At 43.5% G+C, this 230,956-nt stretch overlaps 1 protein-coding gene across 14 annotated transcripts; it reads right to left on the bottom strand.

The window, feature by feature from the left end:
- Positions 1–41,087: 41,087 nt before the first annotated feature.
- Positions 41,088–230,050, bottom strand: LOC139278563 (mucin-2-like). Of its 14 annotated transcripts, none has more exons than XM_070897470.1 (67): positions 229,935–230,050; positions 223,332–223,400; positions 213,969–214,197; positions 211,741–211,858; positions 210,177–210,255; positions 209,910–210,001; positions 202,358–202,550; positions 201,342–201,467; positions 199,984–200,104; positions 199,739–199,877; positions 199,505–199,597; positions 199,343–199,415; positions 199,119–199,256; positions 197,078–197,233; positions 195,353–195,447; positions 194,422–194,548; positions 192,005–192,251; positions 191,867–191,922; positions 191,667–191,761; positions 188,121–188,272; positions 184,437–184,575; positions 178,640–178,744; positions 176,889–177,077; positions 175,770–176,009; positions 175,529–175,685; positions 174,186–174,311; positions 173,680–173,821; positions 171,820–171,851; positions 170,654–170,731; positions 159,351–159,689; positions 152,536–152,595; positions 151,031–151,090; positions 145,231–145,290; positions 143,764–143,823; positions 141,237–141,296; positions 139,758–139,817; positions 137,246–137,305; positions 135,779–135,838; positions 126,758–126,817; positions 124,486–124,536; positions 122,230–122,589; positions 121,020–121,079; positions 118,508–118,567; positions 116,231–116,281; positions 113,977–114,336; positions 112,767–112,826; positions 110,254–110,313; positions 107,983–108,033; positions 103,319–103,369; positions 99,783–99,842; positions 99,264–99,293; positions 97,973–98,020; positions 95,351–95,410; positions 86,539–86,592; positions 82,322–82,749; positions 67,621–67,792; positions 67,105–67,337; positions 64,607–64,790; positions 64,281–64,491; positions 61,734–61,909; positions 60,089–60,158; positions 58,189–58,295; positions 56,840–56,871; positions 53,590–53,700; positions 52,907–52,958; positions 44,580–44,682; positions 41,088–41,530 (listed from the first exon to the last, which is right to left on the bottom strand). In XM_070897470.1, exons 1-67 carry the CDS (start codon positions 229,981–229,983, stop codon positions 41,359–41,361), a joined length of 8,001 nt encoding a protein of 2,666 aa, XP_070753571.1. In that variant the 5' UTR covers positions 229,984–230,050; the 3' UTR covers positions 41,088–41,358. The 14 variants fall into 14 exon arrangements, with proteins under 14 accessions (XP_070753571.1, XP_070753580.1, XP_070753574.1 ...); XM_070897479.1 differs by having other exon boundaries at positions 82,322–82,368; XM_070897473.1 differs by lacking the exon at positions 135,779–135,838.
- Between the last annotated feature and the right edge of the window lie 906 nt (positions 230,051–230,956).

Raw genomic sequence — 230,956 nt, 5'->3', positions numbered from 1 at the left:
TTCTGTGTCGTAAATGTCTGTGATTCTAACTCCAATAATTTGGTCAGGTTTAACAGCAGTCAAAAATCCATCACAAGGTGAAACTGCAAGGTGAAGCTATGGTGGGGTTTGGGCAGCCGATTGAAAATCGATTGGCCGCCACAGTCGGGTACTTTACCCTCCCCGAGCCATATTCCGCTCGGGGGGCGGGGGGGGGGAAGGGAATTTGAGCCATGCTCATTACCACCGGAAATGGCAGGATGAAGCCGCTGTAAAAGAGATTTCCCGGGGTAAGGTAAGCAGCAGGCGGGCCACTGAAAAACAGCCACCACAGCAATTTTCAGCACCAAAAAGGTAGGACTTCTTCAGGCAGTGCCCCCACGAAATATTTGAGTCAGTGCTCGAATACAACACGGCTGGAGTTTTGCCACGATTGGGGTCCTTTGGTAGGTAAATAGTTTTATTAATTTTAGTGTTTTTATTTCAGATTCCATCATGTGCAGTATTTAGCTTTTCATATAGTTTTATTACTTGTTTTTGTATCAGTCTTCACGGTAGAGGACACTAACAATATTCTGACAGTGGATAGTCTAGGGGCTATGGGGGGGAGGAACTTAACACAATCACAATCACAAAGGAGATGGTACTCAGTAAGATAATGGGACTAAAGGCAGATAAATCCCCTTTAGCGGCAGGGATTGTGGATGCATTCGTTGTAATTTACCAAAATTCCCTGGATTCTGGGGAGGTCCCAGCAGATTGGAAAACTGCAAATGTAATGCCCCTATTTAAAAAAGGAGGTAGACAAAAAGCAGGAAACTATAGTTAGCCTAACATCTGTAGTTGGGAAAATGTTGGAGTCCATTATTAAAGAAGCAGTAGCAGGACATTTGAAAAAGCAAAATTCGGTCAGGCAGAGTCAGCATGGATTAATGAAGGGGAAGTCATGTTTGACAAATTTGCTGGAGTTCTTTGAGCATGTAACGAACTGGGTGGATAAAGGGGAACCAATGGATGTGGTGTATTTGGATTTCCAGAAGGCATTTGGCAAGATGTCACATAAAAGATTACTGCACAAGATAAAAGTTCACGGGGGTTGCGGGTAATATATTAGCATGGATAGAGGATTGACTAACTAACAGAGAACAGAGAGTCGGGATAAATGGTTCATTCTCTGGTTGGCAACCAGTAACTAGTGGGGTGCCACAGGGATCAGTGCTGGGACTCCAACTATTTACAATCTATATTAATGATTTGAATGAAGGGACTGAGTGTAACGTAGCCAAGTTTGCTGATGATACAAAGATGGGAGGAAAAGCAATGTGTGAGGAGGACACAAAAAAATCTGCAAAAGGACATAGACAGGCTAAGTGAGTGGGCAAAAATTTGGCAGATGGAGTATAATGTTGGAAAGTGTGAGGTCATGCACTTTAAAGAAAAAATCAAAGAGCAAATTATTATTTAAATGGAGAAAGATTGCAAAGTGCCACAGTACAGTGGGACCTGGGGGTACTTGTGCATGAAACACGAAAGGATAGTATGCAGGTACAGTAGTGATCAGGAAGGCCAATGGTATCTTGGCCTTTATTGCAAAGGGAATGGAGTATAAAAGCAGGGAAGTCTTACTGCAGCTATATAAGGTATTGGTGAGGCCACACCTGGAATACTGCGCGCAGTTTTGGTTTCCATATTTACAAAAGGATATACTTGCTTTGGAGGCAGTTCAGAGAAGGTTCACTAGGTTGATTCCGGGGATGAGGAGGGTTGACTTATGAGGAAAGGTTGAGTAGGTTGGGCCTCTACTCATTGGAATTCAGAAGAATGAGAGGTGATATAAGATTATGAGGGGGCTTGACAAGGTGGATGCAGAGTTTCCACTGATGGGGGAGACTCGAACTAGAGGCACGATATTCGAATAAGGGGCCGCCCATTTAAAACAGAGATAAGGAGAAATTTCTTCTCACAGAGGATTGTGAATCTGTGGAATTCACTGCCTCAGAGAGCTGTGGAAGCTGGGACATTGACTACATTTAAGACAGAAATAGACAGTTTCTTAATCGATAAGGGGATAACGGGTTATGGGAAGTGGGCAGGGAAGTGGAGCTGAGTCCATGATTAGATCAGCCATGATCTTATTGAATGGCGAAGCAGGCTCGAGGAGCTGAATGGTCTACTCCTGTTCCTATTTCTTATGTTCTGGCTCCATTAAACCTGCTGAATGCCGCTCAGAGTTTTGCACATACTTTTGCACAACTTTCAGTCTGACACTTTAGTGGAGGCCTGTGGGCTGCAGAGACCTGCATGGCAGGGTTCACCCTGAGGAGGGGAATAGTGTTGGGAGAGCGACACCTGGTACACCTGGTCAGAAGTAGGATGGCACGCAGGAGAAGGCGTCACCATCAGCACTGTGCAGACAGGCAGCAGGCAAGGGAGGAAGCAGCCATAATTCCTTCATTCTGTGCCAGACCAGTGTGCCCGTCGTCTTCACTGGCCCGAATCAGGATTGTGGTTGGCTGCTTGGGGACAAGGAATATCCCTGCCCACTTGGCTGCTCACTCCACTGCGGAACCCCAGGACAGCGCCAGATGTTCATTGCACCACCAGGTGTATCATTGAGCAGTGCATAGGCATCCTTAAGCAGAGGTTCCGGTGCCTGGACCACTCTGGTGGCACCTTGCAGTACTCTCCTCAACGGGTCTCCATAATCGTCGTGGTCTGCTGCATGCTGGCCATCATGAGGGGACAGCTGCTGGAGGTCGAGCCAGCAGTACCACCTGAGGAGGAGGAGGAGGCACAGGAGGAGGAGGAGAAGGATCCCCATTATCCCAAAAAAGTGGGGGGAGCACCAGCTTTCCAATTTTGGGCCTTGGGTGTTCTGCGGCGAGTGTCTCACCTTGTGACTCCCCAAAGCCTTTACAACTTTTACAAGGCACAAGTCAGGAGTGTGATGGACTATTTTCCACTTGCAAAAAGGGGATCCACTCCTTGAGTGCAGCTCCAACAATACTAAGGAAACACCATTCAGGACAAAACAGCCCATTTGATTGGCACCCTATCCACCACCTTAAATATTCACTCTCTCCACCACCGGTGCACCGTGGCTGCAGTGTGTACCATCTGGAAGATGCAGTGCACCAATTCGCCAAGGCTTCTTCGGCAGCACCTCCCAAACCCACGACCTCTACTACCGAGAAGGATAAGGGCAGCAGGCACATGGGAACACTACCATCTCCACATTTCCTTCCAAGTCACACACGACCCTGACTTGGAAGTTTATCGCCATTCCTTCATCATCGGGTCAAAATCCTGGAACTCTCTCCCTAACAGCCCGGTGGGAGTACCTTCACCACACAGACTGCAGTGGTTCAAGAAGATAGCTCACCGTCACCTTCTCAAGGGCAATTAGGGATAGGCAGCGACATCCATATCCCATGACGGGAGGGAGTGAATTTGACAAGGTGCCATGTACAAGGTTACTGCACAAGATAAAAGTTCACGGAGTTAGGGGTAATATATTAGCATGGATAGAGGATTGGCTAACTAACAGAAAACAGAGAGTTGGGATAAATGGTTCATTCTTGAGTTGGCAACCAGTAACTAGTGGGGTGCCACAGTGATCAGTGCTGGGACCCCAACTATTTACAATCTATATTAACGACTTGGAAGAAGGGACCGAGTGTAACATAGCCAAGTTTGCTGACGATACAAAAATGGGAAGGAAAGCAATGTGTGAGGACACAAAAATTCTGCAAAAGGACATAGACAGGCTAAGTGAGTGGGCAAAAATTTGGCAGATGGAGTATAATGTTGGCAAGTGTGAGGTCATATACTTTGGCAGAAAAAAAATCAAAGAGCAAGTTGTTATTTAAATGGCGAAAGATTGCAAAGTGCTGCAGCACAGCGGGACCTGGGGGTACTTGTGCATGAAACACAAAAGGTTAGTATGCAGGTACAGCAAGTGATTAGGAAGGCCAATGGAATCTTGGCCTTTATTGCAAAGGGGATGGAGTATAAAAGCAGGGAAGTCTTGCTACAGTTATACAGGGTATTGGTGAGGCTACACCTGGAATACTGCGTGCAGTTTTGGTTCCCATATTTACGAAAGGATATACTTGCTTTGGAGGCAGTTCAGAGAAGGTTTACTCGAGTTATGGAGTTGTTTCCAAATCAGAAATGTCTTGCGATTGCGGTTTACTAGCTCCTGTTTAGATACAGATTAGAACTATGTTCACACTGTCCTATCAAACACGCCCAGGGCAGGTACAGCACAGGTTATATACAGGGTTGACTTATGAGGAAAGGTTGAGTCGGTTGGGCCTCTACTCATTGGAATTCAGAAGATTGAGAGGTGATCTTATCGAAACGTATAAGATTATGAGGGGGCTTGACAAGGTGGATGCAGAGAGGATCTTTCCACTGATGGGGGAGACTAGAACTAGAGGCCATGATCTTAGAATAAGGGGCCGCCCATTTAAAACAGAGATGAGGAGGAATTTCTTCTCTCAGAGGGCTGTGAATCTGTGGAATTTGCTGCCTCAGAGAACTGTCGAAGCCGGGACATTGAATAAATTTAAGACAAAGATAGACAGTTTCTTAACTGCTAAGGGAATAAGGGGTTATGGGGAACGGGCAGAAAAGTGGACCTGAGTCCATGATCGGATCAGCCAAGATCATATTAAATAGCGGAGCAGGCTCGAGGGGCCGTATGGCTACTCCTGCTCCTATTTCTTATGTTCTTATGTTCTAATGAACGAATAGAAAAAATCCTGGCTTGTACATCCATACCCTGAGCTCCTCAATTGCTGCAATCCTTTGGCATCAGGTTTATTTGGCAGATTTCTATGATCTCTAAGTGAATTAAAGCAAGCAAAAGAGAACAGCAATTGGTAGAAGTGGGCTGTGCTCTTTGCAGCACGGAGAATCAAAATGTGATTTTTTAAAGATGCCTGTATGTTTTCCAATTGTTAAATGCATATCTTTTCCTTTTATTTGATCATGTAACAATGAAGATACAAATCAGTGGCCACGGTATTTTATAAATTCTGCCTCTTTATATATAGTACAAAATTGTAGCTGATGTTTAAACAGAGTGCAAAGTGATTTTTTCCCCCCAATTTTTTGGGCACTGAGTGTTTGAATAAAGTTCACATTTTTTTGGCACAACGGTCATACCATATTAGTTGGTATTTGCATATACAGAGATAGAGAACTGTACACAGTTCTGTACACTCAGTCAGGTCTGTGCATGAGCGTTGACAGGGTCATTTACTCCTACTTTTTGCTTCCTGTCTGACAACCAGTTCTCAATCCATGTCAGCACACTACCCCCAATCCCAAGTGCTTTAACTTTGCACATTAATCTCTTGTGTGGGACCTTGTCGAAAGCCTTCTGAAAGTCCAAATATACCACATCAACTGGTTCTCCCTTGTCCACTCTACTGGAAACATCCTCAAAAAATTCCAGAAGATTTGTCAAGCATGATTTCCCTTTCACAAATCCATGCTGACTTGGGCCTATCATGTCACCTCTTTCCAAATGCGTTGCTATGACATCCTTAATAATTGATTCCACGATTTTACCCACTACTGAGGTCAGGCTGACCGGTCTATAATTCCCTGTTTTCTCTCTCCCTCCTTTTTTAAAAAGTGGAGTTACATTGGCTACCCTCCACTCGATAGGAGTCTCGAGACGCTTCACAGTTGTGTTACAAGACAAAACAGATAAATTTGACACCGAGCCACAAAAGAATAAATTAAAGCAGATGACCAAAAGCTTGATTGAAGAGGTAGGTTTTAAGGAGCATCTTAAAGGAGGAAAAAGAGGTAGAGAGGCGGAGAGGTTTAGGGAGTGAGTTCCAGGGCCCAAACAGCTAAAGGCACGGCCACCGATGGTTGAGCAGTTATAATGAGGGGTGTTGAAGAGGACATAATTTGAGGAGCGCAGACATCTTGTGGGGTTGTGAGGCTGAAAAAGATTAGAGATAGGAAGGGGCAAGGCCATGGAGTGATTTGTAAACAAGGATTAGAATTTTGAAATTGAGGCATTAATAGGGAGCCAATGTAGGTCAGAAAGCACAGGGATGATGGGTTATCCCTAGGTGCGAGTTAGGACACAGGCTGCTGAGTTTTGGATGACCTCAAGTTTATGTAATGTAGAATGTGGGAGGCCAGCCAGGAGTGTGTTGGAGTAGTCAAGTATAGAGGTAACAAAGGCACGGATGAGGGTTTCAGCAGCAGAAGAACTGAGGCAGAGGCAGAGGCGGGCAATGTTACAGGGAGATGAACATTTTTAATGGAGCACATTTTAGTGATGGCCGTCCCCATGTCTTCAAACTGCTTACAGCAAGTGTCTTAGGGAGCCATGGGGACGGCCATATTGGGGAGAAAGCTGACAGACCAAGGAACGCATTCCAGGCCATAAGTGTGAGGTTGTTTCCTCGTTCCTCTAGCAGTCTGTGAAGGGGAGGCTATGTTAGCAGAGTTACAGGGCAATGCAAGTTCCCATGTGCAGCCTAGGTTCCAGACAACAATTCCCTGGATCTACGCTGCCCAGTACTTAAGGTTGAAGTTAAGGAGATGTAACCCACTTGTCAGCTGGGAGTTGCAGCCACTACCAACATGTTCACGGAATCTGCAGATATGCTTGTACAGGTCCTAGAACTTTGGTATTGGCATACACATGAGCAACACGTAGAAAAGATAGGTCAGGAAGAGAAGTGTGTTCATCTTTAGAGTGCTGGCTTTCTCCAGCAGCAGAATTCAGAGCCGTTACCCTTCACCAATGCTGGACAGAGGCGGAGGTTTTCTTATAAAAGGCTGGTAGTTTCGATAACATGCAATTTATTAGCACAGAAGAAGTCAAAAAATAAAACATAAAAAAAACATTTTTAAGTGACTATTTTAATCAGTATTTTTCAGTGAGTGTTTCAACTCCTGAATAACATTGAAGTTGAAATGTTTCCCACATGAAGAGATGTTCTGGGAAGACTCTACAATCAACTATTCTTACTGCTGAAATTGGCTGAAGTTTGCATCTGCAGAATCTTCCATCAGACACTTTAAAAGAAAAAAAATCAGTTCTTTTTCCAAGATATTCCACCAAACAATAGTTTGAATGTAGCTGCAAGTTGGGGAAAGGTTCATAATGGGTGAGGAAAATAATTTAACCCATACATCTAGAAAAACCCACAATACCCTCACTGGTGACCAATTGTCTCGAAGGTTTTTGCCTTCATTCCTCAATGCAATTCATTCCAAGTGTTGAGCACACTTTGCTTGAAGAACTTCCCAACATTGGTGATTAATTTTCCTTTCCCCAATTTCAACCTGTGTCCCGTTTACTTTCATGACACGCCTGGATGTAGTTCCCCAGCCTCAGTTTTCCCATACTGTTTATATCGAAAGATGTATTCATACTGCAGCTGTAGTGTCAGCACAAGTACCAGTGCTATAGTTATAATGTAAATGCTGCCTGAATCCAAAGTCAGGACCTGATCAAACACCAGAATGAATTGCAGGTAAAGGGTACACAGCCAGATAGTAAATGGGTGACCAGCAGGAAGAGCAGTGCAAGGAAGGTAGTGCAGGGGTCCCCTGCGGTCATCCCCCTGCAAAATAGATACACCGCTTTGGGTACTGTTGAGGGTGATGACTCATCAGGAGAGAGCAGCAGCAGCCAAGTTCATGGCACCATGGGTGGCTCTGCTACACATGAGGGCAGGAAAAAGAGTGGGAGAGCTATAGTGATAGGGGATTTGATTGTAAGGGGAATAGATAGGCGTTTCTGCGGCCACAACCGAGACTCCAGGATGGTATGTTGCCTCCCTGGTGCAAGGGCCAAGGATGTCTCGGAGCAGGTGCAGGACATTCTGAAAAGGGAGCGTGAACAGCCAGTTGTCGTGGTGCATATAGGTACCAACGATATAGGTAAAAAACGGGATGAGGTCCTATGAGACGAATTTAGGGAGCTAGGAGCTAAATTAAAAAGTAGGACCTCAAAGGTAGTAATCTCAGGATTGCTACTAGTGCCACGTGCTAGTCAGAGTAGGAATCGCAGAATCGCTTAGATGAATACATGGCTTGAGGAGTGGTGCAGAAGGGAGGGATTCAAATTCCTGGGACACTGGAACCGGTTCTGGGGGAGGTGGGACCGGTACAAACCGGATAGTCTGCACCTGGGCAGGACCGGAACCAATGTCCTGGGGGGATTGTTTGCGAGTGCTGTTGGGGAAGAGTTAAACTAACATGGCAGGGGGTTGGGAATCTATGCAGGGAGACAGAGGGAAATAAAATGAAGGCAGAAGCAAAAGATAGAAAGGAGAAAAGTAAAAGTGGAGGGCAGAGAAACCCAAGGCAAAAAACAAAAAGGGCCACATTACAACAAAATTCTAAAGGGGCAAAGTGTGTTAAAAAGACAAGCCTGAAGGCTCTGTGCCTCAATGTGAGGAGTATTCGGAATAAGGTGGACAAATTAACTGCGCAGACAGCAGTTAACGGATATGATGTAATTGGCATCACGGAGACATGGCTCCAGGGTGACCAAGGCTGGGAATTCAACATCCAGGGGTATTCAACATTTAGGAAGGATAGACAGAGAGGAAAAGGAGGCGGGGTGGCATTGCTGGTTAAAGAGGAAATTAATGCAATAGTAAGGAGAGACATTAGCCTGGATGATGTGGAATCGGTATGGGTGGAGCTACGGAATACCAAGGGGCAGAAAACGCTAGTGGAAGTTGTGTACAGGCCACCAAACAGTAGTAGTAAGGTTGAGGACAGCATCAAACAAGAAATAAGGGATGTGTGCAATAAAGGTACAGCAGTTATCATGGGTGACTTTAATCTACATATTGATTGGGCTAACCAAACTGGTAGCAATGCAGTGGAGGAGGATTTCCTGGAGTGTATTAGGGATGGTTTTCTAGACCAATATGTCGAGGAACCAACTAGAGAGCTGGCCATCCTACTGGGTGATGTGTAATGAGAAGGGACTAATTAGCAATCTTGTTGTGCGAGGCCCCTTGGGGAAGAGTGACCATAATGTGGTAGATTTCTTTATTAAAATGGAGAATGACACAGTTAATTCAGAAATTAGGGTCTTGAACTTAAGGAAAGGAAACTTCGATGGTATGAGGCGTGAATTGGCTAGAATAGACTGGCAAAGGATACTTAAAGGGTTGACGGTGGATAAGCAATGGCAAACAGTTAAAGATCACATGGATGAACTTCAGCAATTGTACAGGCCTGTCTGGAGTAAAAATAAAACTGGGAAGATGGCTCAACCATGGCTAACAACGGAAATTAAGGAGTGTTAAAGCCAAGGATCAGGCATATAAATTGGCCAGAAAAAGCAACAAACCTGAGGACTGGGAGAAATTTAGAATTCAACAGAGAAGGACTAAGAATTTAATTAAGAGGGGGAAAATAGAATATGAGAGGAAGCTTGCAGGGAACATAAAAACTGACTGCAAAAGCTTCTATGAATATGTAAAGAGAAAAAGATTAGTGAAGACAAACATAGGTCCCTTGCAGTCAGATTCAGGTGAATTTATAATGGGGAACAAAGAAATGGCAGACCAATTGAACAAATACTTCAGTTCTGTCTTCACGAAGAAAGACACAAATAACCTTCCGAATGTACTAGGGGACAGTGGGTCTAGTGAGAAGGAGGAACTGAAGGATATCCTTATTAGGCGGGAAATTGTGTTAGGAAATTGATGGGATTGAAGGCCGATAAATCCCCAGGGCCTGATAGTCTGCATCCCAGAGTACTTAAGGAAGTGGCCCTCGAAATAGTGGATGCATTAGTGATCATTTTCCAACAGTCTATTGACTCTGGATCAGTTCCTATGGACTGGAGGATAGCTAATGTAACCACTTTTTTAAGAAGGAGGGAGAGAGAAAATAGGTAAGTATCGACCGGTTAGCCTGACATCAGTAGTGGGGAAAATGTTGGAATCAATCATTAAGGATGAAATAGCAGCGCATTTGGATAGCAGTGACAGGATCGGACCAAATCAGCATGGATTTATGAAAGGGAAATCATGCTTGACGAATCTTCTGGAATTTTTTGAGGATGTAACTAGCAGAGTGGGCAAGGGAGAACCAGTGGATGTGGTGTATTTGGACTTTCAAAAGGCTTTTGACAAGGTCCCGCACAAGAGATTGGTGTGAAAAATCAAAGCGCATGGTATTGGGGGTAATGTACTGACGTGGATAGAGAACTGGTTGGCAGACAGGAAGCAGAGAGTCGGGATAAACGGGTCCTTTTCAGAATGACAGGCAGTGACCAGCGGAGTGCCGCAGGGCTCAGTGCTGGGACCTCAACTCTTTACAATATACATTAACGATTTAGATGAAGGAATTGAATGTAATATCTCCAAGTTTGCAGATGACACTAAACTGGGTGGCGGTGTGAGCTGTGAGGACGACGCTAAGAGGCTGCAGGGTGACTTGGACAGGTTAGGCGAGTGGGTAAATGCATGGCAGATGCAGTATAATGTGGATAAATGTGAGGTTATACATTTTGGAGGCTAAAACACGAAAGCATAATATTATCTGAATGGTGGCAGATTAGGAAAAGGGGAGGTGCAACGAGACCTGGTTCATCAGTCACTGAAAGTGGGCATGCAGGTACAGCAGGTGGTGAAGAAGGCAAATGGTATGTGGCCTTCATAGCTAGGGGATTTGAGTATAGAAGCAGGGAGGTCTTACTGCAGTTGTACAGGGCCTTAGTGAGGTCTCACCTGGAATATTGTGTTCAGTTTTTGCCTCCTAATCTGAGGAAGGACGTTCTTGCTATTGAGGGAGTGCAGCGAAGTTTCACCAGACTGACTCCAGGGATGGCTGGACTGTCATATGAGGAGAGTCCAACAGCAATGACTGAGCTCAGCATTAACCTGACCCTGCAACTCCACTGCAAACAGCTCATCTCGAGCAATGCCGTTGTTAATTTCTGGATTCTTTTCCCTCAATCTGGTTCAGTGAAATCACTGAGTCGAAGACCGATTGTGCTTTAAACAAAGCAAGCTTTTATTTAAAAAGCAAATCCCAATCGGGGACCTTATCAGACAGAAGGAATGCAACTCTGATAGATCGCACTCACTTCCTACGGAAAAAGTGACGTTACATTGTAAAGGCACGACGGTTATACATTTTCGGAAAAAGATAACAAGATACAATATGAGTGACATCCTAGTTCAGCCTATCCCGTTTGATCCCTCTTTCCCTTTGTCCACTCATAAGCCGACCTAAGTATGGTCTGATTTTAAACAAAGACCTTCTGTTAATGTTTCAGGTTAATAACATGATTTAATAAGACCTTGAGGTTTTTCTGCAAGCTGTGGGTTTTGTTTCAATATGTGTTAGTGTTGTAACATTTTGCAGTCTCGAGTCTGAGACGTCATGGCTATTCCTCCATGAATTTTTTGTTAGCTTATACTGTCCATATATAATTCCCACGTTCTCAACTTCTCGACTTTATACATTTTTAAACATTCACATTCCCCCCTTTTATCATTCCATGATAACACTTAGGATCATTCTAGGAGTATCGCATTCATCCGTTCACACTCTATTTCCTGAATCATATTGTTGTTAGTGTCGAGTAGTTCTTTAGTTCGTTGGATCATAACTCGGGAGCCCTTGACCACAAGAGGGTTTGCTAACCTTGCCATCATTACTTTACAACAAAGGTTAAGGCAACCAACAATCAAACAACAGGTAATTATTACTAAGATGAGAATAATTGCCCCATGCATTGGATAGGATCTCCAAGATCCATCTGATAGCGCATCAACCCAGCTAGATCCTTCTGCTGGTGTGGATAACTTCTTCACCTCCCTTCTTATGTGATCAACGAGATTGGTTGTTTTCTGAATTATCGGGGATGTAAGTGCAACATTCAGATCCTATCAGGGCACACGTTCCCCCTTTCTCAGCTAACAGGTAATCGAGGGCCATTCGGTTTTGTAATGCTACGGTCCTTATTGCTACCATTTCAGCTGTGATGCCCTCCAGAGCTTCAGCAGTATTGTTAGCTATCTGTTCCAATATCGTCTCTAGGTTCTGTACTTCATCCATGAGATGTCCTATCCCGATTGGGAACATCATGACTCCAAAGAACTTGTCGGCTGGGGTGATGGCTCGCTTGTATCAGCTGGAGGCATGTGCTTCCGCCAGGGTACGTACTTGCTGCACAAATGGCACCACATATCCCAGATAACAGGACCCTGTCCATCTTCCGGGTCCCAGGCCTGGGCCCACAAACCTCCACCTGTTTTATTCGGAAGGTGAGAGAGGATGGTGACTCGTGCACCTGTGGTGATGTTGAGACTGTTTGGGCATTTGCTGTACCCTATGATATGTCCCTTGTTACTGGTGTCATTTCGGGTTAGACATATGTCCCCAGTTGGCCTCCCAATCCACGAGGTATTGGTCAGGGCTAAGAATGGGGATTCCTTTCCACGGTCGTAGGTTGGTTGGTACCATCCCTGGAACGTCTGACTAATAGGGTCTCCAGCACTCTCCCACCATGTGGTAATGGTATGATACTCCTCCTGATCTCCGTGATACCTCTTTTGACCTGCCTTTCCTCTCTCGTATTTGTATTGGCCCTCCTCCTCTTGTGATAGTTTGGCTCTGAATCCATCTGACAGTCTCAGTTAGGGTTAGTGGAACGGGGCGCAAAGGAATTCCCCCTTTGGAATGTATAGGGATATGTGAACACACCCAACATCTAGAAAAGTTCCCATTTTGCGCATAAACATAAGACATGTACAAAAAGGTGTTTACATGGAGCTCTCGTCTCTGTCTCCCCTCCCATGCGCTGAAACTGTCATATTATACAGACTGTGGCATACAGACACAGTTTCATCTTATGGCTCAGGATTCAGATAAATAGTCGAATTATTTTGCTGATTAAAAGAGTTCAGTTTTCCTGTCTCTCTTCTCAGGTCACCGTCGGTGTAGCTGGCTGTCTATCACTACGGGTAAAAGTTCAAACTGGTCCACGTTCCAATTAGAATGCCAACGGCCTTGTTCAGCTATGGAGAAGAGGAAGTCTGGAACAGAAACAGGAATTAGAATAACCAGTAAAATAGGTTCGTTAGAGGGTGGTGAGCTTGCAGTGGTGCAGGTGAACCCAGGCACTTTTCCCCTCAACCTTGGCTGCAGTGGGGGTAGTGAGTAACACCTGAAAAGGCCCCTCCCATCGTGGCTCTAATCCCTTCTGAATCCATACTTCCCTGGTGCCACGAGGGACAATTCAGGTAAAACTGGGAGGTCGAGGTGAGCATCTTGAACCTGGTTGTGAACTAGTCGCAGAGCCTGAGTCAGAGAAAGAACATAGGTGGTCATCAGTCGAGCTGAGATACCATATCTAGGAACAATTTCCCTCATTAACACCTTAACAACAGTTTGAGCCTTATTGTCCAGGGTAGGGTAGGCTTCAATCCATCTGCTAAACACATCTACTATTACTAACACATATTTGTAACATTGAACTTTTTGCAACTCAATGTAGTCCAACTGAAATGTCTCAAAGGGACCTTCGGGTAGGGGCGTTTTACCCCAATCACAGGGGACTCCCTTCCCTGAATTATGTTACTGGTAAACCAGGCAACGACTACTGATGTTCTGGGCGAGCGCCTGGAGTCTAGGGTGCCACCAAGTAGCCAAAAGTGTATCACTCGTGGTCCTTGCTCCACAATGAGTAGCAAAATGCATACATTCAATAACCCATAGAGCCAACTCGTCAGACATGCAAGTCTGTTCCGCGGGAGTGGTCCAGAGTTTAGAAACATTGTCATAAGTACATCCATAATTTTTCCACAACAGTTTTTCTTTTTCAGGAGCATCCTCCTGTGCTTTAATAACATCTTGGATGGTTGGCATTGGTTTTTCCGAGGCTAACTTATCCTTTGCAGGAATTTTAGTCTGACTCTTCATCAACCAGGGATTTTCCGGTGGTGTGGGCGGTACATTTAACAACGACAATGTGCTTGGGGAGCATGAGGGCTTGCAACAAATCAGATACTCGTTGCTTATGGGATATCTCATTCCCCTGTGAGGTTAGGAATCCCCTATTTTTCCATAATTGTCCGAAATCATGGGCCACCCCAAAGGCATACCTAGAATCGGTATAGATATTGACTTTGAGGTTCAAAGTCTCGGGTGAGGGCGAATAGTTCAGCTTGTTGGGCAGAATAGGCAATTTCAAAAGTGGCAGATTCCAAGACCTGATTCTCCTGGTTTACTATGGCGTATCCTGAGATTCGTGTACCTTCTGGATTAATAGAAGAACTTCCGTCAACATACATAATACAGTCTGGATCTTCAATTGGTACATCAACTAAATCTTCCCTGACTGATGTGGCCTCCTGAATTAAAGATAAACAATCATGACTGGGTTCTTCCTCATCTTGGGGTGGCTCAGTAAGAAAACAGGCCGGATTAATTGCAGTACAGTGCCGAAAGGTCAGCTTAGGATTGTTTAGTAGGTAGATCTCATATCTGCTTTGCCTGGCCATGGTAAGGTGTTGAGTCTGCAGTTGGCCCAGGAGGGCAGCTACGGAGTGAGAGGTGTACACAACAATATCCTGCTGGAGGGTGATGTTGGCAGCGGATTGAAGGCTATTGTAGATGGCAGTTAATATTTGAGTACATACAGGGTGCCCCAAGGCAACGGGGTTTATTTTGGAAGAGTAGTAGGCAACAGGCCTATGCTTATCCCCGTGTTTCTGAGTAAAGACAGCGGTAGCACAGTCTTTCAGGATTGTACAATACAGTTGAAAGGGCCGGTCGTAGAGGGGCCGGCCCAAAGCCAGAGCTTGCAGCAGGGCTGTCTTTAGTTGCTTAAAGGCTTGGACATCTGCGGTTTCTATTTCAAAGCTGCCTTCCTTATTTGTATACGGGGTGAGGTGCTTAGTCATCAGGGCAACATTAGGGATCCAGGATTTGCAGTAATTGATCATCCCCAACCACTGTCGCATTTGTTTAGCCGTGTTAGGGACTGGAAACTGGCAAATTGGTTCGACTTGGCTAGCCTCCAAAGCTCGGTGGATACTCGGTATTGCCTGTGATTTCAGCGGGTACTGTCGGATAGAGGGCCAGTCCACATTGCCCTGCACTGGGATCTCAATCGGATCAATGGGAGTATAACCCACTTGGGAGGGGTCCTCTGCCCACACATGAGGATCCACATAGTCAGGTATGTCAGAGCCAGTATGATGCTGCAGAGTCGTTAAGACTTTCTCGGGGTCCCCGTGGAATTGGACTGTTCGGCCATGTTTTACAATTTGCACATCCCGGCTGGTAGGGTCAGCCTCGTCTATAGCCTAGCGCACCATAACTCCCAAATCTTTAGCGTGGTGGGGAGGTAATACTTCACGAGTAATATGTGGTGCCACCGTTGGGGGCTGTCCATCCGCCTTCCCTTCCGGTCCAGTCACTCTAGCCCTTAATAGAATTTCCTTCACTTCCCCTTCGTGATCCTGATAAAAGTTCTGCAGGTCCTGATTCTTTCCACTGGGATCGTATGCTAGGGTCACGTGATAGGGTGCCTGCGGCAGGTCCAGAGACTACCACTGAGGGGTTCTAGTGGTATAATACTGCCGCTTAAGGGTTCCCTGTTTTACAATAATCCCATCATCTCCACACTCCAAATGCAACTGGAATTTGCAGAGGAGGTCTCTAGCCATCAAGTTACAGTCCAGATTGGTTGTGATAACAAATCGATGTTCCACCGATTCTTCCTGGTAACCCATTTTAACCGGTTCTGACACTGGGAATGTAAAGACTTGTCCCAGGAATCCTGACAGGCCCTGTGTTTCAGTGAAGGCGGGGAGTTTAAGCTTTGATTGTACAGAAGACATGAAGGCTCCCGTATCTATCAAGAAGGGTTGCCACTCATTCCGAATTTTTAACAATATCATCGGTTCGTCGTCCGGGGAGGGTCCCTGCACAATCAAGCTACATAGTCAATATGAATAATCGGGGGACGGTTGGCCAAAGGGGTTGTTCTGGGAGAAGTTAGTGTAAGATCCCCGTCCTCTCCCCCCTTGCCCCCCTCCTCTTCCTCCTCTTCCTCCTTTGTGCCGACGGGAGGGACACTCTCTACTCCAATGTCCTTCTTGCCCACAATTAAAGATTCCATCTCATCTTTCCCAGCCCCGACCTCTTCCCATACCAGGCCGGGGACAGTAGGGCGGTCCGTAATTAGCAGGGCCCGGGCCGCTTGGGTGTTTGGTATAACCGTATCCCTGTTTATCCACTCAACCCTGCACGCAACACTGCGGTTCCATCTGGTATCCCCTTGGGTCGGATTTTGGTCCTTCCACCTGAGGCCCTTTCACTCTTCCTTTCTAGTCACGTATTCAGTCTTGACCCGGGTTGGGGATGCACCTCCCCCCTCTCCTTTCTTTTCCTGCCAATAATATTTAACCGCCCTTTCCATCTGGGCTTTACTGTTATCTGCCCAATTCATATTATTTGTCCAGATAGCGTGAGCAATCGAAAAGGGCAGGCACTGAAGTAGGATAGTGCAGAATTGAGGAGAATCCTCTCCTGCCCTGAAGGCATTATCTCCTGATTGACTTCCGTATATTTCAATAAATCATTCCATGAATTCATCAGCAGTTTCTTCTCATTTGGGTTTAGTTTCTAATACTGCGGCCATACTGATGGGCTTCTGAAGGGTCGTGGTGAGAGCATTAAAGATAGCGTTTAGGTGATCCTGGACATCGTTAGGGTGAGCAACCACCAATGCATCATGAGTAGCATGTCTTAGGTGAGTTAGAAATCGGGCATGCTCAGTTGGGCTCAGGGTTTGCTTTACCAGGGCCCACAGGTCCCTTGATTCTGCATTATATCCATGCATGTCGAGGTCACTCCGTGAAATCGGAGGTCAGGGTTAAGTTGGGTTTGTGGATCTCTTTCAGCTTATTTATCTTAGCCTTTTAACTCTTCAATTTGTTTTGTTTGAGTATCTATTTCTTGTTATATCAGGCAAGTATTATTACATAAGCTAGTTCTGTTTTTATTTTTATTCTGACTATCACATCATTCCTCTGTTAGGTGAGTCTTTTTTCTATTAAGAAATCCAAATGTATAATGTTCAGTATGAAACGGCTGTCAATGGAAAGGGTTAACTCCTTTACAGGTTTGTAAGACGACCTGATGTCATTACGTGACTTCACGTAACCATCTGAAAAAAAAAATCTTCATCAGGAAAGGCAGCATTTGATTAAGCTCCAATATTTTTTTAACTTATTATTCAAGTACTTGCCAAAGATATTTGTTAAATTGATTTAAAACGAGATCACACATTTTTAATAGCTATTTGTTTACTGAAATTCAATTTTCGTCATCAGCCTCGGTCAATGCAAAGCCAACCATTTTAACTCCGTAGTCTATCGATACCTTTCTCAGAGGTCCCAGCGGATCTCTTAGTACGTTTTTCATGCGCGCATCTTTTTCTTTAAGACGTCTACGGTTTTTAATATGTCCTCCTTCTGTCAATGAAAGCCCTAATTTAATGGAGTTTTTCTGCCAAATCGACAGAAGTGATGCATTTTTTCTTCCAGACTGCAATAGAACTTTTCTCATAATTTAAAATCTGAGAACATTTTTTTTTTCTTTCAGCACCTATTTAGTACGTTACGTCTTTTTTTTTTGTCTTTTCCATAACTAGAGGGAAGTCTGGCACGTAGGCTGTTGACTGCTTTTCGTTATCTCAATTGTTCCAGCCTCAAGGTCATGTTATACTATCTCTTCTAAACTGCAGATTTAATATAATAAGAATTTTTTTTTGAATCCTTTTGAATCCATCTCAGTATTTTCTGTGCCTTCTCTGAATATCTCAAAATCCCGATTCAAACTTTGTAATTCAATAAGGTTCACACTCTTAAACTTCTCACATACAGGACAACACTACGAAGGATTAAAAAAAACTTTCATTCTGTTTGAAAAAGTGGGTGGAGCTAAAACAAACCACAACTCCCCTGCTTTTTTTTTCCACAGTAAAAATCACACAAGCATTTCTCATTTAAAACAGACGTTCACAAGAGTCTCTCTTCTTTCTTATTAATTTTTGGATCCATGATTGATCATCTATCCCTATCTAGCTCTAACTATCCCTACCTTCCATGTCGCCGCACAGATCGCGTCCCACGCGATTTGATCTATCCCTATCTAGCTCTAACTATCCCTACCTTCCGTGTCGCCGCATGGATCGCGTCCCACGCGATTTGATCTATCCCTATCTAGCTCTAACTATCTTTCCGAGTCGCCGCTTGGTTTGCGTCACCGCGCAATTTCCCTATCTCTATCCCTATTCTAAGTTTGAAAGGTATTCACCAGATTGTCCTGGATCTCGTTCAGACACTACCTGAGAACCAGCGAGTGGCTAAACTTTCCTCAGACTTTTGAAACCGGGGGAAACTGGAGCAGTATTGAAATCATACTCACTCCAGTGGCCACTTTCCCCTCGTCTCGTCCAAGGCTAGTCTGGCTCTTAATTCGCAAGTTTTCGGCAGTCGTCCGTTGAGATCCCACTTCTGACACCAAATGTTAATTTCTGGATTATTTTCCCTCAATCTGGTTCAGTGAAATCACTGAGTCGAATACCGATTGTGCTTTAAACAAAGCAAGCTTTTATTTAAAAAGCAAATCCCGATCGGGGACCTTATCAGACTGAAGGAATGCAACTCTGATAGATCGCACTCACTTCCTACGGACAAAGTGACGTTACATTGTAAAGGCAAGACGGTTATACATTTTCGGAAAAAGATAACAAGATACAATATGAGTGACATCCTAGTTCAGCCTATCCCTTTTGATCCCTCTTTCCCTATGTCCACTCATAAGCCGACCTAAATATGGTCTGATTTTAAACAAAGACCTTCTGTTAATGTTTCAGGTTAATAACATGATTTAATAAGACCTTGAGGTTTTTCTGCAAGCTGTGGGTTTTGTTTCAATATGTGTTAGTGTTGTAACATTTTGTAGTCTCGAGTCTGAGATGTCATGGCTATTCCTCCATGAATTCTTTGTTAGCTTATACTGTCCATATATAATTCCCACGTTCTCAACTTCTCGACTTTATACATTTTTAAACATTCACACCGTTAGTGCAGCATTTTTATCTGATGGCTTATAAACTGTATAAAATGAAATCTTTCCAATGATGTTGCCTTCATGTTATTTACAAGTTTTCTGCTCAATTGTCTGGTGTAGAGGAAATAGATGTACATCTCTCTAACTAACGCTTGCATGCAGCACACACTTCCTGTAAGTGCAACATTCACTGTAATACTTGCTTGCCACACGATTTCTACCACCATTGTGCACAGCTTCCACCTACCTTGGAGGTTCTAGAATTGGGCCTGCGGCCTAATGCTGTCTGTCTCTCCTTGCTGCCACCCATTGGAGCCATAATTTCCCCCACTCCCCACCGTTGCTGCCTCACTCCCCACCTTAACCAGGTACCATCTGCTCCCTCGCTTCTGCTGTCTCCTACCCTCGCTGCTGCAACCACACCCTAAGCCCAATTTTGGTCCCCAGATTGCTCCAAATGTCACTTTACCCATCCACTCTCAAAATTTACCTGTGAATAAAGCAAACTTGTGACTGGTTCCCTTGGAACCATACACCCAAACAAGGAGTAGAAATGGAGAAATTCTTTAAGGAGGTACTTATTTGGTAGACATGGGCAATTCACTGAATTAAATCTATTTCATTTTTCTGAAACCCGAGATACATTTCAAAGGTGCTTGACTAGGTCTTCCAATTTTCAATAAATCACTGGCGAGGCCCCATCTATTCACCAGTAAATACAAAGCTCTTGAGGCCATTACACTTGAGGCATCACAGTTTGAAGTTATCACATGTTGATACAAATGCTAAACAATTTTTTTTTTAAAGCAGCAAGTTAGTCATTTCCGGTTATGTCTTTGACCTTGAAGACGACCCAGGGATTTACAGCCAGCTATCAGGATGCATCCAAAAGGAATTTGTAGGGGAGGACGAAAACCCCCTCATTTTACCCAGAAGGAAAAGGGCTGTGGGATCAGTCTGTGCTGTGAATTGAAACCGATGGAAGGAAAACTTTGGGACACAAATGGAGACCCCCCCCCCCCCCAGTGTTTGGACTCATAGGAAAGGGAATTTAATTTGGAACTATCTACCAGAAAGTTTGAAATCCTAAAGTGCACATGGAAGAAACTACGAACTTTAATCGAATTTGGGATTTTTTTTAAAGGTCTACAAGAAAAGGGGTGGAGTCAATATCAAAAGGGCCAGTTTGGACATTGGAACTAATCAAATTGTCTGGGAACTGTATACCCTCGAAACTTGCCCCTTGAAAACATTAAGCATTTAAACAATGCCACATACATATTCCAACACCTTTTTCATCAGGCATAGAAATATCTGGCTCAGGCCAGACTAGCACAATGGCTACAGGAGGCCAATGCAACCAACACCCACTCAAACCTTGAGTAGGTTAAGATCAGTGGGGAAAAAAACCTAAAAACCTCAACTGTTGCATTTTTCAAAATCAAAAGTCCACCAATGAGAAGAATCGACTTCAGCAGGAGAGGCGGACTGGATAATCTGGCTATAAAAAAGGGGTTTCTGACGTAGTGAGAGAAGGAGTGATGATTTTCCCTGCCCTGGTGATTCAACAACCACTACCACAGGCCTCTCGACACTGAAGGAAAACCAGCATCCGAAGACACCAAGATAGAAGAAACAAACCACCAGACTGCAGAAGGCACAGTAGTGAGTATAACCTCTGGTCCCCAGAACTCCCAACTCAGTTAGGCCAGGAAAGGTGGGAGGTTGGGCATTGTACTGCTAAACTGGTGTAAAGATTTTCGTTGTGTCCGTTTAGTGGGATTTAGGGGGATTGTTTTGTTGGTGTATTGCTGTTTGTTGAGTTACACCTTGCCAAATAAATTGGAAGCCTAAAGTTCCTCTTGGAATCACCTTGTCTCAGTTCTATTGTATTACATCTCCTGATCGTGAGTCTTATGTCAGAACCGTGTAAGGGAAGCTAGGAGCGCCTCGAAAACGCTCAACTGTGTGTCACAGGCTAGGGAAGAAGGGGTTAGGAGTGTTTGACACTCACAGGTGCCTCACAGGCTAGGCATAAGCTGTGTGGACGCACGAGTCTCAAAACCCCCTTCATAAGCTGTGGACAGTCTCTCCAGGGGTGCTCTTGCAGCACTCAGGGTACCTCACAGGCCAGGCATAAGCTGTGAGGGCAGAAGCCCAGAGAGAGACACCCAAGGCACAACAACAACCCTGTGAAAACCCCTTACAAATTATCCTCTGGATGTAGCTGTGTACAGCATTTAGACACGAACTTTACAGAGGTAGATCTACCACACAGTAAAATACACTCTGTGGGGCCGAAATCCAGGCCCGCCAGAAAGCTGGAGCACCTACCTTTTATTTGAAGTTTTTACCGTCGGGTGCGATGAGGCGGGCTCTCGATTGATTTTCTGCACTTTGATGTTTTGTTCGCATCGGACCAGAAGCCGGTCATAATGGGGGTGGAAGTGCGGTGGTAAGTGCTGGTGAGAGGCGGAACCGAGTCTCCGCCGCTGTGACATCAGTGCGTCACCACATCTCTCCCCTCATTTAAGAGGGGGTGCCAGGCTGCCTGTTGGCGGCCTGGCCGAACCCGGGGCAGTAATTGTCCAGCCGATTGGGAAATCAGCTGGCAAAAAAAAAAGCATGGCAGTGCGCCCTCCCCTTGAAGGGCCGCTGCACTGCCGTGCCACACAAACACAAAACAAGGTGCCGACAGAAAAAGCTGTCGGGGGCACCACACAGCGGATGAAAGATTTTGGCAGGTAAATTTCGGGTGGATTGGGATGTAGGTGCGGGAGATGGGTGGTGCGCGCTTTGATGATGCGTTTGCAGCGGTCGGCGGCAGCGGGGCGGAAGTGGGGACCACCCAAAAAATCACCAAGATAAATTTGGGTCGTGGCAACCAATCGACTGCAACGCGGCAGCCACTCGATTCCGGCGCATGACGCAAAACGCCGTTAACGGACCTTATCCAGGCCCTGAATTTCGGCTCGTGTGTGTACTACATTGTGTAATGCTCCTGTCCTAGTAAAACAGCACATTCCCCCACATGGACTGGAAGCAACATCAAGGGAGCTCCCCTAGTTTGTATCAGTTTGTGGTTATGGGTGCCCTACCTTCAATATCAGGTACAATAGCTTTATGGTTATGGTGCTGGACTAGCAACCCAGAGGTTGCAAGTTGAAATCCCACCATGGCAAGTTGTGAAATTGATCTGTAAATTGTGGACTGGCATCAGAAATAGTGACTATTGAAGCTGCAAGGTTGTTGAAAAATTCCAATTGGCTCACATGTATTTCAGGGAAGGGAACCCGCCCAGTCTGGTCTACATGTGACTTCAGTCCCATGCTTTGTGGTGGATTCTTAATGCCCTCAGGGCAACTAGAGATGGGCAACAAATACTTTATTGCCAGTGTTGTCCACGTTTCAGGATAAATATAAAAGCAAAGGAGATGTACTTCCACCTTATTTACAATTAATAGATAATTAAGCATGAAACAAGTGCAAATTACATCACTATCAAGATTATCTATTTAATGGCATTATCCCATTTTCTCACTGTAGTCATGTTCACCATATAAGTTTATTCAACAGCATATTAAACAGCATAACAATAAACTGAGGGGCAGCATCTGATTAGCAGATTTAAATTTAATCATATTGTTCTGATGTTCACAAAATATTTACCTTTTATTTTGTGTTAATGGTGACTTCAAGTCTGCTCATTTGAATTATTACCTTCTAACTTAATGCCAGCCAATTAGTTGCTTGTGTTACAGCAGTGTTTTACTTAATAATGGATGCGACTATTTGCACTGTAAAAATGGCCGCCTTATCTCTGATTGGCTCTCCAATATCATGACCTATTGCTGATTGGTCCCCTTGGAGGATAAGCCACACCCTGAAGTTCCTCTGGAATGTGTAACTGGAACCACCCAGCCCAAGTTCTGACTGACTTTCCAATTTGTAATTCTATCCATTTTGACTTCATAAGTCACAGAGGATAGATCTCCCCAAAAGCCAAGTTCCAGCCGAAGCCCCTTACCCCAGCACAAGTGCTGCCTCCCCCAGCCGAAGTCCCTTATCCAAGCGCAAGTGCACAACCGTACCCCCCCTCACCATTGATGGGGCATTGTGTGTAGATTGGGTATGAAGTGAGCAGTGTCAGTGCCGTAAATTTTGGATTTCATCCACTCCAATGACATATTGAATTTACAATATACATTAATGATTTAGACAAAGGAATTGAATGCAATATCTTCAAGTTTGCAGATGACACTAAACTGGGTGGCAGTGTGAGCTGTGAGGAGGATGCTAAGAGGCTGCAGGGTGACTTGGACAGGTTAGGTGCATGGGCAAATGCATGGCAGATGCAGTGAAATGTAGATAAATGTGAGGTTTGGTGGCAAAAACAGGAAGGCGGAATATTATCTGAATGGTGACAGATTAGGAAAAGGGGAGATGCAACGAGACCTGGGTGTCATGGTACATCAGTCATTGAAAGTTGGCATGCAGGTACAGCAGGCGGTGAAGAAGGCAAATGGCATGTTGGCCTTCATAGTGAGGGGATTTGAGTATAGGAGCAGGGAGGTCATACTGCAGTTGTACAGGGCCTTGGTGAGGCCACACCTTGAATATTGTGTACTGTTTTGGCCTCCTAAGCTGAGGAAGGACATTCTTGCTATTGAGCGAGTGCAGTGAAGGTTCACCAGACTGATTCCGGGATGGCAGGAATGACATATGAAGACTGGATCGACTCGACTTATATTCACTGGAATTTAGAAGAATGAAAGGGGATCTCATAGAAACATAAAATTCTGACGGGATTGAACAGGTTAGATGCAGGAAGAATGTTCCCGATGGGGAAGTCCAGAACCAGAGGTCACAGTCTAAGGATAAGGGGTAAGCCATTTAGGACCGAGATGAGGAGAAACTTCTTCACTCAGAAAATTGCGAACCTGTGGAATTCTCTACCACAGAAAGTTGTTGAGGCCAGTTCATTAGATATATTCAAAAGGGAGTTAGATGTGGCCCTTACACCTAAAGGGATCAAGGAGTATGGAGAGAAAGCAGGAAAGACGTACTAAAGTTGCATGATCAACCATGATCATATTGAATGGTGGTGCAGGCTTGAAGGGCCGAATAGCCTACTCCTGCATCTATTTTCTATGTCCCTTGTAACACACGCACCGAACTTTCTGAGAAATCAGGTGTGTGAAAGGGGGTTGGAAGAACATGATCTGACTTCCCCGAGTTCCCTCTCCCCTCCCCCACCCCCCCAGCGCCCTCTCTCCCTGCACCCCCCCCCAGCACTCTCTCTCCCCTCATCACCCAAGCGCTCTCTGCTCCCACCCCCTCAGCTCTCTCTCGCTCCTGCCCTATGCTCTCTCTCCCTCTTCCCCGGCTGCCCGCTGCCAGCACAGCTCAGTGGGATGTTTGGGGCCCGGTCGGAGGCTCGGAGCTTGGCGGCTTGCAGCTCGGCGGGAGGTTTCAAAATGAATGCATCGGGGGCGAAGTCTCGAGAGTATGCAGGTGCAGAAGGACAGAAAAAGGGCAGTACAAATAGTTAGTCCCTAAATAACCAAGAAATACATTAAGCCAAGTACAAAAATCACAGCCCATTGAGGAAAAATGGCTTAAATTACAATCTGTTAATTGTGCCTTGGATAGTTGCAAAGACTGTCCAAAAGCCTAGCAAAACAGTAGATTACTAAGAAAGAACTTGCATTTATATAGCACCTTTCATGACTTCAGCATGTCCTAAAAATGCACGGTCAATTAAGTATTTTTGAAGCGTAGTCTCTTGTAGTCTCTTGTAATGTTGGAAACACAGAAGCCAGTTGTGCGCACCAATGACCCACAAACAACAATGAAATGAATGACCAGATAATTTGTTTGTGATGTTGGTTGAGGGATAGATATTGTACCATACAATAGTAACTATAAATTCCATAGCCTCCTAGGCGAGTTACATAGACTTCTTTCAAAAAGTGCGATGGTTTTTTTATGGGTTGTTTCTAGTCCAGGTGCACACATATATTTAGTAAATCACCTGTGGCACTGCTCACATTATGTCAGAGAATGCACTGTTTTATAAGGACAGGAACATTACACAATGCGTCATATGAGGTGTACACGTACCCGTAGGGGCCACGCAAGTTCCTGGTTTAGGCATGCGCTCCGTATGCACGGAAAGCCGGAACTTGCAATCGGTCAAGAATCTTGCTTTTATTTAAACATTACACATGTACAATAAGCTACTTTTTAGCCCCTTTAAAACATTTACATTTATTTTTCAAAAAGTTAAATTTTTGTTTTAAATGTTTATATTGTATTTTAATTAATTTTAAATATGTAATAAATTTTTTTTATTTATGTTAAGTGTATTTTTTGTGATCCCCATTCATGCTTATGGGGATTCCGTACATACTTCTTTGATTGGTTGGGCTGACCCACGTGTTCCCTGGGGTGCTTGCGCACCGCATGTGCCCCTGGGATATGTGGGTCTCTACGCAGGCCTACGCATAGAAGCCCAGAAGCGCGAGTCTCCGTGGATCCCAAGACAGAAGGTAAATTTGGGATTTTTTGCTGATCGGAAGCTGCCGCCTGTGGGAAGCAGCCGACCGCAAATTCCGCCCCAATATATTATTCTGCTACTAAAGTGGAGTTGTGAGCCTCTTTAAAGATAAAAGACCAGTTGCATTAAGTAAATACTGAGCGAGTCCATACACAAGTTAATTAAAAAGCTGCAGACACGGTAACCTCAGTATTTTCTTTGCCGGACAGTTTATCAGTACATTCCAAATTGCTACTTTGTTGTCTCTATACTTTGTGAAATTTGTGTTGGGCAATGTGCGATACCTGAACTGCAACGGGCAACTGAAGTGTGTGATAAATGAATATGACAAGTAACATTCATGCCACAAGTGCCGGGCAATGACAATCTCCAGTAAAAAAGGTTGAATTACCTCTCCCAACCTTCAATGGCACCATCATCGCTGACTCCTTCATCATCAATACCTTGAGGGTTATGGCTAGAGGCTTAACTGAAGCAAGTCAGATGATGCAATGTTTTAAAAGCACAGGAACATTGCATCATGTAAAAAATCAAAGAATTTTTCTAATGCTAATTGTAAACGCTTCTCCCCCTTGAAGGATATGAAATCTAAATGATGTTGAGTAAATATTGAGCAGCGTTCAATCAGAGCTTATTTAAGAGGCTGCAGACATTCTGTTCCAGTATGTTGGTTCTTCATAGTTTATTTTGTGAAGAGTAACAAAAATTTGGAATGCAGCATTCGAAGCAGTGAAATGTGAGACTTGCAAAGTGTGCTAGACATGTTTTTTGCATTATTATAAACACGTAATACTTCAAATATATTGTTTTTACAAAAGACAGAAGATCTCAATAGCACTTTGACAGTGGAACTAAACCACTTTTTTTTAAACTAGAGAACAGATTAGCTCGATAAATTCCGTGTGATCCAATCAACACGTCTTTCTCTTCATCCTCCTCATCCTTATTTCTCTCCCCCCACCCCAACAGAGTGCTTCTCTCTCTGCGTCCTTCGCAACTGGGTCACCAAGAAAGGCTTTCCTCCAGACGGTCATTCATTCGCTCCCTTCCTCAAAATAGTGTCTGTCTCCATTTGCCTTCTCTACTGCACAGCTGAAATAGTCCGGAGTTCATTCAATGAATATGGACTCCTGTGTATCATTTTCCTTGTCTTTTGAAATTCCTTTATTTCTCAGCTCCCAACATGTCTTTTCACTTTCCCCTTTCTCCTGGTGCTTCTTGCGAAAGACAGCCACGACCTGCAAAGAAATTATTGGAGCCAAGTTGCTTGGTAAGCTGTTTTTTATTAAACAAATCAGTTTGTTACTTGATCAGGTTTACCTTTGTGTGTTTATAGTGGGGAGGTGCGAGAGAACACCTCCGCAGGTCGAGCCATAGAAGAGCTGGAGCATACCACAACTTCTAGCGTGAGCTGACACAAATGGGTGACGTCATCAGGACCCAGGTCACTGTTTGGAGCGTGGGCAGGAGCATCGGCTGCGCCCTGGTAAAGCAGAGGAGCGGGAAGGTCGTGGCGGAGGCGCAGCGAGTGATTGAGGAGCGTTGAGGGATCGTGGCTGAGATTCGGCGAATGTTTGGTGCAGACGTATGGTGGGAGATTGTGGTGGAGGTGCGGCGAGTGTTTTGTGTCGAAAGTACGGCGAGTGTTTTGTGGCGGAGGAGCGGCGAGAGATCGTGGCGGAAGTGTGGCAAATGAAGGTACGGGGCCCAGAAGAACCAAGGGCCCAGGGACAGCACGAGCCAGCCCACAGTGCGATGTAGAAACATAGAAAATAGGTGCAGGAGTAGGCCATTCGGCCCTTCGAGTCTACACCGCCATTCAATGAGTTCATTGCTGAACATGCAACTTCAGTACCCCATTCCTGCTTTCTCGCCATACACATTGATCCCCCTAGTAGTAAGGACTATATCTAACTCTTTTTTGAATATATTTAGTGAATTGGCCTCAACAACTTTCTGTGGTAGAGAATTCCACAGGTGCACCACTCTCTGGGTGAAGAAGTTTCTCCTCATCTCGGTCCTAAAAGGCTTACCTCTTATCCTTAGACTGTGACCCCTGGTTCTGGACTTCCCCAACATTGGGAACATTCTTCCTGCATCGAACCTGTCTAAACCCGTCAGAATTTTTAAAGTTTCTATGAGATCCCCTCTCATTCTTCTGAACTCCAGTGAATACAAGCCCAGTTGATCCAGTCTTTCTTGATAGGTCAGTCCCACCATCCCGGGAATCAGTCTGGTGAACCTTCGCTGCACTCCCTCAATAGCAAGAATGTCCTTCCTCAAGTTAGGAGACCAAAACTGTACACAATACTCCAGGTGTGGCCTCACCAAGGTCCTGTACAACTGTAGCAATACCTCCCTGCCCCTGTACTCAAATCCCCTCGCTATGAAGGCCAACATGCCATTTGCTTTCTTAACCGCCTGCTGTACCTGCATGCCAACCTTCAATGACTGATGTACCATGACACCCAGGTCTCGTTGCACCTCCCCTTTTCCTAATCTGTCACCATTCACATAATAGTCTGTCTCTCTGTTTTACCACCAAAGTAGGTAACCTCACATTTATCCACATTATACTTCATCTGCCATGCATTTGCCCACTCACCTAACCTATCCAAGTCACTTTGCAGCCTCTTAGCATTCTCCTCGCAGCTCACACTGCCACCCAACTTAGTGTCATCCGCAAATTTGGAGATACTACATTTAATCCCCTCGTCTAAATCATTAATGTACAATGTAAACAGTTGGGGCCCCAGCACAGAATCGTGCGGTACCCCACTAGTCACTGCCTGCCATTCTGAAAAGTACCCATTTACTCCTACTTTTTGCTTCCTGTCTGACAACCAGTTCTCAATCCATGTCAGCACACTACCCCCAATCCCATGTGCTTTAACTTTGCACATTAATCTCTTGTGTGGGACCTTGTCGAAAGCCTTCTGAAAGTCCAAATATACCACATCAACTGGTTCTCCCTTGTCCATTCTACTGGAAACATCCTCAAAAAATTCCATAAGATTTGTCAAGCATGATTTCCCTTTCACAAATCCATGCTGACTTGGACCTATCATGTCACCTCTTTCCAAATGCACTGCTATGACATCCTTAATAATTGATTCCATCATTTTACCCACTACTGATATCAGGCTGACCGGTCTATAATTCCCTGTTTTCTCTCTCCCTCCTTTTTTAAAAAGTGGAGTTACATTGGCTACCCTCCACTCGATAGGAACTGATCCAGAGTCTATGGAATGTTGGAAAATGACTGTCAATGCATCCGTATTTCCAAGGCCATCTCCTTAAGTACTCTGGGGTGCAGTCCATCAGGCCCTGGGGATTTATCGGTCTTCAATCCCATCAATTTCCCCAACACAATTTCCCGACTAATAAGGATTTCCCTCAGTTCCTCCTCCTTACTAGACCCTCTGACCCCTTTTATATCCGGAAGGTTGTTTGTGTGTGTCCTCCTTAGTGAATACCGAACCAAAGTACTTGTTCAATTGGTCTGCCATTTTTTTGTTCCTCGTTATGACTTCCCCTGATTCTGACTGCAGGGGACCTACATTTGTCTTTACTAACCTTTTTTTCTTTACATATCTATAGAAACTTTTGCAGTCCGTCTTAATGTTCCCTGCAAGCTTCCTCTCGTACTCTATTTTCCCTGCCCTAATCAAACCCTTTGTCCTCCTCTGCTGAGTTCTAAATTTCTCCCAGTCCCCAGCTTCACTGCTATTTCTGGCCAATTTGTATGCCACTTCCTTGGCTTTAATACTATCCCTGATTTCCCTTGATAGCCACGGTTGAGCCATCTTCCCTTTTTTATTTTTACGCCAGACAGGGATGTACAATTGTTGTAGTTCATCCATGCGGTCTCTAAATGTCTGCCATTGCCCATCCACTGTCAACCCCTTAAGTATCATTCGCCAATCTATCCTAGCCAATTCACGCCTCATACCTGCACGGACCTAGTGTGTGCACACTAGGTCCGTGCAGCAGAGGAGGTCTCCAGTCGTCCTGGTTAACCCCTGCCACTGGATAAAGGCCTAGCTCTGTAAAGCCTGTGTGGTGGCTGATGTGCAACGGTCACCGCACGTTAAAAAAATCCACACAAACATATCTTCCTCCCTTTTAACTGGAGTTAAGGGCTGGAATATTGAGTCCTTCATTGAAACATCTGTGAACTCATGTGGAAGCAAGTCATGCTCGTTCGAGGGACCACCAATGATGATGATGATGATGATTGAGGAACCACATGGAAGTTTTATCATGGGAATTTTTTTGCTGCAATTTGACTGGGGAGATATTACAGAAAAGCTAAATACAATTTTAAAAGAAAAGAAAATAACCAATTAAAATTGAGAAACATACAGACTTAAAATACAACCAAAAGTGACCAGGACAACTGTTACAATAGATAAAAGATGTTCTACATAGAGCTTGGTACAAATATTTCAGGGAACAATGACAGACCATTTACACAGATTTGTGGTTTTAGGTTCTATCAGTAGTAGGTCTGATCGCAAAAGATCGCTTTTGATACTTGTCAAAAGCATGTTTGAGTCAATCCTTTTGCTTTTTTCACAAAATGGAAAAGGCAGATACTGGCAGTGCAAGGTTTGGTAATGTGCCATACCTCATGCTGGTCAAAAGTAGCACTGTTCATGATATATCACTGATAGCATGCTACTCCCTCCAGCCATTCTATAAATAGACAATCTTCTGATAGCTGCAATTCTGAGCAACAAAAAGAAAACATTCAGAGTTCCGCATGCATCATTTATTGAATCCAGGAACTGTGATCCAAAATCAGCATTTTCATCTACAGCACTGAACTTGACCCTATCCAACAATAGGAGAAAGGGAAATTGAAAAATGAACTTGATTCTTCAACAAGCTTATGAATACTAATAAATCCAAGCATGCAGCAAAGTGCATCAATCGTTTGTGTGAATATGTTAAAAAATATTGAAATACGTAGCCAACTCCAGAAATAAAACCACTATTAAAAAAGTTCATTATTCAGATGTGTTTATTCTTGGACATATACGCTGCACCAATGACCGTTGGTGCTTGTGTGTTTTTAGATCTGTGGCAAGACACCAATGGTCAGCATCAACACTCAAAACTGTTTATATATACACTTTATATAAAGTGCAGTAGCAAATCACATCTAACAAATTTTTCTTTTTAAGAATAGTTCTTTGTAAATTAGTACAAAGCACCAGTTTTATTTCAGTGCTTTGAATAACCAGTGAGTGGCTCATAAAGTAAATCTGATATATAACAATATTTAACAAGTATTGTCTAACTGGTTACCAGTACATCATTGGTTTCTCTGGACTAGATCATCACTACAAATTTGTGGCTTTCTTAAAATTCCAATTACCAAACGGTGCTATCCTTTCTCTAGCTCAGAAATGCAAATAGACCATGCAACCAAAAACCATTCACACTCTGAATGGTTAGAGAACTTCAGCTCTCTAACTGAAATTCAGTATCTTGAGGCATGTAATCTGCTCCTGTTATTCCTTTTAGTTAAAAGATAGCTTCTTGGGGATCTTGACGGTTTGACATTCTGTTCATTGTCCTCATCTGCAGGTTGCATTGTCGAATGCACCATCTCTACTAGCGCCAGGAAGACTGTAAGAAGTGTCAAAAATGCTCCAAACAAGTATAATTTGAGTATTTTGGAATTTGGTCTCTGTCCTGCAATAATCGCTTTAATCAAAGTCACCCAGACACTACTGGCACTCTCCACCATGTTTGTTTGTAATTCAAGGTTGATTTGATGATTCAGTTCTTCAGATGACTCTACAAATGTCTATAAATATGAATTGGTTCATCAATTTATCAACAAATAATGCTGAAATTGCAGTACAAAACAATGTTTTGTGTAAGTGTTGCACACACTTTTCAGTTAAATGCAATCCTTGAAACATGGTACGGAGGGGTATAGATCCCAGGCCTTAACCCTACGCATTTAGCTATCATTTTCAACAATGCTTTAATCCTGCATCCTTTGAGCAAATGCTACGCCTTGCTCAAGGATACCAACTCCACTAGATTAGATAGTTAATATAACTTCAGGTACAAGTTTATCTTGATAGTCCAAATATAGTTGGATAAATCTGAGTAATTTTCCAGAGAGTGGAGCAACTCATTGCCAAGGTACACCAGAAAATTAAAACCAAAAATAAACCCTCCATATGTATAAGGAATAAAATAAGACTTCCATGGTATAAGGAATATACCAACCTGCCCCTCACATCTCTGACTTTGTGAAGTCAGAAAAGAGAAGGCTGAGGGGGGTGACCGAATAGAGGTCTTTAAAATTATGAAAGGTTTTAATAGCGCGGATACAGAGAGACTGTTTCCACTTGTGGGGAATAGCATAACTAGAGGCCATCAATAAAAGATAAATCACAAAGAAATCCAAGAAGGAATTCAAAAGGAATTTCTTTATAAGAACATAAGAAATAGGAACAGGAGAAGGCCATACGGCCCCTCGAGCCTGCTCCGCCATTCAATAAGATCATGGCTGATCTGATCATGGACTCAGCTCCACTTCCCCACCTGCTCCCCAGAACCCCTTATCGCTCAAGATACCTTTCTTTACCCAGAGTGTGGTGAGAATGTGGAACTCGCTACCACAGGGAGTGGTTGAAGCGAATAGTATAGATGCGTTTAAGGGGAGGCTGGACTTATGAGGGAGAAGGGAATAGAGGGTTATGCTGACAGATTTAGATGAGGAAAGACTGGAGGAGGCTACGGACTGGTTGGGCCGAATGGCCTGTTTCTGTGCAGTATATCCTATGTAATCCTATGTAAGTGAGATGTGGGCCTATGGAACACGTGCAATTGGCATCAGGGCAATGTAATCGGTGTATGGATTTCCCAGTAGTCTAGTTGCTGATTGATGACTTGCTGCAACACTTGGGTTGACTAAAAAGGCACATTGTCCAGTGTTCTTGTTTTAAATCACGACTGTGCACACTCAACTCTCTCAATTGTGGGAAATACTCACCAAAAGCAGAAGACATGTAACACACCCCGACTAAGTCATAAACCCCTCAGGGACATCAGTTTGGTGAACCGAGGCTGTTTAGATGCAGAAGCTGTTCGTCGCGGGGGTTCTACCGACACCGGAGAAGCTCTCTGGCTCGTACTGCAACCGAGAGATGCCCGCCTTGCCGACCGCTACCGTCGCACACGGAGTGCACAATCGGTCGGCGGACACATCCCGCGCGCTGCTCCAGCTCCGCTCCCGCACACAGCGGCTCGCGCTCCCACTCTGTCACAAAGGACGGCCACCGACCAATCCCCTCACTCGCTGCATTGTGACGTCATGCTCGCCGCGCCCCCAGATCCACACTGACTTTCGGCAGGTCTCGGTTACCTTTGATGGGATTGGCACACCGTGGTCAAGAACCGCGCACAGCTTTGTGGCACCAGAAGGTTCATAAGGCGCTGTCAGCCGTGTCTCAGAGATGATAATGAGTGGGTAGCGTTCTCGCCTCTGATTCAGAAGGTTGTTGTGGTTCAAGTCTAGGCTGACACTCAGGTGCAGTACTAAGGGAGTGCTGCACTGTCGGAGGTGCCATCGTTCAGATGAAATGTTAAAACTGAGGCCTCGTCTGCCCCTTCAGGTGGACGTAAAAGATCCCATGACACTGTACCAAAGGAGCTATCCCCGATGTCCTGGCCAATATTCCTCAATCAACACACTAAAACAAATGATCTGGTCATTATCACATTGCTGTTTGTGGGAGCTTGCTGCTCGAAAATTGGCTGCCGCATTTCCTACATTACAGCAGTGACTACACTTCAAAATTACTTCATTGCTTGTAAAGTGCTTTAGAGCATCCTGAAAGGCACTGTATAAATGCAAGTCTTTCTTTTACTTGTGGATGAGGAGGGCCAAAGAGCCACCCTAATACATTGGGAAGGGGCTGGGAGACTCCGGTGGAGTGCAAACACCAGCACAGACCTGATGGTTCGAATGCCCTGTTTCTGTGCTGTAAATGCTATGTATTTCACCCAGATCAAACCTACACTCCTCCCATTGCAGCATGCATTTGTTTCTTAAATAGTTACAGGGGTTTTGCCTCCATCACTCTGCTCTGAAGTCTATTCCAAATCTTGGTCAATCTGCATGAAGAGGAACTTCCTGATATCAGTTATCTTTTACCAGTTTGAAGCTGTTCCCCCTTGCCCTACTCCTACTGTTCAAAGTATTCTAGATTAATGTTTTCCATACAATTTACAATCTTATATACTCCTAGAAGATCACGTCTTGGACTTTTTCCAAAAACAACTTATAGTGGCCTGGAAATCCCAGCCTCCCCGGGTCCATATGAAGTTTCTACAGACCTGGCAAGGCATTGGAAAAGCCGTTTTTTTAGTGCACAATGCACTGTAAACCGGCTTTTTTGATGATCCACATCTCGGGAGCGAGTATACTTGCATGGGCAAAATGTCTTCAAAATTCTTGTGCCTGATAAAAGCAGGCGCATAGTCTACTTTTACAGGTGTAAGAGTTTAAAAACATACAAAAATATAATTGAATTAAAAACCCTGCCCACCACATTACATTTATTTTTATCCATAATTAAAAAACTTTTTTAAAAACTCGGGAAAAAAAATTTCTCTCAGATATTTATTAACTTTAATCTCAATTATTTTTAATTATGTGAGGTGTGTTTTTTATTTTTTAATTACATGTGTTTAGTGTCTTTGTTTTTTCCCTCTAATAATAATGAGAACTCGAAGATACGGAGTTCTCATTGCTATTAATGAGAAAGCTGTGGAATACTGTACCTGATTGGCTGAGCAGTCATACGTGACTGCACCTTCTGCGTTGGAACCTGGAGGACGGGAGCGCGCTTTGCAGCGCGGGAAGAGAAGGCCTCCCCAACGGAATCTCAGGCTCCTCCCAGACCACCAGGTACTTTCGTAGAAATGTTTCAGGTCGGAGGCAATTACCCGCGGGAAGCCTCTGACTGCAATTTCAGCCCCATTGTGTTTCATGTAGAAAAACTTCCTATGTAGGTTAGCCAACCCTCCAGGATTACCCTAGTCTCCCAGAATGAAACCATCAACTCCTGGACACGGCTGCGAGTAATTCAGCAGGTTAATCATAGGAGCATTGTGGCTTTTTCCATTTTCTTTGGACACTTTCATTCTTTGTTATAACAATATTGGAGATGGGAAAAAGGGCTATTGGACTGACAGTCAAAGACCATCCAATTGGATAATAAGAAATCCGTTCATTTTCCAATTGGCTTGGGAAGGTGGTGTGCCGCAAGGATGAAAATGTGAGTCGACCAATGGAGGGAGTGTGGGGGCGGGTGGTTGGAGTTGGGAGGCCATGTGGTGAAACATCCAAGAATACCTGCAACCAGAATTGGCAATTCTAGTCCTGTGGTTTACAGAGATGTAATTAGAAAAAAAGGATGGCATGCTCAAGAAGCAGATCATAAATTGAGGTGTCTAAAACCTTATTCAGAGCTGGGGTTAAAGGAGAGTCTTAAAAAAATGAGAGAGAAGTGTAAGTGTAGATGGGCTCAGGGAGGGAATTGAAGAGTGTGGGGCCTAGGCGGCTGAAAGCACAGCTGCCAATAATGGGGCAAAGGGAGGGCGATGCACAAAAGACCAGTGTCAGAGGAATGGAGAGTTCTGGGATGGAGTTGTAGTATTGGAGAAGGTTACAGAGATAGGGAGGGTGAGACCATGACACAAGGATGAGCATCTTAAATTTGAGGCAGTGGAGGACCAGGACTCAATATAGGTGAGCAACGATAGTGGGTGATGGATGAGCAGGAATTGGTGCAGGATAGGATATGCACAGCAGAGGTTTGGATGACCTAAAGCTACAAAGGGAAGAGGATGAGAGGTTGGTCAGCAGAAGATTGGAAGAATCGAGTCTGAAAGTGACAAAGGCATGGATGAGGGTTTCAACAGCAGATGGGCTGAGGTAGAGGCAGACATGGGCAATGATATCCAGGTGGTCTTTTTGATGGCGAATATATAGGATCGAAAGTTCAAGTCAGTGTCAAATAGCATGCCAAGGCTGACAACCGTCTGTCTCAGAGTGATAGTGTCTGGAACATAGGAACATAGGAACAGGAGTAGGCCATTTAGCCCCTCGAGCCTGCTCCCCATTCAGTAAGATCATGGCTGGTCTGTGACCTTACTCTATATACCCGCCTTTGCCCTATATCCCTTAATACCTTCAATGTCAGACAAACAATCTGACAGCACAGAGAAAATGGGGGGGTCGAAAAAGAGGTACAGAGGTAAAGCTGGGTGTCATCAGTGTATGCCTGGAAACTGATCCCATGTCTGTGGATGATATCACAAAAGGGAAGCATGCAGATGAGGAAGTGGATGGAACCAAGGATAGATCTTTAAGCGATTCCAGAAATAATGATGCTAGCACAGAAGAGAAACTATTGCTGGAGATGTCCATGCTATGATTAGATAGGTGAGAGTGTAATAAGTCAAAGGAAGTTCCACTGAGCTGGACAACGGAGAGTTGTTGGAGAAGGATGTTGTGGTCAACTATGTGAAAGACTGCAGGCAGGATAAGGAGGGATAACGCTCCATGGTTACAGCCATGGAGGATGTTATTTTTGACTTTGCTTAGGGCCACTTTAGTGCGGCGGCGGGGTGGAAACCTGATTGGAGAGATTCAAACAGGAGTTGCAGGAAAGAAGGATATGGATTTGGACGGTGACAACATGTATAAGGACCACAATAAAAGGCAAGCGGCGAGCGGCCTTGGAACCAGCGTGGCGGCATATCACTTCAGGGAGCAGTGTGAGTTGATGCAAGGGGGTGACGGCAGTGAAAAGGGCAACTGGATTGGATGTCATCAAGGTCCAGGTCGCTGATTGGACCATGGGCAGATACAGCAGGAGCGGCGAGGTCGGGGCGAAGGAGCGGCAAGTGATCGTGGAGCAACGTGATCAAGGCCCAGGAGAGGCGTGAGTTCTCGGGGCCCAGCAGATGCAAGGGCCCTGGAGCAGCACGGGCCAGCCCACACTATGATATGTGTGTGCACTAGATCCGTGCAGCAGAGCTGGTCTCCAGTCATCTTGGTTAATCCTTGCCACTGGACCAAGACCTAGCTCTGTCAAGCCCGTGTGGTGGCTGGTGTGCAACGGCCACCACACGTTAAAAAAATCCACGCACAGGCATCTTCCACCCTTTAACATGTAGTTCGGGACCAGGAATACCAGGTCCTTCATCGAAACACCTGTGAACTCATCCCTTTTTGGTGTGGAAGCAAGTCATCCTCGTTACAATGGACCGCATAAGAAGAAGAAGGACCACGATGCACAGCCCTGTGACAGTTTGGCCGCACCATGTTATTGCAACAATAAAAGGGAGGTCAGAGAACATTTTATTTCCTAAAAGTCTAGTTAGTTAATTTTATAATTTTCAATGCCTAGAAACAAAATCGCTTCATCCATCCAATCTAGCTGATCAGTGAATAAAGTGGACAAGAACTCTTCAGTCAGGCAGATAGAGGTCATATGTGCCCGGCTGGCAGGATGGTAGATGGGGGGAACACTGATCACAGAAGGATGAGAGCCTAGGGTGGTAGCCATCAAATTATCCTTGTATGGTCCAGGGGAGTACTCCTGCTCCTTCCATCCCCACACAAATGATTTCTCACTTACCATTTTGGGCCACTTCTTCTTCACCACCTGGTATGACCAGGTGGAATGTGCACAGCACAGCCTTCACCCATTTGTACCTGAATTTTACAATCGGGGTCCTACAATTGGCATAGAACCCCAATGTTCATGTCTTACCAGCATTACATCTGCTTTGAGTGGATGGATTGCTCTCCCATTAACAGGCCTGCCTGAATCTTACATCAGACAGGCCTCGGGGGTCAAAGGAGTAGCCAGTTTTCAAAATGCTTGGCTGTCCAGTTTTCAGGCATGAAACTGGTGGCCATAAGTAGAATTTCTCCCCCAGTATCAGTCATCTGCCTTTCATTTTTTACGCTTTCTTTATCTCCAATGAAACCACTTGTCATTAATATGTGGATTTGATTATTGATTAATGTTTACTCCAGGACCATGCTGGGTAGATTTCAGAGGGCTGAATCTTATCTCCCAAAAACAGGTGTGTTGGGGACATGGAAGAGATTAAAAATGCAAAAAATCTGAAACAGGAACTTGCCCACTTCCAGTTTTAATGGAGGCGAGACGAGGGGCTGGCGACCAACCGGGTTGGTCATTTAAATATTATAATGAGCTGCCTGCCTTCATTTTAACAGTCATTCTATTTTTAACTCGTTTCGAACAGGTTTCCCAGGTGAGAAGGGATGAATCCAAAAGGTAAGTGCCTTTACAGCACTACTTTGGGGTAAGGAGGAGCAGGAGTGCAGGAGGGCCCAACAAGCTACCTAGTAAACACCCCCTCCCCACAATCTCTTTGCTCCCCCGCCCAACCACCATCGCCCACCCCTGCGATCCGGAACCCCCCCTGCGATCGGGCCATACCCCACAATCGGAACACCATCACCCACAATCAGGACCCCCCACCCCGTCACGATCAGGACCCTCTCCCCACACACCTACCTGCTCTTGTAGGTCTTGTGAAGCAGGCTTCCCCCCTGAAAGTTCTTCAACTGGCAATCAGGCTGCATGTGGGTGGGACATTTGGGAAACCCATTCTTCCGGGTTTCCCGACCTCACAACAGCTCCCCCGGCACAGAACTCGCCCCGGGCTAAAATCTAGGCCAAAATGGCAAAATATCTAACTCAAGTTCCAGGTTTCATGGGCTCACATTGAGGATGCGTTCAGTATTTGGTCCCTTTTAGAATTGGTTGCAAGTTTGAAAACCAAAACAAATTAGGTTGACATTTTTTTGAAAGGACAAAAAAGATTTTTTCTGTATTGTAGATCTGATACTCTTTTATTCTTCCTCTTGGTTACACAATTTTCATCCCTCCCCCTCCTCAAAGCATTGCCTCCCTGCTGGGATACACTTGAGCTGGCATCAGCCCCTCTCAGGTACCTCACCAAAGTGGCCATTGTTAATATATAGAGCTTGACATCGAGTGTTGACATGCTATTCATTCACAGCAGTTGTCACAGCTGAGCGAGTGATAGCACAAATGTCAAAATAAAGTTGGCCATGGACAGCACAAATGTCAAAATAAAGTTGGCCATGGTCCCTTTAAGAAAAACTGGCTGATGACGCCTCATGAAATGACGTCACCAGACCCACTTCTATTAATTGGCCCAGGAAATGGGTGGGCTTAACAAGCCTATCAATGGAAAGCAATTTCACTGAGCGGGATGCAACCAGCAGCAGGGCCGTGACCCACCACCGACATTGCCCACCTTGGACCCGCTGAGGTAGGGAACATCGTAGCCAGATTTTCCACTGTGTTATCAATTGCAAATTTGGCTTCAGCATCTCTGAGTTAGGAAGGGAAAAATCGTCCAAGATTCCTGCTCCCGATCATTGTTCCCCAAGTTCTGCGACATGATGCATATGTGAAAGTTGGTAAAGAAAAGATGTAGATTCAGTTGAGCACTGAAGTGCTGCAAACACTAGTAATGCCTGCACAGAGGCGCAGGGCTGCACCCAGGTTCTCCCATGACACCCTCCAGAAGCTTATGAAGGGAGTCAGGGCATGCAGAGTGGTCCTCTTCCCTTTCGATGGGCGGAAGAGTCTTCCCCAGGGGACCAACACAGTCTGGTTGCACATTGCAGAGGAGGACACAAGCAGGAATGTGTTCAGGAGGACCTGTGTGCAATCGCGCAAACCTTTCACTGATCTCAGTAGCTCACAAAACATTAGTACAAAGCCACACTCACCTTCAACCTGCTGTGTCTCTCATCACATCCCCATCACTCTGCCTTCCCTACCCTACTCCTAACATCATTACTCACACCAACTTACCTTGCACCTCTACTCATCCCTCTCTCTCTATCACTTATCACTTCTCCATCTCACTAGCCACACCTCACACTCACCCTCATCCTAGTGCAATCCTACCAACTAACAACACACAAGAGTAGGCACTTGGGTGTTTAATGCAATGTTCATAGAAACATAGAAACATAGAAAATAGGTGCAGGAGTAGGCCATTCGGCCCTTCGAGCCTGCACAGCATTCAATATGATCATGGCTGATCATGCACTTCAGTACCCCATTCCTGCTTTCTCTCCACACCCCTTGATCCCTTTAGCCGTAAGGGCTACACCTAACTCCCTTTTGAATATATCTAACGAACTGGCCTCAACAACTTTCTGCAGTAGAGAATTCCACATGCTCGCAACTCTCTGAGTAAAGTTTCTGTTAATGTGCGGTCAAACACTGAAACTTTTATTTTCAACACTTTGAATTTTTGGACAGATTTGTGAGCACCTTTGGAAGTGGCTTAGTGAGTTGCAGTGAATGGTGAGACATAGCGGTACCCCCTGCAATGGTGTTAAGTGTGAAAGGAATGGCTTGGACATTGTAGGGATGCTTTATGGTGTTGGTGTGGGAGCGGCGCATTATGTGGCAGCCAGGATGTACAGCATCAAGTGAAGTAAATGTGGCCATGGTGAGACCTTCCTTGGCTCCCTGGGCAGCAATGTGGCTGGGTGCTGATGCTCTGTGTCCTGTGCAGCATCAGGTGATTGTGGAGAAGGTTGGTGATGTTGTTGGTGTGCTAGGTGTTGAGGATGATCATGATGGGATTCTGAGGACCAAGTTGAGACGTATAAAGGGCCCCCATATTGATGGAATAGATGGCAGAAGCATTCTGTCAATGGTGAGAGAGTTCTATGGCAGGTGAAGCAGAGATAACAGAAGCATTCTGTCAATGGAGAGAGAGTTCTTCTAATGAGGTGGATACTCGATGGAGAGTGGAAAGCCTGCAGAATCTGTGCTGGAAATGGACTGAGGTACAGCATGTGGCTAAGGAAAGTGGCAATCTGTCAGGTGGGAGCTTTTACTGTACATTTGAAGCTGTCAAGTAATCAGCTGGAGCAATGGCCACTGAACTCCCGCCTCAGGTTGACAAACGTGGTCCCCAAACAGCATGTTTCTGTAGCCATGAAATTAAAGTGAAAAGATAAGCTAAAAAAGCCTGTTAATCATCTGTTGAGACATTAATGAGATTAATTGGGTCTCCCGCCGCTGCTAGTCGGGTTTGTTCAGCGCCGACAGACCCGACATTACGAAAGGGACATTGCGGCAGGTTGACAGTGGGGTCCCGACCCGCGATCAAAAAAAACACTTTACCACCCAACTAGCCAACAATTCCGCCCGCTGACCCCCTAAAAATTCCATCCTGTATGTTTCTTTGTAAATTGCGAAACAAATTAAGAATTGTTATCCATGCAATTGTTTGAGCTTGGTACCTGATGTCTACTAGAAATCTGAAATATTCAATTTGTAAGTATTTGAACAGGAGAATTCAATAGATATGCTTATTGATTCATGTTTATTGATCATATAAAAAGTGTTTAACAGATACAGTACAAGAGCTGTAAATATTCCATCACCTCCCACCACAAAACAGTAGCCTTTGTCAGAAATATGATTTTCAGCTTTTAAAAAAAAGTAATTTTTGTGACAATTGATTGAAAGTAATCAATTGGTAAAGACATCATGAGAATAATTTCCCAAATTTCATTTACATTTTATATTTGAAAGCTTTTCAGATAAGTTGTTGAAATTGTGATCTTTCGCTTAGTTGGACTTGCCTTTTTCACAATTTTTGCACATGCAAGTCTTGATGGCGATATACTTGGCTTTCTTGGTACTTCCATTTTTACAATGTAGTTTCACTGACATCTTTTCAGTCTCGTGTTCATGGCAGCAATGGCAATCATGGTCCATGTGATTTCTTTGGAAGTCATATCTAGAACAATAATCATTGCATAAGATGCAGGACAAATTTAATTGGCCTGGAAATCCCGGCCTCCCCGAGTCCATACTGAGTGTCTATGGACCTGGGAAGGCAGCGCAAAAGCCGGTTTTTAGCGCACAATGCTAGCTGGAGCTCGACAGATCCACTGGCCGAAGACCGCCCTAGGTGGAGAAAGTGCATCCGGGAGGGCATTGAGCTCTTCGAATCGCAATGCCACAAGCGTGAAGAGGTCAGGCGCAGGCAGTGGAAGGAGCATGCGGCAAATCAGTCCCAGCCCCCCCTTTCCTCCGACGAATGTCTGTCCCACCTGTGACAGGGTCTGTGACTCTTGTATTGGACTGTTCAGCCACCAAAGGACTCACTTTAGGAGTGGAAGCAAGTCTTTCTCGATTCCGAGGAACTGCCGACGATGATGATGATGATGGGCTCAGCAAATGTCCTCAAAAGTCTTGCGCCTGACAAAAGCAGGCGCATAGCCTACTTTTACAGGTGTAAGTGTTTTAAAATATGCAAAAATATAAAATTAAATGAAAAAAACACATTTAATTGTTAAAAACCCTGCCCACTAAGGTAAGTTTATTTTTAACCCTAATTACAAAACTTAAAACAAAATCAGAAAAATATGTATTTTTTCTAAAGCATTTATTAACTTTAATTTCAATTAATTTTAATTATGTGAGGTGTGCTTTTTATTTTTTGTTATGGTGTTTAGTGTGTTTTTAAACTGTGGAATACTGTACCTGATTGGTTGTGGGTGGGAACCTGGAGGACGGGAACGCGCTTCGTAGCATGGGAAGAGAAGGCCTCCCCAACGGAATCCCACATTCCTCCGGGACCACCAGGTACTTTCATAAAATATTTTACGGTCAGAGGCACCCGCCTGTGGGAAGCCTCTAACCTCAATTTATGGGCCAATAACTTATCACTACAATGTTTAGTCATCCTGAGGGCAAAATTTCCCTATTTTATAGCTCCATTAGTGCTTTCAGGGACACTAACAGGGTGCAAGATAGTTTTCACCCAGGGGAGGGTGGGGGGGGTGCGGGTGTTACCAACTCCCGGGAAGTTGCCCAGGAGTTTGTGGAGGTGCTGCTGTGGCAGTGCGCGCCTCATGGTTAGCACCTCACACCGCCGCGCAATCGGCGATGATGTGAAGTTGGCCATCATCTGCTCTTGGGGCGGTGATTAAAGGGGAGGGCGCCAGCGCCCCGAGCCGCCATCTTTTTTTGTCGTCTGACTCTCGTGTTGGCTCAAAGATGGCGGCCCTAGCATGGCCGCCCTGCAGAAAGCCCTAGAGAAAATGGCAGTGGAGCACGAACAGTACAGTAAGTCCACCACCTCCATTTTAATTCTGTTAACTCCCAATTTCCACAGAGTGGAGGGAGTCATCTCTGACCAAGATAAGAAGTAGCTAAGATAACCTAAAGGAGAGCAAACCATTTCCTGTGCCGTCTTGTTCCCATTATTTAAGGCTGAAGAAAATAAAAGTTTACCAACTAACAAGAAGTAATTACATTTTTCTCATTATAAAAGCTATATGTCTTTCTAAGGGAATTAACAGCAAAAATGAATCCTTGGAATATAATGAGTCACTTCAATTGGTCAGGCATTGGAATAGGCAGCAAAAGGAGCCTTTGTAAAATTGTAAATTTTGGAAGAATTGTGCTTTAGACACCCAGTCAAATGGCTTTTTGGGAAAAAGAAATTTACTGGAGCTCACAAAGGCTCAGAAAAATCTGGATAAGGTTTCAGAAGGTTAAATAGAGGAACAGGTCTTCTAAGCACTAAAATGGTGTTAGAGTAAAAGTTGGAAGTTTTAAAAGTTTATTGATGGAGGCAGAAGTTAAAGGTGGAATTTTAACTTCCAGGCGGGAAAGTGGCCAAGTGAGCACCAGGCGTGTCTGAGTGCGATAACGTCAGGCCCGGACAATTTTAACAGCCGGGCTTCATTGACGCGTCGCCGGCTGATTTTATGCCCAAAGCAGGAGAGAATTCGGCGGGAAGCAGTGGAAAGTTGGGTGAACTATAGGCCCACTGCCAAGCCCAAGCTAAGTGTAGAGATTGTTGCATGGTGGGGTTCCAAGGTGGTCTGCAGATCACAAAGAGGTGGGGGAGGTGTTGGCTGAGACAGAGGAGCCCTACTCCAGATCACAAAGGGGGTGGGGGGTGAGATAGAGGAGCCCGACTACACTTTCATTGTGAGGCCCAGACAAGCACTCCTGATCATCTTGGCCTCACAAAGGTAAGTTTTAAACTTACCTGGAGATCCCGCTTTGGTTTTTAGACCTAGTTATTGTAGTGTATGAAATGATACAATGAACTCCGTACTGTGAGCCAGTGACTAGGTGTAACCTGGTCAGGCTTTAATGGCTTCCAGAAGTGAAGAGACAAAGGTGAAGTTCCAGTTATATACTGGGCCCAACACAAATGTACCTATGACCCTAGGACCTCCGACGGTAGTGCCCCCTGTTGGTGGGCAGACCTTATGTACATACATTACAGTTATAACTGCCAGAGCAGCCGCTGAGGTGGCGCCCTATTCTCATCCGGGTGAAGATAGTGTCGGGGTCTTTTTGACGTAATAGCACCCGATTTGCATACATGTATGGGGCTCCCACTTGACTCAGGCAGGCGCCTCATACACCTGAAAAATCAGACACATTAAAATCGGAAATGGAGTGGCTATATCGCCCATTCCATTTTAACAGCCCTCCTGCCGTGTTTCCGCTGAGTGGAGGGAGATCAAATTCCCCTCAAAGTGTTCACCTGTCATGTAGCAATTTAAATGACTACGAGAACAAGGAAACAGAAAGTCAGATGTAACAACAGATATGCAAGTTTGGCTTTACCAGGAAGAAAAGCAGATGAACATAGAGGGAATAGACACCATGGGGTACATTTTAACTCTTACTGATGGAAAAAAGTTTAATTCCATCAGTCCAAGTTGGATTTGAATTCAGAATGCAGATGTAAAATACAGCTTTATAAAGCGTTATGCTACTTATAGTCCATGTGCTTAAGATGCAAGAACCCGACTTACCGAGTTGCCGATGAACATAATCCTGAACATTGTCTCATTTCAAAAGTTGCTTCACAATTTCCCTTCCTGACTGTTTCATTGAATGTACTAATCTTGCAGTTGCCTAAGGTAGGGAAAAATAAATTACAAACAAGTTAGAAGTAAAGAAGATTATTTAGCCTACCATGCCAAATTTGCATTCTTTTATTTCCTATTGAATTAGTAACCTATTTCTTTTTCACATGCCTCAACTGAGTCTACCTGCATAATACTAGGAAGCAGTTTATTCTGAAAGTTAAGACTATATACAGGTGCATGATATCTAATGCCATGACATGCAGTAAGACAGTAAATTTGTCGCAGGAGTCATGGATCATTTAATTTTTTTGTACTTAAAAGGCCCAAAGAGTGGCAGAGTTGCAGGGGTCCTTTTATTTGGCTGAATGCTTGTCAATCATAAAAACCCTTTCAAGATAATCATTCATGTGTTTGGTTAGCTTCAGAAGATTTTTTTTTGCCATAACTTGTATCTATGACACTTAGAGTAGAAATTTCCCTTCGCCAGAAACGGGGTGCACCTACCCTTTTTGACGTTTTCTGGCCGCTGCAATGGCTGTGGCGGCCTAATGGGCAAAATTCAGCTCCTCGGGGTTTTTTTCCCAGCGGGGCGGAAGTGGATCATTATGGGGGCGGAGTGGGAGTGGAGCACAGTGGCCGTCAATAACGGGGTGGAACTGAGTGTCCGCAGCTGTCAATCATCAGCGCCGCGCTGATGATGTCATTGCGCTTGCACATCACAGCGTCTCTCTCCTTCAGTTAAAGGGGAGGACCGCTGTGAACTCTGCTGACATTTTAGTTAGGTCCATTGAGCCACCAGGGACGGTTTCAGCTGGGCCAGCGGCCTGGCACCCAAGAGGGGGTGCCAGTCTGCCTGGCCGAACCCAGGGGCATAATTGTCGGGCCGACCTGGCAGTCGACTGACAAAAAAAATAACATGGCGGCCACCGCATTGCACCTTCCCCTTTAAGGGCCGCCGTGCCGCCATTTCACACAGAGTGCACCGACAGCTAAAACTGTCGGGGGCACCGGCCAGCAGTGGGGCCTCTCCCGCGGGGCAATTTCGGTAAGGAGCAATTTCGCAAGGGCAATTTCGCCAGGGGGTCTCCGCCAGACAGTAAGGGGCCGGTGCGTGCACGCCGTGGTGGGAAAACGGGCGGAGTGGTCCCGGACACCGCTCCGCCCTGAGGTAGGGCAATTTCTAAAATGGCGACCCCTCCATGGAGAGTCCACACCAGAGGCCTCATCAGGAGGGGCAATTTTGGCCCCAAGATGTTTTTTCTCCAGAACGGAGAACTTATTTAATGCTTGTTTTTGGAGATTATCCTGAGATAGCGGAGCAAGACTTCCGCCTACTTGTGATTCCACGTTTGGACCATGTTTTCCTTGTGGAGGGCTAATAATTTATGCAGGGCAAGATTGGAGCGGTAATCCCCACTGGGTGTCTGTCACTGGGATGGATGGAAATTGGGGATAGCAGTTAACTTGTTTATACAGCTGAAACAGCCAGGTAAGTGAAAGCATAAGTATCCATCCAGGTACTGTGATACTGCTGGAAGCTTGACTCAACTCCATACCACCCAGAACCATATAGTGTGAGAGAAGAAATGAATGACACCCTTAATAGGCACAAGAAACCCACACCACCCTCCTCGTAGGTGCATTTCCTCTCCTACCATTCCACTGTCTTATATCACATCTCATGCAATGTATGGGTGCGAAGTAAAGAGATTGCTGCATGGCTTGCACCTGATAGCATGTTCACAAGGGAATGTTTGCAGACACCTTGGTGAATGATATTGCAAATTAGCTTGTAGCATGTCTAAATCTTTGTGCGCATGTTTCCCCTTTGCAAAGTAAACACTCAGAGGTAAAGGACTACTATGGGTGGAGGAATGGCAAGCGCCATGCCTTGGAGTGGACATGAACAGGAAGCTCTGCAATACCAGGGAGTCTGTAGGAGATGGGGAGGAGCTGTCAGGTTCAGGTTGATAATGGAATGAAGTGCTTACCCAGCTATGATACTTTGATGTCTGCAGACAAACATGCAAGTGCAGTAAGCAGTTAGGAAGGCAAATGGTATGTTGGCTTTCATTGCAAGAGGATTTGAGTACAGGAGCAAGGATGTCTTACTACAGTTATACAGGACCTTGGTGAGACCACATCTGGAATAGTGTGTGCAGTTTTGGTCTCCTTACCTAAGAAAGAATATACTTGCCATAGAGGGAGTGCAGCGAAGGTTCGCCAGACTGATTCCTGGGATGGCAGGACTGTCATATGAGGAGAGATTGGGTCGACTAGCTCTCTATTCACTTGAGTTTAGAAGAATGAGAGGGGATCTCATTGAAACATATAAAATTCTGACTGGGTTGGATAGATTGGATGCGGAGAAGATGTTTCCCCTGGCTGGCAAGTCTAGAACAATGGCCTCACCAATACCCTGCACAACTGTAGCAAAATTTCCCTGCTTTTATACTCCATCCACTTTGCAATAAAGGCCAAGATTCCACTGGCCTTCCTGATCACTTGCTATACCTGCACACTAATCTTTTATGTTTCATGCACAAGTACCCCCAGGTCCCGCTGTACTGCAGCACTTTGCAATCCATTGGAGTCCATTATTAAAGAAGCAGCAGCAGGACATTTGGAAAAGCAAAATTCGGTCAGGCAGAGTCAGCATGGATTTATGAAGGGGAAGTCATGTTTGACAAATTTGCTAGAATTCTTTGAGGATGTAATGAACAGGGTGGATAAAGGGGAACCAGTGGATGTGGTGTATTTGGCCTTGCAGAAGGCATTTGACAAGGTGCCACAGAAAAGGTTACTGCAGAAGATAAAGGTACGCGGAGTCAGAGGAAATATATTAGCATGGATAGAGAATTGGCTGGCGAACAGAAAGCAGAGAGTCGGAATAAATGGTTCATTCTCGGGTTGGCAATCAGTAACGAGTGGGGTGCCACAGGGATCAGTGCTGGGACCACAACTGTTTACAATATACATAGATGACCTGGAAGAGGGGACAGAGTGTAGTGCAACAAAATTTGCAGATGACACTAAGATTAGTGGGAAAGCGGGTTGTGTAGAGGACTCAGAGAGGCTGCAAGGAGATTTGGATAGGTTAAGCGAATGGGCTAATGTTTGGCAGATGGAATACAATGTCGGAAAGTGTGAGGTTATCCACCTTGAGAAAAAAAACAGTAAAAGGGAATATTATTTGAATGGGGAGAAATTACAACATGCTGTGGTGCAGAGGGACCTGGGGGTCCTTGTGCATGAATCCCAAAAGGTTAGTTTGCAGGTGCAGCAGGTAATCAGGAAGGCAAATGGAATGTTGGCCTTCATTGCGAGAGGGATGGAGTACAAAAGCAGGGAGGTCTTGCTGCAACTGTATAAGGTATTGGTAAGGCCGCACCTGGAGTACTGTGTGCAGTTTTAGTCACCTTACTTAAGGAAGGATATACCTGCTTTGGAAGGGGTACAGAGACGTTTCACTAGGCTGATTCCAGAAATGAGGGGGTTACCTTATGATGATAGATTGAGTAGACTGGGTTTTTACTCCTTGGAGTTCAGAAGGATGAGGGGTGATCTTATAGAAACATTTAAAATCATGAAAGGGATAGACAAGATAGAGGCAGAGAGGTTGTTTCCATTGGTAGGGGAGACTAGAACTAGGGGGCACAGCCTCAAAATACGGAGGAGCCAATTTAAAACCGAGTTGAGAAAGAATTTCTTCTCCCAGAGGGTTGTGAATCTGTGGAATTCTCTGCCCAAGGAAGCAGTTGAGGCTAGCTCATTGAATGTTTTCAAGTCAAAGATAGATAGATTTTTAACCAATAAGGGAATTAAGGGTTACGGGGAGAGGGCGGGTAAGTGGAGCTGAGTCCACGACCAGATCAGCCATGATCTTATTGAATGGCGGAGCAGGCTCGAGGGGCTAGAAGGCCTACTCCTGTTCCTAATTCTTATGTTCTTATGTTCTTATGACCCCAACTATTTACAATCTATATTAACGACTTGGAGGAAGGGACTGAGTGTAACGTAGCCAAGTTTGCTGACAATACAAAGATGGGAGGAAAAGCAATGTGTGAGGAGGAACACACAAAATTTGCAAAAGGACATAGACAGGCTAAGTGAGTGGGCAAAAATTTGGCAGATAGAGTATAATGTTGGAAGCACTTTGGCAGAAAAAAATCAAAGAGCAAGTTATTATTGAAATGGAGAAAGATTTCTAAGTGCTGCAGTACAGTGGGACCTGGGGGTACTTGTGCATGAAACACAAAAGATTAGTATGCAGGCACAGCAAATGATCAGGAAGGCGAATGGAATCTTGGCCTTTATTGCAAAGGGGATGGAGTATAAAAGCAGGGAAGTCTTGCTACAGTTGTACAGGGTATTGGTGAGGCCACACCTGGGAATACTGCGTGCAGTTTTGGTTTCCATATTTACGAAAGGATATACTTGTTTTGGAGGAAGTTCAGAGAAGGTTCACTAGGTTGATTCCGGAGATAAGGGGGTTGACTTATGAGGAAAGGTTGAGTAGGTTGGGCCTCTACTCATTGGAATTCAGAAGAATGAGAGGTGATCTTATCGAAATGTATGAGATTATGAGGGGGCTTGACAGGGTGGATGCAAAGAGGATGCTTCCACTGATAGGGGAGATTAGAACTAGAGGGCATAATCTTAGAATAAGGTGCTGCCCATTTAAAACTGAAATGAGGAGAAATTTCTTCTCTCAGAGGGTTATGGATCTGTGGAATTCGCTCCCTCAGAGAACTGTGGAAGCTGGGACATTGAATAAATTTAAGACAGAAATAGACAGTTTCTTAAACGATAAGGGAATAAGAAGTTATGGAGAGCTGGCAGGGAAGTGGACCTGAGTCCATGATCGGATCAGCCATAATCATATTAAATGGCGGAGCAGGCTCGAGGGACCGTATGGCCTACTCCTGCTCCTATTTCTTACGTTAACAAGGGGTCACAGTCTCAGGTTACGGGGTAGGAAATCTACGACCGAGGTGAGGAGAAATGTTTTCACTCAGAGGGTGGTGAACCTGTGGAATTTTCTACCACAGAAGGCTGGGGAGGCCAAGTCATTGAATATATTTAAGAGGGAGATAGATAGATTTCTAGAAACAAAAGGCATCAAGGGGTATGGGGAAAAAGCGAGAATATGGTGTTGAGATAGAGGATCAGCCATGATCATATTGAATGGCGGTGCAGACTCAAAGGGCCGAATGGCCTACTACTGCTCCTATTTTCTATGTTTCTATTCTGAGGACTTGAAGGATTATAGGAGTACATAGGTTTACTGTCACCACTTGCACTTGAGTAGCGAGCAATATAGATGCACATACTAAAGAAAAAGATCGTAGTGATCATGAGGAGGAAACACTAAGCACTGGAGAAGAAGGAATAGCAGTTATGTCAATTGATGAAAGCCCAGATGGTACAGGATGTAGGGTCAATGTTTGGAGTGCCCATCCTGAGGCGTATGGGGTTATAGACCATAGTAGGCCTGCTTTATGAAAGGTGTTATAGCTTTCCGGAAACCCACTGTTTTAATCTAACAGACCACTGAGCATCAAGATGCCATGTCTTCTGGAATTTGACTGCATGGAAAAGAACAAGAGTAAGCTGATGGCAATCATGTCAGCAACCGTCTGTTCCATCACATAACCTAGGCACTGCCTCTGAAAGTACTAATTTCACAGTGACTGCAGCAAAGCAGATCCCTCGTCCAAGTACATCATGGTTAATTAAAAGTATCGGTAGCAAGCTTCCTATACCCTCAATTAGGGGAGGACTAAGTAGTCTGGCGCATCCACAACCATCAGGGACAATTTTATGATACTCAAATTCCGAACAGGGCAGCAAAAAATACATTGAACAGTTACACCATTAGCACCATTAATATATCCTACAGTCTGTCATTCTTTCATTGTTCTAAACAGAAAGTGGCAGATGTCCAAAGGACCCAACAAAGTAGCTGACTCCTGTTATGCCCCCTGTGGGTGTCTGGAAGCAGATGCTGTCCAATAAAAAAGCTAACTACACAAGATAAGAGCTCTTGGTGTTGGGTAATATATTAGCATGGATCGAGGATTGGCTAACTAACAGAAAGCAGAGGACTGGATTTTTTCGGTCATGTCTGCCCTGTCTGCCTTTTCATCCCGGAGGGGCAGCAATGGCGATGGTGAGCTCTCCTGGGCAGACAGCCAGCTTCCAGTGCCCCGCTGTGGTTTTCGGGCCGGTCTCAGCGGGACACAGAACATTATCACCCGGAAGAGGCGAGCCGGTGTGCAAAACCCCTGGTTGCGACACCAGCTAGATTTTTGAGTCCCGCCCGACCCGTAGCGCCGAGGAACGCGCCCTGCTGGGATCACCTGTGAAAACGGGTGGTCCTACCTATACCAGCTGCTGTGAGGTAAGTAATGGCCACCTCAGGTAAGTGTGCTTGTTTTTTTTTGTTGCGATTGATGTTGTGGTGGCGTGGGCTATGTATTGGGAATATTTTGGTGTTTTCTTTTCACCCCAGGCCTCTCTCAGAGTGCTCCCAGGCTGGCTGTTTAGCTCGGGATATTCGCATGCTCAGCCAGCCTAGCGCCCTAAGAGAGGTGTGCAACACTCAGGTCCCAGCTGCCCAATTTTGCTGACTGAGGTGCAAACTATTACCGGTGCAAACTTTACTGCCCCACTGCCATTACTGCCCCAAAATGAGCAAAGCTGAAAATCCAGCCCAGAAAGTCGGAATAAATAGGTCATTTTCCGGTTGGCAAACTGTAACTAGTGGGCTGCCACAGGGATCAGTGCTGGGGCCTCAACTATTTACAATATATATTAATGACTTGGATGAAGGGACCAAGTGTACTGTAGCCAAATTTGCTAACGATACAAAGATAGGTGAGAAAGCAAGTTGTGAGGAGGACACAAAGAATCTGCAAAGAGATATAGATAGGTTTAATGAGTACTGGGCAAAAATTTGGCAGATGGAGTATAATGTGGGAAAATGTGAGGTTATCCACTTTGGTAGGAAGAATAGAAAAGCAAAATATTATTTTAATGGAGAGAGTCTACAGAATGCTGCGGTATAGAGGGATCTGGGTGTCCTCGTACATGAAACACAAAAAGTTAGCATGTGGGTACAGCAAGTAATCAGGAAGGCAAATGGAATGTTGGCCATTATTGCAAGAGGGATGGAACATAAAACTGTTGGTGAGACCACACCTAGACTACTGCGTACAGTTTTGGTCTCCTTATTTAAGAATGGATATACTTACATTGGAGGCACTTCAGAGAAGGTTCACTTGGTTAATTCCTGGGATGAAGGGGTTGTCTTATGAGGAAAGGTTGAGCAGGTTGGGCCTATACTCATTGGAGTTTAGAAGAATGAGAGGTGATCTTATTGAAACATATAAGATTGTGAGGGGGCTTGACAGGCTAGATACAGAGAGGCTGTTTCCCCTCGTGGGGGAATCTAGAACTAGTGGGCATAGTTTCAGAATAATGGGTTGCCCATTTAAGACAGAGATGAGGAGGAATTGCTTTTCTCAGATGGTCGTGAATCTTTAGAATTCTCTATCCCAGAGAGCTGTGGAAGCCAAGTCATTGAATATATTCAAGGCTAAGGCAGATAGATTCTTGAACTATAGGGGAGTCAAGGGTTATGGGGAACAGGCAAGAAAATGGAGTTGGGGCCAAGATCAGATCAACCATGATCTTACTGAATGGCGAAGCAGGCTGGAGAGGCCAAATGGCCTACTCCTGCTCCTATTTCTTATGTTCTTACAGCCTATTAAACTGCACTGCGTAGATTCATCATATGAATTACTGCCACTTTGGTAAGATACCAGAAGAGCAGTGTCCATGGGCCCATACCCCAGAAAGGAGATAACCTCTCAGAGGTGATGGGGTGCGGAAAAAAATTGAGTGCCCTGTTTTAACAAATTTTGGGAATGGGGATTCATTTGCATCAGGAAGAAAGAAACGGAAGCTTCCTTTTAAAAATAATTATTAGAAACAGGCGGCAGGAATTTATCATGGCTTCTCCCAATTGGATGCCATAACTTTGGTGGAAAATTGGTGGAAACTTTTTGCCAAAGTTACGGTGGCTGATTGGGTGAAATTCTTGGCAATAATCTCTCTAAACAGACGTTTGTCCCTTGCTTAGGCTTTTATCAATTGTGCAGAGGCATTTAGCTGTTCCAATTTGACTTGTCTGTATTAAAACTAAATTTCAATAAATACTGTAGCAAAGAACAATTAATGTTTATGTAAACACATTAAATGGGTACCTATTGGTATCTTGCATATAAAACAGCAACGATCGATATAGATTCTGTGCGACTAAAAATAATAAAATAGTTAATAGTTAGTACAGGATATGTTGTTCCTTAAATATAAACACATATGATGAAAATAGCTTTTTTTGAAGAATTGCCATACAATTGTGTAATTTACAATGTTAACGCATTCTTCTTTATAAGAAGATAAATTAAGTATAAAATATATCTAATGCTTCAACATACAGATAGGCATAAATTGCATTTTACTGCAGATTTGATATCAGCTCTAGAATTAATATTCCATTAACTGCATTGAAGGAATAAAAGAACAGCAATAGTCTCTAATCAAAATGTGAAATTTAATTAGAATCTACTGTATGATCACAAGTTAATTAGTATAATGACCTTTAAAAAAAAAAGTAGCTCGAAATAAATTATTTTTCATGTCTGTGGCCACTAATGGGATTCTGAGAATGTTACAAGGCAGCTGCTGCCACCAATTGCTAAATTTGCTGAATAAAATAATTAGGTTTAAAACATAAAATGCTCAGGCGGTTTATAAACACCGGGGCCATGGCTGTATTACAGAAGGGTTCCCTCAACTATCTGAACATGGTAACACAGAGGTGTGGAAAAGTATATAAATGTGATGATGCATAATATGCTAGTAATAAACAGTGATCATCACATACCTCAGGGCAGGATTCATCCTGACTGCAGGATCTATTGCTGGTTACAACTCCATACGGAGTACATAAATATGAGACACATGGGTCTTCGGCGTCCTCCCATGTCTCACCCTCCTATAAATAAAAGCATGCAAACAAAATAATGATATATTGGGTATTTTATTACCATTAGGAATAAAACAGGCCTAATTTATATTTTTTCCATCGACTTGATCCTGTTTTGTGCTATTAATGGTGCAGAAAGTTTCTTTGTTACCATGGTCCTGCTACAATATAAATGCAACAACACTTTGTCCATTTTGTTTAGAACAGCAAATTTACTGCATACATTTATTACGTGCCTGACACAAAGTAAAAATATTATGGCCCCGATATTATTCCCGCATTCTTGCCCAGGCGCAGGACAGGCTGAACATTTTGGAAGGGTGCTTCATTTCTCCTGTGCTCGGATTTGGAAGGCTGGGCCATTAGCATGACTTGTTCGCATACCTAGTGCAGGTCTGTCCACTGTCAGGGCTTTGTTCTAGGAATTGGGGGCAGAATGAGGCTTGCAGCTGGAGGCCTGAGGGGCCTGGCTGTCCACCTCAGGGCCTTATGGCTGTTGGCTGACAAGCCCCAAGAGCCAAATATTCATTGGGGTTCCTGAAAAGGAAGGTTCAAACTTAACTGGAGGGTCTGGCTCACCCTGCCACTAGCTCCCATCGGAACCTCTGATTTGAGGAAGGGCCTGAGCAGAAAGCCCAGGACCAGCTTCCGAGGGTCATTATAGAAAGAAAATTAGGTGGGAGGGTTTGGAACAATCCCAGACTCGAGTGAACTGGGTAAAGCATAATCTATTTTACTCCAATCATTTAAGGGATTACAGTGTGTTCTTTATGGCTCATAAAGCAACCAATAGGTTGAAGTACACAAAGTGTATTTTTTGTTTCCTATCACTTTTCTCATTGTTATGGCCTCACATTAAATTAAACAGAAAAAATATCCGGGGGAGCACTTTTGTTCAAGGTACTCCCTCTTTTTATAGAAGAAAACAATAGACTGACCACCATTTTGCTCAATCTTTTGTAAAAATCACTTATTGAACATAAGAACATAAGAACATAAGAATTAGGAACAGGAGTAGGCCATCTAGCCCCTCGAGCCTGCTCCGCCATTCAATAAGATCATGGCTGATCTGGCCGTGGACTCAGCTCCACTTACCCGCCCACTCTCCATAACTCTTAATTCCCTTATTGGTTAAAAATCTATCTATCTGTGACTTGAATACATTCAATGAGCTAGCCTCAACTGCTTCCTTGGGCAGAGAATTCCACAAATTCACAACCCTCTGGGAGAAGAAATTCCTTCTCAACTCGGTTTTAAATTGGCTCCCCCGTATTTTGAGGCTGTGCCCCCTAGTTCTAGTCTCCCCGACCAGTGGAAACAACCTCTCTGCCTCTATCTTGTCTATCCCTTTCATTATTTTAAATGTTTCTATAAGATCACCCCTCATCCTTCTGAACTCCGAATAAAGACCCAGTCTACTCAATCTATCATCATAAGGTAACCCCCTCATCTCCAGAATCAGTCTAGTGAATCGTCTCTGTAGCCCCTCCAAAGCAAGTATATCCTTCCTTAAGTAAGGTGACCAAAACTGCACGCAGTACTCCAGGTGCGGCCTCACCAATACCCTTTTCAGTTGCAATAGGACCTCCCTGCTTTTGTGCTCCATCCCTCTCGCAATGAAGGCCAACATTCCATTCGCCTTCCTGATTACCTGCTGCACCTGCAAACTAACTTTTTGGGATTCATGCACAAGGACCCCCAGGTCCCTCTGCACCGCAGCATGTTGTAATTTCTCCCCATTCAAATAATATTCCCTTTTACTGTTTTTTTTCCCCAAGGTGGATGACCTCACATTTTCCAACATTGTATTCCATCTGCCAAACCTTAGTCCATTCGCTTAACCGATCTAAATCTCTTTGCAGCCTCTCTGTGTCCTCTATAAAACCCGCTTTCCCACTAATCTTTGTGTCATCTGCAAATTTTGTTACACTACACTCTGTCCCCTTTTCCAGGTCATCTATGTATATTGTAAACAGTTGTGGTCCCAGCACCGATCCCTGTGGCACACCACTAACCACCGATTTCCAATCCGAAAAGGACCCATTTATCCCGACTCTGCTTTCTGTTAGCCAGCCAATTCTCGATCCATGTTAATACATTTCCTCTGACTCCGCGTACCTCTATCTTCTGCAGTAACCTTTTGTGTGGCACCTTATCGAATGCCTTTTGGAAATCTAAATACACTACATCCATCGGTACACCTCTATCCACCATGCTCGTTATATCCTCAAAGAATTCCAGTAAATTAGTTAAACATGATTTCCCCTTCATGAATCCATGTTGCGTCTGCTTGATTGCACTATTCCTATCTAGATGTCCTGCTATTTCTTCCTTAATGATAGCTTCAAGCATTTAACCCACTACAGATGTTAAACTAACTGGCCTGTAGTTACCTGCCTTTTGTCTGCCCCCAGAATAAAGCAGAACCGGCCTACTGTTACCTGCTTTTTGTCTGCCCCCAGAATAAAGCAGAACCGAAACCTACAGTCGAAAAGACCAGGAACGGTTTAAACAGCTCCACAAACACCACTGATGGAGCGGGTGAAATTATCAGCAAACCTGGAGCCTCGCTCCTGGGATATTGTCAGCTCTCAGTGCTGGCTGGACATGTTCCATTTATCCCTCCATTCTGCAACACGAGGGAAATATGCTAAACATTTCTAGCGTGCAAAAGATACAAATGGTGTGAACATTATTCCCATGAGGGGCGGATCTCACTAGTGAACTAAAGTCTATTGTACATAAGATGTGCTGCTACTTCTGGATCGTTTCATGAGATTTTCTCTTATTCCATTCTCTTCTATTTAAGCAAATAAAAATAAAATAAATATTAAGATGTGATTTCTAGGTAGAAATGAATCACTGAAAAGAGCACAGGAAAGCATAGCTATCCATTGTGCTGTCAATGCTACCTTCTTATTCTTAGGTTAAGCAGGAAAGTAAAAGCAGATTCATAGTTGGTCTCATATTAATGTGCTTGGAATAATGGAATCCATAACATTTACGAATTGTTTATTCCATATTTAATTAGGGCATTTAGATCACTAAGATATCTTGGCTTATTACCCTCAAAAGACAGTTAATAAATATCTGAATTTAATTTACAGATCTCTTATTAAAACTAGTGTTAATGTTTTTGAACACTCACCTTTCTTGGGTGTCCTAAATTGTCACGGCACCCTGCAGAAAAAACAAAAGATTTGTTTATTAATACACATTTGTTTTCTTTACAATGTGCACATAACAAATTTGATTTATTCTTAACCTAGTGAACCTCCTACTTGAGCCTTGCTCAATTAATCAGAAAGAAATGATGTGTCTGTTAATTGTGTTTGTTGTAACAGGCTGAGAGAGCTTATTGTGCCACCTCTGGAGCAAGTAAGAACAGCAGAATTACCGTTACAACATGACTCATTGACTTGTGTACTGGACGTTACAGCGTTGTCAACTCAAAGATTTTCCTGGGCCGCTGGTTGACTAGGCACAATGAATATTGGGTGGGTTACTTTATTGGCGTGCGTTCTGACCTGCCGAGTTTCTGATAGCCGCTGTGCCCAGGTGCGCAGGCCCAGGAAAATCTCCCCTGTCATGTTATAAAATATATTCACGTTTAAATTCTAATTTATACATTATTATAAAAAGGATGAGGTCAATTCTCCTCTTCCTGCCAACCATATACACTTGCTGAATGTGCCCAACTCAAACAGACCTGAACCCAGCCATAGTTCCAAGTTCAAGCCACTTGCATTTTGCAGATGTATGGTGTTTGTGGCGCCTGGGATTGAGGGTATGTCCAATGGGAGGTCAGAATTTGTGTGCTGCTACAGGCCTTAAAGGCACATTGCTTGTTTGGGAAATTGGCTGATGACCTTTTGTTGGATGGCGCAGGTATAATAGTAAGTCCTGCAGGAAATCGAATACGGCCAGGATGATCTCCTGGACTAGTTTCGATCGCCTGGATGGGTCGGAGAGGAATTTTCCCAGATTTTTTTTTCTTCCTAAATTGGCCCGGGTTTTTATCTGGTTTTTGACTCTCCCAGGAGATCACATGGCTTCGGTTGGGATGGACTGCAGAATGTTTCAGTATAAGGAGTGTTGCAGTTGTGTGAGGCGGACTGGTTGGGCTGGGTGCTCTTTGCCTTTATATGTAACCTTCAGGGCTGCTGACCAAGGGCCGTGCGGCTCTTTGTCGGCCGGCACGGACACGATGGGCTGAAATGGCCTCCTTCTGCTGCGCTGTAAATTTCTATGTTTCTATATCTGGCAACAGTGCAAGGAGAAGCAGGACTCCCTGTTTTGATTATGAGACCATTGAAATATTTCTGCAAGAAGTCTTCACAAGACAGCTGCTATATAATCTATTGAGTTATATAATCTATTGGAGTCACATGCAAATGGTACTGCTAGTACATCTATGATGTACAATGTGGAGTGGCCTTTCCATTAATTAAAATAGATGTATCATGTCCATATGAAAATAAAAAGAATATATTCTACCTGCACAAGAAGCAACACATTTGGATTTGTCTTCAGATAAGATCAATCCATCTGGACAAAAGCAGCCTTCCAGCATGGGGATGAATGTGTCCCCAGCTATCACCACACTGAGGAAGGAAACAACGGCTTTGATTTACTTTTTCAAATCAGAATCGTGGATTTTATTAAACATTATTTTGTTCAGAGTTATATTTTAACCGTCTTGGGTCTTTTAATCACATTATAAATAATTGGCACATAAACAACAGAGTTGAATTTTACATAAAAACAGAGAATGCTGGAAATCTCAGCGGGTCAGGCAGCATCTGGAGAGAAAAACAGAGTTAACATTTCGGGTTGATGACTCTTTGTCAGAACTGCCGAATGTTCGAAAAGAGCACATTCTTAAGCACTGAAAGGGGGAGGGGAAGAAAGATCAAAATGGAAGGTCTGTCAACGGGTGGAAGGCAGGAGAGATTAGAGAGATAAAAGGGATGATGGGCCGCATTGAAATGGTAATGACAGAAGTTAGAAAATGGTTAAATTGGATAGGCTGTGAATGGCAGAGTAATGACCAGCCGCCATTAGAGTAAAAGAGGAAAAAAAGAGAAGAAAGAAGGAAAAAAAAGATGGGGGGTGGGCAGAGGAGTCAAAATTGGCCAGAGGTTATGCTCTAAAATTGTTAAACTCGATGTTGAGTCCAGAGGCTGTAAAGTGCCTAAACAAAAGATGAGGTGCTGTACCTATAGCTTGCATTGAGCTTCATTGGAAAAGTGGAAGAGTCCGAGGACGGAGATATCAGAGTGGGAGTGGAGCGGGGAATTAAAGTGACAGGCAACCGGAAGCTCAGGGTCACACTTACGGACGGAACGGAGATGTTCAGCAAAGCGATCACCAAATCTACGCTTGGTCTCCCCAATGTAGAGGAGACCACATCATGAGCAGTGAATACAGTATACTAAGTTGAAAGAAGTATAAGTAAATCGCTGTTTCATCTGGAAGGAGTATTTGGGGCCCTGGATAGTGGGAAGGGAGGAGATAAAAGTGCAGGTGTTGCATCTCCTGCACTTGCACGGGAAAGTGCCGTGGGAAGGGGAGGGGTTGCTGGGGGTGACTGCGGAATGGACCAGGGTGCCGCAGAGGGAGCAGTCACTTTGGAATGGCGAGAGGGGAGGGGAGAGGAAGATAAGATTGGTGGTGGGATCACGCTGGAGGTGGTGGAAATGGCGGAGGATGATCTGTTGAAAGTGGAGGCTGGTGGGGTGAAAGGTGAGGACAAGGAGAACCCTGTCATGGTTCTGAGAGGGAGGGGAAGGGGTGAGAGCAGAGGTGTGGGAAATAGAACGGACACGGTCGAGGGCCATGTTAACCACGGCGGAGGAGAATCCTCTGTAAAGGAAAAAGGAAGACATGTCCGAGGCACTAGTGTGAAAGGTGGTGTCATCAGAGCAGATGCAACGGAGATGGAGAAACTGGGAGAATGGAATGGAGTCCTTACAGGATGCGGGGTGGGAGGAAGTGTAGTCCAGGTAGCTGTGGGAGTCAGTGGGTTTATAGTGGATACTGGTCGAAAATCTATCCCCAGAAATGGCAAGAAGTCGAGGAAGGGAAGGGAAGAGTCGGAGATGGACCATGTGAAGGTGAGGGAAGGGTGGAAATTGGATGCAAAGTGAATGAAATTTTCAAGTTTTGGGCACGAGCAGAAAACAGCACTGATACAGTCATCAATGTACCGGAAAAAAGAAGTAGGGGAGGGGACCCACGTAGGGGTCCCACAAAAAGGCAGGCATAGCTAGGACCCATGTGGGTTCCCATAGCAACACCTTTAATTTGGAGAAAGTGAGTGGAGTTAAAGGAGAAGTTGTTCAATGTGAGAACAAGCTCAGTCAACCAGAGTTGAATTTTATGTTAACATACTTACTGACTTTCACATTGATCATCACCCTTGTTCTGACACGGCTTGTACACTAAACCTTGATCGCAGGGATATCCTTTAGTATTAACAAAAATGTATTAGATACAAATAATGACACAATATCGCTTTAAACATGGTATTATCGAATGAAGCACTGTAATATTGGCAATAGCCTAACTTGTCCAGCAAGATGCAAGTTCCACCATAAATGGGTTTGATACTAGGACAGAGCACCAAGCTCAGAAATAAATTTCAGGTCTCTGATAAATGGTGTATACACATCCTAAGCATCATTACTGAACAGGTCTCCTGACAATGTAGACTCCAAACTATATAATAGAAAAGCAGGCACAAGGTATCAAGCATCTATGAGGAAAAAAACATGCCAGCGGCATTAGTCCAGCATCTGGCAGAAGTCTTCATTTTTCGCTAGTATCTATTTTTTTTTAATTTTCATCTCTCATAAGACTAATCACGTACATAGACTTTGGATAGACACAGACCAGGGACGTTAAACTTTGGCATCTGATTTGTGAGATAAGTATGTTTTCTACTATTGTTAGACAGCATTGTCAGAAAAAAAGTGCAACTATACATATCATAGCACACTGTATTATTTTTAAACTCATTCACTGTTAAAGATGTAATTTGAAATGATGCCAATTAGGTTTACTGGTCCTGAGGAGTTGGCTGGGATCATTATGGACTGTAGGAATGTTGCCATAATAGCAGTGTGCAGTAATTAACTTAAGTTACTGCAGAATTGTAAACATATAGTGAAAGTTGTGTCAAATTTCAATGTAACACTTGGTGTCCAATAATGGGAGAGTTAGTTCACATTCTCAGTTGTTTATCTATGCATCATACAATTGAGTGATTGTATAACGGGGGTACCACAAACCTCAAGCTTGATTTCACAGGACCCTTGTGTTTGGACTAAGCACTTGATACAGTTGTCTATCACAAAAATGGTTTATTTAGGCACAAAAATCAGGTGCAATGCAACTCTGGTCATAGGGCAGTCCAGTAACAATGCAGACATTCAACCTGTTTCAGCTTCATTCTACATACAAATAATCAAGAAAATTTGGATCAAATGATTAATCGACAGTACTGCCAAATATATTACCCTGTTACCTAAAGTGCATTGCTGAGCATGACAGAAATTCACAGGTTGTTATTATTGTCACTTCCCCATGACCAGTCCAGAGCTATGTGTTTCCACATTTCTCTGCACCTAAATATGGGGCCATAAGAATGCCTTCAGAAAAGCGGTTAGAACTCTGGCAGTAAATTTGAATACCAAAGACAGCAATCCATAATTTTAGAATGCCCCATTTCTAAAAACATGTAAATGTTTTATCTGGAGTTATTCAAGGAGAGAGCATATAGTTACAGGAGACATTCTATTTATCACAGAGTTGTTCCCATTAAGGCCTTTCATTGTGTATGGAAATCTAATACAAGACAAATCCTCACCATATATTTGCACAAAGTCACAACAACAGAAGTGTCACCATTTCAGTTATAAAACAGTTTGGTTAGAAGCAATTGTTTGTGTTTTGAATCTTGTTGAGTATTTCCTATACCTGGAAGTCATTCTTTTTCCTTTCTAAAGTACTCGATCATTATCCAGATTTATAATACTTACTGCACAGTCCATTTGTGAAAGACCTCCAGTCAACACATACGCCTTTACTTGCACAAGCCGAAGCAGCAGCTTCCAGGCTACTACAGTCAATAGTGCCGTTCAGTGCACAATGGTCAAATGTACAAATCTTGATATATTTGTCAAGGTTAATCTTCCTTCTGCATTGTTCAAATGGCCTGAATAATGTGGAACACAAGAACATAAGAACATAAGAAATAGGAACAGGAGTAGGCCATACGGCCCCTCGAGCCTGCTCCGCCATTCAATAAGATCATGGCTGATCTGATCATGGACTCAGTTCCACTTTCCCACCCACTCTCCATAACCCCTTATCCCCTTATCATTTAAGAAACTGTCTATTTCTGTCTTAAATTTATTCAATGTCCCAGCTTCCACAGCTCTCTGAGGCAGCGAATTCCCCAAATTTACAGCTCTGTGAGAGAAGAAATTTCTCCTCATCTCTGTTTTAAATGGGCGGCCCCTTATTCTAAGATCATGCCCTCTAGTTCTAGTCTCTCCCATCAGTGGAAACATCCTCTCTGCATCCATCTTGTCAAGCCCCCTCATAATCTTATACGTTTCGATAAGATCACCTCTCATTCTTCTGAATTCCAATGAATAGAGGCCCAACCTACTCAACCTTTCCTCACAAGTCAACCACCTCATCCCTGGAATCAACCTAGTGAACCTTCTCTGAACTGCCTCCAAAGCAAGTATATCCTTTCGTAAATATGGAAACCAAAACTGCAAGCAGTATTCCAGGTGTGGCCTCACCAATACCTTGTATAGCTGTAGTAAGACTTCCCTGCTTTTATACTCCATCCCCTTTGCAATAAAGGCCAAGATATCATTGGCCTTCCTGATCACTTGCTGTACCTGCATACTAACCTTTTGTGTTTCATGCACAAGTACTCCCAGGTCTCGCTGTACTGCGGGACTTTGCAATCTTTCTCCATTTAAATAATAACTTGTTCTTTGATTTTTTTCTGCCAAAGTGCATGACCTCAGACTTTCCAACATTATACTCCATCTGCCAAATTTTTGCCCATTCTCTGAGAATGTCTAAATCCTTTTGCTGATTGTTTGTGTCCTCCTCACACATTGCTTTTCCTCCCATCTTTGTATCGTCAGCAAACTTGGTTATGTTACACAAAGTGTTTAAAATTCAGTTGAAGTGATTTATCATATTATCATTTGATATTTCAATCAATAAAATATAGAGACTTAAGAATTCACAACATTTTCTATTAAGTTCTATAAAGTGTTTAATACTTGTGAAAATAAGTTGCCTATTAGACGTTTTTAGGTTACTGTTCCAGAGCTTGCCCCAACCTAGATGTATTTCATTTAAATATCTTTTCAGATTTAGCCCAGATTTAAATTGCTATTTATAAGCCAAACAAAAACATTTTTTTTACTGTCCCCTGACCATTCACGCATTATTTAACGTCACACCTATTTTACAGCTGTCTTTCTGGCTTATTTTTGAAACCTTAGCCCCAAAAATTGGATCGAGCTCGACACCAGACGGGTTTCGGGTGCAGCGACCGTTACACCGCCTGAAGAGGACAGAGGGAAATTGGTCCAACTGTCCCATTTGTATATTACCGACGAGCTGCGGACACCAATCATGACCCTAGTGGCAGCTTGCTGATTGTGGGGTGGAGGGAGGTGCGAGATTGATGGTTGGGATGCCAGCCAAGAGCAGTAGGTAAGTTTGGGAGAGGGGGTGAGAGATAACCAGGAGAGGATCGAACATATGCCAGCGATGGCCCGCAGTTTAAATGCGAAGCAGCACACCTGCTCCTCCTGGCACCAGCTAAGTATAAGCCTTTGTGCTTACCCTTTTGGTGACAGCCTCCAATTTTCCCTTCTAAGGACCGTTGTTTTGGCTGCCATGCTTCTGTGAAAACTGATTGCAGCATTCACGGCGCATGCTGCGGTCAGTCGCGACCCAATTTGGATAAGGGGCCTGAAACAGGTGTTAGGCCCCCAAATCGCATAGGCAATGTGCCCAATGACTGTGTCAAGCCGAGTAAAACAACAACAACCTGCATTTATATAGCGTCTTTAACATATTAAAACATCCCAAGATGCTTCACAAGAACCTTATCAAACAAAGTTTGACACCGAGCCACATGAGAAGAAACTAGGGCAGATGACCAAAAGTCTGGTCAAAGAGGTTGGTTTTACGGAGCATCTTAAAGGAAGAGGGAGAGGTAGAAAGGTGGAGAGGTTTCGGGAGGGAATTCTAGAGCTTAGGGCCTAGGCAGATGACAGCACGGCCGCCAATGTTGGAGCGTTGAAAATCAGCGATACGTCTTATCTGAAAGACGGCAGCGCTCGCTCAGTACTGCACTGGAATGTCAGCCTAGATCTTGTGCTCAAATCTCTGACTCAGAGGTGAGAGTGCTACCCACTGAGCCTTGGCTGACACCACAGATAGAAAGAGATAAGTATAGATAGAGTAAATACAGATGGATGTGTACATCGTCTTTCAATTATTTACTTTGAAGGAAATTAAATATGCAGAATGAATTCACTTACTTTTCTTGAATGATATCACAGATTGTTTTCTCCGTTTTGCATGTTGGCGGAGGAGGAACTGGAGCACAAGGCACATTATTAGGAGCTGATTGACAATAAGGTTTAGTGGGATCATCAACTCTCCAATCATATGCAGTTTTGTGACAACAGTCAGAAGGCTCGACTTTCCCATTCTTCCTTGTGCATTGGGCTGGGGTGTGGGAGCAGGATCCTAAAATAAGAAAAAATGATGCAGTGTGTTATGTACCAAACAAAATTTGTTTCATCAGCAAAATTACCATTACAATATATAATTTTACATAACTATACAGTGGCAGAGCACATACCACATTGGCCTTTGGTGTTGTTAAAGAAGTATTTTTCTGGAACTCTGATCGTAAAGGCATTACGAAAAGCAGTAATGCTTGTTCGAATATCAGGAATAGAAATATAAGTGCTGCCGCCCGGTTTAATAATCTTAAATCCCTTTGAACTGTAGGGAAGACTCACATCATTTCCATTGACAGTTAACTGTAAAAGAAAAAAAACAGAACTTTATGAAAACTGTCCCAAGCTACAAGGAACTCAATACACATGTTGTAGGGTTATGGTCATCGCTCACAGGTGATATGTATTATATAATTAGCATCAAACTTGAAGTAGTTGCTTGCATTAAAAAAATTTAATTACTTACTTTAAAAAACTTAAGTAAAACAGCAAAGGACGTATTTCGTGCTAGGGGTGCAGACTGGAGTTTTGCAAGGTTATGCGTATTATATTGTTATTAATACAGGTTGAAACTCCATTATCCAGAACTCCCTTATCCGGAACCACCCCTCATCCAGAACCATTCCTGGCCACCGGGTGGCGCATGCGCAGAACTTCGACATGAACAAATTGAAGTCCTTCTTTGCTGCCGACTTCAGCAATCGCTGGCCTGACCCTGCGATCCACCGCCTCCCCCCACCCCCCGCCAGGATCTCTCTGCCGCACTCCCAGCCCCAAGCCAGGCAGCCCCAATATCCCCTTCCTCAGTATCTGTACCATCCAATTTTCCTCATCCGGAAAAATCCCTTTACCAGAACAGGCCAGATCCAGAGGGTTCCGGATAAGGGAGTTTCAACCTGTATATATATATAATTTTGAAAGATTATTTGATTATTGCCATAGCCTGTGCATGTTACAGGCAAAGAGAAGAAAATGAGACCTTCTAAATAGGTAATGGCCCTAAGAGCAGAATAACCGAATGTTATTGCTTTTAATGTTTCCGTCTAAGTTTTTCTACTATTTTGGTGCTTTATTATTTTTTCACAAAGGTTTGTTTCAAATTGTTCAGGTAACAGGAGTACTAGATGGTGCCATGGGGCAACGCACTGTTTGCTCCTCTCAGAATTAGAGTTGAATTTGGCCTATACTGCTGCAAGTATCTTTTCTACTACCTGAAGGATACTGCACTAAATGAGCTTGGATAATCTTGTGTTACATACTTTAATTCCAATATTTCCTCCAGATGGACAAGTATCCCCAGTACAAAACTTCTCATAATACAATTTTAGCATTAAATTGTCAATTAGGAGTATTTCATCACTGCTCACACCAGGACTTCAGCACATAATCTCGTCTCATACTTCAGTGCAGTGCTGCATTGTCAGAAGCGGCATCTTTCAGATGAAATGTTAAACCGAGGCTTTGTCTGCCTGTTTAGGTTGGCGTGAAAGATCCCATGGTATTAAGTAGTGCTTACACATGGTACAAAGAGGCCAACAATAACTCCTCAATTACCTCCAGCCGAAAACCCCCCAGGTCAACTGGTTATTTAGCTCATTGCTGTTTGTGGAATCTTGCTGTGCACAATTTGAATGCAGCGTTTGTCTACATAACAGCGACTACCTTTCAAAAGTATTGCTTTAGCTGCAAAGCACCTTGGGATATCCTGAGGATGTGAAAGGTGCTACATAAATGCAAGATTCTACCTTCTTTATCAAATGCAGCAGGTGGAAGAGCATACAGTGGTAATTTGTTTGTGAGTGCAATCTGTTAAATTGCCAAAAATGTCCAACATAATGACAAATGAATCACCAATATTTTGAAGGGCAAAGTTTCAGAGGTGTATTTTGTAGGCAAGAAGATCACCACCAGGGGGACAGGCATGCTAAAAAGTGCAATGGTGATCATGGATTAGGACAATCCTTTCGAGAGGATGGATAATTTATATACAGTTGTACCTCTCCAGTCCGGAACCATCCGGACCTGACCGGTGCTGGAAGAGAGAATTTCCCGAACCACGGGAGGTCTCGCTTACCGGTACCGGTGGACAGCGCCTGGGCTCCTGTCTGTGTGAGTGTGTGTCACCGCAGCCTGTGCACGGTTCCTTCAGCACCCACGCACACACTCACTGACTGACAGACGCTCTCAGCCGATCACCGAACACACTGACTGATCAGCCATTGCAGCCGATCAAAACTTTAAAAAAAATAAACCCTCCTCCCAACTAATGCCGAACCACGGATGTTTCTGGATGAAAGAGTCCGGGACTAGAGAGGTACAACCTCTATTAACAGCAGCCTCCATAAGAGGAAACGGGTAGTAGCTGAAGAATGAAAAAGGGTCATAAGAATATGGATAATCAAACGGTGGACTGTGTATAGGAGATGGAACAGGGCATGGCTACATTCAGAAGCTGATCTGTCTCCACATGATTTGTCACTGGAAGTTACCAAGATGTTTGGCTGATGGGCAATGAGTACATTAATGATCAACTGTGGTAGTGTCATTCCTACTTAAACCATAAACTGAACTGTTAATCAAATTTTACACTATAAGCAACACATATAAAAGTACTTACCACATATACTCCCCCAGTTGAAATATATACAACATTTCCATTGTAAGAAATAACTAGGCCCTTTGGACAAGACTTCTTTACGAGGGAGAGGCAAAAATAATTATCTACCAAAACTGAGAAATTGTATTTTGGAACTCGTTCTTCCACAAGAGTGTACGTGCAGTTCTCGAAGAAGTCATACCATTGACCATCAAATGTGCGATAATGTGGATCTCCCCATATTTCACATTCACCTAAAATTAAATCAAAATAGGCTCTCAGAAAACCATCAGTGCTATGGGATGGAACTTTCAATTTTGGCGGGGGCGTAAAACAGGCAAGTCTTGAATCTGCCACCCATTATTTACCGTGCCCATTTATCATTTCTATTGATTTTAATTAAAATAAAATCAGAGGGGATGTATAACAAGGGGATCCACTGCTGCCTGTTTTATGGCCCAGACAAAGTTGAACATTTTCCCATCATTTCAAACAACTTTAATGTAGCAGCAATTTGAACAGATCAGTGATACTAACAATCACATTCCCATTTCTCACAACATCCGTTTTCTGTCCGAATTTTCACAGGCTCGATCTCATTATTACATGTCGGTTTAATCAATGCTGGACAGACAATGGGATCCATTTTAAATAAGTCATTTTTGATACAAGTAATCATTGTGCAGTTTTCCTTCCATGTCTCCATGCACTAGAAAGAAAATTAAACATAAATTAGTCACGAACATTTTGATCCCGTTTAATTAGGCAAACTTATGAACATAAAAGTAATTAGCATTTAATGCTGGCAATTATTTTTTCAAAATCAATCATTTCTCCATGAGAATTGAGAAAGTAGCTTCTCTGAAACTGTAAGCTGAAGAATTTTAGGTTTCCAGAACTTTGCTGATACCAATATTTAAATTATAGATCATTTTCCTATATCAATCAACGTGTGCAGTTTTACTGGAGCAATGTGTTGCTGAACCCAAGAACACAGCCAGATTAACAACCCAAAAATGTTACCATGTAGAATTAATACAGAATCATAGAATGATACAGCACGGAAGGAGACCATTCAGCTCATCGGAGTTGTGCGGCTCTTTGAAAGAGCTCTGCGATTAGTCCAACTCCTCTGTTTCTTTCCCATTGCCCTGCAAATTTCTCCTTTTCATGTATATGTCCAATTCCCTTTTGAAAGGTGTCATGTATGTAACCACAATGTAACACCACTGTATTACTGTATACACTCAACTTAGATGCACACCTTGACCACAAGGGGTGAACTTGTGGGAGACACTCCTTACCTAATCACACAGGTATAAAAAGGGAGGTCCCATGCAGGGTCATCACTTGGAGTCCTGTGAATAAAGAGTTAAGGTCACAGAGTGACCTTGTTCCCAGAATGTGCCTTGTGTGGTTTCATACTGTAGAGTAAGGACTTTACATTGGCGATGAGAAACGGGAATTCACGACCCACGAGAATGGCCACCGGTAGCACAGAGGAACGGTACTGTATTGGGGAAGACTGGGACGATTTTGTCGAGAGGCTTCAACAAAGCTTCGTTACGAAAGAATGGCTGGGGGATGCAGCGACCGACAAGCGAAGGGCTCATCTTTTGACCAGCTGCGGACCAAAGACTTACGCGCTCATGAAGGACTTACTAGCACCCGAAAAGCCAGCGGACAAAACCTTTGAAGAACTCCGCAAATTGGTCGGGGAGCACCTCAAACCGGCGAGTAGCATACATATGGCCTGACACAGATTCTACACCCACCGACGTCAGGAAGGACAGAGCATACTGGACTTCATAGCGGATCTCCGCTGTTTGGCCAGCCTCTGTAAGTTCACAGATGTCTGCAGGGGGAAGATGCTAAGGGACTTCTTTATCGAGGGCATCAGTCATGCGGGGATTGTTCACAAATTAATTGAGACCAAGGATTTGACCTTGGAAGCGGCGGTGTTGCTAGCTCAAACTTTCATGGCGGGGGAGGAAGAGACGAAAATAATATATGCGTGCAATTCTGCCTCTAACGCGGCGAGGGATCAGGGAATCAACATCATCAATGCGACTCAGAGCCCTGCAGGCAGGCAGGGGCAGTTAAACACCCCCCAGGCAGCAATAGACCCCAGAGTAGGACTTCAACAGAGACAATGGCAGGCTGAACGGACATTCACGCCATCACAGCGGACAATGCGGCCCATGATGGGGCCATTGACACCCACTAATAGGGTACTTAAGAGCAGTCCAAGGGACAGTCAGCGCGGAATGCCTGGCCATAGTCCCTTTGTTCCCAACAATGGAAACTTTAACTCATGCTGGAGGTGTGGGGGAAAACACTCCGCCAGATCTTGCAGATTTCAACAGTTTGTCTGCAGAAACTGCAATCTCGGTGGCCACTTAGCTTGAATGTGCAGGAAGTCTGCAACCAGACTAATATATGAGGTGGATGGACCAGAAGAGGGTCCTTTGAGGCAGGATGACTTTTGGGGCAAATCGATGGACGCCGAGGTTCAGCGGGTCCATGTGGTGAATATTCACAGTTCATACACCAAAACGCCACCCATGATGATGAGGGTTTTGTTAAATGGTATCCCTGTACGCATGGAGCTGGACACTGGGGCCAGCCAGTCACTCATGGGTGTTCAGCAATTTGAGAAGCTATGGCCATTTAAAGCCAGTAGACCAAAATTAGCACGTGTTGAGACACAATTACGGATTTATACTAAAGAAATCATTCCGGTGCTAGGCAGTGCAATGTTGGCTGTCACGCACAATGGGGTAGTGAATCGGCTGCCGCTCTGGATTGTCCCAGGCAATGGTCCCGCAATGTTGGGGAGGAGCTGGTGAGCCGAGATGAACTGAAAATGGGGGGATGTTCATGCAATGTCATCTGTGGAGCGAAGTTCGTACTCACAAGTTCTGCAACAATTCGATTCACTATTCCAACCTGGCGTCGGGACTTTCAAAGGCACTAAAGTAGTGATACACATCACCCCGGAGGCCAGGCCAGTGCACCACAAAGCCAGAGTGGTGCCATATGTAATGCGGGAAAAGATCGAGAATGTGAAAAGTGCTGCAATGTGAAATTGAAACCGAGACGGTTTGACCTTGGCAGAGCAGTGATTGGACACCAGAGGACACCAGAGAGCCAATGGTGGGACAGAGTCAGCCCGAAACATGGGGCTTTCAAGCCAATGGGAGTGCACTTGCTCGAAAACTGTGGGACTGACTCATCGCCATTATCGGGCTATTGTCTTCTCCATGTTTACACTATGGAAGGAAATTATGCAGACCTTCAGAAAACTAGGGAACCCAAAACAAACCAAGGGCCTACACAATGGCTACAGGAGGCCAACCCAATCAACCCCTACTCAAACCTTGAGTAGGTTAGAAAAACTGAATTGGAGGGAAATTATGCAGACCTTCAGAAACTCGGGAACCCAAAACAACCCAAGGGGCTACACAATGGCTACAGGAGGCCAACGCAATCAACACCCACTCAAACCTTGAGTAGGTTAACATCAGTGGAAAAAACCCGCAAAAATCTAAAACTGCTGCATTTTTCAAAATCACAAAGCCCACCAATGGGAAGGATCGATTTCAGCAGGAGAGGCGGGCTGGATAATCTGGCTATAAAAAGGGGTTTCTGACGCAGTGTGAGTGGTTCCCTGCCCTTGTGATCCAACAACCAGCAAGCCTCTCGACACTGAAGGAAAACCAGTGTCCGAAGACACCGAAGATAGAAGAAACAAACCAGCAGACTGCAAAAGGCACAGTAGTGAGTATAACCTCTGGTCCCCAGAACTCCCAACTCAGTTAGGCCAGGAAAGGTGGGAGGTTGGGCATTGTACTGCTAAACTTGTGTAAAGATTTTCATTGTGTCCGTTTAGTGGGATTTAGGGGAATTGTTTTGTTGGTGTATTGCTGTTTGTTGAGATACACCTTGTCAAATAAATTGAAAGCCTAAGTTCCTCTTGGAATCACCTTGTCTCAGTTCTATTGTATTACATCTCCTGATCATGAGTCTTATGTCAGAACAGTGTAAGGGAAGCGAGGAGCGCCTCGAAAATGCTCAACTGTGTGTCACAGGTTAGGGAAGAAGGGGTTAGGAGTGTTTGACACTCACAGGTGCCTCACAGGCTAGGCATAAGCTGTGGGGATGCATGAGTCTCAAAACCCCCTTCATAATCTGTGGACACAGTCTCTCCAGGGGTGCTCTTGCAGCACTCAGGGTACCTCACAGGTCAGGCATAAGCGGTGAGGGCAGAAGCCCAGAGAGAGACACCCAAGGCACAACAACACTCCCCGAGAACCCCTTACAAATTGGACCGGCTGTTGAGAGAGGGTATCATCTCGCCTGTTGAATTCAGCGACTGGGCGAGCCCCATCATTCCCATCCTAAAAGCGGATGGCTCTGTCAGGATCTGTGGCGACTATAAGGCCACCATCAATCGGGTGTCCCTACAAGATTAATACCCGCTCCCGAGAGCGGAGGACCTTTTCACCGCGCTGGCAGGCGGCAAGCTGTTCACCAAGATGGACCTCACTTCAGCCTATATGACCCAGGAACTGGCCGACGAACCTAAACCACTGACCACCATCACCACGCACAAGGGACTGTTTGTTTATAACAGGTGCCCGTTTGGCATTCGATCAGCAGCCACGATTTTTCAACGAAACATGGAAAGCCTGCTTAAATCCATCCCTGGAACGATCGTATTCCAGGACGACATCCTCATCACAGGTCGAGACACCGAGGAACACCTCCACAACCTGGAGGAGGTGCTACGCCGACTGGATCGGGTAGGCCTGCGACTCAAGAAGTCAAAATGTGTGTTCTTAGCTCCTGAGGTTGAGTTTCTGGGCAGGAGGGTTGCTGCAGATGGGATTCGGCCCACCGAATCCAAAACAGAGGCGATTCGACGAGCACCCAGGCCCTGCAACACATTGGAGTTGCATTCATTCCTGGGACTGTTGAACTATTTCGGGAACTTTCTGCCGAATTTGAGCACGTTGTTGGAGCTGCTACACGTGCTCCTGCGTAAGGGTTGCAATTGGTTTTGGGGGGACTGTCAGGAACGGGCTTTTGATCGGGCGGGAAAACTATTTTGTTCAAACAAGTTGTTGACCCTGTACGACCCCTGTAAAAAATTGGTTCTTACATGTGATGCATTGTCCTATGGGGTTGGGTGCGTGTTGCAGCAGGGCAATGCTGAGTGCCAACTACAACCTGTGACTTATGCCTCCAGGTCGCTCTCTTAAGCAGAACAGGGATATGGCATGGTCGAGAAGGAAGCGCTTGCATGTATCTATGGTGTAAAAAAAATGTATCAGTACCTCTTTGGCAGGAAGTTCGAATTAGAGACGGACCACAAGCCATTAACATTCCTGTTATCAGACAGCAAGGCTATCAATGCCAACGCATCAGCTCGCATACAGCGATGGGCTCTCACGCTGGCTGCCTATGACTATTCCATCCGGCACCGGCCCGGCATTGAAAATTGCGCTGACGCGCTCAGCAGGCTCCCACTGGCCACCACTGAGGGGGCAGCGGAGCAAAGCGCCAAGATGGTCATGGCTGTCGATGCCTTTGACAGCGCAGGCTCCCCCATCACAGCCCGCCAGATCAAAATCTGGACAAACAGAGATCCTCTCCTATCCCTGATTAAGAAATGTGTCCTGACTGGGGATTGGGCGCCCACACACGGAGCATGCCCTGAGGAGGTCAGACCATTCCACAGACGGATGGATGAGCTCTCCATCCAAGCCGACTGCCTACTATGGGGCAGCTGGGTAGTTATGTCCCAGAAGGGCAGGGAGGCATTCATCAGGGAACTCCACAGCGAGCACCCGGGCATTGTGCTGATAAAGGCCATTGCCCGGTCACACGTTTGGTCGCCTGGAATTGATTCAGACCTGGAACACTGTGTTCACAGATGCACGATGTGTGCCCAGCTGAGTAATGCCCCCAGGGAGGCCCCGCTCAGCCCGTGGCCCTGGCCCACCAGGCCATGGTCACGTATTCATGTTGACTACGCGGGCTCGTTCATGGGTAAGATGTTCCTTATTGTGGTGGACGCGTACTCGAAATGGATCGAGTGCATCATTCTGAATTCATGCACGTCATCCACCACCGTGGAAAGCCTACGTGCGATCTTTGCAACCCATGGCTTGCCGGACATCCTGGTTAGTGATAATGGCCCATGTTTCACAAGCTACGAATTCCGAGAGTTTATGCCGGGTAATGGCATCAGCCACGTCAGGACTGCGCCGTTCAAGCCGGCCTCCAATGGCCAGGCGGAACGGCGGTCCAAATCATTAAACAAGGTATGCTCAGGATTCAAGGACCCTCCCTACAATGCCGCCTATCGTGTCTCCTGCATATAGATCCCGACCGCCCTCGCTCATGAGGGTCCTGCCCGCAGGGCTACTAATGAAACGGACATTCAAAACTTGGTTGTCCCTCATTCACCCAATCCTGACCGACATAGTTGAGGGCAAGTGCAAGTCACAAAACGAGTACCATGACCGTAATGCGAGGGGGAGATGTATAGAAATAAATGATCCTGTATTCGTCCTCAATCACGCCATGGGGCCCAATTGGCTTGAGGACACTATAATTGACAAAGAGGGGAATAGGGTCATCGTGGTAAAACTCAACAATGGTCAGATATGCCGTAAGCATATGGACCAGGTAAAAAAAAGATTCAGCATCGACACGGAGGAACTTGAAGAAGAGCATGAGATGGAGCTCACAACACCATCAGTGAACGAGCAACAAGAGTAATCAGAAGAATGCACAGTCCCTGAGGTCAGCCCGGACAGGCCGGAATCACCACAGGTGACAGACACTCACGTCAGTGTCCAACAACCAGAGCCCCAACTGCGGCGCTCCACGAGGGAGCGTAGACCACCTGAAAGACTAAACCTATAATCCCAATAAGACTTTGGGGGGGGAGGTGATGTCATTATGTAACCACAATGTAACACCACTGTATTACTGTATACACTCAATCTAGATGCACACTTTGACCACAAGGGGTGAACTTGTGGGAGACACTCCTTACCTGATCACACAGGTATAAAAAGGGAGGTCCCATGCAGGGTCATCACTTGGAGTCCTGTGAATAAAGAGTTAAGGTCACAGAGTGACCTTGTTCCCAGAATGTGCCTCGTGTGGTTTCATACTGTAGAGTAAGGACTTTACAAAAGGTACTATTGAATCTCCTTCCACCACCCTTTCAGCAGTACTTTCCAGATCATAACAACTCAATACGTAAAAAAAAAATCTCACTTCCTCCACTCGATTTTTGGCCAATTATCTGAAACCTGTGTCCAATGGTTACTGACCTTCCTGACAGTAGAAACATTTTTTCCTATCTACTCTATCAAAATCGCTCATAATTTTGAGAATTAAATTTGATCTTAATCTTTCTGCTCTATGTAACCACCTTCTCTAGTTTCTTCACATAACTGAAGTCCCTCAGCCCTGGTACCATTCTGGTAATTCTCCTCTGCACCCACTCCAAGACATTGCCATCCCTCCTAAAGTGTGGTGCTCAGAATTGGACACAATACTCTAGCTAAGATCTAATCAATGACTTGTAAAGGTTTACCATAACCTCATTGCTTTTGTATGGCAGTTGGAGCAGCGCGAGTCCGGGGTTGGTGAGGCCTATAAAAGGCCCAGCGGGAGACTGAGGCGGCAGCAGTTGGAGCAGCGCAAGTCCGGGGTTGGTGAGGCCTATAAAAGGCCCAGTGGGAGAGTGAGGCGGCGGCAGTTGGAGCAGCGCGAGTCCAGGGTTGGTGAGGCCTATGAAAGGCCCAGTGGGAGAGTGAGACGGCGGCAGTTGGAGCAGCGCGAGTCCGGGGTTGGTGAGGCCTATGAAAGGCCCAGTGGGAGAGTGAGGCGGCGGCAGTTGGAGCAGCGCGAGTCCAGGGTTGGTGAGGCCTATGAAAGGCCCAGTGGGAGAGTGAGGCGGCGGCAGTTGGAGCAGCGCGAGTCCGGGGTTGGTGAGGCGTGGCTTGTGCAGCTACAGGGAGAAGGCAAAAAAGAAATAAAAAGAAACAGAAAGGTGACATCATAGCCAAAGGGGTTAATTGATTGGCTGGTGATTGGTGAGTAGTTTTTCTTTCTTCTCTTTAACAGTGAGTAAACTTTAACATTATTATTGCCTATCTAAAGGTTAAGTCATGGCAGAAGAGCTCAGTCGCATGTTATACTCCTCCTGTACCATGTGGGAACTCAGGAACGACTCCAGTGTTCCTGACGACTACATGTGCAGGAAGTGTATCCACCTCCAGCTCCTGACGGTCCGCGTTGCAGAGTTGGAGCTGAGGGTGGATTCACTCTGGAGCATCCACGATGCTGAGAATGATGTGAGTAGCACGTGTAGTGAGTTGGTCATATCACAAGAGAAGGGTCCACAGCCAGATAGGTAATGGAAGACCAGCAGGAAGAGCAGTGCAAAGAAGGTAGTGCAAAAATCCCCTGTTATCATCCCCCTGCAAAACAGATACACTGCTTTGAGTACTGTTGAGGGAGATGACTCATCAGGGGAGGGCAGCAGCAGCCAAGTTCATGGCACCGTGGCTGGCTCTGTTGCACAGGAGTGGAGGAAAAAGAGTGGGAGAGCGATAGTGATAGGGGATTCAATTGTTAGGGGAATAGATAGGCGTTTCTGCGGCCGCAACCGAGACTCCAGGATAGTATGTTGCCTCCCTGGTGCAAGGGTCAAGGATGTCTCGGAGCGGGTGCAGGACATTCTAAAAAGGGAGGGAGAACAGCCAGTTGTCGTGGTGCACATTGGTACCAACGACATAGGTTAAAAAAAGGGATGAGGTCCTACGAAACGAATTTACGGAGCGAAGAGCTAAATTAAAAAGTAGGACCTCAAAAGTAGTAATCTCGGGATTGCTACCAGTACCACGTGCGAGTCAGAGTAGGAATCGCAGGATAGCACAGATGAATACGTGGCTTGAGCAGTGGTGCAGCAGGGAGGGATTCAAATTCCTGGGGCATTGGAACCAGTTCTGGGGGAGGTGGGACCAGTACAAACCGGACGGTCTGCACCTGGGCAGGACCGGAACCAATGTCCTAGGGGGAGTGTTTGCTAGTGCTGTTGGGGAGGAGTTAAACTAATATGGCAGGGGGATGGGAACCAATGGAGGGAGACAGAGGGAAACAAAAAGTAGATAAAAGCAAAAAACAGAAAGGAGATGAGAAAAAGTGGAAGGCAGAGAAATGCAAGACAAAGAACAAAAAGGGCCACTGTACAACAAAATTCTAAAAGGACAAAGGGTGTTAAAAAAACAAGCCTGAAGGCTTTGTGTCTTAATGCAAGGAGTATCCGTAATAAGGTGGATGAATTAACTGTGCAAATAGATGTTAACAAATATGATGTGATTGGGATTACGGAGACGTGGCTCCAGGATGATCAGGACTGGGAACTCAACATCCAGGGGTATTCAACATTCAGGAAGGATACAATAAAAGGAAAAGGAGGTGGGGTAGCATTGCTGGTTAAAGAGGAGATTAATACAATAATTAGGAATGACATTAGCTTGAATGATGTGGAATCTATATGGGTAGAGCTGCAGAACACCAAAGGGCAAAAAACGTTAGTGGGAGTTGTGTACAGACCTCCAAACAGTAGTAGTGATGTTGGGGAGGGCATCAAAGAGGAAATTATGGGTGCATGCAATAAGGGTGCAGCAGTTATAATGGGTGACTTTAATATGCACATAGATTGGGCTAATCAAACTGGAAGCAATACGGTGGAAGAGGATTTCCTGGAGTGCATAAGGGATGGTTTTCGAGACCAATATGTCGAGGAACCAACTAGGTGAGAGGCCGTCTAGACTGGGTGTTGTGTAATGAGAGAGGATTAATTAGCAATCTCGTTGTGCGAGGCCCCTTGGGGAAGAGTGACCATAATATGGTGGAATTCTGCATTAGGATGGAGAATGAAGCAGTTAATTCAGAGACCATGGTCCAGAACTTAAAGAAGGGTAACTTTGAAGGTATGAGGTGTGAATTGGCTAGGATTGATTGGCAAATGATACTTGAGGGGTTGACTGTGGATGGGCAATGGCAGACATTTAGAGACCGCATGGATGAACTACAACAATTGTACATTCCTGTCTGGCATAAAAATAAAAAAGCGAAGGTGGCTCAACCGTGGCTATCAAGGGAAATCAGGGATAGTATTAAAGCCAAGGAAGTGGCATACAAATTGGCCAGAAATAGCAGTGAACCCGGAGACTGGGAGAAATTTAGAAATCAGCAGAGGAGGACAAAAGGTTTGATTAGGGCAGGGAAAATGGAGTACGAGAAGAAGCTTGCAGGGAACATTAAGATGGATTGCAAAAGTTTCTATAGATATGTAAAGAGAAAAAGGTTAGTAAAGACAAATGTAGGTCCCCTGCAGTCAGAATCAGGAGAAGTCATAACGGGGAACAAAGAAATGGCGGACCAATTGAACAAGTACTTTGGTTCGGTATTCACTAAGGAGGACACTAACAACATTCCGGATATAAGAAGGGTCAGAGGGTCTAGTAAGGAGGAGGAACTGAGGGAAATCCTTATTAGTCGAGTAATTGTGTTGGGGAAATTGATGGGATTGAAGACCGATAAATCTCCAGGGCCTGATGGACTGCATCCCAGAGTACTTAAGGAGGTGGCCTTGGAAATAGCGGATGCATTGACAGTCATTTTCCAACATTCCATTGCTCTGGATCAGTTCCTATCGAGTGGAGGGTAGCCAATGTAACTCCACTTTTTAAAAAAGGAGGGAGAGAGAAAACAGGGAATTATAGACCGGTCAGCCTGACATCGGTAGTGGGTAAGATGATGGAATCAATTATTAAGGATAGTAGCGCATTTCGAAAGAGGTGACATGATAGGTCCAAGTCAGCATGGATTTGTGAAAGGGAAATCATGCTTGACAAATCTGGAATTTTTCGAGGATGTTTCCAGTAGAGTGGACAAGGGAGAACCAGTTGATGTGGTATATTTGGACTTTCAGAAGGCTTTCGACAAGGTTCCACACAAGAGATTAATGTGCAAAGTTAAAGCACATGGGATTGTGGGTAGTGTGCTGACATGGATTGAGAAATGGTTGTCAGACAGGAAGCAAAGAGTAGGAGTAAATGGGTACTTTTCAGAATGGCAGGCGGTGACTTGTGGGGTACCGCAAGGTTCTGTGCTGGGGCCCCAGCTGTTTACACTGTATATTAATGATTTAGACGAGGGGATTAAATGTAGTATCTCCAAATTTGCAGATGACACTAAGTTAGGTGACAGTGTGAGCTGCGAGGAGGATGCTATGAGGCTGCAGAGCGACTTGGATAGGTTAGGTGAGTGGGCAAATGCATGGCAGATGAAGTATAATTTGGATAAATGTGAGGTTGTCCACTTTGGTGGTAAAAACAGAGAGACAGACTATTATCTGAATGGTGACAGATTAGGAAAAGGGGAGGTGCAAAGAGACCTGGGTGTCATGGTACATCAGTCATTGAAGGCTGGCATGCAGGTACAGCAGGCGGTTAAGAAAGCAAATGGCATGTTGGCCTTCATCGCGAGGGGATTTGAGTACAGGGGCAGGGAGGTGTTGCTACAGTTGTACAGGGCCTTGGTGAGGCCACACCTGGAGTATTGTGTACAGTTTTGGTCTCCTAACCTGAGGAAGGACATTCTTGTTATTGAGGGAGTGCAGCGAAGGTTCACCAGACTGATTCCCGGGATGGCGGGACTGACCTATCAAGAAAGACTGAATCAACTGGGCTTGTATTCACTGGAGTTCAGAAGAATGAGAGGGGACCTTATGGAAAACGTTTAAAATTCTGATGGGTTTAGACAGGTTAGATGTAGGAAGAATGTTCACAATGTTGGGGAAGTCCAGAACCAAGGGTCACAGTCTAAGGATAAGGGGTAAGCCATTTAGGACCGAGATGAGGAGAAACTTCTTCACCCAGAGAGTGGTGAACCTGTGAAATTCTCTACCACAGAAAGTTGTTGAGGCCAATTCACTAAATATATTCAAAAAGGAGTTAGATGTAGTCCTTACTACTAAGGGGATCAAGGGGTATGGCAAGAAAGCAGGAATGGGGTACTGAAGTTGCATGTTCAGCCATGAACTCATTGAATGGCGGTGCAGGCTAGAAGGGCCGAATGGCCTACTCCTGCACCTATTTTCTATGTTTCTATGTACTGTATGCCTCTATTTATAAAGCCAAGGACCCGTATGCATTTTTAACAGCTTTATCAATGTGTCCTGCCACCTTTCGAAGATTTGTGTATACGAAACCCCTCGTCTCCTGTTCCTGTATCTGCTTTAACATTGTACCATTTAATTTATTTTGCTTCTCTTTTTTCCTTCGAAAATACATCATTTCACATTGCTTGAGGACTAGATTATGTGGCACAATTGACTCAATTTTCCCCAGTGATTTGTGCCGTTTTTTTTTGAGTCGGCTGCTTTTTATGGCTTAAGTTAAAAAAACAGTTTCTCCGATCAATTTGCACCAGCGTAACTCAGTTAGTTACGTTTTTTTTAGGTACGTTTTTTTCAGCCAAAGGGGGCATAACCTGCGACCCGTGCCAATTCTGGCCAATTAGGGAAGTTTGGCCAGCTGAGAGTTACTCCAGTTCTTCTTAGGCCAGTGTAAATGGCCTCTGCAGAAAAACCTTCTGGAGAATTAAGGAAATCGGCGCAGGTAAGGAAATCGGCGCAGGTAAATGCAGCAGATGCCCGGACAGCAGCAGCAGGAGAGGTCAGAGAGAGGGGCAGAGAGGCGGGGGGGCCGGAGGAAGCCTTTCGGTATAGTTAGGTGCGGGGATCGGGAGGGAGGAGGCCCTTCGGCCATGGCTAGGGGCGGAGGAGCGGACCGGCAAGCCCTTTGGCCAGGGCTAGGGGCGGGGGAGCGGGACCAACTTGGAGATAGGGGCGGGGATGGTGGTGGGGCGGGGGGGGTGGTGGCTGGGGGCCTGGCTTGGGTCTCACAGAGTCTGGTGCGGGGATTGCAGTGGCAGTGGCATTTGATTGACAGGCCTGTGTACCCTTATTGCAGCAGCTAGCTCCCTCATGGCCTCTGCCATCATTTGCACTCCCTCTGACATGCCCGCCCTCAGTTCCCGTCTCAGTGCTGATATTTCTCCCGACAGTGTCGCAACCTCATCACGCACTCCATTGACGGTGGCCACGAGTGATTGGGTAAGGGTATTGGTCTCCTCACCCAATGGCATAACCTGATGTACATCTGATGAAGGCTGTATCTCAGGAGAGACTAGTCTGCTTCTCCTTCCCCTCGCCATGGGTCTGCCTAGTGGCACCCCTCCAGTGAGAGGCACAGGCTGGGATGGTGGGACCCTGGGTGTTCCAACCTGCATTCCACCACCGCCACTGGGACCTGCAACCTCGGAAGGTGTGAAACCAAGGAATGTCATGGCAGAGCTCATGGAGGTGTCTGGCAAAGTGATGCCCTGTACCATGAACTGATCCATATCATGATCAGCATTTTCCCGTAAACAAAAATCCATGGACCCCTCCTCCCCCCGCCCGCCTTGGTCTGGAGCGGACGCATCTGGATCTTCTTGTTGATCTTCAGGATGTTCAGGATTATCTTCTTGTTCTGCAAGAGGTTCTTCATTCCTATTGCATGCTCTTGCGTCATTGGTGTATCGGATTCACACTCAGGTGATCTGCACTCCTTTCCACTCCCTCAGCCACCCAAAAATCAATATTAACACCTTACCTTCCAATATGGCTCACTGCCAATGCTGCTGATGCACTGAGGACACTCTCCCTTTAAATGGCCAATTGCCAAAGTTCCTGGTCCATTGCGCATGTGCGCACGCTTCAACGTGCATTGCGCATGTGCACACGCACAAACGGAAATGCGTCCCCCTGCCAGCACTCATAGACACGCTGGGCCCAAGCCCTGCCCCCCTGCCGGCTGCGCTGAGCAAGCACGACCCAAGCCTCGCCTCCCGCAGGTTTCGCAGCGCCATGCCACGAGACCACAGGGATCCAGGAGTGGCCAAATTATCCCGGTAAGTTTTCGGCGTGTTTTCTCCACCACGATGTCAGCACACCACGTCTAACTACGTCGCTCAAAGCGGCTGGGGGAATTTGGGCCCATTAAGTGTAAGTTGGGAGAGAGAAAGGATAGATAGAAATAAAGTATATATTTTATTGGCTCTTATTTGATTTTTCTGTCTGTTTGATAGTGTTTCTTCGTAATTGTTAATATCTTTGGTTTGCTTTGTTTTAGTACAAGAGAGTTAGTTGGTGATCCTGTGCTACATTGTAGCATAAAGTGGTACTGTGGAAATGTGATATTAACAATGCACAATTTCATTCTGCGACTATAGATATGAAAATAGGATTTATGAAATCATACAAATATTTTAAAGGGAAATTAGAATGTTGTGGGCTGAACCTTGGTTTCTGGTATCACAGGTGCAGTATCTATATGAACATACTGAATTGACTTGGGCAGTTACCTGTTGGAGCCTCATGGATGCAGTATTACTGACATTCTAGGGATCATTCTACACCATCTATGGTGGGGAGCCTTGACCACCTGGAATGCATATCAGACATTCCAATGCACACTGTCCATAATTTAACTTTGGACAATTGTTAAGAGTACAAACTGACCTGTCCAATGTGTGCTCCCAGTGGGTGAGACTTGCTATTGGAAGTGTGTATGTATTTTCTGGATTGATTCAGAATGCTGAAGTGCAACACTTCTTATGTTTCTGGAATAAAGCGTTAAATATGACTTAATGGCTAGACCCAGTTACTATTCTGCTTTGACCATAAACTTTAAAGAGCTGGCTCCATCTCTCTGATGCCATTCTTGTCCAGTCTAGTGCTCCGTATGGCTTTATACTTGAATAAGTCTAAGACCAAGCGATGGAGATTCTCTGAATGCCTATCAAAATGGCTACAATATTTTATCACAAGGCGAATATAATAATACTTATATTTCTGTAGTGCCTTATCACATCAGAAATTTTCAAACCATTTCACATAATAAATTATTCTGACTATTTTTTGTAGGGAAACTCACCAGCCATTGGGTAATTTTAAACTAAAAACCTTTAACCTGTTTCATATGTACTGAAGATGATCAAAATGACTAAATCTGGTGAATTATTTTGAATGACACAAGTGTTAATTGAATATACTGTACTATCATGTTATACGAATTGAGTCAAATTTGCTTACCTTCCTTGGTGGCTTTACGTTGCACAGACATGATTCTAGAGGTGGTTCTGTGAAAGGAATTATCATGGGCTCAGAAGTTGTATGCATTACTGTGGGTATAGTAGTTGTTGGAGTAATTGATGTTGTGATTGCTTGCTCACAGCACACTCTAATTCTGTAGTCTAAACACGTGAGGTGATTCTCGGGATTCTGTTCATTGTGATTGCAAATCAGTCCTTTGTTTATATCACAAGTAACGTTGTCCTTTGTTTCACTTATTGGGCGTTGTGGGAACTTGACAGCTTCACAATCAATGTCACTTATTTTATAAGGGGAGAATGGACACAGTGAATTGCGCATTGGCTCCAATAATTCAGAATCTCCTTTGTTTACCATAGATGGTGTATTTTCATTAAACCAGCCAGACCATTCACCATTGCAAAACACTTCTGTGAAATAAAAGGAGATGAGCTTATCAACTTAGTCATAAACAAATAAACATTTGATCAGAAATTCAGATGGATGTCAGGTGACATAATGAGATAGAATGCTTGCCTTTCACCTCTAGAACCTGGTTTTCAATCTGGCCCAGACTGAGGTGGAAGGAAGTCTAATTTCTCTCTGACTGTAAGGAGCCTGTGTAAATGAGTGTGGGAAGTCTCAATCCCGTTCTTAAGGGTATAAGTGTTGTGTCCTTACACACTACAGCAAATCAACACGAGGCACATACTGGAGACAAGGTCACTCTGTGACCTGTACCTTTATTCACAGGACCAAGAAGTGATGACCCTGCGTGGGACCTCCCTTTATATACCTGGATGACCAGGTGAGGAATGTCTCCCACAAGTTCACCCCCTGTGGTCAAGGTGTGCATTTCTCAAGTGTATACAGTGTACAGTGTTGTTACATAAGGTTACAGTTAGGTGAAGGTTACAAACATGACAATAAGCATCAAACAAGAAATTAGGGATGTGTGCAATAAAGGTACAGCAGTTATCATGGGTGACTTTAATCTACGTATAGATTGGGCTAACCAAACTGGTAGGAGGATTTCCTGGAGTGTATTAGGGATGGTTTTCTGGACCAATAGGTTGAGGAACCAACTAGAGGGCTGGCCATTCTAGACTGGGTGATGTGTAATGAAAAAGGACTAATTAGCAATCTTGTTGTGCAAGACCCCTTTTGGGGAAGAGTGACCATAATATGGTAGAATTCTTTATTAAGATGGAGAGTGACACAGTTAATTCAGAGACTAGGGTCCTGAACTTAAGGAAAGGTAACTTCGATGGTATGAGACGTGAATTGGCTAGAATAGACTGGCGAATGATACTTAAAGGGTTGTGTGGATAGGCAACAGCAAACACTTAAAGATCACATGGATGAACTTCAACGATTGTACATCCCTGTCTGGAGTAAAAATAAAACGGGGAAGGTGGCTCAACCATGGCTAACAAGGGAAATTAGGGATAGTGTTAAGTCCAAGGAAGAGGCCTATAAATTAGCCAGAAAAAGCAGCAAACCTGAGGACTGGGAGAAATTTAGAATTCAGCAGAGGAGAACAAAGGGTTTAATTAGGAGCGGGAAAATAGAGTATGAGAGGAAGCTTGCTGGGAACATAAAAACTGACTGCAAAAGCTTCCATAGATATGTGAAGAGAAAAAGATTAGTGAAGACAAACGTAGGTCCCTTGCAGCCAGAATCAGGTGAATGGGGAACAAAGAAATGGCAGACCAATTGAACAAATACTTCGGTTCTGTCTTCATGAAGGAAGACACATATAACCTTCCGGAAATACTAGGGGACCGAAGGTCTAATGTGAAAGAGGAACTGAAGGAAATTCTTATTAGTCAAGAAATTGTGTTAGGGAAATTGATGGGATTGAAGGCCGATAAATCCCCAGGGTCTGAAAGTCTATATCCCAGAGTACTTAAGGAAGTGGCCCTAGAAATAGTGGATGCATTGGTGATCATTTTCCAACAGTCTATTGACTCTGGATCAGTTCCTATGGACTGGAGGGTAGCTAATGTAACCACTTTTTAAAAAAGGAGGGAGAGAGAAAACGATGAATTATAGACCGGTTAGCCTGACATCAGTAGTGGGAAAAATGTTGGAATCAATTATTAAAGATGAAATAGCAGCTCATTTGGATAACAGTAACAGGATCTGTCCACGTTAGCATGGATTTATGAAATGGAAATTATGCTTGACAAATCTTCTAGAATTTTTTGAGGATGTAACTAGAAGAGTGGACAAGGGGGAACCAGTGGATGTGGTGTATTTTGACTTTCAAAAGGCTTTTGACAAGGTCCCACACAAGAGATTAGTGTGCAAAATCAAAGCACATGGTATTGGGGGTAATGTATTGACGTGGATAGAGAACTGGTTGGCAGATAGGAAGCAATGAGTAGGGATAAACGGGTCCTTCTCAGAATGGCAGGCAGTGACTAGTGGGATGCCGCAGGGCTCAGTGCTGGGACCCCAGCTATTTACAATATACATCAATGATTTAAATGAAGGAATTGAGTGCAATATCTCCAAGTTTGCAGACGACACTAAGCAGGGTGGCGGTGTGAGCTGGGAGAAGGATGCTAAGAGGCTGCAGGGTGACTTGGACAGGTGAGGTGAGTGGGCAAATGCATGGCAGATGCAGTATAATGTGGATAAATGTGAGGTTATCCATTTTGGTGGCAAAAACATGAAGGCAGAATAATTTCTGATTGGAGGCAGATTAGGAAAAGGGGAGACGAGACCTGGGTGTCATGGTACATCAGTCATTGAAAGTTGGCATGCAGGTACAGCAGGCGGTGAAGAAGGCAAATGGCATGTTGGCCTTCATAACGAGGGGATTTGAGTATAGGAGCAGGGAGCTCTTTTTGCAGATGTACAGGGCCTTGGTGAGACCACACCTTGAGTATTGTATGCAGTTTTGGTCTCCTTATCTGAGGAAGGACATTCTTGCTATAGAGGGAGTGCAGTGAAGGTTCACCAGACTGATTCCCGGGATGGCAGGACTGACATATGAAGAAAGACTGGATCGACTAGGCTTATATTCGCTGGAATTTAGAAGAATGAGATGGGATCTCATATAAACATATAAAATTCTGTCGGGACTGGACAGGTTAGATGCAGGAAGAATGTTCCTGATGTTGGGGAAGTCCAGAACCAGGGGTCACAGTTTAAGGATAAGGGGTAGGCCATTTAGAACTGAGATGAGGAGAAACTTCTTCACTCAGAGAGTTGTTAACCTGTGGAATTCTCTACCGCATAAAGTTGTTGATGCCAGTTCGTTGGATATATTCAAGAGGGAGTTAGATGTGGTCCTTACGGCTAAAGGGATCAAGGGGTATGGAGAGAAAGCAGGAAAGGGGTACTGAGGTGAATGGTCAACCATGATCTCATTGAATGGTGGTGCAGGCTCGAAGGGCCGAATGGCCTACTCCTGCACCTATTTTCTATGTTTCTATGTTTCTAGTACAAATCTGTTCAATACTGACAGTGTATTGGCAATCACATTCAGACATGTGATGAGAATGATAAGTGCAAGTGAATTTCTGATACGTTCAAGAAAATTATCTCTCTTTAGCTTAGCTCAGCTATTGATTTTATCACATGATTCTCCTCATCTTCTGAAGGCAACACTACACTACACTAAACTTTGACTTAGACTTAGCTGTCAAACAAATTTATTAAATAGTAAGAGAACAAATTGTAGCAACAACACCACCAATTTTTGCAGTAGTTGCTAAGCTTAGCTAACTCTGCATGTAGTTGCAAATAATAGTTTGCAACTGCTGTGCTAAACTGTGACAAATATTATATAGCAGTTTTCTTTTTGAATTTCTTATCACCTATTTCCTGCCTATCTCTTTTTGAAAACTACAGACAATATCTAAAATTTGAAAAAAAACCTGAGAACTAACTTCACAAAAGTGACCATGACCAAACCAATTTAGATAACTATTTTTTCTTTTTAAATCGACAAACACAAGAACGTATTTTCCAACAAATCCAAAAAAATGTTTCTAATTAAAATGAATGGTTTGGTCCCTTTTTTTGGACAGTTGTCTTGGACAAAGTGACTGATTTTTCCAACAATATGGGTGAAGCTATATTTTTTAATCCATTGCGTCCCATGACAGAATTAAAGAAGACAATACCTTGCTCAATCTCAGGCAAAAATGTTTCACGTTTGTCATAATCACTTGTTCTGAAGATAAATGTAAAATACCATTATTTACCAGGTGTGGTGAAAGGTTCAGTTGTAGGTTCTGTCACTACTTCTGTAGTTGATTCTGTAAAGGAAGGGAAACACCGAGAATTACAATAGCAAATATAGACAAACCAGAAGGGAAGCGGTTCCTTGATAAATATATTTCCATGAATGGCAGAGCCTTTGCTCAAGTAAATTCTAACAAAAGGCATTGGCCAGAATTTTGCGGTGAACGACAATGGAACTGCGCTTACAGCTGCCCACAGACGTTTTCAGGGGCTCACTTGCTGACAGAAAGAAACCATTTTTAAAAATCAGTTTAGTTTATTTTATTTAAATTTTTTTAAATCGCCAACACTAATTGAATTCTGAAAGAATTTCACTCCACGCTTATAAAATAAAAGGGCCAGAGAGGTTGTTTGGCAGTAATTATGATTTATCACACCGTTAAAAACTCACTTACACCTGAATGCACAGGCCCTAACTGCTGTGTTTGGTGGGTAACTTCTTTTAGTAACTGGTGGGTAAGTACAGCAACTTCACGCCCTTCCATGGATTTCAATGCCGTGTCTCTCGGTGTAGCGAAGCTTGTGGAGGAGCAGGGCAAATCGGACAGCAACTTCTGGATTTCCGTGTTTAAATGCATGTGTGGACTTCGGATTTACTCCAGAATAACGAGAGCACTGTTAGCCTTGCCATTATTCTCAACACGAAATCAAGACCAGTAAAGCATTTAAAGCCATATGACCAACAATTTAGCAAAAAGCAATATATCCCGGTTATTGTTTTCTTAACAAGCTTCATGAAAGGTCATTAGGCTACATTTTCTGGTCCCAATGAAGTCAGTCCTGAATGTTCAGCAGCTAGTGAAACACTATCTAGAAATGCAGTGAAGCAAATGCAGGCAAGTTACAACTTAATGACCACTGATACAAACATTTCCAAAGCAAACAATTAGAAAGGAAAATTTGAGGTGTAAAAATGAACGGAGTAACTCTTTGTACTAAGAATTGAGAGTTAGGACAAATATCACCGACTCCGCCCATGCCCCCCCTCCCCCCCCCAAGCGCAATTCCCACCACCCCTTTTCTGCGCATGTGTCCAACACCACATTGCCTCCAATCCATCCAACATCCGCCGAGCCTCCGAGCCTCCGAGCCACCCGCAGCACCAAGCCCCGACTGGGCCCCGCCACCTGCAGCGCCGCAAGCATCTGCCTAGAGGGGGTAGTGCACGGGGCGGTGGGAAGAGAGCTTGGGCGGAGGGGGGGGTAGTAAAGAGAGAGTTCGGGGGTTAGAGAGCGAGCCTGGAGGGGGAGAGAGAGAGAGAGAGAGAGAGATCTTGGGGTGGGGGGGAAGAGAGAGAGAGCTTGGAGGGGAGAGAGAGAGCTTGGGGGAGGGGGAGAAAGTTTGGGGGGGTAGAGAGAGAGAGAGAGCTTGGGGGGGGAGAGGAGAGAGAGAGCGAGCTTGGGGGAGGGAGAGCGAGAGCTTGGGGAGAGAGAGAGCTTGGTGCGAGAGAGAGACGGAGCTTGGGGGCAGGAGAGAGAGAGAGAGCTTGCGGTGGAGGGGGGATTGGAGAGTGAGAGGGAGCTAGGGGGAAGAGAGAGAGCTTGGGGGAGAGAGTTTGGGGGGGGAGAGAGAGAGCTTGGCGAGAGAGAGCTAGAAGAGAGAGAGCCTGGGGGGGGAAGGGGGAGAGAGAGAAGGAGCTTGCGGGGGAGGGTGGGGGGGAGAGAGAGAAAGAGGGACGTGATCGGGGCGCAGGAGAGGCGCGGGTTTGGGGCCCAGAAGAGCCGAGGGCCCAGGGTCAGCACAGGCCAGCCCACACTGCGAGATCTGTGCGCACTAGGTTCGTGCAGCAGAGCAGGTCTTCAGTCGTCTTGGATAACCTTTGCCACTGCACCAAGACCCAGCTCTGTCAAGCCCGTGTGGTGACTGGTGTGCAACGGCCACCGCATGTTAAAAAAAATCCATGCACAGGCATCTTCCACATTTCAAGATTTAGTTCGGGACCTGTGTCCATCCAAGCATCATTTAAAAGTGGTGAGGGTTTCTGCATTTACCACCCTTCCAGGCTTTGAGTTCCAGATCCCCACAACCCTCTGCATGAAGAAGCCTCCCCTCAAATCCCCACTAAACCTTCCACCAACCACCTTAAAACTATGCCCCCTCGTAATTGACCCCTCCACCAAGGGAAATAGGCCCCTCAAAATTTTATACACTTCAATAAGGTCTCCACTCAGCCTCCTCTGTTCCAATGAGAACAAACCCAGCCTATCCAATCTGTCCTCATAGCTAAGATTCTCCATTCCAGGCAGCATGCTAATAAATCTCATCTGCACCCTCTCTAGTGCAATCACGACCTTCCTATAATAGTGATCAGAACTGCATGCAATACTCCAACTGTGGCCTAACCAGTTTAAGCATAACCTCCCTGCTCTTATATTCTGTGCCTCGGCCAATAAAGGCAAGCATTCCAGATGCCTTTTTAACCACCTTATCCACCTGGCCTGCTACTTTTAGGGATCTATGGACAAGCACTCCAAGGTCCCTTTGTTCATCTACACTTTTATGTGGCCTACCGTTTAATTTGTATAGCCTTTCCTTATTAGCCATCCCCAAGTGCATTACCACACACTGCTCTGAATTAAATTCAATTTGCCACTGTTCTGCCCACCTGACCAGTAGATTGATATCCTCCTGCAGTCCATGACTTTCCTCTTCATTAGCAACCACACAGCCAATTTTAGTGTCATCTGAAAACTTCTTAATCATATTCCCTATATTCAAATCTAGATCATTGATGTATACCACAAAAAGCAAGGGACCCAGTACTGAGCCCCGCAGAACCCCACTGGAAACATCATTCCAGTCACACAAACATCCATCAACCAATTCTCTTTGCTTCCTACCTCTAAGCTAATTTTGGATCCAACTCGCCACTTTGCCCTGGATCCCATGGACTTCAACCTTCGTGACCAGTCTACCTTGTGGGACCTTATCAAAAGCTTTGCTAAAGTCCATATACACTACAATGTACGCACTACCCTCATCAACCCTCCTGGTTACCTCCTCAAAAAATTCAATCAGGTTAGCCAAACACGATCTTCCCTTAACAAATCTATGCTGACTATCCCTAATTAACTTGCCTTTCTAAATGTATATTTATCTTGTCTTTCATGATTTTTCCAATAATTTTCCCACCACTGAGATTGGGCTGACAAGCCTGTAATTACTCGACCTATCCCTTTCTCCCTTCTTAAACAAGGATACCACATTAGCAGTCCTCCAGTCCTCTGGCATTATGCTACCAGTGCCACGTGATAGTCAGAGTAGGAATCGCAGGATAGCGCAGATGAATACGTGGCTTGAGCAGTGGTGCAACAGGGAGGGATTCAAATTCCTGGGGCATTGGAACCGTTTCTGGGGGAGGTGGGACCAGTACAAACTGGACGGTCTGCACCTGGGCAGGACCGGAACCAATGTCCTAGGGGGAGTGTTTGCTAGTGCTGTTGGGGAGGATTTAAACTGATATGGCAGGGGGATGGGAACCAATGCAGGGAGACAGAGGGAAACAAAAACGAGGCAAAAGCAAAAGACAGAAAGGAGATGAGGAAAAGTGGAGGGCAGAGAAACCCAAGGCAAAGAACAACAGGGGGGCCACTGTACAGCAAAATTCTAAAAGGACAAAGGGTGTTAAAAGAACAAGCCTGAAGGCTTTGTGTCTTAATGCAAGGAGTATCCGCAATAAAGTGGATGAATTAACTGTGCAAATAGATGTTAACAAATATGATGTGATTGGGATTACGGAGACGTGGCTCCAGGATGATCAGGGCTGGGAACTCAACATCCAGGGGTATTCAACATTCAGGAAAGATAGAATAAAAGGAAAAGGAGGTGGGGTAGCATTGCTGGTTAAGGAGCAAATTAAGGCAATAGTTCGGAAGGACATTAGCTTGGATGATGTGGAATCTATATGGGTAGAGCTGCAGAATACCAAAGGACAAAAAACGTTAGTGGGAGTTGTGTACAGACCTCCAAACAGTAGTAGTGATGTTGGGGAGGGCATCAAACATGAAATTAGGGGTGCGTGCAATAAAGGTGCAGCAGTTATAATGGTGACTTTAATATGCACATAGATTGGGTTAACCAAACTGGAAGCAATACGGTAGAGGAGGATTTCCTGGAGTGCATAAGGGATGGATTTTTAGACCAATATGTCGAGGAACCAACTAGGGGGGAGGCCATCTTAGACTGGGTGTTGTGTAATGAGAGAGGATTAATTAGCAATCTCGTTGTGCGAGGCCCCTTGGGGAAGAGTGACCATAATATGGTGGAATTCTGCATTAGGATGGAGAATGAAACAGTTAATTCAGAGACCATGGTCCAGAACTTAAAGAAGGGTTACTTTGAAGGTATGAGGCGTGAATTGGCTAGGATAGATTGGCGAATGATACTGAAGGGGTTGACTGTGGATGGGCATGGCAGACATTTAGAGACCGCATGGATGAACTACAACAATTGTACATTCCTGTCTGTCGTAAAAATAAAAAAGGGAAGGTGGCTCAACCGTGGCTATCAAGGGAAATCAGGGTTAGCATTAAAGCCAAGGAAGTGGCATACAAATTGGCCAGAAATAGCAGAGAACCCGGGGACTGGGAGAAATTTAGAACTCAGCAGAGGAGGACAAAGGGTTTGATTAGGGCAGGGAAAATGGAGTACGAGAAGAAGCTTGCAGGGAACATTAAGACGGATTGCAAAAGTTTCTATAGATATGTAAAGAGAAAAAGGTTAGTAAAGACAAACGTAGGTCCCCTGCAGTCAGAATCAGGGGAAGTCATAACGGGGAACAAAGAAATGGCAGACCAATTGAACAAGTACTTTGGTTCGGTATTCACTGAGGAGGACACAAACAACCTTCCGGATATAAAAGGGGTCGGAGGGTCTAGTAAGGAGGAGGAACTGAGGGAAATCCTTATTAGTCGGGAAATTGTGTTGGGGAAATTGATGGGATTGAAGGCCGATAAATCCCCAGGGCCTGATGGACTGCATCCCAGAGTACTTAAGGAGGTGGCCTTGGAAATAGTGGATGCATTGACAGTCATTTTCCAACATTCCATTGACTCTGGATCAGTTCCTATGGAGTGGAGGCTAGCCAATGTAACCCCACTTTTTAAAAAAATAGGGAGAGAGAAAACAGGGAATTATAGACCGGTCAGCCTGACATCGGTAGTGGGTAAAATGATGGAATCAATTATTAAGGATTTCATCGCAGTGCATTTGGAAAGAGGTAATATGATAGGTCCAAGTCAGCATGGATTTGTGAAAGGGAAATCATGCTTGACAAATCTTCTGGAATTTTTTGAGGATGTTTCCAGTAGAGTGGACAAGGGAGAACCAGTTGATGTGGTATATTTGGACTTTCAGAAGGCTTTCGACAAGGTCCCACACAAGAGATTAATGTGCAAAGTTAAAGCACATGGGATTGGGGGTAGTGTGCTGACATGGATTGAGAACTGGTTGTCAGACAGGAAGCAAAGAGTAGGAGTAAATGGGGACTTTTCAGAATGGCAGGCAGTGACTAGTGGGGTACCGCAAGGTTCTGTGCTGGGGCCCCAGCTGTTTACACTGTATATTAATGATTTAGACGAGGGGATTAAATGTAGTATCTCCAAATTTGCGGATGACACTAAGTTGGGTGGCCGTGTGAGCTGCAAGGAGGATTCTATGAGGCTGCAGAGCGACTTGGATAGGTTAGGTGAGTGGGCAAATGCATGGCAGATGAAGTATAATGTGGATAAATGTGAGGTTATCCACTTTGGTGGTAAAAACAGAGAGACAGACTATTATCTGAATGGTGACAGATTAGGAAAAGGGCAGGTGCAAAGAGACCTGGGTGTCATGGTACATCAGTCATTGAAGGTTGGCATGCAGGTACAGCAGGCGGTTAAGAAAGCAAATGGCATGTTGGCCTTCATAGCGAGGGGATTTGAGTACAAGGGCAGGGAGGTGTTGCTACAATTGTACAGGGCCTTGGTGAGGCCACACCTGGAGTATTGTGTACAGTTTTGGTCTCCTAACCTGAGGAAGGACATTCTAGCTATTGAGGGAGTGCAGCGAAGGTTCACCAGACTGATTCCCGGGATGGCGGGACTAACCTATCAAGAAAGACTGGATCAACTGGGCTTGTATTCACTGGAGTTCAGAAGAATGAGAGGGGACCTCATAGAAACGTTTAAAATTCTGACGGGGTTAGACAGGTTAGATGCAGGAAGAATGTTCCCAATGTTGGGGAAGTCCAGAACCAGGGGACACAGTCTAAGGATAAGGGAGAAGCCATTTAGGACCGAGATGAGGAGGAATTTCTTCACCCAGAGAGTGGTGAACCTGTGGAATTCTCTACCACAGAAAGTTGTTGAGGCCAATTCACTAAATATATTCAAAAAGGAGTTAGATGAAGGTGAGAAAGCAGGAATGGGGTACTGAAGTTGCATGTTCAGCCATGAACTCATTGAATGGCGGTGCAGGCTAGAAGGGCCGAATGGCCTACTCCTGCACCTATTTTCTATGTTTCTATGTTTCTATGCCCAAATCCAAAGAGGACTGGAAAATGATGGTCAAGGCCTCTGTTATTTCCTCTTTTACTTTGCTCAACAGCCTGGGATGCATTTCCCTGCCTGGGGACTTATCTACTTTCAAAGCAGCTAAAGCCCTTAATACCTTCTCTCTCACGATGTTTATTTCATCCAGAATTTCACACTGCTCCACGATAGCAGTATTCGCATTGCCCCTTTCCTTTGTAAAAATTGACACAAAGTATTCATTAAGAATCATACCAACATCTTCCGCCTCCACACAAAGATTATCCTTCATGGTCCCTAATAGGCCCGACCCTTTCTTTAGTTATCCTCTTGTTCTCAGTATATTTATAGAACATCTTTGCCAAGAATTTTTCATGCTCTCTCTTAGCATTCCTAATATCCTTTTTAATTTTACCTCTGAACTTTCTATATTCCTCCAAAGATTCTACATTATTTAGCCGTCGGTATATGACATAAGCTTCCCTTTTTTCTTTATCCTCCCCTGTAAGTCCCTTGACCATCCAGGGGACTCTAGAATTGTTATTCCCAGCCTTTTTCTTTAAGGGCACATGCTTAGCATGAGCCTTCCGGATCTCCTCCTTGAATGTCTCCCACTGTTCTGACACTGATTTACCCACAAGTAGCTGTTTCCAATCCACTGTGGTCAAATCATTCCTCAACTTAGCAAAGTTAGCTTTCCCCCAATTTGGGACTTTTATTCCTGGTCTATCTTTGTCCTTATCCATAACTAACTTGAATCTGACTGAATTATGGTCACTGGCACCCAAGTGCTCTCCCACTAATACCCCTTCCACCTGCCCAGCTTCATTCCCCAAAACTAACTCCAAAACCGTCCCCTCTAATGTTGGGCTTGTCACAGACTGACTAAAAAAGTTCTCTTGAATGCATTTTAAGAATTCCGCACCCTCTATACCCTTCACACTTTATTTGTCCCAATCAATATTAGGATAGTTAAAATCCCCTACTATTACTACCCTATGGTTTTTGGACCACAGACATTTGCCTACATATTTGCTCCTCTATCTCTCTCCCACTCTTTGGGGGTCTATAACAAATGCCCAGAAGTGTGATCGCCCCTTTTTTATTTTTCAATTCGATCTATATGGCCTCATTTGATGATCCCTCTAACATATCATCCCTCCTCACCACTGTAATAGTTTTTTTAATCAATACTGTGACCCCACCCCCCTTTTTACATCCTTCTTTGTCTTGTCTAAAAATTCTGTAACCAGGAATACTGAGCTGCCAAACCTGCCCCTCTTTCAGCCATATCTCTGTAATGGCTATAATGTCATACTCCCACTTGTCCTCTTGGCTCATCCGCCTTATTCACTATACTCTTTGCATTAAAGTATATAACATTTAGCACAGGAAGACTTCCTTGATTATTACTTACTAATCCTTGTTTCTTCTGTCTTATAGATTCACTTTCTAAACTCTTGCTATCCAATTTCAGCTTTACTTCCTTCCCGATTGAATTTGTTCTCCGGTTCCCATCCCCCTGCCAAGCTAATTTAAACTCTCCCCAACAGCACGAGCAAAACTCCCCATGAGGATGTATTATTAGATGAAAGGTGCTATATAAATATAAGGCGTTGCTGTACGGAACTCCCAGGATGGGGATTTTCATTGTCCCTAGATGACCAATATGCCGGGAGAAAGCAGGTATCGCAGCCTCCCAGCCTGTTATTTATTTGGACATCCAGAAGGCGTTCAATAAGGTTCTACACAAAAGATTATTGGCAAGTCAAAGCGAGTTATTCTTCCAACAATATGTGATGGTATTTTTATGAGTAAAGCTTGTAGACAATATTTTCAATTTGGTCACAACCATTTGTCTGAAGATAAATACAAAAAAACATATTTGTCACGTGTGATGAAAGGTTCAGTTGTGGACTCTGTAATCGAAGGAATGCACTGACTTAGAATAGCAAATACAGAAAAAACAGAAGGGGAGGGGATGGTTGATGAATGTATTTCCATGATTGGCAAAGCCTTTGCTCAAGTAAATTCTAACAAAAGGCATTAAGGCAATTAAGACCACAATCACAATCAGGTGGATTGAATACCTACTTATTCTCAACAAGACAGTGCATCACTGTTCTCATTTCGGGAACCATGACGGTGTTGTATGATGGTGTTGTATGACCATATATGACTCAATGGCAGACCACATGGAGTTAGAAAACAATTCACTTGTGGAGACAGACTTGGTGCAAGGTATAAAACCGCTGTCACTTACCATATTCGAAGCTGGTGGTAGACGTGGTGGTAATCGGTATCACTCCTGGTGACGTAGTTTCTATGGAGCAGGGAAAACATTTAACCTGTTACAGACTCAGAGCCTCAACGTGCAGTGTATCAGGTTAAACAACTTACTTTTCTGCTGCACATAGCCAACCACAAAAATTGCAAAAATGAAATCTGTACATTTCCGAGTCTACTCAATAAAATTATTTTAACGGAGAGAGGATACAATTATTTTATGACCCTTACAATCAGGACATCATCTCCACAAATATAAGAGTTGTTGCAATTGTCACCTAGATATGATCAACCACATATCCGCAGCATAATTAATACCGCCTATTTTCACCTCCGTAACATTGCCTGTCTCGGCCCAGCCTCAATTCATCTGCTGCCGAAACCCTCACTTATGTGTTTGTTACCTCTGCACTTGACTATTCCAATGCATTCCTGGATCGTTTCCCACATTGTACCCGACGTCTACTTGAGGGTATCCAAAACTCGGCTGCCCATGTCCTAATTCACACCAAGTTCCGTTCATCCATCAGCCATGTGCTCGCTGACTGTCATTGCTCCCAGTTAAGCAACACCTCGATTTCAAAATTATCATCCTGGTTTTCAAATCCCTCCATGGCCTCGCCCCTCCCTATCTCTAACTTCCTTCAGCCCACAACTACCATCACCTCCCTCCCCTCCATCCCAACCCTCGAGATATCTTCATTCCTCAAATTCTACCCTCTTGAGCATCCATTACTATAATTGCTCAACCATCGGTGGCCATGCCTTCAGCTGCCTAGGTCCTAAGCTCTGATACTGCCTCTATAATTGCCTTTGCCTCTCTATTTCTCTTTCCTCCTTTAAGACGTTCCTTAAAACCTATGTCTTTGACCAAACTGTTCGTCACCAGCCCAAACATCTCCTTATAAGGCTCGCTGTCAACTTTTTTATAATAACACTCTAGTAAAGCACCTTGGCACGTTTTATTACATTACAGGCACTGTATAATTATCAGTTATTGTACAGAACTCCCAGGATGGGGGTTTCTTTGTCCCTAGATGACCAATATGCCGGGAGAAAGCAGGTATCGCAGCCTCCCAGCCTGTTATTTATTTGGACATCCAGAAGGCATTCGATAAGGTTCCACACAAAAGATTACTGCCAAGACAAAGTGAGTCATTGTTCCAACAATATGTGATAGCATTTCTATGAGTAAATCTCATAGACAATATTTTCATTTTGGTCACAACCACTTGTTCTGAAGATAAATATAAAAAAACATATTTACCACATGTGGTGAAATGCATGGCAGATGAAGTATAATGTGGATAAATGTGAGGTTATCCACTTTGGTGGCAAAAACAGAGAGACAGACTATTATCTGAATGGTGACAGATTAGGAAAAGGGGAGGTTCAACGAGACCTGGGTGTCATGGTACATCAGTCATTGAAGGTTGGCATGCAGGTACAGCAGGCGGTTAAGAAAGCAAATGGCATGTTGGCCTTCATCGCGAGGGGATTTGAGTACAGGGGCAGGGAGGTGTTACTACAGTTGTACAGGGTCTTGGTGAGGCCACACCTGGAGTACTGTGTACAGTTTTGGTCTCCTAACTTGAGGAAGGACATTCTTGCTATTGAGGGAGTGCAGCGAAGGTTCACCAGACTGATTCCCGGGATGGCGGGACTGACATATCAAGAAAGACTGGATCAACTGGGCTTGTATTCACTGGAGTTCAGAAGAATGAGAGGGGATCTCATAGAAATGTTTAAAATTCTGACGGGTTTAGACAGGTTAGATGCAGGAAGAATATTCCCAATGTTGGGGAAGTCCAGAACCACGGGTCACAGTCTAAGGATAAGGGGTAAGCCATTTAGGACCGAGATGAGGCGAAACTTCTTCACCCAGAGAGTGGTGAACCTGTGGAATTCTCTACCACAGAAAGTTGTTGAGGCCAATTCACTAAATATATTCAAAAAGGAGTTAGATGTAGTCCTTACAACTAGGGGGGTCAAGGGGTATGGCGAGAAAGCAGGAATGGGGTACTGAAGTTGCATGTTCAGCCATGAACTCATTGAATGGCGGTGCAGGCTAGAAGGGCCGAATTGCCTACTCCTGCACCTATTTTCTATGTTTCTATGTTCAGTTGTGGATTCTGTAATCGAAGGAATACACAGACTTAGAATAGCAAATACAGAAAAAACAGAAGGGGAGGGGTTAGTTGATGAATGTATTTCCATTATTGACAAAGCCTTTGCTCAAGTAAAAGGAATTAAGGCAATTAAACCATATGACCAACAAATTTCCATCAAAACTATTCTTAATTATTGTCACATCGTTCACCTCACCTTCCAAATTCAATATTCGTGTGCACATTGACACCGCAATCAAGAGGATTGAAAACCGACTTATTCTCAACAAGGCAGTGCATCACTGTTCTCATTTCGGGAACCATGACAGTGTTGAATGATCATGTTGTATGACCATGTTGTATGGTTGTGTTGTATGTGTATGATCATGTTGTATGATCATGTATGACTCAATGACAGACCACATGGAGTTAGAAAACAATTCACTTGTGGAGACAGACTTGGTGCAAGGTATAAAATCGCAATCACTTACCCGTGGTGTAGCTGGTGGTAATCGGTATTACTTCTGGTGACGTAGTTTCTATAGGGCAGGGAAAACATTTCAATCTGTTACACTGCACACTGAGGCTCTGAGTCTGTATCAGGTTAAAAACTTACTTTTCTGCTGCACATAGCCAACCACAAAAATTGCAAAAATAAGATCTGTACATTTCTATGTCTACTCAGTAAAATTATTTTAGCGAGAGAGAATATAATTATTTAATGACCCTTACAATCAGGACATCATCTCCACAAATATAAGAGTTGTTGCAATTGTCACCGAGATATGATCAATCATATATCTGCAGCATAATTAATACCGCCTATTTCCGCCTCCGTAACATTGTCTGTCTCTGCCCAGCCTCAACTCATCTGCTGCTGAAACCCTCACCCATGTCCTTGTTACCTCTAGACTTGACTATTCCAATGCACTCCTGGAACGTCTCCCACATTGTATCTGACGAATACTTGAGGGTATCCAAAACTCGGCTGCTTATGTCCTAATTCGCACCAAGTTCTGTTCATCCATCAGCCATGTGCTCGCTGACTGCCATTGGCTCCCAGTTAAGCAACGCCTCAATTTCAAAATTCTCATCCTTGTTTTCAAATCCCTCCATTGCCTTGCCCCTCCCTATCTCTGTAACTTCCTTCAGCCCACAACCACCAACCTCACCGCCCCCCGCCCCCCTCCACTCCCCCGTCCCCCGGCATATCTCAGCTCCTCAAATTCTACCCTCTTGAGCATCCATTACTATAATTGCTCAACCATCGGTGGCCATACCTTCAGCTGCCTAGGCCCTAAGCTCTGGTACTCCCTCTATAATTGTCTCTGCCTCTCTACCTCTCTTTCCTCCTTTAAGACATTCCTTAAAACCTATGTCTTTGACCAAGCTGTTCGTCACCAGCCCAAACATCTCCTTATAAGGCTCGCTGCCAATTTTTTTTTAATAACACTCCAGTAAAGCGCCTTGGTGCACTTTATTACATTAAAGGCACTGTATAATTATCAGTTATTGTACAGAACTCCCAGGATGGGATTTTCCTTGTCCCTAGATGACCAATATGCCGGGAGAAAGCAGGTATCGCAGCCTCCCAGCCTGTTATTTATTTGGACATCCAGAAGGCATTCGATAAGATTCCACACAAAAGATTACTGGCAAGTCAAAGTGAGTCATTGTTCCAACAATATGTGATGGTATTTCTATGAGTAAAACTCATAGACAATATTTTCATTTTGGTCACAACCACTTGTGCTGAAGATAAATATAAAAAAACATATTTACCACGTGTGGTGAAAGGTTCAATTGTGGATTCTGTAATCGAAGGAATACAGACTTAGAATAGCAAATACAGAAAAAACAGAAGGGGAGGGGTTAGTTGATGAATGTATTTCCATTATTGGCAAAGTCTTTGCTCATGTAAATTCTAACAAAAGGCATTAAGGCAATTAAAACCATATGACCAACAAATTTCCATCAAAACTATTCTTAATTTTTGTCACATAATTCTCCCCGCCTTCCAAATTCAATATTCGTGTGCACATTGACACTGCAATCAGGTGGATTGAAAACCTACTTATTCTCAACAAGGCAGTGCATCACTGTTCTCATTTCGAGAACCATAACGGTGTTGAATTATCATGTTGTATGACCATGTTGTATGATCATGTTGTATGATTGTGTTCTTTGTGTATGACCATGTTGTATGACCATGTATGACTCAATGACAGACCACATGGAGTTAGAAAGCAATCCACTTGTGGAGACAGACTTGGTGCAAGGTATAAAACCGCTGTCACTTACCCGTGGTGTAGCTGGTGGTAGACGTGGTGGTAATCGGTATCACTTCTGGTGTCGTAGTTTCTATAGGGCAGGGAAAACATTTCAACCTGTTACACTGCACACTGAGGCTCTGAGTCTGTATCAGGTTAAACAACTTACTTTTCTGCTGCACATAGCCAACCACAAAAATTGCAAAAATGAAATCTGTACATTTCTATGTCTATTCAACAAAATTATTTTAGCAGCGAGAGAATACAATTATTTAATGACCCTTACAATCAGGACATCATCTCCACAAATATAAGAGTTGTTGCAATTGTCACCTCGATATGATCAACCACATATCCGCAGCATAATTAATACCGCCTATTTCCACCTCCGTAATATTGCTTGTCTCTGCCCAGCCTCAACTCATCTGCTGCTGAAACCCTCACCCATGTCCTTGTTACCTCTAGACTTGACTATTCCGATACACACCTGGATCGCCTCCCACATTGTATCCGACGTATACTTGAGGGTATCCAAAACTCGGCTGCCCATGTCCTAATTCGCACCAGGTTCCGTTCATCCATCAGCCATGTGCTTGCTGACTGCCATTGGCTCCCAGTTAAGCAACACCTCGATTTCAAAATTCTCATCCTGGTTTTCAAATCCCTCCATGGCCTCGCCCCTCCCTACCTCTGTAACTTCCTTCAGCCCACAACTACCACCCCGCCCCCACACCTCAACCCCCGAGATATCTTCGCTCGTTAAATTCTACCCTCTTGAGCATCCATTACTATAATTGCTCAACCATCGGTGGCCATACCTTCAGCTGCCTCGGCCCTAAGCTCTGGTACTCCCTCTATAATTGTCTCTGCCTCTCTACCTCTCTTTCCTCCTTTAAGACGTTCCTTAAAACCTATGTCTTTGACCAAGCTGTTCGTCACCAGCCCAAACATCTCCTTATAAGGCTCGCTGTCAACTTTTTTTAATAACACTCTAGTAAAGCGCCTTGGCACGTTTTATTACATTAAAGGCACTGTATAATTATCAGTTGTTGTACAGAACTCCCAGGATGGGGGTTTCCTTGTCCCTAGATGACCAATATGCCGGGAGAAAGCAGGTATCGCAGCCTCCCAGCCTGTTATTTATTTGGACATCCAGAAGGCATTCGATAAGGTTCCACACAAAAGATTACTGGCAAGTCAAAGTGAGTCATTGTTCCAACAATATGTGATGGCATTTCTATGAGTAAAGCTCATAGACAATATTTTCATTTTGGTCACAACCACTTGTTCTGAAGATAAATATAAAAAAACATATTTGCCATGTGTGGTGAAAGGTTCAGTTGTGGATTCTGTAATCGAAGGAATACAGACTTAGAATAGCAAATACAGAAAAAACAGAAGGAAAGGGGTTAGTTGATGAATTTATTTCCATGATTGCCAAAACCTTTGCTAAAATAAATTCTAACAAATGTCATTAAGGCAATTAAAACCACATGACCAACAATTTTGGTCAGACGTATTCTTCATTTTTGTCACATCATCCTCCCCAACTTCCAACTTCAATACTTGTGTGCACATTGACGCAGCAATCAGGAGGATTGAAAACCTATTAATTCTCATCAAGATAGTGCATGGTGTTCTCATTTTGGGAACCATGATGGTGCTGTATGAGCATGTTTTTTGACCATGTTGTATAACCATGCTGTATTATAACTATGTTGTATAACCATGCTGTATGACTGTGGCATCCTTGTAGGGAGATGTCCTATCACAACAGACAAGCTTTTCATCACAAATTGACTGTAACCTGACTACAGCATTGTTGTCAGACACAATAAATGTAGTCCTGTTTAAACATGTTAGTAGCTTCTGCTGTGTCCAGATAATATCAACAATTCTTTTTCTATTGCTGAATAAGCCACTGCCCATATAAGTAGCTTGCAACTCGGGTCAGTGATTGAGTGTTCCTCTCCGTGGTCATTTAACTGGCTCAGCAAAGCCAGGGCTTCCTTCTCGGGATGTGCGGATTTCTGACCAAGCCAGCAATTATTGCCCATCCTTAGTTGTCTTGTTAAAGATGGTGGTGGATTCATAGCATCTGCCTGACTCCGAGAAATCACATTAGTCATATAATCTATAATCATTAAATTGTACGCCGGCATGGCCTCAAATTGTATAAGCACAAATACTGCTACTTATATCATCCCCAATGATGAGTCATACATCCAATGTTTATATTTGAATTGATGTGCGTCAGAGAAACCAACTAATGTCACAGTTGTGTATATTTAAACTGAGATGTAATTTTTGGGAGTGAAGTTGCTTTTTAATTTAAATCTCTTATGACCGCATTAAAGAAGCCAACGTCAAGCAAATCTCAGACAAAAAGAGTTTGTTTTGTCATGGTACTTATCTGTACAGAAGATACGGCCATTAAATGTAAAAAAAAAAAATCATTTACCAGGTATGGTGCTGATGAAACATTCAGTAATTGGTTTTGTCACCATTCCTGTGGTTGATTTTGTAAAGAAAGAAGGATTAGAGGGGAGATGAGAAAAAAAATGTTCATCCAGAGGGTGATGGGAGTCTGGAACTCACTACCTGAAAGGTGGCAGAGACAGAAACCCTCATCATGTTTAAAAAGTACTTGGATGTGCACTTTCAAGAGCCCTGGCCTACAGGGCTACGGACCTAGCGCTGGAAGGTGGGATTAGGCTGGGCAGCCCTTTTTCGATTGGCACAGACATAATGGGCTGAATGGCCTCCTTCTGTGTCGTAATTTTTCTATGATTCTATGACACTGAGAAATACCAGGGTAAAAACAGAAACCCAGACAGGAAGAGGTTAGATAATAAAATTATTTCCATTGTTATTGAATGATTTGCCACTCAAGCAAACTTTAACAAAAGGCATAACAATGCTAAAAACCACTGACAAATCAGGTCACTTCTAAACCTGATGTGGCTATGATCCACTGTTCCTCATCCAGGTACAAACACTTAACAAAAAGTGGCAAGCCCTGTACCTGGGCTGGGAACGGTAAGGAATAGTCCACTCGGGTTTTGCAGATGGACCAGCATAATGCATTCCGATGGATCGGCTGCATGGCTTTCACTCATTCCTTGATATGATTTTACATCCTCAGTGTCGACATTGTGTGACAAAGATGTCTGATAACTGAAGAAGAGTTATTTAATAAGAATATACATTGTAGTACATCCTTCCCATCTGGAGCTTCACATGCCGGAGGCAAATATCAGGAAGATGGTGATGGAAGTGAATGCATATCACAGGATTTTAACTCAGTTGGTGTCAAATTCCTGATATACACTTTAGTTGGCTAAATACTGTATCAGCAGCACAATTTCCTAAAAGCTGCCCTATAATTTACAACATAATGACCAGAGATACCAACATTTCCAAAGCAAACATTTAGAAAGGACAATTTGAGATGTAAAAATGAGCACCGTGTTTTGTTACCTGTTCAATGACAGACCACATGGAGTTAGAAAACAATCCACTTGTGGAGACAGACTTGGTGCAAGGTATAAAACTGCTGTCACTTACCATATTCGGTAGACGTGGTGGTAATCGGTATCACTTCTGGTGTTGTCATTTCTATAGAACAGGAAAAACATTTCAACCTGTTACACTGCACATTGAGGCTCTGAGTCTGTATCAGGGTTTAAAAACTTACTTTTCTGTTACACATAGCCCAGCAAAAATGAAATCTGTACATTTGTACCTAGGCCTTCTCAATAAAATTATTTTAGCGTATAGACATTACAACTATTTAATGGCCCTTACATTCAGGACATCATTCTCACAAGCATAAGAGTTGTTGGAATTGTCACCTAGATTTGATTGTGTTGTTAATGGAGTTCCTGGAAATATTACTTTTAAATGTCGAATGCAAAATTCTTACAATGGACAGATCCATATTAACCTCAGCTGTTCAGAAAGACAGTGACTCTGAAATACACGTGCAGCAATCCTGGCGATTACACCAGTGTCACTCCTCCCAGGCCCTCCAGCACTGACCTGACCAGAGTAACCAGGTATAATGTATTTGCTTCATGGGTTCTTTGCTTAAGAATTCATAGCAGCACATTGCTATTAAGAATTTGTTGGTTTATTAACAAAGGTTTAACAATCACACTGCATGTTACCAGTTCATCCATTAGGCTCACAACTGCATACCTCATTGTGGATGACCTAGACCCAACTGACAGGGTTCTATTGATTCTCGTGAACATCACGTGATTGCCTAAGCCACTCACAATGCAACAGCTCTACAACTATTTTTGTAAAACGGTTAAATCGTGACCCTTTTTTAAGGTCATCAAAACACACAAATTAACAATTAAACATTAAAGGGACTTGTGTCAAATCAAATTAAATTAAAATTTTGCTCCCTGATGCACTCCCACTTCTGGCGAAGGCCATGAGCGTACCAGTGGACACCGCGTGCTCCATTCCAGGGACACCCTGGCGCGAACATAGCTGCGAAAGAGAGGCAGGCAGTCGAGCTGAACAACCCCCTCGACCGCCCTCTGCCTGGATCTGTTAATGACTATCTTGGACAGGCTCTTGAGCAGTCCTAGGAGGAGGCCGTCCGACCTGCCCATTCCCCTCCGCACCGGGTGCCCAAAGATCAGGAGCGTGGCACTGAAGTGCAGCCAAAAATCGAGGAGCAGCCCCTTCAAATAATGGAAGAGGGGCTGCAACCTCACACACTGTACATACACATGGAACACGGACTCCTCCAGACCACAGGAATTACAGGCGGCAACAGTTCTACAAACCTGTGAGCATACTCACAGCTGCATACATTACAGCAGGTCAATGGAAGGTCCTGTCATTTAAATATTTATGGTGGGAAACTGCGCCACATATTCAGATACATGCCATGTGGCTGTTTCTATTCAGTGGGAATACAAATTAAATTGCTCGCTCTGGCGACCTCTACATCGGTCACTTTCTTGATATGTGCATGGTATTCCTTGGCGGCGAGGCACACCCAAACAGCGTCACCTTGGCAGGGTGCACAAGAACGACTCCTCCACGGTGGGGCCCACTCGAACATCTCCTCCACAGCGGGGCCCACACAAACATCTCCTCCACGGCGGGGCCCACCCAAACATCTCCTCCGCGGCGGGGCCCGCCCAAACAGCTCCTCCATGGCGGGGCCCACCTGAACAGCTCCTCCACAGCGGGGCCCAGCAGAAGAGTCATTTCTGACGTTCCGAAATCCGGAAATACCCGAACCTGGACTCTAGTGTTTCCAGATTTGTGATGTCAGAAAGACTCAGAGCCTCAGCGTGCAGTGTATCAGATTAAAAACTTACTTTTCTGCTGTATATAGCCCAAAACAATTTTTTTTTAATGAAATCTATTCACTTGTATCTAAGTCTACTCAATAAAATTATTTTAGTGGAGAGACAATACAACTAATAGGTGGCCCTTACATTCGGTCCATTATTTCCACACTATAAGAGTTTCTGGAAATGTCACAGATTTAATGGAAATACTGGAAATATAAGATTTCAATGGCCAATGGAAACTTCTTACACTTAACAGATCCATATTCACCTCAGCTGTCCTGAAAAACAATGGTTCTGAAAATACTCGGGCAGAAATCCTGGTGATTATACCAGGGTCACACCTCCCAGAGCTGACCTGAGCAGTGTATGTAGGTCAGGGGGAGCACATGACATTTAAATATTTATGGCGAGAACCTGCACCACCGTATTCAGACACATGCCATGCTGCTCTTTGTGTTCAGTGGGATTCAAAATAAAATTGCTGACTGTGCCGACCTCTGCATCGGTCACTCTCTTGCTATGTGTGTGGACAGCATTGGCTTATAATGCAGAAGAGCCCTATACTCACCCAGAAAGAGGAGACTCGTGAAATACTTTATCACATTCTAGTTACCCAATTACACAACAGTGGTGCAAAGAATATCAAGCCAGCACAATGTTTGACTGTATGACTGGACTAGCATCAGGTTGTTTTATCATACTAGTTTTACACACATCATTTGAAAGCTCAAGGGGTGATTTTCATCTGCCTACAAAGGCGGGATTGGCAGAGGGAAAGTAATTCTACAGAAAAACCGCTTCTACCCACAAGCCACAAACTCGATTTTCCAGAGGGCATCAAAACAAGAACTGGTGAGCTTTGTAATTGGGCTCGGAACGGTGAGAAATAGTCCATTGGGTTTTGCAGCTGAACCTGTATGATTGAGTGAGATGGATCAGTTACATGATATTCTCTCATTCCGTGCTATGGTTTTACAACCTCAGTGTTGACATTGTGTGACATATAATTTTGATAACTGGAAACATGTTTTTTGTAATAAGAATATATATTCTAATAGACCCTTCTCGTTTGGAGCTTCGCTTGCCGAGGGCACAAAACAGGAATGTGGGTGTGGAAATTAATGCATATCGCAAAATAATCTGTCAATTGGTGTCAATTTCTTGATTTGCACCTGTTCCACTCAACGTTACGTCAGCAGCACAATTTCCTAAAAGCTGCGCTATAATTTACAACATAATGACCAGAGATACTGACATTTCCAAAGCAAACAATTAGAAATGAAGATTTGAGATGTAAAACGTGCGCCGTGTTTTGTTACCTGCTCAATGACAGACCACATGAAGTTAGAAAACAATCCACTTGTGGAGACAGACTGTGGCTAAAATCGTAAGACATCGTTAAGTTGGGCTTTGTTTCGAGAATCGAGACAAAGAACTAGAAGCCTTTTAGATAAGAAGATTTTAAGGAAACCGCTTTGGTCAAAAGGTCTTGTTGATATCCCATGTCAGGCCCACCCCTGAAAAGAGAATAAAAGTAGCCTAATCAAGATTGACCGCACAGACGGTGTGAGGGAGAGTGAAACAGAAGTTGAGCTGGTCGAACACTCTTCGATTGATCCCATGCTTTACTGAAGGAAGCTCTAGACAGAGAAAGAGACTGCAAGCCAGAGAACAGCTCACGTGCGCCAGCCATTTGTCTGTCCGGATCGGTATCAACTATCTGTTACAGTTGTATGTTTCTGCTGTATAACTAAGGTGTTATATTCTGTCTTAAACTCTGATTAAACACTATATAGCCACCAGATTAGTTTACAGTTGATCCTGATTATAAAAGTGACCAGAGATAGCCTTAAACTTGGCTATTTCTCACAAATGACCAGAGATACAAACATTTGCAAAGCAAACCGTTAGAAACGAAAATTTGAGATGTAAAAATGAGCGTCGTGTTTTGTTACCTGCCCAATGACAGACCACATGGAGTTAGAAAATAATCCACTTGTGGAGACAGACTTGGTGCAAGGTATAAAACCGCTGTCACTTACCCGGTGAGGCCACAACTAGACTACTGCGTACAGCTAAGGAAGAATATACTTGCATTGGAGGCAGATCAGAAAGGTTCACTAGGTTGATTCCAGAAACGAGGGGGTTGACTTTTAAAGATAGGTTGAGTAGGTTGGGCCTGTATTCATTGGAGTTCAGAAGGATGAGAGGTGATCTTATCGAAACATATAAGATAATGAGGGTCTCGACAAGGTGGATGCAGAGAGGAAATTTCCACTCATAGGGGAAACTAAAACTAGGGGACATAGTCTTAGAATAAGGGGCCGCCCATTTAAAACTGAGATGAGGAGGAATTTCTTCTTTCAGAGGGATGTAAATCTGTAGAATTCTCTGCCCCAGAGAGCTGTGGAGGCTGGGTCATTGAATATATTTAAGGCAGAGATAGACAGAATTTTGAGCGATAAGGGAATAAAGGGTTATGGGGAGCGGGCAGGGAAGTGGAGCTGAGTCCATGATCAGATCAGCCATGATCTTATTGAATGACGGAGCAGGCTCAAGGGGCCAAATGGCCTACTCCTGCTCTTACTTCTTATGTTCTTATGAATATGGGTGTGGAAGTTAATGCATATCACAAAATAATCCGGCAATTGCCGTCAACTTCTTGATTTTCACCCATTCCACTAAACATTATGTCAGCACTACAATTTCCTGAAAGCTGCCCTATAAGTTACAACATAATGACCAGAGATATAAACATTTCAAAAGCAAACAATTAGAAAGGAAAATTTGAACTGTAAAATGAAAGCCGTGTTTTGTTACCTGCTCAATGAGAGACCACATGGAGTTAGAAAACAATCCACTTGTAGAGACAGACTTGGTGCAAGGTATAAAACTGCTGTCACTTACCAGTTGTGGTAGACGTGGTGGAAATCGGTATCACTTCTGTTGTGGTAGTATCTATAGAGCAGGGAAAACATTTCAACGTGTTGCAGACTCAGAGCCTCAGCGTGCAGTGTATCAGGTTAAACACTTACTGTTCTGCTGCATATAACCCAGCATAACATTTTTTAAATGAATTCTATTCACTTGTATCTAAGTCTACTCAATAAAATTATTTTAGTGGAGAGACAATACAAGTAATATGTGGCGCTTGCATTCAGTCCACTATTTCCACATGGAAATGTCACAGATTTAATGGAAATACTGGCAATATTAGATTTCAATGGCCAGTGGAAAATTCTTACAATTGACAGATTCATATTGACCTCAGCCCGTCCAGTAAAACAATGGCTCTGAAAATACTCGGGCAGAAATCCTGGTGATTATACCAGGGTCACACCTCCCAGAGCTGATCTGAGCAGTGTATGTAGGTCAGTGGGAGCACATGTCACTTAAATATGTATGGCGAGAACCTGCACCACCGTATTCAGACACATGCCATGCTGCTCTTTGTGTTCAGTGGGATTAAAAATAAAATTGCTGACTGTGCCGACCTCTGCATCGGTCACTCTCTTGCTATGTGTGTGGACAGCATTGGCTTATAATGCAGAAGAGTCCTATGCTTGCCCAGAAGAAGGTGAACACATGACAGCTATTCCAATTTTGATGGCTGTTCCAGATTTTTGAAATACTATATCACATTTTAGTTACCCAATTTCACAACAGTGGTGCAAAGAATATTAAGCCAGCAAAACATTTGATTGTGTGATTGGTCGAGCATCAGGTTGTTTTTTAATACTGGTTTTACACTCATCGTTTGAAAGCTCAAGGGGTGATATTCATCAGCTTACAAAGCGGGTGAGTGGCGGAGGGAAAGTAATTCTACAGAAGAACCTACTGCCCATAGGCCACAGACTCGATTTTCTAGTGGGCATCGAAACAAATACTGGGGAACCCTGTAATTGGGCTCGGAACGGTGAGAAATAGTCCGATAAGGTTTTGCAGCTGAACCTGCGAAAATGAAATTTGTCATCAGCATAACCCTCTATTCCCTTGTCCCCTCATATGTTTATCCAGCCTCCCCTTAAATGCATCAATACTATTGGCTTCAACCACTTCCTGTGGTAGCAAATACCACATTCTCACCACTCTTTGAGTAAAGAAGTTTCTTCTGAATTCCCTACCTGACTTCTTGGTTATACTTTGTATTGATGGCCTCTAATTTTGCTTTCCCCCTCAAGTAGAAATACTCTCTCCATAGCTACTCTATCAAAAGCTTTTATGATTTTAAACACCTCGATAAGATCACCCCTCAACCTTCCCTTTTCATTTCCTGATATAAACTCACATTTCTGGTATCATCTTTATAAATCTTCTCTGCACCCTCTCCATCGCCTCTAAATCCGTTTTATAATATAGTGACCAGAATTGTACACAGTATTCCAAGTGTGGTCTAACAAAGTTTCGATACATGTTTAGCATAACTTCACTACTTTTCAATTCTATCCCTCTAGAAATAAACCCTGGTGCTTGGTTTACTTTTTCATGGCCTATTTAACCTGTGTCGATACTTTTATGATTTATGTATTTGTGCTCCTCTGCCCCATTAAGAATCTAATTTACCAATTTCTCTATTTTCCTTAACACAATGGAATATCTCACATTTATCTGTGTTGAATTTTATTTGAACATTACATGTGCATTTTGCAAGTTAATGAATGTCCTTCTGTAATTTGTTGCAGTCCCCTCAGGATTGACTATTGCCACCAATTTGGTGTCGTCCGCAAATTTAGAAATTGTGTTTTTGATTCAAATGTCAAAATTTTTTATATAATTTGTTGACATTGTGTGACAAATAACTGAAAATGTGTTATTTAATAAGAATGTATATTACAATACACCCTTCTCGCTTGGAGCTTCGTTTGTTGGGGACACATATCAGGAATATGGGCGTGGAAGTTATAACACATCGCAAAATAATCCCTCAACTGGAGACAAATTCCTGATTTGCACACGTTCCACTGTCAGGAGCACAGTTTCCTAAAAGCTGCCCACAAATTACAACATAATAGCCAGAGATACAAACATTTCCAAAACAAACAATTAGAAAGGACAATTTAAGATGTAGTAATGAAAGCCATGTTTTGTTACCTGCTCAATGACAGACCACTTGGAGTTAGAAAACAATCCACTTGTGGAGACAGACTTGGTGCAAGGTATAAAACCGCTGTCACTTACCATATTCGAAGTTGGTGGTAGACGTGGTGGTAATCGGTATCACTTCTGGTGTCGTAGTTTCTATAGAGCAGGGAAAACATTTCAACCTGTTACACTGCACACTGAGGCTCTGAGTCTGTATCAGGTTCAAAACTTACTTTTCTGTTGCAGGTAGTCGAGCAAAAAAGTTGCAAAAATGAAATCTATTCACTTGTATCTAAGTCCATTCAATAAAATTATTTTAGTGCAGAGAATACAATTATTTAACGGCCCTTACGTTCAGGACATTATTTCCACAAGTATAAAATTGCTGGAATTGTTACCTATGTTTTGAGCGCGATGTTAATGGAGTTCCTGGAAATACAGTGTCCAATGGCCAGTGGAAACTTCTCACAATTGACAAATCCATATTGACCTCAGCTATCCAGAAAAACAGTGGCTCTGAAAATACTCGGGCAGAAAACCTGGCAATTATACCAGGGTCACACCTCCCAGGCCCTCCAGAGCTGACCTGAGCAGTGTATGTAAGTCCCTTTGAGATCTTGTCATTGAAATATTTATGGCAGGAGCCTGGACCACCATATTCAGTCACCTGCCATGCTACTGTTTCTACTCAGTGGGAATACATATTAAATTGCTGGCCATGCCGACCTCTGTATTGGTCACTCTCTTGATATGTGTGTAGAAAGCATATTGGCTTATAGTGCAGAAGATCCCTATGCTTGCCCAGAAGGCGGTGAACATATAACAGCTATTCTTTGTTTGATGGCATTTCCATACAGACTTTTGAAATACTTTATCACATTCTAGTTACACAATTTCACAACAATGGTGTCAAGAATATCAAGCCAGCAGAACGTTTGACTGTATGACTGGACTAGCATCAGGTTGTTTTATCATACTTGTTTTACGCACATCATTTGAAAGCTCAAGGGGTGATTTTCATCAGCTTACAAAGGCGGGATTGGCGGAGGGAAAGTAATTCTACAGAAGAACCTACTGCCCACAGGCCACTGACTCGATTTTCTAGTGGGCATCGAAACAAGAACTGGCAGGCCCTGTAATTGGGCTCGGAATGGTGAGAAATAGTCTGATAGGGCTTTGCAGCTGACCCTGTATGATGGGGTGACATGGATCGGCTACAAGACAGTCTCTCATTCTTTGATATAGTTTTACAACATCAGTGTTGACATTGCGTGACATATAATTTTGATATCCAAAATTGTTTTATTTCATAAGAATTTTTCAAAGAATACATCCTTCTTACTTGGAGCTTCGCTTGCCTGGGGCACTTAACAGAAATATGAGTGTGGAAGTTAATGCACATCACAAAATAATCCGTCAAGTGGCATCAAATTCTTGATTTGCACCCGTACCACTAAACGTTATGTCAGGAGCACAATTTCCTAAAAGCTGCCCTATAAGTTACAACATAATGTGTTAGGAATCAGGGATGCCTAAAAATGCATATGGTTATACGATTAAAACTGTGATGGGAAAAAGCTGTGTTTACATGGTTGCATTCGAATTGTAGACGGAAAGTCTCCTCGGATCAGAGAAATGCTGATGTTGATTTCCTATGAAGGGTATAGATTTTGTTCTATATACAATCTCCCTGTTGCTGAGCAATTATCTGTTGTTTTTAAGTTAAGACTTGAACCTTGTTTATGTATTTTATGTATAATGCGAAGGATAGGATTTGAAGTTAGTTTAACAAAACTTCTGGTGAATATAATGGATGGAAGTTGAAAGGAGCTAACACTCTAAAGCGAGCAGTTTTCTGGTTTGGGCTTCAGGATTGTACCCGAGAGAATAGGGACAAGGGAGATGAACTGATTTCCACAGGAAGAAACCCTGGGTTAGTGTAAACAGAGAATGACATGTGGCTAAAATCGTAAGACATCGTTAAGTTGGGCTTTGTTTCGAGAATCGAGACAAAGAACTAGAAGCCTTTTGGATAAGATTTTAAGGAAACCGCTTTGGTCAAAAGGTCTTGTTGATATCCCATGTCAGGCCCACCCCTGAAAAGCCTAATCAAGATTGACCACACAGACGGTGTGAGGGGAGAGTGAAACAGAAGTTGAGCTGGTCGAACACTCTTCGATTGATCCCATGCTTTACTGAAGGAAGCTCTAGACAGAGAAAGAGACTGCAAGCCAGAGAACAGCTCACGTGCGCCAGCCATTTGTCTGTCCGGATCGGTATCAACTATCTGTTACAGTTGTATGTTTCTGCTGTATAACTAAGGTGTTATATTCTGTCTTAAACTCTGATTAAACACTATATAGCCACCAGATTAGTTTACAGTTGATCCTGATTATAAAAGTGACCAGAGATAGCCTTAAACTTGGCTATTTCTCACAAATGACCAGAGATACAAACATTTGCAAAGCAAACCGTTAGAAACGAAAATTTGAGATGTAAAAATGAGCGTCGTGTTTTGTTACCTGCCCAATGACAGACCACATGGAGTTAGAAAACAATCCACTTGTAGAGACAGACTTGGTGCAAGGTATAAAACCGCTGTCACTTACCCGTGGTGTAGCTGGTGGTAGACGTGGTGGTAATCGGTATCACTTCTGGTGTCGTAGTTTCTATAGAGCAGGGAAAGCATTTCAACCTGTTACACTGCACACTGAGGCTCTGAGTCTGTATCATATTTAACAACTTACTTTTCTGCTGCACATAGCCCAGCACAAAAGTTGCAAAAATAAATAATCTATTCACTTGTACCGAGGTCTACCCAATAAATTTATTTTGGCAGAGAAGGAATACAACTATTTAATGGCCCTCACATTCAGGACATAATTTCCACACTATCAGAGAAGCTGAAATTGTCACCGAGATTTGATCGTGCTGTTAATTATGTTCTTGGAAATATTAGTGTCAAATGGCCAGTGGAAACTTCTTACAATGATCCATATTGACCTCAGTTGTCCAGAAAAACAGTGGCTCTGAAAATACTAGGCACAAATCCTGGCAATTATACCAGGGTCACACCTCCCAGGGCCCTCCAGAGCTGATCTGAGCACTGCATGTAGGTGTGTGGGAAGTCCTGTCATTGAAATATTTATGGCAGGATCCTGAACCACCATATTCAGACACCTGCCATGCTGCTGTTTCTATTCAGTGGGAATGAAATGTAAATTGCTGGCCATGCCGACCTCTGCATCAGTCACTTTCTTAATATGTGTGTGGACAGCATATTGGTTTATAATGCAGAAGAGCCCTATACTCGCCCGGAAGCAGGTAAACACACAACAGCTTTTCTATGTTTGATGGCATTTCCATACAGACTTGTGAAATACTTTATTATATTCTAGTTACACAATTTCACAATAATGGTGCAAAGAATGTAGCTATGCTAGTCCAGAAGGAGGTGAAGGCATAAAAGATGAGGCCAAATTTAAATATTGTGTGAAACAATATCATGCAAAGAATTTGAAGGTATATTAATCATCGTATTATCATCTACTTCTTTACTGGAGGCATTAGTCCATTTCCTTTATCGGGATCAATGACTATATTAAAATGGCAGACAGAAAAATGTCTTACGAATCTGCATAGCTTTCGGGCTGATTATTATCATTGACTGCAATTTCTAATCTAGGATCTACTGCTTGCTTTCTCTGCCTGATGTACACATCCATGCAGGATGCAGAATTTTCACTGTAATAAGGCAGACTAGTTTGATGTGCTTTTGTATTTAAATACAATTTTCTCACAAATAAATGTCATAATTACCAGGCATCGTGGTTGTAGAGGTCGTTATAGGCAGACTGGTTGTTGTCCTTTCTGATATTATTCGTGGCTCACAGCAAACTCGAATCTGGTAGTCATAACAAAGCAAGCTCTCTTGCAAAGCACTTTTGGTGAATATACAGACCAGCCCTGTATCTTTGTCACAGGTCACATTGTCTGTTGATTCACTTACTGGCCAATCAGGGTAATCGACAAATTGGCACTGAAGTTTATTAATTGCATCGGAAGAGGAGGGACACAGTTTACCACGTATGGGATCCAATAATTCAGAATCGCCCGGACTTAACGGAGAAGGTGTATGTTCATTAAACCACGGAGACCATTTGCCATTACATATCTCCTCTGTAAAATAAGAAATCTGCACTTCATTAATCTGATTTAATGAATTAGTTAATAAGAAACAGAAAAGCAAAACTACAAAACAACTTTTCTAAATATACTGCTATTTCCATAAAGTTGTGTGAAATACTTTATCGCATTCTAGTTGCACAATTTCACCACAGTGGTGCAAAGAATATTAAATCACCACAGCATGCGACTGATCTAATATCAGGTTGTTTTTAAATACTAGTTTTACATTCATCATTTCAAAGCTCAAGGGATGATTTTCATTTGTTTCCAAGGGGGGAGTGGCGGAGGGAAAATAATTCTACAGAAGAACCTACTGCCCAGAGGCCGCTCACTCGATTTTCTAGTGGACATCGAATCAAGAACTGGTGAGCCCTTTACTTGGGCTCGGAATGGTAAGAAATAGTCCGATAGGGTTTTGCAGCTGAATCTGTATGATGGAGTGAGATGGACTGGCTACAAGACATTCTCCCATTCCTTGATATAGTTTTACAATATCAGTGTTGACAGTGTATGACAAGTAAGAATGTATACTACAATACACCTTTCGCAGTTGGAACTTCGCTTGCCAGGGGCACATACCAGGAACGAGTGGGATGCCGCAGCGATTGGTGCTGGGGCCTCAACTACTGACAACCTATACTAATGACTTGGATGAAGGGACCGAGTGTAATGTAGCCAGGTTTGCTGATGATACAAAGATGGGTGGAAGATTAAATTGTGAGGACACAAGAAATCTGCAAAGGGATATAGACAGGCTAAGTGACTGGGAAAAAATTTGGTAGATGGAGTATAATGTGGAAAATGTGAGGTTATCCACTTTGGCAGGAAAAATAGAAAAGCAAATTATACTTTAAATGGAGAAAAATTGCAAAGTGCTGGAGTACAGAGGGACCTGGGGGTCCTTGTGCATGAAACACAAAAAGTTAGTATGCAGGTTCAGCAATTAAGCAGGAAGGCAAATGGAATGTTGGCATTTATTGCAAGGGGGATGGAGTATAAAAGCAGAGAAGTCCTGCTACAACTGTATAGGGTATTGGTGAGGCCACACCTAGACTACTGCGTACAGCTAAGGAAGGATATATTTGCGTTGGAGGCAGATCAGAGAAGGTTCACTAGGTTGATTCCAGAGATGAGGGGGTTGACTTTTGAAGATAAGTTGTGTAGGTTGGGCCTGTACTCATTGGAGTTCAGAAGGATGAGAGGTGATCTTATCGAAACATATAAGATAATGAGGGTCTCGACAAGGTGGATGCAGAGAGGAATTTCCACTCAGGGGAAACTAGAACTAGGGGACATAGTCTTAGAATAAGGGGCCACCCATTTAAAACTGAGATGAGGAGGAATTTCTTCTTTCAGAGGGATGTAAATCTGTAGAATTCTCTGCCCCAGAGAGCTGTGGAGGCTGAATATATTTAAGGCAGAGATAGACAGAATTTTGAGCGATAAGGGAATAAAGGGTTATGGGGAGCGGGTAGGGAAGTGGAGCTGAGTCCATGATCAGATCAGCCATGATATTGAATGACGGAGCAGGCTCGAGGGGCCAAATGGCCTACTCCTGCTCCTACTTCTTATGTTCTTATGAATATGGGTGTGGAAGTTAATGCATATCACAAAATAATCCGTCAATTGCCGTCAAATTCTTGATTTTCACCCATTCCACTAAACATTATGTCAGCACTACAATTTCCTGAAAGCTGCCCTATAAGTTACAACATAATGACCAGAGATATAAACATTTCAAAAGCAAACAATTAGAAAGGAAAATTTGAGCTGTAAAATGAAAGCCGTGTTTTGTTACCTGCTCAATGACAGACCACATGGAGTTAGAAAACAATCCACTTGTAGAGACAGACTTGGTGCAAGGTATAAAACTGCTGTCACTTACCAGTTGTGGTAGACGTGGTGGAAATCGGTATCACTTCTGTTGTGGTAGTATCTATAGAGCAGGGAAAACATTTCAACGTGTTGCAGACTCAGAGCCTCAGCGTGCAGTGTATCAGGTTAAACACTTACTGTTCTGCTGCATATAACCCAGCATAACATTTTTTAAATGAATTCTATTCACTTGTATCTAAGTCTACTCAATAAAATTATTTTAGTGGAGAGACAATACAAGTAATATGTGGCCCTTGCATTCAGTCCACTATTTCCACATGGAAATGTCACAGATTTAATGGAAATACTGGCAATATTAGATTTCAATGGCCAGTGGAAAATTCTTACAATTGACAGATTCATATTGACCTCAGCCCGTCCAGTAAAACAATGGCTCTGAAAATACTCGGGCAGAAATCCTGGTGATTATACCAGGGTCACACCTCCCAGAGCTGATCTGAGCAGTGTATGTAGGTCAGTGGGAGCACATGTCACTTAAATATTTATGGCGAGAACCTGCACCACCGTATTCAGACACATGCCATGCTGCTCTTTGTGTTCAGTGGGATTAAAAATAAAATTGCTGACTGTGCCGACCTCTGCATCGGTCACTCTCTTGCTATGTGTGTGGACAGCATTGGCTTATAATGCAGAAGAGCCCTATGCTTGCCCAGAAGAAGGTGAACACATGACAGCTATTCCAATTTTGATGGCTGTTCCAGATTTTTGAAATACTATATCACATTTTAGTGACCCAATTTCACAACAGTGGTGCAAAGAATATTAAGCCAGCAAAACATTTGATTGTGTGATTGGTCGAGCATCAGGTTGTTTTTTAATACTGGTTTTACACTCATCGTTTGAAAGCTCAAGGGGTGATATTCATCAGCTTACAAAGCGGGTGAGTGGCGGAGGGAAAGTAATTCTACAGAAGAACCTACTGCCCGTAGGCCACAGACTCGATTTTCTAGTGGGCATCGAAACAAATACTGGGGAATCCTGTAATTGGGCTCGGAACGGTGAGAAATAGTCCGATAAGGTTTTGCAGCTGAACCTGCGAAAATGAAATTTGTCATCAGCATAACCCTCTATTCCCTTGTCCCCTCATATGTTTATCCAGCCTCCCCTTATATGCATCAATACTATTGGCTTCAACCACTTCCTGTGGTAGCAAATACCACATTCTCACCACTCTTTGAGTAAAGAAGTTTCTTCTGAATTCCCTACCTGACTTCTTGGTGACTACTTTGTATTGATGGCCTCTAATTTTGCTTTCCCCCTCAAGTAGAAATACTCTCTCCATAGCTACTCTATCAAAAGCTTTTATGATTTTAAACACCTCGATAAGATCACCCCTCAACCTTCCCTTTTCATTTCCTGATCGGTATAAACTCACATTTCTGGTATCATCTTTATAAATCTTCTCTGCACCCTCTCCATCGCCTCTAAATCCGTTTTATAATATGGCGACCAGAATTGTACACAGTATTCCAAGTGTGGTCTAACAAAGTTTTGATACATGTTTAGCATAACTTCACTACTTTTCAATTCTATCCCTCTAGAAATAAACCCTAGTGCTTGGTTTACTTTTTCATGGTCTATTTAACCTGTGTCGATACTTTTATGATTTATGTATTTGTGCTCCTCTGCCCCATTAAGAATCTAATTTACCAATTTCTCTATTTTCCTTAACACAATGGAATATCTCACATTTATCTGTGTTGAATTTTATTTGAACATTACATGTGCATTTTGCAAGTTAATGAATGTCCTTCTGTAATTTGTTGCAGTCCCCGTCAGGATTGACTATCGCCACCAATTTGGTGTCGTCCGCAAATTTAGAAATTGTGTTTTTGATTCCAATGTCAAAATTTTTTATATAATTTGTTGACATTGTGTGACAAATAACTGAAAATGTGTTATTTAATAAGAATGTATATTACAATACACCCTTCTCGCTTGGAGCTTCGTTTGCTGGGGGCACATATCAGGAATATGGGCGTGGAAGTTATAACACATCGCAAAATAATCCCTCAACTGGAGACAAATTCCTGATTTGCACACGTTCCACTGTCAGGGGCACAGTTTCCTAAAAGCTGCCCACAAATTACAACATAATAGCCAGAGATACAAACATTTCCAAAACAAACAATTAGAAAGGACAATTTAAGATGTAGTAATGAAAGCTGTGTTTTGTTACCTGCTCAATGACAGACCACTTGGAGTTAGAAAACAATCCACTTGTGGAGACAGACTTGGTGCAAGGTATAAAACCGCTGTCACTTACCATATTCGAAGTTGGTGGTAGACGAGGTGGTAATCGGTATAACTTCTGGTGTCGTCGTTTCTATAGAGCAGGGAAAACATTTCAACCTGTTACACTGTACACTGAGGCTCTGAGTCTGTATCAGGTTCAAAACTTACTTTTCTGTTGCAGGTAGTCGAGCAAAAAAGTTGCAAAAATGAAATCTATTCACTTGTATCTAAGTCCATTCAATAAAATTATTTTAGTGCAGAGAATACAATTATTTAACGGCCCTTACGTTCAGGACATTATTTCCACAAGTATAAAATTGCTGGAATTGTTACCTATGTTTTGAGCGCGATGTTAATGGAGTTCCTGGAAATACAGTGTCCAATGGCCAGTGGAAACTTCTCACAATTGACAAATCCATATTGACCTCAGCGATCCAGAAAAACAGTGGCTCTGAAAATACTCGGGCAGAAAACCTGGCAATTATACCAGGGTCACACCTCCCAGGCCCTCCAGAGCTGACCTGAGCAGTGTATGTAAGTCCCTTTGAGATCTTGTCATTGAAATATTTATGGCAGGAGCCTGGACCACCATATTCAGTCACCTGCCATGCTACTGTTTCTACTCAGTGGGAATACATATTAAATTGCTGGCCATGCCGACCTCTGTATTGGTCACTCTCTTGATATGTGTGTAGACAGCATATTGGCTTATAGTGCAGAAGAACCCTATGCTTGCCCAGAAGGCGGTGAACATATAACAGCTATTCTTTGTTTGATGGCATTTCCATACAGACTTTTGAAATACTTTATCACATTCTAGTTACACAATTTCACAACAATGGTGTCAAGAATATCAAGCCAGCAGAACATTTGACTGTATGACTGGACTAGCATCAGGTTGTTTTATCATACTTGTTTTACACACATCATTTGAAAGCTCAAGGGGTGATTTTCATCAGCTTACAAAGGCGGGATTGGCGGAGGGAAAGTAATTCTACAGAAGAACCTACTGCCCACAGGCCACTGACTCGATTTTCTAGTGGGCATCGAAACAAGAACTGGCAGGCCCTGTAATTGGGCTCGGAATGGTGAGAAATAGTCTGATAGGGCTTTGCAGCTGAACCTGTATGATGGGGTGACATGGATCGGCTACAAGACAGTCTCTCATTCTTTGATATAGTTTTACAACATCAGTGTTGACATTGCGTGACATATAATTTTGATATCCAAAATTGTTTTATTTCATAAGAATTTTTCAAAGAATACATCCTTCTTACTTGGAGCTCCGCTTGCCTGGGGCACTTAACAGAAATATGAGTGTGGAAGTTAATGCACATCACAAAATAATCCGTCAATTGGCGTCAAATTCTTGATTTGCACCCGTACCACTAAACGTTATGTCAGGAGCACAATTTCCTAAAAGCTGCCCTATAAGTTACAACATAATGTGTTAGGAATCAGGGATGCCTAAAAATGCATATGGTTATACGATTAAAACTGTGATGGGAAAAAGCTGTGTTTACATGGTTGCATTCGGATTGTAGACGGAAAGTCTCCTCGGATCAGAGAAATGCTGATGTTGATTTCCTATGGAGGGTATAGATTTTGTTCTATATACAATCTCCCTGTTGCTGAGCAATTATCTGTTGTTTTTAAGTTAAGACTTGAACCTTGTTTGTGTATTTTATGTATAATGCGAAGGATAGGATTTGAAGTTAGTTTAACAAAACTTCTGGTGAATATAATGGATGGAAGTTGAAAGGAGCTAACACTCTAAAGCGAGCAGTTTTCTGGTTTGGGCTTCAGGATTGTACCCGAGAGAATAGGGACAAGGGAGATGAACTGATTTCCACAGGAAGAAACCCTGGGTTAGTGTAAACAGAGAATGACATGTGGCTAAAATCGTAAGACATCGTTAAGTTGGGCTTTGTTTCGAGAATCGAGACAAAGAACTAGAAGCCTTTTGGATAAGATTTTAAGGAAACCGCTTTGGTCAAAAGGTCTTGTTGATATCCCATGTCAGGCCCACCCCTGAAAAGCCTAATCAAGATTGACCACACAGACGGTGTGAGGGAGAGTGAAACAGAAGTTGAGCTGGTCGAACACTCTTCGATTGATCCCATGCTTTACTGAAGGAAGCTCTAGACAGAGAAAGAGACTGCAAGCCAGAGAACAGCTCACGTGCGCCAGCCATTTGTCTGTCCGGATCGGTATCAACTATCTGTTACAGTTGTATGTTTCTGCTGTATAACTAAGGTGTTATATTCTGTCTTAAACTCTGATTAAACACTATATATCCACCAGATTAGTTTACAGTTGATCCTGATTATAAAAGTGACCAGAGATAGCCTTAAACTTGGCTATTTCTCACAAATGACCAGAGATACAAACATTTGCAAAGCAAACCGTTAGAAACGAAAATTTGAGATGTAAAAATGAGCGTCGTGTTTTGTTACCTGCCCAATGACAGACCACATGGAGTTAGAAAACAATCCACTTGTAGAGACAGACTTGGTGCAAGGTATAAAACCGCTGTCACTTACCCGTGGTGTAGTTGGTGGTAGACGTGGTGGTAATCGGTATCACTTCTGGTGTCGTAGTTTCTATAGAGCAGGGAAAGCATTTCAACCTGTTACACTGCACACTGAGGCTCTGAGTCTGTATCATATTTAACAACTTACTTTTCTGCTGCACATAGCCCAGCACAAAAGTTGCAAAAATAAATAATCTATTCACTTGTACCGAGGTCTACCCAATAAATTTATTTTGGCAGAGAAGGAATACAACTATTTAATGGCCCTCACATTCAGGACATAATTTCCACACTATCAGAGAAGCTGAAATTGTCACCGAGATTTGATCGTGCTGTTAATTATGTTCTTGGAAATATTAGTGTCAAATGGCCAGTGGAAACTTCTTACAATGATCCATATTGACCTCAGTTGTCCAGAAAAACAGTGGCTCTGAAAATACTAGGCACAAATCCTGGCAATTATACCAGGGTCACACCTCCCAGGGCCCTCCAGAGCTGATCTGAGCACTGCATGTAGGTGTGTGGGAAGTCCTGTCATTGAAATATTTATGGCAGGATCCTGAACCACCATATTCAGACACCTGCCATGCTGCTGTTTCTATTCAGTGGGAATGAAATGTAAATTGCTGGCCATGCCGACCTCTGCATCAGTCACTTTCTTAATATGTGTGTGGACAGCATATTGGTTTATAATGCAGAAGAGCCCTATACTCGCCCGGAAGCAGGTAAACACACAACAGCTTTTCTATGTTTGATGGCATTTCCATACAGACTTGTGAAATACTTTATTATATTCTAGTTACACAATTTCACAATAATGGTGCAAAGAATGTAGCTATGCTAGTCCAGAAGGAGGTGAAGGCATAAAAGATGAGGCCAAATTTAAATATTGTGTGAAACAATATCATGCAAAGAATTTGAAGGTATATTAATCATCGTATTATCATCTACTTCTTTACTGGAGGCATTAGTCAATTTCCTTTATCGGGATCAATGACTATATTAAAATGGCAGACAGAAAAATGTCTTACGAATCTGCATAGCTTTCGGGCTGATTATTATCATTGACTGCAATTTCTAATCTAGGATCTACTGCTTGCTTTCTCTGCCTGATGTACACATCCATGCAGGATGCAGAATTTTCACTGTAATAAGGCAGACTAGTTTGATGTGCTTTTGTATTTAAATACAATTTTCTCACAAATAAATGTCATAATTACCAGGCATCGTGGTTGTAGAGGTCGTTATAGGCAGACTGGTTGTTGTCCTTTCTGATATTATTCGTGGCTCACAGCAAACTCGAATCTGGTAGTCATAACAAAGCAAGCTCTCTTGCAAAGCACTTTTGGTGAATATACAGACCAGCCCTGTATCTTTGTCACAGGTCACATTGTCTGTTGATTCACTTACTGGCCAATCAGGGTAATCGACAAATTGGCACTGAAGTTTATTAATTGCATCGGAAGAGGAGGGACACAGTTTACCACGTATGGGATCCAATAATTCAGAATCGCCCGGACTTAACGGAGAAGGTGTATGTTCATTAAACCACGGAGACCATTTGCCATTACATATCTCCTCTGTAAAATAAGAAATCTGCACTTCATTAATCTGATTTAATGAATTAGTTAATAAGAAACAGAAAAGCAAAACTACAAAACAACTTTTCTAAATATACTGCTATTTCCATAAAGTTGTGTGAAATACTTTATCGCATTCTAGTTGCACAATTTCACCACAGTGGTGCAAAGAATATTAAATCACCACAGCATGCGACTGATCTAATATCAGGTTGTTTTTAAATACTAGTTTTACATTCATCATTTCAAAGCTCAAGGGATGATTTTCATTTGTTTCCAAGGGGGGAGTGGCGGAGGGAAAATAATTCTACAGAAGAACCTACTGCCCAGAGGCCGCTCACTCGATTTTCTAGTGGACATCGAATCAAGAACTGGTGAGCCCTTTACTTGGGCTCGGAATGGTAAGAAATAGTCCGATAGGGTTTTGCAGCTGAATCTGTATGATGGAGTGAGATGGACTGGCTACAAGACATTCTCCCATTCCTTGATATAGTTTTACAATATCAGTGTTGACAGTGTATGACAAGTAAGAATGTATACTACAATACACCTTTCGCAGTTGGAACTTCGCTTGCCAGGGGCACATACCAGGAACGAGTGGGATGCCGCAGCGATTGGTGCTGGGGCCTCAACTACTGACAACCTATACTAATGACTTGGATGAAGGGACCGAGTGTAATGTAGCCAGGTTTGCTGATGATACAAAGATGGGTGGAAGAGTAAATTGTGAGGACACAAGAAATCTGCAAAGGGATATAGACAGGCTAAGTGACTGGGAAAAAATTTGGTAGATGGAGTATAATGTGGAAAATGTGAGGTTATCCACTTTGGCAGGAAAAATAGAAAAGCAAATTATAATTTAAATGGAGAAAAATTGCAAAGTGCTGGAGTACAGAGGGACCTGGGGGTCCTTGTGCATGAAACACAAAAAGTTAGTATGCAGGTTCAGCAATTAAGCAGGAAGGCAAATGGAATGTTGGCATTTATTGCAAGGGGGATGGAGTATAAAAGCAGAGAAGTCCTGCTACAACTGTATAGGGTATTGGTGAGGCCACACCTAGACTACTGCGTACAGCTAAGGAAGGATATATTTGCGTTGGAGGCAGATCAGAGAAGGTTCACTAGGTTGATTCCAGAGATGAGGGGGTTGACTTTTGAAGATAAGTTGTGTAGGTTGGGCCTGTACTCATTGGAGTTCAGAAGGATGAGAGGTGATCTTATCGAAACATATAAGATAATGAGGGTCTCGACAAGGTGGATGCAGAGAAGAATTTCCACTCATAGGGGAAACTAGAACTAGGGGACATAGTCTTAGAATAAGGGGCCACCCATTTAAAACTGAGATGAGGAGGAATTTCTTCTTTCAGAGGGATGTAAATCTGTAGAATTCTCTGCCCCAGAGAGCTGTGGAGGCTGAATATATTTAAGGTAGAGATAGACAGAATTTTGAGCAATAAGGGAATAAAGGGTTATGGGGAGCGGGCAGGGAAGTGGAGCTGAGTCCATGATCAGATCAGCCATGATATTGAATGACGGAGCAGGCTCGAGGGGCCAAATGGCCTACTCCTGCTCCTACTTCTTATGTTCTTATGAATATGGGTGTGGAAGTTAATGCATATCACAAAATAATCCGTCAATTGCCGTCAAATTCTTGATTTTCACCCATTCCACTAAACATTATGTCAGCACTACAATTTCCTAAAAGCTGCCCTATAAGTTACAACATAATGACCAGAGATATAAACATTTCAAAAGCAAACAATTAGAAAGGAAAATTTGAGCTGTAAAATGAAAGCCGTGTTTTGTTACCTGCTCAATGACAGACCACATGGAGTTAGAAAACAATCCATTTGTAGAGACAGACTTGGTGCAAGGTATAAAACTGCTGTCACTTACCAGTTGTGGTAGACGTGGTGGAAATCGGTATCACTTCTGTTGTGGTAGTATCTATAGAGCAGGGAAAACATTTCAACGTGTTGCAGACTCAGAGCCTCAGCGTGCAGTGTATCAGGTTAAACACTTACTGTTCTGCTGCATATAACCCAGCATAACATTTTTTAAATGAATTCTATTCACTTGTATCTAAGTCTACTCAATAAAATTATTTTAGTGGAGAGACAATACAAGTAATATGTGGCCCTTGCATTCAGTCCACTATTTCCACATGGAAATGTCACAGATTTAATGGAAATACTGGCAATATTAGATTTCAATGGCCAGTGGAAAATTCTTACAATTGACAGATTCATATTGACCTCAGCCCGTCCAGTAAAACAATGGCTCTGAAAATACTCGGGCAGAAATCCTGGTGATTATACCAGGGTCACACCTCCCAGAGCTGATCTGAGCAGTGTATGTAGGTCAGGGGGAGCACATGTCACTTAAATATTTATGGCGAGAACCTGCACCACCGTATTCAGACACATGCCATGTTGCTCTTTGTGTTCAGTGGGATTAAAAATAAAATTGCTGACTGTGCCGACCTCTGCATCGGTCACTCTCTTGCTATGTGTGTGGACAGCATTGGCTTATAATGCAGAAGAGCCCTATGCTTGCCCAGAAGAAGGTGAACACATGACAGCTATTCTAATTTTGATGGCTGTTCCAGATTTTGTGAAATACTATATCACATTTTAGTTACCCAATTTCACAACAGTGGTGCAAAGAATATTAAGCCAGCAAAACATTTGATTGTGTGATTGGTCGAGCATCAGGTTGTTTTTTAATACTGGTTTTACACTCATCGTTTGAAAGCTCAAGGGGTGATATTCATCAGCTTACAAAGCGGGTGAGTGGCGGAGGGAAAGTAATTCTACAGAAGAACCTACTGCCCGTAGGCCACAGACTCGATTTTCTAGTGGGCATCGAAACAAATACTGGGGAACCCTGTAATTGGGCTCGGAACGGTGAGAAATAGTCCGATAAGGTTTTGCAGCTGAACCTGCGAAAATGAAATTTGTCATCAGCATAACCCTCTATTCCCTTGTCCCTCATATGTTTATCCAGCCTCCCCTTAAATGCATCAATACTATTGGCTTCAACCACTTCCTGTGGTAGCAAATACCACATTCTCACCACTCTTTGAGTAAAGAAGTTTCTTCTGAATTTCCTACCTGACTTCTTGGTGACTACTTTGTATTGATGGCCTCTAATTTTGCTTTCCCCCTCAAGTAGAAATACTCTCTCCATAGCTACTCTATCAAAAGCTTTTATGATTTTAAACACCTCGATAAGATCACCCCTCAACCTTCCCTTTTCATTTCCTGATCGGTATAAACTCACATTTCTGGTATCATCTTTATAAATCTTCTCTGCACCCTCTCCATCGCCTCTAAATCCGTTTTATAATATGGCGACCAGAATTGTACACAGTACTCCAAGTGTGGTCTAACAAAGTTTTGATACATGTTTAGCATAACTTCACTACTTTTCAATTCTATCCCTCTAGAAATAAACCCTAGTGCTTGGTTTACTTTTTCATGGCCTATTTAACCTGTGTCGATACTTTTATGATTTATGTATTTGTGCTCCTCTGCCCCATTAAGAATCTAATTTACCAATTTCTCTATTTTCCTTAACACAATGGAATATCTCACATTTATCTGTGTTGAATTTTATTTGAACATTACATGTGCATTTTGCAAGTTACTGAATGTCCTTCTGTAATTTGTTGCAGTCCCCTCAGGATTGACTATTGCCACCAATTTGGTGTCGTCCGCAAATTTAGAAATTGTGTTTTTGATTCCAATGTCAAAATTTTTTATATAATTTGTTGACATTGTGTGACAAATAACTGAAAATGTGTTATTTAATAAGAATGTATATTACAATACACCCTTCTCGCTTGGAGCTTCGTTTGCTGGGGGCACATATCAGGAATATGGGCGTGGAAGTTATAACACATCGCAAAATAATCCCTCAACTGGAGACAAATTCCTGATTTGCACACGTTCCACTGTCAGGAGCACAGTTTCCTAAAAGCTGCCCACAAATTACAACATAATAGCCAGAGATACAAACATTTCCAAAACAATTAGAAAGGACAATTTAAGATGTAGTAATGAAAGCCGTGTTTTGTTATCTGCTCAATGACAGACCACATGGAGTTAGAAAACAATCCACTTGTGGAGACAGACTTGGTGCAAGGTATAAAACCGCTGTCACTTACCATATTCGAAGTTGGTGGTAGACGTGGTGGTAATCGGTATCACTTCTGGTGTCGTAGTTTCTATAGAGCAGGGAAAGCATTTCAACCTGTTACACTGCACACTGAGGCTCTGAGTCTGTATCAGGTTCAAAACTTACTTTTCTGTTGCAGGTAGTCGAGCAAAAAAGTTGCAAAAATGAAATCTATTCACTTGTATCTAAGTCTATTCAATAAAATTATTTTAGTGCGGAGACATTACAATTATTTAACAGCCCTTACGTTCAGGACATTATTTCCACAAGTATAAAATTGCTGGAATTGTTACCTATGTTTTGAGCGTGATGTTAATGGAGTTCCTGGAAATACAGTGTCCAATGGCCAGTGGAAACTTCTCACAATTGACAAATCCATATTGACCTCAGCTATCCAGAAAAACAGTGGCTCTGAAAATACTCGGGCAGAAAACCTGGCAATTATACCAGGGTCACACCTCCCAGGCCCTCCAGAGCTGACCTGAGCAGTGTATGTAAGTCCCTTTGAGATCTTGTCATTGAAATATTTATGGCAGGAGCCTGGACCACCATATTCAGTCACCTGCCATGCTGCTGTTTCTACTCAGTGGGAATACATATTAAATTGCTGGCCATGCCGACCTCTGTATTGGTCACTCTCTTGGTAAGTGTGTGGACAGCATATTGACTTATAGTGCTGAAGAACCCTATGCTTGCCCAGAAGGCGGTGAACATATAACAGCTATTCTTTGTTTGATGACATTTGCATACAGACTTTTGAAATACTTTATCACATTCTAGTTACACAATTTCACAACAATGGTGCCAAGAATATCAAGCCAGCAGAACGTTTGACTGTGTGACTGATCTAGCATCAGGTTGTTTTATCATACTAGTTTTACACACATCATTTGAAAGCTCAAGGGGTGATTTTCATCAGCTTACAAAGGCGGGATTGGCGGAGGGAAAGTAATTCTACAGAAGAACCTACTGCCCACAGGCCACTGACTCGATTTTCTAGTGGGCATCGAAACAAGAACTGGCAGGCCCTGTAATTGGGCTTGGAATGGTGAGAAATAGTCTGATCGGGTTTTGCAGCTGAACCTGTATGATGGGGTGAGATGGATTGGCTACAAGACAGTCTCTCATTCTTTGATATAGTTTTACAACATCAGTGTTGACATTGCGTGACAGATTATTTTGATAACCAAGATTATTTTATTTGATAAGAATTTTTCAAAATAATACATCCTTCTTACTTGGAGCTTCGCTTGCCTGGGGCACGTAACAGAAATATGAGTGTGGAAGTTAATGCACATCACAAAATAATCCGTCAATTGGCATCAAATTCTTGATTTGCACCTGTACCACTAAACGTTATGTTAGGGGCACAATTTCCTAAAAGTTGCCCGATAAGTTACAACATAATGTGTTAGAAATCAGGGATGCCTAAAAATGTATATGGTTATGCGATTAAAACTGTGATGGGAAAAAGCTGTGTTTAAATAGAACCATAGAAACAGAGAAAATAGATGCAGGAGTAGGCCATTCGGCCCTTCGAGCCTGCACCACAATTCATTAAGATCATTACTGATCATTCCCTCAGTACCCCTTTCCTGCTTTCTCCCCATACCCCTTGATCCCTTTAGTCGTAAGGGCCATATCAAACTCCCTCTTGAATATATCGAATGAACTGGCATCAACAACTCTCTGCAGTTGGGAATTCCACAGGTTAACAACTCTCTGCGTGAAGAAGTTTCTCCTCATAGTCCTAAATGGCCTACCCCTTATCCTAAGACTGTGTCTCCTGGTTCTGGACTTCTCCAACATCGGGAACATTCTTCCCGCATCTAACCTGTCCAGGCCCATCAGAATCTTATAAGTTGCTATGAGATCCCCTCTCATCCTTCTAAACTCCAGTGCATAAACATAGAAGCAAAGAAACATAGAAACATAGAAAATAGGTGCAGGACTAGGCCATTCGGCCCTTCTAGCCTGCACCACCATTCAATGAGTTCATGGCTGAACATGCAACGACAGTACCCCATTCCTGCTTTCTCGCCAAACCCCTAGTAGTAAGGACTTCATCTAACTCCTTTTTGAATATATTTAGTGAATTGGCCTCAACAACTTTCTGTGGTAGAGAATTCCACAGGTTCACCACTCTCTGGGTGAAGAAATTCCTCCTCATCTCGGTCCTAAATGGCTTACCCCTTATCCTTAGACTGTGTCCCCTGGTTCTAGACTTCCCCAACATTGGGAACATTCTTCCTGCATCTAACCTGTCTAACCCCGTAGAATTTTAAACGTTTCTATGAGGTCCCCTCTCATTCTTCTGAACTCCAGTGAATACAAGCCAGTTGATCCAGTCTTTCTTGATAGGTCAGTCCCGCCATCCCGGGAATCAGTCTGGTGAACCTTCGCTGCACTCCCTCAATAGCAAGAATGTCCTTCCTCAGGTTAGGAGACCAAAACTGTACACAATACTCCAGGTGTGGCCTCACCAAGGTCCTGTACAACTGTAGCAGCACCTCCCTGCCCCTGTACTCAAATCCCCTCGCTATGAAGGCCAGCATGCCATTTGCTTTCTTAACCGCCTGCTTTACCTGCATGCCAACCTTCAATGACTGATGTACCATGACACCCAGGTCTCTTTGCACCTGCCCTTTTCCTAATCTGTCACCATTCAGATAATAGTCTGTCTCTCTGTTTTTACCACCAAAGTGGATAACCTCACATTTATCCACATTATACTTCATCTGCCATGCATTTGCCCACTCACCTAACCTATCCAAGTCGCTCTGCAGCCTCATAGCATCCTCCTCGCAGTTCACACTGCCACCCAACTTAGTGTCATCCGCAAATTTGGAGATAGTACATTTAATCCCCTCATCTAAATCATTAATGTACAGTGTAAACAGCTGGGGCCCCAGCACAGAACCTTGCGGTACCCCACTAGTCACTGCCTGCCATTCTGAAAAGTCCCCATTTACTCCTACTCTTTGCTTCCTGTCTGACAACCAGTTCTCAATCCATGTCAGCACACTACCCCCAATCCCATGTGCTTTAACTTTGCACATTAATCTCTTGTGTGGGACCTTGTCGAAAGCCTTCTGAAAGTCCAAATATACCACATCAACTGGTTCTCCCTTGTCCACTCTACTGGAAACATCCTCAAAAAATTCCAGAAGATTTGTCAAGCATGATTTCCCTTTCACAAATCCATGCTGACTTGGACCTATCATGTCACCTCTTTCCAAATGTACTGCTATGACATCCTTAATAATTGATTCCATCATTTTACCCACTACCGATGTCAGGCTGACCGGTCTATAATTTCCTGTGATCTCTCTCCCTCCTTTTTTAAAAAGTGGGGTTACATTGGCTACCCTCCACTCCATAGGAACTGATCCAGAGTCAATGGAATGTTGGAAAATGATTGTCAATGCATCCACTATTTCTAAGGCCACCTCCTTAAGTACTCTGGGATGCAGTCCATCCGGCCCTGGGGATTTATCGGCCTTCAATCCCATCAATTTTCCCAACACAATTTCCCAACTAATAAGGATTTCCCTCAGTTCCTCCTCCTTACTCGACCCTCCGACCCCTTTTATATCCGGAAGGTTGTTTGTGTCCTCCTTCGTGAATACCGAACCAAAGTACTTGTTCAATTGGTCCGCCATTTCTTTGTTCCCCGTTATGACTTCCTCTGATTCTGACTGCAGGGGACCTACGTTTGTCTTTACTAACCTTTTTCTCTTTACATATCTCTGGAAACTTTTGCAATCCGTCTTAATGTTCCCTGCAAGCTTCTTGTCGTACTCCATTTTCCCTGCCCTAATCAAACCCTTTGTCCTCCTCTGTTGAGTTCTAAATTTCTCCCAGTCCCCGTGTTCGCTGCTATTTCTGGCCAATTTGTATGCCACTTCCTTGGCTTTAATACTATCCCTGATTTCCCTTGATAGCCACGGTTGAGCCACCTTCCCTTTTTTATTTTTACGCCAGACAGGAATGTACAATTGTTGTAGCTCATCCATGCGGTCTCTAAATGTCTGCCATTGCCCATCCACAGTCAACCCCTTAAGTATCATTCGCAATCTATCCTAGCCAATTCACGCCTCATAACTTCAAAGTTACCCTTCTTTAAGTTCTGGACCATGGTCTCTTAATTAACTGTTTCATTCTCCATCCTAATGCAGAATTCCACCATATTATGGTCACTCTTCCCCAAGGGGCCTCGCACAACGAGATTGCTAATTAATCCTCTCTCATTACACAACACCCAGTCTAAGATGGCCTCCCCCCTAGTTGGTTCCTGGACATATTGGTCTAAAAAACCATCCCTTATGCACTCCAGGAAATACTCCTCCACCGTATTGCTTCCAGTTTGGTTAACCCAATCTATGTGCATATTAAAGTCACCCATTATAACTGCTGCACCTTTATTGCATGCACCCCTAATTTCATGTGTGATGCCCTCCCCAACATCACTACTACTGTTTGGAGGTCTGTACACAATTCCCACTAACGTTTTTTGCCCTTTGGTGTTCTGCAGCTCTAACCATATAGATTCCACATCATCCAAGCTAATGTCCTAGTTGATCCAGTCTCTCCTCATATGTCAGTCCCGCCATCCCGGGAATCAGTCTGGTGAACCTTTGTTGCACTCTCTCAATAGCAAGAATGTCCTTCCTCAGATTAGGAGACAAAAACTGAACACAATATTCCAGGTGAGGCCTCACCAAGGCCCTGTACAACTGCAATATGACCTCCCTGCTCCTATACTCAAATCCCCTAGCTATGAAGGCCAACATGCCATTTGCCTTCTTCACCGCCTGCTGTACCTGTATGCCAACTTTCAATGACTGATGAACCATGACACCCAGGTCTCGTTGCACCTCCCCCTTTCCTAATCTGCCACCATTCAGATAATATTCTGCCTTCGTGTTTTTGCCCCCAAAATGGATAACCTCACATTTATCCACATTATACTGCATCTGCCATGCATTTGCCCACTCACCTAACCTGTACAAGTCAACTTGCAGCCTTTTAGCGTCCTCCTCGCAGCTCACACCGCCACCCAGTTCCGTGTCATCTGCAAACTTGGAGATATTACACTCAATTCCTTCATCTAAATCATTAATGTATATTGTAAAGAGCTGGGGTCCCAGCACTGAGCCCTGAGGCACTCCACTAGTCACTGCCTGCCATTCTGAAAAGGACCCGTTTATCCCCACTCTCTGCTTCCTGTCTGCCAACCAGTTCTCTATCCACGTCAGTACATTACCCCCAATACCATGTGCTTTGATTTTGCACACCAATCACTTGTGTGGGACCTTGTCAAAAGCCTTTTGAAAGTCCAAATACACCACATCCACTGATCCTCCCTTGTCCACTCTACTAGTTACATCTTCAAAAAATTCCAGAAGATTTGTCAAGCATGATGTCCCTTTAATAAATCCCATGCTGACATGGACCAATCCTGTTACTGCTTTCCATATGTGCTGCTATTTCATCTTTAATAATTTATTCCAACATTTTTCCCACTACTGATGTCAGGCTATAATTACCCGTTTTCTCTCTCCCTCCTTTTTTAAACAGTGGTGTTACATTAGCTACCCTCCCATCCATAGGAACTGATCCAGAATCGATAGACTGTTTGAAAATGATCACCAATGCATCCACTATTTCTATGGCCACCTCCTTAAATACTCTGGGATGCAGTCCATCCGGCCCTGGGGATTTATCGGCCTTCAATCCCATCAATTTTCCCAACACAATTTCCCAACTAATAAGGATTTCCCTCAGTTCCTCCTCCTTACTCGACCCTCCGACCCCTTTTATATCCGGAAGGTTGTTTGTGTCCTCCTTAGTGAATACCGAACCAAAGTACTTGTTCAATTGGTCCGCCATTTCTTTGTTCCCCGTTATGACTTCCCCTGATTCTGACTGCAGGGGACCTACGTTTGTCTTTACTAACCTTTTTCTCTTTACATATCTATGGAAACTTTTGCAATCCGTTTTAATGTTCCCTGCAAGCTTCTTCTCATACTCTATTTTCCCTGCCCTAATCAAACCCTTTGTCCTCCTCTGTTGAGTTCTAAATTTCTCCCAGTCCCCGTGTTCACTGCTATTTCTGGCCAATTTGTATGCCACTTCCTTGGCTTTACTACTATCCCTGATTTCCCTTGATAGCCACGGTTGAGCCACCTTCCCTTTTTTATTTTTACGCCAGACAGGAATGTACAATTGTTGTAGTTCATCCATGCGGTCTCTAAATGTCTGCCATTGCCCATCCACAGTCAACCCCTTAAGTATCATTCGCCAATCTATTCTAGCCAATTCACACCTCATACCTTCAAAGTTACCCTTCTTTAAGTTCTGGACCATGGTCTCTGAATTAACTGTTTCATTCTCCATCCTAATGCAGAATTCCACCATATTATGGTCACTCTTCCCCAAGGGGCCTCGCACAACGAGATTACTAATTAATCCCCTCTCATTACACAACACCCAGTCTAAGATGGCCTCCCCCCTAGTTGGTTCCTCGACATATTATGTCTAAAAAAACCATCCCTTATGCACTCCAGGAAATACTCCTCCACCGTATTGCTTCCAGTTTGGTTAACCCAATCTATGTGCATATTAAAGTCACCCATTATAACTGCTGCACCTTTATTGCATGCACCCCTAATTTCATGTTTGATGCCCTCCCCAACATCACTACTACTGTTTGGAGGTCTGTACACAACTCCCACTAACGTTTTTTGCCCTTTGGTGTTCTGCAGCTCTACCCATATAGATTCCACATCATCCAAGCTAATGTCCTAGTTGATCCAGTCTCTCCTCATATGTCAGTCCCGCCATCCCGGGAATCAGTCTGGTGAACCTTTGTTGCACTCTCTCAATAGCAAGAATGTCCTTCCTCAGATTAGGAGACAAAAACTGAACACAATATTCCAGGTGAGGCCTCACCAAGGCCCTGTACAACTGCAGAAAGACCTCCCTGCTCCTATACTCAAATCCCCTAGCTATGAAGGCTAACATGCCATTTGCCTTCTTCACCGCCTGCTGTACCTGTATGCCAACTTTCAATGACTGATGAACCATGACACCCAGGTCTCGTTGCACCTCCCCCTTTCCTAATCTGCCACCATTCAGATAATATTCTGCCTTCGTGTTTTTGCCCCCAAAATGGATAACCTCACATTTATCCACATTATACTGAATCTGCCATGCATTTGCCCACTCACCTAACCTGTCCAAGTCAACCTGCAGCCTTTTAGCGTCCTCCTCGCAGCTCACACCGCCACCCAGTTTCGTGTCATCTGCAAACTTGGAGATATTACACTCAATTCCTTCATCTAAATCATTAATGTATATTGTAAAGAGCTGGGGTCCCAGCACTGAGCCCTGAGGCACTCCACTAGTCACTGCCTGCCATTCTGAAAAGGACCCGTTTATCCCCACTCTCTGCTTCCTGTCTGCCAACCAGTTCTCTATCCACGTCAGTACATTACCCCCAATACCATGTGCTTTGATTTTGCACACCAATCTCTTGTGTGGGACCTTGTCAAAAGCCTTTTGAAAGTCCAAATACACCACATCCACTGATCCTCCCTTGTCCACTCTACTAGTTACATCTTCAAAAAATTCCAGAAGATTTGTCAAGCATGATGTCCCTTTAATAAATCCCATGCTGACTTGGACCGATCCTGTTACTGCTTTCCATATGCGCTGCTATTTCATCTTTAATAATTTATTCCAACATTTTTCCCACTACTGATGTCAGGCTATAATTACCCGTTTTCTCTCTCCCTCCTTTTTTAAACAGTGGTGTTACATTAGCTACCCTCCCATCCATAGGAACTGATCCAGAATCGATAGACTGTTTGAAAATGATCACCAATGCATCCACTATTTCTATGGCCACTTCCTTAAGTACTCTGGGATGCAGACTATCACGCCCCGGGGATTTATCGGCCTTCAGTCCCAAATGGTTGTATTCGAATTGCAGACGGAAAGTCTCTTCGGATCAGAGAAATGCTGATGTTGATTTCCTAAGGAAGGTATAGTTTTTTATGCTACATACAATCTCTCTGTTGCTAAGCGATTATCTGTTGTTTTTAAGTTTAGACTTGAACCTTGTTTATGTATTTTATGTATAATGCGAAGGATAGGATTTGAAGTTAGTTTAACAAAACATCTGGTGAATATAATGGATGGAAGTTGAAAGGAGCTAACACTCTAAAGCGAGCAGTTTTCTGGTTTGGGCTTCAGGATTGTACCCGAGAGAATAGGGACAAGGGAGATGAACCGATTTCCACAGGAAGAAACCCTGGGTTAGTGTAAACAGAGAATGACATGTGGCTAAAATCGTAAGACATCGTTAAGTTGGGCTTTGTTTCGAGAATCGAGACAAAGAACTAGAAGCCTTACTGGATAAGAACTTTTTGGGAAACCGCTTTGGTCAAAAGGTCTTGTTGATATCCCATGTCATGCCCACCCCTGAAAAGAGAATAAAAGTAGCCTAATCAAGATTGACCGCACAGACGGTGTGAGGGAGAGTGAAACAGAAGTTGAGCTGGTCGAACACTCTTCGATTGATCCCAAGCTTTACTGAAGGAAGTTCTAGACAGAGAAAGAGACTGCAAGCCAGAGAACAGCTCACGTGCACCAGTCATTTGTCTGACCAATCGGTGTCAACTACCTGTTACAGTTGTATGTTTTTGCTGTATAACTAATGTGTTATATTCTGTCTTAAAATCTGATTAAACACTGTATATCCACCAGATTAGTTTACAGTTGATCCTGATTATTAAAGTGACCAGAGATAGTCTTAAACTTGGCTATTTCTCACAAATGACCAGAGAGACAAACATTTGCAAAGCAAACCGTCAGAAACGAAAATTTAAGATGTAAAAACGAGCGTGTGTTTTGTTACCTGCCCAATGACAGACCACATGGAGTTAGAAAACAATCCACTTGTGGAGACAGACTTGGTGCAAGGTATAAAACCGCTGTCACTTACCTGTGGTGTAGCTGGTGGTAGACGTGGTGGTAATCGGTATCACTTCTGGTGTCGTAGTTTCTATAGAGCAGGGAAAGCATTTCAACCTGTTACACGCTGAGACTCTGAGTCTGTATCAGGTTAAAGCTTACTTTTCTGCTGCAGGTAGCCCAGCACAAATGTTGCAAAAATGAAATCTATTCACTTGTATCTAAGTCTATACAATAAAATTATTTTAGCAGAGAGAGAATACAACTATTAAATGGCCCTTACATTCCGGATATCATTTCCACAAGTATAAGAGTTGCTGGAATTGTCACCTATGTTTTAATCGTGTTTTTAATGAAACTATGCTCGCTCGGAAGGAGGTGAACACGTAACAGCTATTCTACGTTTGATGGCATTTCCATACAGACTTGTATGGCAGCACGGGCCAGCCCACACAGCGATATGTGTGTGCATTAGGTCCGTGCAGCAGAGCTGGTCTCCAGTCGTCTTGGGTAATCCTTGCCACTGGACCAAGACCTAGCTCTGTCAAGCTGGTGTGCAACAGCCACCACACGTTAAAAAAACCCACGCACAGGCATCTTCAACCCTTGAGGATGTAGTTCGGGTCCTTCATTGAAACACCTGTGAACTCATCCCTTTTTGGCGTGGAAGCAAGTCATCCTTGTTTCGAAGGACCGCTTATGACTGACTGACAGACTTGTGAAATACTTTATCACATTCTAGTTACACAATTTCACCACAATGATGCAAAGAATATCAAGTCAGTAAAACATTTTACGGTATGACTGATCTAACATCAGGTTGATTTTTAATACTAGTTTTACACTCATCATTTGTAAGATCAAGGGGTGATTTTGAATAGTTTACCAGGGAGTAAGTGGCACAGGGGAAGTAATTCTACAGAAGAACCTACTGCCCAGAGGCTGTCAAGTTGATTTTCAAGTGGGCTCAGAACGGTGAGGAATAGTCAGATAGGGTTTTGCAGCTGGACCTATATGATGGGGTGAGATGGATCGGCTACGACATTCTCTCATTCCGTGCTATGGTTTTACAACACTAGTGTTGACATTGTGTGACAAATAATATTGGTACGGAAAATGAGTTACTTAATAACAATATATATTCTAATACAACCTTCTCGCTTGGAGCTTCGCTTGTCGGAGGCACATATCAGGAGCATGGGTGTGGAGATAAATGCACAAAGCAAAATAATCCATCAATTGGCGACAAATTCCTGATTTGCACCCCTTCCACTAAACGTTATGTCAGCAGCACAATTTCCTAAAAGCTGCACTACAAGTTACAGCAAAACGACCAGAAATACAAACATTTCCAAATCAAACAATTAAAAAGGAAGATTTGAGATGTAAAACGAGCACCGTGTTTTGTTACCTGCCCAATGACAGACCACATGGAGTTAGAAAACAATCCACTTGTGGAGACAGACTTGGTGCAAGGTATAAAACTGCTGTCACTTACCATATTCGAAGCTGGTGGTAGACGTGGTGGTGATCGGTATCACTCCTGGTGTTGTCGTTTCTATAGAGCAGGAAAAACATTTCAACCTGTTATACTGCACACTGAAGTTTCGAGTCTGTATCAGGTTTAAAAACTTACCTTCCTGCTGTACAGAGCCAAGCAAAAAATTACATTTATTCACTTCTACCTAAGTCTACTCAATAATATTATTTCAGTTGAGAGACAATACAATTAGTATATGGCTCTCGCATTCAGTCTATGATTTCCACCATATAACAGTTGCTGCAATTGTCACCTAGATTTAATGGGAATCCTGGAAATATTACATTTCAATGGCCAGTGGAAACATCTTACAATGGACAGATCCATATTGAACAAGTCGTCCGTAAAAACAGTGGCTCTGAATATACTCAGGCAACAAGCCTGGCAATTATACCAGGGTCACACCTCCCAGGGCCCTCCAGAGCTGACCTGAGCAGTGTATGTAGGTCAATGGGAGGTCCAAATATTTATGACAGGAACCTGCACCACTATATTCAGACACATGCCATGCTGCTGTTTCTATTCACTGGGAATAGAAATTATTTGCTGACCATGCCGACCTCTGCATCGGTCACTTTCTTGATATGTGTGTGGACAGCATATTGGTTTATAATGCAGAAGAGCCCTATGTTTGCTCAGAAGGTGGTGAACACATAATAGCTTTTCTATGTTTGACGGCTTCTCCATTCAGTGTTGTGAGACATTTTGTCACATCCTAGTTACACAATTTCACCACAATGGTGCAAAGAATATCAAGCCTGCACAACGTTTGACTGTATGACTGATCTAGCGTTTGGGTGTTTTTAATACCAGTTTTACACTCACCATTTGAAAGATCAGAGGTGATTTTCATCTGCTTACAATGTTGGGAGTGGTGGAGGGTAAGTAATTCTACAGAAGAACCTACAGCCCAGAGGCCACAGACACAATATTCTAGCGCGCATCGAAACACGAACTGGCAAGCCACATACTTGGGCTCAGAACGGTGAGAAATAGTCTGATAGGGTTTTGCAGCTGAACCTGTTTGATGGCGTGAGATGGTTCGGCCCCATGACTATCTCTCATTCCGTGATATGGTTTTACAAAATCAGTGATGTACATAGGATTATATAGAATAGCAGAGAAACAGCTTTTTGACCCAACCATTCTATGCCAGTATTTATGCTCCACTCGAACCTCCCCCCGTCTTTTGTCACCTAACTCTAACAGCATAACCCTCTATTCCCTTCTCCCTGTCCAGCCTCCCCTTAAATGCATCAATACTATTCACTTCAACCACTTCCTGTAGTAGCGAGTTCCGCATTCTCACCACTCTTTGGGTAAAGAGATTTCTTCTGAATTACCTATTTGACTTCTTGGTGACTACTTTGTATTGGTGGCATCTAGTTTTGCTTTTCCCCACAAGTAGAAATACTCTCTCCATAGCTACTCTATCAAAAGCTTTTATGATTTTAAACACCTCTATAAGGTCACCCCTCAGCCTTCTCTTTTCAAGAGAAAAGAGACCCAGCCTGTTCATCCTTTCCTGATAGGTATACACTCACATTTCTGGTATCATCCTTGTAAATCCTCTCTGCACCCTTTTCAGTGCCTCTTTATCCCTTTTATAAATATGGCGACCAGAATTTTACACAGTACTTGAAGTGTGGTCTAACAAAGTTTCAATATATGTTTAGCATAACTTCATGACTTTTCAATTCTATCCCTCTAGAAATAATCTCTCATGCTTGGTTTGCTTTTTTTATGGCCTTTTTAAGCTATGTCGATATTTTTAGCGATTTGTGTATTTGTATTCCATGATTCCTTTGCTCCTCTACTTCATTCAGATTCTTATTTTCCAAGTAATGTGTAACCTCCATATTTTTCTTACCAAAATAGAATATCTCACATTTATCTGTGTTGAATTTTATTTGAACATTATATGCCCATTTTGCAAGGTTATGAATGTCCTTCTGTAATTTGCTGCACTCTCCTCAGTATTGACTATTGCCACCAATTTGGTGTCGTCCATAAATTTAAAAATTGTGTTTTTGATTCCAAAGTTGAAACCATTTATATAATGTGTTGACATGTGTGACCAATAACTGAAAATATGTCATTTAACAAGAATGTATATTCTAATACACCCTTCTCACTTGGAGCTTCGTTTGCCGGGGGCACATAACAGGAATATGGGTGTGGAAGTTAATGCACATCATAAAATAATTCATCAATTGGCGTCAAATTCCTGATTTGCACCTGTTCCACTAAACATTATCTCAGCAGCACAATTTCCTAAAAGCGCCGAAAATTACAACATAATGACCAGATATACCAACATTTCCAAAGCAAACAATTAGAAAGGACAATTTGAGATGTAAAAACGAACGCTGTGTTTTGTTACCTGCTCAATGACAGACTACATGGAGTTAGAAAACAATCCATTTGTGGAAACAAACTTGGTGCAAGGTATAAAACCGCTGTCACTTACCAGTTGTGTAGCTGGTGGTAGACGTGGTGGTAATCGGTATCACTTCTGGTGTCGTAGTTTCTATAGAGCAGGGAAAACATTTCAACCTGTTACACGCTGAGACTCTGAGTCTGTATCAGGTTAAAACTTACTTTTCTGCTGCAGGAAGCCCAGAACAAATGTTGCAAAAATGAAATCTATTCACTTGTATCTTAGTCTATACAATAAAATTATTTTAGCAGAGAGAGAATACAACTATTTAATGGCCCTTACATTCCAGATATCATTTCCACAAGTATAAGTGTTGCTGGAATTGTCACCTATGTTTTAATCGTGTTGTTAATGAAACTACGCTCGCTCAGAAGGAGGTGAACACGTAACAGCTATTCTACGTTTGATGGCATTTGCATACAGACTTGTATGGCAGCACAGGCCAGCCCACACAGCGATATGTGTACGCATTAGGTCCGTGTAGCAGAGCTGGTCTCCAGTCATCTTGGGTAATCCTTGCCACTGGACCAATACCTAGCTCTGTCAAGCCCGTGTGGTAGCTCGTGTGCAATGGCCACCACATGTTAAAATAACCCACGCACAGGCATCTTCAACCCTTGAGGATATAGTTCGGGTCCTACATTGAAACACTTGTGAACTCATTCCTTTTTGGATTGGAAGCAAGTCACCCTTGTTTCGAGGACCACCTATGACTGACTGACAGACTTGTGAAATACTTTATCACATTCTAGTTACACAATTTCACCACAATGATGCAAAGAATATCAAGCCAGCAAAACATTTTACAGTATGACTGATCTAACATCAGGTTGATTTTTAATACTAGTTTTAAACTCATCATTTGTAAGATCAAGGGGTGATTTTGAATAGTTTACCAGGGAGTAAGTGGCACAGGGGAAGTAATTCTACAGAAGAACCTACTGCCCAGAGGCTGTCAAGTTGATTTTCTAGTGGGCTCAGAATGGTGAGGAATAGTCCAATAGGGTTTTGCAGCTGGACCTATATGATGGGGTGAGCTGGATCGGCTATGAGATTCTCTCATTCCGTGCTATGGTTTTACAACATTATTGTTGACATTGTGTGACAAATAATATTGGTAACTGAAAATGAGTTACTTAATAACAATATATAGTCTAATACACCCTTCTCGCTTGGAGCTTCGCTTGCAGGGGGCACATATCAGGAACATGGGTGTGGAGATGAATGCACAAAGCAAAATAATCCATCAATTGGTGACAAATTCCTGATTTGCACCCCTTCCACTAAACATTATGTCAGCAGCACAATTTCCTAAAAGCTGCACTACAAGTTACAGCAAAACGACCAGAAATACAAACATTTCCAAATCAAACAATTAGAAAGGAAGATTTGAGATGTAAAACGAGCACCGTGTTTTGTTACCTGCCCAATGACAGACCACATGGAGTTAGAAAACAATCCACTTGTGGAGACAGATTTGGTGCAAGGTATAAAACTGCTGTCACTTACCATATTCGAAGCTGGTGGTAGACGTGGTGGTGATCGGTATAACTCCTGGTGTTGTCGTTTCTATAGAGCAGGGAAAACATTTCAACCTGTTATACTGCACACTGAAGTTTCGAGTCTGTATCAGGTTTAAAAACTTACCGTCCTGTTGTACAGAGCCGAGCAAAAAATTGGGAAAACTGAAATTTATTCACTTGTCCTAAGTCTACTCAATAATATTATTTCAGTCGAGAGACAATACAATTAGTATATGGCCCTTACATTCAGTCCATGTTTTCCACAATATAATAGTTGCTGCAATTGTCATCTAGATTTAATGGGAATCCTGGAAATATTAAATTTCAATGGCCAATGGAAACATCTTACAATGGACAGATCCATATTGAACGAATCGTCCTTAAAAACAGTGGCTCTGAATATACTCAGGCAACAATCCTGGTAATTATACCAGGGTCACACCTCCCAGGGCCCTCCAGAGCGGACCTGAGCAGTGTATGTAGGTCAATGGGAGGTCCTGTCATTTAAATATATATGACAGGAAACTGCACCACTATATTCAGACACATGCCATGCTGCTGTTTCTATTCACTGGGAATAGAAATTATTTGCTGACCATGCCGACCTCTGCATCGGTCACTTTCTTGATATGTGTGTGGATAGCATATTGGTTTATAATGCAGAAGAGCCCTATGTTTGCCCAGAAGACGGGGAACACATAACAGCTTTTCTATATTTGACGGCTTCTCCTTTCAGTGTTGTGAGGCATTTTATCACATTCTAATTGCACAATTTCACCACAATGGTGCGAAGAATAAAAAGCCAGCACAATGTTTGACTGTGTGACTGATCTAGCATCTGGTTGCTTTTTCATACGGGTTTTACACTCACCATTTGAAAGATCAGAGGTGATTTTCATCTGCTTACAATGTTGGGAGTGGTGGAGGGTAAGTAATTCTACAGAAGAACCTACAGTCCAGAGGCCACAGACACAATATTCTAGCGCGCATCGAAACACGAACTGGCAAGCCATATAGTTGGGCTCAGAACGGTGAGAAATAGTCTGATAGGGTTTTGCAGCTTCCCCTGTTTGATGGAGTGAGATGGTTCGGCCCCATGACTATCTCTCATTCCGTGATATGGTTTTACAAAATCAGTGATTTACATAGGATTATATAGAATAGCAGAGAAACAGCCCTTTTGGCCCAACCATTCTATGCCGGTATTTATGCTCCACTCGAGCCTCCCCCCGTCTTTTGTCACCTAATTCTAACAGCATAACCCTCTATTCCCTTCTCCCTGCCCAGCCTCCCCTTAAATGCATCAATACTATTCGCTTCAACCACTTCCTGTAGTAGCGAGTTCCGCATTCTCACCACTCTTTGGGTAAAGAGATTTCTTCTGAATTACCTATTTGACTTCTTGGTGACTACTTTGTATTGATGGCATCTAGTTTTGCGTTTCCCCACAAGTAGAAATACTCTCTCCATAGCTACTCTATCAAAAGCTTTTATGATTTTAAACACCTCTATAAGATCACCCCTCAGCCTTCTCTTTTCAACAGAAAAGTGACCCAACCTGTTCATCCTTTCCTGATAGGTACACACTCACATTTCTGGCATCATCCTTGTAAATCTTCTCTGCACCCTCTTCAGTGCCTCGATATATTTTTATATTATGGCGACCAGAATTGTACACAGTACTCGAAGTGTGGTCTAACAAAGTTTCGATACATGTTTTGCATAACTTCATGACTTTTCAATTCTATCCCTCTGGAAATTATCCCCAGTGCTATGTTTGCTTTTTTATGGCCTTTTTAAGCTATGTCAATACTTTTAGTGATTTGTGTATTTGTATTCCATGATTCCTTCGCTCCACTACCCCATTCAGATTCTTATTTTCCAAGTAATATGTGACCTCCATATTTTTCTTACCAAAATGGAATATCTCACATTTATCTGTGTTGAATTTTATTTGAACATTATATGCCCATTTTGCAAGTTTATGAATGTCCTTCTGTAATTTGCTGCACTCTCCTCAGTATTGACTATTGCCACCAATTTGATATCGTCCATAAATTTAAAAATTGTGTTTTTGATTCCAAAGTTGAAATCATTTATATAATGTGTTGACATGTGTGACAAATAACTGAAAATATGTCATTTAACAAGAATGTATATTCTAATACACCCTTCTCACTTGGAGCTTCGTTTGCCGGGGGCACATAACAGGAATATGGGTGTGGAAGTTAATGCACATCGTAAAATAATTCATCAATTGGTGTAAAATTCCTGATTTGCACCTGTTCCACTAAACATTATCTCAGCAGCACAATTTCCTAAAAGTGCCAAAAATTACAACATAATGACCAGATATACCAACATTTCCAAAGCAAACAATTAGAAAGGACAATTTGAGATGTAAAAACGAACGCCGGGTTTTGTTACCTGCTCAATGACAGACAACATGGAGTTAGAAACAATCCATTTGTGGAAACAAACTTAGTGCAAGGTATAAAACCGCTGTCACTTACCCGTGGTGTAGCTGGTGGTAGACGTGGTGGTAATCGGTATCACTTCTGGTGTCGTAGTTTCTATAGAGCAGGGAAAACATTTCAACCTGTTACACGCTGAGACTCTGAGTCTGTATCAGGTTAAAACTTACTCTTCTGCTGCAGGAAGCCCAGAACAAATGTTGCAAAAATGAAATCTATTCACTTGTATCTTAGTCTATACAATAAAATTATTTTAGCAGAGAGAGAATACAACTATTTAATGGCCCTTACATTCCGGATATCATTTCCACAAGTATAAGAGTTGCTGGAATTGTCACCTATGTTTTGATCGTGCTGTTAATGAAACTATGCTCGCTCGGAAGGAGGTGAACACGTAACAGCTATTCAACGTTTGATGGCATTTCCATACAGACTTGTATGGCAGCACGGGCCAGCCCACACAGCGATATGTGTGCACATTAGGTCCGTGCAGCAGAGCTGGTCTCCAGTCATCTTGCGTATTCCTTGCCACTGGACCAAGACCTAGCTCTGTCAAGCTGGTGTGCAATGGCCACCACACGTTAAAATAACCCACGCACAGGCATCTTCAACCCTTGAGGATATAGTTCGAGTCCTACATTGAAACACCTGTGAACTCATCCCTTTTTGGATTGGAAGCAAGTCACCCTTGTTTCGAGGACCGCCTATGACTGACTGACAGACTTGTGAAATACTTTATCACATTCTAGTTACACAATTTCACCACAATGATGCAAAGAATATCAAGCCAGCAAAACATTTTACAGTAAAACTGATCTAACATCAGGTTGATTTTTAATACTAGTTTTAAACTCATCATTTGTAAGATCAAGGGGTGATTTTGAATAGTTTACCAGGGAGTAAGTGGCGGAGGGGAAATAATTCTACAGAAGAACCTACTGCCCAGAGGCTGTCAAGTTGATTTTCTAGTGGGCTCAGAACGGTGAGGAATAGTCCGATAGGGTTTTGCAGCTGGACCTATATGATGGGGTGAGCTGGATCGGCTGCGACATTCTCTCATTCCGTGCTATGGTTTTGCAACACTAGTGTTGACATTGTGTGACAAATAATATTGGTAACTGAAAATAAGTTACTTAATAACAATATATATTCTAATACGCCCTTCTCGCTTGGAGCTTCGCTTGTCGGGGGCACATATCAGGAACATGGGTGTGGAGATGAATGCACAAAGCAAAATAATCCATCAATTGGCGACAAATTCCTGATTTGCACCCCTTCCACTAAACGTTATGTCAGCAGCACAATTTCCTAAAAGCTGCACTACAAGTTACAGCAAAATGACCAGAGATACAAACAAATCCAAATCAAACAATTAGAAAGGAAGATTTGAGATGTAAAACGAGCACCGTGTTTTGTTACCTGCCCAATGACAGACTACATGGAGTTAGAAAACAATCCACTTGTGGAGACAGATTTGGTGCAAGGTATAAAACCGCTGTCACTTACCATATTCGAAGCTGGTGGTAGACGTGGTGGTAATCGGTATCACTCCTGGTGTTGTCGTTTCTATAGAGCCGGGAAAACATTTCAACCTGTTATACTGCACGCCGAAGCTTCAAGTCTGTATCAGGTTTAAAAACTTACCTTCCTGCTGTACAGAGCCGAGCAAAAAATTTGGAAAAATTAAATTTATTCACTTGTCCTAAATCTACTCAACAATATTATTTCAGTTGAGAGACAATACAATTAGTATATGGCCCTTATTTTCAGTCCATGTTTTCCACAATATAATAGTTGCTGCAATTGTCATCTAGATTTAATGGAAATCCTGGAAATATTAAATTTCAATGGCCAGTGGAAACATCTTACAATGGACAGATCCATATTGAACAAGTCGTCCGTAAAAACAGTGGCTCTGAATATACTCAGGCAACAAGCCTGGCAATTATACCAGGGTCACACCTCCCAAGGCCCTCCAGAGCTGACCTGAGCAGTGTATGTAGGACAATGGGAGGTCCAAATATTTATGACAGGAACCTGCACCACTATATTCAGACACATGCCATGCTGCTGTTTCTATTCACTGGGAATAGAAATTATTTGCTGACCATGCCGACCTCTGCATCGGTCACTTTCTTGATATGTGTGTGGACAGCATATTGGTTTATAATGCAGAAGAGCCCTACGCTTACCCGGAAGACGGTGAACACATAACAGCTTTTCTATGTTTGACGGCTTCTCCTTTCAGTGTTGTGAGGCATTTTATCACATTCTAGTTGCACAATTTCACCACAATGGTGCGAAGAATATCAAGCCAGCACAACGTTTGACTGTGTGACTGATCTAGCATCTGGTTGTTTTTTCATACTGGTTTTACACTCACCATTTGAAAGATCAGGGGTGATTTTCATCTGCTTACAATGTTGGGGGTGGTGGAGGATAAGTAATTCTACAGAAGAACCTACAGCCCAGAGGCCACAGACACAATATTCTAGCGCGCATCGAAACACGAACTGGCAAGCCATATATTTGTGCTCAGAACAGTGAGAAATAGTCTGATAGGGTTTTGCAGCTGCACCTGTTTGATGGAGTGAGATGGTTCCGTCCCATGACTATCTCTCATTCCGTGATATGGTTTTACAAAATCAGCGATTTACATAGGATTATATAGCATATTCAGCAGAGAAACAGCCCTTTTGGCCCAACCATTCTATGCCGGTATTTATGCTCCACTCGAACCTCCCCCCGTCTTTTGTCACCTAACTCTATCAGCATAACCCTCTATTCTCTTCTCCCTGTCCAGCCTCCCCTTAAATGCAACAATACTATTCGCTTCAACCACTTCCTGTCGTAGCGAGTTCCGCATTCTCACCACTCTTTGGGTGAAGAGGTTTCTTCTGAATGACCTATTTGACTTCTTGGTGACTACTTTGTATTGGTGGTCTCTAGTTTTGCGTTTCCCCACAAGTAGAAATACTCTCTCCATAGCTACTCTATCAAAAGCTTTTATGATTTTAAACACCTCTATAAGATCACCCCTCAGCCTTCTCTTTTCAAGAGAAAAGTGGCCCAACCTGTTCATCCTTTCCTGATAGGTATACACTCACATTTCTGGCATCATCCTTGTAAATCTTCTCTGCACCCTCGTCAGTGCCTCGATATATTTTTATATTATGGCAACCAGAATTGTACACAGTACTCGAAGTGTGGTCTAACAAAGTTTCGATACATGTTTAGCATAACTTCATGACTTTTCAATTCTATCCCTCTAGAAATAATCCCCAGTGCTTTGTTTGCTTTGTTATGGCCTTTTTAAGCTTTTTAAGATACTTTTAGTGATTTGTGTATTTGTATTCCATGATTCCTTTGCTCCTCTACCCCATTCAGATTCTTATTTTCCAAGTAATGTGTAACCTCCATATTTTTCTTACCAAAATGGAATATCTCACATTTATCTGTGTTGAATTTTATTTGAACATTATATGCCCATTTTGCAAGTTTATGAATGTCCTTCTGTAATTTGCTGCACTCTCCTCAGCATTGACTATTGCCACCAATTTGGTGTCGTCCATAAATTTAAAAATTGTGTTTTTGATTCCAAAGTTGAAATCATTTATATAATGTGTTGACATGTGTGACAAATAACTGAAAATATGTCATTTAACAAGAATGTATATTCTAATACACCCTTCTCACTTGGAGCTTCGTTTGCCGGGGGCACATAACAGGAATATGGGTGTGGAAGTTAATGCACATCGTAAAATAATTCATCAATTGGCGTCAAATTCCTGATTTGCACCCGTTCCACTAAACATTATCTCAGCAGCACAATTTCCTAAAAGCGCCGAAAATTACAACATAATGACCAGAGATACCAACAGCAGAAATAGCAGCACATTTGGAAAGCAGTGAGGGGATCGGTCCAAGTCAGCATGGATTTATGAAGGGGAAATCATACTTGACTAATCTTCTGGAATTTTTTGAGGATGTAACTAGTATAGTGGACAAGGAAGAACCAGTGAATGTGGACTTTCAAAAGGTTTTTGACAAGGTCCCACACAAGAGATTGGTGTGCAAAATTAAAGCACATGGTATTGGGGGTAATACAGTGACGTGGATAGGGAACTAGTTGGCAGACAGGAAACAGAGAGTCGGGATAAATGGTCCTTTTCAGAATGGCAGGCAGTGACTAGTGGAGTGCTGCAGGGCTCAGTGCTGAGACCCCAGATCTTTACAATATACATCAATGATTTGGATGAAGGAATTGAGTGTAATATCTCCAAGTTTGCAGATGACACTAAACTGGGTGGCGGTGTGAGATGTGAGGGGGCACTAGGAGGCTGCAGTGTGATGTGGACAGCTTCGGTGAGTGGGCAACTGCATGGCAGATGCAGTATAATGTGGATAAATGTGAAGTTGTCCACTTTGGGGGCAAAAACGCGAAGACACAATATTATCCAAATGGCGGCAGATTAGGAAAAGGGGAGGTACAACAAGACCTGGGTGTCATGGTTCATCAGTCATTGAAAGTTGGCATACAGGTACAGCAGGCGGTGAAGAAGGCAAATGGTATGTTGGCCTTCATAGCTAGGGGACTTGAGTATAGGAGCAGGGAAGTCTTACTGCAGTTGTACAGGGCCTTGGTGAGGCCTCACCTGGAATATTGTGTTCAGTTATGGTCTCCTACTCTGAGGAAGGACGTTCTTAGTATTGAGGGTGTGCAGCGAAGGTTCACCAGACTGATTCCCAGGATGGCAGGACTGACATATGAGGAGAGACTGGATCAACTGGACCTTTATACACTGGAGTTTAGCAGGATGAGAGGGGATCTCATAGAAACATATAAGATTCTGACGGTACGGGACAGGTTAGATGCGGATAGCTAGGGGACTTGAGTATAGGAGCAGGGAAGTCTTACTGCAGTTGTACAGGGCCTTGGTGAGGCCTCACCTGGAATATTGTGTTCAGTTATGGTCTCCTACTCTGAGGAAGGACGTTCTTAGTATTGAGGGTGTGCAGCGAAGGTTCACCAGACTGATTCCCAGGATGGCAGGACTGACATATGAGGAGAGACTGGATCAACTGGACCTTTATACACTGGAGTTTAGCAGGATGAGAGGGGATCTCATAGAAACATATAAGATTCTGACGGTACGGGACGGGTTAGATGCGGATAGAATTTTCCCAATGTTGGGGAAGTCCAGAACCAGGGGACACAGTCTTAGGATAAGGGGTAGGCCATTTTGACTGAGATGAGAAGAAACTTCTTCGCTCAGAGAGTTGTTAACCTTGGAATTCCCTGTCGTAGAGAGTTGTTGATGTATTCAAGAGGAAGTTCGATATGGCCCTTATGGCTAAGGGGATCAAGGGGTATGGAGAGAAAGCAGGAAAGGGATACTGAGGGAATGATCAGCCATGATCTTATTGAATGGTGGTGCAGGCTCGAAGAGCTGAATGGCCTACTCCTGCACCTATTTTCTATGTTTCTATGTTTCAGAGCTATCCAGCCTAATTCCACTTTCCAGCTCTAAGGTCTGTAGCCCTATAGTTTACAGCACTTCAAGTGCCTATTCAAGTACTTTTTAAATGCAGTGAAGGTTTCTGCCTCTACCACCCTTTCAGGCAGTGAGTTCCAGACCCCCACCACACTCTGGGTAAAAAATGTTCTCCCCAACTCTCCACTAATCGTTCTACCAATGACCTTAAATCTATGCCCCCTGGTTATTGACCTCTCTGCTTTATCATGACGTTAAATTCCATCCGCCACTTTTATCCCATTCCCTTGCAGCTTCCTTTGTCCTTAGAATTATTTACTATGCCACCTATTTTTGTACTGTCTGTAAATTTGGCCGTACTCCATTTCTTCTTTTTCCTAATTTCTGGCTATTCCCAACAGCTTGCCACAGCTTAACATGAAACTGAGATGTGATATGTTGCTGGACTGATTCAAAGTTGGCCCGTTTTAGTCAACATACACCTTCAGCTTGAAGGAACTCCACCAAATAAAAGGCAAAGTGAGAGCCTTGCATCATGTTGTATAAATGAAGCAATTTGGCTTGGTGGCTTACAGACAAATTAACTAAATGACCTAGATAAGTTTCTTGGATTTTTTGGGGTGGGGGGAGTCCAGCGTTTGTTTATTGGTTAGCAATGCTTTATTTTTCTAATATATCTGTATGTTTTCTGTGTGGGACTGAAATTCTCTTTAGGGCAAGAGTTATCTCCTGGTCTATTTCGATTGCCGAGATGGGACATAGAGGAATTTCTCAGATTTTTTTCTCCCTAAATTGCCCAAGGTTTTTAATCTGTTTTTTTTTTAAAATGCTTTTAGGACTTTTTGAGAGACAGTGAGTTCCAAACCCCCCACCACCTTATGGGTGAAAAAAGTTCTCCTCAACTCTCCTCTAATCCTTCTACCAATTACTTTAAATCTAGTTATTGACCTCTCTGCTAAGAAAAATTAGTCCCTCCTATCCACTTTATCTAGGCCCTCAAGATTTTATACACCTCAATTAAGTCTCCCCTCAGCCTCTTCTGTTTCAAATCTATCCAATCTTTCCTCATAGCTCAAGTTCTCCAGTCCAGGCAACATCTTCTGTACCCTCTTTCCTGTAATGTGGTGACCAGAACTGTATGCAGTACTCTAGCTGTGGTCTAGTGTTTTATACAATTCAAGCATAATCTCCCTGCTCTTCTATTCTATGTGTCAGTTATTGAAGGAAAGTATCCTGTATGCCTTCTTAACCACCTATCCGACACAATTTGCCACTGAGCCACAATACGGTAAAGATAGGTGAATGGATGGTCTCCATTTTGGTAACAAAGAATTCCATGAGCTCCTCACACTTCAGAACCAGGGAACACAGTCTAAGGATAAGGGGTAGGCCATTTAGGACTGAGATGAGGAGAAACTTCTTCACTCAGAGAGTTGTTAACCTGTGGAATTCTCTGCCGCAGAGTGTTGTTGATGCCAGTTTGTTGGATATCTTCAAGAGGGAATTAGATATGTACTTAACGGCCAAAGGGATCAAGGGGTATGGAGAGAAAGCAGGGAAGAGGTATTGAGGTAATGATCAGCCATGATCTTATTGAATGGTGGTGCAGGCGTGAAGGGCCGAATGGCCTACTCCTGCACCTATTTTCTATGTTTCTATGTTTTCCATAGAAATAATTAGAAAGGACAATTTAAGATGTAGTAATGAAAGCCGTGTTTTGTTACCTGCTTAATGACAGACCACATGGAGTTAGAAAACAATCCACTTGTGGAGACAGACTTGGTGCAAGGTATAAAACCGCTGTCACTTACCAGTTGTGTAGCTGGTGGTAGACGTGGTGATAATCGGTATCACTTCTGGAGTCATTGTTTCTATAGAGCAGAGAAAACATTTCAACCTGTTACACGCTGAGACTCTGAGTCTGTATCAGGTTAAAACTTACTTTTCTGCTGCAGGTAGCCCAGAACAAATGTTGCAAAAATGAAATCTATTCACTTGTATCTTAGTCTATACAATAAAATTATTTTAGCGGAGAGAGAATACAACTATTTAATGGCCCTTACATTCCGGATATCATTTCCACAAGTATAAGAGTTGCTGGAATTGTCACCTATGTTTTGATCGTGCTGTTAATGAAACTATGCTCGCTCGGAAGGAGGTGAACACGTAACAGCTATTCTACGTTTGATGGCATTTCCATACAGACTTGTATGGCAGCACGGGCCAGCCCACACAGCGATATGTGTGCGCATTAGGTCCGTGCAGCAGAGCTAGTCTCCAGTCGTCTTGGTTAATCCTTGCCACTGGACCAAGACCTAGCTCTGTCAAGCTGGTGTGCAACGGCCACCACACGTTTATAAAACTCACGCACAGGCATCTTCAACCCTTGAGGATGCAGTTCGGGTCCTTCATTGAAACACCTGTGAACTCATCCCTTTTTTGGCGTGGAAGCAAGTCACCCTTGTTTCGAGGGACCGCTTATGACTGACTGACAGACTTGTGAAATATTTTATCACATTCTAGTTACACAATTTCACCACAATGATGCAAAGAATATCAAGCCAGCAAAATATTTTACGGTATGACTGATCTAACATCAGGTTGATTTTTAATACTAGTTTTACACTCATCATTTGTAAGATCAAGGGGTGATTTTGAATGGTTTACAAAGGAGTAAGTGGCGCAGGGGAAGTAATTCTACAGAAGAACTTACTGCCTACAGGCTGCCGACTTGACTTTCTAGTGGGCATTGAATCAAGAACTGGTGAGCCTTGAACTTGGGCTCAGAACAGTGAGGAATAGTCAGATAGGGTTTTGCAGCTGGACCTGTATGATGGAGTGAGATGGATCGGCTACAAGACATTCTCTCATTCCGTGCTATGGTTTTACAACATCAGTTTGACATTGTGTGACAAATAATATTAGTAACTGAAAACGTGTTACATAATAAGAATATATATTCTAATACACCCTTTTCGCTTGGAGCTTCGCTTGCCTGGGGCACATATCAGGACTTAGGGTGTGGAAATTAATGCACATCGCAAAATAATCCGTCAATTGGCGACAAATTCCTGATTTGTGCCCGCTCCTTTAAACGTTATGTCAGCAGCACAATTTCCTAAAAGCTGCCCTATAAGTTGCAGCAAAATGACCAGAGATACAAACATTTCCAAATCAAACAATTAGAAAGGAAGATTTGAGATGTAAAACGAGCACCGTGTTTTGTTACCTGCCCAATGACAGACCACATGGAGTTAGAAAACAATCCACTTGTGGAGACAGACTTGGTGCAAGGTATAAAACTGCTGTCACTTACCATATTCGAAGCTGGTGGTAGACGTGGTGGTAATCGGTATCACTTCTGGTGATGTCGTTTCTATAGAGCAGGAAAAACATTTCAACCTGTTACACGCTGTGACTCTGAGTCTGTATCAGGTTAAAACTTACTTTTCTGCTGCACTTAGCTCAGCACAAAAGTTGTGACAATGAAATCTATTCACTTGTACCTAGGTCTGCTCAATAAAATTATTGGCCCTTACATTCAGAATATAATTTCCACACTTTCAGAGATGCTGGAAATGTCAGGCAGATTTGATCATGCTGTTAATGGAGTTCCTGGAAATATTAGTTTTCAAAGGACAGTGCAAACTTCTTATAATAGATAGGATCCATATTGACCTCTGCTGTCCAGAAAGACAATGGCCCTGAAAATACTCGGCCAGCAATCCTAGTGATTATACCAGGGTCACACCTCCCAGGCCTTCCAGCACTGGCCTGATCAGAGTATGTAGGTCAGTGGAAAACATAGAATCATAGAAAGTAGGTGCAGGAGTAGGCCATTCGGCCCTTCAAACCTGCACCACCATTCAATATGATCATGGATGATCATGCAACTTCAGTACCCCATTCCTGCTTGCTCTCCATACCCTTGATACCTTTAGCCGTAAGGGCCACATCTAACTCCCTTTTGAATATATCTAACAATCTGGCCTCAACAACTTTCTGTGGTAGAGAATGCCACAGGTTCACAATTCTTCACGCAAAGAAGTTTCTCCTCATCTCAGTCCTAAATGACTTACCCCTTATCCTTATACTGTGACCCCTGGTTCTGGACTTCCCCAACATCGGGAACATTCTTCCTGCATCCAACCTGTCCAATCCCGTCAGAATTTTATATGTTTCTATGAGATCCCATCTCATTCTTCTAAATTCCAGCGAATATAAGCCTAGTCGATCCAGTCTTTCTTCATATGTCAGTCCTGCCATCCCGGGAATCAGTCTGGTGAACCTTCGCTGCACTCCCTCTATAGCAAGAATGTCCGTCCTCAGGTGAGGAGACCAAAACTGCATACAATACTCAAGGTGTGGTCTCACCAAGGCCCTATACATCTGCAGTAAGAGCTCCCTGCTCCTATACTCAAATCCCCTAGCTATGAAGGTCAACATGCCATTTGCCTTCTTTTCTGTCTACTGTACCTGTGTGCCTACCTTCAATGACTGATGTACCATGACACCCAGGTCTCATTGCACCTCCCCTTTTACTAATCTGTCACCATTCAAATAATAATCTGCCTTCCTGTTTTTACAACCAAAGTGGATAACCTCACACTTATCCACATTATACTGCATCTGCCATGCATTTGCCCATTCACCTAGCCTGTCCAAGTCCCCCTGCAGCCTCGTAGTATCCTCCTCGCAGCTCGCATTGCCACCCAGCTTAGTGTCATCTGCAAACTTGGAGATATTACATTCAATTCCTTTATCTAAATCATTAATGTATATTGTAAATAGCTGGGGTCCCAGCACTGAACCCTACGGTACCCCACTAGTCACTGCCTGCCATTCTGAAAAGGACCCATTAATTCCCACTCTTTGCTTCCTGTCTGCCAACCAGTTCTCTATCCACATCAATACATTACCCCCAATACCATGTGCCTTAACTTTGCACACTAATCTCTTGCGTGGGACCTTGTCAAAAGCCTTTTGAAAGTCCAAATACACCAGATCCACTGGTTCTCCCTTATCCACTCTACTAGTTACATCCTCAAAAAATTCCAGAAGATTTGCAAAACATGATTTCCCTTTCATAAAGCCATGCTGATTTGGACCGATCCTGTCATAAATATTTATGGGCGAGATCCTGGACCACCATATTCAGACACATGCCAAGCTGCTGTTTCTATTCAGTGGGAATAGAAATAAAATTGCTGGCCATGCCGACCTCTGCATCGGTCACTCTCTTGCTATGTGTGTGGACAACATATTGGCTTATAATGTAGAAGAGCCCTATGCTCGCCCGGAAGGAGGTGAACACATAAGAGCTATTCTACGTTTGATGGCAATTCCATATAGACTTGTGAAATACTTTATCACATTCTCGTTATAAAATTTCTCCACAATGGTGCAAAGAATATCAAGCCAGCACAATGTTTGACGGTATGACTGATCTAGCATCAGGTTGTTTTTTAATACTAGTTTTACACTCATTATTTGAAAGCTCAAAGCTTACAAGGGGGTGAGTGGCAGCGGGAAAGTAATTCTCCAGAAGGACCTACTGCCCAGAGGTCACAGACTCGATTTTCTAGCAGGCACAGAATCAAGAACTGGCGAGCTCTGTAATTGGGCTCAGAAAGGTGAGGAATAGTCTGATAGGGTTTTGCAGCTGAACCTGTATGATGGTGAGATGGATCGGCTACAAAACATTCTCTCATTCCTTTATATGGTTTTACAATCTCAGTGTTGACATTGTGTGACAAATAATTTTGATAACTGAAAATGTGTTATTTAATAAGAATGTATATTACAATACACCTTTCTCGCTTGGAGCTTCACTTGTCAGGGGCACATAACAGGAATATGGGCACAGATGTTAATGCACATCGCAAAATAATCCATTAATTGCCTGATTTGTTCCACGAAACGTTTTGTTAGCAGCACAATTTCCTAAAAGCTGCCCTATAAGTTACAGCATAGTGACCAGAGATGCAAACATTTCTAAAGCAAACAATTAGAAAGGAAAATTTGAGATGTAAAGATGAAAGACATATTTTGTTAGCTATTCAATGACAGACGACATGGAGTTTGAAAACAATCCACTTGTGGAGACAGACAGGTATAAAACTGCTGTCACCAGTTGTGTAGCTGGTGGTGGACGTGGTGGTAATCGGTATCACTTCTGGTGTCGTAGGGCCCAAATTTGGCCCTCCGGTTTTTTCGGCATACCTCCGAGCCCCCCGCCGACATTTTACATCAGAAGCAGCACCAAAAAAAATCTGTGCGATCATGGCCGATTCTCAGGCCGTCTGTGGAGCTGGCGTGGCGCAGAACAAAGAGAGGGGGGCGGAGCTAGGTCCCGGTGCTGAAAACAGTGCTGGGACCTCTGCACATGCGCACTAGAGTCTGCGTGCATGTGCAGTAGCTCCTGGCAGGCCGTTTCTGCAAACGCGTGCTGCAGGCTGTGTGGGAGGGGCCCGAAGCACGTCGCCCTCGCCCTGGCCGAATGGGCTCCTTGATCGGCGGCCCGCTGCGTTCCCTAAGGTAGGAATTCTATTTTTTTATTGCTTATTTATTGATTGCTTATTGCTTTGGTCTTGGTGCTTTAGGGGCAGGGTTCCTTCTATTTTATTTGTTAATTAATTGCTTATTACTTTTTGTGCTTTGTTTGGTGCTTGGAGGTGCTTTAAATGTAGTTACTTGCACCGATTCTTTCTGTGCGGACAAAAGTGAACACATACGCTGCCCTAAGTTAGTGGAGTACAACTTTTATCTGGCCAAATTGGCATAAATGGTGTAAGTAGCTGGGAACGCTCCCTTTTAAAAAAAAACTGACCAAACAAAAAACCTAACTAACTCACTTACACTGGCGCAAATTAAATGGCCATATTTGCAACTATAAAGATACACCAGAAAAATCAAGTTACACCAAAAAAAATGGTGCAACTCATGGGGAAATTTGGGCCCATAGTTTCTATAGAGCAGGGAAAACATTTCAATCAGTTACTCTGCACACTGAGGCTCTGAGTCTGTATCAGGTTAAAAACGTACTTTTCTGCTGCATATAGCCCAGCACAAAAGTTGTGAAAATTAAATCTATTCACTTCTATGTCAGATAGTAAGAGTTTCTACAGGTACATAAAAAGGAAAAGAGTAGCTAAAGTAAATGTTGGTCCCTTAAAGGTGAGACTGGGGAATTAAAAATGAGGAACAGGGAAATGGCAGAGATTTTGATCAAATATTTTGTTAGTCTTTGCAGTAGAAGACAGTAAAAACATCCCAATAGTGGATAATCAAGGGGCTATAGGGAGGGAGGAACTTAATACAATCACTATCACTGAATAAGTGGTACTCGGTAAAATAATGGGACTAAAGGTGGACAAGTCCCCTAGACCTGATGGCTTGCATCCTAGGGTCTTAAACAAAGTGGCTGCAGAGATAGTGGATGCATTAGTTGTAATCTAATTCCCTGGATTCTGGGGAGGTCCCAGCGGATTGGAAAACCGCAAATGTAACGCCCCTATTTAAAAAAGGAGGCAGACAGAAAGCAGGAAACTATAGACCAGTTAGCCTAACATCTGTAGTTGGGAAAATGCTGGAGTCCATTATTAAAGAAGCAGTAGCAGGACATTTGGAAAAGCATGATTCAATCAAGCAGAGTCAACATGATTTTATGAAAGGGAAATCATGTTTGACAAATTTGCTGGAGTTCTTTGAGGATGTAACGAGCAGGGTGGATAAGGGGGGACCAGTAGATGTGATGTATTTGGATTTCCAGAAGGCATTCGATGAGGTGCCACATAAAAGGTTACTGCACAAGATAAAAGTTCACGGGGTTGGGGTTAATATATTAGCAATGGTTAGAGGATTGGCTAACTAACAGAAAACAGAGAGTCGGGATAAATAGGTCATTTTCCGGTTGGAAAACAGTAACTAGCTGGATGCCGCAGGAATTGGTGCTGGGGCCTCAACTATTTACAACCTATATTAATGACTTGGATGAAGGGACCGAGTGTAATGTAGACAATTTTGCTGATGATACAAAGATGGGTGGGAGAGCAAATTGTGAGGAGGACACAAGAAATCTGCAAAAGGATATAGACAGGCTAAGTGAGTGCGCAAAAATTTGGCAGATGGAGTATAATGTGGAAAATGTGAGATTATTCACTTTAGCAGGAAAAATAGAAAAACAAATTGTAATTTAAATGGAGAAAAATTGCAAAGTTCTGTAGTACAGAAAGACCTGGGGGTCCTTGTACATGAAACACAAAAAGTTAGTATGCAGGTACAACAAGTAATCAGGGAGGCAAATGGAATGTTGGGCTTTATTGCAAGGAGGATGGAGTATAAAAGCAGAGAAGCCCTGCTACAACTGTACAGGGTATTGGTGAGGCCACACCTGGAGTACTGCGTATAGTTTTGGTCTCCGTATTTAAAGAAGGGTATACTTGCATTGGAGGCTGTTCAGAGAAGATTCATTGGGTTGATTCCGGAGATGAGGGGGTTGATTTATGAAGATAAGTTGAGTAGGTTGGGCCTATACTCATTGGAGTTCAGAAGAATGAGAGGTGATTTTATCGAAACATATAAGGTAATGAGGGGGCTCGATAAGGTGGATGCAGAAAGAATATTTCCACTCATAGGGGAAACTAAAACTAGGGGACATAGTCTCAGAATAAGGGGCTGCCCATTTAAAACTGAGATGAGGAGGAATTTCTTCTTTCAGAGGGCTATAAATCTGTGGAATTCTCTGCCCCAGAGAGCTGTGGAGGCTGGGTCATTGAATATATTTAAGGCGGAGATAGACAGATTTTTGAGCGATAAGGGAATAAAGGGTTATGGGGAGCGGGCAGGGAAGTGGAGCTGAGTCCATGATCAGATCAGCCATGATCTCATTAAAAATGGTGGAGCAGGCTCGAGTGGTCAAATGGCCTACTCCTGCTCCTATTTCTTATGTTCTTATGTTCATACTCAAGAAAATTATTTTAGCGGAGAGGGAATGCAACTATTTAATGGCTCTTACATTCAGGGCATGATTTCCACAATATAAGAGATGCTGAAACTATCACCTACATTTAATGGAAACCCTGGAGCTTATTAGTTTTCCATGGCCAGTGGAAACTTCTTAAAATGGACAGATCCATATTGACTTCAGCTGTCCAGAAAAACAGTGGCTCTGAAAATACCTAGGAAAGCGATCCTGCTATTTAATGGCCCTTGCATTCAGGACATGATTTCCACATGTGTAAGAGTTGCTGGAATTGGCAGGTAGATTTGATCGTGCTGTTAATGGAAATATTCATGTGCAATGTCCAGTGGCAAGTTATTACAATGGACAGATCCATATTGACCAGATCTGCTCAGATAAAGTGTCGCTCTGAAAATTCTCGGCAGCATTCCTGGCCATTACACATTCCACCCACCTCGGAAAGAAGAGGGATGATTATGAATGTAAGATCAGAGTGCTTCTTTTTTCTTTGTGTGCTTGCCTCCAGAGCTGTCCAGCCCCTCTGTGAGGCCAAGGTAATGGGGACCCTCAATGTACGGAATCTCTGCACAACTAGCCCTGTCCCCTCCACATCACTGGCTTTGTGAGTGGCGAGTGAAGACTTCCCCACGTACAAGGTGATTTGGGTACTCCCAGAGACCGGATCCCCGCCTAGTTTGTGGCCCTTCTGCCACGCTCACCAGAGTTGTGACAGTAGTGCACCAGTCAGGTGAAATTTCAGCTCCGGTATCTGTTATAACCTAGGAAAGAACTGCCAGCGACAACCCAATCACTGACATTCTTGATCCTTCAAAAATGCCTTTAAAATGTACCAACATAAATGATCATTCGTTTTTGGCGTCAGTCAGCTGAATATGTTGAAATGTAGAATACTTAATGATAAATAGTGACTGGACAAATAGCAGACTCAGACCAACCACATCCATTATGTAGCCTTTGTAAAAGACGACATATCACCTTTTGCAATTGTTAAGTATAAACTAAGCATAATTTTCTCTAATGTACAGATAACACCTTCAAAATCTTAGACTACTTATCAGTATTACTGATGTGCCTCTTCCAGCTGAATCTGCTTAATATAACCTTGAAGACATTTCTCCTTAAGTTAGGAACAGACATTTCTTATTTACCAGGAGTGCTGGTTCTAGGTGGACTAGTTGTGGGGGATACTGTAGCAGGCTCACAACAAATTCGAGTTCTGTAGTAAGAGCATTTGTTGGCATCTAGAGAATCATCTTCATTGTTTGTAGAAATAAGCCCCACATCGTCATCACAGGTCACATTGTTTTCTGAATTACTTATTGGCTCAGAGGTATCAATGCATTGATGCTGAATATTCCCAATATTATAGGAGGCAGAAGGACACAGTTTATTACGTATGGGGTCTAATGATGCAGAATTCCCATGGCTTATAGGTGACAGTATGTAGTCATCAGACCAGGAAGACCAAATGCCATAGCAAGGCAATTCTGTAACAGAAAAAAATAACTTTTTAATCCAGCTTTAAATTTTATATTTAACAAAAAGTACCACCATAGTGGTAATGTTACTGGACTAGTAATCCAGAGGCCTGGACTAATGATCCAGAGACTTAAGTTCAAATCCCACCACAGCAGCTGGGGAATTTAATTCGGTTAATTAAATAAATCTGGAATAAAAAGTTAATGGTGACCAAGAAACTATCGGATTGTTGTAAAAACTCATCTGGTTCACTAATGTCCTTTAGGGTAGGAAACCTGCCGTCCTTGTGTGGTCTGGCCTATATGTGACTCCAGATCCACAGCAATGTGATTGATTCTTAACTGCTCTCTGAAATAGCCTAGCAAGCCACTCTATTGCAACAAAACCACCACGAAAAATAATAAGAAGAATAAAACTAGATGGGCCACCCGGCATCAACCTCGGCACCGGCAACGGACACGACAACAGCACACGCAGCCCAGTCCACCCTGTAAAGTCCTCCTTACCAACATCTGGGGACTTGCACCAAAATTGGGAGAACTGTTCCACAGACTAGTCAAGCACTAGCCTGACATAATCATAGTCACGGAATCATACCTTTCAGCCAATGTCCCAGACTCCTCCATCACCACCCCTAGGTATATCCTGTCCCATCAGCACCACAGTGGTATGCAGTCAGGAGGGAGTGGTCTTGGGAGTCGTCAACATTGACTCTGGACCCCAGTAATTCTCATGGCTTCAGGTCAAGCATGGGCAAGGAAACCTCCTGCTGATTACCACCTACCACCCTCCCTCAACTGATGAATCAGTACTCCTCCATGTTGAACACTACTTGGAAGAAGTACTGAGAGTAGCAAGGGCACAGAATGTACTCTGGGTCGGGGACTTCAATGTCCATCACCAAGTGTGGCTCGGTAGCACTACTACTGACCGAGCTGGCTGTGTCCTGAAGGACATAACTGCCAGACTGGGCCTGCGGCAGGCGGTGAGAGGACGAACACGAGGAAAAAACCTACTTAACCTCGTCCTCACCAATCTACCTGTCGCAGATGCATCTGTCCATGGCAGCATTGGTAGCAGTGACCACTGCACAGTCCCTGTGGAGACGAAGTCCTGCCTTCACATTGACGACACCCTCCATCATGTTGTGTGGCACCACCACCATGCTAAATGGGATAGATTAGAACAGATCTAGCAGCTCAAAACTAGTAGCTATCAACAGTAGCAGAATTGTATTCCACCACAATCTGTAACCTCATGGCCTGGCATATCCCTTACTCGACCATTACCATCAAACCAGGGGACCAAACCTGGTTCAATGAGGAGTGCAGAAGAACATGCCAGGAGCAGCACCAGGCATATCTAAAAAATAAAATGAGGTGCCAAACAGGGGAAGCTGCAACACAGGACTACATGCATGCTAAAAAGAGGAAGCAGCAGGCCATAGACAGGGCTAAGCGATCCCACAATCAATGGATCAGATCAAAGCTCTGCAGTGCTGCCACATCCAGTTGTGAATTGTGGTGGGCCATTAAACAACTAACGGGAGGAGGAGGCTCCATGAATATCCCCATCCTCAATGATGGCGGAGCCCAGCACGAGAGTTCAAAAGACAAGATTGAAGCGTTTGCAACCATTTTCAGCCAGAAGCGCCAAGTGGATGATCCATATCAGCCTCCTCCTGAGGTTCCCACTATCACAGAAGCCAGTCTCCAGCCAATTCAATTTACTCCACGTGAAATCAAGAAACGGCTGAGCGCACTGGATATAGCAAAGGCTATGGGCCCCAATAACATTCTGACCGTTGTGCTTAAGACCAGAACTAAGCCAAGCTGTTCCAGTACAGCTACAACACTGGCATCTATCCGACAATGTGGAAAATTGCCCAGGTATGTCCTGTCCACAAAATGCAGGACAAATCCAATCCGACCAATTACCACCCCATCAATCTACTCTCAACCATCAGCAAAGTGATGGAAGGTGTCGTCGACAGTGCTATCAAGCAGCACTGAATCACCGTTAACCTGCTCACATAAGAACATAAGAAATAGGAACAGGAGTAGGCCATACGGCCCCTCGAGCCTGCTCCGCCATTTAATACAATCATGGCTGATCCGATCATGGACTCAGGTCCACTTCCCTGCCCGCTCTCCATAACCCCTTAATCTCTTATTGGTTAAGAAACTGTTGATCTCTGTCTTAAATTTATTCAATGTCCCAGCTTCCAAAGCTCTCTGAGGAAGCGATTTCCACAGATTTACAACCCTCTGAAAGAAGAAATTCCTCCTCATCTCAGTTTTAAATGGGTGGCCCCTTATTCTAAGATCATGCCCCCTAGTTCTACTCTCCCCTATCAGTGGAAACATCCTCTCTGCATCCACCTTGTCAAGCCCCCTCATAACCTTATACGTTTCAATAAGATCACCTCTCATTCTTCTGAATTCCAATGAGTAGAGGCCCAACCTACTCAACCTTTCCTCATAAGTCAACCCACTCATCCCCAGAATCAACCTAGTGAACCTTCTCTGAACTGCCTCCAAAGCAAGTATATCCTTTCTTAAATATGGAAACCAAAACTGTACGCAGTATTCCAGGTGTGGCCTCACCAATACCCTGTATAACTGTAGCAAGACTTCCCTGCTTTTATACTCCATCCCCTTTGCAATAAAGGCCAAGATTCCATTGGCCTTCCTGATCACTTGCTGTACCTGCATACTAGCCTTTTGTGTTTCATGCACAAGTACCCCCAGGTCCCGCTGTACTGCAGCACTTTGCAATTTTTCTCAATTTAAATAATAATTTGCGCCTTGATTTTTTTTCTGCCAAAGTGCATGACCTCACACTTTCCAACATTATACTGCATTTGCCAAATTTTTGCTCACTCACTTAGCCTGTCTATGTCCTTTTGCAGATTTTTTGTGTCCTCCTCACACATTGCTTTTCCTCCCATCTTTGTATCATCAGCAAACTTGGATACATCATATCTTTGGTGCATTAGCATAAAATCATTACGATCTTTTTAAACTTTTGTTTGGATCTCATAGTCGGTTTATATTTTATACGTGGCTAATGGAAAAATTGTTGAGAGTAATAATATTGGCTACCATATAAATAAACGGGATCTAGTACTTTGAAAATTTGTCTAGAAACACAAGCTGTGAAGAGCCATTATGCTACATGCTTGTTTTTTAAAAATTTGTTCATGGGATGTGAGCATCGCTGGCAAGGCCAGCATTTACTGCCCATCACTACTGCCATTAAGAAGGTTGTGGTGAGCCACCTTCTTGATTCGCTGCAGTCCGTGTGGTAAAGGAACTCCCACAGTGCTGTTAGGGAGGGAGTTCCAGGATTTTGACCCAGTGACGATAAAGTGATATACTTCCAAGTCAGGATGGTGTGTGACTTGTAGGGGAACGTGGAGGTGATAGTGTTCCCATATGCCTGCTGCCCTTCTCCTTCTAGGTGGTAGAAGTTGAGGTTTTGGGAGGTGCTGCCGAAGAAGCCTTGGCGACTTGCTGCAGTGCATCTTGTAGATGGTACACACTGCAACCATGGTGCGTTGGTGATGGAGGGAATGAATGTTTAAGGTGGGGGCTGCTTTGTCCTGGATGATGTCGAGCTTCTTGAGTGTTGTTGGAGCTGCACTCATCCAGGTAAGTGGAGAGTATTCCATCACACTCCTGACTTGTGCCTTGTAGATGGCGGAAAGGCTTTGGGGAGTCAGGATGTGAGACACTCGCCACAGAATATCAGCCTCTTACCTGCCCTTGTTCCTACAGTATTATGTGGCTTGTCCAGTTAAGTTTCTGGTCAATGGTGACCCCCGGGATGTTGATGGTGGAGGATTCAGCGATGGTAATGCCGTTGAATGTCATGGGGCAGTGGTTGATAGTCATTGCCTGGCACTCGTGCGGCACAAATGCTACTTGACACTTATCAGTCCAAGCCTGAATGTCGTCCAGGTCTTGCTGCATGCGGGCATAGAATGCTCCATTATCTGAGGAATTGTGAATGGCACTGAACACTGTGCAGTCATCAGCGAACATCCCCACTTCTGACCTTATGATGGAGGGAAGTTCATTGATGAAGCAGCTGAAGATGGCTGAGCCTCGGACACTGTCCTGAGGAACTCCTGCAGTGATGTCCTGGGGCTGTAATGACTGACCTCCAACCATCACAACCATCTTCCTTTGTGTTAGGTATGACACTGGAGAGTTTTGCCCGATTCCCATTGACTTCAGTTTTACTAGGGCTCCTTGATGCCACACTCGGCCAAATATTACTTTGATGTTAAGGGCAGTCACTCTCACCTCACCTCTGGAATTCAGCTCTTTTGTCCATGTTTGGACCAAGGCTGTAATGAGGTCTGGAGCCGATGGTCCTAGCCGAACTCAAACTGGGCATCGGAGAAAACAGAAAACAGAGAGTCGGGATAAGTAGTTCATTCTCAGATTGGCAATCAGGGTGCCGCATTGAGAGTTTCAGTATAAGCTGTAAATTCAAAAGTTAACGGGGCCAAAATTGCCTTGTTCTGCGCCTCCTGTTTTTGCCCGGGGAGTGGGGGTGGGGCGGGGGGGGGCGGTGGGGGGGGTGCAGGTGCACTACCGAAATTGTGTGGGAATTAGTGGAAGCACAAACATGTTAGCACGCCACCCCGCTATTAGCGCACCGGGCCGCCTCGCCTACGGCATTGATGTTGTCGCCGTGCGTGCCGACCCCATTCCACCCCGCAGTGGAAATTGCCAATCGCCTCGTATAGACACCACGGGCGATGCTCGTGCCAGCCTCACGGGTCGTGAACTGGGCTGACCTCCGCTCCCAGGGCAGAAGTTAAAGACCAACTCACTGGTCAGCCCATTCTGCGATGCTGTCGTGTGGTCTGGGCCACCATCGTACAAAGCAGAACTCCATTGGGCTGTGGCCACGGTGTCATGTATGTATTACTAGCCACCAGATGGCGCCACTGTCGGAGGTCATTGGGCTGTGCGCACGTGTGTGCGGAACAGGTATAAAAGACCAGCCATCTTGTAATGTAATCACTTTGGGCCCTAATAAAGCAGAGCCAGGTTTGTACCTGTTTGGAGTTTACAGTATTCAATCTATTGAGTTATTGCATACACAACATTTGGCGACGAGGTAACAAGAACCTTCACAAGTAAGAATGAGCACAATTGGAATTCTGGAGCGTTTTGTGGAGGGAGAAGATTGGGCATACTTTGTAGCCCACTTGAACCAGTACTTGGTGGCCAACAAAATGGAGAAAGAGGCAGACGCAGTTCAGCGCTGGGCGGTCCTCCTCACGGTTTGCGGTCCGAAAATCTATGGGCTCATAAAGAATCTCCTCTCGCCCTTAAGTCCAACGGACAAGGACTATGAAACATTGTGTGCTATGGTGCGTGACCATCTCAAACCAGATGAAGGCATCATCATCTCAAGATATCGATTCTATACGCACGTTCGTTTTGAGGGCCAGGATGTATCGGAATTCGTTGCCGACCTAAGATGTCTAGCTGGACCGTGTAAGTTCGAAACTGCGTTGGCAGACATGCTGCGGAACTTCTTTGTAATTGGCATTAACCATGAAGTTACTGCGTAATCTACTGGCGGTGGAGACGCTGGATTTGAGCAAGGCCATCACGATTGCCCAATCATGAATGATGACGGACAAAAGCTTAAAGCAGATATCATTGAAAAATCGGAACTCGGCAAGTACTGTAAACGAGATAGTATCGTCATTTGGCAGAGCTGCATATGGCAGGACCTACCCGACTGCCGTGAAACCTGTGGCTGCTCAAAGTCTGTCAACGGGAATGAATCCGATATCACTGTGTTGGCGTTGTGGGGGAAATCATCGGCATCATCAGTGTCGGTTTAAACAGCATATTTGTAAAGGCTGTTTGAGAGTGGGGCATCTCCAGCGCATGTGTCCGCAACTGAGCAAGCATGTTGCGGCACACCACGTGTCTAGCGCGTATCCGTAAATGCAATCAGAGATACCAGAGGAGGAAGTATATGGACTGTATTCGTTCCTAACAAAGAGCCAACCGATTATGATTAATGTAAAACTTAATGGTGTGCCGGTATCAATGGAATTGGACACGGGTGCGAGTCAATCAATAATGAGCCAGAGGACATTCGGCACTCTGTGGGATACTAAGACTGTGAGGCCTAAGCTGAGTCCAGTCAATGCCAAGTTGCGTACGTACACTAAAGAACTCATAATGGTGATTGGCAGTGCAGTAATCAAGGTGTCGTATGATGGTGCGGTTCACGATTTACCGTTATGGATTGTTCCAGGCAATGGTCCAACGCTGTTCGGCAGGAACTGATTAGAAAAAATCAAATGGAACTGGACCGAGATCAAAGCGTTGTTGCCGGAGGAGAATACTCCATGTGCTCAAGTGCTGAGCAAGTTCCCCTCGCTGTTTGAACCAGGCATCGGCAATTTCACGGGAGCCAAGGTGCAGATCCTCGTGGGCTCGGATGCAAGACCCGTCCATCATAAAGCTCGGGCAGTTCCATACATGATGAGGGAGAAGGTCAAAATCGAACTGGACAGACTCCAGCGTGATGGGATCATATCACCGGTCGAATTTAATGAATGGGACAACCCCATTGTTCCTGTGTTGAAAAGTGATGGCACTGTCAGGATTTGTGGAGACTACAAGGTTACGATCATACGATCAACCGAGTTTTGAAATAGGATCAATACCCGTTACCGAAAGCTGATGACCTGTTTGCAATGCTAGCCGGGGGGGAAATCGTTCACAAAACTGGATCTGACATTGGCCTACATGACACAGGAGCTGGTCGACACGTCGAAGAAACTTACGTGCATCAACACTCATAAAGGACTGTTTATCTACAACAGGTGCCCTTTTGGAATTCGCTCGGCTGCAGCCATATTTCAGAGGAACATGGAGAGTCTACTGAAATCGGTCCCTAGAACTGTCGTATTCCAAGATGACATACTGGTCACAGGTCGTGACTCCACCGAATATCTGAACAACCTGGAAGAGGTTCTACATCGTCTAGACAAAGTGGGACTCAGAATGAAATGCTCGAAGTGCATCTTCATGCCACCGGAAGTCGAATTCCTGGGGAGGAAAATTGTTGCTGACGGTATCAGGCCTACGGACTCGAAAACCACGGCCATCAAAAATGTACCCAAGCCTCAGAATGTGACAGAGCTGCGTTCATTCCTGGGTCTACTCAACTACTTCGGTAATTTCTTACCTAGATTGAGCACCTTATTAGAGCCACTGCACATGCTGCTAAGAAAAGGCAACAACAAGGTTTGGGGTGCATCTCAAGATAGAGCTTTTGAGAAAGCTACTAATCTGCTTTGCTCTAACAAGCTGCTGGTACATTATGATCCATGTAAGCGTCTAGTATTGGCCTGTGATGCTTCGTCATATGGAGTTGGTTGCGTGCTCCAACAAGCTAATGAGTCGGGCAAATTACAAGCTGTTGCATATGCTTCTAAAAGTTTGTCAAAGGCGGAAAGAGCCGACAGCATGGTAGAAAAAGAAGCACTAGCCTGTGTGTATGGGGTTAAAAAGACGTATCAGTACCTGTTTGGTCTTCGGTTTGAACTAGAAACAGATCACAAGCCACTCATTTCATTGTTTTCAGAAAACAAACGTATCAATACCAATGCATCGTCTCGCATCCAGAGGTCGGCGCTGACATTATCTGCCTATGATTATGTCATTCACCATAGACCTACCACTGAGAATTGTTTTGATGCATTGAGCCGTCTGCCATTGTCCGCACCGAAGGTGGAAACGCCACAACCGGCAGACCTACTGTTAGTCATGGATGCTTTTGAAAGTGAAGGAACCCCAGTCATGGCCCAACAAGTTAAGACCTGGATCAGCCAGGACCCGATATTATCGGTTGGGAAACGTTGTATCCTTAGTAGTGATTGGTCTGCTATACCCAAGTAAATGTGTGAGGAGACCAAATCTTACATCCGTCGCAAAGACGAATTATCCATTCAATCAGATTGTATACTGTGGGGTAATCGTGTTGTTATGCCCAAGAAAGGCAGAGAGAAATTTGTACATCATCTACATAGCACGCACCCTGTTATTGTCATGATGAAAGCCATTGCCAGGTCTCATGTATGGTGGCCTGCAATTGACTCTGATCTGGAATCATGTGTGCATCTGTGCAACACTCGCATGCAACTTAGTAAAGCACCAGCGGAATCGCCGCGGAGTCTGTGGTCGTGGTCATCTAAACCATGGTCCAGGATCCACATCGACTTTGCAGGTCCCTTCCTGGGAAAGATGTTCTTAGTTGTGGTTGATACTTATTCCAAGTGGATAGAATGTACAATCATGTCATCCAGCACATCCATGGCTACCATTGAGAGCCTTTGTGTCATGTTTGCTACGCATGATCTGCCTGACATCGTTGTAAGCGACAACGGATCTTGCTTCACCAGTATGGAGTTTCAAGATTCATGAAACTCAATGGTATCAAACATGTGAGGGCAGCACCATTCAAACCCGCATCCAATGGATAAGCAGAACGTGCGGTCCATACCATCAAGTAGAGTATGAAACGTGTAACTCAAGGTTCACTGCAAACTTGTTTGTCACGCATATTGCTTAGTTACAGGACAAGACCCCATAAGCTTACTGGGGTCTCCCCTGCTGAATTATTGATGAAGAGAGGTCTCAAGACCAGGCTCTCTCTTGTCCACTCTGACTTGAATAATCGTGTCGAATACAGATGTCAAAGTCAGCAAGGGTATCATGATCGTGCTACTGTATCATTTGACATTTCTATCAATGATCATGTGTATGTACTGAATTATGGTCAAGGTCCCAAATGGATCGCTGTTACTGTTACGGCCAAGGAGGGTAACAGTGTGTTTATTGTTAAGCTCAAGAATGGGCAGACATGCAGGAAACATGTGGATCAGATAAAGCTGCGGCACACGGATGAACCGGAACAGTCTGAGGAGGACACAATCAGTGACCAACCAACCTACCCTCAGTCATCAGAGGACTCCGCTGTCATCAATGAATCTGGACTTTCAATCCCTGACGTGGTCATTGCCACTCCCATCAGATCGGCTACCCAGCCCCCAGTCATAACAGACTCAGAACGCTCGTCCAAGGCTGGTGTTGAACTGAGATGTTCAACTCAGGAGCGGAAAGCCCTGGACTGTCTCAATTTGTAAAAAGACTGTTACTAATATCTTAAAGGGGGATATTGTCATGTATGTATGCTTGGGTTTACTAGCCACCGGTTGGAGGTAATTGAGCTGTGCGCACGTGTGTGCGGCCCAGGTATAAATGCCAGCCATCTTGTAATGTAATCACTTTGGGCCCTAATAAAATAGAGCTAGGTTTGTACCTGTTCGGAGTTTACAGTATTCAGTCTACTGAGTTATTGCATACACAACACATGGCACCCCTCATCCCTGTTAGCCCAGTGGAGGCCATCAATGGGCCTGCAGAGTTCGCAGCAGCCCTCCCCTTTAAGGAAGGGGAGGTGCATTGAAACATGTCAGCACTGTGCAGAGAAGCCGCGTAGCACTGCCAATCCTGCCGCCTAGTGTCCCGGAGACCACCCCAACAGGAAGTGCAGGGCGCGACATTACGCTCCACTTCCAATGGGGGGTGTAACCTGAATTTCGCGGCCAGGGTGGGACTACCATGCCTGGCGCGTGAAGTCCCGCCCCGACTCGGGACGTAAACCAATTTCGCCCCCAATGTTTCAGATATAACCTTTCATCAGAACATTCTGATGAAGGGTTATACCTGAAACGTCAATGTTTTCCATTTCCACAGGTGCTGCTTGCCATACTGAATATTTGCAACCTTTTTTTGTTTGATTCCCAGCATCTGCGGTATTTTATATTTTTTCTACGAAGACACAAATTCCTGACACATCAATTTCTAACTTGCTGGTCAAAGCTCCCTGCAAGGAATGAAAAACATTATTCATCTCAATCTTCAGCCCCATAAGGGCCTATAGCAACCCCTCTTGTAGCAGCCCAGTGCTGCTCTGATATTCCAGCAACTCAATGGGGCAGGTGCCTCTGTTGCTCCATTATGGGTATGGGTCATCCTCCTGATTATTCAAATCACTCCACCTCTTTGATTTTGACATGGATCTGGCGAGACCAAAGTGACGGACAGAAGGTTTGCTTCATTGCACTTCTGTCCCTATGAAGAGTCTGCAGAATTTCTGGGCCAGAATGTTTGAAATAAGCTAGTAGCCTATCTACTGTCACATAGCCCTGACGTACTATCTTCAGATGGGCTGCTTGTTAATGCAACAGTACAAGCAATGAAACAAGGAAGAAGTTGTGCTATCAGGACATTTTTGCAGATTCTCCTTGTTGGAAATGTTGTTCCTGTATAACTCATCTGACACCCACTACCAGTCCTTAATAGTCTACCAGTGACAGCTTTCAGACTTAGATGAGCAGATTTTATTTATGACTGAGAAATCTACACTGTTAATGATCGGAAATAAATTCCATAAACTAATGAAGATATTAGCTGCTTAAAATAAAAAGGTTAATGTTTGATAAATAGGCACAAGAACTACTGCCATGCTTGATTATACACTAACAGCATTGACACTGTACAATCATTAGTATGTAAGAATTATAATTCAACCAAATATTAAAGGCAATAAAGATCTTTCTAAAGTGCCATCACATGAATCCAATGTCACTCTGCATCTTCCATGCATGGCACCTGCTCAGCAGATGTGTGAAACAGACACTGGGAGCCAAAAATGAGAAAATGTTCTGCAGTCTAGTACATTATCACCTTGCTGAATACAAAAATCACTTCAAAAATTATATCTTTAAAACTAAAAGTAATCATGTATAAGACTTTAAAGCATAAAAAGGGCTAACAGAATACTGTAAACAATAAGACTCGCTGACTTAAACTATTTTGCTTATTTTTTTCTATATCGCACAAGAGGAAGCCATTACCTGTAGTGGTTGTTGCAGAAGTCGTTACGATTGATGGTGAAGTTGAAATTGAAGTAGTAGTTGTACTTGTTATTAATGCTGATAAAATATATATAATAAATTATATAAGTTACAATTCTTATTTTTATATACCATTATTAATTTCATACCTTAATGATTGAAAGCTCAGACAACAATTTTCTGTACTCCACAATTATAAAGTCAGCTCTGAAACATCTTAAATATGGAGGTCAAAAATCCATAGTCTTTTGAACGCATATCCCCCAGAACACTGACCTTCCCCAATACTTTCTGCAGGGCCTTGTTGTTGATGGCATTTATACCCCCACCCTCAGCATGGCTAATGGCATAAGAGAGGGCATGGTTGGGTGTGGGGACATGGGCGCAAAATGGGTGGCACGGCTGCAACAAGCATCCTTAGCGATCAATCTGAGGATCTCCGATTATTGTTCCTTGGGCGTCATCTTAATAATCTCAGCGAGCTGCCGGCATCTGTCAGGCCTCCAGGGGCAGCTGGCCCTGTTGCCATGGGAGCAATATGGACTAGCTGCCATGCCAGCACTGACCCTCCACTAAGTCCTGGGGAATGGGGAGGGGGCTAGCATGGGTTGCTAGTGGCCTACATTAGTGCTGTGGGGCTAGATTGAACACTCCTGCTACTCCCAACTCCACATAAAGGACATTTTAAAAGATTGGCTTTGCTTTTTGGCGGCAACCTTGAAGGGTTCTAGGCCACATGACAATTCAAAAGGCCTGGGGTGGCCTTGGGGATTGTTACATTACACCCCTAAATTGGTCCTTTTAGCCCCTGTTTGCCATCTGGCAAACGGGCACAACATGGACCAATTTCCCCCTCCCCATGCCCAGAGTCTAGCAGAGTCTCAGGCCTAGACCCTGAAAGAAATTAAACATCTAAGGGAGATTTTTGGGCCCTTTCTTGCATCCCTAATGGTAAAGATGGCCGCTAGGAATATTTTAATCAATTGACCACCTCTGTTTGGCAGGGTCAGCATCAGAGGTCACCAGCCCATGGGTCTTCCAGCCCCATGATCCTTTATGTACTACAGAAAACCATTAAGGACACCATTATGTAGTAATGTAACAATTATGGCATAGCACCTATTCATTTTATTGCATGTTAAATATTTACAGTAAGATTTACTAACCTATACATGTGACTTTCCCATTCTTGCATTCACTGCAAAAGATTGCAAAGCACATTTAGGCCATTGGCAGAATCGGATATAAAAAACTGCTTTTTCACCTGCTAATTACCATTAGAAATATTTCTTGGGCAGATATTTTATTACTTTTTTGACCACAAATGTTGTCATAAAAAGAGTCTTTAAATAAATCGTTATTTGCTGCATTAAATGAACATTTCTTGGTGTTATTACGTCAAAAGCTCTAAAGAAAAAGGTAATATGAACCATCCTGACATTTCAATACCCAGATCATCTCCTTCCATTTCCTGATGGTTGCAGCTTTTCACAGAGAAATGGAACACACACTCTACGCCAACAAAAAGTGCAACTCCAAACTCACAAGTACACCTCACCCCCATAACAAAGTGATATTTCCATCTTCTGCATATTTTATTTCTAAGTGGCAGATATTGCTGACCATTTAGAATAATAGAATCACAGAAATGTTTGGCAGAGAAGGAGGCCATCTGGCTGTGCCGGCCAACAAAGAGCTACCCAGCCTAATCCCACTTTCGAGCTCTTGGTTCGTAGATCAGTAGGATACAGCACTTCAAATGCCTATCCAAGGACATTTTAAATGCGATGAGCATTTCTGCTTCTATTACCCTTTCAGGCAGTGAGTTCCAGATCCCCACCTGGGTAAAAAAAGTTCTCCTCAAATCCCTTGTAATCCTTCTACCCATTACTTTAAATCTAAGCACCCCCCCCCCCCCCCACTGGTTATTGACGTCATTGCGAGAGGAAATAGGCCCTTCCTAGCCACTCTATCTAGGCCTCTCATAATTTTATACACCTCCATCAAGTCTTTCCTTGGCCTCCTCTGTTCCAAAGAAAACAACTCCAGCCTATCCGATCTTTCCTCAAAGCTAAAATTCTCCAGTCCTGGCAACATCCTCGTAAGTCTCCTTTGTACCCTCTCAGTGCAATCATATCTTTCCTGTAATATGGTGACCAGAACTGTATGCAGTATTCTAACTGTGGCCTAACTAGTATTTTATACAGTTCAAGCATAACCTCCCTACTCTTATATTTTATGTCTCAACTAATAAAGGCAAGTATCCCATATGCCTTCTTAACCACCTTATCTACCTGTCCTGCTACCTTCAGGGATCTGTGAACCTGCACTCCGAGGTCCCTCTGTTCCTCTACACTTCTCAATATCCTACTATTTATTGTGTATCCTTTGCCTTGTTAGCCACCCCCCACTAAATGCATTGCCTCACATTTCTCCAGATTGAATTCCATTTACCACTTTCCTGCCCACCTGATCAGTCCATCGATACCTTCCTGCAGTCTACAGCTTTCTTCCTCACTATCAACCACACGGCCAACTTTTGTATAATTTACAAACTTCTTAATCATGCCCCCTACATTGAAGTCTAAATCATCGATATACATGAAAAGCAAGAGACCTAGTACTGAGCCCTGTGGAACCCCATTGGAAACCGCCTTCCAGTCACAAAAACACCTGTCAACCATTACCCTTTACGTCCTGCCACTGAGCCAATTTCTTCACGTTACCTGAGACCTCACAGAATTGAGCCTCATAAAGGACCAGTGATCATGTCAAATTCTTTAACTTTTCCTTCCCTCATTCTTATAAGAAAGGAAGTTAACTCTTGAAATGGCTTTCAGATCTCCAACACGAGGTGATTCTTTACAGTAACAGCATTGAATTGTATATTTAAACAAACATTCCCGAGTAATAGTTTTTATAGGTAACTTTTTTAATAGAAAAAAGCATTAAATTATATTCATTACTTCAAACTTTTTAATTCCTCGCTAATAAGAACTAAAAATTGAAGGCATTTTTATAGATACCATTCTTCACAGTCGTTCCTTGTTCCTTTGCCTGGTTGCAGTATTTTCCCATTATGATAACAAGTGCATTCAGATAAGTTCACACATTTCATTTTGTTTTCGTCCAGATAAGGTGCACTCTCTGGGCATTTTGCATAACAACCTATATTTAATAGAAAGTGATAATGAGTGTGGACCATTGATCATACCTGATTAAAATAGTCACATTTAGTTATATAAATGTTTGCCAACAGTTTCCTAATTTGTTAGCATATTTCATGAAGTCATTTCATTTCTTTTGTCTTGTAATTTTTTCATCAATTTTTAAAATGACAAATCCCACCAGAATTCAAATTTTAAAAAGTCTATGCTCTTTTATTATATAAATTATTTCAAATGTCATATTTGTTCAAACTGTATAAACACGTAGTTGGCATGATTATCATTTACAAATGACCTCATAATTCATCAATCTTAGAATTCACAAATCATGAATAAAGAACTAAAAAGCAATGTATAAACAGCACCTTCAAGAACTGCAGAGAATTTCTTTCCAATGTAATGGTCCGAGCATGTTTTTGTTGTTAATGTTCCACATGGGTGATAGTGCCAGCTGCATTCATCGGGTTTGTTATAATAGTCGCAATACACAGCTGCAATGTAAAATGGAAACAATTATCTATAACCACCAGTGATTGGTTTCATTTTTATAAATCCATGTAATTTGCTGTACATGATTAGTGGATTTCCCATGGCATTGCTCATGACAAGTCAGAGGCCACACTGACCCGGATTTTGCAGTAAGAATAACAGTGAGGCTATCAGCACTCACTGTTATTAAATCGGACAGCAATTTCCAGCATCCACACATACGCAGCCAACCAACAGTGGAGAAAGAGCAGTAAGTCATTCCCCACCATTTTCAGGACACTACACCCCCATTTTTGCCAGACCTCAGAATCACCTCCATTATATGAGGATGATCCTATTCATTTGAGCTGAGAAAAAGGTAGTTTCTGGGATCCCACACCCAGAGGAAGCAACGTAGCAAGTTTAACTGGCTATCTTAATGACAAAACCCTGGACACAGAAAGCTGAGAGAGGGTTAGAGATCAAGCTTGCTGTCCAGCTAGGAAACAAAGTTTAGAAACACACGGTCTGCGGTTAGCTGTGTAAGATCTTTTAAGCGAGACACAGAGCGTAAACAGTTCCTCCTTCTAAGATAGGGCTATCCATCTCAAGAAGCAGCCTTTGTCAGAAAATACGTACTTAGCCCACTAGTAAGACCAGTGTGACCTATTTTATTGTTTACTATACTACAAAGCTGTTTATTGAATTAAGCCAAAGTGAGGTGATATTTACTATAAATGTTGCTATACTTGTTGGCTTACAAATTGTAAATTAAACCAGTTGGTTTAATTACATTCAGCCTCATCTCATTAAAGTGTGAATCAGTCTACCTTTCAGAGTTTTCAATATCTTTTCATGTAACCAAAGGGTTTCATTGTTACAACCCTGGGTAACGCTATCGTGTGACTAGAGCAATAAAGATAAATTCCAGATCATAAGGGATGTGGGATGTGTTTATGAGACCAGTGATGCCGAACTCGAGAGAATATCTAGAGTGGATCTGAAGTTTGTAGCGTGCACACTGTATGCAAGACTGAATATATTATAAATTCATGTAAAATGAATTATAATAGAAAACAAATTTATTTTGTTACTCTACATATTGTCAATCCTCAGTGACGTTCTGGAACATAATTTGTAATGAATATTGAATAAATATAGGCGCCTATTCATTCATTTATATTTATCTAATAATCATTACAAATACTTAGCAGTTATTAAACTAATACTTAATACTTACGACATAAGTCTGGGGTTCTCCAGTCAATACAAACACCAGCTTTATTACAAACTTCAGCATACACTGCGACAGCGGTACAGAAACCCAGATATTTCCCTTCCATGTCACAGGCACAAGCTTCTTGGACACAAGCATCGTAGTATGGGGTTGGGTCAACCTGAAAAAGTGCATCACCATGAGATTAGAAAGCAGAATTTGCAAGCAGCTTTACAATCATTTGTTTCAAAAGATGCTATCTCACCTTTTTATGGCATTTTTGAAACACAGCATCCTTCATTATGCTACACTTCCTCTGAGCCCATGCTAAACAGTATGGGTTTCTGTCACAAGGGAATGTTTGATTCAGTGTATCAGAACAAGACAGCGACGATTTCCAGCTACTTCCAAATTTCACTGTGCTGGTCACCAAGGAATTCCCTTTAGTTGTTAGATCATCTGAAACATCATCATTGAAATTTCCACACAGACCACATACTTTTTTCTGTAATAGAAAACGCATCTATATATTATTAAAACACCTTGACTCGGAAATTCCATAGAGGAGTTCATTCTATTGATCTCTCGCTGTAACTCTAAAACTATTTCTATTCTGTATGGCTCAGTTTTACATTGGACAGTGGAACTTTTTCTGTCAGGGTGCTTTCATACTTTAACTATACCAAGTGAGCTCCCCTTCACACTGACTCTGCAGTTGTAGCTTGAATCCAGAGTCATGGCCTGAACTGACACTGCAGCAAAGAAGTGCCTGAAGAGGTGGCTTTCACTCTACTACAGTTCGGAGTCTGATCAGTCCTTGACACCTCATTACTCTGCAATTTGTCAGAGAAATTGTTTTTGTATTTCATTTGGCTTTGAGGTTAAAAAATTCCCTGTACTATAAGGGAGTCAAATGGGTTCTTGTAGGTATTTTCAATGTACAATAATACTCAAATAATAAATCAATATAAAATAATCTTAAATTGTTTCTGTGTCAACTGCATAATAAGCTCAAGAATATTTGTATTTAAGAATACCAGATATATTTACATACACATACACTTATATATATATGTATATATTTAGTTTGTTTTATTTTTATTTATATATATATATATATATGGATATAAAAAGAAAACAAACTAAATGTTCACCTTGATATTAATGCATGGAAGCTTAACACTTTTGTAATGAAACTCATTTGTCTAGTATTTTAGCAAAGGCATTAACCATTTAAGATTGTACATAATAATGTGTAATGCAATATATATTTAGTTTTCTAAGTGATTAAATCCTTTATTCCAAATATGGTTAATTCATATTTACTAATTATTATGCACATCAATAAATTAATATAAGCATCTAATCTTCAAATCCTACTTACCTTCCATCTTGGATCCAGTGTGATTGAAAGCCTTGTGCGTTTGTCCCATATCACAGTGATCCCATTGGAAAAGGTGAGGATTAAATAGAGCCCAACAGTGTGAAGAGAATAGGAATCATCTGTGCACTGGGTTTGACCAGATTTTTCGGCTCTAACCACTCTGCCATCCATTAGGATGAATTGTTTACCCTAAAGTAAAAAGTTGCAACGAGTTCTAATCATGTTTGTAATATTGTATGATTCCAGTTGGGCATTGCAAACAGACATTTTAAAAATATAATGCCGGTTAATCTGCTGTCATACTGCTTATTGACACAAATGTAAAAACTCTCCCCATCTTCCTGTAATGGCGTCTCTCCCCATCTCACACTGACTAATTCGTTCTGTCTTCTTCTCTTAATCTTTGTGTATTTTCAATTATTTTTCCCTGTCTCTTTTCTTTTTCTCTTGTATGCCTCATTGTTGCCTTTCATCTCTCCATTTATCTCAGCATTTTATTAAAAAAATGATTCCTTTTATTTTTTTTATCTGATTCTCAAGAAAGTACATTGACACATTGTAGCTGTTACCTTTTTTCAAAGTCCAGAGCATGCAGCAAGATGGCAGCCAATATGTATTGGGTCGATGTAGACAATGTGGCCAGCTGGGGAGAGCTGTCCCTCAGCTTCTGTAACATATGTGGGTGGGAGAGGGAGAAAAGGATTCAAGTTGGCACAAAGCAAGAGGTGGTGGCTGGAGCCTGGGAGGAAGTGGGGGATTCGCCAGGCAGCATGTTCCTAGTGAACTCCTCGACTGCAGGGCAGGGGGTTACAGAAAGTTGTGGCATGCTCTGTGAATGGCCCATTTTGCTGTCAATCATAATAAACCCTGATGTTTCACCCCTCTCAAATGTGTTTATGAATCGGGAACAAAAAAAAGTTTATAAATTAAGTTCAGGATATTTTTCAGATTGGCAGCAAGCTGGTCATTCACAGAGTAAGCGATGGCTCCTGTTCAGAAGCCCTGCTCCTTGTATAACTCACCGTAGCAGCCTTAGCTTCTGGGACTTTGAGTCCACAGCAATGTATATGTGGAGTGACAGTGTTGCGCTCTGGGTGTTGTCTGGGAAATTTCTTGGATGCATTTCTATCGTAAAATGGTTAACTTTATGTTTTTGGGGGTGATTTATATTACTATACTTATTGGGGCTGAATTCACGGCCACTGCGGGAGTGTACGAGGTGCGCATGTGCTCGGAGGGACCGCACTGTGCATGCGCCAAAACCCGCAAATTGCGATCTGTCAAGAATCCTCGACAGATCATACAAATCAAGTAACTGGGCATTCGTTGGCAGAGAGTTGGGCTTTTAGGGATTTTTCAGTGGAATGGGTGTAGAAATAGTGGATTGCATTGGGAAGCAACAGGCTGCTAAAATACATTTTTCAGCATTGTGATTCAGTATTGTTTGAGAGACGTGATTGATAGAGGTTTTTTTACTGATTGCAACCTCCTGTCCTTTTAGCTTGAATGGAATTCTTTTAATTTCAGCTGATGAAGGTATTTTGTCACAGCTGTACTGAGTAGATGTAGGTAATGTGGTCAGGTGAGGAGAGCTGTTCTTCAGCTTCTGTAACACTTGAGCCAACTAGAAAGCTTCGCACCCAACATACCTACAGACATGTCGTTTCCCCACACCACACGGATAAGCAGATGCAAGTAAAATATATACAAGTGTGTCAGTAGTTCAAAATCAATATATTAAAAATACAAACCGCAAGAAAAATTTTGATATTTCTTGAGCATGTCACACCGTTTTCACAACATGGAACACCTTCTGTTAATATTTGGAATGTGCCAATTCCTTGATTGCAATGGTCCTAAAGAGAAAGATAAAAGTAAGAATGTAAGAAAGTATGGAACAAGCAAAGGCCTTCACCACTTTCTACCATGCACTCAGACAAGTAAACCTTGTAGCTAAATTAAAAAGTAAGACCTCAAAAGTAGTAATCTCAGGATTGCTACCAGTGCCACGTGCTAGTCAGAGTAGGAATCGCAGGATAGCGCAGATGAATACGTGGCTTGAGGAGTGGTGCAGAAGGGATGGATTCAAATTCCTGGGACATTGGAACCAGTTCTGGGGGAGGTGGGACCTGTACAAACAGGACAGTCTGCACCTGGGCAGGACCGGAACCAATGTCCTAGGGGGAGTGTTTGCTAGTGCTGTTGGAGAGGAGTTAAACTAATATGGCAGGGGGATGGGAACCTATGCAGGGAGAAAGAGGGAAACAAAATGGAGACAGAAGCAAAAGACAGAAAGGAGATGAGCAAAAGTGGAGGGCAGAGAAACCCAAGGCAAAAAACAAAAAGGGCCACTGTACAGCAAAATTCTAAAGGGTCAAAGTGGAATAAAAAGGCAAGCCTGAAAGCTCGGTGCCTCAATGCGAGGAGTATTCGGAACCCAGGAGAGGGCTCTGAGCTAGTTAGAGTGGGTGAGAGCGCAGATGAACAGGACCCCAAGAAAGAATGCAAAAGGCAGGAGGCAACAGAGCAGAGTAGCACTGGGGTAAGTGGAAACCACAAGGTGATAGGAAGGGACAATATGTATGAATATAAAGGGGCTGCAGGAGGGGTCAAAACTAATAATCATGGTTTAAAAATGAGTATTAAAACACTCTACCTAAACGCACGCCGCATTCGAAATAAAGTAAATGAGTTGACGGCACAAATCATTACAAATGGGTATGATTTGGTGGCCATTACAGAAACGTGGTTGCAGGATGGCCAAGACTAGGAATTAAACATACAGGGGTATCTGACAATTCGGTAGGATAGACAAGAAGAGAAAGGAGGTGGGGTAGCTCTGTTAATAAAGGATGATATCAGGGCAGTTGTGAGAGATGATATTGGCTCTAATGAACAAAATGTTGAATCATTGTGGGTGGAGATTAGAGATAGTAAGGGGAAAAAGTCACTGGTGGGCGTAGTTTATAGGCCCCCAAATAATAATTTCATGGTGGGGCGGACAATAATCAAGGGAATAATGGAGGCATGTGAAAAAGGAACGGCAGTAATCATGGGGGATTTTAACCTACATATCGATTGGTCAAATCAAATCGCACGGGGTAGCCTGGAGGAGGAATTCAGAGAATGCATACGGGATTGTTTCTTAGAACAGTGTATTACAGAACCTACAAGGGAGCAAGCTATCTTAGATCTGCTCCTGTGTAATGAGACAGGAATAATAAACGATCTCCTAGTAAAAGATCCTCTCGGAATGAGTGATCACAGTATGGTTGAATTTGTAATACAGATTGAGGGTGAGGAAGTAGTGTCTCAAACGAGCGTACTATGCTTAAACAAAGGGGACTACAGTGGGATGAGGGCAGAGTTGGCTTAAGTAGACTGGGAACACAGACTAAATGGTGGCACAATTGAGGAACAGTGGAGGACTTTTAAGGAGCTCTTTCATAGTGCTCAACAAAAATATATTCCAGTGAAAAAGAAGGGCGGTAAGAGAAGGGATAACCAGCCGTGGATAACCAAGGAAATAAAGGAGAGTATCAAATTAAAAACCAATGCGTATAAGGTGGCCAAGGTTAGTGGGAAACTAGAAGATTGGGAAAATTTTAAACAACAGCAAAGAATGACTAAGAAAGCAATAAAGAAAGGAAAGATAAATTACGAAAGTAAACTTGCGCAAAACATAAAAACAGATAGTAAAAGCTTTTACCGATATATAAAACGGAAGAGAGTGACTAAAGTAAATGTTGGTCCCTTAGAAGATGAGAAGGAGGATTTAATAATGGGAAATGTGGAAATGGCTGAGACCTTAAACAATTATTTTGCTTCGGTCTTCACAGTGGAAGACACAAAAACCATGCCAGAAATTGCTGGTCATGGGAATGTGGAAAGGGAGGACCTTGAGACAATCACTGTCACTAGGGAGGTAGTGCTGGACAGGCTAATGGGACTCAAGGTAGACAAGTCCCCTGGTCCTGATGAAATGCATCCCCGGATATTAAAAGAGATGGCGGAAGTTATAGCAGATGCATTCGTTATAATCTGCCAAAATTCTCTGGACTCTGGGGAGATACCATCGGATTGGAAAGCAGCTAATGTAACGCCTCTGTTTAAAAAAGGGGACAGACAAAAGGCAGGTAACTATCGGCCGGTTAGTTTAACATCTGTAGTGCAGCTATCATTAAGGAAAAAAATAGAAACGTAGAAACATAGAAAATAGGTGCAGGAGTAGGCCATTCGGCCCTTCGAGCCTGCACCATCATTCAATGAGTTCATGGCTGAACATGCAACCTCAGTACCCCATTCCTGCTTTCTCGCCATACCCCTTGATCCCCCTAGTAGCGGGACATCTAGATAGGAATAGTGCAAACAAGCAGACGCAATATGGATTCATGAAGGGGAAATCATGTTTAACTAATTTACTGAAATTCTTTGAAGATATAACGAGCATGGTGGATAGAGGTGTACCGATGGATGTGGTGTATTTAGATTTCCAAAAGGCATTCGATAAGGTGCCACACAAAAGGTTACTGCAGAAGATAAAGGTACGCGGAGTCAGAGAAAATGTATTAGCATGGATAGAGAATTGGCTGGCTAACAGAAAGCAGAGAGTCGGGATAAATGGGTCCTTTTCGGGTTGAAAATCGGTGGTTAGTGGTGTGCCACAGGGATCGGTGCTGGGACCACAACTGTTTACAATATACATAGATGACCTGGAAGAGGGGACAGAGTGTAGTGTAACAAAATTTGCAGATGACACAAAGATTAGTGGGAAAGCGGGTTGTGTAGAGGATACAGAAAGGATGCAAAGAGATTTAGATAGGTTAAGCGAATGGCTAAGGTTTGGCAGATGGAATACAATGTCGGAAAATGTGAGGTCATCCGCCTTGGGAAAAAAACCAGTAAAAGGGAATATTATTTGAATGGGGAGAAATTACAACATGCTGCGGTGCAGAGGGACCTGGGGGTCCTTGTGCATGAATCCGAAAAAGTTAATTTGCAGGTGCAGCAGGTAATCAGGAAGGCGAATGGAATGCTGGCCTTCATTGCGAGAGGGATGGAGTACAAAAGCAGGGAGGTCCTGCTGCAACTGTACAGGGTATTGGTGAGGCCGCACCTGGAGTACTGTGTGCAGTTTTGTTCACCTTACTTAAGGAAGGATATACTAGGCTTGGAGGGGGTACAGAGACGATTCACCCGGCTGATTCCAGAGATGAAGGGGTTACCTTATGATGATAGATTGAGTAGACTGGGTCTTTGCTCGTTGGAGTTCAGAAGGATGAGGGGTGATCTTATCGAAACATTTAAAATAATGAAAGGGATAGACAGGATAGAGGCAGGTAGGTTGTTTCCACTGGTCGGGGAGACTAGAACGAGGGGGCACAGTCTCAAAATACGGGGGAGCCAATTTAAAACCGAATTGAGAAGGAATTTCTTCTCCCAGAGGGTTGTGAATCTGTGGAATTCTCTGCCCAAGGAAGCAGTTGAGGCTAGCTCATTGAACGTATTCAAATCACAGATAGATAGATTTTTAACCAATAAGGGAATTAAGGGTTATGGGGAGCAGGCGGGTAAGTGGAGCTGAGTCCACGGCCAGATCAGCCATGATCTTTTTGAATGGCGGAGCAGGCTCGAGGGACTAGATGGCCTACTCCTGTTCCTAATTCTTATGTTCTTATGTTCTTATGTTCTTATGTTCAGCTTTTGAAGTTGACAGTCACCCTTTACACTTATTAATGTTTCACAAGCAAGAAGACACAGGCGGAGCCTGTCAGAGTCAATAAGAACTATTGGAATGGGAGCTGAAGGCTGATACAGGCAACTTTTCTGTCACTTTTAGTTGCCCAAAACTTGAGACAGAAGTTTTAAGATGAGTTGATGGTTTCTGGGGATCACAGTTACAGGTGTTCTTATTTTGTGTGTGTCACCAAAGAAGTTATACATAACACATGAGCTGCTAAAATTCAGCTTTATGCATTTGTTTGGCATTTCTTTATCTGTCATTTTAACTGATGGTGTTAACCAATTCATTTGAGCCCATATCATTACTTTTATTTTCATTTTAAAATTGTCTCTAATCCTACCAGCATGGTCAGGAATTGCTGTAGCTTTCAAATATAAAACCATATACAAAATAAAATTTCAAAAATCGAAATTCTCTTGGGGACATGCACCCAATTTCCCCCAACATACATTTCTCACTGTTTTACGCTCCAGTCAGCATTTGCTAGATCAAATCAGTACAACCAGGCTCTACTCTTCTCCCTTGTCCTCGGCCCAGTAGCTATTCCACTCTACCAGAGTGCTCCTCCTCCTCTTCACACTGCGGCCAGTATTAATGGCCTCAATTCCCATCTCTGCATATTTAAGATGGGAATTCTTGTGTGGATAGGAGTTTTCGGCTACCGACTAGAGAGACAGTAAATCTGGCCATTCGCGCTGGAATCGCAGGAAGCGGAGCTGTGAGGCAGGTCCAGTATATTAACAAAATAGAAGTTTACTGCACAACTTGTTTATCCGGTTTGCCAGAGCAATCCAAAAATAAATGGCAATAGTATAGTACTGAAGATATGAATTTTGTACAAAAAAAGAATTGCTCCTATATTTCCCCCCAAAACGTGAATCCCACCTTCTGCCTCTTCTCTCTCCCCTTTATTACTGTCCGGATAGGAGCGGTCACGGTAAAATAGATACCATGGGGAAAGGAGAGAATGCATAGCAAGACAAGGGATGAAGACTGGAGGGAGGAAGGTAGAATACAATAGGAAGATAGAAACAGATCACATGGCATGGGGAGCGGAAGGGGTCAAGCAAGGATGGCAATGTGAGAGTATGGGGCAAAATGGATGGCAAGGGGGGAAATGGATGTGGAGGTAGAAGGAGGGAGTGGATAGAAATGAAAGAAGGGGAATCAGGCAGTAGTGAGGAGAAAAAGAAAGGTAGAAAATGATGGTGAGACGGAAAGGGAAATCAATGGCAATGAAAGGGTAAGTAAACGGATGGCAATAGTCGGAATGGAAAATGGACAGTAATAAAGGGGAGAGAGAAGAGGCAGAAGGTGGGATTCACGTTTTGGGGGGAAATATAGGAGCAATTCTTTTTTTGTACAAAATTCATATCTTCAGTACTATACTATTGCCATTTATTTTTGGATTGCTCTGGCAAACCGGATAAACAAGTTGTGCAGTAAACTTCTATTTTGTCCCAATCCTATACACACGTTTAATACTTCCCCCATACCCCAAATTAAAAAAGGAAAAGGGGGGAAATGTTCTGCATGAAGTGAGGGATGAGAAAATATAACCAATAAATGAAATGATTTGAAGAAGTAAGAAATAATACAATCTGTTGTCACTAGGATTAGAAGCATCAGGATATCTGTGCATACCTACAATATATCACTACCTGGTAACACACGGGAGCCTACAGGTAATCCGCTGTGAAATCCACGTCAATACAGTTTAGAAGAAATATGTAAATACAGCCTTATTGGATATCGCTTACTATGAGAACAGCATTTTAGATCATCATTTATTCTTATTCAGTTACCTCAGCAAAAATATATTCACAGTTGCCATCAAACATGTATCTCTTTCCATCAAAGGTTACATATTGGCCATCTCCATGAACCTGACATGTCTTCGGACATGGATGTGTAGTGCAATGCCATACTCCAGCTTTGCATGTGCTGCAATATGAAAAAAACACAATGTAATAATGTTCCATAATGCCATTCAGATGTGAATACACAGGGGTATGGCACATTTTGTCTGATAACACTCCTGTGAAGAGCCTTGGCACATTTTACTATGTTAGAGATGCTATAAAAATGCAAACTGTTGTTATATTCATCAACAACAGGCATTTATATAGCGCCTTTAGTGTAGTAAAAAGTCCCAAGGCGCAGTGGAAATAGGGAATCCAGAATTCATCCGATGAAGCAACTTGGGACATTTTACTACGTTAAAGGTGCTATATAAATGCAAGTTGTTGTTGGGTAAGGGAAAACCAAATTACTCATGAGCAACATCACTGTAGACGCTACTCATAAGTCAAATCGTTTTCATATTCAATGGCTTCCTAATAAATGTTCTGCTAGTGCTGTAAATGTTATATAAAATATGAAGCAAGGAACATGTTTTATTCCAACCAAAGTTATTTTAGTCTTGGTTAATGTAACCACAGAGGACATTTCTGCCAGTTGTTAATTGCTCTACAGTACTTCTGGAGACTGCTTCATCCCAATGGTTTAGATTTCTTTCATTATTTTGAAAATCCCATTATTTGGAATCATAATTTTCAATCTGTTAAATGTTCAGTACCGAGCACAGTGATATTTGCCGAAATATGAATGATATGTTTTTTATGCAGTGCTTATTTTTCCAGGACTGCAGTGCCAAATGGTGACAGAAATAAAAAGAAACTGAAAGCTCAGGACTTTTTCCATGCCACGCAATATTAATAAGAAATATGGTAACAAACATTCAGGAAAATCTTTAGTCTGCTGTTTTAGTGAAGTTGTTAATCTGTTTATTTTAACTGTATAAAGCGCAATTTCAACCCACATGAATCCCAAGAAATGAAAAAAAATCCTAAGCAATGCTCCACAAAATGTGTAAGGCTTGAAGGGCACGGCTCAGAGTGAAGGTAGCAATTATGGACAAGGATGTCCCAAAAACTATGTAGTGATATTTATTTACATTCCTAGTAGTACCAGTATGTCACCTCAGCACTAACGGGTAACAACAGTTCACTTCAATTCCTCTCCAAATTGCTGACTTCTTCATACAACCACATTTATTTTATTTATATATATATATGCACATCAGATTCATAAGAATGTTGTGTAAATCCATCTGTCTTGCTGTCCTGGTGGACGGCACTATCCAAATAACCTCCCTTTCCCTTCTACCATCGCTAGCTTCCTTCAGCAAGCTTCTCCTCTGAATATTGATTCCTGTGTTTCCACAATCCCTCCTTATGCCATCATTCTTTCTGCTCCTTTACTTCCATTCCAATATTTTGTTCTACTTCTAACAATCAAGTAAAGGCACTTGATTGTGTACTTCAAGTTAATCTTAGGTATTTTGGCCTCTTTAAGTTTATGCCAAAATGTCTATCCAACTTCATCTTCTCCTTCCCACGATCACCCTCCAAGTTGTTTTTCTATAGTTACATTTCAGCTCCCTGCCCTTTTAAAAAATATTTTAACCACTATTGATATAAATAAAGTACCATCAGAGGGCCTTATGAGAAAAGTTAAGTTTAGCTAGTGACAAGCAATCATATTTAGATCATTGACAGAGGCAGTTCTGTAGACTGAATGGAATATAGGAAAGTGAGCATAGACCCATTGCTTAGTAGGTCATTGGACGTTAGAAAGACACAGATTAAACAAGGACAACCAGCATGGATTTGTTAAGGGAAGGTCATGTCTGTCTAACTTGATTGAATTTTTTGAGGCGGTAACAAGGATGGCCAATGAGAGCAGTGCGTTTTGATGAAGTCTACATAGATTTTAACAAGACTTTTGACAAGGTCCCACATGGCAAGCTGATCAAAAAAGTAAAAGCCCATGGGATGCAAGGCAAAGTGGCAAATTGGATCCAAAATTGGCTCAGTGGCAGGAAGCAAAGGGCAATAATTGACGGGTGTTTTTGAGACTGGAAGGCTGTTTCCAGTGGGGTTCCACAGGGCTCAGTACTCGGTCCCTTGCTTTTTGTAGTATATATTAATGATTTAGACTTAACTGTAGGGGGCATGATAAAGAAATTTGCAGATGATAGAAAAATTGGCCGCGTGGTTGACAGTGAGGAGGAAAGCTTTAGATTGCAGGAAGATATTGATGAACTGGTCAGTTGGGCAGAAAAGTGGAAAATGGAATTCAATCCGGAAAAGTGTGAGGGAATGCATTAGGGGAGGGGCATCATCATCATAGGCAGTCCCTCGGAATCGAGGAAGACTTGCTTCCACTCTAAAAATGAGTCCTTAGGTGGCTGAATAGTCCAATATGAGAGCCACAGTCCCTGTCACAGGTGGGACAGATAGTCGTTGTGGGAAAGGGTGGGTGGGACTGATTGCCGCATGCTCTTTCCGCTGCCTGCGTTTGATTTCTGCATGCTCTCGGCGATGAGACTCGAGGTGCTCAGCGCCCTCCCCGATGCACTTCCTCCACTTAGGGCGGTCTTTGGCCAGGGACTCCCAGATAAGGAAATACACAATAAATGGGAAGATACTGAGAGGTGTGGAGGAACAGAGGGACCTTGGAGTGTATGTCTACAGATTCTTAAAGGTAGTAGGACAGGTCGATAAGGTAGTTAAAATGGCATAAGGAATGCTTTCCTTTATTAGCCAAGGCATAGAATGTAAGAGCAGGAAAGTTATGCTAGAACTATATGCAACACTAGTTAGGCCACAGCTTGAGTACTTCATGCAGTTCTGGTCACCATATTACAGGAAAGATGTGATTGTACTGGAGAGGGTACAAAGGAGATTTACGAGGATGTTGCCAGGACTGAAAAATTTTAGCTATGAGGAAAGATTGGATACGCTGGGTTGGTTTATTTGGAACAGAGGAGGCTGAGGCGAGATTTATTTGAAGAGTATAAAATTATGAGGGGCCTGTTTCCCTAAGTAGTGAGGTCAATAACCAGGGGGCATAGATTTAAAGTAGTTGGTAGAAGGAATAGAGGGGAGATGAGGAAAAAACATTTCTCCCAGAGGAATTCACTGCCTGAAAGGATGCTAGAGGTAGAAACCCTGACCATATTTAAAAAGTACGTGGATGTGCACTTAAAGAGCTATAATCTACAGGGCTACGGTTCTAGTGCTGGAAGGTGAGATTAGGCTAGGGTGGGTAGCTCTTTTTCAACCAACACGGACACAATGGGCCAAAATGCCTCCTTCTGTGTTGTAATTTTCTATGATTCTTTCTATGAATTACAACATTCTCAACCTTTCTCTGCCCAATGAAGCAGTTGAGGCTAGCTCATTCAAGTCACAGATAGATAGATTTTTAACCAATAAGGGAATTAAGGGTTACGGGGAGCGGGCCGGGAAGTGGAGCTGAGTCCACGGCCAGATCAGCCATGAACTTGTTGAATGGCGAAGCAGGCTCGAGGGGCTAGATGGCCTACTCCTGTTCCTAATTCTTATGTTCTTATGTTCTTAATGGTCCAAACCCTACAAGAATGGTAGAACTCTGCTTTAATTTTTTCAATAGTTTAACCTCACCATTTATTGCAGTCTCTTTGGATTGTTTTTCCAGTAGGGTGACTTTCTCCTCCAAATAAACAAGGGCACTGTTCAGCAGCGATACATCTTCCACTGTCATCTTCCACAAGATCATCAGGACAGACACAGCCAGGTACACACTGAGTATTCTCCTTATATCAAAAGAATAAATAGCATTTTTTTCAACTTAGTGTTAAATCCATTCAAAAGCAAACATTGCAGATTTACATTACTTCATAACTATTGATTTTATTAATCATTATTATTCCTCGGCCAAATAATAGATAATTTTTTCAGCAGGAAGAAAAAAATACATAATCTATATATTGCATTGAAATTAATTAGGTTTGTCAGTGTATGTTGGATTTATGGAACAAGACAAAAATGAATAAAAATAGTTACATATTAAAATGGATTAGTATATTTATGATGTAATTGTAGCTACTGTAGGATGCAATGTACAGCCATCAGAGACAGGTTGCACTCTGCCCAGAGAAGCGACACGAGAGTTCTTCTACCTGATCATTAGGAGAGCGTAGATTTGAAAGTCAGTTCTCCACTAACATTGAAAGTCAAGTTTTAGACATTCCCAGACAGTCCAGTGAACTTTTTAAGGTTAGTTTCACACCTATTGCATAACTCAAGTAAAATGCAATCATCTCCGGAGGTGCTCTGAGCTTGCTAGGCTTCAGTTGGAACATAGGCCCAAGTTTCCACAAGAAAAAAAACGGGCGCCCCTCCGAGCTGGGCGCCCGTTTTTCGCGCCTAAAACGGCACCTAAAAAAATCCTCGGTATTCTCCACCGACTTACAGGTCCTGTGGCACTCGGCGCAACCGGCACAAGCTGTGGGGGGGGCGGAGCCAGGTCCCTGCGCTGAAAACAGTGCCGGGACCTCTGCACATGCGCGCTACAGTCGGCATGCAAGTGCAGCAGCTCCAGGCGCCGAACTGTGTGGGAGGGGCCCGAAGCACGCAGCCCCTAGCCCTGGCTGAATGGCCTCACTGGGGCTGCGTGAATGAGGCTCCTCCCTCGGCCAGCTCCTGCTCCTCGCCCGACCAGACCCGATACTCGCTCCCCCCCCCCCCCCCCCGCCGACCAGACCCGACCCGACACCCGCTCCCACCGCCCCGACCGACACCCGAGACCCGCTCCCCCCCCCCGCCCGCCCCGACCCGACACCCGCTCTCCCCCCCCCCCGCCCCGACCCGACACCCGCTCTCCCTCCCCGCCCCGACCCGACACCCGAGACCCGCTCCCCCCCGCGCCGACAGAGACCCGAGACCCACCCTCCCCCCCGCCCCGACCCGAGTCCCGCCCCCCCCCCGACCCGACACCCGCTCCCCCCCCCCGACCCGACACCTGCTCCCACCCCCCCGACCCGACACCCGCTCCCCCCCCGACCCGACACCCGCTCCCCCGACACCCCCCTCCCCTCCTCTCCCCCCCCTCCCTCCCTCTCTCCCTCGCCCCCCTCCCTCTCTCCCTCCCTCCCTCCCTCCCTCTCTCCCTCCCTCTCTCTCTCTCTCTCTCTCCCTCCCTCCCCTCTCTCCCTCTCCCTCCCTCCCTCTCCCTCCCTCCCCCTCTCTCCCTCCCTCCCCCTCCCTCCCTCCCTCCCTCCCCCTCCCTCCCCTCTCTCCCTCTCCCTCCCTCCCCTCTCTCCCTCTCCCTCCCTCCCCTCTCTCCCTCTCTCTCTCTCTCCCTCCCTCCCCTCTCTCCCTCCCTCTCTCTCTCTCCCTCCCTCTCTCGCTCAGCGGCACGAACAGCTGCGGAATTCTCCCTGGCTGAAGCACTTTCACACAGGTAGGAAGATGGTTTATTTAATCTTTTCTTGGCTTATAAATGTTTATTCAGGTTGGATTTATTTGTATAATATTTGTAGAAGTATAAATAAGGATTTATTGTCAAATTTAATGAGTTCCCTTCCCCCCCCACCTCGTTCTGGACGCCTAATTTGTAACCTGCGCCTGATTTTTTAATGTGTAGAACAGGTTTTTTCAGTTCTACAAAAATCTTCACTGGCGCCATTCTACTTTAGTTTGGAGTACGTTTTCACTGTGGAAACTTTCAAATCAGGCGTCAGTGGCCGGACATGCCCCCTTTTGAAGAAAAAATTCTGTTCTAAACTAGAACTGTTCTACCTGACTAGAACTGCAGAAAAAAAAATGTGGAGAATTGCGATTTCTAAAATAGTCCGTTCTCCACCAGTTGCTCCTAAAAATCAGGCGCAAATCATGTGGAAACTTGGGCCCATAGAAACAGGAGTAGGCCATTTAGCCCCTCGAGTCTGTTCCTCCATTCAGTGCGATCATGGCTGATCTGTGATCTAACTCCATATATCTGCCTTTGCCCCATATCCCTTAATACCTTTGATTAACAAAAATCTATCAATCACAGATTTAAAATTAACAATTTGATCTAGCATCAACTGCCGTTTGCAGAAGAGAGTTCCAAGCTTGTACCACATGTGTGTAGAATTGTTTCCTAACTTCACTTCTGAAAGGTCTAGCTCTACTTTTTAGACTATGCCTCCTAGTCCTAGACTCCCCAACCAGCAGAAATTGTTTCTCTCTGTCTACCCTATCAGTTCCCCTTACTATCTTTAAAATTTAAATCAAATTACCCCTTAACCTTCTAAATTCCAGGGAATGCAGCCCTAATTTGTTTAATCTCTCCTCGTAATTTAACCCTTAGATACCAGGTATTATTCTGGTAAATCTACGCTGCACTCCCTCCAAGGTCAATATATGCTTCCTAAGGTATGGTGCCCAGAACTGCTCACAGTACTCCAGGTGTGGTCTAACCCAGGCTTTATATAGCAGTAATATAACTTCTACCCCCTAGTATTCTAGTCCTATAGATATAAAGGCCAGCATTCCATTAATCTATTTGATTATTTTCTGTACCTGTCCATCACATTTTAATGGTCTATGTACAGGGACCCTCAAGTCTCTTTGGACCGCCACTGTTTCTAGCTTTTCACCATTTTGAAAGTACACTGTTCTATCCTTTTTAAGTCCAAAGTGGATGACCTCACCTTTGCCCACACTGAAATCCATTTGCCACAGTTTTGCCCATTCACTTAATCTATTAATAACTCTTTGTAATTTTATGTTTCCATCTACACTGCTTATAATGTTGCCCATCTTTGTGCAAACTTGGATATATGGCTTTCTATGCCATCATCTAAGTTATTAATAAATACAGTGAATAGTTGAGGCTCCAACACTGATTCTTGCAGGACACCATTAGTCACATCCTGCCAAATAGAATACCTGCCCATTATCCCTACTGCTTGTCTCCTGCTGCTCAGCCAATTTCCTAACCAAGTCCAAAGTCAGCTAGGAAATCAGAGCAACAACCTGACTCCCAAGTTACATCACCATTTTCAATGTGCATCCAAAACCATCTCTCATTGACACCAAAGTAGTGTAGAACTATACAGTGAGTGATTCCAATCAAATAATTCACAGTCATTATTCAGTTCCCTTTGGTGTAAATTAAAGCCCGCAAAATAACAAATTAATGAATACACAAATATCACTTACAGATGGGATACTCCGACTTCTGCATTTCTTTTCATTACTCTTTTGATTTAAGATGGTGTTGCTACAATCATAGAATACTTTTCCATTCAGACATCCTAAGAGAGAAAATCCCAATGTTTGTTAAAAAAGATCCATTTTAATTCAGAGTTTAATGTCTATTTATACTGATGGCACTGGAAGAAATAGAAGCAACAGCTCACCTGGACTGGTGGTTGTAGGAACTGTTGGACAGTAAGGTTTCCCATTTTCACAAGTGCTGAATGAAGAAACAGCGTTATATTTTTTCATATATTTCATTATTTACTTAACACTTGTAGAATATGATAAAAGATACTTACCAGGTTCTACCATTCAGAGTAACGCTTTGTCCTCTTTTGATAATCAATTCACCAATATAACACGAGCAGTCCGATTTATCAATACAAGCTCCAGTGTTGTCCATGTACTTTCTCTCAGGACAGCCACAGCCATAAACCGGAACATCCTGAACTCCACAGGTGTAATCGTACTCTGACAGCGATCTACAGGTACGGTTACAGGCTCTCATGTCATTCTCAAAGACCTGAGTGTTGGCGCATGGTTTATCTAGAAAGAAAAATGACACCTTCATTAGTAACACTAATTGTAATGAAATATTAGCAGATCTCTGTGTTTTTGCTGACTGAGAGCTGGAGAATACAGTGTTCTATAAGGAAGTGAATATGATGTGGTGTGGCTGATGGTAAATCAAGGGGTTTAGCATTTGGGATCTGGGGTTTTGATTTGTGGTGATTTGGGTTGTGGTGAGGGACTAGTCTGGGGGTAGCAAGTTGAGCAATAATGGGGCAGTATTGGGTTTGAGAGAAAGATAGTCAAATTTTTAAGAAGAGTGGGTAATTAAAAAAGATAGCTCGTTAATAAGGGGTAGAGAGGTCGTGAATAATTGAGTGGGGGGCAAGGAAATAGTTTGATGGAACTAAAAGTAAACAACACTCACCAAAAGTGTCCGGTATATGTGAGACTTTATACTATTAGATCCTAATAAACATGTTTCTTATTAGACTGGCGGGAAAACAGATGGATAGCAGCTTCCAGCTCTATAACCATCTGAACCACACAGTACTGAAATGAATCTCTCTAAAAAATATTAAACACTCCAGTCATTTCATCTCACACGCGGAATCAGCTTTTACACTGCTGTAAAAGTAAAACAAGAAATGCGCCCCATCACCATTTAATACGGCTAATGATTTTAAAGTTAAAATTATACATTGTCTGTGAACCAGATCATTTTATCATCGTCTCACGAGCACACTAATTACCAATATTACCGCAGTGAAGTTTATATAGCACTCCAAATAGTTAAGCCCATGTAACTGGAAGTGAGATAAGATATTGCCAGTAATTTATTATATTTTATGTCAGAATCTGTTTTGAACAGGTCCTCATCTATTTGTTTTTTTTTGCTATCAGTTCACGCTCAATATGGAGTGGTATCCAGAACAAGCTTTTAAAGAAACCACCTTGTATATGCTGTCAGATAGTTTCATGAACAGCAGAGGTAAAATATCAAGAAAAATGACCTTGATCTGGCCTTCTGCATCTTTCCAGCTACAGATTTCATGGTTTATACTTTATTCTAAATTGGTTTCTACAGCAAGTGGAGAGATGTAAGTTAAGGTAAGCACCATGGAAACCACTGAGATGCAGAGCTTTGGGTACACAAGAGGATAGGAAGCAGGTGGGTCCATATCAAGTTTTCAGCAAATTCTACTGTGGACTTGACCAGAGCACATGAGCTTAAACTATGCAAGAGTAGGAATAGACTGGTGTTAGGCGGTTCTTGTCCCAGCACAGTAGTGTTCCTCTGGAATAAGTTGACGGTTGAAGTGATGGGTGCTGACTCTCTGTATCCCTGCAAGAGGGAGCTGGACCAGTTCTGGACTGGAGCACAGATTGCATCATATAGAAGGTAAATAGTGTTCTAGATAATACATGGTCCAGGTGACCTCCTGGATTGAATTTAGTCGCCTGAGGGGGTCGGAGATGACATTTACACCATATTTTTCTCCCTTATTGGCCCTGGGCTTTTCGTTGATTTTGTGCCTCTCCCAGGAGATTATATAGCTGCGGCGGGAAGCTGGGGCAAGATTTTAGTCATGCTGCTCTGACCATCATTGTGTGGGGCAGGCGGTATGATTTGTAATAAATGAAACAAATCAAATGACATGCTTAGTGCTGCATTGACGGATGTTGTCATTCATTTCCACAGAATTGGCCACTTGAATTATGACCTCAGGAATTACAACTGGATTGTTAGCGTCACAAGCATCATGTGCCACCGTGGCTGGCCAGTTATTTAAACAGGCACAGTCTGAGTTTTACTGGTAGCAGAAATACAGAGGGTTCCCCTTTGCTGAGACGCGTTGTAAGAACACAGAAAAGTAGCGAACGAGAAAAGGCAATTTCTGTTCCTTCCACAATCCATGCACGATGACCTCAATCATGGATAACCCCAAGGTCAGTTGTACTTGTTGTGCATGACGGAAAATACACTGGGGGTGAAATTGGACATGGACTGGGCGCTGAACAGACGGTATCGTACCAACTGCGCTGTGAGCGCTCTGCCCGATATTCGGTCCCATTAACTTCGAGCGTATTAAACAACAGACGACAAATGCAATTCTGCCTGTTCTGCGACCCTGCCCAAGTCTAATTTCACCCCCACTATTCCTGATTTTCTTATTCTATTTTTCTAAAAAAAATCATAACGTACTGCAAATTTCTCTTCTCCAGTTCCTCACGATGACACCATTAGCTGCACACTCATGAACATACGCTCCCAATCCTGCACACAGACAGTCCTCGATGTTCTCACAGCCACAGGTAGCAGCTACACACATCTGGAAAAATAAAACTACTCGTTAAAACAGTTAGATTTCATTAAAATTGACATGTGTAATACAATTCTATTATTAATTTATGTTCACAATGCATATTTATTTAATCTAAATTCACAATGTACAAAAATAATTTAAAACAAATGTCTGTACTTCAGGTTTGTGGTTTGATATTTCTGAATGATTTGTGGTAAACCACTGTTCATTATCCTTTATCGTCTCAACAGAGAGAACTTCAGACATACTGCACCAGTAAATTATTGTGAAACAATATCTATCTGATTGATTTTCCATCACTAAACAAGATTGTGGAGACTTTATGCAACACTTTTATTTATAAAGAAAGACTTAGAAGACTTGCATTTATGTCGCACTTTTTATGACCTAAGAATGTCCCAAAGGACTTTACAGCCAATTAAGTATTTTTGAAATGTAGTCACTGTTGCAATGTAGGAAATGTGACAGCCACTTTGCTCATAGCAAGGTCCCAAAACAATACCATAAATGTCCAAATCATCGTTTTTAGTGATGTTGGTTGTGGGCCAGGACACCGGAGTCCCCTGCACTTCTTTGAAACATCCATCTGAGAGGGCAGGCGGGGTCTCGGTTTAATGTCTCATCCAAAATACGGCACCTCTGACAGTGCAGCACTCCTTCAGTACTGCACTGAGGTATCAGCCTAGATTATGGCTCGAGTCTCTGGAGTGGGACTTGAAGCTACCACCTTCTGACTCAGGCAAGAGTGCTACAAGTGAGCCATGTCAAATATAGTTTACACAGTTTATAATGTTTAACCAGGATTCTTACTTGATAATATTTCAAATAATCCACTGCAGAATGGCACACGGAGAAAGCACCAGTCGGATCTTTCAACTGGGAACAATGTTGTTTGGCGAAATTTTCTGTAATCAAATTTCAAGATGCGATTATTTTTTAATGGTTCAATTCAAATGTCTGTCTCCCAGCAAAAGCTATCAGAACATATTAAAATGTATATGGAATGGCCTAGCAAGCCCCACTCAGTTGTACCAAACCACTAAAAAAAAGACCTTCACTACACAGACTGCAACAGTTTAAGAAGGCAGCTCACCACCACCTTCTCGAGGGCAAATAGGGATGAGCAATAAATGCTGACCTTGCCAGCGACGCCCATATCCCATGATGAACTAAAAAAAAAGGTAATCTATGTGGTATAAATGCTGCAGAGTAAGAAGATTAAATGTGGCAACTTGCCTCATTACTACCAGCAAAACATAGCAATGCATGACGAGTAAGTGACCTCAAGGTTTGAGAAGACTTGGTAAATAGTGACTAATTTGGCTCATGTTGAAAATAGATTACAAAAGGAGTTAAAGACAAATGAGCTGGACTGGAAATGTCATTGGTATGAAAGGAGAGCTAGCCCAAATTAATTGTTTAATAAATGCCAGATCAAACTGCAAACCAGCATTGGGTAATGTTTAAATTGGGGCCAGAAGATGCGTGGGCCCAGGGGCAGCACGGGCCAGCCCACACTACGATTGTGTGTGCACTATGTCCGTGCAGCAAAGCAGGTCTCCAGTCGTTTTGGTTAATCCTTGTCACTGGACCAAGACCTAGCTCTGTCAAGCCCGTGTGGTGGCTGGTGTGCAACGGTCACCACACGTTAAAAAAATCTATGCACAAGCATTTTTCACCCTTCAGGATGTAGTTCGGGATCTGGACTATTAGGTCCTTCACTGAAACACCTGTGAACACATCCCTTTTTGGCGTGGAAGCAAGTCATCCTCGATACGAGAGACCGCCTATGAATATGAATGAATGGTTAAATGGATAAGATACAGATTAAATACATTCCAGCGAGGAGTAACCGGATGTGTCAAAAGATAGGGTTTGATTGCTAAATAGAGAAATTAAAGCAAAAGTGACACATATAATAAATATAGGAGAAAAGTCAGAGCAAAATTGTGAGAAATATAAAACATATAGAAAGAATGCAAAACGGGAGATTAGGAAGGCAAAAAGGGAGTATGAAAGAAAGTGGCGGTAAACATAAAATGAAATATTAAGACTTTTATAACCATTTTGAAAATAAACGGATAGTCAAAGAAAGTGTGGCCATCTTGTATTAGAGAGTGAAGGATTGGCAGAGATGTTTAATAGGTATTTTACTTCAGTTTTTACAGAGAATGGTGAAAGCACAACTATAGGGCCTATAAATTTAGCCCCACACTGGCCATTTTTCAGGCACTAACCGGCTGACTAAGCCCCAATATGGCGGGTAGGAAGGGCGTGCACATTACTGGATGGGACTGCGATAGCTGTCATATTGCGAAAGAAGAAAAAAAATTGGCATCCGGTGCATATGCTGAAACAGGCATTAAGTCATTTATATTTTCAAATAAGGGGCTTAACGCCTGTTTGAGGCTCCACTGCAAGATTGTTTTATCCTGAGGCAGCCGGTGCCAGCGCAGGCTGGACTCAGAAAAAACAGACCTTGGGACTGCCTGTTACGAACTGTGGCAGAGGTAAGAGGACAGTTTTCTGAATTACCATTTTCTGAACTGACACAAGGAGAAGGTATTTTTGCTTCAGAACAACTGTCGTCGGCCTTCCAGGAATTAGCAAAAGTGATGGGTGTGCCCTCCACGATACCCTGTGCAGACAGGAAGTCATCCTCTGCATCGTCATTGAAGGTGCCACACAAACCTGAGGGAAAAGAACAATCCAGGTCATCACAAGACAGCAGTTACCTCAGGTTTACTCTCGCCGGTGAAGAGAAAAAACGCTTACATACAGAACCATGAAATATTAGACAACATTGAATTGGGAGATAGGGAAATGATGACATGATACATCTTTGCTCATCTCACCTTGTGGAGTTATATTATTGAATTTAATTTTCAGATATGCCAAGGCTTTTTATATATATTTGTATTCAACATGACAGTGTTCCTGTACACCTGATTTGAAAAATCATTTATAGTTATGATATTATATAGAGTTGTCCCTTTGTAACTTCCTGCTCCCATCCATGATGTAAAGCCGGACAGAGAGTAGAGACAGCAGGAATGGTCACAAAATTGGTTGCAAACAACCAGTGGGGGCAGAGCAACAGAATGTAGAATAGGCCATGGGCGGGAGAGGCTGAGCAGGGTAACCAGTGAGAGCTGCTGAAACAGTGACGGTTATGGGAAAGTAAAGCCTCAGAGTAAACTGCAACCTGGCTAAAACCCAGTGGGGTGGGGCAAGAAGAGGCATGGCAAGGTAACGAGCGAGAGAGTTACTATTCATAGCAAAGAGAAGGTGTGAGAGGAAATCTTACATCTGCAGGCACAGCTTGTACATAAAAACATTATTTCCTAGCCATGGCTTATACAATGTTATTTATGTTATTTATAGTTACATTTCTAAAGTTACAGCAATTTAATGAAGAGAAAGGTAGAGTTAGTTGGGGCAATAGATATTCACTGCAGTACCTGCTGAGCAACTGAGACATGCAAAACTGAGATGTTACAGGACACTGGTGGAGGGGTAATTACAGTGTGACAAGTTTGTGTCGGGTTTTACAAAGATAAATGTGGACATAGGACCTTGGAAGGAACGGACAAGAAAACATGGCAACTGAAAGTAAGGTTTTATAGACAGGAAGTACACATAGACATAAGGATTTTCAATCAGACACAGATAACAGAAATCTGTCGCCCATGAGCATGAACTCTCTCAGTTTGCCAACAGAGGCTGCCATGCGTGTCTGAAGGCTTACTCCTGAACAAACGACATGGAGCGTATGGAACCCTTCCTTTCTCCGCCATTCACCTTGGGCTGGATTTTCACGTGGAAGGTGGGTTGGGGCGGGGGGTGGCTCCGATGCAGGCAGGAAACCCAGGAGAGTGGGTTTCCTGCCGACTTTAATGGCAGGGCCTGGTTTGAATGGGAAGCCTCTGTTTAACATGCGCAGCCAACCAGGTTGAGCGGCTGACTGGCTCCGGGCGGGTAGGCCTGTGGCACTAGGCCACACAGAGGAGGGAGGGAGGGAGGGATCAGGTGGGGGGGGGGCGTTGCTAGTATCCAGGGAACCACGGGAGGTGGGGGGGGTGGGGAAGAGGTGAGGTTGATCATGGCTGTCTTGGGATTGGGGGTGGAGGAAAGAAGATAGCAGCTGTCAAGGGACCTGGGGGGTGGTTGGGGGAGGGAAGAAGGTCACAACCATCAAGAAATGGGGGTGGGGGGGGGGGGATGTGGTGGCAGTGGCAGGGAAGAAGATGCAGAAGATCGGAGCTGGCCACCAGAGGATCATGACCAGCATCTTGCTGATCTACAGGGTGGAGGGAAGGGGTCCGGGAATGTGATCGGAGGCCTCGCGAGGAGGTCTCCAATTGTGGGGTGGTAAAGCAGGGACCCTAGATCCAGGAGGTAGGTGTAAAGCCACGTACCTCCTGGATGCAACAGTCCCACATTGCTGTAACTGCCGGGATTTAGGAAGTGTGTAAAACCTGTCCACATGTGGAACCACTTCAAATCTAAGGCATGCAATTGCCTTTGAATATTGTGAATACATTTGTACAAAAGTGTACCTCTTTCTTATCCATACCTTTGGTGCTTCCTTTTGCAGCTACTGGCAGTGAGATGTAAAGCTGCATAACAGGAGATATCTGCACTTGCATTTTCAGTCCAAATGTCGTTGCAACTTGAATGTATATTAAGGACTGCTGAAATACTATTATTTCGCCTGTTCAAAGAAAGAAAGTAACTGGTTCAATTCAATATTAACCATTTATTTAGTTATCTTATAGAACAGAACAAAACATTCTTTACCTGTTCTCAGAGGAAATGCAACTTTGCGTCCATCAAAATATACACTGCCATCATTGCTGAACATGCAAGTGGTCTATAAAACAAAGATGAGTGCTTATATCATTTCAGAGAACATAGTGACAGAACTAAAGTATAGAAACGAATGGCTTTACAAATTCTCACCAGATTCTTAGTTAAGGTAACTCGCTGCAAACATGTCTGTTTAAATGCTGCTTGGCACTGGCGGAGCTCTACCTTGATGGTCCAGTCCTCTGTCTGTTTTAGGTGTGGGGGTGGGGAAAGAGGTTAAAAAACTAGAATTTTAAAACTCAGAATTCTGAAACAGATATGATTATGCTCATCGATTTATAGTCACAAACTTATTTCAAACAGTTAATATGATCAAGCCTCACGTACAAAAACAGCGTAGTACGAACAATCTCCGACCATACTGTAGTAAGTGTTGTCGAATGTTGTCAGATAGGTTCCTTCTTCAATTGTACATCTCCCAGGACAGCTGTGATAGGAGCATGACCACTTTCCGCTTTTGCAAATGCTGTGAAGAAAAAAAGGAACCATAACCAGATAACAGTATTTCCACAAAAAGCCCCCAGAAAATTCCAGTGGTAGAAGGTAAACGATGTGCAATGATCAAACCATACCATGACTGGCACGAAGTGTTTCTGATCTCTCCAGATTGATAAATGTCTCCACTGTATTCACAAGGACATTCCCTTTTGCTGATGCATCTGTTGGTGCCTCTTACATTATCAAGAACGTTGCCTTAAAATAATAAAAATGAATATGGAACTACATTTATTCACAAGACAAAGTACATGGCTTTTATTTCAAGTGACAGAACACTCTGTGACATTCTTATTCAGATATTACTTCAATAATACACGATTTTTACAGAAAATATATGTATTGCTGCTTGCAGTATCCATTAAATAAAAGACACCCCAATTCCCGTACTTTTCACAATGTTGCGTCCTTTCTGCATCCTAATTACCATCCCCCGCCTGTGCACGTGAGCAAATGCCTGCTGCCAAGCCAGATCTTGAAATACCAGCACTGGACTTTCAGTGAGAATGGCCTGAATTGTTTCACCCATTGATTTTCCATCCATTCCTTTGCCAGAGTGGCCCATTTCCGATTGGCACTCCCTCTAAAAGCTCAGGAAAGACCATGGTGCTATTATGTTGAGAATCACAAGTGAAATTCTGCACTGGGTCACAGTAAAATTACTAGACCACTGGGTTGAGTTTACTGGGTGGTTTTTCCTCTGCTATCCCACTCAAAATCAAGTGGGATAATGCTAAAAATGCAGCAAAGTTTGGGTCATAAGGCCTACCACTAACTTACTGGCCTGACCTCTCTCTTCCCCCCCACCCTCGATGCGATTTACGCTGACCACCATCTGTCATGCCCGCTCCCACCATCCCGACTGCATACAAAACGTGCAGGCTGCCTGGCTGGCCTCCCACATTCTGAACTCGGCTGTTGATATCCTAACTCTCACCATGTCCCTTTCACCCATCACCCCTGTGCTCGCTGACCTACATTGGCTCACGGTTAAGCAACACCTCGATTTCAAAAATGTTATCATTGTTTTCAAAACCCTCCATAGCCTCGCCCCTCCCTATCTCTGTAATCTCCTTCAGCCCCACAACCCCCGAGATGTCTGCGCTCCTCTAATTCTGCCCTCTTGAGCATCCCTGATTATAATCGCTCAACCATTGGTGTCTGTGCCTTCTGTTGCCTAGGCCCCAAACTCTGGAACTCCCTGCCTAAACCTCTCCACCTCTCTATATCTCTTTCCTTCTTTAAGACCCTCCTTAAACCTACCTCTTTGACCAAGCTTTTGGTCATCTGCCCTAATTTCTCCTTATGTAGCTCAGTGTCAAAGTTTTTGTTTCATAATACTCCTGTGAAGCGCATTGGGCCGTTTCACTATGTTAAAGGCACTATATAAATACACGTTGTTGTTGTTGTTGTTGCAGCCTTAAAATCTAATTACCTTCTGGACAATCACAAGTATTCACACACTGATCGCACTGTTGTTGAGGATTTGGATCGGTACAGGTTGGAATACAGGCAGGACCACACTCCTTGAAAATCTGATCCCCAGGACAGGTGGGCTGTGCTGAGAAGGAAAAGTTGTTGATTTTATCATTTTGATCATTGAAATGCTGTTGAATTACAAAATATAAACACAATGGCCCAGAATCTTGGTCCGGATGACAGCGAGCTGGCAGAGTTCGCACTTCAGGATTTGATGCAGGCGGGAATCCTGAAGTTGCAGTCTGTCATTCACTGGTCCGAAACAGGCTGCGCTGTGTTCCCAACCCTTCCTCCAGAGCCGGCAGTCAGTGTAATCACCCAAATCAGTGAAACTGATGAAAACTTCGGCTCTTTGGCAGTATGTTAAGTAAGTTAAGTAAGTTAACTTCATCACTAAAAATTAAACCCCAAGGAATTAGGTGTAGCTGGGGCTTTAACAGCTTATTGACCGCTAAACAAAGATTATGGGCCTGAAAAACTCATTTTAATTTTATGCAGTGTCAAATTTATCCATTTTAATAAAAATTAAAATATTAACAAACTTAAAAAAAAACATTGTTTTCAAGTGTTTTCATCTTTATTTCAGGTTTACCTTTTCCCCATGTGAGAGCCCCAATCTTTGTTTTGTTCTCTATAACGTTTTGAAAAAGTTAGAATTTTAAGAGCTTACCCACTTCCTGGTTTGCTGTCTGTGAGATTACTGCCTTTTGATTGGCTGCTTAGACAGCCTGTTGACATCACAGTAGCTCTCACCAGGGAATCCCCACTAAAATTTGTTGATTTGAATTATTCGTCAGAAAACCCAAACTTCGACACAGAGATTGCGAGATGTTTGTGGGAAGCTTATTTCGGGGCCAATGGCAAACGCCTTCACTTCGCCCGCTGACCGCAAGTTCCAGGCCATTAAATCATGTTTTATTTGAAGTAAAAATTGTTATTTTTGTTATCTCCAATAGGAAGAAAACTACTTACTACACTTTGTGTGTGTCCTCCAGTTTTCCCGCATATTATCTTTATTACATTGCCGTGCAATTTCGGCAAACGTGGCACATTTACACCCTGGTACTTTACAGCTGCAAACATCTGCGTTACACATTTTCCAGTATTGTCCAATCACAGTGTTTCCAAAACATGACAAGAACAGCTCTGAAATTGCTTCACATTGCTGAGAATGAAAAATCATAACAAGAGAAATTATGTTATTAAAATAAAGTCCCATTTATTTGTTAAACACTAAAAAGATGTGTACAATCTGATCTAAATATTACATAATGTGATCTAGTGAGTTCATTTTCACCAACAGTTGATAAGTTCTATGCAAGAATTAGGACAGAAATACCGTGTAGACAGGAAAGGATGTGGGGAATCAGAATGCCGGGGAGAGGGAGAAATTCACCATCATTTCACCCAGTTTTTGGGTGAAAAATGAAGGATAGGGGGATGAATATTTAGCTCGAGATCTCCAATGCCCGATCACGCCCCAGAAGTGCATTAGCTACCAAATTGGAAGCCGGTGATTTCTAGGTGTGCACAGCGCCTGGGCGTTAGGCACACTGCGTATGAAACCCAACCAAATTACAGCATTATTTAGACAAAGATTATGATCCCAAATTTCCATGGGGGTTTCACCAGTCTCCCTCCTAGCTTCAGCAGGAGACCAGCAGAAATCCCAGGTAAATGGTGGCTACCCAATTATGTCATACCCAGCATGGTAGATGCAGCACAATGTGGATAAGTGTGAGGTTATCCACTTTGGTGGCAAAAACAGGAAGGCAGATTATTATCTGAATGGTGACAGATTAGTAAAAGGGGAGGTGCAATGAGATCTGGGTGTCATGGTACATCAGTCATTGAAAGTTGGCATGCAGGTACAGAAGGCAGTAAAAAAAGCAAATGGCATGTTGGCCTTTGTAGTGAGGGGATTTGAGTATAGGAGCAGGGAGCTCTTGCTGCAGTTGTACAGGGTCTTGGTGAGACCACACCTTGAGTATTGTGTGCAGTTTTGGTCTCCTAATCTGAGGAAGGACATTCTTGCTATTGAGGGAGTGCAGCGAAGGTTCACCAGACTGATTCCCATGATGGCAGGACTGACATATGAAGAAAGACTGGATCGACTAGGCTTATGTTCACTAGAATTTAGAAGAATGAGATGGGATCTCATAGAAGCATATAAAATTCTGACGGGATTGGACAGATTAGAGGCAGGAAGAATGTTCCCGATGTTGGGGAAGTCCAGAGCCATGGGTCACAGTCTAAGGATAAGGGGTAAGCCATATAGGACCGAGATGAGGAGAAACTTCTTCACTCAGAGAATTGTGAATCTATGGAATTCTCTACCACAGAAAGTTGTTGAGGCCATTTCGTTAGATATATTCAAAGGGAGTTAGGTGTGGCCCTTAAGGCTAAATGGATCAGGGGATATGGAGAGAAGGCAGGATTTGGGTACTGAAGTTGCATGATCAGCCATGATCATATTGAATGGTGGTGCAGGCTCAAAGGGCCGAATGGCCTGCTCCTGCACCTATTTTCTATGCTTCTATGTTTCTATGTCTCTGCCATAGCTAAAGGTTTCCCGGTTGCCCTGTACGAGGTGGAACTTCTGACCATCCATTAAATGATGGGCTGGGATTATAGCCAGGGACAGGGACTCCTTGGGCTGAATGTTAATGGGGAAGGAGGGTCGGAGAGATGGGGGGGCTCCAAAGTGGTCAAAAAACCTGGGAGAACGGGATACCCGCAGGCCCTGCAAACATTAACGGCAGGGCCTGATTTGAATGGGAAGCCTCTGTGTAACACCCGCAGGCAACCAGATTGAGAGGCTGGCTGGTTATGGATGGAGAGGCCTGCGGCACTAGGTCGCACAGAGGAGGGAGGGAGGCATCGCTTGGGGTCGTGCCAGGAGAAGATCGAGGGGTCAAGGGTCAGGGGTTGGGGGCCAGGAGAAGCTGGGGGCAGGGAGAAGCTCGGGGTGGGGGTCCGAAGACGATCGGGGCCAGAAGAAGCTGAGGGGGTGGAGCAGCTTGTAGGTAAAATCAGAGGCCTAGAGGGGAAATCCGAAGCCTCGTTGGGAGGTGAGGGGAGGGGAGGCAGCGGGAGGGTTAGCAGGGACTGTGGATTCAGGAGGTTAGTGTAAAGGCACTTACCTCCTGGATGCAGCAGTCCTCGCCTTGCTGTAGCTGGCGAGTTTGCAAGGTGTGCAAAACCCAACCAGCTAAAGAAGAGACTTCCAGCTTTATAATAATAGTTAAAAAGAAGACCCACCGCTGCCCTCCCTCCCTCTCCACTCCCCCCCACCCCGTCCGGCCTCCGTTAAAACCGGAAGTGGGTGGGTTGAAGGTGGGTTCAGGTCGGGATTCAGATTTTTAACATTTTAACTACCGGCACGCCCCCAAACCACCCATTTTTTAGGTTAAAATTCCTTAAGTCAGAGTTGTTGCTCCTGATGCTCACTGAGAACCTTACATTATCGTGATACTGCTACATCAAGAGATGTAAGGGGTATCACCCTCCACAAGGACACAAGTGGGCCCCACGAGTAAAGTCCAGGCCAGGCAAACAACCTGGTTTCCAATGGACCTCCCCCTCCGCCACCCAAGGTTAAAAAGATTTCAATCCTGAATTCTCCCTTTCCTCGGAGGCCAAATGGAGCATTCCCAGGATGGAGGGGGAAGCTGGCCAACTCCCACGAACGAGTGGGCAGTCCACACATCAGCTGACATGGGGCAGACGGGTGCCAAAGATGCGCCACAAGTTCCAATTGCACCTGCTACCCCCATGCAAATGAGGCACGTGCCTAGTAACCCTGCAAACTACCGCAGGCATCAGTGTTAAAGGGCACTGCTTGGCATGATCCCGGAACAACTGTCAGGCTGTCAACCATTTGGGGTCTTTATATTTTACTGTATATTTAAATACTTTCATGCAGCATTTTGTTTGCATGAGTATTTAGAAAAGTAAGAATTTGGGTGAGGCTGCTAACTCAAATTTTACCTCAACATTTTTTTATTTGTTCATGGGACGTGGGATGGGTCACTGGGAAGGCCAGCATATATTGCCCATCCCTAATTGATCTTGAATAACTGAGTGGCTTGCAAGGCCATTTCAGAGGGAAGTTAAGAGAATCTGCCAAAACACATGCGTTTCAGCTCACATTCTGCTGTAACTATCTTCAGAGTTTTTTTACTTTTAGGTTATGTTGCTGATGCAATAGCAGAGTGATAGTGGAGGACTCCATCTCAGAAGGAGTGGAACTCTCGAGAAAAGCTCTGCCTGATAAAGCTTGTGTCCCATCAGCTGATAATTGCACAGAATTTACAGCACAGAAACAGGCCATTCGGCCCAACGGTCTGTGCTGGTATTTATGCTCCACATAAGCCCCCTCCCACCCTACTTCATCTCACCCTCTCTGTATATCCCTCTAGTCCCTTTCTCTCTCGTGTACTTATCTAGCTTCCCCTTAAAGGCATCTGTGCTATTTAACTCAACTTTTTTTATTTGTTCATGGGAGTGGGATGCGTCACTGGCAAGGCCAACATATATTTCCCATTCCTAATTGGCCTTGAATAACTGAGTGGCTTGCAAGGCCAGGGCAGTTGGAGTCAATCACATTGCTGTAGGTCTGGTCACATATAGGCCAGACTGGGTAAGAACAGCAGATTTCCTTTACATTAGTGAACCGGATGGGTTTATTATGACAATCTGGTAGCTTCATCACTGATACTATCTGTTTATTCCAGATTTATTTAATTGAATTGTAATTCCACAGCTGCCGTGGTGGGATTTGAACTCACGTCTCCGGATCATTAGGCCACTATGCTACCATTCCCTGGATTGTTACTACTCAAGTGGCAACGAGTTCCACATTCTAACCATTCTCTGGGTAAAGAAATTTCTCCTGAATTCCCTATTGAATTTAGTGACCGTCTTACATTTATGGCCCCTAGTTTTCGATTCCATCACAAGTGGAAACATCTTCTCTCTGTCAACCCTATGAAGCCCCTTCATAATTTTAAAGCCTTGTATTAGGTCATCCCTCCTCAGCCTTCTCTTTTCCAGAGAAAAGAGACCCAGCCTGTTCAATCTTTCCTGATAGTTGCAGCCTCTCAGTTCTGGTATCATCCTTGTAAATCTTGTTTGCGACTTCTCCAGTGCCTCTAGATTCTTCTTATGGAGACTAGGGCTGTACACAGTACTCTGTAATGAAGTCCACTCATGTTCACAGCCCAGACTTTCATGTCTTCCAAGATGAAGCATTTAGACAATAATGCAATGCAACACTTAGTGGCATTCGCAAAGGTTTATGGGGAAACAATGGGGGGAATTTTAACCCCCCAAAATTGGTGCCTTTGAATCCGGTGGATTGTTAAAAGAAATTTTAAAATCACAAACCTGAGCCCAACCTGCCTCCAACCCACCCACTTCCAGTTTTAATGGCAGCTGGATGTGGATAGGCAACCAACCCGCTGTCAGGAGGTAGGTTGGTCATTTAAATAAAATAATGAGGCTTCATGCCTCAGATTTAACCTCTCCTCCAGGTTTAATCTTGGCCAGCAGGTTTTCCCAGGCCTCAGGAAACCTGGCAGCTAATGGGAGCCAAGAAAGAAGTAAGTGCCTTTACAGCACTGCTTGTGGGCCAAGAGCAGAGCCAAGAAGAGCAGGATCCCCACCCCGGTCCCAAGTTTACCTGCTTACCTGCCCGACACCACAGCATCCGCCCCCCCCCCCCCCCCACCTCCCAACTGGGACCGGCAACCACCTCCTCCTAGATCCAGAACCCCCCACCACCCCCCACTCTCATGCTGCCACTAACCCAGTTGCAGGCTGTCTGGGCTGTGACCATCAGTGGACTTCATTACAGAGTACTGTGTACAGTCCTGCCTCCTGGCCTACGGCTTTCTCCGGAGTGTTCCCCACCTGACAGGGAGCCAAGCCGATCAATCAGGCTCGCTTCCAGGCAGGGAACCTGCTGGAAAAAAAGGAGTCAAATGTGCACAGTGTGTGGGGTGACCAAAGCTCCCCCCCACCCCCTGGCTCACAAAACCTGCCTGAGTCAAGATCGGGGCCAATGTGTCGCGGAAAGAAATCTAAAGCTTTTAATTTTTATTATTGTAACCTTCATATACTGCTAATTCTTTGACTTAGGGAACTTTGTCAATGTCACAGATTTATGTAGATTCTGCTAGATCTCCTGCTCTTTGTTGGACATCTCAAATTGCAAATGATGGAGAACATGAACGAGTTCAAGTTGTGAAAGAGCCACTACTGCCTGGGAGAATAGTTTGTTCCCTGATAACATCACCACTCCTAAGGGTTATCAGGGAACAAACTATTCCAAAGAGCGATTACCTTTCATCAGAGCTGACCAGTTCTGACGAAAGGTCATTGATCTGAAACGATAACTCTGTTTCTCTCTCCACAGATGCTGCCTGACCTGCTGAGTAATTTCAGCATTTTCTGTTTTTATTTCAGATTCCAGTATCCGCAGTATTTTGCTTTTGCATTCCAAAGAGCCACTGTTGATACAGAGAGGAATTGAGGATTACAGTTGGGTGTGTTATGGATTATGATAACCAGAATCTAAATAAGCAAATCAATCACAATTTGAGACCTGTCGGACTGACATAAACTTACGCCATTGAAATCTAGCATTAAGAGTTCGGGATTTTGACACCTGCAAAATTTTCTACGAGATTAGGGCTATTATGACCCAAAGGAGTTTGAATTGTCTGATATGGATGTGCGGGCTGAGGCCTAAATAACGTTTTTAATAATTGACATTTTTCTAAAAGATTTGGAGTTTGAACTTCAATTAATGAATGATCACAAGTAGGTTCAAGATAAAGTCTCTTCATTTCTTTTTTAGATATGAACTAATGTTAATCAATATTTCAGTCATGCTTATAGATTTGAATTCCACTGCGTTGAGTTTTGATGTGTTTTATTGTGCATTTTGTTTCTGTGCTTTGTACACCTCAGCCATCATGATGTCAGACCTTAAATCTGTCATATTCAATTCCAAAGGTGTTGAGTGGGGAAGTGGAACTTTTCAGGTCATTAGAACTCATCATGTGGCGAAGTACAGGAAGTCCAAAAGTTGTCTCTAATTAATCTGCAGACAAGTTGCATCCATTCTGATAGAAATGCAGGAATCCAGAGAGGGCACCAGAAAGAATGTGAGAACAGAAAGCACGGGAATGACAATGCCATGCTGTTACAATAAGGATGTTCTCTGAAGTCTACTAAAGCTAGACTTATAAGATTTGCAAAAGAGTGATACTAAAATGATGCCCATCAGCAGTTCTTCTGCGTTTACAAGGCTCTTTGCCTCCAATCTCCTGTATGGCAATGAAAGGCCAATTCAGAAAACTGAAGACCCAGAGGCCGAAATTCACCCCCACCAGAAACAGGTCGCACCTACGGCGGCCCATCTTGTGAAATTCAGCTCTTTGTCTATTTTTGCGAGTGGGACAGAAGTTGGTCATAATGGGGGCGGAATTAGAGGCTGAACGGAGTCTCCGCCGCTGTCAGCCATCAGCGCCGGGCTGGTGATGTTATCGCGCCGGCGCGTCAACACGTCTCTCCCCTTCAGTTAAAGGGGAGTGCCGCTGCGAGCTCTGCAGATGTTTAGGTTAGGTCCATCGGGTCACCCAGGAGGGTTTCGGCTAGGCCAGCGGCCTGGCACCCCAAGAGGGAGTGGCAGGCTGTCTATTGGCGGCCCGGCAGAACACGGAGGAATAATTGTCGGGCCGACCTATCAGTCGGACGACAAAAAAAATAAGATGCCGGCCGCGGCATTGCGCCCTCCCCTTTAATGGCGACCACAGCGCCATTTCAAACCCAGTGCACCGACAGAAAAAACTGTCGGGGGCACCAAAGGGTGGCCGGAAGACTTTTGAAGCTGAATTTAGCCTCCGGGGCGGGACATCGCGGTGCGCACTTTGATGATGCACTTCGGAGGCTTCGGCAGCAGCGGGACGGAAGTGGGGGGAGCGGGGCGGATATGGTCATCCCCGGAAAAACTACCAGGGAGAATTTTGTGAGCGGTGGCCATTTGACTAAAAATCGGCAGCCCTTCGACACCGCCGTATGGCCGCCGCTTTCCGGTGGTAACAGACCTTATCGAGAGGCTGAATTTCAGCACACACCCCTGCCCCCCCACCCCCAGTCTTCTGTGCATCTATCAGATCTCCAGGGGAATGGGACCAAAATTAACAATTCTTCTTCTGAGAATTTGTACAATGGAATTGTGGAGCTGGGAATGTTCAGTGTGTATCACTGGGTGTGGCATGGGAAAATGTTCAATTCCTCTCACCTCAGTAGATTGAGATGCACACAATAAGAAATGTGACTAGATTTGGCAGTCTGAGTGGGCAAGAGTGAAATGAAGAACAAATCTCCTGAGCATTTGTCTGCAAATATCAGCGACAGTGTAATTTCTACCACTAAAGATGTGACCAGCAGATCAAAAGGTACTCTGTTTTATTTCTGTAGTTACTTCTCAGCACGTCTCTGGTTATAAACTTACAGATTTTTCTGCACATGTTGAGCCTGACTGGGGGTTGCTATAACAGGTGTGACCCAAAACATCCAGTTTGTTTGCATCAAAGAACGTTGAATCTGTTAAAAAAAAGCATGGAGACATGACAATTGAGCCCATTAAATTATATCAAGCAGAATGATAATACACATGTTAGTAATTACATTGAGACTGTCAGATTACATAACAATTACATCACGAGAAACCCGATTCAGTCCAGCAAGAAAATAACCATCTTTCCTGTCTTGTTTTTACCGTAAGTGCTGCTGCTGTCCTTTTCAAATTTCCCACAAAGGCCGCACACTTGTCCTTGATATTTATCATCAAGAGTTATCTACAAATAAAAGTAAATGCAAAGTTTTAGACACATGTGTTTGAAAGAATATGGCTTGGCAGTTCCGAATCGTGCAAAGAATATGCCAGGAACAATTGGTTTCTATCTCTGGTGTACTCATTTCTACTAAATTGACAATCTCAGCCAGGAGAACATTCATGGGATGACTGATGCAGCAAGTGGAAAACATGTCCTACTTGTAGACCTCTGAAGTTCAGGTGAGGCAGTAGGAACTTTAGACTCCATCTGGCCAATGCCATTTCCAATCTAAGTATACTTGGTGCTGATGCTCCATACACAAAACGGAAGGGTTATTTACTCTCCGGGTCTAAAAAATAGCTCAACATTTTTACAGAAACACAAAGGTATTATCTGCTGAGGAGTGAACTCTTCCCCAGTTGTAATCGTGGAAGTTTTGACACATGTTGCTTTGGCCTGTCCTGGATGTTCAGTCTGGCTAAAAACCCCGAGCATATGATACACTGCAAAAGCGAAACCTATATCCATCACAAGTTATCAGGCTCTAACGGAGTTTAAGAACATAAGAAATGGGAGCAGGAGTAGGCCATACGGACCCTCGAGCCTGCTCCGCCATTCAATAAGATCATAGCTGATCATCGACCTCAGCTTCACTTTCCCGCCCAATAACCAGATCACTTGATTCCCCTAGATTCAAAAGATCTATCTATCTCAGCCTTGGATATATTCAGAGACTGAGCAGCCACAGCCCTCTGGGGCAGAGAATTACAAAGAATCACAATCCACAGAGTGAAGAAATTCCTCCTCATCTCTGTCTTAAATGGCCGACCCCTTATCCTGAGACTGTGCCCCCTAGTTCTAGACACTCCAGCCAGGGGAAACAACCTCTCAGCATCTACCCTGTTAATCCCCTTCAGAATCTTGTATGTTTCTATTAGATCACCTCGCATTCTACACAATCTCTGTTCCTAGTGTGGATGAGAGTCACATACAGTAACTAGAGCATCATCTGAATCTTTTATCAGCTCACTGTTGTATTAATCACAAGTATGAATAATAATGAGGCCATTCAATCCATCTAGATTTCCCTTCCATGGAAAGCTACGGGCCTAGAAATTTGTCTTGAGAGGAGGCACAAAGCGGGCAGTATTGGATCGGTCGCCTGTTATAGTCAATGAATCTCTAGCCCACAGTCTCCCTGGAGGAGGCTCCAACCTATTCTTCCATAATGCTAGAGATTTTGCTTCCACCTGACTTCTAGATATTTGTTCAACATATCAGTTATTTCATGTAAAAATTGTTGACTAATAGCAAACCAATCCCTGAGAACAGACATTTATTTTAATGTACCTGCAGATATATATTTCATATCAAAACACACATGGCTGTCCCACTGAAGAAAATATCAATTACAATGTGCTATTTGTCATTTGTTTACTCTGTTGAATAAATAAATGTGAAACTACATTAAAATGAATGTGAAATTATCAAATAAAACGAACTTACCCATAGTGCATCTTCACTGTTCCAGTTCACAGATATTGTATGCTTCCTGTTCGAAAGTTGTGTATAAATTCCACGTTTATAGATGCCAATTACCTTGTCATGATGTGGCAGACGTATTCTATATAATAACAGTAATGCTGAATTAAACTGTTATTCTAAACTAAAATGAGAAACAATTAAAATATCATCTCATAAAAGTGATACATATCTCAAGAGTCAATTCTGGACAAGTACAAGCGTCTTCAAATTGGTTTGTATATTTTGAATTTGGAGCATAACATCACACAAAATACTACAATCCTTTCATAAGACTAATAGTAACATCCTCATACACACTCTCATGAATCCCACACTCATAAATCCCGCACATGAAAAAAAGTTCCTCGATCAAGTTTGATATTGTTTTGAAAGGAACGGTCCTTATTTCATTTCATATTTTTCTTATTTTCAGGGTGAGGTTTTCCCTTTTGGAAGGTATATTTTCCCCTTCCCATTCTTGGTTCTCACCATACCGTACACCATCATCAATTAAGACAGCAGTGGAATGCCTCCTTGAAAATAGTTCCTTGCTGCTTAGGGTGGCTCATTATTGCCATTCCATCCCCATCATCACCCTCAATGGATAAATTTGTGGCTGCTGCTGCTTAGCATTCACCATGTTGTTTACCATCTGTATACTGTCATATTTGGTTGGTGCTTCCATGAATTCTCCCATGCAGATAAAAGGGATTTAAAATGGTAATAAAGAGGAACCACTGAGGTACTCCAAAGTTAATGCACTTTGCAAACAAAACATTCCTTGCAGCTTAATATGAATCAAACGTTTCTTACAAATATCACATTGGGGGTGTTCAACAACAACAACTTGTGTTTATATAGCGCCTTTAACATAGTAAAACGCCCCAAGGCACTTCACAGGCGGATAAGGCAAGAAAACTTGACACCGAGCCACATGAGGAAATAATGAGGGCAGAAAAGAGGTAGGTTTTAAGGAGCATCTTTGAGGAGGAAAGAGAAGTAGAGAGGCAGAGAAGTTTAGGGAGGGAATTCCAGATATCATGGGTGGTTGTGGGTCTGGAGGAGATTACAGAGATAGGGAATGGTGAGACCATGGAGGGATTTGAAAACAAGGATGAGAATTTTTAAATCGAAGCATTGCTTAACCAGGAGCCAATGTAGGTCAGCGAGCACAGGGGTGATGGGTGAACGGGACTTGGTGCGAGTTAGGACACGGGCAGCCGAGTTTTGGATGACCTCCTTACGCAGTGTAGAACATGGGAGGCCAGCCAGGAGTGCATTGGAATAGTCAAGTCTAGAGGTAAAAAAGGCATGGATGAGGGTTTCAGCAGTGAATGAGCTGAGGCAAGAGTGGAGACGGGTGATGTTACGGAGGCGGAAGTAGTCGGTCTTAGTTATGCTGCGAATATGTGGTCAAAAGCTCATTTCAGGGTCAAATATGACACCAAGGTTATGAACAGTGTGGTTCAGCCTCAGACAGATGCTAGGGAGAGGGATGGAGTCAGTGGCTAGGGAACAGAGTTTGTGACAGGGATTGATAACAATGGCTTCGGTCTTCCCAATATTTAATTGGAGAAAATTTCTGCTCATCCAGAACTGGATGTCAGAGAAGCAGTCTGACAATTTAGAGACCGTGGAGGGGTCAAGAGAAGTGGTGTTGAGGTAGAGCTGGGTGTCATCAGTGTGCATATTCTCCTTATAGCAATGAAGGTTAAAAGCAGATTTGATAGAAGTAGTCAACATCATGAATGGGTTTGATAGAATAAGGAGAAACTGTTTCCAGGGGCAGAAGGGTCAGTAACACAGGGACACAGATTTAAAGTGATTGGCAAAAGAATCAGAGATGACATGAGAAAACATTTTTTTTACACAGTGAGTTCTGATCGGGCATGCACTGCCTGAACGGGTGGTGGAAGCAGATTCAATAGTAACATTCTAAAGAGAATTGGATAAATACTTGAAGGGAAATATTTACAGGGCAGTGAGGAAAGAGCAGGGGAGTGGGATTAATTGGATGGCTCTACCAAAGAGCCGGCACAGGCACGGTGGACTGAATGGCTTCCTGCTGTGCTATATCATTATATGATTCTATCATTTCCTATGTAAGTCACTTTAATACTAAGTGGTGTTGAAATGTTCGGTGACAGGTTGATAGCTGAGACCATGAACACAGCAAATGCACAGAAAAAGCAGATACAGACAAAACTTACATCACATCTTGAACTGAAATTGTCCCGTTCACCACAACAATTTTGACGCCTTCCATCTGGATGTAGATGTGCTCCATATTGCCATTTGACCCTCGATGGATTTGGATGTTAAAATCTTCTGTGCCACCTGTGCATTGGCGACTCAGAATGTAGTTGCAGGTTGATGTAAAATGGTAAAACTTGTCATCAAATGTCCTGAAGGCTCCATTTCCCCAAGTGCTGCAAAACCCTGAAAAACAGTTGAAATAGCAACAGGTGGTGATGGAAGGAAGTGCCCTGTACTCATTGCCTACAATAACATAATCACATTGCACACACATCCAGATATTGTTCTTGTCTGTTACTTCCTTGTTGAATGATCCAAGTTCCCACATTACAACATTGACTACAATCCAAATTGGCTGTAAACCGCTTTGAGGAAGGATATACTAGCTTTGGAGGGGGTACAGAGACGATTCACGAGGCTGATTCCCGAGATGAGGGGGTTACCTTATGATGATAGATTGAGTAGACTGGGTCTTTACTCGTTGGAGTTCAGAAGGATGAGGGGGGATCTTATAGAAACATTTAAAATCATGAAAGAGATAGACAAGATAGAGGCAGAGAGGTTGTTTCCACTGGTCGGGGAGACGAGAACTAGGGGGCACAACCTCAAAATACGGGGGAGGCAATTTAAAACCGAGTTGAGAAGGAATTTCTTCTCCCAGAGGGTTGTGAATCTGTGGAATTCTCTGCCCAAGGAAGCAGTTGAGGCTAGCTCATTGAATGTATTTAAGTCACAGATAGATAGATTTTTAACCAATAAGGGAATTAAGGGTTATGGGGAACGGGTGGGTAAGTGGAGCTGAGTCCACGGCCAGATCAGCCATGATCTTGTTGAATGGCAGAGCAGGCTCGAGGGGCTAGATGGCCTATTCCTGTTCCTAATTCTTATGTTATTATGAGACGTCCGGTGGTTATTAAAGGTGCTATATAAATGCAAGTGTTTCTATCTTTCTTTGCTGAGAGAGCACATTGCACTGGAGGAATGAGTCGGCAGGTAAGAAGTGCTGTTAAACAACTTTGTTAAGAGTTACACTAGACAGTTTGAGACACCTCCATTAAACCTCCCCCTAATCTTTTCTGTTCAATAGCCCCAATTTATTAAACAGTGAGGTGGACTGTAAATGACTTTAGGAAGACATAGACAGCTTACCAAAATGAGCAAAAAGGTTGCAATTAAATGTAGAGAAGGATGATGTGATACATTGGAGGAAGAATAAGCAATGGGAGTATATGCGCAATGATGTGGATAAAAAGAGAAACCTAGGGGCTGAAATTGCCCCTTTCTATAAGGCCCGTGGCCGCCTGAAAGTGGCAGCCCACAGGTTCGGTGCGGACTGGTCACCAACTCTCTGCGGAGGGGACGCCATTTTAGAAATTGCCCTTCCACAGGTTTGGAGCCATTTTGCCACTGCAGCGTGCACACGCCGACCCCTTGCCGACTGGCAGCGACCCCTTCCCGAAATTGCCCTGTGGGAAATTTCCCCTTTCCGGAATTGCCCCACGGAAGCAGTGCCACTGCCGGTCGGTGCCACTGACAGCTTGTGCTGTCGGTACACTCACTGTGGCTTGGTGGTGCGGCCGCCCTTAAAGGGGAGGTGGCACTGCCGGCAACGTCATGTTATTTTGTTTTTGTCAGGCCGACAATTATAGCCGCTGGTCTTAAAAAACCCACAACGTGCTGAATTTCTCTGGATTGTCCGTCCCATGCATTGAAGCGAACGGAGCACTTCAGGAGCGGTAGGTGTGACTCGTTTCGAGCAGTGAGCAATTTTGGCCCACTAAGATTGAAATAATAAATCGGTGATCTAATTGAGATATTTAAAATTATGAAAGGATTCACTAAGGTAGAATTCCAGAGAAACTGTTTCCTCTGGTGGAGGAATCCAGAACAAGGGGGCACAATCATAAAAATTAGAGCTAGGCCATTCAGGAGTGGAATCAGGAAGCATTTTTTCCACATAAAGGGTAATGGAGATCTGGAATACTCTCCCCGAAAGGCTGTAGATGCTGGGTCAATTGAAAATTTTCAAGACTGAGATCAACAGATTGTTATTAGGTAATGGTATCAAGCAATATGGACCAAAGGCGGGTGAATGGAGTTGATCAGGTATGATATAAAAAGAAAAAGAAACACTTGTATTTATATAGCGCCTTTCACAACCTCAGGACGTCCCAAAGTGATTTACAGCCACTGAATCATTATTGAAATATATTCACTGGTGTAATGTAGGAAACGCAGCAGTCAATTTGTGCACAGCAAGGTCCCACAAACAGCAATGTGACCAAATAATATGTTTTTAGTGATGTCGATTGAGGGATAAATATTGGCCAGAACACAAGATAACTCTCCTACTTTTCTTCGAAATAGTGCCACGGGATCTTTTAGATCCACCTGAGAGAGCAGACGGGGCCTCAGTTTAACGTCTCATCCGAAAGGCATCCAACAGTGCAGTCCTCCCTTAGTGCTGCACTGGAGTATCAGACTAGATTTTTGTGCTCAAGTCTATAAATTGAATTCTAATTGAATGGCTGAACGGGCTTGAGGGGCTGAATGACCTACTCCTTTTAAGATGTTCCAAATTCCTAATTCACTGAAAGTGCAAGTTATCAGCAATAGCCTAAAGCAGTCCAAATATTCATATTTTGTTTATTTCCTACATCATCATAGGCAGTCCCTCATATCGAGATTGACCACAAGGGGGTCAACTTGTGGGAGACACTCCTTAACCTGGACTTTCAGGTATAAAAGGGGAAGCTCCACCCAACTTCATGACTTGGGGTCATCAAAGGCAGTCCCTCGAAGCGAGGATGACTTGCTTCCACGCCAAAAGGGATGAATTCACAGGTGTTTCAATGAAGTACCTTATATTCCAGATCCCGAACTACATCTTGGAGGGTGGAAGATGCTTGTGCATTGATTTTTTTAACGTGTGGTGGTCATTGCACACCAGCCACCACACAAGCTTGACAGAGCTAGGTCTTGGTCCAGTAGCAAGGATTACCCAAGACGACTGGAGACCTGCTCTGCTGCACGGACCTAGTGCGCACACATATCACAGTGTGGCTGGCCCGTGCTGCCCTGGGCCCGCCTCTCCTGGGCCCCGGTCACTTCCTTCTACAAGCTCATGCCACTCCATCACCCCTCCTGCTGTACCTGCCCGCACTGCAATCAGCAACCTGGCTTTGCAGCCGTCGCCCTCCTGCAGCAGCACGTGCTGCTCCCTGCAGTGGTATGCCCCCGCACGCTGCTCCGTCTAATGGCCCTGCCTTGCTGATGGTCTTGCAGGCCGGAACCACGTCGATTTCCAGGCTGGGCCGTCGCATGCTGCTCCCTCCTATGGCCCCGGCCTGCTGATGGTCTTGCACGCCGGTACCACGCCACATTGCGACAGTGACTACACTTCAAAAAATATTTCATTGGCTGTAAAGCACTTTGGGACGTCAGATGGTCATGAAAGGTGCTACATAAATGAAAGTCTTTCTTTATCAACACAAAGAAAGATCTTGTTTTTATAGAATGCCTTTCACATCTGGAGAACATTGACCACAAGTGGGCGAACTTGTGGGAGACACTCCTAACCTGGACTTTTGGATATAAAAGGGGAAGCTCCACCCACTTTTATCACTTGAGGTCTTGGTAATAAAGGTAACTGGTCACAGAGTGACCTTCTCTCAAGTATGGGTCTCGTGTGCATTTATACTGTATAGTAAGGACATATCATTGGCGACGAGAAACTGGGATTTAAACGATGCGAGCATGGTCACTAGCAGCACAGAAGAGCAGTACTGTGTTGATGATGATTGGAACGACTTTATTGAGAGACTACAGCAAAGTTTTGTCACTAAGGAATGGTTGGGATAGGATTCGGCCGACAAATGCAGGGCTCATCTCCTGACGGTTTGTGGATCCAGAACGTACTCCCTGATGAAGGACTTTCTAGCGCCAGAGAAGCCGGCGGACAAGACGTTCGAAGAGCTCAGTAAGTTAATCGGGGAACACCTTAAACCAGCGAGCAGCATGCACATGGCGAGACACTGGTTTTACACGCACCGGCGGCGAGAAGGGCAAAGCGTTCCAGACTTCGTGGCAGATCTCCGGCAACTGGCGAGCCTATGTAAGTTCACAGATGCATGCAGAGCGGAGATGCTGTGAGACTTTTTTATTGAGGGCATCGGACACGCTGGGGTTTTCAGGAAACTGATTGAGACCAAAGTCTTAACCTTGGAAGCAGCGGCTCTGATAGCCCAGACATTTATCTCAGGGGAGGAAGAGACCAGAATGATGCATGACAAAATCTTGGCTCAAATGCGGCAAACGACCAGGGAGTCAACATTGTTAACGCGGCACACAGTTCTCTAGGCAGACAAGGGCAATCGGACATGCCCCAGCATGTAGTCGAACCCAAAGGGGGAATTCAACAGAGACAATGGCTAGCTCAACGGCGATTCATGCCATCGCAATAGACAATGCGGTCAGTAATGGGGCCATCAACACCTGTTAATGGTGCGCTTAAGGACAGTTACAGAGACAGTCAGAGACGATCGACTGGTAATGACCTTTTGTTTCCAACAACGGGGCCTCCAGCTCATGCTGGAGGTGTGGAGGCAAACACCCAGCCAGAGCTTGCAGGTATCAGCAATATACCTGCAGAAACTGCAACGTCAGCAGTCACTTGGCACGTATGTGCAGGAAGCCTGCAGCCAGGTTGATGTACGAGGAGGATGGGCCCAATGTAAGCCCTACGAGGCCAAATGAATACTGGGGGAAATCGCTGGAAGCTGAAGTTCAGCGAGTTCATGTGGAGCACATATACAGTTCATAAACCAGGACGCCACCGATAATGATGAAAGTGCTCCTCAATGGCATCCCAGTATTAATGGAGCTAGATGCATGGGCCAGCCAGTCCCTGATGAGTATCAAACGGTTCGAAAGGTTGTGGGTGTCCAAGGCCAGGAGGCCAAAATTATTGCCGATTGACGCACAGCTACGGACATATACAAAGGAGATCATTCCGGTGCTAGGCAGCGCCACGGTAGTCGTGACCCACAAAGATTCGGAGAACAGGTTGCCACCCTTGATTGTCCCGGGGGATAGTCCCGCACTACTGGGGAGGAGTTGGCTTACTGTCATGAACTGGAAATGGGACGATGTCAATGCAATTTCTTCTGTGGAGCGAGTATCATGCTCACAGGTCCTGGACAAATTTGACTCATTATTTCAACCCGGCATCGGCACTTTCATGGGGGCCAAGGTAGTGATTCACATAAACCCGGATGCCAGGCCAGTACACCACAAGGCCAGAGCAGTGTCGCACGTGATGCAGGAAAAGCTAGAATGCGAATGCAGCTCCGCCTGCTGAGGGAAGGCATCGTCTCATCAGTCGAATTCAGTGACTGGGCGAGCCCGATCATGCCAGTGCTCAAGGCGATGGGTCGGTCAGGATATGTGGCCGAGAGTGGAGGACCTCTTTGCGACGCTATCCGGTGGCAAACATTTTTCAAAATTGGACCTGACTTGCTTACATCACCCAGGAGCTGGCGAGTGAGTCGAAGAAGCTGGCCACCATCATGACACACCAAGGGGTTGTTTGAGTATAACAGATGTCTGTTCGGGATTCCTTCGGCCGCCGCGATCTTTCAGCGAAATATGGAAAGCCTCCTCAAGTCGATTCCAAGGACGGTGGTTTTTCAAGATGACATCCTCGTCACGGGTCGCGATACTGAAGAACACCTCCAGTCTGCGTAGCAGCTGGAAGAGGTGCTACGCAGACTGGACCGGGTAGGGCTGCGACTGAAAAGGGCAAAGTGCGTCTTCTTAGCTCCAGAGGTAGAATTCCTGGGGAGGAGGGTAGCAGCAGACGGGATCAGACCCACCGTCCAAAACGGAAGCGATCCAGAGAGCACCCAGACCCCGTAACACGATGGAGCTGCGTTCGTTCCTGGGGCTCCTGAACTATTTTGGTAACTTTCTTCCCAAATTGAGCATGCTGTGAGAGCCGCTACATGTGCTCCTACGCAAAGGTCGCGATTGGGTCTGGGGGACAACAGGAAAGGGCTTTTGATAGAGCACGCAACTTGTTATGCTCCAACAAACTGTTAACGTTATATGATCCATGTAAGAAACTTGTTCTAACGTGCGATGCGTCGTCCTATGGGGTCAGGTGTGTGTTGCAGCATGTGTGAATGCCAATGGTCAGTTATAGCCGGTAGCTTATGCCTCCAGAAGTCTGTTCCAGGCAGAAAGGGGCTACAGGATGGTAGAAAAGGAAGCACTAGCATCTGTATATGCAGTAAAAAAAATGCACCAGTACCTGTTTGGCAGGAAATTTGAACTGCAGACAGATCACAAACCCCTAACGTCCCTTTTGGCCGACAACAAGGCCATAAATGCGAATGCATCGGCCCGCATACAGAGGTAGTTTAACCGCCTATGACTACACAATTCGGCACAGACCGGGCACTGAAAACTGCGCCGATGCACTCAGCAGGCTCCCACTAGCCACCACTGAGGGGGCAACTGAGCATGATGCTGAGATGGTCATGGCTGTTGAAGCTTTCGAAAGCGAAGGCTCACCTGTGACAGCCCGTCAGATTAAAGTCTGGACAAATAAAGACCCGCTACTGTCTTTAGTTAAGAAATGTGTCCTGAATGGGGACTGGGCAGCCATGTACGGGGCAAGCCCTGAGGAATTTAAACCATTTCATAGGCGCAAGGATGAACTCTCAATTCAGGCCGATTGCCTACTGTGGGGAAACCGAGTAGTCATGCCCCAGATGGGCAGAGACGTGTTCATCCGAGAACTGCACAATGAGCACCTGGGCATTGTCATGATGAAGGCAATTGCCAGGTCACACGTTTGGTGGCCAGGGATAGATGCAGACCTGGAACTTTGTGTTCGCAGGTGCAACACGTGTGCTCAGCTGGGCAAAGCACGCAGGGAAGCCCCACTTAGCCCCTGGTCCTGGCCCGCCAAGCCTTGGTCACGCATCCATGTAGACTACGCAGGTCCTTTGATAGGAAAAATGTTTTTGGTTGTGGTAGACGCCTACTCCAAATGGGTTGAGTGTGCCATTTTAAATTCAAGCACATCCTCCGCCACAGTAGAAAGTCTACGGGCAATGTTCGCCCCCAAGGTCTACCGGATGTCTTTGACAGCAACAATGGCCCGTGCTTCACAAGCACTGAATTCCAGGACTTCATGGCAGGCAATGGAATCAACCATGTCAGAACGGCACCGTTCAAGCCAGCCTCAAACGGCCAGGCAGAACGAGCAGTGCAGATAATCAAACAGGGGATGCTCAGAATCCAAGGGGGTTCCCTACAAAGCCACTTATCACGCCTCCTGTTGGCCAATAGATCCCGACCACACTCGCTCACAGGGGTTCCATCCACAGAGCTGCTAATGAAAAGGACGCTCAAAACCAGGTTATCCCTTATACACCCTACTATGAAAGAAATTATTGAGAGCAGGCGTCAGTCACAATGTGACTACCATGACAGGAATGCGAGGGCGCGATGTATTGATGTCAATTACTCTGTTTTTGTCCTTACTTACACTGCAGGGCCCAAATGGCTTGCAGGCACTGTGATTGCCAAAGAGGGGAATAGGGTTTTGGTAGTTAAACTTACCAATGGACAAATCTGCCGCAAACACATGGATCAAACTAAAAGGAGGTTCAGCAACCCCATAGAAGAAGCAGAGGAAGAACATGACGTAGAGTTTACTCCACCACAGGTGACCAAACACCGGAACCAAGTGGAGGAGAGCCCAGTCACTGTGGGCAATCCGGACAGGCCTGAGGCACCGCACACAGCAGACACTCAGGCCAGCGCCCAACAACCGGAGCCCCAACTCAAGCGCTCTACATGGGAGCATAAACCACCAGAGAGACTTAACCTGTGATCTCAATAAGACTTGGGGGGAAGGTGATATCATGTATTCAACTATCATTGTAACCCATGTATAAGCTGACCTAAGTTGTACACCTTGAGAATATTGACCACAAGGGGGTGAACTTGTGGGAGACACTCCTAACCTGGACTTTCAGGTATAAAAGGGGAAGCTCCACCCAACTTCATGACTTGGGGTCATCAAAGGCAGTCCCTCGAAGTGAGGATGACTTGCTTCCACACCAAAAGGGATGAATTCACAGGTGTTTCAGTGAAGTACCTCATATTCCAGATCCCGAACTACATCTTGGAGGGTGGAAGATGCTTGTGCATTGATTTTTTTTCACATGTGGTGGTCATTGCACACCAGCCACCACACAAGCTTGACAGAGCTAGGTCTTGGTCCAGTAGCAAGGATTACCCAAGACGACTGGAGACCTGCTCTGCTGCATGGACCTAGTGCGCACACATATCACAGTGTGGGCTGGCCCATGCTGCCCCTGGGCCCTCGCCTCTCCTGGGCCCCGGTCACTTCCTTCCACAAACTCTTGCCACTCCATCACCCCTCCTGCTGTACCTGCCCGCACTGCAATCAGCAACCTGGCTTTGCAGCCGTCGCCCTTCTGCAGCAGCACGTGCTGCTCCCTGCAGTGGTATGCCCCCGCACACTGCTCCGTCTAATGGCCCCGGCTTGCTGATGGTCTTGCAGGCCGGAACCACGTCGATTTCCAGGCTGGGCCGTCGCATGCTGCTCCCTCCTATGGCCCCAGCCTGCTGATGATCTTGCAGGCCAGGACCACGCCACATTGCGACAGTGACTACACTTCAAAAAATATTTCATTGGCTGTAAAGCACTTTGGAACGTCCGGTGGTCATGAAAGGTGCTATATAAATGCAAGTCTTTCTTTATCAACACAAAGAAAGATCTTGCTTTTATAGAATGCCTTTCACATCTTCAGGAAGTCCCAAAATTATTCACAGGTAGTTAAAACCACAAAAAAGGCCAATAGCATTTTGGGTTAATGATCACAAAATGGACTGAATGACCTCCTCTGTGCTGTAACTTTCTCTGCTTCTAAGAATGTGGGGAAAAGTATCACACAAAATTAAGGGCATTTTACAACACTGCAGGAATTTGATTGCAACTGGTTGTGCTACATTAAACCTGGGAGTGTTCAATACTTGACCTGGATGCTAGATTTCAGCATTGGCATCTCCCTAATACACATTTTTTTTAAACTACAATAAAAGTAGATGGGGAGCAGGTGGGGAAGTGGAGCTGAGTCCATGATCAGATCAGCCATGATCTTATTGAATGCTGTATGGCCTACTCCTATTCCTATTTCTTATGTTCTTATGTAAAAGTTCATATATATCTAAATTTTAAAAGTTCATACATATCTATAAGAAGATAAATCTGTACTTACCACTGCTGCTATCTGATGTTGTTTCCTCCAAAGACCTGGGGACATTCCTTGCAGATTCGCTTTGCAAACCTGGTTCAGAAGAAAATATTTAAATTTAAATTCGGCTTTGATATACGAGCAATACGGGGACTTTCCATCGCGGTTTGCCAATGGCCATTATTGTCATGTATTCAACTATCATTGTAACGCATGTATAAGCTGACCTAAGTTGTACACCTTGAGAACATTGACCACAAAGGGGTGAACTTGTGGGAGACACTCCTAACCTGGACTTTTAGGTATAAAAGGGGAAGCTCCACCCACTTTCATCACTTGAGGTCTTGGTAATAAAGGTAACTGGTCACAGAGTGACCTTCTCTCAAGTATGGGCCTCGTGTGCATTTATACTGTATAGTAAGGACATATCAGTTATAATTCAGCAGAAGATTCACGGAAACCCCAGAGGAACAATATAAACGTTTAGTTACCCCGATGGTGTTTCAGGTAACTGTTAAGTGTTAGAAAAAAGAAGGAAAAGTAATGGTGTATTGCACCCCTAATTACAACCGAATTTTATAGAAAGGTCTTAAGTGAAAGAAACTGGGCCCAGAATTTCCTCTGTCCCATTTATGCAGAAATTACACAGAAATTTACGCTGGCTTCCACGCCAACCATGCCGATGAGGAATCACGCCCAAATTTCCTGCGGAGCTCATTTGCCTACGTAGAAATGTAAGAGCTGGTGTAAAGCAACTGCAAATGCAGTGCTACCAATCGGGGTAATAGAGCGAGTGTCAGAAGAGGTGTGCTGTCTTTTGACATGGCGCCTCACTCTCAGACCTCTGCTGCCCCTCTCCCTCTACCATTATTATGCAAAGCAGTGGTCATCATCATCTTAGGCGGCCCCTCGAAACGTTGCACACCAGCCACCACATGGACTTGACAGAGCTAGGTCTTGCTCCAGTGGCAAGGATTACCCAAGACGACTGGAGGCTGCTCTGCTGCACGGACCTAGTGCGCACACATATCACAGTGAGGGCTGGAAGGCAGAATATTATCTGAATGGTGACAGATTAGTAAAAGGGAAGGTGCAACAAGACCTGGGTGTCATGGTACATCAGTCATTGAAAGTTGGCATGCAGGTACAGCAGGCGGTGAAGAAGGCAAATGGCATGTTGGCCTTCATTGCGAGAGAATTTGAGTATCGGAGCAGGGAGATCTTACTGCAGTTATACAGGGCCTTGGTGAGACCACACCTTGAGTATTGTGTGCAGTGTTGGTCTCCTAATCTGAGGAAGGACATTCTTGCTATTGAGGGAGTGCACCAGACTGATTCCCGGGATGGCAGGACTGACATATGAAGAAAGACTGGATCGACTAAGCTTATATTCACTGGAATTTAGAAGAATGAGAGGGGATCTCATAGAAACATATAACATTTTGATGGGATTGGACAGCTTAGATGCAGGAAGAATGTTCCCGATGTTGGGGAAGTCCAGAACCAGAGGTCACAGTCTAAGGATAAGGGGTAAGCCATTTAGGACCGAGATGAGGAGAAACTTCTTCACTCAGAGAATTGTGAACCTGTGGAATTCTCTACCACAGAAAGTTGTTGAGGCCAGTTCGTTAGATATATTCAAGAGGGAGTTAGATGTGGCCCTTAAGGCTAAAGGGATCAAGGGGTATGGAGAGAAAGCAGGAATGGGGTACTGAAGTTGCATGATCAGCTATGATCATACTGAATGGTGGTGCAGGCTCGAAGGGCCGAATGGCCTACTCCTGCACCTATTTTCTATGTTTCTATGTTTGTCCCCTGGGCCCCGATCATGTCCCTCCAAAGCAGTGGTATGCCTATTGGGAAGGCCATTCCAGCAACCTAGTCCTTCGGATGATTGTGGATGCACTGAGACTGGTTTAGTATAATTCAGGTCTCAATAAGAAAATTCAACAAAACAGAAAATTGGCAAGAAAGTCAGGGCTGCTGACAAAGCTACCTACTCAATGGCCCGAGCAGTGTAATTGCATTCCATTGAGATGATTCATCATAAGTAGCCCGAAGCAGTCTAAATATTTATATCTTGTTTATTTCCTACGTTGCAACAGTGACTGCACTTCATTGGCTGCAAAGCGCTTGGGGACATCCATGAAAGGCGCTATATGAATGCGAATCTTTCTTTATTAACACAAAGAAAGATCTTGCTTTTACATAGTGTCTTTCAGATCTTCAGAGAGTCCCAAAATCATTCACAGCTAATCAATTACTTTTGAAGTTGGTTACTGTTGTTATAGAAGGATGATTGTTGGCCAGGGCACCAGGAGAACTGCCCTGCTGTTCTTTGAATAGTGCAATAGGATATTTTGCATCCACCTGAGCAGGGAGACAACCTGAGCTTGGTTTAACATTTCGGCCAAAAAACATAGCAGCACTCCCTCAATACTGTACTGATGTATCAGCCTAGATTTTGTGTTCAAGTCATGGAGTAATGCTTGATCCCCATGACCTTCTGATTCAGAGGCATGCTGAGTCAAGCTGACTAATTTAGTTTAAATCTTTCTTCCTAAAGTTAATTTGTTCCTCGGTCTCAAGTCAGGACCTACAATGCTGGATTTACCAGCAGCAGCAGCTACAGTAGCAAACTGGCAGTGAAGCATCATTGTTGTCACCACATGCATCAAAAGAAGTGACCATCTCTTGATGGTAAAATAAACAGTATATAAGATTGTTGTTAGGGATGGAGGTAAAAGCAGCCGTGTTTTTTGACATGCATGAAAACAATCCCACATCCCCTGTACAGGGCAGCAGTGCATCTACACAGACCTCTGCCAATAATTGTGCTGTTGTTTTAAAGTGGAGTTGGCACTGGTACTGTAGACCACTTCTGAAAATGCGCAGCCTTGACAATGGGGAATTAATTAGACATTTAAGAAACACTTGTGTATTATAACAAAAGCAAATGCTTGAAATCTGAAATAAAACAGAAAATGCTGGAAATACTCAGCAGTTCAGGCAGTTATTGGGCCAAATTTTGCTGCAGAAATAACAGTAAGGCTAACAGTGCTCACTGTTGTTAAAGTGTAAATCGTACAGCAACTTCCAGCGACCATACTTGCGCAGTTAAACGTGGAAATCAGGAAGTTCCTGTCCGAATTGCCCAGCTTTTCCAGGAGCTGTACTATACTGCTATCTCACCTGAGACCCAGCATTGAAACACATGGAACGGCGTGAAGTTGCTGTACTTATGTGTTAGATAGCCACTAAACTCACCAGAAAAAAATAGGGCTTGTCCATTTCAGTGAAAGTACATTTTTAATGACATAATAAGTCTTAATTACTGCCAATCAACCTCTCTGGCATTGAAAATTAACTTTTACAGGTGTGGAGTCTCATTCCTTTAGTTTGGAGCAACAAATAAATCTTACTGGTTTATAGTCTTCAACCAGCCTGGCTACCTTCCAAATTTTCCAGAAAGATTATTGACTGGAAAATGGCCACTTCATGCAATATATGCAACTGAAAAGGATTTTTTGAATAAAACATACAGATATATCAATGTTCTATCTCTGTAATCTCCTCCAGCGTTACAGCCCTCTAAGAACACTGTGCTCCTCTGAATCTGGCCTCTTGTGCAACCCCGATTTATTTCGCTTGACCATTGGCACTGTGCTTTCAGCTGCCTACACCCCAAGCTCTGCAATTCCCTCCCTAAGCCTCTCTCTCCTCCTTCAAGTCACTCCTTAAAACCTAGATCTTTGACCAAGCTTTTGGTCATCTGTCCTAATAAATCCTTATGTGGCTCAGTGTCAAATTTTGTCTGATAATGCTCCTGTGAAGTGCCTTGGCATGTCTTACTTCATTATAGGTGCTTTATAAATACAAGTTGTTGTGATTATAGATATCAGGAAGTGTAGGATACTTTGATGCAAAGCTCTTGGAGAATCCCAGGCACCCATATTTTTAGCGAAGATGAGGAAATTCATGGCAAAAGTGCTAAGGAAACTGCTATTCCTACTATAGAAGTATTTAGGTAATGATCACATATTTAGTTATGACCGCAAGATCTGGGTAACTTTACTGGGTCTATTATCAGTACACAAGTGAAATGTAAGGGTGGGGCTGATGTTACTGGAAGAAAGTTCTTCAGGTGTTTGGCTTCAGGGGAATCGGCAGTAAAGTGAAAAGCCTATCAATCAGGCACAGCAAAGTGTTGTTCCAACTCTCGTGTTGTACTGAACCTTGGAATTTCACGCTCAAAGGAATTTAAGGGATTACAAAAGAGAAGCATTTTGACAGGTAATCTTCAAAGATTACATTCCACCACACATCAGTGTAAAAAGAAAGAGAATTACAGCTAAAATTTGTTAACTCAAACTTTCAAACCAGCAATGTTGTAGCAGTCCTGGATTCATGCCAGTGTTTCTAGTGAGCTGTTGAATTGGAGATGTAACTATATCAGAGGAAGCAAACACTGAATAAATGTATTTTTATCTTCTAATAGCAGCTTCAATATATGGGTCACTCTGAACAGCCTGCCTGCTCCCTACTCTCATATTCAAATAATAAGCTGATTGATATAATCAAAAATGGCTTTGCTCTTAATTGCTCTGTATATGAAATTAGAATTGGACAGTGTGCTAACAAAGTCTAGGCTATCTTCTGTCTGAGGTACCAATGAGAAAGTTTGACTATGATGCTTCCAGCCACTCTCTTCTATAAAAATTCCAAGGGGGAGAAATTCGTCTGCTTAGCACCTCCCGTTAGTGCCTGGGGAAGGGCGCTTTTAGCGACCGGACGCGGCGAATGCAGCGACGCCCGCAAACTTCAGTGCCGGTTTAGCGCTGGCGCTAACACTTACCACCTGGGACTCTAGCCCCTCGTAGATCGTGATGTCATAAAGTGCACAGTGCCCCGTTACCGTCCCGGATGTGAAATTTCCTCCCGCCCCTGCTGTATCGCCGGGCATGAACAACGGCAGGAAGAGGAGGCGTTGTCAACTTGGCTGGCCGCTAATTAAAGGGAATGATTTTCAGGTAGGAATACCTTTATTATTTTGGTGCCTGCGCAAAGTTTTTGATGTTTCATTGCTGCAAGGTGTCCAAGCCCTCCACTATGTGAGAGTGTTTGGGGCTGTAATGGCAGTTGCACAGGTCAGCTTGTAACGCAGGTAGGTTGTGCACCATCATTGGCCCTTCCCTTTATGCGAGGGAAGCAGCCTCTGATGCCATTAGCAATGCACTCCACATTGTTCAGCGCTTGGCCACTACTGGCCCGATCTCAGACTTTAGCACCCTAGGAGAAGTGGTCAGCGCTTGATTTAACGCTCCACTTCCCTTTTGGAGCGCTAAAGCTGAATTTCCCGGCAGGAGAGAATCTTTAACGCCTGCCGCTACTTTTTCTACTTTTCAGAAGTTAACTCCCCCAACCAGGGCACTACGGAATTTCTAGCCCCAAGTCTTCTTTGAATGGTTTCATCACAAATAGTTCACAACCAAGCTTTAATTTTTCAAAACATTTTTGATTCTGCACTTAGATTAGGAGAACTATCCATATTTGGATCCTAGAATGTTTTACCACAGGGAGTGGTACAGGCAGAGGCCATTCCATATTTTAAAGAAAAACTGTATAAATATTTGAAACAGAGGAAGCTACAACGGTAGCGGGAGAGAACCAGGCAGTAGGCTGAGCCTTGGATGCAAAGAGTCAGCACAGACACAATAGGCTGAATGGCCTCGATCTGTGCTGTGAATGTCTATGGTTCTAGGGTACTGACACTCAGAGGTATGAGTTTAATTCTGCTGATTTTAACTTTTCACTCAAATTTATCTTGGGTGTAAAGTATGTTATACAGAGGGATTGTTTATCCTGAGGAGATATTAAATACAATTTATTTGTTATTAAAATCCCATTGATATTGGATACATTACCTTGGTTGAGGAAACACATAACTGCTGCAATCGAACAGTAAGAACCTGTTTTTTTCCTACTGATTGTATTGCTTTTGCTTTTATTGTCTTTTACCTGCTCAACGAAAGCCATGGGGATTTTGAACATTTTCAGCAAAGACCCTGGATTAAAGAATCGCTCACCTTAACCAACGTAAAATTCCTACAGTTCCTTGTGTAGAATTTCAATGCGAGGACTCAATTCAAAGAAAAAGCAATTATTAATCGGGTTTTTTAAAATTCTAAAGCCCTAACTTTAGTGCCAGCACTGTAATTAAATGAAGCCACTCCTGTCTCTCGGAGTGCTGAGACCCAGCTGAAGATATGGGCCCAGAAAATCCATAAACTTTCCACAAGATTTGGAAATGTGTGGAAACTTTCAGTGGGAGAATTGGGATGGGACCCAATGATGTCGCCCATTGGAACGTAGGCTGGTATCTCCTGTGGGGGCTGGGCCAGCCAGTTTTATGTCTGACCCCTTGCAGTCTGATATCATAAATGAAGATGGGACTGGGGATGGGGATCGCCCACTTGTCCTGCATCCAATGCCCCCAACATTTTCATTCAAACCAACTGGCAAACTTGTTAGTCTTGATGATAATACATTTCATAACTTTTTACATACATTTAAAAACGTGTATAAGCTACACTATTGCAAGACTTTATAGTATGTGAAATGTCTTACCTCTGCACAGGGATAGAGCCCAGAGGACAACTAATACAAGCTTTCCCATTGTATTAGTTTAGGACCAGAGTAGACACTAAGGTCATCTTAGTGAATTATTCTCACTGGTGGAGAAACTATTTCTTACATCCATTTATATAGCTGCTCTCCTCAGTCTCATTTGAATAGAATAAGGAAGTTGAAAGCAGGCATTTGCTGCGCATTTTTCCTTTGAAGTGAATTTAACCCTTTGGGTTCTGAAACATAATTTCAACCTCTTAAATATGCACTGTCCTTTCTTATAACGCAAAGAAAGAGTTATAAAATGCCTGAAAAGTTTTGCATTAAATACATCATCTATCAGTTACACAATTCCATTTTGCTTACCTTACCAGATATTGGCACAGGACCATGTCCCATCTACAATCCTCTTCACAGTCTTACATGCAGTTACTCACAAGGGGGTTTCTGAATTAACCCCCTCCAAACTGCAGCCAAGACCCAAATTCTATTGAATATCATACCAACAATAAATATCAGAGGCTGGGACACCTCTGGAGACTACACCTATTAAATAGCATAAAAATTAATTTTAGACTTTTTGTGCTCATTAAGTGGGAAATAAGGGGGCTTTCTTTCAATTAATTCTTGGGATGAGGGCGTCACTGGCAAAGCCTGCATTTATTGCCCATCCCTAATGCCCTTGAGAAGGTGGCGGTGAGCTGCCTTCTTGAACCGCTGCAGTCCGTGTGGTGAAGGTACTCCCACAGTGCTGTTAGGGAAGGAGTTCCAAGATTTTGACCCAGTGATGATGAAATAACGGCAATATATTTCCAAGTCAGGATGGTGTGTAATTTGGAGAGGAACTTGCAGGTGATGGTGTTCCCATGCACCTGCTGCCCCTGTCCTTCTTGGTGGTAGAGCTTAAGGGTTTAGGAGGTGCTGCCAAAGGGGCCTTGGCGAGTTACTGCAATGCATCTTGTAGATGGAACACACTGCAACCACGGTGCGCTGGTGGTGGAGGGAGTGAATGTTTATGGTGG

This window comes from Pristiophorus japonicus, chromosome 13, assembly GCF_044704955.1.
Source record: "Pristiophorus japonicus isolate sPriJap1 chromosome 13, sPriJap1.hap1, whole genome shotgun sequence".
Taxonomy (NCBI): domain Eukaryota; kingdom Metazoa; phylum Chordata; class Chondrichthyes; family Pristiophoridae; genus Pristiophorus; species Pristiophorus japonicus.
Note: the sequence above shows the minus strand (reverse complement) of the source record. Positions and strands in the feature narration are given on the sequence as shown.

Bases quoted from the DNA above. Each gene is read 5' to 3' on its own strand.
- LOC139278563 (XM_070897470.1), bottom strand. From the start codon at position 229,983: ATGGGAAAGCTTGTATTAGTTGTCCTCTGGGCTCTATCCCTGTGCAGA. The intron at 199,257-199,342 runs GTAAAGAATGTT...TTCTTTGAACAG, and splicing joins TGCATTTCCTCTGAGAACAG to GCGAAATAATAGTATTTCAG. The intron at 118,568-121,019 runs GTAAGTGACAGC...CCTGCTCTATAG, and splicing joins TACCACCAACTACACCACGG to AAACGACGACACCAGAAGTT.